Source organism: Meles meles, chromosome 2 (assembly GCF_922984935.1).
Source record: "Meles meles chromosome 2, mMelMel3.1 paternal haplotype, whole genome shotgun sequence".
Lineage (NCBI taxonomy): Eukaryota > Metazoa > Chordata > Mammalia > Carnivora > Mustelidae > Meles > Meles meles.
In genome coordinates this window covers 136,872,484-137,084,760 of record NC_060067.1, presented here as the reverse complement: position 1 = coordinate 137,084,760, position 212,277 = coordinate 136,872,484, and the positions used below count along the sequence as shown (strand labels likewise).

Here is a 212,277-nt window from a genome sequence, read left to right as displayed (position 1 = left end):
TAAACAGAAGCCTTCTGCTCCCGTGCACTCCTCACTGGGACAAACTGCCAGCATGGTGCCCGCTTACTGGCCAGTGGAGCATCCCATCCAGGCATGCCTATTTCAGAATCCTTCCTCCAACCTTCTGAACTCCAAACACCAATGTCTGACTTTCCTTGTTAGCACTGAGGAAATTCTCTCAGCCTGCATCCACTCAACCATCTCTCTGTTCACACCTGACGTGCTCTGGGGGATGCCCATGTCCCTGTTCAGGGCTGGAGTTGGTCTCACTCCTCCTTCCCTTGCTACTCATTCCTCACCGTTCTCTTACCACTGGCTTGCGTGCCTATCAAGGACAGTCAGCTGTGCCACCACAATGTTCATGCCACTTCCATGTGTGACTGTGTCCTTAATTAAAGAGGCAAGCAGATAAACACAAGAGTAGACAAAAAGTTGAAAGCTTTGGATGTACTTGAGCTTCCAAAGTGGAATTAGGCACAGATGAGGAAACAGTGAAGCGCTGAAGAAAACTTACAAAAATCTCTAAAACTTCTGTTCTTAGATTGGTTCCCAAACCTGTCACTTTACCATAAAGAACCTGACACTGTTACCACCAAAACGGTAGAAAAAGCATTATCGTGTAAAGACTTTGTTCCTAAAACAACCAAGAACCAACCAATGGATGAGCATTTGCTTATATTTTAGATTTAAGCAGACTATTTAAATTGTGCTTGTATGCTTCATTTTTTATGTTTTTCTTCTTTAACTGATTTTTTCCCATTAACCAACCCACTAAATGTTCCAGTTATATTGGGTGGGAAGGGAGATGTGTACCATAGCAGACAGGTCAAATCAAATGCATTCTCAATGGGGCACTTAAAACAGCGCTGACAGTCCTCCATCTACAACTATCACCACCTAGATAGCTAATTACCGACTCAAATGGAAGCTGGTCCAAAGGGTTTATCAATGTTTTTCTATGATTCCACCTTGTACCAATTTCACCATATCCTAGACGTCACCCCAGTATTACCAACCTCATAGCAGCATTGTCCAAAAACATGTAATATGAACCATATATATAATTTTTAATTTTCTATTAGCCATGTTTTTAAAAAGTAAAAAGGAACATGAAATTAATTTTAATACTACATTTTGTTTAACCCAATATATACCCAAATATTATTATCTCATTTTGCAATCAATTTAGAATCTATTGATGAAATATTTTCCCGTACTAGGTCTTCCCAATCAGTTGTGTGATTTACATCACAGCCCACCAGAACAATTCAGACTAGCCGTATTTAAAATGCTCAGTAGCCACTCGTGGCTAGTGACCGACTGCATCAGATAGCTGACAGATCTTGCATTCTGATCTTCTAAAATTATTCCTTGTGATTTATCTTCATATTTAATGCTGTGGTCCAAACACTCACTGGTTATTTCTTTGTCCAGACTATGGCAATGTCCTCCCCTGGGGAAGACTCTTCTCTATCACTGGTTAATCCGAGTTTTAAATCTTTCTGCTAAAACCCCCTTCTTCATCATTCACCTTGATGACACTACCTACCATTCTCTTATGTCCATCACCCAGTGGCTCAAAACCAAAGCTGTGCTCCCCCTTGTTAAAATTTAATAAAAGGAAACCTTGCTTAGAATGGAGTCAGGAGGCCAGCAGAGGGAGCTCTCAGCCCTACCGCGCCTGGCCTGTTACAGATCCAATAGGAGGAGACAGACCTTGCCCAAAGATACTACCTTACTCTCCCAGCAGAAGGAAGGCAGATTTCCTCCACCTTGGCAACAGCCCAGCCAATGAGAGACAGTTACAACTCAGGCATGAAAAGCCATTACACTTCCAGCTCCCAGTTTACTTCAATGAACTTTCAGTTTGTAACAGTCTTTCCCAACACCTCCCCTCTCCTCTCTATAAAAATGCCTTTCTCTCTTTCGTTCTCCAGACTCACCTATAGCTTTGCCCTAGCTTGCCTCTCCTGGATTCGAGTTCTTTGCTATTCCTGAATACACCAGTCTTTCACTGGTGAAACAACTAGCAGTTTTATTTTTAAGGTTAACGCCTTCTTCAGAAAATTTTACTGGAGAGCCCTGAGAAATCTTACTTCTTGTATCTCCTGCTGTTTCTTTCACTACATTTTTTAAATTTATTTATTTTTGTTTATTTGTTTATTTACAGCATAACAGTGTTCATTGTTTTGGCATCACACCCAGTGCTCCGTGCAGTACGTGCCCTCCCTATTACCCACCACCTGGTTCCTCAACCTCCCACCCCCCCCCCCCCCGCCCCTTCAAAACCCTCTGGTTGTTTTTCAGAGTCCATAGTCTCTCATGGTTCATCTCCCCTTCCAGTTTCCCTCAACTCCCTCTCCTCTCCATCTCCCCATGTCCTCCATGTTATTTGTTATGCTCCACAAATAAGTGAGACCATATGATACTTGACTCTCTCTGCTTGACTTATTTCGCTCAGCATAATTTCTTCCAGTCCTGTCCATGTTGCTGCAAAAGTTGGGTATTCGTCCTTTCTAATGGAGGCATAATACTCCATCGTGTATATGTACCACATCTTCCTTATCCATTCATCCGTTGAAGGGCATCTTGGTTCTTTCCACAGTTTGGCGACCGTAGCCATTGCTGCAATAAACAATGGGGTACAGATGGCCCTTCTTTTCACTACATCTGTATCTTTGGGGTAAATACCCAGCAGTGCAATTGCAGGTCATAGGGAAGCTCTATGTCTCCACACTGTTCTCCAAAGTGGCTGCACTAACTTGCATTCCCACCAACAGTGTAAGAGGGTTCCCCTTTCTCCACATCCTCTCCAACACACGTTGTTTCCTGTCTTGCTAATTTTGGCCATTCTAACTGGTGTCAGGTGGTATCTCAATGTGGTTTTAATTTGAATCTCCCTGATGGCTAGTGATGATGAACATTTTTTCATGTGTCTGATAGCCATTTGTATGTCTTCGTTGGAGAAGTGTCTGTTCATATCTTCTGCCCATTTTTTGATATGATTCTCTGTTTTGTGTGTGTTGAGTTTGAGAAGTTCTTTTATAGATCCTGGATATCAACCTTTTGTCTGTACTGTCATTTGCAAATATCTTCTCCCATTCTGTGGGTTGCCTTTTTGTTTTGTTGACTGTTTCCTTTGCTGTGCAGAAGCTTTTGATCTTGATGAAGTCCCAAAAGTTCATTTTCGCTTTTGTTTCCTTGGCCTTTGGAGACATATCTTGAAAGAAGTTGCTGTGGCTGATATCGAAGAGGTTACTGCCTATGTTCTCCTCTAGGATTCTGATAGATTCCTGTCTCACGTTGAGGTCTTTTAACCATTTCGAGTTTATCTTTGTGTACGATGTAAGAGAATGGTCGAGTTTATCTCCCAACTCATTACTTTAGATTCCTGCATCCCCATTCCCCAAATTATAACAATCATATTTATATTTACACCATCCTTACCTCCTATGCTGCCTTCCTCCCAAGGCCATCCGTATTCCCTAACCCTATTCCCGTCCTGCACGCCTCCACCAGGCAATCCCCCTCTCCTATTCATCCGGGTCCTCTTTCCCTCCTTGCATTTCCCCTTTGCACCATTCTCTCCTATCCTCTTCTAAAAACAACCCCTGAAATTCTCACTTGAGTTCACTTTCCCCAGATAGCACCCAAACACCTCAACTCGGTCACATCTCATTCACTCCTTCACTCCACTTCTACTCCGTAGGCTCTATGCATCTAATAAGACTCAACATTCATTGACCTTTCCTAGGCTTCCGCAGGGACTGGCATTCAGCTTAGTGTTCCTCTCCCTCTTTTTTATTTTTATTTCTTTTCAGCGTAACAGTATTCATTGTTTTTGCACCACACCCAGTGCTCCATGCAATACGTGCCCTCTCTATTACCCACCACCTGCTTCCCCAACCTCCCACCCCCTGCCCCTTCAAGACCCTCAGGTTGTTTTTCAGAGTCCATAGTCTCTCATGGTTCACCTCCCTTTCCAGTTTCCCTCAACTCCCTTCTCCTCTCCATCTCCCCATGTCCTCCATGTTATTTGTTATGCTCCACAAATAAGTGAAACCATATGATAATTGACTCTCTCTGCTCGACTTATTTCACTCAGCGTAATCTCTTCCAGTTCCGTCCATGTTGCTACAAAAGTTGGGTATTCATCCTTTCTGATGGAGGCGTAATACTCCATAGTGTATATGTACCACATCTTCCTTATCCATTCGTCCGTTGAAGGGCATCTTGGTTCTTTCCACAGTTTGGTGACCATGGTCATTGCTGCTATAAACATTGGGGTACAGATGGCCCTTCTTTTCACTACATCTGTATCTTTGGGGCAAATACCCAGTAGGGCAATTGCTCCTCTCCCTCTTCACATGCTAAAGAGTGGTCTCAGATCCATGCTCATGGCTTCACTTAGCACCTCCCTGCTCCCAAGATCCAGAGTCCCATATCCATTTCCTCCCTGTCAGAGATAGAGCCCGCCTTCCTTATGTGTTTGTCTCCATTGCCTCCCACAGCGGAGCCACAATCAGAGGTCAGTATGTTCACCTGTGAATGAAGGAATTAGTAAATCTGCTAGCACCTTCCTAACTATGGCGCTCGGACCTCTCCCCATGTTTGCAATGTTCCACTTACTCAGTAAGCTCCTGGATTCCTGCCTTTTCCTCCAGGAGCACTTCCTCAATGTGACCCAACCACCACAGCCTCCTTTTCACTCAGCAATCACAATTACCAAGTCGCTTGCATTTAACGTTAAGTCATTTGCCAATTTTCACATTTGATCTGTGTACTTATTCCTGTAGTTTCTATCTCTCCCCATTTTTATTGTCCATATTATAATTTTGATTCTACCACACTTCAAGTACAATATTTGGGAGAGAGAAGTGGGCTTTTCTATTACGTTCCTACCTTTGGAAACCAAACTGCTAAAATGAAAATCTGATTGCCAATTTCCACTGCCAAAGAATGACTGCTTTTCCCTTCCGCAGCTGGAAGCTGACCAGTACAAACAATGCAGGATAACTTTACGACGGAGGATGCTAACAACAGGATGGTGCTCAGGAATGTATTACAGAGACGTACAGACAGGTCCTGGAATCCTCCATTATAAACAACAACCATGCCTCATCTATTGTGTCACTTTTCAATCTGTAATATTTCTTGTACCTTTTAAATTTCAAGTGTCCAAAAGAAGAAAGCTGTTCGCCTCTTTGTTTCATACAACTTACAAGACATCAGGGTAAGATGGTCTCTTAGTGAAAGCTGCTCAGTTCGGTACAAGAGTACATAATTATCAACATATGTAAACACATTGTGTGTCCACACATCTATGTTATGGTAGCTCCTACCCGACACTTTGGAAGCCTCTCTGCTACTAGATGCTAATTAAGTCAAAACGAATGAGACTGATCATGTACACAGAGAGCAAAACAAACAAACCTCTTACTCATGACCAGGACTACGTCCTTAATTTCGGAAAAGCTTGGTGCCCAACAACAGACCCAATTCCACTGATGCTTAGGTCAGATGGCTGTAGGTGGGTGTGTGGTCAGTCGTTCATTATTAGCAAAAAAGAAAAAATACACACATTTTTATACAAATGTATATACAAATGTATATTTACACAAATGTATATTTATATAAATGTATATTTATATAAAATATATACATTTTTATACAAATGCATATACAAATGTATATACAAAAAAGAAAAGATATATGCAAAAAATACATACATCCCCATTCATCAAGTGGACGCTCAAAAATATCCAATAGCTCTGATTTTCACATAGTACCATTATGTAATTATTGCTGTTACACACCTCAGTGTTGACTGATTATAGTCTTTGAAGTTAAATCAGGATTCTCCTATACCCCGAACACAACACTTGTATTGGCCCTTTTGTTAGAAAGTAATGGGGCACCTAGGTGGGTCAGTCATTAAGCATCTGCCTTCGGCTCCCGTCAGGATCCTAGGGTCCTGGAATCGAGTCCCGTGTTGGGCTCCCTGCTCAACGGGAAGCCTGCTTCTCCCTCTGCCCCACTCCCTGCTTGTGTTCCTGCTCTCACTATATCTCTCTGTCAAATAAATACATAAGATTTTTTAAAGATTATTTACTTGACAGAGAGAGAGAGATCACAAGCAGGCAGAGAGAGAGACGGGGAAGCGGGCTCCCCGCTGAGCAGAGAGTCTGATGCAGGACTCGATTCCAGGATCCTGGGATCACAACCCAAGCTGAAGGCAGAGGCTTTAAACCACTGAGCCACCCAGGTGCCCCCATAAAATCTTTATTTAAAAAAAAAAGAAAGAAAAGAAATGTAACCCATATATGGACCAGACCAAGTTATTGAAGAAGAGGGCTTCATTTGCTCCCCACGTGGTTGCAGGATTTACCCCGGGGGCCTGCATCCTCGGATACGGAGCTTGGGAGAGGGCAGATCATTCCACTGAGCAGATGAGGGGCCTGGAGGCATAGAGTGGTCACTGCCTAGCAGAGTCCTGTTAGTGGCAGAGCCCAAGTCCTGGGGCCAGGTTTGCCTTCTCGTGAGTGACTTCATGGATTGTCTCTTTCAGTGGGAATCCTGTGGCCAGAAGAATAGACTTCAGATGAGAACTTAGCTCAGATTTGTGTAAGTGAAGAGTAGAGAGTACAGGGTGGAGAGGGAGAGAGAGAAAAAGTGAAAGAGAGAGCGAAGGCAGAGGAAGAAGAGGAGTAGCGGAAGGGGAAGAGGAAAGAATAAGAAGACAGAAGAAGAGGGGCGCCTGGGTGGCTCAGTCTGTTAAGCCTTGGACTCTTGATTTCAGCTCAGGTCTTGAGCTCAGGGTTATGAATTCAAGCTCCGCATTGGGCTCCATTGTGGACATGGAGTCTACGTTAAAAGAGAGAGAGAGAGAGAAGAGAAGAAAAAGCAGAAGGAAGGCAGCTGAAAATCCAGTACTATCTCTATTCAAAGGCCTTAGAAACTTTACAAACTTCATCTACCTTAGTGTGAAAAGTGTGGGAAATTTGCCTTCCTTATGGACGATTAATCCTAAATCAAATTGAGGAATCTCTATATCTTATGCAAGACACACAGTAGCATAACAAAAACAAAAAGCATAATATTTATAAACATTTCAGTGGTCACAAAGTGTTTCTCCCGCATTTTTCAACTTGATTCTCACAATGACCTCATTTTATTATCCACATTTTATAGATAAGCCACCTGAAATCATGGAGGATAAATTCAAAAGCAGGGAGACACCAGATCAAAGAGAAATATTGTTAATGCAAAGACATATTTTAGAGTTATCCCTTCATTTAATTTTTTGGACCTGAGCTGATTTTCCTTCAGGAAAATGTATTGTAGGTCTAAAGTCTCAGCATGTTACTAGGAGAATGAATAGAATTTCTATGTTTTCCTCCTGTCTATGAAAAAATTATTATTTCTGTGCTTTTAACAACTATAAAATGTAGTGCTCATCAGACTTAAATTAAAACAATATATTCTAGGGCGCCTGGGTGGCTCAGTGGGTTAGGACCTCTGCCTTCGGCTCAGGTCGTGATCCCAGGGTCCTGGGATCGAGTCCCGCGTCAGGCTCTCTGCTCAGCAGGGAGCCTGCTTCCCTTCCTCTCTCTCTCTGCCTGCCTGTCTCCCTGCTTGTGATCTCTGTCTGTCAAATAAATAAATAAAATCTTAAAAAAAAAAGATACACTCTAGTATGTAAAAAAAAAAGATACCATTGGATGCCTGGGTGGCTCAGTCAGTTACATGTCTGCCCCCCACTGGGCTCCCTGCTCAGCAGGGATCCTGCTTCTCCCTTTCTCCCTCCTTCCTCCTTAAAAAAAATACCAAAAATGGAATAAAAAATATAATACAATAACTTGCTTGTAAAATGTTATACTAGACCCTAGTAGCTAAGGGAAGGTATTGCTCTTTAACCCCTAATTTTTCCAGTAATAAAATACATAGAAAAATTCAAAAGTGCATTTTCTTTTATATGCCCATGTTTAGGAATGAAATTACCAGAATGAAAATCAAGTGCAATACTCTTATGAGACAAAGGTCACAAAGGGTGATTGGTTTTCCCTTTAGCTGTTAATATGTTAGCCATCTTATACATTTTTATAGCTTACAAATTAATAAATCTTGTAAATAAATAAGGTCTTTAATTCTGGATCAAGTTAAGTTGCTCAGGAATCTACAGTGATAACTGTAAACATTACACAGATGCACACAGTAGTACACGAATCTTTCATTATAATCAAAACCGTATCTACTCGGATTTTTAATACTCTTGTCAAAGTATGGTCCCCACTTCCCTTCCCAACACACACACACACACACACACACACACACACACACAAAACCCCTGTGTTTCTCCCAGTGTATTTAATCTCAGAAACAGCCTCATTTCAGGGTGCCTGGGTGGCACAGTGGGTTAGGTATCCAACTCTTGGTTTTGGCTCAGGCTGTGATCTCAGGTTGTGAGATCCAGCCCCACATCAGGCTACACGTTGAGCATGGAGTCTGCTTGGGAGTCTCTCCCTCTGCCCCACTCACACTCTCTCAAATCAATAAATAAATTGTTATTTAAAAAAAAAGAAATGACTTCATTTTCTGTTTGTCCAATAAAATCTCAGTTGACAGCTTCGAGCTTTCTGTTTCTGCATGCTCCACATCAGCAATTTCCATCAATTCTAGCATATATGTATAAATAAATATATGTATAGATATAGATATAGATAGTTAGTTAAATAGATAGATATGGCCATAAACACTGCCACTTCCCTAATCTCAGCCACTAACTTTTCTCACATCAACCATTGTGATTGCCTCCTAACTGATTTCCCTGCTTCTTTATCTTCCCACCCTGAATTTACTGTTCACACTGCAGTCCATTTTCAAAATGTAAATCAGATTGTATCACTCTCCTGCTAAAATGTCCCAGGAGCTTTCCAATGTACTTGGAATAAATTCACAACTTCTTACCGTGACTTTCATTGTCCACGAATCTGTCTGCTGCCTACCTCGCCCATCTCCTCAAAAGCCACTCTCTCAGGATCTTTGTGTACAGTGGGGACTCCCGGTACCATCTGTCATATCTTCTTGTCCATTTCCTTCAACATATGCATCACAAAAATCCTGTTTCTTTACTTATGTTGCTTTTTTTTCCACTATAGAAAATGAGCACGTGAGGGTAGGTTCCTAATCTATGAAAGAGATTTAATAAATAGTTGTTGAAAACAATGAGATATATGTCCCTAAGAACTTTATGCTTTTTAAATTTTAAAGATTTTAAGGAAATAACCTCTACCTCTAAAAGAAGACGATTAAGTTCATTAGGGATGCTTATTTATTTATTTATTTATTTAAGGGAAAGGAGAGAGTGAGCATGAGCAGGGGGAGGGGCAGAGGAAGAGGGAAAGTAGAATCCCCACTGAGCGGGGAGTCTGGCAGAGCTCCATCCTAGGACCCTGGAATCGTGACCTGAGCCGAAGGCAGATGCTTAACCCCCTGAGCTGCCCAGGCGCCCCAATATCTACATCTCTGAACTGAGCACTGTAATCATTATTGGCTTTGACCTTGCTCCTTGTACAACATTTTACAAATGAGAATACTAAAGTTTAGAAAAGTTAAATAATTAGTACAAGTTTATATAAATAGGAAGTGATGAAGTAAGGCTGATGGGGAAAGATACTACCATTTCCATGGTATGGGCTTTCAATTCCTTCCTTCCTTCCTTCCTTCCTTCCTTCAACAAACTTCTATTTAGGACCCACTATATGCCAGGTACTTGGTAGCTACTGGGTGAGATGTGGTCAGTGAAGGAAGTAAATGGATTAACATATAGTCCCTACCAGAGAAGAGCTCAGAGCCCATTCTCCAATATAGAGGTGTAAGTGATATGTATCACTTGCCCAGTGGTAAAAGATATATAAGATATGTATATCTTACATAGATATCTATATAAGGTTTCTATATAAGATATATATATATATGTATATATCACTTTTCCAGTGATAAAAATTGTTCTCTCGCCAGAACAAATCACCCATGCATAGGAGAGTTTACTTCAATTAGGATGTAGCAGAATTGAAATCTGGGGAAAACACATCCTGTTAAGAAGTGACTTGTTGAGTATTTTTAACACTTTGAAAACAATATACAATAAAAATTCCAATAACTAATTAATACACAGATTCAGAGGATACCACGCCTCAGCTGCTTAGGAACCCACTTGTGGCAGGAAGTGTTACCAAACACATTGAACCATTAAGCCTTCCTAGTTGGGTAAAACAATTAGGTTCAGCTGCCACATTTGCTCAAAATTGCTTCATGAAGGCTTCTTTCAAGTTTCAATGTGTTATTTTTTCTGTCTTGTTCCTTGCCTCAGCAAATGCATATGTTGACTCATTGACTTTGTTTAAATGTTATTTAGCACTTGCAGAAACTCCAACAGCCCAACCACTGTCCCTTCTTTAATCTAGCTTTACCTCTTCCCAGGGAGTAGTTTCTTATCTCCTTGTCCCGTGGAGGCTGGTGTTCTATCCACCACTTCAGTGACCTGCCCCTGGATGTCTGTCACTAACCCACGCTTGGCTAGACAGCCAACCGGGGCTGGAACAATGGCACCACAAAGAGAAAGGACACAAGTGGTCGCTCGAACTGATGGGATTATGGAGGACAGGAAATAGAGGGCAAGCAAGAATGAGTCACACACAGGTGCTCTGATGGAAAATAATCCACAAGCCCCCTTGGCGATTCTTCCACCTTGGCTTGTCCGTTGCTCACACCTCAGAGCAGGGCAAGCTCCCTTGTCTAAAGTGCTTCAGAAACAAACTCCAAAGCACAACGTGAGCTAGCATCATTCTCCATCTTGTCTCACCATCGCCCCCATTGCTTCCGTCCTTCTCTCAGTATGTGACATATTCCACACTCTCTGACCCTCAGACCATAGTGCATGTCGTTCACTTTACTTGGATTATTCTTCCCTTTCAGTCCCCACTCCCTTTCTAGGTAACTTTTGTTTTACCAGTCAGGCCTCAGATTAAACATCTTCTGAAGGAACCTTCCCTGATAGCCTCCATCAGGCAAGGAAGGTCCCATGGTCATGTGATCCCAAAGTTCCTCGTGCCTCTCTCCCTTCTCAGAGCTTTTTAATAATTATTTCTTCAATTGACCATAATTTCCTTTTTACTGTAAATTCTGTGAAGGCAGTAATCATGAGATTACTTCATGCCTTCTAGTGTGTTCTAGTGTCTTCTGGTATCTTCTAGAGCCTAGCAGAGTTTGGTAACAAAACTGAAACTAAACAAATATTTATTGACTGGGTAAATACATAAATTCTTAGAGATCAAGCTATGCTTCTCTGTTGACATCTGATATGCCACCATTTAAGTTGAGCCCCATCATTCAAAAATAACTTGCTCCAAGTCTACATCCATTAAGCTGCAACCACTTCCATAACAGCAGGAAACAACTCGTGTTTATGGATGTATGCAGATCTGAGGGAAGTATTTTCCTGAGCTTGAGGAAGAACCCATCACCACTGCCTACTTCCTCCAGTTCACATGGAACCTGGAATAGATCTCTGCTGACTCTGAAGTCGAAGTAGCTGAACTAGTCAGGACTTGCTTCGTGGCAACTAAACAAACCGAATTCAAAATGGCCTAGGTCAACAGGAAGGAAGGTACGAAGGAAGGGCAGAAGGAGGTGGGGAGGGAAGGAGGAAGAAAAACTAATTCACAAAATAGAGCTGGCTTCTTTCCCAACTTCTTCCAAGGACTCCGCCAGCACCAGGAAGCTCCATCAAGCCATCCATCCACCTGTGGGTCCCTTTCTTGCCACAGCTTTCTGTGTTAGCCTCATTCGATCTGGTGAGAAGGACTTCCACAGAGATTTCTGCAGACACGGTCAGCACTCCTGTCACTGCCCATGCATAACTTCCCAAAGAAAGACGATGGATCAGCCTGCAGACTTGGGTCAGGTGCCTATTCTCAGGCCAATCACTGGCCATAAGAAAATGGGGCATTAGTGTAAGTTACACCTACATTTTTTTTTTAATTTAAAAGCCTAGAACATGTAAAACCCTCAACAGAATATCTATAAAGACTAGAAACATAGGTAAAGATACTTCATGTCACCCAAAACATATTCAATCTGTAATAAAAATAAAATAATATTATCTGTGTTTTCGGGCTTTATAGACTTCATGAACTAGAGTTGTGCCTTTAAATAATGTTCCATGATCTAAGTTAAGGTCAAGATCTTCTTGTGACATTTTCCTAGCTCGATTCTTATTTCTGGAACACTTTCCCCAACCATCCCTCAGCCAGAATCGGATGGGAATCAATGCCAAGTTCTCAGTCTGGGACTCTTTAGGCTGTAAACAATTAAAGCTGCAGAACTGGCATGCTGCCATATGAAAAGGGAGTATTTTTTTTTTAAAGATTTTATTTATTCACTTGATAGGGATCACAAGTAGGCAGAGAGGCAGGCAGAGAGAGAGGGGGAAGCAGGCTCCCTGCTGAGCAGAGAGCTCGATGTAGGGCTCCATCCCAAGACCCTGAGATCATGACCTGAGCCAAAGGCAGAGGCTTAACCCTCTGAGCCACCTAGGCACCCCGAAAAGGGAGTATTTTTGAGAAGAAGTCTCAGAATAGTGATGATTCGGAGTATTTTGCCATCTTGTGACTTGTCCTCACTACACTGAGTTAGTACATTAGAAAACCATTCTTTACTCAGCTCTCACAGTCTGGTGTAAGAAATTCTTGCTACATAGTTGACAATTTGTTGTGTCAATAAATCATTGCTAAATAAACAGGAGAAAGAAAGAAAGAAAGAAAGAAAGAAAGAAAGAAAGAAAGAAAGAAAGAGAAAGGAAGGAAGGGAGAAAAGAAAAAGAAAGAAAAGAAAAGAAAAGAAAAAAGAAAAGAAATTCTTGCTAAGAGGCACCTTGATCCTGGGATCAAGCCCAGAGTTGGGCTCCCTTCTCAGTGAAGGGTCTGCTTCTCCCCTCTTCCTCTGCCCCTCCCCCCTACTGCTTGTGCTCTCCCTCTCGCTCTCAAATAAACAAATAAAATCTTAAAAAAGGAAAAAGGAAAGAAAGAAATTCTTGCTAATATGTAAGCTAAGGGGTGGCCATAGACTACTCTTAGATTACATAGTAAAAATAAACTGGAAAAGAATGAACAAGACTCAGAAGATCATTTGCTTTGGTAAATGAAATTGTCTGGGGGAATAGCCACCTGGACTCTCGAGTTCCAGAGTTATATCACACTTTCAGTCCAGCATAGCATTCCTCACAGCAGGAAAGTCACTTCATTTCTGAGATGTTGTAAGTGATGCTGCAAAATAGAACATGATTCACTAGGACCAAAATAAGAAAAACTGATAAAATGGCTGAAAAATATAATTTTCATATTAAACTTTCAATCGAGTTTAAAACAAAATTTTAAAGTTTTTGTTCTTGATAAATCTGCTAAATTAGACTGAACTAATAACTATTTGAAGTTTAAATGTGCATTTCGTATTCCTATCGGTTCAGTTTAATTTACTGAATATATCTATCCTCTACATTTTATAGAAAGATATTTGTAAAAACTGTGTATATCCACTAGTATAAATGGAGGAAAATAATAGCTTCCAATGAAAAGGATAAGTATTGGTTCCAAATTGTCCATTTCCCTGACAGTGTGTTTGAAAAATATTAATCAGTTAATTCAGAAAATCAAACCTCAGTTGTCTTCTTCAATTTTCAGCTTTTTGTTGCTGTTGTTTCTATTTTGTGTTGGGCAGTTTGCTGGGGTTTTTGGGCATGAGCTGAGCTAACTAATTATGTTTAATCCTTGAAACCTTGTAAGGTAAGCATTAATACCCCTGTTTTACAGAGAAAGAAACATACACTCCAGCAACGTGTCCAAGATCCCAGGGAAACAGCCAGTCTGACTCCAGACTAAGGTCGGCACAGCTCCCCTGCCCTTTCCTCAGACCTTGGGCCCTCAAGCAAAATAGTGTCGCCGCCTATGGTGAGGGAGCTACTGCCGGATGGTGAATTGGCTCCCTCATGGTCTCATCTCAGCTCAAAGCTTTTTCTCGTGGCTCTCTATTACAGAAAATACGTGTGTGTGTGTGTGTGTGTGTGTGTGTGTGTGTGTGCGCGCGCACGCGCGCATGTGCATGTGCGTGTATGTATCTCTCTTTTTATCCATTCATCTATTGGTGGATACTTAGGTTGTTTATCTTAGCTATTGTAAACAATGCTGCTATGAACATAAGCTTGCATGTGTCATTTTGAATTAGTCTTTTCATTTTCTTCAGATAAATACCTGGAAGTAAGGTTGCTGGATTGTATGGTAGTCCTGTTTTTAAGTTATTGAGGAATTTTTTTATACTGCTTCCATAGTGGCTACACCAGGGCACGAGAGTATCCCCTTTCCCCACATCCTCCAACCCTTATTTCTTTTTTTTTTTTTTAATTTGAAATACAACTTTATTCTGATTCTAAATGAAAAGGAATGGGAATGACAGTGACAAACAAGATTTCACCACTGGATATTGTGACTGGACAATAGCCATCTCATATCTGAAACTCAGGAAGGAAACAACTGCGTTCCAAAACAGCTAAATATGCAGTTCCAAAAAATGAAGGTACTTTTTAAACTGCCACATTCACTCCGAAGCCCATTCATCTCCTTCAGCATTCCAAAGATTAAGCACGTGTTCTGCTCAGCTATATAATAAAGTGGCAAACACGCTGCACCACTGACATCACAGGACAGTTGCCTACAAAACTAGACTTCTGACGCTGGCCTCCAGCTGCACATTCTCACAGGTCATCATCCTCAACCGGGAGAGCAGTTGTCTGAGCAACCTCTAGATCGTGCTCATACTGTGCTGCCAAAGCTGGGTCCATGACAACCTCTGGCGGGGCGAGAGCAGGCATGGCGACAAACTCCATGTTAGGGTCTCCAATTAGTTTTCTAGCAAGCCACAGAAAGGGCTTTTCAAAGTTGTAGCTACTTTTGGCAGAAATGTCATAGTACTGAAGATTCTTCTTTCGGTGGAAGACAATAGATTTTGCCTTAACTTTCCTGTCCTTAATGGCCACTTTGTTGCCACACAGCACAATGGGGATATTCTCACACACTCCTACCAGATCTCTATGCCAGTTAGCCACATTCTTGTAATCAACCCTTGACGTGACATCAAACATTATAATGGCACACTGGGCTTGGATGTAGTAGCCGTCCCACAGCCCACCGAACTTCTCCTGGCCGGTCATGTCCCACACGTTGAACTTGATGGGTCCCCTGTTGGTGTAGAACACGAGCAGGTGGACCTCCATGCCCAAGGTGGCTACATACTTCTTCTCGAACTCCCCCATCAGGTGACGCTTCACGAAAATCGTCTTCCCGGTGCCACCGTCGCCAACCAGCACCAGTTTGAACTGGACTTGGGGCTCTCCCTGGGCAGCCATGGCGCTGGTGCTTCCAGAAGCGTCTCTGGCTTGTCTGACTCTCTTTTCTTTTTTTTTTTTTAAGATTTATTTTTATTTTTTTTATTTTTTTTGAGAGAGAGAGAGAGCATGAGCAGGGGGAAGGGCAGAGGGAGTGGGAGAGAAATCCTCAAAGAGACTCCCCACTAAAGTATGGAGCTTGAGCCTATGACCCTGAGATCATAACCTGAGCTGAAGTCAAGAGTTGGATGCTTAACCAACTGAGCCACCCAAATGCCCCTCTTTTTGCAACAACACCATTCTGACATATGTGAGGTGATATCTCATCGTGGTTTTGATTTGCATTTCCTTGATGGTTAGTGATCCTGAGCACCTTTCCATGTGCCTGTGGCCATCTGTAGTCTTCTTTGGAAAGATATCTATTCAGGTCCTCTGGCCATTTTTTAATTGGACTATTTGGTTTTTTGAGTGTTGAGTTGTAGGAGTTCTCTACAGAATTTGAATGTTAACTCCTCATTGTATCTATCATTTGAGAAAACCTTCTCTCATTCATTAGATTGCCTTTTCATTTTATTGATGGTTTCCTTTACTGTGCAAAACCTTTTTAGTTTGCTGTAGTCCCAGTTCTTTATTTTTGCTTTTGTTTCCCTTGCCTGGGGAGGCATATCCAGAAAAGAGTTGCTTCACAGTTGAATTCTACCAAATATTTAAAGAATAGTTAAAACCTATCTTTTTCAAACTCTTTCAAAAAAATTAAAGAGAAGGAAAAGCTTACAAACCCTTGTTACATGGCCAGCATTACCCTGATACCAAAATCAAACAAGGATGCAACAAAAAAGAAAATTACAGGCCAATACACCTGATGAATATACATGAGAAAATCTTTAACAGAATATTAGTGAACTTAATCCAACCATAACTGAAAGGATTATATACCACGATCAGGTGGAATTCCAGGGATGCAAGGATGGTTCAACATCTGCAAATCAATCAACGTAATATCACATTAACAAAATAAAAGATAAAAAACATAATTATCTCAATATATGCAGATAAAGCATTTGACAAAGTCAGTGTCCATTCATGATGAAAACTCACAACAAAGTGGATTATAAAGGGAATATACCTCAACATAATAAAGGTCATATATTAAAATCCTATAGCTAATATTGTACTCAACTATGAAAGACCTGCACCCTGAAAATGATAAGACACTGATGAAAGAAATTTAAAAAGATGCAAATAAATGGGGAGATATTCTGTGCTCATGGTTAGAAGAATTAATATTGTTAAAATGTTCATATTACCTGGGTCAATCTACAGATTCAATGCAATACCTAACAAAATTTCAAAAGTATCCTTCATAGAACTAGAACAAATTCCAAAATGTATTTGGAACTACAAAAGATCCCGAATAGCCAAAGCAATCTTGAGAAAGAAGAACAAAGCTAGAGGCATCAATCTCCCTGATTTCAAACTATACTACAAAGCTATCATAATCAAAACAGTGTGGTATTGATATAAAAACAGACACACAGATCAATGGAACCAAATTGAGAGCCCAGAAATAAACCCACACATATATGGACAATTCATATATGACAGAGAAGCGAAGAACAAACAACAGCGAAAAGACATGCTTTTTAATAATGGCAATTGGAAAACTGCACAGCCACAGGCAAAAAAAATGAAACTAGATCACTGTTTTATACCACACATAAAAATTAAAGACTTAAGAAATCAAAATAAAAAATAGATGAACTAATTTTAAAAATATATATATGAACAAAAGTATGTAAAAACTATTGATAGTGTATATTTCAGAGGAAATAATGAGTTAGAAATTTCATATTCTGTATTTTGTATTTCTACAATGTAATTAACTGTAGTTTGGGTTATTTTTATAAACAGTAAGAGTATAAAAATTATTTTGAAAAAATTACATTGAAAGAAATTTCAAAATGAATTAATCCTTTACAGTAGAAGGGTGGGGGAAGGTGGTGGGAGTGATTTTCTTCTCAAAAATGTTCAATAAAAGCTCCTAGTCTTACCAAAAAAAAAAAAAATCACTAATCAGCGAATTGCAAATCAAAACAACAGTGAGGTATCTTCTAACACCTGTTAGAATGACTATTGTCAAAAAGATAAGAAATAGCAAGTGTTCAAAAGGAAGTGGAGAAAAGGAAAACTTCAGGCACCACTGTAAATTAGTGCGGCCATGATGGCAAACGGCATGGAGAGCCTTCAAAAATTTAAGAGTAGAACTACCATATGACCCAGCTATTCCAGTTTTGGGTATTTATCTGAAGAATATGAAAACATTAATTCAGAAAGACATATGTGTTCCTACATTCACTGCAGCATTATTTACAGTAGCTAAGACATAGAAAAACCTAAGTGTCCATCAATAGATGAATGGATAAAGAAGATATGAAATAATTATACAATGGAATATAACTCAGCCACAAAAAAAGAACTATCTTGCCATTTGCAATAATATGGATGGACTTGAGGATATTATACTAAGTGAAACAGATCAGACAGAGAATGACAAGTACTGTATGATTTCACTTATATGTGGAATCTGAAAAGGAAAACAAATGAACAAACCAAATAAAACAAAAACAAACTTACAGATAAAAGGACAGACTAGTGTTCACCAAGAGGGGAAGGGAATCAGGGAGTGGGTGAAGGGGGTGAGGGGTGTTAACTCTATGGTGATGGGTGGTAACTAGACTTGGGGTGGGGATAACGATGTAGTGTATTCAACAGATGTTAAACCATAAAACTGTACACCTGAAACATATAATAAAAACACAACGACAACAAAACTAACTTTACATTTCTGACATAAATACCATCTGATAATGTATAAATAATCCTTTATATCATACTGGCTTTGGTTTGCTAGTATTTTTTTTTTTTTACTAAATTTCCCTGTGAAATATCTTTTTTTTTTTTTTAAGATTTTATTCATTTATTTGACAGACAGATATCACAAATAGGCAAAGAGGCAGAGAGAGAGGAAAGGAAGCAGACTCCCTATAGAGCAGACAGCCCTATGCGGGGCTTGATCCCAGGACCCTGGGATCATGACCTGAGCTGAAAGCAGAGGCTTTATCCCACTGAGCCACCCAGGTGCCCTGTTTGCTAGTATTTTCTTATGGATTTCCACATCTACACTCATAAGGGATATTGCTCTGTAGTTTTTCTTTGTCGTGATGTTCTTGTCTAATTTTGGTATCCAGGTACTTCTGGTCTCACAGAATGCATTTTCCTGCGTTTTAAACACTGCTGTTCTCTCTCTCTCTCTCTCTATCAGGTCACTGTCAAGTGTTTTCACTTTCTTGAAAAGTTTATGTATCTACAGGTATTCCTGATGTGGGTCAATAATGATTGATAAAATATTCAACCACTTAATAAATATTTACAATGAAATCAGTTTTTAGAAGACTTCTGCCAGCCTATTCTGGCTTCAGTCCATAATAGTTATATTTTAACTCTATTTAGCATTCCTAGGAACACCCAGACTCTGTGTAGGAACTGGGAAGGCGACTCTGGATAAGAAAACCACCAGGACAATCCTTGAGTGTAAATCTGTTGGGAGATACAGAGCAGTGCGTTGCCCTTAGCATCCAGTATGCTAAGTTCCATGATAGGGGAACAGTCAACAGTCAACAGGGAAGTACCTACATCTGACCTGAAGAGAAGAGGTTAGACAGTGTTCACCACAAGTGGTGTCTAATCTGAGACCTGAGAGAGTAGGCTTATTGTTCTGGAGAAAATGAGTAGCTATTGAGCAGAAGAGGCTCAAGTGTCTCCAGATACTGAGGAAGCTGTGGATGAGGTGAGCACGGGGCTGAGAACTAAGGGATTCTGTGAAAGAGCACTCTCTAACCTGGGACTCCTAAGACCCCTTCCACACCTGATTCCCAGAATGAATCTGGGCATTAGGGTATATTCTTCCCCAGAGAGACTGGAACAGTCTCCTGTGGGGAGACACTGAACTCAACCTACCGAAAAAGACAAAGTCTGAAAGGACTCGCTTACTGTCTGATTATCTAAAATAATTTCACAGTTCTATTTGCAAATTCTTTCCCTCCTCAGGAACTTGAGGACATTTCAAAGTGCATTTAAAGCTGTTAGGCACTTGAACTAGCTCTTCCTCTCCCCGGGGATTCGGTTCTCTTAGCAGGGCAGTCTTGCTTCCTTTCCCGACTACAGATTGTGTTCCCTTGACACAGAAGTGTCAGAGCCAAGGAGTTCAGATGGCTGCTCTCTGGGCGAACAGTGCCTCATCTACTCCTGCGTAGTGACCCTGCTCTTCTTACTCTCTCCTTCTTCTATTCCTATCAGACAAATGATTTTATAGCAAAGGAAACCTCACTGAATCTTCATGGAATACAAGAAGTTTGGCTCAATCTGCCGAAAGGCTAAACAAAATTTTAAATGTTCTTTATTAGGTGGACACCGTCTTTTGTCAAGTTCAACAGACATGCATGCCCCTGGAACATCTAAAGCTGCATACACCATAGCAATCTGCATCAATAAAGTCAGACTCTCAGCTGCCAAAGCATGAAAGTGAGGCCAGACCTCAGCTGACCCAAGCAGCCCCGACACGGTTCCACCTCCGGCGTGTACTTCAAGAACCCCTCTTTTCCTTCTGCTCTCCCCACCATTTGCTGTTATTACTTAAGACTTTCTAAGTTGATTGTTACAATGGCAGCACAATCGCCAAATCCTACATTAAGATGCTGTTACAGGCTCTCCCCTTTTTTAAATTGGTAGGCGTTTTTCAAAGTATCCCATGAGGGCATTGGAGGGAGGGGGAGGGGGGCTCACGTCAGATGTACAAATGATGCAGCGGGAAATGCAGAGAAGAGGGAAATCCCAGCTCTGCAGGCAGCTCAGCCACTCATGACCTGCATGCCTTTGACCATATGAATGCCACTCACTGAGCCTCTATTTCAGGCTAAAAGATTAGCATGAGCAACGGCACAAAAGGGAAGCAAATGGTGCAAAATAGCTAACTTTGGCTAAAAAGGGGGAGGCGATCCATAGCAGAATGTGCCAAGCGTCGATAGAGAAGAGTGCTGCCGAACCTGGCACGGGGAGAGCAGTGAGAGACTAGTCACCTGAAGCAAGAATAAGACCTAGGAAGGTGGGGGTGGGGGGATGAGCCTTGAGCTGGGTCCTTAAGAATATGGAGTGTGGGGGCGCCTGGGTGGCTCAGTGGGTTAAGCCGCTGCCATTGGCTCAGGTCATGATCTCAGGGTCCTGGGATCAAGTTCCGCATCGGGCTCTCTGCTCGGTGGCGAGCCTGCTTCCCTCTCTCTCTCTCTGCCTGCCTCTCTGTCTACTTGTGATCTTTCTGTCAAATAAAAAAAAAAAAAAGAATATGGAGTGTAGGGAATTTTTAACAGAATAGCCAACATTTGTTGCATATGCCAACACATACTTCCCATGGAGCATCTTACTTAATCCTCACAAAACTAAGAATTACTATTAGCCTCATTTCATAGATGAGGGGATAGGCTTTGAGGAAGTGGAGGGGAAAAGGCTCTCCAGGAAGTGCATCTGTTACTCGGAGTGAAGGATGAGAGATGCTGTCATGGCGTCTGTGGCTTTGTCTCTCCTGTTGCTGTTCCTGCAGTGTTGGCTTCAATCTCCCATGAGCAAGCAACTCCGGTGGTTACTTACCCTGTGCTCTTCGTCTCCACCACCAGCCCTTCCCGTTCCGTACAGTGAGCATGCATCTGTCCCCTGAGTTTTGTGATTTTCTTAGTAGGTTGAAGGCAGTTTCAGATCCTGGATTTTAGCCTCCCACATCCCCTTCCTTTTGACACGTGGAACTTGACAGCCCTCTGAGTATGCATCCTAAAGACATTTCATGTGGTCCTCCAGTGATTTTAGATAAAATGTCAGCATTGGTGGCACCTGGGTGGCTCAGTGGGTTAAGCCTCTGCCTTCTGCTCAGGTCATGATCTCAGGGTCCTGGGATCGAGCCCTGCATTGGACTCTCTGTTCAGCTGGGAGCTTGCTCCCCACCCCCACCCCGCCTACTTGTGATCTCTGTCAAATAAATAAATAAAACCTTAAAAAAAAAAAAAAAGAATGTCAGCATTGGACAGTCACCTGCTATTCATGTGACCAAAAGCACATCACTCTTCAGAATAATAGCAGAGAATATAATCTTTTGGAAGAACGGATTAGGATCTAAATCCTCAGAGATGAACATACAACCATCTGACCACCTGCTCTTAAAAATGGTTTAGAGTCTTTCTCCCGCTAGAGGGGTATGGGACTTGAATATGGATTTCATAGCCTGAGGCTTTCTGTGAGAGCAGAACTGGGAGCTGCGGGACAGAAGGAGGTCTGGTGACATACTGCAAACCCAGGCTTTTCTAAAGGTCTAAATGTCTTTAGCCAGAATACGTAGAAGAGTAAAATACTAGTTAATTGTGACATGATAGATATAACTCTAACATACTCTGCTAATCATTTTAGCTACAATATTAACCTTAAGCTTTCCAATTTCCACTTCAGTAAAGTCCAGCAGATAATCCAACAGAATATGTTGTGATTTTCTAGAGTAGAATCAGAGCTTTGTGTTGTATTTGTACTCTAATCTTTGTATGTTTTTTGTCAAGCACAAACAGAAGACAGAAGCTAATCCAGGTAATTTTAAAAGAGGTCTTGCCAGTAAATCGTATTAAAATTTGTTTGTACTAAAGTGTTGTGTATGAACCTTATTTTCTGGGTACCTACTGGTTTAGAACTTTCTTCTCAGAAGACTGTACATAGTGAGGGAAAAGTCTGGAAACCTATCCTGTGAGATTCTTCTAAAAGATCCAAGTCTCCATTGTAGTAAACGTAGCGGTTGCAAGCATGGCTTCTGATGTCAAAAGGCTAGCCCTGTGATCTTCAGTAACTTAACCTCTCAGACAAATCCCTCACATGTAAATGGAGAAAATGGCATTTGCCTCAGAGACTTAAATGAGATCATGCATTAAAAGCTCACAGGAGTGGGCGCCTAGGTGGCTCAGTCAGTCAAGCAACCTACTCTTGATTTCAGTTCAGGTCATGATCTCAGGGTCCTGAGTTTGAGCCCCGTATCAGGCTCCACGCTCATCAGGGAGTCTGCTTTTCTCCTGATCCCTCCCCCTTTTAGCCCTCACTCTCTCTCCCTAAAATAAATAATTTTTTTTTTTAAAGCTCATAGCAGAATTTAGGGTATACAGTAAGCACTCAGTAAGTTAACTAGTGTGAAAAGAATGAATTAGGCATACCAAATTGTTTAGTACCATTTCCAACGATAGAGGTCACCCTCTCCCCAAGTACTGAGTCACCTTTAACTAATGCAGGTGTCTGTGCATTCCATGAATATTAAAGAACAAAAGGTAAAGATTAAAGCTTCTATAGATTATCTTATAATTGAACTGCAAGATTTCAAGCACAACCCCCAAATCAGTCTGAGAATGAAGAGCTAAACCCACACCCATGAGAGTAGGGGAAGGGACAGAAAGGGAAAATGGAAAGGGTCATATGGATTAGGTTCGAGTTAGAAAACATGGTCTAGCAGAATATTCTCAGTTTAACTTTCTAAATCCTTATTTGAATCTTCTTCACTACGTATTTCCAAAAGAAAGAAAAGACACTTACCAGGAAATGACTCCATATTGTAAATAAAAATTTGGTGCTATCATGTACTAAGTTAGAATTACCAACTCTTTGAGTTAGAATCTAGATACCACATTTAAATAAGCTTTAAAAAGTTTCACTCTAGTTTTCCCTCTGTACAGAAAGCATACATCTTCTAAAAGAGTAAAGAGCTGTCTTAATACTAGGTCAATGGAATTCCCCACTAACATAGCCTGATAAATACAGGTCGAAACTGCCCCAAAAGTTCAGCAAATGAAGCACTTTAAAAAAAAGTAGAATTATTCCTTTTATTGCAAAACAATAATATAATGATTTCTGTACTTTTCTTTATAAGAATAAAATAAAACAACTGATGTTCAAAATTGGAACCCAGATAATCAGACCAAAAAATCACATTTATTTCAATAGTTCAAAGTGCAAATACAGCAAGTCAGTTCACGTTTCAAGATACAGTTTTAAGTATAATGAAAACTTGATATACAAAAATGAAAGGGTAAATAGCAGAAATAAAGCTCAATTTTTTAAAAAATTCAAGTAACCCGAAAACCTTTAGACTAAAATATTCCACTTACAATTCAGAAATGCCTTAATTTATAGACACCAGTAGTACAGTGCATTCCCAAAGATTTCTCAAAGAAAGAGAATCACCCCAAACCAGTTGGCTCAGGACAAGAGTGAAGTTCTCCATGCTGGCTATTCCTGCTTCGGCAGCCTCACTCACACTGTCAACTGATACGGTTCAACCCATGATACTTTGATGTTTAGGCAATTCCAAAAAAATGTTTAAAGTTCAATATGAGGCCAACACCCTACTAAGAGAGTTTCTGAAATGGCCACTATATATTTAAAAGATTTTAAAGACCAATTTCAACTTCAAGCCTATGATATTACTGGGGAAAGACATAGATTAATACTTCTTCCATTACTTACAACCTTTCTGTAAGGTTAGCAACATGGCCTTTACCACTTCCTCATGAAAAATCGTACTTAAATACATATTTACTTATTTCTACACATACAGAGCTTTTATGTAAAGTAGAAAAAATTCCCACTAGGAAGATAATTAAAGGTTGTTAATGTTCTCTGTATCACTTAGCAGCCAAGACACATGTTTATTTCTGCTCTGCAGAAGCAATGTTAGTTACTTGCTTCAATTCAGGAAAAGTGTGTACCTTCAGGAAGGTTTAGAGGAGATACTTATTCAGTCTTTTTCTCAATCTTCTTCATCTTTTCATTGTAAGCAAGAAACTGAGAGTCTGTTCCGAAAATTCTATCCCACCATGTAAATGTTGAAGCGTAGTTTCCGATGAAGTTCATATGGTGGAAATCATGATGCCGAGAACCAGCATAGAAAGGGATCAGATTTAAAGGGTTGAGAGGAATGTCATAACCACTGAAATAAAAATGATAAAAATTTTTAAGGAAATAAATACACTTCAAATAACTGACATTTTCATTGATAGTAACATGCCTGTTAACTAAATCAAATAATATTCCACTTTGCCTAAGTCACTTTGTTTCTAACAGGTTGACACAAGACAAAAACTCACAGAAAAATGGTACATATACTAGAAACCATTTTCAGAAATTAAGATAAAAACCTTCAAAGATCTATGGAACTTAATTATTATACAACAGGGGATGAAATGAGGGGTTATAATAGTAAATCTTTAGACACAGATTTTCAAGAATTATTTTTCTTTTCTGTTTTAGAGGAGCTTCCTCACCATAGGTTCTTATGCCTGTGATAGTATATGTCCTGTAGGCAAAGTTAAATGAGTATCAAGCACTAAGAAGGTTAAACCCGAGAATCACTATGTAGCAACTCTTTTAGAGTATCCTCCTTTATTTCCAAAAACAAATCTAGAATCTGATAGCCACAACTGTAGAGTTCTGAATCACCAGCCCCCTCCCTTCCTCAGGAAGCTGAGAGGGCAGGAGGGAAGAGACAACAGTGGAAGGAAAGAATGAAGGAAGGAGATAACCTTTACAATTTAATCTGTCCTATTAGTCTGCTTAGAAATAAAGATGATCTTATGACCATGAAAACAATGGCATTTTATATTTTGATACCTTGTATCTGAATAGAAACCATAACCCACCTATGGACGTCAATAGTTTCTATCAAACGAATAGTCACCCATGCCCAAAGGAGAATGACGTGATCACATAAAAGCATGATTCCAATGAAAAATCCGGTTCCAAGAATCAGAGTTTCCAAGGGATGTGCATATTCAGCTTCCATTCCAAATGGAGCCTAAAATAAATACGTAACAATTCCTTAATATACTGTGACTGTTAATTTTAGTGTCGGCTTAGCTAGGCCATACAGTGCCCAACTGTTTGGTTGGTCAAACACCAGCCTGGACATTGCTATGAAGGTATTTTATTGATGTGACTAACATTTAAATCATTAGTCTCTGAGTAAGGGGGATTATTCTCCATAATGCAAGTGGGCTTTATCCAACCAGTTGAAGGTCTTAAAAGCAAAGACTGAGGTCTCACGAGGAAGAAATAATTCTCACAACCACAATATGGAAACCCTGCTTGAATTTCCAGTCTGTGGTCTGTCCTATGCATTTCAGATCTGCCAATACCCACAATCACGTGAGCCAGTTCCTTAACATAAATGTGTGTATCTCCTATTGATTTGTCAGAGAACCACGACAAATACATATATTCTAATTTATGCATACAGTTTTATAAAATTAGATTGTTTTTATAAGTAATGACAATATATCTAGCCATACATATATAAACAAATAACAGTAATTCTCAATAAAAACACCTTTTGTTCCTACCAAACATCAAAACATCTAGGGATGTCCTTAATAGAATCTTGGTAACTGATTTTGATGGTTTAAGATACAGGTATTAAACAACTGACTTTAAACTCCAATTTTGGTTTATGCTTCTGAATTTGTTTTGTCAAGAAAGGGATACTTGATTTAGCATTCCCCGTAATCAGGGCCAATGTGGAACATATGACATAACCAGTTTGATAAAGATACATCAAAGCAGTTCTGAAAAAATAGGTTTTTGTGGGCATCAGAATGAGGTGGAAAGGTGTTCAGTAAACAAGTTGGTAACAGTTTTAGAAATTTAAAGATGACCCGTTCATTGTTTAGGGGTCCAATTTAAATGACCTTAACATCACTATGGTCTCTATTCATCTGCCACATACCAACCATGACAGGAGAGTGGTCTGGCCCAAATGAGAGACTGAACTATTTCATGTTAACACTTTCCTTGAACATTTATAGAACTGGCTGTATGTGTGTGTGTGTGTGTGTGTGTGTGTGTGTGTGTGTATGTGTGATGTTCTTAACATGTTCATGCCAAAGAGAAAGAAATAAAAACATCACTGACAATTTTTTTTAAAACCTCAGAGAAGATTTTAAAAAAGCACTTTGCCTCTAATTGAAAAAATGTATTAAAAATAATTCTAACATACCTGAAACTCATGATGAACTTTATGAATATATTTATATATTCTTTTGTGGTGTAAGAGCCTATGCAGGAAATAGTGCCAGGTATCCTCAATCACCGCACAGCCAAAGCATTTTGCCAAAAGCAGGTACCTTTAGGATGAAAATACTGTAATGAGCATAAAATAACTTCTACTTAAATGATCTAAGCTTTTACTTGGGATCACTGTTTGAGGAATTACATGAACCAAATACCCACTAACCAGCTTGACTGACCTGGATACACAGATCAGCAAACTCTCACAACTGCTACGTACAAAGTGGCTCTATAATAGCACCTGAAGCAGACCACTATTCCAATTCTAGCTCATTTTTAAAAAAATTCACAGGCACAGGGGCGTCTGGTTGGCTTAGGAGACAGAATATGCAACTCTTGACTTAAGGGTCATGAGTTCAAGCTGAATGCTGGGCATGGAGCCTACTTAAAAAAAAAAACTGGAAAATAATTTCACATGTACAAAATTAAAGTTAAGAAACAGAATCCGAAACTTCTAGGAAAAGAGTAATATTGATGAGGGACTTGAACTGAGATTATCAATAGTAGAATCATCACTTCTTTCCACCAGAGGGATGTAAGTGCAATGGGCAAAATATATTTATATACAAATAAACACATACACAAAAACTCTTTTATATAATATATATTACAAAGAAAAAGTATACATCTATATAATTGGTATATCTCTATTCATTTGAACACAACTACTAGTGCTCAGGTAATACATATTTGTTCCTATATGCACACAACTTTTATAAACCTCACAATTACTCTCTTTTCTTTTTATTCATTTCAGACTTAAAATGTAATATAGTTTTTCTTGGTATAAGTGGGTATATCTGTATAAAATCATATAAAGGATGCTAACAAAACTTATCTGACATAAGAAATCACTTTCCAAAAATATCTAAATAAGTAACTTTCCAATAAAATATTACATTAAAACACAAAAAGACAGAAAAATGGGAATGTTTTAAGTTTCTACTATGGCTTACTTTTGTGTTTTAATTACTTCTAAAGTTTAGACCAAACAAATGAAGAAAAAAACATGAAGAATTATTTTAACTGGATGATAAAGCATGACTGAGTAGCAAAATCAAATCTTCATATACATACCATCTTGGCATTCTTTCCCAATCATAAGGTATATTAAAATACTCTGTAAAATAATAAGTTCCACAGATCAAAGGAAGCTGGATAAAAAAGTGATTAAAGAGAAGTACTTTAAAACATTTCCACTGGTTTTCCCATGTTTCAGGTTTATCCTATGGAAAAAAAAAATCACAATATTTAGCATTAGCCCTCTGCTATCAGTAGCTTGACTTTAAACTTAGAACGAATTTTTAATTGTTTCTGTAATGTTTCCAGGTAACCTTAATTCTACACTATTTAATTAATCTTACGATGTGAATTCTGTATTACAGTGACTGGGTGACAGTAACTGAGGCCTAGGAATCACAGCCTCCTCCCCTTCTAAATCCTTGACAACTGTGATCATTAGTTTAAATAGGTAAAAAAAACTGTTAATAGACAAACCCAGGTGTAACGATCTCAAATGAACCAAAGAAACACTACAGAGTAACTGTCCAGTCTTTGCGTCCCACATCATTCCCTTCTGTCACTCAGGAATCTCAGAGCACAAATGCACAATGCTCAGAGCACAGGTGGGTTCTCCCAAATGTGGTGACAGTCCTGCAGGCGGCACTGAAGCCTTTATTACAAAGGGAAATCCATGCTGCCAGCCATTCAGCGGTGCTCCTTCCCAGAAATTAGCATTATTTTTGTTCACATCTGATGACATAATTATAAACTCTGAGCTGGAAGAACTTCGGAAATGGGTCCAGTGGTTCCCAAAGAATGGAGACCTACTGCCCACAGATAACAGTGTTCAGAGATGAAAGCCAGAGTGAGAAAAGTAAGATCAATATAATAAATGTTTCAAAAACCTTATCAGGATATCAACTGGCATAGCAAGCCATATAAAAAAACTAAATTTATTCAATTTAAAGGGCTGCAGTTAGTGTGCCTGAGCGGCTCAGTTGGTTAAGCATCTGCCTTGAGCTCAGGTCATGATCCTCCTGGGACTGGCTCCCTGCTCAGCAGGGAATCTGCTTCTCCCTCACCCTCAGCCCCCCTCCCTCCCTGTGCAAGTGCACGCGCCCTCCCTCGCTCTCTCTCTCTTCTCAAATAAAGAAATAAATAAATTTTCAAATGGCTGCAGTTAGATAAGAAAAAGTACTTTTCGTTTTACAAAAAGATTATGATAATAAATAATAGTTATTGCTTTGTTTTCAATGTCCTTACTTAAACATTTAGACTTCTGCCAATGACACTTTTTTAACTAAACCATAATATCCCAAGTATGGAAACTACTGCTCATTAGCAGAAGCCCAAAGAGGTCAACTACCTAGTAGCCCAGGATCACACAGTGATTAGAACCAGGACTAACTAAAAGCTAGGTCTCCAGTTCTGGACTTAAAATTCTCGTTGTTGTTGTTCTTAAAATTCTGAGTTCTCTTCCATAACAGGAAAAAAAAAAAAAAAGAGAAATTGATAACCAATCTAGAGAGCCAGTCTCCAATCTCAGGGCCTTCACCAACTAGTTAGCTGGCTCTGTAATGCCCACAATTCGGTTTCCTCAACAATAAAATGAAGGGATTAGACAAGATAATTTGTCATTGGCTATCTCTACTCTGAGATTATCCAACCTCACTATTCCAAACCTCCAGTCTGTGACTGAGGACAAAATATAAATCCACCTTGGGCAATTTCTCCCTAGGAACTATGTTTAACAGACTTTTAATATCCTAGCTTGAATCTGATACTCATTAAGCTATAGCAATCAACACAAAAATTTATCAATTATGACTAAAAAATCACATGTCATACTGTTTTAAGTGTGGACAAATTAGTTTAAAAAATAGTTAACAATGAAATACTCATACCTGGTGAGTATCAGGGTTTACCATATTTTACTTTATATATAACTGCAAGTTAATATGAAGGAATACTACTAAGACAACTGACTCCAGAAAGAAAGGTTTCAGGTGCACCTGAGTGGCTCAGTCGGTTAAGCGGCTGCCTTCCGCTCAGGCCCTGAGATCAAGTCCTGCATCGGGCTCCCTGCTCAGTAGCGAGCCTGCTTCTCCCTCTGCTTCTGCCCCCAGCCCCTATGTCTCTCTTTCAAAATAAATAAATAAAATCTTTAAAAAAAAAAAAAAAAAGGAATAGTTTTAGTATATACCCCGTGGAAGAATATTCCCAGAGAACTAGTAAGACATCGGACTTTCTAAGGCGCATTAACTGTCCAGTAGTCTATTCTGTTTGAAAGCTGCTATCCTCATCACCACCAGCAACCTTTTCCTGTACCCTCAGTGCTTCAGGGGATCTTCCTTCGAAATAAATAAACTTGTAATTAATTTTACTAATTTTGTTGCTTGTCTTTAAACCCCTTGTTTTGTGAAAACCTGTACTGCTTTACTATCACAATTCATTTTTGTACTAAGAAGATCCAAAGGATTTTTAACGGTTGTGAAACTAAAAGAAGGACAAGGCAATGTGAAGTCACACTACCCAGCCTTTTAATTTCTGTTTAAAAATAACCACCTGTAACCAACTAGACAACTACTTGTATTGTCTTTTGCTATAGTTTATTTTAAAGTCATGCATAAAACCTTAACTGAAAAAGGCCTTTCTGGAAAAGTTCCCACCTCTGACTAGTGAGTCAAGGACAGAGGGGAGGAGGAGGACAACAAGGACGCTCTGGCCTGGCCAGACACACCACGTATCAGCCCTATAAACAACTACGGCGGTGACACACGGTCTCCAGAATCACCCCAAACATCCATGAGAACTTACACATCCAAACTGAATTCTGCCTTTCAAAGCAGGCCCGGTTATAAAAAGCTTTTGGAATGTCTGTCCTTCCTTAATTTACAGGATACCGCCTCTTTGGACATGTCCCTTTTTATTTCTTCCCCCTTTTCCTTTAGCTTAGAGTCTACTGGCCTGACCCCATGCACTACCCCCAGAAAGGATCAGCAACAGCACCTGAGTGAGCATTTACAGTGAGACTCACTGGGAGAGGCAACGGGGCTAGGAGACTGATGGGGGAAAACGTGCATGATGACTGCCACCTGGTGTGTAGCTGGTGAGTACAAATCATTCTCCGCAGGTCAGTGCTCTCAAGATGTCCACTTTCTACCAAGACCATGTGCCCCTGAGTTTTAGTTTGGCATGACTTTTTAGAAAAGTAAACAGCAAGTATTAGATACTACCATGGGTTTGCCAAGTGCTGATAACTCATCTCTGATAAGCGAGTTTGGACTCTGTTCCGGACACCCGATCAAGCTCTAGTCTTCACAGGGCTAGAGCTCACTACTTCCCCCATGACTACAATGGAGAAGAGGCACTGTGTCTTTCTCAACATTTTGTCATGCATGGTGGGAATCTCAAGGAATTTAGTGCACTAAAGCAAATATCTAGACTCTACGAGCATGATGACATGAATCCTGTAGAACCACCATTATATATTTAAGGAAAAAACAAAACTTTTAATAGCCTTGATCAAGATCTTATGATATTAAACATATACTAATAGCTGAGACATTAAGAGCTGGAGAGAATTGCAAAGTATCTACACATGCCCATAACATCTCTTTCCAGCTAGTTTAAAGATTATAAACCCAAATTAGATAAATGTCACATATACTACAAGTACAATTTAAAAAATTATTCTTGAAACATTATCAATTATGATCTAGCACTGTCCAATGTGGCAGGAACTAGAAATATGTGGTTAGTGAACACTTTAAATACGGCTAAACTTTGACGGTCTAAAATTAATCTAAGACACCCAATTCCAAAGACTTTTTGTGAGAATATGAACATAAAATATCCTATTAAGTACTTTTAAATTCTGATTACTTGTTGAAATGTTTCAATTTATTGTATTAAATAAAATATTAAAATGAATTTCCCTATTTCTTTCTACCTTTTTATGTATTCTATCAGAAAATGTAAAATTACATATGTTCCTTCTATTTCTATTAGACAACCCTGATCTAGGTTCTCTCAAAACAAAGTTACATTTACTTTTAAAATATTCAACATGAATGATAACATTTCATTGCAAGTCCATCACACTCACCTTTTGAATTTTGTACTTTTTCATGTAAGGTATAAATTGAAACAAAAATCCAGGTAAACAGAACAAGAAATAAAGGACCTCATGAACTATCAAGGATCCCCATGTTGCAATCTGGAACTTTGTATAATTATCCAACATATAGTTCCATGCATTTTTAAATGGTTCTTGTAGAGGGTTCTCAGGTAAAAGTGAATCTACATACTCCACAGCCAAGGATGCTGAACTAAAGATGCTGATACTTTCATTTGTTGCCATTTTTCAAATCTCTGCAGGAAGTCTTAGAATTCTGTAAAGGCAAATAAAAAATAAATACATAAGTAAGCAAGCAAGCAAATCAAGTAAGCCAAACAATGAAATTCCTAGAAAATAATTTTTAAAATTCATCTTCTGATAATTTTAAAAACAACAAATACTAAAGTACCAATTCTCAGATCCTAAACATGTGATTAAAAAAAAGGTCTAATGGATATCATCACCATTGCAGACACTGATTTATGAGACTCTTCTTAATCTTAGGAAACAAACCGAGGTTTGCTGGCTCTGTAAGAGAGTAAGGGAATGGGGTAACTAGGTGATAGATACAGGGACAGTACGTGTTGCAATGAACACCGGGTATTATATAAAACTGATGAATCACAGACCTGTATCCCTGAAACAAACAATACATCACATGTTAAATTAGTTTAATTTAAATAAATAAATAAGCCAGCCAGCCACGTGTTGGGGCACTTGGGTGGCTCAGCCAGTTAAGCATCCAACTCTTAGTTTCCACTCAGATCATGATCTCTGGGTCATGAGATCTAGCCTGCCCTCTCCTCCCCAGGGCAGAATCCACTTGAGATTCTTTCCCCCTCCCTGCCCCTCCCTCCATGCTACCGCCCCTCCTAGCATTCGTGCTCACTCACTCTCTCTCTCTAAAATAAGTAAATAAAATCTTTTAAAAATAAAAATTAAAAGCCACATGTTAACTTTCAAGAGCAGGATCTAAAAGAACAACAGTGGAGAAAGAACTTCAAACTATCTTTAAAGAGACTTTTCAATGTGGTCTCCATGGAAAAACTTGTACCTTCAATCTGCAACGGTGGAGTTCAAGTGTCACTTAAAACCAAAAAAAACAAAAAACACACCAAAAAGCCTATAAAAAAAAAGTGTGCCAAATCAGACTACATAAAAATTAAATATGCTTGTTATAAAAAGACAATTATAAATAAAGTCAACGATTAAATGGCAAACCAGAAAAAATATTTCCAAAACTTATGATAAAAGGCTGCAAAGTGTGCTTTAGGAAAAGACTAAAAACCCAATACAAAAATGACACAGGCCATTCCCAAGGGGTTCACGGAAAAGTAAATAAAAATGTTCCTAAACAAATAAGCAGCTCAGATAAAGTCTTTAAAAGTTTCAGTGTTCAGGAGACAGTACTGGTAAGGGTAACAATTTGAAGAAACAGGCACCATCATACATTGTTGATGGAGAGATCAGTAGGCCTTTGAAGAAAAATTCACAGTATTTGTCACAATTCAAAATAAATATATCTTTTGACCCAGCAATTTTCTCACTCACAAAGAAGCATTGTTTATAACAGCAAAAACAAAGAAAAAAGGAAAACAACAGAAGTAAGTCCATTAATAAGAAAGGAGTTAAATAAACCCCAAGTCCTTCCAGAGACATAAATTATGCAGCCATTTCAAAGAACAGGAAAATCTTTATGTTCTACACAGAAAGATGTCTCAAGATACAATGTTAAGTGAAACAGCAAGTTGCGGAATAATGCGCATAACAAGAGCTCCCCCACCTAGTGTTTGTGAAAAGGTTCTATACTGTGCACTTTCATGCTTATAGACGGACGGATGGACACACACACCCACACACAGGAAATGTATGGAAGGATATCTGAGGAACAATGGGGAAAAATTGAGAGTGATGACTTTAAGGAAAAGAGAAAAAGAAGTAACAGATACATGCATTTGCATTATGTGCACACCCAGTGGGTGGGGGGTTCCGTTATGGAGGAGAGGAGAAAAATTTTACTTTCCATTTTATACCTTCTTAAAATTATACTTACATACTCCATAGCCAAGGATGCTGAACTAAAGATGCTGATACTTTCAAGTTTACAAGAATGTCACTTTCCTAAACATGTTCACTGTTGTTCCCAATTTATGAATTATGATAGACTAAAAACAAAAATATTTTATTTTTTAAAAAGATTTTATTTATTTATTAGAGAGAGAGAGTGCACGAGATAGAGCAAGCAGGGGCAGAGGAGAGGGAGGAGCAGACCCCCGACTGAGCAGGAAGCCCAGTGTGGGACTAGATCCCAGAACCCTGGGATCCATAACCTGAACTAAAGGCAGATGCTTATTGTTCCCATATTGACCTTGGACCCCTTCCTCATGGAGGATACTGGGAAGCTTAGGCAGCTTCCTCAGGTCTCAGAATTCACTTAGAATTTTGTCCTACTTACTCTCAAATGACTTGTACTATAGAGGCTATAGTTACATCCTGGGCCGTCCCAACCTCAAAATTTCTCTTTTCTCACTCACCCTCTCTGAGAGTGACTACTCTTATGTTCTTATCCTACCTGGAACTTGTCTGTCACTTATCCTTTCTCATCTTTCATTTCTCCCCTCTTCACTAAGTCCATCCTCTCAAGTTTAAAAACATACTCAAGCCTTCATTTCTAGTGAAAAGTTTTCCTAACCTGTATCCCCTCTTCCCAAAGCCACTGTCCCTCTTCCTTTTCTTTGAACCAACTTCTTTCTCTAGGGAGAAATCAACAAAAAGCCTTCCCCCTGCTTTGCTCTTAGCCACACAACCCCCTCAACCACTTGCAATATAGTTCCCACTCACACCAAGATATCTTCAGTCTTCCTACTTGCAAGGTAAAAGTCATTCCAATTCTCATTTTTTATGAGGTTGTTGCCAAATGTGGCAATGAACCAACACCACTTACTTGCTGTGTGTCCTTGAGCAAGTTACATAACCTCTCTGAGCCTCAGTTTTGTCATCTGCAAAATGTACAGAATAACAATAGTAACTAGATCATGGGGATCTTTTCATTGTGTATATATATATTAAATCACCACAATGTACATTTAAATATCTTACAATTTTATGTGTCAATTACACCTTCATGAAGCTGAAAAAAGAAAAACAATAGTTCTAATGGGTCCAAGACCTAACGCACATGAATTCCTTAACATAGGACCCAACACATAGTAGCTACAAGAAGCTAACAATTTTGAGCACTTCTTACATGCCAGGAACTGTGTTTTAAGAGTTCTGTATGCTCTCTCAGTATATTAAAGACTTTAATCCCTACTACACCTTCATGAAGTAGGTAATTTTATTATCTCTTCTATAACTGAAAAACTCGGTTTAGAAAGAGTAAACAACTTTTATAACCCAAGTTACAAAAATACTAACTGGGGGAGCCTATGCACTCATCCCTTATGCTCTACTGTAATCAGAAATAATAAAGCACACAAGAAATATTATAGTAAGAAGGAAGTAATTCCTACAGCTTTCCCAAAGCTCCTTTTTTATACATAACGTCTTCATTTTCACATTTCCCATTGACTCTCCAGCTATTACAATCTGCTTTCCGTTCTCTTCACTGCACTGAATTTACTCTTACTAATACAATCACTAAGGATCTCCTAGCTGCCAAATCCAACAAACATTCTTTGCAGTTTATTTTACTTGACCAAGCTGAAGATCTGATACTTCTCTCCTTAAAATACTCTCCTTCCTTGGTTCTTGGGATTCACATGTATTCACTCTGATTTAATTTGTGCTACTACGTGCAGCTACTGTGCTAGCTGCTGTCTACACCCCTGATATCAAAATATAAACTCTAATGAGGAATACAAAGCAAAAACCAGACTATTAATAAAATTCAGTGATAAGGACAGTAATGGGTTAGAAACATACAGTGCTAGAACACAGAGGACCAGGAAAGAGTTATTAAAACAAGAGACCTGGAGCATAAGGGGGAGGTGACCTGATTAAAACAGAGTAAAGTAGGGTGGGGTGGGAGGATAAGGGAATGTTTTGAGGAGAGGGCACATCAGATCCAAATACTCAACAGGAGATGAGAAAGAAGACAGCACTTTCTGATTTAGTATGTTTATGCTACCGCTTTTGAGAAAGAAGACTTGGGAATGGAGGTTAGTTTCCCAAGAATGTTTTCCTTACTCCTTTCCAACTATTTCAGAGTACCTAGAGTGATGGCAACTATTTCCCGTTTTAAAAATACACTGACATCCACAATCTTTCTATCCCTAGCCCTCTCTCCTAAACTCCAGGTTCTGATTATCTAAAACTCTACTGGCCGTCTCCAAAGAGACCGTTCAGAAGCCCATCAAACTCAACATGTCCAAAAGGTCAACAACTGCTCCCTGCATCCCTGCCCAAATACTCTACCTTCTACTCTAATTTGGTGAATTGCACCATCACCTATTTAGTCATTACCGAAAGAATGTTCTAAATCTCTCCTGTCTCTGCTGCCTAAAGTTAAGCCTTCAAAATCGCGCCCAAATGAGAGATACTTGGTTTAATTAACATTCAGGAGTTCACTCTCCCAACACAAGAAAGTGGATACACGTTTGCCAAATGAACAAAAGCAAAAACTAGGAATTAAAGAGGAGAGGGGAGGGGGAAATAGTGAATTTTCTTTTCCTTTTCTCATCCTGTGCAACTTGATGGAAAAACCTACTCTATCTTCAGAAAAATTTAGTTCTCTGTGGATTCTCTGAGGAAACTCTGAAGTTTAGCCGTCTGAGGGTGGTCAGCCTGTGTCTGTCCTTTGGCCCTATACCTTCGCTGAGCCCGGACTGCAAAATTCCCTCATTTGCTGGAGTTGCCCAATCTCTAAGTTTGCCCTCCTGAAACGATACAATGCCAGTATATTATCTACACAGGTGAGTTAACCCCCTTCTTCATACAAAATTCAAGGGAGTGCCTCCCTTAAAGACAAAGACCAAGGCCCTCAGCGATGCAAAACAGGTCCTGCCAGACCTTTCCCCACCCTTCCTCTATCGTATCTCCCACCTCAACATATTCTTATATTTCACGTGTAACGGGCACAGCATTCCCTAGCCGGTGATGCCACCCTATCCAACTCCTATTCATCCTTCAGTAACCTCCGTCTCAGACGCCCTTCCCAACCACTCCACCCCGCTACTGCACAAACACAAGCTTATCCCCCGGTAATGCTTCCGTTTTTGTAAAACTTTCTCATCACTCTTTCACCTCACGCTGTTAACCATCTCCTAATATTTCCCGTCTTCGAGGACTATAAAGCTCTTAAAGGGCAAGAAACAGGGCCCAACCCCGATTTCATCACTTAAGATTTCGCACCGCTTTCACCTGCTCCCCCTGCCCGCCGTCCTCACATCCTGCACTGGCGCCCCGAGCACCCACCCACGCCAGAACCCGCTCCCACCACGGAGCAGCTGGCCAGAGACAGCCTCTTCCTCCTTCTGACCTACCAGCCTCTCTTACAGCCCCCCTCACCTGGACCACCGCGCGGGAACTGCCGGCCTCGGCCACCCAAACTCCACCAGGTGCGGCAGCCTGGGAACCTGCCTCTCCGCGTCAGGGGTGGAGCCAAGAGCGCGAGGCCGGCTTCTTTTGCCGTTATTGGCTCGTGAGGGCTCCCAACCCGCCTTCTCAGCACTGTGATTGGTCCTCGGTATTGGGGCATCGTCTGACTCGCGGGAATGAACCCCTGACGATCCCAGCCATTGGCTCCGCGGATGGAGTGAGGATAGTGAGACCGAGACGTTTAGCCAGTAGCCAGCGCCGCAGCGCGCCTGGAGGCGGGGAAGCGCGAGGACGCGTGACGGAGTGAGGGGGCGGAAACGGACGGCGGCTACGTGGGGGCCGCCTCAGGGAGTTGCCTTGCCAACTGGGGTTCTTCAATCGTTCCCGCCGAGCCAGTGTTGTCCGGGTAAGAGGGTACCCGGCCGTCCTCCCCATGACTTTGAGATGTGATTTGTGTTGCAGTCGCTTCGCCAGAACCTGGAAAGAGAAAAGATAAATGCGGTTTTGACTGTTTTGTGTTTACAGATAGCTCCGCCTTTCTCTGGTGTACCTTGGATTTAGACATTCTCGGTCCTTGTTTCCCCAGCCCCAGTACCCTTTAATAAACCCATGGAGAATTTCCCATGCAGTATATCTCCTGCGATCATCTAGAGAGTTAGTTATCATTACCCCATTTTGCAGGTGAGAACATCGGAAGCTAGTAAAAGTTTAGAAAATGATTTGACCTAACAGATGGCAGATGGCTGCTCCCCTGAGGGGGGTTAAGGCCTTGACCTGGCCAGTAGTGCGTGGGCTGCCAGAACGCCCAGGTGGTGTAACCCCCAGAGGAACAGGAAACTCCAGAAGACCGGGGGCGGGGGGGGGGGGGGGGAAGAGGGGAAGGGGGCTAGAGGGGGTGGGACACAGAGGATTTGACACACTTGCAAATTGTCTACTGCCCCGGCCTCATCCCAGCCGTCTCTCAACACTAAAATACTAATGTACAGGGAATAAGGGTAGCCTGTACAGACGGTGTAAGAAGATACGAATTTCAACCCAAGAGTGTGTCCTAAAAGTTCGCACAAAGGCACCATTTGGTCTAGTTGAAGGCACTGCTTGCTATTCAGTGGTTCAGGAAAACAGGATGCTGTTGTTTCTCTCAGGGCTATGCTCAAACTGGTTTTTCTGCCTGAAATCATAAGCCATCTCCTCCCCTACCCATCACCTATCAGTTCAGGTATAATCTGCCTGAGGAAGTTCCCTCTTGAGGGATGCCTCTTGTTAGGTTCAGTGACCTCTACTCTCCTGTCTAACTGTCCCATGTCTGACAAAGACATCGGATCTGCCCTTTGGGTGGTCAGAGCCCTGTCTTTAGGAGGCCCGTGAAAGAAGGGGAATGGTGTCCTGGAGTGGATGTTGTGGTGCACCACTCAGGTCCCCTTCTTCAGGACTGAAACAGGGGCTCAGCTACTGAGTGTTGGTGGAGGGAGCCACCTCTCCCCACTGGCACACCCCCTTTCCAGGGGGCAGCGGGAGTCCACAGCTGGTCTGGTCAGTCTGGTGGATGCAGGAGTACAATGGCCCAGACCCTCACCAGCTCCAGAGCTCCCCCTCTTACTGGCTGAGGTTGTGGGTGTGACTTCATCTGTAGTCCGCCCTTCATCTGCTCAAACCTGCTGTGCTTTCTCCAGTACTGTTAAAAGACATGCACTATGGGTCAGATTTACCAGGTTTTGTCCATTAGCAGTGTGCTAACGTCTGTGCTAAGTTTTATCTAGTACCTCTGTAAAAGAGTTTGTTATGATGGTAAATAGTATGTATGTAAGGCCATGTGCATAGTACCTGGAATACAGGAAGTGCTCAGAAAATGTTGGTTATCATTTCTGACTTGGAGGCCTACATAGTAGATGTATTTTCTGAATCAGAGCAGGTATATGTATTGGAGGGGGTCAAACTACTATTTTAAATCTTGGACATTTATAACTGAAAGGAAATACAGATAGGGCAGCTCAACTCACTTATCTGCCTACAATAAATAAATGGGAGGTTCAGAGAACGTTAACAAAAATGGTAATTTATTTAGGGTCCTCTGTATTCCAAGCATATTCACATACATCATTTCTTTCAGATTCTACAATAACCTTGTGACACAGACACTACACTGCCTTTTTTTTTTTTTTATTTGACAGAGAGAGATCACAAGTAGGCAGAGAGGCAGGCAGAGAGAGAGGAGGAAGCGGGCTCCTGCGGAGCAGAGAGCCCGATGCGGGGCTCTATCCCAGGACCCTGAGATCATGACCTGAGCCGAAGGCAGCGGCTTAATCCACTGAGCCACCCAGGCGCCCCTACACTGCCATTTTAGAGCAGAAAGGTAAGAGGCAGAGGTTAAATAATATAAAGTCACAGCTAGCAGCTAATAGAGGGGGGATACAAATGCAGAGCCTTCTTGTTCTTATGCCCTTGGATTTTCCAGTACATACACTGCTTTTTTCTTTGGAGTCATGAAGCCAGGCTGGAACCTCAGAGTCTTGATTCAAAGTGTGATTCCACTCTCCCATGTGAACTCCTCTCCAAAATGAGACACTGGCTGCCCTACAAGTCAGTAGGAGGCAATTTGCTCAATACCAACAGAAACAAGAGGCAGGCTTGTTTAGCACATCACTGTGTAATATTATGCTGTCCTTGTATCTATTAAAGGAGAAATTTCACAACCCATCAGCAGCTAAGATTATAAATACTCAGGTCTTCATGCTATAAGGGAGGATAACAAAAACTAGGAATCATATGCCAGAGTGCACAAGTGAAAGGAAGGGAAGTCAAAAGTCTCCTAGCAGTATATGTATCATCCACCTTAACCATAGCCACCAGTGCTTTTGGCCAACAAGGCACAGATCCAAGCAAAGCAGGCAGCAGAGTTGCTTCACAATGCAGGTACCCAAATCTAGCCTTGAACTCCATGAATCTGGTGCTATTTTCTTGGCAGGATTTCTGAAACGCCTCTCTGCCTTAACTTGTGGTCTTTCTCGTACAACAATAGAATAAGCCAAGAATGCTTTTATATGCCCCTCCCCATTTTTTAAAGGGGGCGTTCCAAACTGGAAAGACAGAGGGGTATGGGGAAGCAGGGTATATCCAAAGCTTCTGAAGACAGAGTTATGAATCTACCTACTGACAAACCTTGGCAAACTACTTTACAGTCTAGCTATTAAAGCTTCAAAGGAAGTAAAAACAAAGAGGTACTTGACATGCTAATATCTAAGACTTTGCTACCTTAATAGATTGCATTTCAAGAAAAGCTTAATTTATTTTTTAGATAAATCTTTAATTGATAATTCACAGAGATTTCATGGAATATTGTGTTTGGAAGTGACGAGAAATGACACATTTTCCTTGATGCTGCTGAAAACAGCTAATCGTGCTCCAAATTCATTAGGTCTTCAGCATGTTTGTTGACATTGGATGTGCTTGGAGCCACACTAATGCAGAAATTCATTCTCTCTTAAGGTAAGCAGAGGCTTTTTCTTTTTCTGATTAAATTCCTTATGTTTGGGGTGCCTGGGTGGCTCAGTGGGTTAAAGCCTCTGCCTTCGGCTCAGGTCATAATCCCAGGGTCCTGGCATCCCTGCTCGGTAGGGAGCCTGCTTCCCCTTCTCTCTGCCTGCCTCTCTGCCTACTTGTGATCTCTGTCTGTCAAATAAATAAATAAAATCTTTAAAAAAAAATAAATAAGTAAATTCCTTATGTTTCCATTTATAATTAAAAGTTCAAGTAAGTATTAAATGTGGTTCTATGTTTAAATTTCAGTACTCTGTGTTAAACTAAATGGAAATTTTATCATAGGTCTAATTCTTTGCTCTTGATTATCAATTGTTCTGGCTCAACTTCTGTTCATGCTAACCTTAATTAAATTCTCTTCTGAGGCATAGCCACCGCATCCCATCACACTTTTCTCCTCATTCTCCTCCCCTCCCCTCTGCACACTCTCAGGGGTCTACAATCTAAGCTGTCCATCCCAGTCCTCCTTTCAGTTCCTTCAATTCCTTCGATTTGTAACAAAACCACAATTTATGTCTTGTTGCTCTAGAGTGGGTATTTTTTCTTTGACTTACTTTCTGGTCCTTTGCTATTTGTTTTATTGTCATCTATCTTGTGTTCATAGTAGGGAGAGAGGAATATAAAAACTTGAAATTTCACCAATACTTGTGAGACTTTTCCCTGATGGCTGAGATAACTTTTTCTTGGATTACAATTTTCAATGACTTCACTTACTGATAACAGACTTGCCTTTTACATTCCTTTGGCAACAAGTTAAAAATGCTGATTTGTGAAGTTAGAAAACACAAACTTTAAAAAAGAACAGAAAAACAAAACAGGCAACTTTCTTAATATGAAACTAGATAAAAATCAAGGACAATGTGAAACAAATAATATACAAACTTTTATTCAAAGATATTCAAGAAAGACATGTTTTGGTCATTTTAAAGTGAGATTAATTGAAGATCTCAGAAAAACTGTATTTGATCAACACACATGGCTACTCACAGAAAGTTCACTCTTCTGTTAATAGCAGCTAAATTTATACACACAGAAAAAATTCTTAAGACCATGCAAATTCAGTTGAATTCCATACATTCATTATATTCATCAAAAACCTGCAGTAATGTTCATGCCAAAGTATTACTTTAAGAAAAAAATTAAAAATACACACCAAAACATGACCAAGATTAAACTAAAGGAAATAATAAATAAGCATAATTTATATTTTATTTAAAAAAGTTTGGCATCACACATATTCAAGTGTGTTACACCATGTTCATTCCTCAGAAGTGGCATTTTAAAGTGTTAACATTGTTAAATATCAAAAAATACAACTCTGTTTTACAATGTAGTACTGGCATAATTCAAAGTACTGTGCCAATTATAAATAGTATAATCAAGTTTCAAACATCTTTTCAAACATATTTAAAGGAAAGCATATAGACACACATTTATATGCACACAATTTATTATATCCATGTAATCAAAGATATTTTATAAAAGCGAACAGTTTTATCCCTCAGCTAGTTTGTATACTTACACAGATTTTAATACCTTTTCAAAGATTTTCAGTTCCTGTGTATACAGATTTTCAAGAGAAGGAATAAAGATAAAATTTAATTTTACAAGAACACACATTACTTTATCATCCTTCACAAAATAATCCATAGTCATTCGAGGTTGGTAAGAACTAGTCTGTAAGAAAGCAACTGTTGTCTAAAGACTACAGAATAAGTACTGTAGTCCTGGTTTCTTATTAAAATTCAGTCAGCTGCTGCTCACTGCAGAAAAACCCTATGCAGTACTTCTACCAAAAATAATCTTCAGTATCTGAGGCCTATTAAGGCAGCCGATCTGATCTTCTGCTGAGACTTAAAGAGCAGCCACAAGTGGAGAAGTGCTAGACTCTGAGTCGCTTCAGAAATACGTGGTGAAGCCTGCTTTTCATGTATAAATACGCCAAAAATGTCCTTCTGGCTCATAATGGTTTATCAATAACTGTGACCCCTGAGCAAAGAAAGAAAGAGAACAGAAGTCACAGGCAGCATTCTGTACCTCTGAGAAAAGAGTGAATTCTTTATTATTGAAACAATAGGGACTGAATGAATCAGGGTGCTTCAAGATCTATTTCCTCAACTTGCATACTACTATCATTTAATCTAAATGACAGTGAGATCTCTACTCAATTATGAACCAGAACTACATCAGACTACTTAATCCAGAGCTACTTTTTTGCTCTTTATGGTTATAATTAAGAGAAAATAATTTTTCTTAGGAAATATCAAAATCCACCTAATACTCAAAGGGACACAAGAAACTTTGAGGGGTGATGGATATTGTCATTATCTTGGTTGTGATTGATGGGTTCACAGGTATATACGTACGTCAAAATTAATAAAACTGTACACTTTAAGTATACACTATTCTGTATCAGTTATATCTCAATAAAAAGCTAGTAAAAAAATTTCACCTAATTTTGAGCCATATTATTCTGGGAGCCTACTATATATATAGTTCTTCTATTAGGTGTTGTTTTGGATGATACATAAACAACGATGGCTAATTAGTATAAACTCTTTTTGCTCCACTCCTGGATAAATATTAGAATAAATATTAGAATTTAAGGCAATACACATACATATCTATCATTATTATAATATGTAACATACAACTTTAAAGACTCATCATTATATTGATTAAAGATTATTACTATTTCTCTTACTAAGAGAATGGACCAAAAATGGTATTTTATAATTCACCCAGGGCTAAGTGTAACTAAGAAAAATTATTCCACAGTCTCACTATAGTACTACCAGGGGAGATGTTCTAGTGGTTATATTTCTTGGCTATCTGAGTAATGAAAGCCTTGCCACATAGTGAACTCCACTCTATGGATACAGATTTTGGCCATATTAAGTTTTATTATATGATTCTGCACTAGAAAGGTTTGGGATTTTGAATTCAAATGACTGCAGAATGACAAAACAATACCAATGCTTTATTTTAGAATATATACATCCAATAGAGAATAAGAAATAAACTTTGAGAAAATTCTCCTTAGAATATTCATAATATAAAAATCATGATGATGTATTTTTTCCATCTAATAGAAGACTGCAAGAAAATCAGACATTTATTACCTGCGTAACTTCTTCCTGTGCTCATACAAGATGACACAACTGTCCATTTATCAGTCGTTGGATTATAATATTCTACAGAGGCCAGGTTACAGGAACCATCATCCCCGCCAACTACATATAACAGACCATTAACTGCACAAACTCCTTTAAAAAAATTATGCAGAGAGAAAACAATTATTTTAAATATCTGGGTAAATATACATATTCCTTTATGTATTTGGTGAGGTGGTCCAGAGACCCTTATTTCCTTGAAAAGGGGCAAGAAGAGAAAGTAGTGAACATGAAAACAATTCCCTTTGTATCTATAGTCTAAAACCATTTCTGAGCTCCTACTTCTTCCATTTATGCAGTAGTTGTTTTATATGACCACTAAATGATTATGAATTCAGAAATGATACTGAATGGTTACTTTATCTCCTATAAAGAGAGAAAGCATTATTTATTTCATTATTACTAGAATAACTCATTTTTTTTGCAAAAATTCAAAATATCTGGAAAAGTATATATAAAAAAAATCACCTCTAATTCTGTACTAATTAGAATAATGACCATGGAAATTCTGATCGCTACTTTTGCTGACTCTTATCTATGCAGATATACTCAGATACTTCCTTTTTTAACCTTAAAGTTGCTTATCTACACACACTGCTTTATTACGCACCCACTCCCAAACAACGTACCTTGGACATTTCCCTAAGTTAATATAGATGTACATAATGTTTAATGGCTGCATAGTATTCCATTTATAATACCATAACGTGATTGTCTTTCGCTGATAGATATTAAGTTATTTTCAGTTTTTTTTTAAATTTTTTAAGATTTTTTATTTATTTGACAGAGAGAGAGAGATCCCAAGTAGACAGAGCAGCAGGCAGAGAGAGACGGGGAAGCAGGCTCCCTGCTGAGCAGAGAGCCTGATGTGGGGCTCGATCCCAGGACCCTGAGATCATGACCTGAGCTGAAGGCAGAGGCTTAACCCCCTGAGCCACCCAGGTGCCCCCTATTTTCAGTTTTTTTTTGCTCTTATAGTAATGTTGCAATGAACAAGGATCCCTCTTACATACTTTTTTGCATACCTATGTAAGTATAAATTTTTACAAAGAAAACTGAGTTAAAAAGTAAATTTGTAAAAGCTCTTTATTTTAATATATACTTTTAAAAAGCATACTTTTAATAATTTTAAACAAGGTTCAGAACTAACTGGTACCAGAGACCAGAGGATGTTGTCCACACACTGGTTTCTGTAGTTTTGCAGATGGTTTTGCTAATCTAATTAACAGATGCTTGTAGATTTTTTTTTAAAAGGTTTTATTTATTTATTTGAGAGAGAGAATGAGAAAGCCAGAGAGAGCATGAGAAGAGGGAGGGTCAGAGGGAGAAGGAGACTCCCGGCCAAGCAGGAAGCCTGATGGGGGACTCGATCCTGAGACTCCAGGATCATAACCTGAGCCAAAGGCAGTCACTTAACTGAGCCACCCAGGTGCCCTGCTTGTAGATTTTTAACAAAACACAAGTAATGAGTCCAAATCTAAAGTACACTACCATTTGTATCTTTTTTCTTTTTGTTAAAGATTTTATTTATTTGGGAGAGAGCGAGAGAGCACAAGCAGGGGGAGTGAGAGAGGGAGCAGAGAACCCGATGTGGGGCTCAGTGTAGGGCTCAGTCCCAGGACCCTGAGATCATGACCTGTGCCAAAGGCAGATGCTTAACTGACTGAGCCACCCAGGTGCCCCAGCAGTAGTATCTTCTGTGCAAATGGAATGGATTTTCGCTACTCAAATTCAGTTTTGTTACTATTCTAGTTTCTTGACAAGAAGCAAATGCATATCATTTTAATATAGTTCAACTGTTTAAAAAGCAAGAGCAGGATGATAGTTCTACATATACAATTTACTGCCTTATTCTTCTAGCTAGAAGAAATGAGCTAATTTTGATTTGAAAACAATAAAACATAAGTAGCGGGGGAAAAATTAGACTATTCCAGTGTTTAGGAAAATAATGAAAGCCCAGAATGCAAATAAATTCCCTAATCCAGCAAGGCACATGCACATATTACTGTGACTTTTCTAACCTGATATGTATTGGGGTCAAGCACTTATTCTACTTAGGGCCCAGATTTGTGGGTCTTACCATGTTTCTGGACTATCTATAGCTAAGAGATTTTTAGTATCTCACCAAATACAATTGACTGGATGATGGGAAAGGTGCTTGTAGTCCCATATACTAGTCTCCTCTCATAATCACACAACTTAATTATAAATTTTTTAAAAATAAAGAGAGATTAAGAAGAGCATTTTGGGGGGGGGTGGAGGGTGCATCTTGCAAAACCATCCAGTAGTGTACAGTGAGTTTGAAAATCATGAGGAACTTATTTTGGACTATGGGAAATGGCATGAAGATAATGGAATTTTAAAGATAACTAGCATTTCCTGAAAAGACTGTTTAACTATGCTGAATCTATTTTCCATTTCTATTTCCCTTCCATAGTTGTTCTTTTTAAGTAGTTAATTCCCTAATTGTGAAGATCTCAGCTTTCTTAAAATTACTTGGCTGTTGTAATGCACCTGGGTGGCTCAGTCAAGCAAGTGTCCTGATTTTGGCTCAGGTCATGATCTCAGGGTTCTGGGATCAAGTCCTATGTCAGCCTCCGTGCTCAGTGGGGAGTCTGCTTGAGGATTTCTCTCCCTCTCCCTTTGCCTCTCCCCCTGCTTGTGCTCTCCCTTTCTAAAATAAATAAATCTCGGGGTACCTGGGTGGCTTAGTGGGTTGAGCCTCTGCCTTCGGCTCAGGTCATGATCTCAGGATCCTGGGATTAAGCCCCACACTGGGCTTTCTGCCCAGCAGGGAGCCTGCTTCCCTTCCTCTCTCTCTGCCTAGCTCTCTGCCTATTTGTGATCTCTATCAAATAAATAAATAAAATCTTAAAAAAAAATAAATAAATCTTTTAGAAAATTACTTATTGTTGATGTTGTTTCAGCTTTTCCAATTTTAGAAATCATGAACTATATTAAATTAGGGTTAGCTTCTTCAGATTCAGATAAACTACTAGCTTTTAACTTCATATAAATACTCAACCAGACTAAACTCTGAGGACTGGGAACTCCAATACACAATACATGGTATGCACTCAAAAATATCTGTGGTAAGAAGGGGCGCCTGGGTGGCTCAGTGGGTTAAGCCTCTGCCTTCGGCTCAGGTCATGATCTCAGGGTCCTGGGATCGAGCCCCACATCGGGCTCTCTGCTCCGCAGGGAGCCTGCTTCCTCCTCTCTCTCTGCCTGCCTCTCTGCCTACTTGTGACCTCTGTCTGTCGAATGAATAAAATAAAATCTTTAAAAAAAAAAAATCTGTGGTAAGAATAAATGAATTTAAGTATCAAATATAGAGGGCTCTTCCTCTGATTTAGTCTACATAATCACCAAAAAGTAGCCACTAAGCTAGGCATTCACTATATAAGATTACTATGTAAGTTTCATTTTAAAGAGCTAATCTACTAGAAAACCCAAATCAGTAAAAGAAGAATGAAAATATACAGCAATACTAAAAAAACTCTGAATACAAATCAATATAAATTCCATAATTGTAAGCTAGACAGATACCTGCATTTCTTCTGCACATGTTCATATCTGCAACCTGTCTCCATGTATTGGTGGTGGGATCATACACTTCAACACTTTTTCGTACTAAAGGACCATCATGACCCCCAACAGCATACAGTAAGTTGTTTAACACACCAACACCTATAAAACACAAAGAACCAAACTATAGTAGAGTAAAAGTGACAAATTTATAAGATCCTAGGGTTTATTCACATGATTGTAAAAGTCAGTCAATATTAAAGCACACAAGAAATGGAAATGAATTGATCTGACAAATGAGAATCTAAGAACTACTATTCTAAAAAAGGCATGTCAAATACAATAAAAATATATGAGGGTGAACACAAAGAGGGAAGTCCTTTAACATAATCCCTCTGAAAACAACTTTCACAGTAAAAGCTAACCAGTATTAAAGCACAAAACTTGTAAGAAATGGATATGAAGACACTTGATTATGAAGTTCAATAAGAACTAAGAACAAAAACTCAAAGAATGCCAAACAATATAAATAATTAAGTGATACAAGAAGCCTTTAATATAGCACTTAGGAATTGTACAAAGTGATATTTAAATATAGCTATCCACCTACCTGCCTAATTCAAAGGAGATTTAACAGTGTCATTAAAATCAGGATATGTAATATATTTTCTGGTAATATAAAAAGCAGCCAATGAATCATTTCACTTGTTTATTAATTCATTTCCATCATTTTCATGCTTTAATCTAAATGAGTTGCCTACATACCAGCTCCACTCCGTCTGGTGCTCATTTCTGCTATATATGACCACTCGTTTGTTGTAGCATTATAGCATTCTACTGTGCTAAGACATTGACGTGAAGCTCCATCATAACCCCCTACAGCATAGAGTAAACCTAAAATGGAATCACAAAGAAAGCCAGAATCATCAAAAGCTATTTCTTCAAGGCATTAAGTATTTTCCTCTACAGTAGCAGTTTTTCTTTTTTATTTTTATAAACTATAAAGATATTCCCTAGTGGTGAGCAAAGGCATTATAAAACCACATTATGAAGCTCTGCAGGGCATACTTGATTATATTAACTTAAAATTTTCATCAACAAATCTGAATAATAAAGTACATTCATCACATCTTTGGATAACATTATTTGGTAAGTAAACAACATCGTGGGAAACAAATACCTTGGTAATCTTAGTAAAATGGGAAAAAAAAGTTAAATCAAAAATTAATACCAGTATACAGTGGAATATTATTTGACAATAAAAAGAAATGAGGTACTGATAAATGCTACAACACAGATGAACCCCAAAAAACATTACTTTAAATCAAGACAATCACAAAAGAGCACATACTATATTATTTCATTAGTATGAAATGTCCAAAAGTGGGAAATTTATACACAAAGTAGATTAGTGGCTGCTGAGAGCTGGGGGGATGGGGGTGACAGCTAAGGGAAGTGGGGCTGCTTCTTGGGGGAATAAAAATATTCTAAAATGAATTATGGTGATGTGTGCACATTGAATTGTATACTTTAAATGGGTGAATAGTATGGTATGTGAATTACATTGCAATAAAGGTTCTAAAAAAAAGTTAGTACAAAGAATTATACCAATAGTGAGGAAGAACTGAGAACCCACAAATCTGCCCAGGCAGATTTAAAATTAAAAAAATTGCACCAAAATATAATAGTTACAACCTTTCTTAAGCTCTTTCAGTGGACAAGGTAGGATATAAATAATTGTGGCAACCCATCCTCCTAAATGTGAAACAGCCTTTCTCCAGCAATAAAATTTTGCACATATGTCCTCTGATTTGTTCCCTCGACAAATGAATTGAGATCAGTTAACAGTTTTATATAGGTTACAAACACAGAGAGAGAGAGAGAGAAAAGAATGGGATGAAAAAGAGGACAGAAGGAGAAAAAGGAGGACTGGAGAACAAGGGCTTCCACAGTTTAGTTTATATACACAAGCTAATTTTTTAAAAATGATAAAATTTTACAGCGGCTCTTCCTTTACTTGTTTAAATGATTGTGTGCTTGCCCATTTAGAAAACTGGTGTTTAGATTATTGGAAGGATCACTCTTAGCAATCAAAAAGCCATACGTGCCTGGAAAGATTCACCTGAAACAACTGTCAGCACCCACCTCCGACAACACCGACACCCACGCTGCTCCTCCTTGTGTTCATTGGAGCCACGTGAAACCACTCATTAGACTTTATATTATATGCTTCCACAGATGATAAACCTGTAAAAAAGCACAATGCTCTTCATTTCCTCCTCTATCAAAAAAAAGTAAGGTAACTGTTCTTTTACATATATTACTAGGGAAAAGTACTTCAGGTATGTTTAATTGGTCTAAATTAAAAGAGGAAAATGGTGGAATATAAACATCAATTACATAATACATAGGACTAGCCTCTTTTCCCCAGGGCTCCTATCCAAGCTACTGACACTTTTTAGCTTTTTAAACATGGTAAGAGGACTGACAGTGATATGCATAAAGAAGAAAATTTATAGACTTAAGTACTCTTCCACTATTTAAAAGAACTCTTTTTAAAAAAAAATATTTACTTGAGAGAGAGAGAGTGCACGAGCACAGAGGGAGAGGGAGAAGCTGAGCAGGGAGCCCAATGCGGAACTTGATCCCAGGACCCCAGGATCATAACCTGAGCCCAAGGCGGATGTTTAACTGACTGAACCACCCACGCACCCCTTAAAAGAACTCTTGATGGGAGCTTTTAAACTTACCTTTATAATACCCGTTAAAACACTCAAAAATCTCCTACTAAATTTGCCACAATTTATTCCCTAAACATGATTGTTATGTTAATTATTTTTTTTTTAAGATTTTATTTATTTATTTGACAGAGATCACAAGTAGTCAGAGAGGCAGGCAGAGAGAGAGGAAGGGAAGCAGGCTCTCCGCTGAGCAGAGAGCCCAATGCGGGGCTCAATCCCAGGACCCTGGGATCATGACCTGAGTTGAAGGCAGAGGCTTTAACCCACTGAGCCACCCAGGCACCCCTGCCTGGGATAGCAGGGGTAGAATGTTAATTCTAATACAACATAGAAAAGACCAAAAGGAAGCTACCTGTGCTGCCATCAAAGCCACCCACAGCATATAACAATCCATTCAGTACAGCAGCTCCCAAAGTGCTTCTGCGGTCCCGCATGTTTGCAACGCTGGTCCACTGATCTTTCACAGGGTCATAGGAATCTACAGTGCGGACTCTCAAGGAGCCATTAAAGCCACCGACAGCAAAAACAAGCCCAGCCATGTAGACCATCCCTGCCAAAGAAATTCAGCAGTTAACTATGAGTATGCAACCAGACGACCACACTATCTAAAGGCTGCATTCCAGTAAGTCCACAGCTGTTGTCATAATATAAACTGCTCTTAGGAGAACACCAACTAAATAGAACTCTATTCATTAGCAAAAATATCTAACCACTAAATTGTCCTCCAAGATTATTAAAAAATGAAGTGGTGTGGGCTGAGGCATTATTTTGACTCTAGGCTTTTTCAAATATTTATTTACAGACTTAAATACTAAGGCAATATTTGCCAACTGCTTAAACCTGTATACAGCTCCCACACCTTTCAATTTTGGATCTTCCACTCTATATGTTTATACTCAATTTGCATAACATACTGCCAGTTTATCATGTTAATGAGCTAAATCAGGGGTTGTGGTTATTTTTTTTAGAAACTATGAGCCAGGAGTGGTTTTTACATTTTTTAATTGGTGAAAAACAACCAAAAGAAAAAGAATATTTTGTGACACAGGAAAAATTACACGAAATTTGAATTTCTACACCCATAAATAAAGTCTCACTGGAACACAGCCCCACCCATTCATTTATGTAGTGTGTAGGACTGCTTTCGCACTGCAGTGGCACTTGAGCTGTGACAGAGACCATATAACCCACAAAGCCTGAAATACTTATTTTCTGGTTACGGTAAAAAGTTTGCTAACCCTGGGCTAATGAGAGGTTAGGGAATCCCTGGATGGAGAAGCCAAGTTGCTAGCCTCTGGGTTTAATCACTTTTTCACTTCTCTAAGCTTTTTCCTGTGGTTGTCCTGCTCTGAGCAGCCCCTCTAATCACCCACTCTGCTTTCTTCAAGTTTCAAGTCCCAGTCAAAGTTCCACATTCTCTCAAACCACTTTAGCCTGAAGGGATTACCTCTAGCTCCTGAACCCCCCCAGAGCAAATCACACCCAGATACGCATTTGAGGTTAGTAAATCTCGCACAGTCTGCATTTTCATGACTATACACTGTTCCAAGTTTTACTGGTTTTCAATTCTGTAGTGCTTCTGTCACCGCTCAGCTTGGGGCAGGCACAGTGCCTCACAGTTCTCTGAATCCAGCTGGGAGACCAGGAATCAGCAGTCCAAAGTGCTGACCAGCTCAATGTTTCATATGATGTCATCAGGCAAGGCACAGACCACGAACCCCGACTGTCTTACCCTCTGGTGCTTGATCCCCCAGCTCCCAAAATATGTATGGATGTGCAGTCCTTCCTATGGCATGAAGACTCTTTACAGTTCAAATGAAACTGCCTGTGTCGGCAGCTCTCTGTCAGGGAAAGGAATGACTTTTCAGTCCCTGGTTCGATGAGGAAATGAATACTCAAGTTACTTTCCGGTAAATCTCAAGGATTTGAGGAGAGCTGTGGGCAACAGACAATTTAAGTACACAGAGAACTAATGAATGATGAAGAGTAACCCCTGGATTTCCTGAGTGCCTTCGACAAAGAAAATGTGCTATTTCTCCTAGGAAGGCCTGGGCAGCCAGTGAGTAGGGAACAGAGCAGGCAGTATGAATCATAAGGAACACTGGGGAATTTTCACTGTGGGAATCTGGACCATTGCAGTGTTCATTTTCTTTTCTCTCCAAACAAAACTAAAATCTATCATCTCTCAGAGATATACAATATGTTTAGCAAGTGCTAGGGTATTTCAGGTGATAAGGAAGAAAATGACATATGAGTCCAAACATTCTGGGTAGAGAGGGGCTGAACTAAAAGAACTGATACTCCCTAAAGTTACAGGGAAGTCCCCAAAAGTTTGAGTAATTTGGCCAGAATACCACAGTTAAAGGGCATCAACTCCAGACTGAAGTGGATGGGGAGGCACACTGTGCTTTCACGAGGGCACAATGAAGGTAAAATTTATGCATGAAAAATACACTTTGGAATGGACCCAGTCTAATGAGTTATGGTGCAATAAAAAGGAAACTGAATCAGGAATCAGATATGAAATGAGAAACTAGTTATAAATATTAGGGAAGACTCCAACAGTAACAATAAAGAAAAAATATCGAAGAATGACCTTACCAAGAAACATTCAGAACCACATGAAGAAAATGTTAAAAATCTACTGAAGAAAGAAGCAAGTCCTATCACCAGTCATGTAACTAGTCCCATTGTATCTTAAAACAAATTATAAAGCATAGTAATTATAATGATAACTGCTCTATTTTCAAGCATAAATAGACAAGATAAGTCAATGGAACAGACAGAATATTCAGAATAAAACCAAATAAATGTAGAAACTTAGTATAAGATAAAGGCAGCATTTCAAATGAATGGAAAAAGCTGAATTAGCCAAAAAAAATCTTCGAACTGGCTACCATTAAAAAAAAAAACAATTCCACATCTTAATTCTTATATAAAAATAAAGTCTAGATGTTTCTGATGTGAATATAAAAATTAAAATTCTGCAAATACTAGAAAAATTCATATTTTAAAATATAATTTTGTTTTAGGGAAGAAACCTAGCAGACACCACCTTAACCAAATGACTGAGGTTAACATCACCAGAGATAATCATGATAACCTCCATCTAATCATGAGAAAACATCAAACTGAGAGACATTCTTCAGAACACCTAACCACGGAATTAAGGGCATGAAAGATAAGGAAAGACTACAAAGCTATCACAGATCAGAAGAGACTAAGAAAATATGACAAATGCAATATGGGTTTCTGAAACAGAATAAGGACATTAATGAAAAAACTCGTAAAATATGAAGTCTATAGTTTAGTTTAAATAGTAATGTACCAATGCTAATTCCTTAGTTTTGAAAATCCTATCACAGTTGTATAAGATATTAATATTAAGAAACGAATATATCAGAACACTTCATAGTATCTTTGCAACTCCTCTCTAAGTGTAAAATTATTTCAACATAAAAAGCTTAAAAATGTTTTTTTAAAATAATTTTTAACTTAAATAAAAAACACGTATATACACACATACACAAATAGTTTTGAATAAGCCCTTTCTACACAATGAATCCTTAAATCCAAAGGCAAACCTTGATGTACAGAATTTCATAAAATGGCAAATATTTTATGTGGTGAAAATAACACAAGTAAAATCAAAAAAGAAAAGATTAATACAGATAAATATTCACACCACATATGACAAACAAAAATGATACTTTCCTTACCATATTATCTGTCAAACCAGTGAAATAATAAAAAATGGCAAAAATCATAAACTGACAATTCAGAAAGACATTGAGCTCTCCTCATAATAAAGGAAGTACAAGGTAAGATGAGATATTTTCCATCTACCAGAGTGGCAAAACTCAAAAAATTTAATCCAAGGTGTTGTTGGAAATGTAGGGAAATGGGTACCTTCATATTTTACTATTTGTGGTAGTAGTAATTGGTGTTTCCTAAAATATATTGGCACATGTACGTAATGATGTAATTGTCAGGAATTCATTGTAGCACTGTTTATAATATAAAATTAAAAACAATTTTAATGTTCAACAAAAATTAGCAAAAACTATACTACATCCAGACCCACCCACAAATACTAAACAGCTCTTAAAGAATGAGATAACTATGCTGCTATGTAACCATCACCAAGTAACCAAGATAAACGACTAAAGTACTATGTTCCATTTGCTATGGGAGCCATGAATTATGGAGTCTGAGTTTGAACAACCCTTAGGGGTTTACAACTGCCTTTCTGCTTGCAGTTTTGGCTAAATAAAGTCTATTTCAACAAATGTTTATAAAATGCATGCCTGGAAGAAGGCAACTAACTGTGGATTATATAGCAAAGTCAGGAATCTCTTAGAACGAAGGGTCCCAACCTAAAGAATTATTTCTCAACATTTGAGTAAAGGTAACCAGGAAAATATCCAGCAAATTGCTAGCTATGCCACCTTCTACTAGAGAATCAGAAAGGTATGCAAAGATGAAGACTGAGTGGCTCTCCCCAACAATGTCTTGGGGCATTCATGACATATCTATTTTAATCAAAGCTTTTCTAGTAAAGAGTCTTCTAATTAATAAAATAAGACCTGAGAGTGAAGCTCCCAATGACCCAACAGCAGAGAAATGACCATAATGCATCATGCTTACCTGCCCTACATCTCCTGGAAGGTAATTCTGCTACTTGGTGCCATCGCTCTTCTTTAAAGTCATAGCATTCCACACTTCGGATAGCCTTTGGTGCTTGGCCCCCAACTACCACCATCAACTGGAAGGGCAGAAATGTAAGCACTTGAATAAGCAACTATTGCATATAGAGGGATTTAAAATGTCTTACAAAGACACTGATGTGGAGAGTGTTAGGATGAAAATGGTAGCGTGAGCTGGGGAAAAACAACCACCTAATCAACACTTAATAAACATCAACAAAGGGGGCACATGTTAGAACTAAAATTCTATTATCTAGCACATTTAGTCAAAAAAAAAAAAAAAAGGATTTCAGAAACTAGACTAAGTTTCTGATCCTTCAAGCAAAAGCAGTATTAAAGCCAAAAAATAGCAGGCACTCAGCACTGGCAAGGCTGCAACAGGTCATAGGGCTTGCTATAAACTAGACCCTGGCTTTGTAATGACCAGGGATTAGGTTTCTACAATTCAGGAGAACAGACAGAAGTGAAATCTATGTTAGTAGGTAGGTGAAATGAAAAGGGCAGTAAGGTATTAAAAGAAACATGAAAAAAGGAAAATAAAAAACTATTGAAAAAGGGGGAGTAACTGAACTGAAGTTCACAAGAGAGCATACATTCCTAGATCTCAAGTAGAGACCTCCTTTGATGCCACACAAATACATCAATCTAAAGTACAGATAATGGATACCAGGAATCATAATGAATGAATGTACAGTAGGCTAGTGTTAAGAATAAACAAGGTCTACAAATTTCTTCAGTTCAATCCAACTATTTACTAAGTGCCTATCATCTATATTTGTCCAGAACTGTGCTAGGTATACACATAAGAAATACAAGACAGTCTCTACCTCCCAAGAGCTTATAGATCTCACTAAGGAGACAAGACCCATGAAGTAATTCAAGAACAATATACAATTATGCATGACCAAAAAGGTATATGATTAGTATAGACATGAATCGCTAATGCTGATCCACTAATGCTGATCAGAAAATGGAATGTTGCCATAATTCAGTGAAAGCTTCCTGGAGGGGGCGAAACCTTGAGAGACGGATGGAATTTAGCTGTCACTGGGTTTGTCTTCTGCCGAGTACGAAGGGGCACTCTTTGGCAACACTGAAAACACAGCTATCAAATTGGAAGAACATAAAAGTTAATGATATCACGCATGGAAAACTTTAAAGAATGGCAAGGACCTCAGGGGAAAGATGATGTGATGACAGGAGGAAACAGATGTTCAAAGGAAATAAAAAGTCAAAACAAAAGGAGATGGAATCACTCATACATACAAAAAGGGGAGGTTTGCTTAACAAAGCAATGACCTACCTGTACTTCGAACTACAGAAAGATGGGTATGGTGAAAACATGATTCCTGAATCAGAGTAAATCCCAAGTTTCCAAAAAGAAGACTCTTTTAATAATTTATTAACTGGAGAGTAGAAGAAATTTTAAAGGTCTTAAAAAATAAGACAGCATAGACCAATAACATGATTTTTTTCAGATATGTCATTCTTCTAATGTTGATGCAAATAAGAAGAATTAAGAAAATCTGCAATACTCTCCCTGCTTTTACCCAAGTGGAAAAAAAGGGGAGGGGGAGAAGAAAGGCAGGTTGTAAAATCATAGAGGTAGGACAGACAGAAAGATCAACCCCATATCCAGCTATTTATGTAAGATCGATCAGCATTTAAACTTCTAAACACTGCGTACCAGTTAGGCAATAGTTAACAACAGCTTGGTTAACATCTCTGAAGATCACTTTTATAGAACAAATCTCTGAAGGCAATACTTTTCAAAAAATCCTTGAGAAACAATACTCATTTATTAGATTTCATGATTCTGAAACTTCGAATCTCATGCTTTCCGTGCAGTGGTTCCCTTCTGCAAATCACAATAAGGACAGAAGGGGAAACACACTACTGAATACAGAGAATGGCAGTTATTATCTGTCCTGAGCTCACCCAAGAACAGTAGAATGAGGTGAGGATTTGGGACTCCAGGAATCAGAGAGAAGAGGGACAAAGAATGGATAATGAGAACACAAGAGAGCAGGGATATTTGTATGAGATCAAGAGACTGCACTAAAAACCACTGTGCTAATGGGGCGCCTGGGTGGCTCAGTGGGTTAAGCCTCTGCCTTCAGCTCGGGTCATGGTCTCAGGGTCCTGGGATGGAGCCCCGCGTGGGGCTCTCTGCTCAGCGGGGAGCCTACTTCCTCCTGTCTCTCTACCTGCCTCTCTGCCTACTTGTGATCTCTCTCTCTCTCTGTCAAATAAATAAATAAAATCTTTAAAAAAAAAACCAAACCACTGTGCTACTAAACATCAAAACAAGAGATCATGACACTGACACCACAGTTATTTGTAAAAGGCATCTGATCTGTTTTGAGAAACACCAAACTAATTATGCTAATATAAAGGAATAGAAAACTGGAAACATTTTTTTGTATGGAAAAGTTCAATGTCACATGTTTAAGGAAGGCAAGGGGTAGGGAGTTAAACAGACCCAAGCGACCATCCTAAAATGCACATTAAACTTTGTTTTTTCGTTTTCTTCACCTACTAAATATTAGGTAGAAAATGCCTCCTGAAAAATCAAGTTTCATAATTTTCCAGTTGGAAATCTCAACAGATATCCTGAGTAAAATGAATACATATACAGAAATAATATGATAACATTTCTAAAAATACAGACTCCAAAGTGGAAAGGCAACAAAGTCAGGCGCAAACATAGTTTCTCACTATGATGTCCGAATCCAAGAGTGCCTTACTCACTCCCAATATTGTTTACTGAAGATGCAAAACTAATGTACGAGATAAAAAAGAATCATTCATGCAAATCTGTATGATTCCACGAAATCAGAGCCTAATATAAAAAGTACTAAGTTACTGTCATGGAAGAAATATTACTGAATATTGCAAACGTTTCCTTAGCACTACTACCACATTTTGTCTGATTTGACTTATCAATACCACGATAAAAAGCATCATTATTATAAAATATGTAAGCATGAGAAATTAACCTTTGCATTATTCTTACCTATCTACTCAGAATTAATCTTGAATATAACCACTCTAAAATGGCAAACAGTGTTGCTGAAAGAGCATCCAATACAAGTATCTTTTCAAAAATATGTGTAAATAAATTTTTTTAAATTATTATTTTTTAAATAAATAAAATCATTTTTATTAACATATAATGTACTATTTGCCCCAGGGGTACAGATCTGTGAATTATCAGGCTTACACACTTCACAGCACTCACCATAGCACATACCTTCCCCAATGTCCATAACCCAACCACCCTTCTCCCTACTCTCTCACTCCCAGCAACCCTCAGTTTGTTTTGTGAGATTAAGAGTCTCTTATGGTTTGTCTCCCTCCTGATCCCATCTTGTTTCATTTTTTCCTTCCCTACCCCTACAACCCCCACCCTGCCTCTCAAATTCCTCATATCAAAGAGATTCATATGATAATTGTCTTTCTCTGACTGACTTATTTCGCTCAGCATAATACCCTCTAGTTCCATCCACATCATTGCAAATGGCAAGATTTCATTTCTTTTGATGGCTGCATAGCATTCCATTGCATGCATATATATATATAGACAAACACACATATACACACACACACACATACCACTTCTTCTTTATCCATTCATCTCTTGATGGACATCTAGTTTCATTCCATAGTTTGGCTATTGTGGACATTGCTGCTATAAACATTCGGGTGCACACGCCCCTTCGGATCACTACATTTGTATCTTTAGGGTAAATACCCAGTAGTGTGATTGCCGGGTCATAGGGTATCTCTACTTTCAACTTTTTGAGGAACCACCACACTGTTTTCCAGAGTGGTGCACAAGCTTGCATTCCCACCAACAGTGTAGGAGGGTTCCCCTTTCTCTGCATCCTCTCCAACATCTGTCGTTTCCTGACTTGTTAATTTTAGCCATTTTGACTGGTGTGAGGTGGTTTCATCTCATTGTGGTTTTGATTTGTATTTCCCTGAGGCTAGTGATGTGGAGCACTTTTTCATTTGTCTGTTGGCCATCTGGATGTCTTCTTTGAAGAAATGTATGTACATGTCTTCTGCCCATTTCTTCATTGGATTATTTGTTCTTTGGGTGTTGAGTTTGGTAAGTTCTTTATAGATTTTGGATACTAGCCCTTTATCTGATATGTCATTTGCGAATATCTTCTCCCATTCTGTCAGCTATCTTTTGGTTTTGTTAAATGTTTCCTTTGCTGTGCAAAAGCTTTTGATCTTGATGAAGTCCCAATAGTTCCTTTTTGCCCTTGCTTCCCTAGCCTTTGGCAATGTTTCTAGGAAGAAGCTGCTGCAACCGAGGTCGAAGAGGTTGCTGCCTGTGTTCTCCACAAGAATTTTGATGGATTCCTGTCTCATATTGAGGGTCTTTAATCCATTTTGAGTCTATTTTTGTGTGTGGTGTAAGGAAATGGTCCAGTTTCATTCTTCTGCAGGTGGCTGTCCAGTTTTCCCAACACCATTTGTTGAAGAGACTGTCTTTTTTTCCATTGGACATTCTTTCACGCTTTGTCAAAGATTAGTTGACCATAGAGTTGAGGGTCTATTTCTGGGCTCTCTATTCTGTTCCATTGATCTATGTGTCTGTTTTTGTGCCAGTACCATACTGTCTTGATGATTACAGCTTTGTAATAGAGCTTCAAGTCTGGAATTGTGATACCACCAACTCTGGCTTTCTTTTTCAACATTCCTCTGGCTATTCGGGGTCTTTTCTGGTTCCATATAAATTTTAGGATTATTTGTTCCATGTCTTTGAGAAAAATAGATGGTATTTTGATAGAGATTGCATTAAATACATAGATTGCTTAAGGTAGCACAGACATTTTCACAATATTTGTTCTTCCAATCCATAAGAATGGAATGTTTTTCCATTTCTTTGTGTCTTCCTCAATTTGTTTCATGAGTATATTTTTCTGAGTACAGATTCTTTGCTTCTTTGGTTAGCTTTATTCCTAGGTATCTTATGGTTCTGGGTGCAATTGTAAATGGGATCAACTCCTTAATTTCTCTTTCTTCTGTCTTGCTGTCGGTGTATAGAAACGCAACTGATTTCTGTACATTGATTTTATATCCTGACACTTTACTCAATTCCTGTATGAGTTCTAGCAGTTTTGGAGTGGAGTCTTTTGGGTTTTCCACATAAAGTATCATATCATCTGCAAAGAGAGAGAGCTTGCATTCTTCTTTGTCGATTCAGATGCCCTTATTTCTTTTTGTCGTCTGATTGCTGAGGCTAGGACTTCTAATACTCTGTTGAATAGCAGTGGGAATAGTGGACATCTCTGCCATATTCCTGACCTTAGGGGGAAAGCTCTCAGGTTTTCCCCATTGAGAATGATATTCGCTGTGGGTTTTTCATAGATGGCTTTTATAATATTGAGGTATGCACCCTTTATCCCTACACTGTGAAGACATTTGATGTAGAAAAGATGCTGTATTTTGTCAAATGCTTTTTCAGCATCTATTGAGAGTATCATATGGTTCTTGTTCTTTCTTTTATTAATGTATTGTATCACATTGATTGTATCACACTGATTTGCGGATGTTGAACCAACCTTTCAGCCCTGGAATAAATCCCACTTGGTTGTGGTGAACAATACTTTTAATGTACTGCTGGATGCTTATTTGGTCACATATATGGTGACAATTTTTGCACCTGTGTTCCTCAAGGATATTGGTCTGTAATTCTCCTTTTTTGATAGGGTCTTTGTCTGGTTTTGCATCAAGGTAATGCTGGCCTCATAAAATGAGTCTGGAAGATTTCCTCCCATTTCTATTTTTTGGTGCAGTTTCAGGAGAATAGGTATTAATTCTTCTTTAAATGTTTGGTAGAAATCCCATGGGAAGCCATCTGGCCTTGGGCTCTTGATATTGGGAGATTTTTGATGACTGTTTCAATCTCCTTACTAGTTATGGGTCTGTTCGGGTTTTCTATTTCTTCCTGGTTCAGTTTTGGTAGTTTATACTTCTCTAAGAATGCATCCATTTCTTCCAGATTGTCAAATCTGCTGGCATATAGTTGCTCATATGTTCTATAATTGTTTGTATTTCTTTGGTGTTGGTTGTGATCTCTCCTCTTTCATTCGTGATTGTATTTATTTGGGTCCTTTCTCTTTTCTTTTCGATAAGTCTGGCCAGGGGTTTATCAATCTTATTAATTCTTTCAACGAACCAGCTCCTACTTTTTCATTTGTTTGATCTATTCTTCTTTTGGTTTCTATTTCATTGATTTCTGCTCTGATCTTTATTATTTCTCTTTTCCTGCTGGATTAAGGCTTTCTTTGCTGTTCTTTCTCCAGCTTCTTTAGGTGTAGAATTAGATTGTGTACTTTAGACTTTCTTGTTTCTTGACAAAGGCTTGCATCACTATATACTTTCCTCTCAGGACAGTCTTTGCTATGCCCCAAAGATTTTGAACAGTTGTCTGTTCATTTTCATTTGTTTCCACGAATTTTTTCAATTCTTCTTTAATTTCCTGGTTGACCCATTCACTATTGAGTAGGGTGCTCTTTAACCTCCATGTATTTGAGTTCTTTCCAACTTTCCTCTTGTGACTGAGTTCTAGCTTCAGAGCATTGTGGTCTGAAAATATGCAGGGAATGATCCCAGTCTTTTGGTACCAGTTGAGACCTGATTTGTGACCCAGGATGTGATCTATTCTGGAGAATGTTCCATGCACACTAGAGAAGAATATGTATTCTGTTGCTTTGGGATGTAATGTTCTGAATATATCTGTGATGTCCATCTGGTTCAGTGTGTCATTTAAAGCCCGTATTTCCTTGTTGATCTTTTGCTTAGATGATCTGTTCATTTCAGTGAGGGGGGTTGTTAAAGTCCCATACTATTATTGTATTATTGTCAATGTGTTTCTTTTTGTTATTAATTGGTTTATATAACTGGCTGCTCTCATGTTAGGACCATAAATATTTAAAACTGTTAGATCTTCTTGTTGGACAGACCCTTTAAGTAAAAAATATAGTGTCCTTCCTTATCTCTTATTACAGTCTTTGGCTTAAAATCTTATTTATCTGACATAAGGATTGCCACCCCAGCTTTCTTCTGATGTCCATTAGCATGGTAAATTGTTTTCCACCCCTCACTTTAAATCTGGAGGTGTCTTTGGGTCTAAAATGAGTTTCTTGTAGACAGCGTATCGATCAGTCTTGTTTTTTTTATCCTGCGTCTTTTGACTGGGGCATTTAGCCTATTTACATTCAGGGTAACTATTGAAAGAAATGAATTTAGTGCCATTGTACTGCCCGTAAGGTGACTGTTACTACATATTGTTTTTGTTCCTTTCTGGTCTACTACTTTTAGGCTCTCTCTTTGCTTAGAGGACCCCTTCTAATATTTCCTGTAAGGCTGGTTGGTGTTTGCAAATTCTTTTAATTTCTGTTTGTCCTGTAAACTTTTTCTCTCTCCTATTTTCAATGATAGCCTGGCTGGATATAGTATTCTTGGCTGCACATTTTTCTCATTTACTGCTCTGAATATATCATGCCCATTCTTTCTGGCCTGCCAGGTCTCTGTGGATAAGTCTGCTGCCAGTCTAATATTTCTACCATTGTATGTTAGACTTCTTGTCCCCAGCTGCTTTCAGAATTTTCTCTATGTCACTAAGACTTACAAGTTTTACTATTAGATGGTGAGGTATGGACCTATTTTTACTGATTTTGAGTGGGGTTCCTGTGCCTCCTGGATTTTGAAGCTTGTTCCCTTTGCCATATTAGGAAAATTCTCTACTATAATTTGTTGCAATATACATTCTGCCCCTCTTTCTCTTCCTTCTTCTTTTGGGATCCCAATTATTCTAATATTGTTTCATCTTATGGTATCACTTATCTCTCAAATTCTCCTCCCGTGGTCAAGTAGTTGTTTGTTTCTCTTTTGCTCAGCTTCTTTATTCTCCATCATTTGGTCTTCTATATCACTAATTCTTCTGCCTCATTTATCCTAGCAGTAAGAGTTTCCACTTTTTACTGCACCTCATTATTAGCTTTTTTTATTTCAACTTGGTTAGATTTTAGTTATTTCTCCAGAAAGGGATTTTATTTCTCCAGAAAGGGATTCACTAATATCTTCCATGCCTTTTTCAAGCCCAGCTGGCACACTGATAATCATTCTGAACTCTAGTTCTGACATATTACCAACGTCTGTATTGATTAGGTTCCTAGCTGTCGGTACTACCTCTTGTTCTTTTTTTTGTGGTGAGTTTTCCGGCCTTGTCATTTTATCCAGATTTAAGAGTATATGAATGAGAGAGTAAAATACTAAAAGGGTAGCAAGGACCCCAGAAAAATATACACTAACCAAAACAGAAGAGACCCAAAACCAGAAGGGAGAAGTAAGGGGGGAAAAGAATACAAAATTAACAAAATTTATATATTAGACTAGTGAATAGAACAGAGCCACCCACTTGATCTTGGATGTATAATGGCCTCTTAGAAGAAACTACCTCCCAAAATTTTAAGGAAAGAAAGACTTATATATATCCAAAAATAAGGGTAAACGCAATGATGGGATGGAATATGACTGTAAAGATGAAAATTACAAAGTACCACATGAAGCATTGGATATGGTGCATAAACAATGAATTCTGGAACACTGAAAAGAAATAAAAAATATATATATGTAAAAAAAATCATAAAAAAAGATTCTAAAAAAGGAATTGATAAGTTGGCTGGAAAAAGGAAAAAAAAAAAAAAACGGGAAGAAAATGTGATCAGGCTGGGACTAGAACAAAGCCATGTGCCAGATTTAGGGTATATTTTGATCTACTAGAAGAAATTGTATACCAAAATTTTAAAGAAAAAAAGCCTATATGTACACAAAAAATAAGGTTAAATACAATGAAGGAATAAAATATGACATATGAAAATTCATATAACAATGAAAAGTTTAAAAGTTTTTTTAAAAGTTTTTTTGAAAGTTATTGTTAAAATACCTTAAAAGAGGAAAAAGGAAAAGTTAAAAAAATAGAAAAAAAAATAAAATATAAATATATATTTATATATATAATAAAAATATATATAAATATATATTTATATATATAATAAAAATATATATAAATATATATTTATATATATAATAAAAATATATATTATATATATTATAAAAATATAAATATAAAAAATAAAAATAAAATAAAATAATTAACTTTGCAAGACTAAAGGGAATAAAGCCATGAATTCTATGTGTTGCTTTCCCCTAACTCTGGAGGGGAGTTCTCCAGAATTCCTCAGTTGATCTGTGAACTTGATCTTGGCTGGATGTTCTTGATCTTCTGGGGAAGGGGCCTGTTGCAGTGATTCTCAAATGTCTCTGCCCAAGGCAGAATTTCACCACTCTTCCCAGGGGCCAGGCTAAGTAAACTACTCGGGGTTTGCTCTCAGTAGCTTTTGTTCCCTGAACACTTCCTGTAGAGATTTGGAGGATGGGAATAGAAATGGCGGCCTCCCAATCTCCAGCCCTGTAGGAGTGGAGAGAGCTCAGGGCCCCACTCCTCAGTGTGCCCTCAGAGAAAAGCAGTCAATCACTTCCGTCTCCCTGGTCTCCAGCCATGTTCTGTGCTCACCCAGCCTGTGATTGAGCCCTTCTATCTCTGGTGCATGGCCCCACTTGAAGTCTCCAAACCCAGCAGATTCCTGCCTCGCACTCCTGCACTGCTCCTCCCGGAAGAGGAAGGTGGGGTCCCTGCTCAAAGAGCAGTGGTCCAACTGTGCCTTGGATCATGGTGTAAGGCTGACCCTGAGCTGAGAGCTCACTCCTCTGCTCACGTCTCTGTAGTCGGCTTCCCCACTCCAATATCTGGCAGCTCTGACACACTCAGACACCCCCAGTCTTTCTGTGACCCCGTGGATCCTGAGACCACACTGTCCCCGCGAGAGCTCCACTGCCGCTTAGCCTCTGGAGCAACGTCCCTCAGTGGAGCAGACTTCTAAAAGTTCCGATTTTTTGCTCCACTGCTCCACCGCTTATCAGGAGCTGGCTCCTCCCCCATGGACTATCTTCCCATCTCTTTGGATTCACTTCTCTGCACATCCTACCTTCCAGAAAGTGGTCGATTTTTTGTTCCTAGAATTGCAGCTATTCTTCTCTTCTATCTCCTGTTGAGTTTGTAGGGGTTCAGAATGGTTTGATAACTATCTAGCTGAACTCCTGGGACCTAATGATATTTCAGTCTCCTACTCCTCTGACATCTTGCTCAAGAAGAGCCTAGATAAATAAATTTTGAGAAGGGACCATGCAAATGTAAAGTCTAAGCAACAGTGGAACATACTGCCGTCTGCCATGTCTGCTGCCCCCCCCACTGCCACCTGAGACAGCAGAATGAATGAGAACCTTGATGGATAATATAAAAGGTAAAGAGCTGAGAAATCACAAGTATTAAGAGAGTTGGAAGGGCCACTCCAAAGCCACAACCAGAAAAGCCCAGAAACAATGTAATTGAACAGATGATCACAACTCTACAGAAGAGAAAATAAAATACTTGATGGGATTTTACCAAGAATACTTCAAAAAGTTTCTAAAAGTGACATGTTTATTCCAGAAATTGGAAGAGAGTTAGTTTTCACTCTAAAGGTCATTGCAGAATAGTTAAAGACAGCAAAGCTAAAGATGACAGAAAAAGAGAACTTTTACAAATATGGAATATTTTAAAAAGTATTAAAATAAAACAAAGCTGCTCAGAATGCTGAAAAAACTAGCATAAAAAGAAATGATAATTTAAATGGGCTAGGACTAAGAACACTTTTTATAAATCTTTTTTTTTTTTTAAGAACAAAAACTGACACCAAATAATATGGACAAATATGAAGTGATGTAGACTTATAAAGATGGCTATTTATAAAAGCAGGTAAAAGGGAATTTGGAAAATGTAAACATTTATAAAATCAGCAGACCCGGATGGCATGCATACTAAAGTGTTAAGGGAACTAGCTAATGTACTTACTGAGCCACTTACAATTATTTTTGAAAAATCTTGGAGAACTGAGGAGAGATCAGAAAATTTAAAAACGGCAAATACCAATTTTCAAAACAGGATAGGAAGTGAATGCCTTGTAAATACCTTTTAAGTGATAATAATTCTGAGCAAAAATTTAGAATATTTTGAGAAAAGCTTCCGAACCTCTAGGAGACAACAAAATGAGTAACACGCAGAGGGATGTTTAAAAAAAAGTCATGCCAAATTTGAATCTATTTGATCCTGAATCTCACTGGATGTTACAGGCCAAATTACTTATTTTTGGCTTAGATAATAAACATAATCCTATGGACTGAAATTTTCTGCAAATGGACCTTGTCAGTGAGTGGGTATTTCTAGCAAGGTGTCACCAGGAAGAGTGGGGAGGTCCATTCTAAATTAAAGTATTTACTAATGATCTAGAAGGAGTAAATAGCATACTCACAAAATACACAGTTGGTTCTAAATTGAGAACTGGTATTAACACTGGGCAGAACAGAAAAACAATGCCAACACAGATTTGAAGAAATTAAAAATGTACACTCCAAAAATAAAACTTGAAAAGAACACTAAGTTAGAGCATTAAGTGAAAGAATTTAAAAGACATAATTTAATGGAAAGGATAGAGTGGTAACTAAAGATGATGTAAGAAAACAAAGGGGAACAGATTAATTCTTATTTCTTAATCTATCATTGCCCCACACTCATATAAGAGCTAAAAATAAATACATAAATAAAAGCATTGTATTATGGATCATTCTGATTAGACCAAACAAAATGATGCATAAAGTGCTGGTTTTCTAGTACTGTGAAGATGGAAAAGGGGCACAAGAAATTGCAAACAGAGACAGAAATGTGGGGTTATTCTGTCAGGAAAATTAAACCAGTAAAACATAAATGGCTTCAACTAAAAAGATAAAGGTAGAATATGAACTCTCACACAAGGGAAATGTGAACACTGGCGATCTGGGACAACAGAGGGGAGACCTACACTGAAATGACTACAGATGATGCATGAGTGAACCATCAGACAGCATACAACAGGGAAGAGGAAGGAAATGAACTGAACAAGCTGTTCATCAGCCTTAACTCTAGTATGTAATTCTGTGAAACTGCTCAGTTTTCAGTTATTACCTAAACATATAGCTTACAGACAAATCTTTCTACCTTCTCTGATTTTCCTTTCTACTGTAACTAAAGCTAATAAAACTCAGAAGAGACAAATATCAGTTGCTTTCTGTTTCAGAATGGTGACATCATGCGGTTTATAAAGATTAAATGAACCAAACAATCCCCACCCTCCACAAACAAAACCAACAGAGAAGCTGAATTATAGACACTACAATGAATTCTCAGGCATGTGGAAATTCAGATGAATAAAAACATTAACAGCCTCACTATGGGCCCTTCAGGTGAAGTAGTAACAAGTGTGAACAATAGATCCTACTTTGGGAAGGTTCATGGGTGTCCTCAGTCGGGTCCGGACACTCTTCATTAATATACGCTGCTCTGTTGGCAGCAAATGATACTTCATAGCTTCAATGAGGTAATCTTTGCAAGCACTGCTATTCTTGACCAATGCTTCCTCTTCAACCCTCTGTAAGAAGAAATAAGACATATCCCATGATGGGACAACTATTTCAGGATAAAACTGGCAAAGAAAGAGAAATAAAGAAGAGGCAAAAAAAAGTAGTAACTATCCTCTCTGGTTCAGTCTTTTCCTAACAAAGAAAATCACTAAGAGAAAAATAAATGAAGCCAAAAAAAGCTCAATATCTGGTCTGCAGAGAAAAACACATGTAAGTAATAAAGAAAAGAATGGCAATCAAAATTAAATACCTCAACATCAGCTATAGAATAATCTTTAGGTAATACTATATTCATCTATATCTTTTCTTTTTCTGTGTATATTCACCTATTATCTTTAAACATCAAGCCAAAGAGTAAGAAAAACATTTAGATAATGAGTTCTTCAGGTGGAGTAGGCAATTCTAATAAATTAAAGACACTTTTCAAACACAAAAAGGCAAATAAAATATCCAAGAGAATGATTCAAAATACCTATAACAACATGCCTACATCACAAACAAATCTTGTCCCTGCTATTCCTGACCTCACATGCAGAACAGATTTTTCTGTTCATTTTCTTAACAGTAGACTATCAATGACTATGCAGATCACAAAAAATAATGAGGCTTCAAGAAATCCTAAAATGCTCCAACTGAATCTCTTAATAAAGAATGTTTCCTTGAGTGGTTTCAATTATAAAAATGTTGAAATGTGCAGAGCAGGATGCTAATAATAAAAAAAATTCTCAAATACTGCTAAAATCCATTTATTTCTACTTATTTCAAATAACCTGGGTTTCCTCAGATTAGAAATAAAGACCAAAACCAAATACATGCCACTGTAAAACTCAGATGTAGAATTAAATAGTATTTGGGTCAAATGTCAAAATTCCATTTCTGCAGGGCAATCAAAAGAAGCTCAAAAGGAAAGCAAAGAAGATACAGAGCAGGGACACAGAGGCACAGGTGCATTTATTTATGTGTAAATGACCATAAATACTGCCTGGATAAGCTCTAGTATTTGCCTGCCCACATCAAAAATTGGGGGAACAAATTTCTAAGAATGGGGAGTGGCCAAAGAAGGAACAGCTGCCAAGGACTGTAGGTGCCTTTACTGTCCTCTGTCCTGTGCCCTGTGGATCTGTATTCTACAGTCTTACCACTGTGTAACAGGTATCTACATGCTGTCAGCCCAGGGACATAGTGCTACCCGTGACAAAGTGCCATGTGTATTCATGTGTTTTGCATATGCTTTTACCTGAACTAAATATTCCCGAGGAAGCAAAGGTAACCGCACATGTTCCATCAGCCGAGCCATAAATTCTTGCCTTACATCTTTGTCATGGTTTACCCAAGCTATTACTGCTTCAAATACCTTGCAGAAAATATGGGGAAAAGAAAAAGAAGTAATGAGTTATGGACCAAGGCATGTGAATGAAGGGGATGAGATTACATTTTATTCAGTTCCTGCTAAGACATCCAAGTTTAACACATAGCTCAAATTTTTCAAAATCTTGACCTGTGCTGTACTAAAAAAGCTATTTGGTCTATTTCTTTCTTTTAATTTGGTATTTAGTAATTACTTTACTTTTTTCCTGCTTCACTGAAGTATAATTGACAGATAACACTGTAAGTTTAAGATGTTCATCTGATATATTTATACATTGCAAAATGATGACCATCATAGCCTTAGCTAATTACTTCATCATGTCACAAAATTACCACTTTTTTTGTGGTGAGAACATTTAAGATCTAATCTCTTAGCCACTTTCATAATACATAATACAGTTTTGTTAACTATAATCACTATACTATACATTCCCGAGAACCTTCTCACCTTATAACCAGAAGTTTGTACCCTTTCACCAACATCTCATTTCTCCCATCCCCAACCCCATGTAACCACCACTGGACTTTGTTTCTATGAGTTCAGTTTATTTAAATTCCACATATAAGTGATATATAGCATTTGTTTTCTTTTCTGACTTCTTTCACTTAGCATAATGCTCTCAAGGTCCACACATGTTGTCACAAATGGCAGTTATTTCCTTTCTCATGACTGAATAATATTCCAGTGTGTGTCTGTGTGTGTGTATGTGCACACGCGTGTGTGTGTGAGATATCTTCCTTATCCACTTATCCACTGATGGACACTAGGTTGTTTCTATATTATGGCTCTTGTGAATAATGCTGCAATAAAACAATGCACATGGGAGTGCAGATGTCTCTTCAAGATTCTGTTTTCACTTCCTTCGGATATAGCCAGAAGTGGAACTGATGGATGATATGGTAGTTCTACTTTTAACTGAGTAAGTACCTTTAGTACTTTTACATATTAAGTATTTTTCATTTGGTACTTACGAAGAAATTTCACCAAATACATTATCTAATATTCTTGAGCTTAAGTGGTTGCTGTGACAATGTGATGATACACGATCTAATTCACTGTTGATAAACTTCCTAATTTGAATTTGGTTCTACTTACCTAGATTTAAATCTCAAGTCTCTTTGGAATAGAGCACCCAAAATAATAAAGCTAAGTAAGCTAAGTGATTCTGTGGAATGAAAATCACATGCCCTTATAAACAACTATTTTGGGGGCTTTTTCTTTAGGTTTACACATAAATGTTAATGGTACACTTCTAAATCAAGGGTGTGCAGAACAGATGAACTCCTCTTTTCTCACAATGGGATGTATTAAAATCTAATATTTTTGAATTTTCTTAAAAAAAATAATAAGGGCATTACAACTTAACAACATGTACCTATGAGAAAGCTAATAGGCTAATACGAAGCCCGTATTTGGCTATATAATTTCCCTCCAAGCCAATGAATATATAACCCAGTAATTTTTAAACGCTTGTAGAAAATGCCTGATGATAGGTAAGTGGACTGTTGGAAACAAAAAAACTTCTGTTGATACAGGAATACACCAAGAAACTAAAAATGATCTACAATATAATTAACATTGCTTTTTAATTAATTTGGTCAACAAGTACCTACCAAGTACCTCTAGGTACTGGATGCTAGAAATAAAAAGAATCTTCTCAATTCTATCTACTATGCTCAGCTCTGCTCGCTCTCCTCTACCTGTTTCAACCATCCTACATCAAATCCTATTGCTCACTGGTATGACTTCAACATCCTCCTATCTGACCCTCATCCTACTTTTGGTTCATTCAGCACACCACCACTGTGACAGCTGGCCTCCAAAATAGTCCCCTAATAAACCACATCTCTGAGTATCCACACCTTATGAAACCTGCCACAGGGAATCTAAGTTGGCCCTGTATAACAAAAAAAAAAAAAAAAAGAAGCAGCAGAAGCAGTGCTGCGTGATTTCTGAAGCTTTTCAGTTTTTACTCGGGTCTCTTAAAATGCTCATTTGGGGGAACACAGATGTCATGCAAGAAGACTCGGGGCGCCTGGGTGGCTCAGTGGGTTAAGCCTCTGCCTTCAGCTCAGGTCATGATCTCAGGGTCCTGGGATCGAGCCCCGTATCGGGCTCTCTGCTTGGCAGGGAGCCTGCTTCCTCCCCTCTCTGGCTGCTGCTCTGCCTACTTGTAATCTCTCTCTCTCTCTCTCTCTCTGTAAAAAAAAAAAAAAGAAAAAAAAAAAAAAAAAAAAAAAAAGAAGACTCATTACTTGAGATTACCATGTGACGAGGAACCCAAACTAGCCACACAGAGGGAGTGCAAGGAGGGGCCTGGGGGAAAGAACAGAGGTGGAGGGAGATACCAACCAAACTCCAGCCCAGGAGCCAGACAAGTGAATGAAGGAGCCACTGTGGAAATTCTGGACCGTGCAAACAGACTGAAGCTCCAGAATGGCTCATCTGGTATCATGCTGGTATCTCCAGACATTCAGGTCAAGCCAGCAGAAGCCCCAGATACTACTGAGCAGAGATAAGCTGTCCCAAAATGCCCTGAATGAACTCTGCCCACAGAATTTTGAGTATAATAAAATGGTTATTGTTTTGTGTCACTACAATTTGGGGTGGCTTGTTAGGCAGCAGGAGAAAATCAGAACAGCTTTCATGACATTTCCATCATGTAGGTATTATCATGATATTATTCTCCTACCACTTAAAATCCTTTAAAGGTTCTCCGTCACTAGGATGAAGTCAAGGTTCTTTAATACAGCTGAGAAGATATTTTATGTCATCTTCCCATCTTATCTCCGACCACTCTGCCAAACATATTCTAAACTCTAACCATATAGAACCAACATAATGCAATTATTCTTGCTCACCTTTTTTACATTTACATATTCTACCTCTACCTGGAATGCCCTTCCCACTCCCACCCATCTGGACTTCCCCAGCAAATGCATACTTATTTTTTAGAACTTGGGTCCTACGTGTGAGACAGGCTGAATCGCCACCAGCACCAGGAATGAAGAAATGCTCCTACAGTACCCTCTACAGCATTCCACAATCATTTATTTACCCCACTGTATGTCCCTCTAGTCTGTGGAGTAAAGATTTCTATTTTGTCAGTATTTCTGTATCTGTGATGCTATGGCAGTGTCTGGTACTCAGTAGGCACTCAGTAAACGTCTGTTAATATGACTAGTAATGTCTTCCTCTTCTTTATAATTCCAAAGTGCTAAGGTTATACATCTAACAAGCACTTCTCACACATTCTTTTCATATAGTAAATATAATAGTAAATGCGTCTTTTTATGCCCAGACAGGATGGATATCTTCGAAGAATAAAAGCTAATTTCATACAACTTTAAATGCAAAGGACAAAAAGGAAAAAAAGTTTCAGTTTCTCTAAACTTAGTGTGTTCACAAGCTTTTGTACCCTGATTCCCACAGAATATAACACCGACCCAAAGAATAAAACCATAAGGGCAGAAGAGAAAGTCAGGGGCGTATGGGTGGCTCAGTCAGTTAAGCAGCCAACTCTTAGATTTCAGGTCATGATCTCAGGGTTGTGAGATCAAGCCCCACGTCAGGCTTCATCAGCACAGAATTTGCTTGAGATCGTCTCTCCCTCTCCCTCTGCCCCTCCTGCTCTCTCTTCCTCTCTCCCTCTCTCAAATAAATAAATCTTAAAAAAAAAAAAAAAGGTGCTGGTGGCTGACAAAGGCAACTCAAAATGTGGAGAAAGGGAGGCTACAGCCAGACAAAGCAGGTGCACAGCACTCTGGAAGGGAGAAGAGAAGCACTGGTAGGGGTGGGGTATGAGTAGCAGGAGACCAGTATAAAGGAAGAGTATGATCAAGAATGTTCAGTCTAGGGCACCTGGGTAGCTCAGTCAGCTAAGCATCTACCTTTGGCTCAGATCATGATCCCAGAGTCCTGGGGTCAAGTCCTGCATTGGGCTCCTTGCTCAGCGAGGAGTCTGCTTCTCCGCATCCTTCTGCCCTTCCCCCCCTGCTCTCATGCTCGCTCTCTCAAATAAATAAAATCTTTTTTTTTTTTTTTTACAAAGAATGTTCAGTCCAGAAGAAGCTATTACTTTGTTATCCCTGGTAACTTCTTCCAACTCATGTGATAGTGAAATTACTTAGATCACAATTTTTATAGACTTCTAGCTGTGGGAAGAAACTGAGCACCCAAAAGACTTGTTTCAAACAGCTTAGTGTGTACCAGTTCTTGCTTTGGGGGTCAAGGACAAAACTCTAATGTTTAGCAATTCAGGGAACCTCCTATGAAGTGAAGAAACAGTAATCTGCAGACAATCAACAAGTTAACTACTGGAGTTTCTAATAACTTCCACATCAAAGATCACTGGCTGTCACTACCCATACAGGATTACAAAGTTACAAAACCAAGTGAAACAAATAAAGGAAAAGTACTACTTCACAATATACTAGAAAAGAAAAATTTAATTACCTTCTCTTCTGAGGAAATGGTAAGTTTGTCACTTGAGATTAAGCTGCACACTTGTTCAATGCCGAGATTGAGAAATTCTTCACTAAGTACAACATCTGCAAAATGCTGCTCTGTTTGGAGGTTAAAAATAAAACCCATTAAAACCAACATTCCATTATGCAGCTTCAATCTGTTTCAAAAGGAAGCAGTTTTTCTTAATCTAACCTAAGAATGAGAAAAACAACTATCTCCTCAAGACAGGAGCCAACAAAACCCAAACAATCTCACCTGGGGAAGTGCTCTCTATTTAAGTAACAAAATAGAGATAGTTAGGAAATCTACCTTACCATATACTCAGCTGAATCACTTCTCCTTCACATGGTGGTATTTCAGAATTAAACATGTATTCCTTATATGCTAATAAGACTATCAGTATTTAAATCCATAAAACCTTTGAGTATATAAATCAGATAAAGTACATGGTATTATATATTCACACATTTGAATGTATTATGTAAAACATTAGAGGACTCCAAAATGTACTGGAATAAGGAGGGAAACCAACTTTATTTGAAAACTTTAAACAAAGAAATTTTAAATGCTGGTCAGTCTGAACATATGACCATCATTAAAAAAACAATTGATTTATAATATAGATAGCTCTGAATTCTGTGGTATTTCATCTGGGGACCAAAGCATACTATTTTATATCCTCAACCCCCTTCCAGAAACTGTTAAAAACTAGAAATTCTTAAAATTCCTAAAATTCTTAAAAATTTTTAAGAATTCTTAAATTCTTAAAAAAAAACACCTTTCTTTGATTTCACAAATATACCTACTCCTCCAAATGGGGGAAAAACTATTCGTATAATCAATGACCTTACAACTTTAAAAGGAATCATTTGTTGTGAATGGCAAGATTTCATTCTTTGCCATGGCTAACATTCACTGTACACATATACTACTTGTTCTTTACCATTTATCTATTGATAGATATTTGGGCTGCCTCTGTATCTTGACTATTATAAAATAATGCCACAGTAAATGTAAGGATGCATATATCTTTTCAAATGAGAGGTTTTGATTTCTTTTAGGTAAATACCCAGCAGTGGAATTACTAGATCATACATTATTTCTAACTTTTTGAGAAACCTCCATACTGTTTTCCATAGTGACTGCACCAACTTACATTCTCACCAACAGTGCATCCAAGAAAACTTTGCTCCATGTTCTTGCCAACACTTGTCTTTTATTTCTTGTCTTTTTTGATACTACCCATTGTGACTAATGTGAGATGATATTTCATAATGGTTTTGATTTGCATTTCCCTGATTAGCGGTATTGAGCATCTTTTCATGTGTCTGTTGGCTGCCTGTATGCCTTCTTTGGAAAAATGCCTATTCACGTCCTCTGTCCATTTCTTAATCAAATTATTTGAGTTTTTGGTTGGGCTTTGTTTTTTTGGTGTTGAACTGTATGAGTTCTTTATATATTTTTGACATTAACCCCTTAAAGGATACATTATTTGTCAATATCTTTTGCCATTCGGTATATTACCTTTTCATTTTGTTTTATGGTTTCTCTCACTGTGTAAAAGTTTTTAGTTTGAGGGGGGAGGAGTCAAGATGGCGGAGAAGTAGCAGGCTGAGACTACATCAGGTAGCAGGAGATCAGCTCGATAGCTTATCTAAACATTGCAAACACCTACAAATCCAACGGGAGAGCGAAGAGAAGAAGAACAGCAACTCTAGAAACAGAAAATCAACCACTTTCTGAAAGGTAGGACTGGCGGAGAAGTGAATCTAAAACGACGGGAAGATAGACCGCGGGGGGAGGGGCCGGCTCCCGGCAAGCGGCGGAGCAACGGAGCACAAAATCAGGACTTTTAAAAGTCTGTTCCACTGAGGGACATTGCTCCAGGGGCTAAACCGGGGTGAAGCCCACGCGGGGCCAGCGTGGCCCCAGGCCCCGCAGGGTCACAGAAGGATCGGGGGTGTCGGAGTGTCGGAGAGCTCGCAGCTATTAGAACGGAGAAGCCGGCTGCAGAGACAGAGCCGAGGACTGAACTCTCAGCTCGGGGTTACCTTGAACTGGTCGCGGGCTGGGTGAGCTCCGAGCGCGGCTAGAGGCTGGGGATACGGGAGTGATTGGGTGCTGTCCTCTGGGGGCGCACTGAGGAGTGGGGCCCCAGGCTCTCGGCTCCTCCGGGCCGGAGACTGGGAGGCCGCCATTTTCATTCCCGTCCTCCGGAACTCTACGGAAAGCGTTCAGGGAACAGAAGCTCCCAAAAGCGAACCCGAGCCGATTACTTAGTCCGGCCGCCGGTAAGGGCGGTGCAATCCCGCCTCGGGCAAAGACACTTGAGAGTCACTACAACAGGCCCCTCCCCCAGAAGATCAACAAAATATCCAGCCAGAACGAATTTCATCTATCAAGGAGAAAGCAGATTCAATTCCTAAGACAGCAGAGCAATTCCAGAGGAGGAGAAAGCAAAGCACGGAACTCATGGCTTTCTCCCCATGATTCTTTAGTCTTGCGGCTACTTCAATTTTTTTTTCTTTTTTCAATTTTTTTTTTCTTTTTTCAATTTTTTTTTCTTTTTTCTTTTTTCTTCTTCTGCTAAATTTTTTAAAACTTTTACCCTTTTCTTTTTTAACATTTTTTGACTAGTTCATCTAAATATATATATTTTTTCTTTCTTTTTTGTATTTTTTTATTTGTTTCATTTTTTAAATTTTTTCTTTCTTTTTTTTTTTTTCTTTTTTTTTCAGAAGCTGTTTTATCCCCTTTCTCCCCCCCACAATTTGGGGTCTCTTCTCATTTGGTTACAGCGCATTTTTCCGGGGTCTTTGCCACCCTATTAGTAGTTTATTTGCTCCTTCATATCCTCTTATCTGGACAAAATGACAAGGCGGAAAAAATCACCACAAACAAAAGAACAAGAGACAGTACCGAAGGCTAGGGACCTAATCAACACAGACATGGGTAATATGTCAGATCAAGAGTTCAGAATGACGATTCTGAACATTCTAGCCGGGCTCGAAAAAGGCATGGAAGATATTAGAGAAACCCTCTCTGGAGATATTAAAGCCCTTTCTGGAGAAATTAAAGAACTAAAATCTAACCAAGTTGAAATCAAAAAAGCTATTAATGAGGTGCAATCAAAAATGGAGGCTCTCACTGCTAGGATAAATGAGGCAGAAGAAAGAATTAGTGATATAGAAGACCAAATGACAGAGAATAAGGAAGCCGAGCAAAAGAGGGACAAACAGCTACTGGACCATGAGGGGAGAATTCGAGAGATAAGTGACACCATAAGACGAAACAACATTAGAATAATTGGGATTCCAGAAGAAGAAGAAACAGAGAGGGGAGCAGAAGGTCTATTGGAGAGAATCATTGGAGAGAATTTCCCTAATATGGCAAAGGGAACAAGCATCAAAATCCAGGAGATGCAGAGAACCCCCCTCAAAGTCAACAAGAATAGGTCCACACCCCGTCACCTAATAGTAAAATTTACAAGTCTTAGTGACAAAGAGAAAATCCTGAAAGCAGCCCGAGAAAAGAAGTCTGTGACATACAATGGTAAAAATATTAGATTGGCGGCAGACTTATCCACAGAGACCTGGCAGGCCAGAAAGAGCTGGCATGATATATTCAGAGCACTCAACGAGAAAAACATGCAGCCAAGAATACTCTATCCAGCTAGGCTATCATTGAAAATAGAAGGAGAGATCAAAAGCTTCCAGGACAAACAAAAACTGAAAGAATTTGCAAACACCAAACCAGCTCTACAGGAAATATTGAAAGGGGTCCTCTAAGCAAAGAGAGAGCCTAAAAGTAGTAGATCAGAAAGGTACAGAGACAATATACAGTAACAGTCACCTTACAGGGTAATAATGGCACTAAATTCATATCTCTCAATAGTTACCCTGAATGTTAATGGGCTAAATGCCCCAATCAAAAGACACAGGGTATCAGAATGGATAAAAAAAAAAAACCCATCAGTATGTTGCCTACAAGAAACTCATTTTAGACGCGAAGACACCTCCAGATTTAAAGTGAGGGGGTGGAAAACAATTTACCATGCTAATGGGCATCAGAAGAAAGCTGGAGTGGCAATCCTTATATCAGATCAATTAGATTTTAAGCCAAAGACTATAATAAGAGATGAGGAAGGACACTATATCCTACTCAAAGGGTCTGTCCAACAAGAAGATCTAACCATTTTAAATATCTATGCCCCTAACGTGGGAGCAGCCAACTATATCAACCAATTAATAACAAAATCAAAGAAACACATCAATAATAATACAATAATAGTAGGGGACTTGAACACTCCCCTCACTGAAATGGACAGATCATCCAAGCAAAAGATCAACAAGGAAATAAAGGCCTTAAATGACACACTGGACCAGATGGACATCACAGATATATTCAGAACATTTCATCCCAAAGCAACAGAATACACATTCTTCTCTAGTGCACATGGAACCTTCTCCAGAATAGATCACATCCTGGGTCACAAATCAGGTCTCAACCGGTATCAAAAGATTAGGATCATTCCCTGCATATTTTCAGACCACAATGCTCTGAAGCTAGAACTCAATCACAAGAGGAAAGCTGGAAAGAACCCAAATACATGGAGACTAAACAGCATCCTTCTAAAGAATGAATGGGTTAACCAGGAAATTAAAGAAGAATTGAAAAAATTCATGGAAACAAATGATAATGAAAACACAACAGTTCAAAATCTGTGGGACACAGCAAAGGCAGTCCTGAGAGGAAAATATATAGCGGTACAAGCCTTTCTCAAGAAACAAGAAAGGTCTCAAGTACACAACCTAACCCTACACGTAAAGGAGCTGGAGAAAGAACAAGAAAGAAACCCTAAACCCAGCAGGAGAAGAGAAATCATAAAGATCAGAGCAGAAATCAATGAAATAGAAACCAAAAAAACAATAGAAAAAATCAATGAAACTAGGAGCTGGTTCTTTGAAAGAATCAATAAGATTGATAAACCCCTGGCCAGACTCATCAAAAAGAAAAGAGAAAGGACCCAAATAAATAAAATCATGAATGAAAGAGGAGAGATCACAACTAACACCAAAGAAATACAGACAATTATAAGAACATACTATGAGCAACTTTACGCCAACAAATTGGACAATCTGGAAGAAATGGATGCATTCCTAGAGACATATAAACTACCACAACTGAACCAGGAAGAAATAGAAAACCTGAACAGGCCCATAACCAGTAAGGAGATTGAAACAGTCATCAAAAATCTCCAAACAAACAAAAGCCCAGGGCCAGATGGCTTCCCAGGGGAATTCTACCAAACATTTAAAGAAGAACTCATTCCTATTCTCCTGAAACTGTTCCAAAAAATAGAAATGGAAGGAAAACTTCCAAACTCATTTTATGAGGCCAGCATCACCTTGATCCCAAAACCAGACAAGGATCCCACCAAAAAAGAGAACTACAGACCAATATCCTTGATGAACACAGATGCAAAAATTCTCGCCAAAATACTAGCCAATAGGATTCAACAGTACATTAAAAGGATTATTCACCACGATCAAGTGGGATTTATTCCAGGGCTGCAGGGTTGGTTCAACATCCGCAAATCAATCAATGTGATAGAACACATTAATAAAAGAAAGAACAAGAACCATATGATACTCTCAATAGATGCTGAAAAAACATTTGACAAAGTACAGCATCCCTTCCTGATCAAAACTCTTCAAAGTGTAGGGATAGAGGGCACATACCTCAATATTATCAAAGCCATCTATGAAAAACCCACCGCAAATATCATTCTCAATGGAGAAAAACTGAAAGCTTTTCCGTTAAGGTCAGGAACACGGCAGGGATGTCCATTATCACCACTGCTATTCAACATAGTACTAGAAGTCCTAGCCTCAGCAATCAGACAACAAAAAGAAATTAAAGGCATCCAAATTGGTAAAGAAGAAGTCAAACTATCACTCTTCACAGATGATATGATACTATATGTGGAAAACCCAAAAGACTCCACTCCAAAACTGCTAGAACTTGTTCAGGAATTCAGTAAAGTGTCAGGATATAAAATCAATGCACAGAAATCAGTTGCATTTCTGTACACCAACAACAAGACTGAAGAAAGAGAAATTAAGGAGTAAATCCCATTTACAATTGTACCCAAAACTATAAGATACCTAGGAATAAACCTAACCAAAGAGACTAAGAATCTATACACAGAAAATTATAAAGTACTCATGAAAGAAATTGAGGAAGACACAAAAAAATGGAAAAATGTTCCATGCTCCTGGATTGGAAGAATAAATATTGTGAAAATGTCTATGCTACCTAAAGCAATCTACACATTTAATGCAATCCCTATCAAAATACCATCCATTTTTTTCAAATAAATGGAAGAAATAATCCTAAAATTTATATGGAACCAGAAAAGACCTCGAATAGCCAAAGGAATATTGAAGAACAAAGCCAAAGTTGGTGGCATTACAATTCCGGACTTCAAGCTCTATTACAAAGCTGTCATCATCAAGACAGCATGGTACTGGCACAAAAACAGACACATAGATCAGTGGAACAGAATAGAGAGCCCAGAAATCGACCCTCAACTCTATGGTCAACTAATCTTCGACAAAGCAGGAAAGAATGTCCAATGGAAAAAAGACAGCCTCTTCAATAAATGGTGCTGGGAAAATTGGACAGCCACATGCAGAAAAATGAAATCGGACCACTTCCTTACACCAAACACGAAAATAGACTCCAAATGGATGAAGGACCTCAATGTGAGAAAGGAATCCATCAAAATCCTTGAGGAGAATGCAGGCAGCAACCTCTTCGACCTCAGCCGTAGCAACATCTTCCTAGGAACAACGGCAAAGGCAAGGGAAGCAAGGGCAAAAATGAACTGTTGGGATTTCATCAAGATCAAAAGCTTTTGCACAGCAAAGGAAACAGTTAACAAAACCAAAAGACAACTGACAGAATGGGAGAAGATATTTGCAAACGACATATCAGATAAAGGGCTAGTATCCAAAATCTATAAGGAACTTAGCAAACTCAACACCCAAAGAACAAACAATCCAATCAAGAAATGGGCAGAGGACATGAACAGACATTTCTGCAAAGAAGACATCCAGATGGCCAACAGACACATGAAAAAGTGCTCCACGTCACTCGCCATCAGGGAAATACAAATCAAAACCACAATGAGATATCACCTCACACCAGTCAGAATGGCTAAAATTAACAAGTCAGGAAATGACAGATGCTGGAGAGGATGTGGAGAAAGGGGAACCCTCCTCCACTGTTGGTGGGAATGCAAGCTGGTGCAACCACTCTGGAAAACAGCATGGAGGTTCCTCAAAATGTTGAAAATAGAACTACCCTATGACCCAGCAATTGCACTACTGGGTATTTACCCTAAAGATACAAACATAGTGATCCGAAGGGGCACGTGTACCCGAATGTTTATAGCAGCAATGTCTACAATAGCCAGACTATGGAAAGAACCTAGATGTCCATCAACAGATGAATGGATAAAGAAGATGTGGTATATATACACAATGGAATACTATGCAGCCATCAAAAGAAATGAAATCTTGCCATTTGCGACGACGTGGATGGAACTAGAGGGTATCATGCTTAGTGAAATAAGTCAATCGGAGAAAGACAACTATCATATGATCTCCCTGATATGAGGACATGGAGAAGCAACATGGGGGGGTAGGAGATAGGAGAAGAATAAATGAAACAAGATGGGATTGGGAGGGAGACAAACCATAAATGACTCTTAATCTCACAAAACAAACTGGGGGTTGCTGCGGGGAGGTGGGATTGGGGGAGGGGGAGCGGGCTATGGACATTGGGGAGGGGAAGCGAACCATAAGAGACTATGGACTCTGAAAAACCACCTGAGGGTTTTGAAGGGTCAGGGGTGGGAGGTTGGGGCAACCTGAGGGTTTTGAAGGGTCAGGGGTGGGAGGTTGGGGGAACAGGTGGTGGGTAATGGAGAGGGCACGTTTTGCATGGAGCACTGGGTGTTGTGCAAAAAGAATGAATACTGTTACGCTGAAAAAATAAATAAAATGAGAAAAAAAAAAAAAGTTTTTAGTTTGATATAGTTCCAGTAGTTCACTTTTGTTTTGTTTCCCCTTGCCTAAGGAGACATAGCCAGAAAAACGTGAAAGCTGATGTCAATGAGAATATTACTTATGTTTTCTCTTAGGAGTTTAACAGTTGCAGGCCTTACATTTAGGTCTTTAATCCATTATGAGTTTACTTTTGTGTATGGTATAATGTACTGGTCCAGTTTTCCCAGCACCATTTAAAGAAACTATCTTTTCCCCAATGTATATTCTTGTCTCCTTTGTCATAGATTAAGTGACCATATTATTTATGGCCTTTCAATTCTGTTCCATTGGTCGTGGTGTCAATTTTTATGCTAGTCCCACCCTCTTTTGGTTATTACAGTTTTGTAATATAGTTTGAAATCAGAAAGTGCAATGCCTTTATTTTTGTTCTTCTTTCTTAGGATTGCTTTGGCTATTCAGGGTCTTTCATGATTCCGTAACACTTTTAGTATTTTTTTTCTACTTGTTGAACAATACCATTGGAATTTTAACAGGGATCACGCTGGATCTACAGATGGACTTGGTGGGTATGGACATTTTAACAATATTAATCCTTCTTATTCATGAACACAGGATATTGTTCCATTTATTTATCTTTTTTTCAGTTTCTTTCACCGAAGTCTTGTAGTTTACAATGTATAGATTGTTTACCTTCTTGGTTAAATTTATCCCTAGGTATGTTACTCGTTCTGATGCTATTACAAATGGGATTGTTTTGTTTTTCAGATACTTGTTAGTGCATAGAAACTTAAATTTGCATGTTAATTTTGTATCCTGCAAGTTTACTGAATTTGTTGATTCGTTCTAAGGTTTTTTTGTTTTTTTTTTTTTTTTGGTGAAATCTTGGGATTTTCTATATATATGAAATCATATCATCTGCGAAGACAATTTTACTTCTCCCTTTCCAACTGAATGCTTTTCTTTCTCTTGCCTAATTGCTCAGCTAGGATTTCCAGTAATATGCTCAACAGAGGAGTGGTGAGAGTGGGCATCCTTGTCTTATTCCTGATCTTAAAGAAGCCTTTCCAGTTTTTCACGGCTGAGTATGAAGTTTTAGCTATGGGTATGCCATATATGATCTCTACTATATTAAAGTTTAATACATTAATGTATGTTCCTTGTATACATAATTTGTTTAGAGTTTGTCTCATGGAAGAATGCCATATTTTGTCAAACGCTCTCTCAGCATCTCAGATGATCACATATTTACCTTTCATTCTATTCCTGTGCTGTACCAAATTTACTGTTTGCAGATGTTAAACTATCCTTGAATCCTATAGATAAATCCCACTCAATTTTCTATGTACTGCTGAATCCACTTTGCTAATACATGGGTAAGAATTACTGCACCTACATTCATCATTGATATTGGACTGTAATTTCCTTTTCTTGCAATGTCCTTATCTGGCTTTGGTATTCGTTTTAACCCTGGCCTTGCAAAATGAGTTTGAGAGTATTCCCTCCTCTTCTGCATTCTGAAGGAGTTGGAGGATTAGTGTTAATTCTTTAAATGTTTGACGGAATTCATCCGTGAAGCCATATGTCCTGGATCTTTCTTTTGGGGAACTTTCGGATTACTGATTCAGTCTCCTTACTGCTGTTGGTCTGGTCAGATTATTCTAATTCTTCATGATTCAGTGTTGGTAGACTGCATGTTTCTAGAAATTTATCCATTTTTTCTCATTATATTAGCATATAAGTGTTCTTACTAGTCTCATGATCCTTTGTGTTTCTGTGTATAAACTGTAATGTCTTTTTCACTCCTGATTTTATTTATTTGAGTCTCCGTTTTTTTAGTCTTGCTAAAAGGTTTCTCAATTTTACCTCTGCAAAAAAAAAAAAAAAAAAACCCGGCCCTTAGTTTTATTGACCTTTTCTATTGTTTTTCTGGTCTCTAATTCATTTATTTCTACTCTGTCTTTTGTCATTTTCTTTCTTCTGTTAACACTCGGTTTAGTTTGTTCTTTTTCTAGTGACATGAGGTGTAAAATTAGGTTGCTTATTTGGGATCTTTTTTAATAGGCCTTTATCACTGTAAACTTTCCTCTTAGAATTACTTTTGAAGCATCCCATAGATTTTGGTGTGGTGTGTTTCTGTTTGCTTCAAGATATTTATTTCCCTTTTGATTTCTTCCTTGACCCACTGGCAGTTCAAGAGTATGTTGTTTAATTTCCTTGTATTTGTGAATTTTCTAGTTTCCTCTTGTTACTGATTTCTAGCTTCGTACCACTGTGCTCAGAAAAGATAGCCAGTTTGATTTTAATCTTAAATTTGCTAAGACTTGTTTTGTGACTTATCACATGATCTATCCCGGAGAACATACTGTATATGCTTGAGAAGAATGTCTACTCTACTGTTGTTGGATGGAATATTCTACATGTCTGTTTGGTCTAAACTATGGTTCAAGTCCAATGTTTCCTTGTTGATATTCTGTCTAAATGATCTATCCATTGTTGAAAGTGGATTTTGAAGCCTCCTACTATTACTTTATTGTTGTCTTTTTCTCCTTCCTGGTTTGTTAGTCTTTCTTAATATACTTAGATGCTCCAATGTTGGGTCATACTTATTTTTTTTAGATACTTTATGTATTTATTTGACAGATCACAAGTAGGCAGAGAGGCAGGCGGGGGCGGGGGGCGGGGAGCAGGCTCCCTACTGAGCAGAGAGCCCCATGCAGGGCTCGATCTCAAGACCCTGAGATCATGACCTGAGCAGAAGGCAGAGGCTTAACCCACTGAGCCACCCAGATGCCCCGGGTCATACTTATTTTTAATCATTATGTCTTCTCAATGAATCAAACCTTTGTCACTATGTAACTACCTTCTCTGTTTCTACTTACTGTTTTTGGCTCAACATCGATTTTGTATGATATCAATATACCTACATTTGCTCTTTTCTGATTTCCCCTTGTATGGACTATCTTTTTCCAATCCTTCACTCAGTCCTTAAAGCTAAAGTGAGTCTCTGGTAGACACCATATAATAGGGTCTTGGTTTCTTTTTTTCTTTTTTCTTTTTTTTCCCATTTTATTTATTTTTTCAGCGTAACAGTATTCATTGTTTTTGCACAACACCCAGTGCTCCATGCAATACGTGCCCTCCCTATTACCCACCACCTGTTACCCCAACCTCCCACCCCTGACCCTTCAAAACCCTCAGGTTGTTTTTCAGAGTCCATAGTCTCTTATGGTTTGCCTCCCCTTCCAAAAATTTTTTTTTTTTAATAAACATATAATGTATTTTTATCCCCAGGGGTACAGGTCTGTGAATCGCCAGGTTTACACACTTCATAGCACTCATGATAGCACATACCCTCCCCAATATCCATAGCCCCCTCCCCCTCTCCCAATCCCACCTCCCCCCAGCAACCCCCAGTTTGTTTTGTGAGATTAAGAGTCACTTATGGTTTGTCTCCCTGCCAATCCCATCTTGTTTCATTTATTCTTCTCCTATCCCCCTAACCCCCCGTGTTGCTTCTCCATGTCCTTATATCAGGGAGATCATATGATAGTTGTCTTTCTCCGATTGACTTATTTCACTAAGCATGATACCCTCTAGTTCCATCCACGTCGTCGCAAATGGCAAGATTTCATTTCTTTTGATGGCTGCATAGTATTCCATTGTGTATATATACCACCTCTTCTTTATCCATTCATCTGTTGATGGACATCTAGGTTCTTTCCATAGTTTGGCTATTGTAGACATTGCTGCTATAAACATTCGGGTACACGTGCCCCTTCGGATCACTATGTTTGTATCTTTAGGGTAAATACCCAGTAGTGCAATTGCTGGGTCATAGGGTAGTTCTGTTTTCAACATTTTGAGGAACCTCCATGCTGTTTTCCAGAGTGGTTGCACCAGCTTGCATTCCCACCAACAGTGGAGGAGGGTTCCCCTTTCTCTGCATCCTCGCCAGCATCTGTCATTTCCTGACTTGTTAATTTTAGCCATTCTGACTGGTGTGAGGTGATATCTCATTGTGGTTTTGATTTGTATTTCCCTGATGGCGAGTGACGTGGAGCACTTTTTCATGTGTCTGTTGGCCATCTGGATGTCTTCTTTGCAGAAATGTCTGTTCATGTCCTCTGCCCATTTCTTGATTGGATTGTTTGTTCTTTGGGTGTTGAGTTTGCTAAGTTCCTTATAGATTTTGGATACTAGCCCTTTATCTGATATGTCGTTTGCAAATATCTTCTCCCATTCTGTCAGTTGTCTTTTGGTATTGTTAACTGTTTCCTTTGCTGTGCAAAAGCTTTTGATCTTGATGAAATCCCAACAGTTCATTTTTGCCCTTGCTTCCCTTGCCTTTGCCGTTGTTCCTAGGAAGATGTTGCTACGGCTGAGGTCGAAGAGGTTGCTGCCTGCATTCTCCTCAAGGATTTTGATGGATTCCTTTCTCACATTGAGGTCCTTCATCCATTTGGAGTCTATTTTCGTGTTTGGTGTAAGGAAGTGGTCCGATTTCATTTTTCTGCATGTGGCTGTCCAATTTTCCCAGCACCATTTATTGAAGAGGCTGTCTTTTTTCCATTGGACATTCTTTCCTGCTTTGTCGAAGATTAGTTGACCGCAGAGTTGAGGGTCGATTTCTGGGCTCTCTATTCTGTTCCACTGATCTATGTGTCTGTTTTTGTGCCAGTACCATGCTGTCTTGATGATGACGGCTTTGTAATAGAGCTTGAAGACCGGAATTGTGATGCCACCAACTTTGGCTTTCTTTTTCAATATTCCTTTGGCTATTCGAGGTCTTTTCTGGTTCCATATAAATTTTAGGATTATTTGTTCCATTTCTTTGAAAAAAATGGATGGTATTTTGATAGGGATTGCATTAAATGTGTAGATTGCTTTAGGTAGCATGGACATTTTCACAATATTTATTCTTCCAATCCAGGAGCATGGAACATTTTTCCATTTCTTTGTGTCTTCCTCAATTTCTTTCATGAGTACTTTATAATTTTCTGTGTATAGATTCTTAGCCTCTTTGGTTAGGTTTATTCCTAGGTATCTTATAGTTTTGGGTACAATTGTAAATGGGATTGACTCCTTAATTTCTCTTTCTTCTGTCTTGTTGTTGGTGTAGAGAAATGCAACTGATTTCTGTGCATTGATTTTATATCCTGACACTTTACTGAATTCCTGTACAAGTTCTAGCAGTTTTGGAGTGGAGTCTTTTGGGTTTTCCACATATAGTATCATATCATCTGCGAAGAGTGATAGTTTGACTTCTTCTTTACCAATTTGGATGCCTTTAATTTCTTTTTGTTGTCTGATTGCTGAGGCTAGGACTTCTAGTACTATGTTGAATAGCAGTGGTGATAATGGACATCCCTGCCGTGTTCCTGACCTTAGCGGAAAAGCTTTCAGTTTTTCTCCATTGAGAATGATATTTGCGGTGGGTTTTTCATAGATGGCTTTGATAATATTGAGGTATGTGCCCTCTATCCCTACACTTTGAAGAGTTTTGATCAGGAAGGGATGCTGTACTTTGTCAAATGTTTTTTCAGCATCTATTGAGAGTATCATATGGTTCTTGTTCTTTCTTTTATTAATGTGTTGTATCACATTGATTGATTTGCGGATGTTGAACCAACCCTGCAGCCCTGGAATAAATCCCACTGATCATGGTGAATAATCCTTTTAATGTACTGTTGAATCCTATTGGCTAGTATTTTGGCGAGAATTTTTGCGTCTGTGTTCATCAAGGATATTGGTCTGTAGTTCTCTTTTTGGGGTCTTGGTTTTTTAATCCATCTCACCACTGTATGGCTTTCGATTGGAGAATTCAATCCACTTAGAGTATTTATTAATTAGACCTTACTAATTCCATCTTATTGTATTCTGACTGTTTTGTATTTCCTTTGTTCCTTTCTCCCTCTCTTGCTTCCTTCCTTTGTGAACTGGTAGTGTTCCATAATTGTATGCTTTATTACCTTCTCTTTATCTTTTGTATATATATTATAAAGTTTTGTGGTTACCATGAGATTCATATAAAACTTATAACAGATATAACTGTCTATTTTATATTAATAAAAATTTAACTTTGATCTCATACCAAAATTCTACCCTTTTACTCCCTTCCACAGTTTATGGTTTTTGATGTCAAAAAATGCCTCTTTTTAGACTCTTAATCTCACAAAACAAACTGAGGGTTGCCAGGGGGAGGGAGTGGTTGAGTTATGGACATTGGGGATGGTATGTGCTATGGTGAGTGCTGTGAAGTGTGTAAGCCTGACGACTCACAGACCTGTACCCCTGAGGCAAATAATAATTATATGTTAATAAAAAAATTAAAATTTTAAAAAATCACTTTTTATATTGTGCATTCACTAACAAATTATTGTAGCTATTGTTATTTCTAATACTTCTGTCATTTAATCTTATCCTAGAGTTAACACAGCACCATATTACAGTATTACTCTATTCTGTTCTATCTGAGAGAGAAAGAGCATATGAGCAGGGGAGGGGCAAAAGGAGAGGGAGAAGGAAGAAGCAAACTCCTTCTCAGCCCAACACAGGGCTTAATCTCATAATCTTACAATCATGACCTGAGCCTAAACTAAGGGTCGGATGCTTAACCAACTGAGCCACTGAGGCGCCCCTAGAGTATTTCTTAATATGACTATGTGCTTGCCATTACCAATGTCTTGCATATTTTCATATGTTTTCCTGTTACTAATAATTAACAAGTCTTTTCATTTCATTTTTTTCAGCATTTCTAAGGCAGATTTAGTGATAATGAATTCCCTTAGCTTTTTTGTCTGGGAAAGTTATCTCTTCTTCATTTCTGAAGGACAACTTTGCTAAATAAGGTATTCTTGGTTGGCAGTTGTGGTTCCCTCCCCCCCTGAATCCCACTCTTTCCTAGCCTGTAAGATTTCTTTTGAGAAATCCTGATAGCCTTATGGACGCTCCCTTGTAAATTACATGCTTTTTTCCCCCTCTTGTTGCTTTTAGGATTATCTCTGTCAATACAGATGTAGTGAAAAGAAGGGCCATATGCACCCCAATGTTCACTGCAACAATGTCTGCAATAGCCAAACTGTGGAAAGAGCCGAGATGCCCTTCAATAGACGAACAGATAAAGAAGACATGGTCCATATATACAATGGAGTATCACTCAGCCATCAGAAAGGATGAATACCCAACTTTTGCATCAACATGGATGGGACTGGAGGACATTATGCTGAGTGAAATAAGTCAACCTGAGAAAGTCAATTATCATATGGTTTCACTTATCTGTGCAACATAAAGAACAGCATGGAGAACAATATGGTTTCACTTATCTGTGCAACATAAAGAACAGCATGGAGAACAATAGGAGAAGGAAGGGAAAACTGAAGGTGGGGGAATCAGAGTGGGACACGAACCATGAGAGACTATGGACTCTGGGAAACAAATGGAGGGTTTTAGAAGGTAGGGAGGTTGGAAGATGGGTGAGCCTGGGGATGGGTATTAAGGAAGGCATGGATTGCATGGAGCACTGGGTGTTATATGTAAACAATGAACCATGGAACACTACATCGAAAACTAATGATGTACAGTATGGTGACTAACACACACAAAAAAAGATTATCTCTTTGATTTTTTTTTTTTTTTAAAGATTTTTTTTTATTTATTTATTTGACAGAGAGAGAGGTCACAAGTAGGCAGAGAGGCAGGCAGAGAGAGAGGAGGAAGCAGGCTCCCCGCGGAGCAGAGAGCCCGATGCGGGGCTCGATCCCAGGACCCTGAGATCATGACCTGAGCCGAAGGCAGCGGCTTAATCCACTGAGCCACCCAGGCGCCCCTATCTCTTTGATTTTTGACTATTTTGTTATAATGCATCTTAGAGAAAATGTCTTTAAGTTGATTTTGTTTGGTGACCTATAAGAGCTTCATGAACTTAGATATCCAAATCTTCACCAGATAGCCCTTTTTCCTGTCCTTTTTTAAAGATTTTATTTATTTATTTGAGAGAGACAGAGAGAGCACAAGCTGCGGGATGGGCCAAGGGAGAGGGAAAAGCACACTCTCCGCTGAGCAGGGAGCCCAAATGCAGGGTTCAATCCCAGGACCTTGAGATCATGACCTGTGCCAAAGACAGGTGCTTAGCACTCTGAGCCACCAAGGCACCCTACCCCTTATTTCTTTAAATAAATTTTCTGTCCTCTTCTCCCTTTCTTCTTCTAGAACTCTAATGATTCACCAGTTGGTCCTTCTGATGGAATTTCATAGATTATGCAGCTTTTCTTCATTCCTTTTCATTCTTGTTTTTTCCTTGTTCTCCTGACTGGATAGTTTCAAACTTCCTGGTTCGTTCTTCTGCTTGATCAAGTCTGTTGTTGATCTTTTTCACTGCATTTTTTATTTCATTCACTGAATCCTTCAGCTCCAAAATTTTTTTTTAATCATTTCTCATTGTTAAACTTATTTTATTCCTGTATTGTTTTCCTGAAATCACTGAATTATTGGTGTTTTCTTGAAGATGAGTTTTCTTAAAACAGCTATTTTGAATTCTTTATCAGGAAAATAACAGATGTTGGATGTTTTGAGGCTTGGTTATGGGAAGATTACTGTGACATTTTGGTGGTGTCATATTACCATGATTTTTTAATGTTTCTTGGAGTTATGTGCTGCTGTCTCTGCATTTGAAGTAGCAGTCACCTCCTCCAGTCTTTACTGGGGGACTAATATCTGCCCTTAGCCCTGCTGGAGATTCTGAGGGTTTCTTGGACCTTCCATGGATACATCTGCTCTAAGCTTCCTATTCTCTTTTGTGGAAGAAATATTAAGCTTGTATGCTTGTCTTCTTCCTGCAACACACCAAGCTGAGTGCTCACAGTCTCTTGTTTTCTTAAAGGTGATGCTACAGCTGAAGTTTGTGGTCTCTTCCTCACCCACAGATTTGGATGCATGTGCTTATTTGTCACCTTCCAAAGCCCACTCTTGATGCTTTCTACAAAAGCACAAATAGGAAACTGGCCACACAGTGGAGGTAGGGGGTGCAGCACACAGAGGATGGGGTGGCCATGGGTCTGTTGAGAAGATCCGAGACGGGGGGCTTCCCCAGCAGCTAGTGGGAAGGCTTTCTGATGGGAGTCCACCACACAGTTAGTAGAACTGTGTCCCTGGGCACTCACTCATGCACTCTCCCTTTTCTGCAGTAAAAGAATTGCAGCCTGAGGAATTTTCTCTTGTTCCTGCGCTGTAGCACCTTAGGGAAGGTGAGATTTGTATAAAGACAAACTGTTCTGACCCACTCTAATGTATCCAAACTTTTTTATCCCTCTGGTAAGTGCTGGATCTTCTCCTCTGGAAACCTGGACCTCTTCAAAGGCTCTCCTCACCACAGGTGACCATCTAGGTCAATGTTCTCCAGTGGCTCCTTGATTTCAGTCAAGAAGGGCTAGAACGGGTTCATGGGTCACTTCAGAGTCACAGCCAAGACAGGAGTCTGTCTGCCTATTATGCAATGCACAAGTGGGCAAGACTCCCACTGGATGATGTATGATGCTGGATCCCACAGGTCCCACAAAAGCATTTTGTACATGGATGGATACAGAATACTTGTTTTGGGCGTGGTAGGACAAAAATGAAGAGAAGGTCTTAGTGGTTAAGATTTTTGTAAAAGAAAAAATAACAAAGTATTTCCAAACTAGGTCCAAACAGTTTCCTTTCCCAATGGGAAAAAAGTTTTGCTATAGATAATCAATACATTTTATTGTCCTGACTTCAGTGGACAAATGCTGTCCTAAGTAAGAAAAATAAAATGGTTTACCCTCCCCATCTTGGGCCACTGCCCTACATTGCTGATATTCATACGAAACTTCTTTAGGGCAGATCTTAATACAGAAGCCTCTGCATTTTGGTGCACTGTGCACTCACATCTTAACCTGTTGTAGCATAGCCTCTGGCTAACCCTTCCCCTGAATTTGTTCTTTGGAACTCCTTTTCTTGAGATTAAAACTTCTCAACCCCCATACAGTGTTTACCCCCCTAAGGATACTCTCTCCCAATTTGGATTCTATAATACTTTTTTCCAAACTTTTTTTAAAAAGTTTTTATTTTTTTAAGTAATCTCTACACCCAACATGGGTCTCAAACCCACAACCCTAAGATCAAGAATCACAGACTCGGGAGGCCTAGGTGGCTCAGTGGGTTAAGCGTTTGCCTTCAGCTCAGGTCATGATCCCAGGGTGCTGGGAGCAGAGCTCTGCATCAGGCCCCTTGCTCGGCGGGGAGTCTGCTTCTCCCTCTCCTGACGCTCCCCCTGCTTGTGCTACCTTGCTTGTGCACTTTCTCTCTCTCTCTGATAAATAAAATCTTAAAAAAAAAAAAAAAGTCACATGCTCTACCCACTGAGCCAGTCAGGTGTCCGTCTAATCTTTCTAATCATTCAGTTTGTCTCCTCAGCTCCCTAAACATTTGAGTCTGCTGCATGTGCTTATTTGTCCTGTCTGCCCTGAGTCCTTTTTTCATTTTCTGCTTACCCGCCCTTAACCATCTCATCCACATTTTTGTGTCCCCAGTTATCTTTAACTAGCACCCCAGTATGGTTGCTCCCAGATTCAACCTCTCTCCAACCTCAATATTTGAATTTCCACCTGTTAGTCTCTACATGATCTGAATCATCACCATGACTCTTCTAAACAGATTCATCCCCAACCACACACCCAGTAATCCATACAAGCAGTCCTCTAAAACCTTCGCATTATTCACCACTTTAGGTCACTTACCTTGGCTCTACTCTCTGAATTTTTCTTCATTGCCCAGTTTCCCCCACCTTGGTTGGATGCTTGGCAAAGATTCTCTGGCTGAGTCTGATTATCTCTCAAAATAAGTCAAGGTCCTCCACTCTCCTGCTGCCTTTGCCTATTGCTAATATACTTGCCCAGTCAGAGAACTTCTTAAAATTGATAGTGCACTTCGCTCTCATTCTCCCTCAAGCAATCAAGACTAAGACCCACCTACATCTCAAAGAGTGTCAGTATCTTCCTCTAGATACCTAGAGTGCCCTCCTGTACTCCTTTTGTGTCTTTTTTTTTTTTTTTAGATTTTATTTATTTATTTGACAGAAAGAGACACAGAGAGAGAGGGAACACAAGCCGGGGGAGTGGAAGAGGGAGAAGCAGGCTTCCTGCTGAGTAGGAAGCCTGATGCGGGGCTCAATCCCAGGACTCTACAATCACGACCAGAGCCGAAGGCAGACGCTTAACCCACTGAGAAACCCAGGCCTCCCAAGCCTGTGGCTCTTGATCTCGGGGTTGTGGCTTAATGACTGAGAACCCAGGCACCCCTCCTTTTGTGTCTTAAAGGCTCTACTATCTGCACTGATTCCAAGGCTAAATGAAACCTCAATTGCTCATTCCTTTTCCTTTCCTTTTTTATTGTGGTGAGACACAGAATATAAAATTTACCATCTTAACCATTTTTAAGTATACAGTTCAGTAGTTTTAAGTATACTCAAATTGTTGTCAAATAGATAGCCAAAACTGTTTCATCTTGCAAATATGAAACTCTATACCCATTAAAGAACTTCCCTTTTCCCCCCTCCTACATCCCTTCCTCTCTTTAAACCCTAAAATAAATTCTTTCACAAATCCTGTTGAATCTTTTCCTCTAATGCCATGGGAAATCATAAAATTTAGTGGTATAAGGGATCTGAAAGGTCCCTGACACAACTTTTATTTTCTGTCAAAGTAACCTCTAAAATGCTTATATTTGATGGATATCTGTTACACATGTTGCACACATCAACAGACAGCAAGGTAGTCACACCATTCTTGAACACTTACTATAAGTGGCAGTTCGGCTTTATGTTGCACTAAAATCTTTCTCCCTCTTATTTTCTAACACTGACACTACCTCTGCCCACCGAAGACACGATTAATGTCTCTCACTCCTGAAATTCCTTCAAACTTTTATAGAGCATTATATTCTTCTAAATTTTATTTCCATGGTCTACAAACTCCTAACTCTTTTGAGCATTTCTCATATAATACGGCTTGGGATCTTCACCATCATGCTGGCTCCAAATTCAGGGCTTCCATTTGTCAGTCTCTCTCAAAACAAGTAACCTGAAAATGAACTCAGTTTCATAGATATGGTCTGACCCTGGAAGAAGAGAATGAGATAATCACCTTACATCTTTCTAAACACAGTTACAGAACTGTTATTCAATACACTATCAGCTAAAACGCTAACATCTTTGGATTAGTTTGACCAATATAAGCTTAATACCTGTCAAAAAGCCAAGATAAGAAATTCTTCCTTTTCACTGAATGAATTCTTACTCAGCTCACTGCACCTCAGCAAGGTGCCCAAATTAACAGCTATTGCACGCACTAAAATGTACCCACAAAATACTTAAAATGTAATACTAAAGAGCAGATCATGTCAGAGTTTGGTTAGTTCCCATATCCTCAGACTGGCTTCAGTCATCTCCTATCTCCATTACCATGGTTCTCCCTTACCAACCTCAACTATTGTCTCCAATCCTTTTACTCACATGTTGACAAATTACTCTTGTTTACAGCACAGAGCTTTCACTGTGACTTTAGTAACCTGCCCTTACTAGTTTACCACTGCTGCTGAGTAAAGCCAGCCTAGTTAAGCTGACATTCAGTAATCAGTTCCTTTTCTCTAGACAAATCCCACAACTGCAGGAGGGCATAACTTCCAGTAGTACATACTATATCATGAATGTGCAATACACATTAAACACATTTATTGTATATATATGATATACAAATACATTCTTCCTTATATATGATTCTCTTCACTCTCTAGGATAGTTGAACTTTCCTGTTTGCTTCCCTGCTGCAACTAAAATAAGATTATAGAGAAATGAAAGACAAGCCTTGGGATTCGTCACACAAGGTCTGTTGGAGCTCATTAGCTCTGGTCCCTCATCCTAAATTAAGTCCAATGAAATACAAAATTAAAGTCCAAAGTTTTGTTTGTTCAGTTATACACCCTGTGATAAGCTACAAAACATCCTTTATGTTTGATTTCCCAACACCAAAAACCTTTTTGATCAGAATTAAGTGCGATGAAGAATTCCTATAATTCCTCTATATTCCACCTAGTGCAGAATTCCATCTGAGAAATGAGGGTAAGTGCATGGATAATAACATATTTTAGACCCCAAAACAGCTTATCCCTGAGAGATAAAGTGTTTTTGGGAAAATAAAAATCTTCCCGGTCTTCATTATCCTAATTAATAAAATAAATGTTAGATGAGATAACCGCTAAGTTCCCTACAAGTGCTAATACTCTGTGATTCTTTCATTCTGAATACTATTAGCCTCTAAGAAAAAAAAATTACATCTATATCTCCAGCAGCTCCATTAACACAGACAGCTTTGGTGAAACCTAGAAACAGCTTACTCATCTGAATGAGAAAAACTATCAACCTAAAGCAGAGCAGAGAGATTGCATGTCCCTTACTAGGACATAAATGAGGAACATTATGAATGTAAAAACATAAAAATGATTAATTCTTGTAAGAAGCATCAATTAAGTCGGCATGAATTCGTACATCAAATGCTTTCATGGTTCTCCAAAGGGAAAATCTTCTGTATTGGTAAATTAACACTGCAAAGACCCTTGGATAATCAGCACCTTAGTCTTTAGTATGCATATCACACAATCAAGGCTAGTAATACTACTATAAAAACCACTCTCTCAATACAAGTTTCTTTCAAAAGGGCAGCTTTCAAAATCACGGGCTTTTTTTGACAGATGTTTACCCCACACAGTGACTCCTAGCCTAAATTATAGAATGGTGGGCAAATGATTGAAGCAAACTGATTGCAAAAATAAATAAATAAATAAAATGTTATGGGACCTACTTTTACAGAGAATAAGGCATAATCTAAACAATGAACCTGGATATAAGTGGAATATTATTGGCCCTATAAGCAAGGGTTAAATTGCCCTGAGCCTCTTTATCACTCACAGCAGCCTGGGTAAAGGTAGACACACAAAGCGTAGCTTTGAAATGACTGGCCACTGAAATTACGCTAAAGGGCCAAGAGATCGTGGGGTAAGTGGAATCAGAGAGCAGATTTATGAAGAAATACATGAGGAGCCAGGAATAGAGTCAGCACAAAGCTGTTTCAAATATCAACAAGGTGTCCAAACAAGGTTCAACATGCCCTGGAATCAAGGTCTAAGGTGGCATGTCTGTTTATGGAGGAAGATGGTGGCCACACGTAACCATGAACAGGGAATCTCAAGGAAGCCAACAGGAGAGATCCCGAGATTGCTGATGGCAAAAATGAGGAAGTAGAGAGGGAAGACACAATCTAGGTGTCAAAGGCAAAAGAGAGGAAGTAGAGAGGGAAGACACAATCTAGGTGTCAAAGACAGAAGCAGACATGGAGGTCTGGAGAGAAAAGAGGCTGCAGAGAGAATGCTGCAGGCCTCCAGCCAGCCGGGGCAGAATGGAGGACGGTGACAGGGACAGAACAACAGTCTGAAGTTGTACCCTTTTACCCACCTTCCCAGAGTCGGGGGGAAGGGGTGTTCCCTAAAGAAGTTTGCCCCCAACACTCAGGTTTGGAGGGAAAACAAAGTTTCATTTAAGACAAAGGGAGAGGGGACACACATGAAAACAGCTGGGCATATAAATAAGTATCATTGTGCAAGCATGGTAGAAAGGCTAAAAGGGTGGCAACAGGGTTAAGAGCAAGGGGAGGACAAGAAAGAAAACTGAAAGTATCTTAGCGACTGGAGAACACTGCGGGTTTTTCTGGTACTGGGGAATACTGAGTGTTCACCAATCCTAGAACTCTTAACAGGGTTAAGAGCAAGGGGAGGACAAGAAAGAAAACTGAAAGTATGTTAGCGACTGGAGAACACTGCGGGTTTTTCTGGTACTGGGGAATACTAAGTGTTCACCAATCCTAGAACTTGAGCCAGAACACTGGCTTGAAAATGATACTGCAAATCTCCCCAAAGATCACTAAGAACTGAGACTAAGCAGCTTCTCAAACTTTTAATGTCAGGAGTGGCGAGATGAAGGAACGATTAAAAACATAAAACTGGGGGCGCCTGGGTGGCTCAGTGCGTTAAAGCCTCTGCCTTCAGCTCGGGTCATGATCCCAGGGTCCTGGGATGGAGCCCCACGGCAGACTCTCTGCTCAGCAGGGAGCCTGCTTCCTCTCCTCTCTCTCTGCCTGCCTCTCTGCCTACTTGTGATCTCTGTCTGTTAAATAAAATCTTTACCTCTTTGGTTAGGTTTATTCCCAGGTATCTTATGGTTCTTGGTGCTACAGTAAATGGAATCGAGTCTCTAATTTCCCTTTCTGTATTTTCATTGTTCGTGTATAAGAAAGCCACTGATTTCTGTACATTGACTTTGTATCCTGCCACGTTACTGAATTGCTGTATGAGTTCTAGTAGTTTGGGGGTGGAGTCTTTGGGGTTTTCCATATAAAGAATCATGTCATCTGCGAAGAGAGAGAGTTTGACTTCTTCCTTGCCAATTTAGATACCTTTTATTTCTCTTTGTTGTCTGACTGCCGTTGCTAGGACTTCTAATACTATGTTGAACAAGAGTGGTGAGAGTGGGCATCCTTGTCGTGTTCCTGATCTTAACGGGAAGGCTGCAAGCTTTTTCCCATTGAGGATGATATTTGCTGCGGGTCTTTCATAGATAGATTTTATGAAGTTCAGGAATGTTCCCTCTATCCCTATACTTTGAAGCATTTTCATCAGGAACAGATGCTGGATTTTGTCAAATGCTTTTTCTGCATCAATTGAGAGGACCATGTGGTTCTTCTCTCTTCTCTTATTGATTTGTTCTATCACATTGATTGATTTGCGAATGTTGAACCAACCTTGCAACCCAGGGATGAATCCCACCTGGTCATGGTGGATAATCTTTTTAATGTGCTGCTGGATCCTGTTTGCTAGGATCTTTACTCGAGGAACTACAGAACACTCATGAAAGAAATTGAAGAAGACACAAAAAGATGGAAGACTGTTCCATGCTCTTGGATTGGAAGAATAAGCATTGTTAAAATGTCTATACTGCCTAGAGCAATCTATACTTTTAATGCCATTCCGATCAAAATTCCACCGGTATTTTTCAAAGAGCTGGAGCAAATAATCCTAAAATTTGTATGGAGCCAGAAGAGACCCCGAATTACTAAGGAAATGTTGAAAAACAAAAACAAAACTGGCGGCATCACGTTACCCGATTTCAAGCTTTACTACAAAGCTGTGATCACCAAGACAGCGTGGTACTGGCATAAAAACAGACACATTGACCAGTGGAACAGAGTGGAGAGCCCAGATATGGACCCTCAACTCTATGGTCAAATAATCTTCGACAAAACAGGAAAAAATATACAATGGAAAAAAGACAGTCTCTTCAATAAATGGTGCTGGGAAAATTGGACAGCGATATGTAGAAGAATGAAACTCGACCATTCTCTTACACTGTACACAAAGATAAACTCGAAATGGATAAAAGACCTCAACGTGAGACAGGAATCTATCAGAATCCTAGAGGAGAACATAGGCAGTAACCTCTTCGATATCAGCCACAGCAACTTCTTTCAAGATATGTCTCCAAAGGCCAAGGAAACAAAAGCGAAAATGAACTTTTGGGACTTCATCAAGATCAAAAGCTTCTGCACAGCAAAGGAAACAGTCAACAAAACAAAAAGGCAACCCACAGAATGGGAGAAGATATTTGCAAATGACAGTACAGACAAAAGGTTGATATCCAGGATCTATAAAGAACTTCTCAAACTCAACACACACAAAACAGAGAATCTCATCAAAAAATGGGCAGAAGATATGAACAGACACTTCTCCAACGAAGACATACAAATGGCTATCAGACACATGAAAAAATGTTCATCATCACTAGCCATCAGGGAGATTCAAATTAAAACAACACTGAGATACCACCTGACACCAGTTAGGATGGCCAAAATTAGCAAGACAGGAAACAACATGTGTTGGAGAGGATGTGGAGAAAGGGGAACCCTCTTACACTGTTGGTGGGAATGTAAGTTGGTGCAGCCACTTTGGAGAACAGTGTGGAGATTCCTGAAGAAATTAAGAATAGAGCTTCCCTATGACCCTGCAATTGCACTGCTGGGTATCTACCCCAAAGATACAGATGTAGTGATAAAAAGGGCCATCTGTACCCCAATGTTTACTGCAACAATGGCTACGGTCGCCAAACTGTGGAAAGAACCAAGATGCCCTTCAACGGATGAATGGATAAGGAAGATGTGGTACATATACACGATGGAGTATTATGCCTCCATCAGAAAGGATGAATACCCAACTTTTGTAGCAACATGGACGGGACTGGAAGAGATTATGCTGAGCGAAATAAGTCAAGCAGAGAGAGTCAAGTATCATATGGTCTCACTTATTTGTGGAGCATAACAAATAACATGGAGGACATGGGGAGATGGAGAGGAGAGGGAGTTGAGGGAAACTGGAAGAGGAGATGAACCATGAGAGACTATGGACTCTGAAAAACAACCAGAGGGTTTTGAAGGGGCGGGGGGGGTGGGAGGTTGAGGAACCAGGTGGTGGGTAATAGGGAGGGCACGTACTGCATGGAGCACTGGGTGTGATGCCAAAACAATGAACACTGTTATACTGTAAATAAACAAATTAAAAAATTAAAAATAAATAAATAAATAAAATCTTTAAAAAAAAAACATAAAATTGTTGTTTCCCTTAAATTTGTTTGAAATTCTTACAATTCCACAACTGGCAACTTTTGTTTGTAAACACAGAATGCTAAATAAAATTCATATTTCAAGTTAAGATTAAAATCTAACTTTCAAAACAGTCTGGGACTATTAAAATGCATTGAAACCAGTAAGTTCACTTTTTATCTCCTCCATATTTTTGTCCTGGAGAAAATAGTAAAAACAAAAGTATTCGTGATTTGGGAAACTGTTAAAATACGGACACCACTCAAAACACATGGGAACTAAAAGCATCCACAAGTCAGCATTACCCAAATGAGTCTGTACAACCTGGAATTAGGTGTGAAAATTTTCTTTTTTAGGCATGAAGCAAAAATAATTTCACCTAGCTTTTTAGCGAAGAAAATAATTCAAGAGCCTAACAAAGGCTGATTACAGTCCAGAACACCATGCCTCAATATGCAGATCATTTAACCTGGCTGGTCTAGTGGCCCTCAGCTGTCTATGATTTGAAAAACATGTTGCTACAGGCCCCAGTGAAGCGCATGGGCCAGTGTGACGGACTGTGACTGCCAGCATCACGCTGCCACAGCCACGGGAGTGCAACAGGATAAGCAGCAAGGATTTACACCACCCCTGCTCACACTGTCTACCCTGCCCACTGGTTTCTCACCCTCCCTGAGACTTCTCTCTTTAAAATAAATTTTAAAAATCCTTTTTAAAAATTAAGAATTTTTCTTTATAATTTTGCTGAAAATGACAATAAACTGTCCACAAAAAATTCTTTGCATAATTATGAAGAAGGACTCTACAAATGAAGACACAGAGGTGTTCAAATTCTGGTGGATAACTGTTCATATTTTATAGTATACCACACTAAATTTAAGGTTTTAAATAAGAGAAGGAAATAATTAAATCTAATAAAAATCTCCTAAATACACAGAACATGAGTTGGTTCTGACAGGAGCAGAACTAAGAATTCCAGTACGTCATGTGAATTATGTGTGGACATCTTTTGCATGAGTCCTGCTTTATTCATTCTGTCCCCAGTCCCTTTCCCTATCTCTTAAAAGTCAGTAATGTGTATCAAGTCATATGAGACAACTAGCTGCCCAAGAAAGATATGTTCATGCAGAAAAAAAATCATCAAAATATATATAAGCCTCCTTCATTTTCCCAATATAAATCACTCATAACAGGCACATTATGTCTAGAGTTAATGGATCTTACAGATTTAGAGGGAAATTTTTCTATTTAGCTGAAGAAGAGCTAAAGAACACTGGAATACATCAGCGAATCCAAATTTGTCTTTGGTTTTTCTTAAAATGTCTCATCCCACTCAGAAGGATTATATGAATATCATTACATATATAGGCATTCCCCAACTTACAGAAGGGCTGTGTGCTAAAAGTTCATCTGTAAATTAGCTTTCTGAAATTCAGATCATGTTTTTCCCACTGAAAGAATCTTATAAAGGGTATTCAGACCAATCAGGCCACCCCAAAGAAATCTATAAAATTCAAATTTACTGGTCATATTATGTTTCACTGCAGCACTGCAGGTTTTTTCTCCAGCTAACCACTTACCATTATTTCTTTGATAAATACAATAGGGATGATAGCATACTTCTCTTCAGTGCTTGGTGCATACACATGTAAACACACACACACCACACACCACACACACACGTAAACACACCACACACACACACACACACACACACACCCCTCCTTATCTGGGTCAGTGCGCTACAGTGTCCCGATAAGTAAGCACTGTGGAGCAGAGTTTAGACAAGTGGCTCTTGCATTTGAAGGCTGGAGGAAGTTGGGATTCTAAAGCATATTAAGGGGCAGTGGTCATGGAAGGTTCTATAGTAATGGTTCTTACTGGATCTTACAACTATAGGACAGAGATGGTGGGTTATAACTTCCACCAGGCTTACCTTCCCAAAGATGTTTAAAAAAATTAGAAACTTCCTAACAATCACTTTTAATATGTATTTTTTACATGCTTATAAATTCAGAGCAAAATAAATTATGTTACTTTTGTGTACTTTAGCTATATCCAAAACAATAACAAGAAACTCTCCCCCTAAACTGGAGAGATGGGGATCAGGATCAGACCGTCCTATATAGTAACCAAAGTGATGGCTTCCTTGACAACAGCAATGGGCTGCCTCTGTCACAGAAGGAGGGTGCCAGCAGGAGATTCTGGGAACTACTGTCTAAGGAGAAAGATGTCTATATTTCAGATCTATTTTTCCACTCTGCCCAAAGGCAACTAGACTTCAACACCTTGAAAATTTTTAAGCCAGAAAATTGTTCCCTTGGGTTTAAGAAAAGGGTGTACAAACCCACAGAGATTAAATGACTTAATTTCATATGCAAATATTATCTCAAAAAATACAGGGATTCAATACTTGCATAAAACTAGCTATTCTATTCTTTAGGCCCAATACCAATTTATAGAGGTTGTTTTTTTTTTAAGTTCAGAATTTTATAAACATACTTCAATTATGCAGTGATACATTATAAGATTTTAAATGTATTTTTATAAAGTCCAGATCCAGAAACATGACATAACTTTCCAGAAATCACTACAGATGCATATCAGAACTCAAAAGCTCCAGATTCCTCCATCTCAAACTCAGCCGAGGTCTATTCCACTTGCCTGCATAGGTGTTGGCTTTGTTCAGGAGGTCTGTGCATGCATGCATATCAGCAAAAGCTCGAATTCCTAAGCAGTTGACAGGGTGAAGCTGAGACTCCAAAAATTCACAGCAGGTCTTCTTCACATCCTGTAACTGTAACAGACCAGCTGCTGGGAGAAGTACCTGCAACATGTAAGTCAATCCGGTTAGGCATTATTTACTATTTACCACTCTTATACAGATCACAACACATGCAGCCAAAACTTATGATCTGCATCCAGACCCAAATACTCCATGGACACAGGGAACACTCCATGGAAAGTAATGGAACAATTATTTGCAAAAAGGGCGATGACCCACATTCTCCATAATTTCTATAGAATCTTTGAAAGATCCCTTCCTGGTCATAAAAATGTTAGAGATATTAGGTATTAGATTAATGGTTCTTTTTTATAAGCATAAACAAAATGTACCTTTGAATTTTCAAAACAAAAACTATATCCTTACAACTGTATTCAGAGCACCATTATTTGCAATTGTCATATGGTGGTAGAAACCCAAGTGTCAATCAACAAATGGAAGAATAAGCAAAATGTACTATATTCATACAATGAAATATGATTCAGCTTCAAAAAGAAAGGAAATTCTGACACATGCTACAACATGGATGTATCCTGAAGACATTACGCTGTGAGCTAACACAGACACAAAAGGACAAGTACTGTATGATTGTACTTACATGAAGTATGTAAGGTAGCCAGATCCATAGAAACAGAAAGTAGAATGAAGATTGCTAATGGCTGGGGTGCAAGACAGGGTGTTAGGGAAGTATTGTTTAATGGGTACAGAGTTTTGATTTTGGAAGATGAAAAAATTCTAGGTATTGGCTGTACAACAATATGAAAATACTTAATGCTATTAACTTGTGTACTTAAAGTTAAGATGGTAATTTTTATGTTACATATCTTATAATAAATAAAAATATTTTTAATAATAAAAAGATAAGTCAAAAAAAATTAAAAACAAACAAACAAAAAACTATTAGGATGCTAGGGGGTGCTATGGTTCAGTAAAAATGTTTTTTTCCTCCCTTCAATTTAAGCATCATGACCTTCAGTGATTTGAGGGGAAGGCATGAACCCAAAGTAATACATACCACAACAAAGCCTCATTTTGCTCTTCCACTGTCTGAATAACACAACAAACTGCTTTCCTTAGGGGAAAGAACAATTTTAAATTCAATAGTCAGAGTATAATCAGATGGTTTCTCTAAAATGTAATATATGTACTAAAAAGGAAAACACAAAAGGTAATTGCCTAATATTAACTTTTTAATTTGTATTTGTATTTGAATAACTCTAAGAGATTTTATATTAATTATGAGTTTTTTTATGAGATTTAACCAGTATCTTCACTATAAACTATATCCAACACCACAAGTGCTTTACAAATAGGTCAATAATGGAAACATTTTTTTCTTGTTAAGTGAATTGGTATGAAGCTATGTTAAGTACCACATTTGAAAGTCAAATTAAAGAGGAAAACTTCATTTAAAAAAGTTCTTGAACATCTGCTGCTCTTTTATAAAAGCCAAAAGAAAAAAAATAAACCTCAACTATTAGAACAATGGTCAATTTTAGAAAAGATCACATTAGCATAAAAAATAAATAAAACCTAAGTTCTTTCAGGAATTGACTCTCATATATGCCAAGCTGTAGCCCAAGGAGAAAATGAGAAAACAAACAGTAGTTTGGGATAGTAGTTTTCTCTATCTATGTAATAATCCTTAACGTGGAAAAGAAAGAGGGTGTTCATGTCGTTCTGTACACAAACTAGTCTATTTGTTTAAAGGAACCACAGAAGTTCTACATTCCAATCTAGAGGTTGCATGTGTATTTAACCCACATGTACACAATCAAATGGCCAGAATGAAGGACAGAGAGAATAATTTCATGTGTTTTTAGTACAACTTCACCAACTAATATTAGTTTTCTCTAAAAATATAGAAACAGTATCTAGCGGCCTTTTCCTTCTGAATTTAAGAAAAACAAAATGCAAATAATTCTGTTTATAGCCAAACCTTTCATACAATATGAATAGTGTGCTTCATTATGTTATGAAAATGATCTCCATGGAAACCTTTAGTTGTTGATAATTTGCAAATTGGAGGTTTTTCTACTCTGGTATAATTGTGCTCTGAAGCAACGTAAAGTACATTCCAAGATGCTTAACAGTGCTGCCATTTAATTCAGCAAACACATACAGTTAAGAAAGTGGTACTTCAGTGTAAGATTTAATCCCTGTGAAATCTGTACAAATACTAACAATCACCCATCTAATCAACATTTTCCCAGAGGCAATACAGTGTGAGAAAGTAGCATTCAAACTGGTGATAATATAGAAAGACAGGAGCCATGGCGGGGAAAAGTGGTTGAGCAGAAACAGGCTCACTCATGCACTGTTGGTAGGAGTGTATACTGGCTCAACGTTCTTGAAAACCAATTGGCCCATTTTAATCAAAATTACAAATGCACATAACCTCTGACCCAGCAATCTGACCCACAGATACACTAACAAATGCACAAAATCTCACACACAAAAGACATTCTGAGGGTAACAGCAGAAGTTAGGAAAAAGCCTAACTGTCCATTGCAAGGAGACGGATTAAACACTTATATCCCTTCCACTCAATGAAATGCTCTGCAGTCATTCAAAACAAAGAGGAAGCTATATGAATGGGAAAGTTTCTAAGATACATTCTTAAGTGAAAAAAATCAGTAATTGATTCATACTAAGTAACATACACATAGATGCCCTCGCTTATATACACATCCATCTAAAAAAGTAGCTATAGCAGTCTTTTAAAATTTTTCTTTTGCTTTCTTACCTTCAACTTCATCACTACCAAGCCCAGATCAACCTTATCAGGAGAATGAAATTCATAAAACTGTGGAATATGCACTCCAGGGACAGAAAAGTTATTTCAATTGTAGGCCATGTAGCTAGAAATTAACATATAATTTTTAATTCATGGCAATGATGAGTCAAGTGGTCCCTATGCTTGGCAAACAATACTATTAAATATACCTTAAGTGTTAGTCAAATGTATAAAATAAGTTTATGCATAATATCTTTCTGTCAGCAAATCCTTTAAAAATGCCTCAGTTTTATGATATAATTTTATCAGGAGTAAATTTCAATAGCTCATTAATTATTAATTACATACAGCATCAAAAACAATGAATAATTGGCCTAGGCTTACTAACATGCCCCATGGTGACCATGAATTAGTTACTCATGATGAAAACAGGAAAGCAGCCTGGGGCACACCAACTTTCTAGATTACTTTGTCTATTAGAGAGCCAACAAAAATGAAACAAAATAAAAAGTGCTCCTAATTTCAGATGAACCATAACCCACAATCAGAACCACTCAAACAGCTGGCAGCCTATGAGCTGGATGCCTTGGGATCAAATCAAATCAAACCTTCTAATTTGTTAGATAAAGAAACCAAATCTTAGAAGAGGCCCAAAGCCTGGACCAAGTGGTACAGTTGGTCAGATGAAAGCTAAGAATATAATCAAATTTGCCAACTCTTTGGTCTGCGATTTTTTACACTACCTTGAGCCCACTCTATAGGTGCAGAATGGAAGTGTCTGTCCAATTTCTAAACTTCTAGTACTTCTCTTTTCAGCAAGAGTAATAAAGACAACAAACACCTCAACAATACATTCTTTTTTTTATAAAATATTTTATTTATTTATTTGACAGCGCTCACAAGTAGGCAGGAAGGCAGACAGAGAGAGATGGGGAAGCAGGCTCCCCACTGAACAGAGAGCCCGATGCGGGGCTTGATCCCAGGACCCTGGGATCATGACCTGAGCCAAAGGCAGAGGCTTTAACTCACTGAGCCACCCAGGCACCCCCCAACAATACAGACCCAGGCGCCCCCAACAATAGTCTTGTAATTGCTTCCACTTAATGAGCAATTACTACATCAGGTACTGTGCTAAGCACTTGGCAGGCAATAATATCTCACTATCCCCATTATACACAAGTGAATACAGAGGCTTAGAGAAGTTAGGTAACTGGCCCAAGGTCACACATCTTGTGTGGCACAGGTAGAGTCTGTTATGAGAGCAGCATTAACCGGAGTGAGTATAATGCTTTTAGATGGCACCCAGATAAACATTCTTTTTTTTTTTTTTTTAAGATTTTATTTATTTATTTGACAGACAGAGATCATAGGTAGGCAGAGAGGCAGCCAGAGAGAGAGGAGGGGAAGCAGGCTCCCTGCTGAGCAGAGAGCCTGATGCGGGGCTCGATCACCAGGATCCTGGGACCATGACCTGGGCCGAAGGCAGAGGCTTTAACCCACTGAGCCACCCAGGTGCCCCCCAGATAAACATTCTTATGCCACTAGTTAGGAGTAGGTTTTTAAAGTTACCCTTTATTTATTTCAATAATATAAATTCTTTTTAAGTAAATTTATTTAAGCAAGAATTGAGTCAACATAGAGGAAAACATTAAATATTTAATAGTACCAGCAGTGTAGAATATAGCAAAATCAAGAAGGTGACACACAAATTATGAAACTTCAGAAACCTCTGATTTGGGAGATTAAATTCACTATTCTAATCCTTCAATATGTGATCTCATTCTGTTCTTATGGCTTTTGCCTATCACTGAAAAGGAAGGCTGTGCTTTAATCTGGGGCTATCACAATCCCATGGCATATTTTCTACAGAGTGGATAAACTCTACTATTAGCAACAAATGTGGGAAACACCTAGCAATGTAAAGAGGTGGTTTCTTAATTTGCTATTTAGTTCACAAAAGTATCTTGGGTGTTGTAATTAAGAGGACTGAGGAACAATTTTATGCCTTAAAAACTAATTTTTCTGAGCTCCCTAGAGCAAAGGTGCAGTTGAACAGTGCTGTTTCTTATATGAAGTGGAATTATATTGACACAATAACCTCTAGCCATATAGCATTATGACCTAATGGAAATTTTCCATTTGCTCCATTTTCCACATTAACACTGAGATTGATGAAAATAACCCTAAGGCACTCTAAGATCTAAAGTATATTCCAAAACATCAAAGAAAAAGGAATTATGTTTGTTATATAATAAAAATGTTAATGATACAGTCTAAGAATCAAAAAGTGATTAATTCCCATACAGTATATATACTGAGGGAGGGCCACGCTCCAAAAACTGAAATCTCTCTCTCAATTATGTTATGGCCTAAGATAAAATATAGAGCTGGCGTCATGTCTTGGGGTCCAACCCTCCCTCCCCTTCCAGCAGCCTCTTCCTCATTCCCCTTTAGTTCTATTCTATCATCCCTGAGCTTCCCCACTCAGACCTGGTGTTCTCACCATGATCCCTTGGTCCCTTTCAGGTCACTACTAACAGCATCACACAGGCTTCATCTGCTTTGTTACACTTACTATTGTCAGAAAAGACTTTATGTATCTGCTCCCACGTTTACTGTCTCTCTCCCTGTAGAAGAATACATTCTCTGGGCCTGTGGGGTCACATCTCTTACCCTTATTGTAGCCTCAGGTACTAGAAGAATATCTAGATGCATAATAAATGAATCAACCTGAATGTACTCTCCTGGGTATTTGTATTTTAAAAGAGATACAATTTTGGATGTCCTTTGACCCAGAAATACAAATTCTATTTCTAGAATGTGTCTATATGGGACATTTGTTGCCTGCTGCAAATCTCCTCAGTTCCACCTCTTGCTCAAGCCACCACTGCATCAACCAGATCTAAGTAGACTTTGATGACCTCCGTGAAAATAAAATTTAACAATGCCTCACCCCCACTCTGTCCCAGCCAGGGAATGCACTGGGGACTCACAGCTGCACCATCTGGAAGCACAGGGGGAACAATGATTGTGGGGCCAGTCCTGACCTAAGGAGAATGGTCCAAAGAAAGATGATAGGTAAATGCTTCCCTTCACATTTCATAAGCCTCCTCAGATGGTCCTGGTGAAAACCAACTAAAAGAATGCACTTCTGGATCTCTAGAATTCTAGCCAAGGCAGCAATGGTAAAGGCAGCTATTTATTCCATGATTATCACCCACCACTCGCCAGGCACAGCTTCAGTTAGGCCTGTCCTCTGAGTACTATAAGTCTCAAAGGCCTATGATCATCAAACTAGTGTTCTGTAGAATGTTACATAGGCTCTACATATTCTTCTTCTTGTTCACGTGAAAAACATTATCTTTAAGTGCTGGGAAAAATGTAAAGTAAAAGAACATGACCATGGGCGCCTGGGTGGCTCAGTGTGTTAAGCCTCTGCCTTCAGCTCAGGTCATGATCCCAGGGTGCTGGGATCAAGCCCCGCATCAGGCTCTCTGCTCAGCGGGGAGCCTGCTTTCCCATCTCTGCCTGCCTCTCTGCCTACTTGTGATTTCTCTGTCAAATAAATAAATAAATAAATAAAATTAAAATTAAAAAGAACATGACCAGCTCATTAAATAAACAACTTTAAATCAATCATTTTGGTAAATAGGAGAAATTTATTTTCACCTAGATGTGCTGATTTCCAAAATAGCGAGAAAATAGAAGCCTAAACATTTTACACTGTGGAGACATTTTCTGCAATGAACAAAGAAGAAGGGGAAAAGCTACCACTGATTAGAGAAGACAAGAGGAACACTAGACATGGAAGACACCCGAGACAAACAATTAGCACCCGTGTGACACTCTTAACACCAGCTGCACATTTTAAGTAAGATGCTTTCATCCTACTTCACTTTGTTTGACAAGCCAAATTACACATAAGATGTTTCGCTTAGACAAGTACACTCCTTCTGCTTGGCTATTAGGATTTGCAATTTATTTTCAGCTTGGGCATTTAATCCATAGGGGAGAATAATTTATGTAGTAAGTCTTTTAAATCCTGAGTCATTAGCAGTGCATTTATTAGAAAAGACTACCAAGGGGTCTGACTGTTCCATACACAAGATTTCCAGATGTCTATGAAAACAAGCAAACACGAAACACAGTCACTATTAACTTTACAGTGACTGTACTGCTAAAAAGGTTTTTATTAATTTCCCAGCCATTTTATATTATATTTTATATATTTTATATTAGACTGTTTGTCTAAGGAGCAAGGAAGGCACCTGGGTGGCTCAATCAGTTAAGCATCTGACTCTTGACTTCAGCCTAGGTCATGATCTCGGAGTCATGGAATTGAGCCCCACATCAGGCTCTGTACTCAACAGCAAGTCTGCCTGAGATTCACTCTCCCTCTCCCGCTGCTCCCTTCCCCCACTCTCATGCACACATGCTCTCTCTCTTTCTCTCTCTTTCACTCAGTAAACAAATAAATCTTTTAAAAATAAAGAGCAAGGGACTTGTATACCAGGAATGACCTGAAAACAGAGAAACAGCTGTTCAAAGGGCATGAGGAGAGGGAAGAAATTATTCCCAAACTTAAGCTATACGCTGTTGGACAAAAAAAAGAAAAAAACCTCATTATGAAATATAACCCACAACCTTCAGTACTACATACATCTTCTAAAATCTGCATTTAGTCTCCAAATTATACGTAAGTCATGTTTCACAAGTTTATTTTTTCAACTGGCCTCTTGATACTCATTTAGTCATAAAACAATATTAAAAATAGTAATAAATCACAGTATTAGTGAATATAATATTACCACTTGACTGCTACGATCTTATAGGGCATTGGTGCAGAAAAGAAAGAGAAAGAAAGTTTCCTTCCTCTTTCTGGGATGTAGGCCTTGCTGGGTGCAGAGTTTTGAAACAGGAAGTATTTGACCTGCCTGACCATCCTGCCACCTCACTCACACTTCCACATCTCAAAACCCTAAACCTCAACCACCAGGAGCTGGCCTCTGCTCTGTGCTCCAGCTATGATTCCCCCATAAGATCATCCTTTTCTGACTGATAAAAGTGTTTCATCCTCTAAATGTATTTACCTCACCTTCCTCCTTCCAACACCCCCTGTCCCAAGATCCATCCCTTGGGATAGCGATGACCAGCAGAGTCAAAAGGAAAGCCATCTTATTATTAATTTATACTAATGGCTAATAACGCATCACCTTCCAGGACAAATCCCTTCCAGAGATATTTAAAGTTTTAAGAGAGGCTGACTCTTAAGCAGAATACATCTGTAATTGAGGTCATTTCCAATGGTATAATAAATGAGACAGAAAGGCACAAGTAGTACAGAAAGAGGAAATATGTGGGCAATGTGGCTTTCCCACAGGCTGAAAACTACCCCTCTTCTATTATCCTTTCAAATACAGCTTCTTTTTAACCTAAGTTTTCTCTAAAATCTCTCATTTATTCAACAGTGGCTCAAATGTGTAACAAACATGGCATCTACCTAATAGAGTTATTGAAAAAAAAAAGTTGGTCTACTGTTTAATGCAGTTCCTGGCACATGGAAAAGGAGCACATTAGCTCTAACTCAAGGTTTCTTCAATTCAATCCCATAACAACAGAATACCAGGATTTCTTTTCTCCCTCACAAGATGATGTTCTATGCCAGATCATTTACAATAAGCATAAGGTTGCTTTCTTTTTTGATCAAATATTCCCAAAGTAAAATATATAATCAGGGACAATTCAAAAAAGAACAAACATTGCATACAAAAATGGGAAATAGATTTGATATCCCACTACCTATTAAATAAATATAAATTAAAATAATGAGAGAGCATTTTATGACCATTGATATTCTTTTTTTTTTTTTTTAAAAAGACACATTTATTCAGCGTCATGATCAGACTATTACATTTAGCAATCAACAGCATGGGTGCAAAAAAAAAAAATCTACATTAAAACCCTTTGTTGGAATGCTTTACACTTTCCACAGAACAGAAACTAAAATAACATGTTATACAATTAGTCACAAATACAGTCCTCGAGTTTTTTTTGCCCATACACATGAGTATTGTCTAAAACATGTCTTCTTTGTAGCAGCTAGGCCCCGCCACCACTGTGCTTGGCTGAGTTCACAAATCTGTTGTAACCTATAGCTTCCCCGTCACTTCTCTGGCTCTCCTCTCCTGCTAAGCTTTGTTTCCTGGCAGGAATTAAAACCTTCTGCCACTGCCGTAGCTACTGCTGCTGCTGGAACCACCATAGCCACCTTGGTTTCGTGGTTTGGCGAAGTATTGGCCTCCACCACCATAAGGGCCAGAGCTTCTGCCTCCAAAATTGCCTCCTTTCATGGGTCCAAAATTTGAGGACTGATTGTTGTAATTGCCAAAATCATTGTAGCTTCCGCCACCTCCAAAGTTGCTTCCATCATTACCAAATCCGTTATAGCCATCCCCACTGCCACCCTATCCACCACCACCTCGACTGCCACCAAAGCCACCTCGACCACTGAAGTTTCCTCCGCGACCAAAGTTGTCATTCCCACCAAAACCACCTCCACGACCACCACCAAAGTTTCCAGGACCACTTCGACCTCTTTGGCTGGATGAAGCACTAGCCATCTCTTGCTTAGAGAGCGCTTTCCTTACTTCACAGTTGTGGCCATTCACAGTATGGTATTTTTGAATGACAATCTTGTCTACAGAATCATGGTCATCAAATGTTACAAAAGCAAAACCCCTCTTTTTGCCACTGCCTTGGTCAGTCATGATCTCAATCACTTCGATGTTCCCATACTGTTCGAAATAATCTCTTAGATGATGTTCTTCGGTGTCTTCTTTAATGCCACCAACAAAAATCTTTTTCACAGTTAAGTGGGCACCAGGTCTTTGAGAATCTTCTCTTGAGACAGCCCTCTTTGGTTCCACAACTCTTCCATCCACCTTGTGTGGCCTTGCATTCATGGCTGCATCCACCTCCTCCACAGTGGCATATGTGACAAACCCAAAGCCTCTGGAGCGCTTGGTGTTTGGATCTCTCATGACCACACAGTCCGTAAGTGTTCCCCATTGCTCAAAATGGCTCCTCAGACTCTCATCGGTTGTTTCAAAGCTCAGACCTCCGATGAAGAGCTTCCGCAGCTATTCAGGCTCTTTGGGAGACTCTGACTTAGACATGACGGCGGTGGGAGGGGAGACTTCAATGATGCTTACTCGGCGGCGTCCACGGGCAGAAAGGAGTAATCTAACGAACATATCTTGATATTCTTTTTTTAAGATTTATTTATTTACAAAAGAGAGACTGAGACAGAGAGAGCATAACCAGGAGGAAGGGTAGAGAGAAAAGAAAGCTCCCTGCTAAGCAGGGAGCCATATTCAGGACTCATCCCAAGACCCTGGAACCATGACCTGAGAGCCAAAGGCAGATGCTTAACCTACTGAGCCACTCAGGTGCTCGACTATTGATATTTTCAACCACATAACTCAGGCCAAGGGATAGTAAGCCCTGGCCTCTATCACGTTTCTGCCTTCACTGTAAACTAGTCAACTCTCTTAGAAAAGAAGTAGGTAATATTCATCAAGAGCTACCAAAAAATATAAAGTTTAAAGCATTTAATGATGGAAGTATGCTCCCGAACATCTACCCTGAGAAAAGAGTTCAAAAACTAGAATAGGCTACATCCATGAATTCTACTTTAGCTTTATTTATAAGAGTAGGGGAAAAAAACAGAAACAACTACAGACTTAGCAATATGCCAACAATTGGATGAATTGTATTAAACCCACATGAATAAACAGTATAATCAATGACAATGAAGTCTAATAATGGTTTTAAAAAACTAGTATTTCTAAAATATTTGTAGTAACATACAAAATTATAAAATGAGATGGATACACAGCTAGCTCTAACCTATGATTATACAGAAAAACTTAAAAGACGTCAAATTCTTTTGATCTCGAGGAATTTCGTTAGCAAAACAATGTTGACAGAGACAGAAAAAATACATAACTGAACATTTCCACACAATTTAGTTTTTCTAACACAAAATAGACATTAAGTAAAGAAAGCGGTGCACAGGTCTTTTTAACAACAGCTTGGATCCCTGCCCTCGCATCTGTCAGCTCTATAGCTGGAAGCACTGGATCTGGATCCAATCCTGTCTCTGATCAGAGAGAACATCTTTCAACTCTAACTATAAGCAGCTCAACCTGGTCAACTTCATGTCAATGCTAATGTGACCTTGGGCACTTCAATGCTTTGTTTCCTAGACCCAGCTCCAGCCTACCCGCCTCTAACTAGGATCCTTCCCGAGTGGGCATGGACCAGTTCTCCCAGAGTTTGAAATCCTGCCCCCAGGTCCCAGCCCAGAAAATGCAGAGTGCTTGTTCCCAGGCTCCCTCCCTCCTGTTCTCCTAGGACCTCCTGCCTAGTTCCACTTCAATCCATCCAACAGGGCCTATTCATCAAACAGGCCTATCCTATGGGCATTCCCCCATTCGTCACTTAACAAATATTTATTGAGCATTTAGCCTGGGTCCAATCACTAGTTTAAGTTCTGGGGATGTGGCAGTGAAGCATCCTAGAACTTGGATACTTTTTTTTTAAGATTTTATTTATTCATTTGACAGACAGAGATCACAAGTAGGCAGAGAGGCAGACAGAGAGGAAGAAGCAGGCTCCCCACTGAGCAGAGAGCCAGGACCCTGGGATCATGACCTGAGCTGAAGGCAGAGGCTTTAACCCACTGAGCCACCAGGCGCCCCCCTAGAGCTTGGATTCTAACAGGTAGTGCTTACATTTAGTAGAGGCATGTGTAATTTCCATCATCCCAGTACTCATGCCCTTCAAAGTGGTCTTCAGATCTCAAAGTCTAAAGTCCGGAGGCCCTGGAGGACTTAAGAGCTATAGATTTTAATCCCCCACCTGCCGCCGAGTTCCTATAAAGCCTCAGGGCAGATTGGAGTTAGTATGAAAAGAATGGAGAATGGAAACCATACCATAGGCTCAAGAGTGGGAACTCTGGTCTTGAATGCTGGACATGCTCCATGTTCTCTGTGTGACCCAAGAAAATCGCTTAACTTCCCTGAGCTGCAATTCTCAACATTGTAAAAAAACAACTTTCTGTCCAGGATGTTATAAAAACTAAATGAGATCAGTACTTAACAGAGTGACTGGAACATGGAAGGTAGACAGCTCCTTCTTCATCTCTGCTATCGTTTATGGGCATTAATCCAATTTAATCTCTTCTCCTTTAATCCTTCCTCTCTAAAATCACCTCAAATCAAAACACATGACTACTAGTCTCTTGACTACCTGATCATGCATTTTACTCCTACTATAGATCAAATTTTCTCCTGTATCTCCTCTGTATTCTCCAGGGTCCTTCCTTTCCACAACCTCACAATTTCATGAATAAAGAATAAACTAACACTATCACTAACTCCATATCCACTTTCAACACAGAATTTAACTCATTCGTTTAGGGGCGCCTAGGTGGCTCAGTGGTTTAGGGCGGTGAGACTGAAGCATCAATCTACTGCCTAGCAAAGAAAACAAGGACCAAGAAGAACTGTCAGCAGGACTCAAAAATATATTTTTTTAAAAACTGAAACAGGGGCGCCTGGGTGGCTCAGTGGGTTAAGCCTTTGCCTTTGGCTCAAGTCATGATCTCAGAATCCTGCTTCAAGCGCTCTGCTCAGCGGGGAGCCTGCTTCCCCCTCTCCCTCTGCCTGCCTCTCTGCCTTGTGATCTCTGTCTCTTTTAAATTAAAAAAAATAAAAAACTGAAACAAATGCAAGCAAGTTTAAGGGGCGAAGATTGTCAACAAACGTAAGATATGAGTCTTAGCACAAGGACTAATGATGCTTCTGGCTTTTCAAAGCTGCTGCATGGATATACTCACAACTGTGGATGGTAACTGCCAAATTAACTGCCAAACATAACCATCAAAATAAGTTAACTTCACTAACTTCACTCCCCAGGGCTCTGTATTGCTTTAGCACACACACCTCCCTCTTCTTCCTCTCCTCCTTCTTGGTCTTTCCTCTCACTCTCTCCCTCTCGCCTTTTTGTCTATGCCTGCTCCTTTTTCATCTTCTTTCTAAACTTATTTATATTATTCAGAGCCTCCCCACCCCCACCAATCATCAAATTTTATTCCAGTGGAATTTTTTCAAGACCAAAGAGACTGCTAATATCTTTTAAAGATTGTTTTTTGTTGTTTTCACAAATAATACAACACTAAATTAAAACACACGGACATCTATTCATGCATGCACACATACATACCAACACTCACATACATCACGTACTCATATTCTTTAGACAAACAGCAGTTTTTCTGTTGCATGATTATATATTCTCTCCTTTCATGTATCATTTCCCAACCCCATGTGTCAAAGCCCAGGCTTGACATGAAATAGAGATTATAAGATAAGATCAAATTATTGCGGGAGAATAAAAAGTGAGAAAATACATGATAAGAAAGCACATGTCAAGCAAAAAAAAAAAAAATCAAATCCCTTTTAATAAGCAATTAAATAACCTTATCCATCTTACTGATTAGCCTCTCCCTGACCCCAACTACAGTTTAATTACAGAATATGTGTTTCTCAATGTCCTCTATCGAAGCGCCTTAAGTCTATTCATAACAGCCCAAAACTTTAAATACATGTCCACCATCATGCTAAACTGCAATAAATCCATACACTAGAATACTCAGCATCTATAAAAAGGAACTAAGTCCTGGAACATGCAGCGACACAGATAAATCTCATAAATGCTCTATTATGCTGAAGAAGTCAGCATCGAAAGAATACACTGTGCTTGATTCTATTTATATAAAGTTCAGTAACAGGCAAAACGAATCTGTTATAACAGAAATCATACAGTGGTTGCCTAGAGTCAGAGGTGAGAGATTTATTAGGAAGAGGCTTGAGGTTATAAATGCTCAATATCCTGATTTGGGTGTGGGTTAATAGGTGTATACATTTGTTAAAACTTAGCAAACTATTATGGACATTGGGGAGGGTATGTGCTATGGTGAGTGCTGTGAAGTGTGTAAAACTGGTGATTCACAGATCTGTACCCCTGGGGCTAATAATACATTATATGTTAATAAAAAATAAAAATATTTTTAAAAACTTAGCAAATTGAATATGTAAATAATAGCCCACTAGAGGAAAAAAAAAAAAAAGAGCACTTTAGGCCCACACTAAAAGTCACCCGAAGTCAGTGGAAGGCATTTATAAATTATAAAACAAATTTAAAATGAAAAATAAAAATCCTACCTGATAGAACCCCAAGTAAGAAAATAAATGAAAATATATCAAATGTATTTACATAACCAAATTTCTATACTAGTATTCATAAAGTTAATTTAAAACAACAGTTAATTTAAAACAACTAAAAATCTTCAAGAATTTTGAAGAAATGTTAGTAATATAGCTATATTCTATTTTCACAAAAAATGAATCCTATAACCTGGGGAAAGACACATGTACACTTTAACTAGATGAGGAGAAGCAAATTAATTTTACTAACCTGACAATGGAATTAAGACATTAAAGTCCAAAAGGTAATAATATTTAAAGTTGTGGGGCAATAATGCTAGGATTTATAAAACCTTTGGCTTATTTCAAACCAAATATGCCTGAACCACAGAAAATTCAACAACTCTAGGCTCCCACCACCTAAACTGGTCTGGAGAACTGGACCCTGAACACCGGCCGCTGACACAGATGTGCTTTGCCGCACATAGGTCCAAATGTAAACAGTATGAGGCATAGCTCAAACATGAAGGAAAAAATCCACCTAATAAGGACTTTGATGTATACCTAACTTTTTACTGCTCAAATTACAACACTGCTATAAGATGCTAGATCACAATCAGGATGGAGTCATTTTTTTGCTCATCAAGATAAATTCCTCTTATATACCACATGAAGCTAATTAAAATATCAATCACAAAACGACTCAACATTGGACATCTTCAAAGAATACATATTTTAGGAGCTCCTAGGTGGCTCAGTCAGTTAAGCATCTGACTCTGGGTTTCAGTTCAAGGCATGATCTCAAGGTCCTCAGATCAAGCCCTGCATTGGGCTTTGTGCTTAGCACAGTCTGCCTGTCCTTCTCCCTTAGCCCCTCCCCCTACACACACACACACACACACACACACACTCTCTCTCTCTCTCTCTCTTGCTTTCTGGATAAATAAAAACTTTTTTTAAAAAATTATATATTTTAATAATGTAAAGCCACAACTAACCTTAGTTATTAATATTTCCTGAGTACCTAGCTTTTCTGTAAACAAAAACTTAAACACTTCAAATTTGATGCCCATCTAAGATTTATAACATGTTTTTATGATAAACCCTCTAGATTTTTCTCAAACTAGCTGACCTCCAATGGCTTCTTCCATCTAAATTTTAAATAAGTCTTCATTTATTCTATACTTTTAACTTATACAAAGTAAAACATAATTTAATTGGCATGACTGGAGAACAGATATTCTAGCTGGTCAAGAATTTTGATTAAAATTAGGATTGATTAAAAAGGATTACCAAGTTCAGACTTAAAACATAATAAAATGCAATTAACACCAAAAACCAACTGTAAATATTTAAGTTTATAGTAATTATTAATATAAAAGAAATTCACCATTTTGTGTCTCTGGGTAATAATAAACTAAAATTATCATAATTCTGATAAACTGATAAAATACTAGTTTAACAGTTTTCTGAGGATTAGAATGTCAGATAAATTCACTTCAATGATAGGATTTCCCACTGCTATCCCATAAACAACCACTAATCCTAAAAGTTTGATTCAACACTTTTTAATGTATTTTTTTAAAGTTTTAACCTGTGTTTTAAGCATATCATCTGCCAAATTCTTTTAGTAACAAAGAACTTATTTTCTATCTCATAAGAGAAACAGAAAATGAAAATGGAAAAACAATTAGGCTTCCAAAACCTGTGCTAGGAAAAAGAGCACTTTTTCTTGAACCACTGCCTGTCAGACCAATGGAAGAGGGTGTTACAAACTGGTACTGCAATAATTCCAGAGTGCTGTCTTCCACACTAACCCAAACACCCAAATCCTGCTGGGTGGAGAGAAGTCTACAGCAATTTAAGATTTATGGTTTGGTCACAAATACATATCTGGATTCAGAATATAAAAAATGAGGGAAAGGTTACATGAACCATTTCTTTTTTTTACCCAGTGATCCCAAACAATCTCAGTGGGTTCTTCTTCCTCATGGCCATAAGACTTTTTATTGCTGCCCATTTCTTATTTCTGTTCAACATTTACAGAGGACTTTAATGTTTCTATAAGCTTTAACTGGCACATTTCATATATCACAGCATTTCTGTGAGGTGTCAAGGCATTATCAGCTTTATTTATAATAGCTAAAAAGCTCAAGGCCATTCTTGAAGTCAATGGTTAAATTCAAGATTTGAGCTCTGAATTCTAATACAATAATTAGCCAGAGTCCAATAGCCCATGAAAGTTTTCTAGCAGAGAGCCAATCTAAGGGGCCTCCTTATTATTATCTGAGTTGTTCAATAGTAACTTAAACATATAGTGTTATATATTTGATTTAAATAACTTTATTTAAACCAAAAACATTTACAAAACTGCTTAGTAGACATTTTTGCTCACCCTGAAGACAAATCTGCTACTGAACTCCCTTGGTACATGAGCAACTTCTATTTGTGTGGCTGAGAATGAAAAATTGTCACTCAATCAAGATAACTAAAGGGCAGATCTAGAATGTGACTGTAATTAAGGTTAAAGCATAACCAATCATACAGTTATAGTCTCTGTCAGAAGAAATCATTGTTAACAGAAGAGTAAAATAGTTCTTATTATTCAGTCTCTATATGAAGACAGATGAGAATTCAAAATACTGGGGCCCTACCCTCTAATTAAGAATCCTGGCCTCAATAAGCCACAATGACTGACAGAGATCGTTAAAGCCTCCAGGGCCTGGAGGTAGAAACAACTACCAGCTAACAAAATGTTCAGAGATGGGTCATCTAAAGAGAAATTATTTGTCAGTTTTTCTGGGTATCATTCAGGGAAGAGAGGCATTGGATCGGATGGCACTTGATCAATTTCCTGGTCACTAGAGATGTGTTTTGCAGCAGAATGATAGTCAGTGAGGGCCCTCCCTAATCCATCTGAAGTAAGCTCCCTTCTCTAAGATTTCATGCTCACCAAACAATCCTCTGATTGGAAGACCTAGGTCCTGGGAATGATGCACATTGGATAATGTACACATCTATCCAGTCACTAGACACACCTATTACCCTGTAGAGCAACAGGCTGTAAAGGGTCTTAGGACAAAGGCCTTGTCTGTCTGTCTTGATATTGCATCACCAATAGGTGGAACACTGCCCAGCATAAAACAGATGTAGATAAAACAGATGCTCGATAATTTTTTACTGAACTACCACTGAGAGCTGGAATTCATAAGGATCAACACTGGCAATGGAAAAATGGGCAAGCTCAGTATCTTTAGAAGTAAGAAAGGGAAAGAGCAAGCCATGAATAAAGAAGTAGTGAAATGGTTATTAATTCTTACTTGATCTATCCTCATTCAGCTGAAAATGTTAAAAGCCTTACATCTTTAAGTTCAGTCCAACTCAGTCCTAAACTAATCTGACCAAGACTATGAGGTTTATTGGGCGCCCAACCAGTGTTTCTAGTCTGTCATTAATCCTGCTGCCTTAAATGTGGTGCGCTCCCTAAAGCATCCTCATGCTTACCAAGCCACACTGTGAGCCAAAAGCCTTACCCGACTGAGCATGGCCTCAGATCCTGGATTTACCGTCCAAAATCCCAACTTTACATAACTATGGTATTACAATTGCCTAGAGCTTACCAAGCCTCTTTCCTGACAAGTGAGCTTGGGGCTATAGACTTGACTCACTGTTCACTCAGGGCAGCTCATCCTAGATCAAAGATACTGCCATTAGCCTAACAGCAGGTACCATACCCCCACCGCCACCACCATGAGACCTCCTGCTGCCATGCCTCCTGCAGCACCTCATTCAGACTGAATCTGTCACTCATCCTGGAGTACTTTCATTCAGATCACATGCTGCCCTCAATTTTAAAAAAAAACTTACTGGGGTGCCTGGGTGGCTCAGTTGGTTAAGCCTCTGCCTTCGGCTCAGGTCATGATCTCAGGGTCCTGGGATCAAGTCCTGCATTGGGCTCCCTGCTCAGCGGGGTGCCTGCTTCTCCCTCTACCTCTCCCACTCCCCCTGCTTGTGCTCCCTGTCACATAAATAACTAAAATCTCTTAAAAATAAATAAATGAAAATTAAAAATAAATTAAAAAATACTTGAGTGCTTGCTCTCCCAGATTGGTGCCCCTATTCTTAGCCCCATTCATTTCTGGCCCAAGCCTCAATCCCAACTATGCTTTTAGTGAGGACCCAGCATATCTCACCTATACATAAATGAGTTATCTAATGAGTGATGTTTCACAAGTTCCTATGTATGAAAGAACAGAATTTATCCCCCTCTTTCAGACAAGAAAATGAAGCTCAGAGAAGTTAAGAACTGTGGACAAAGTCCCATGGTATTTCAATAGTACTGCCAACATCTATAGTGTATTTACTATGTTTTGTTCTTTGCTCATTTTTGGACCAAGCACAGGACTGAAGACTTAGCAGAAGACTTAGTCTACTTAACTGATAGGGTGTCTTCAATATCCACTGTTAAATACATATCCATCTAATAGGAATCTCATTTCGGTGTTTATCTACACAATGCAAAGATACACACAGCAAAAGCACTGGCTTACCAACCTCTGCTACACCTGCCCACCTGACTAATCAATTCTCCCATGCCCCCTGTACTCTCTAATATGCCTGCATACTTCCACCCCTCCGGCTGAGTTGCCTTTTACCAATGCATACATTTTGGTTTTACCCCCAAATCTGTTTATGACACTGGCACTTGTTACTGAAATTACGTAATTTAAATAAACACATAATCCAGTGAGATATAAGTGTAAAAAGAGAGCTATTTCTATGAAAACTAAGTTGATTGCTTTAGAATGACTTGAACAATGTGTTACAAAAAAAAAAAAAAAGCTTTACAAATTACACACAGGGGGAAGGAAAGAGAAATTGTGTAATTCAAAGATGACTTTGCACTGAGATTTCTTTTCAAGTGTCTCAGTTTTGTTTTTGTTTTTTTTTAAGATTTTATTTATTTATTTGACAGAGTGATCACAGGTAGGCAGAGAGGCAGGCAGAGAGGCAGGCAAGGAGGCAGGCAGAAGCAGGCTCCCCGCCGAGCAGAGGGCCGGATGTGGGGCTCAATTCTCAGTGTCTCAGTTCTTGATGCACTTTTTTAAAAACTAGAACATTAGGGTTGATCTATCATTATGATGTCACATTTGCAAAAAAGGATATGGCTCTCCAACCATACTAGTTTTACCATAAAAGACTGGCATATAATTGTACAATTGCAAGTTATAGGTTAAAATAAAATAGTTGGGGTATACATGTATTCTTATTTGATGGTTTCTTCACTTTTACAGCCTTTTGTTGATTAACTGGTCAACCATGTCAACAGGTCTCCTACTGTGGATGCCCCTTTCTCTGATGTCTTCTTTTTAGGAACGCCTCACTGGTAAAACAATATATATAATTATACAATATATTGCTAGCACTTCTGGTCTGAAACAAACAAAAATAATCTGCCCTACACCTCCAACAAAATGGACACACTATGTTGAATTTTCTACTGTACTGAGATTGTGTAAAACATTTGGTGTGTTTATTACCAAAAATTAATTTTAACTTTCTTGAAATTAAATCCTGTTCCTTTTCTAAAAGGATGAGATTTCCTTTCCCAAATAATTTCAATTTATGCAACATATAAATTTTCTGAACTGTTTAAAACCCTAAAACACAATTATCAGATGCTTCTTAAATTCTTCGTAAATAAGAAAGGTTCTAATGTAGACAGAACTTTTGATGAACACTCATTTTTTATTTTTAAGATTTTATTTATTTATTTGACAGACAGAAATCACAAGTAGGCAGAGAGGGAGGCAGGGCAGGGGGTGGGGGGGGGCAGGCTCTCCGATGAGCAGAGAGCCCAATGCGGGGCTAGATCCCAGGACCCTGGGATCATGACCTGAGCCAAAGGCAGAGGCTTTAACCCACTGAGCCACCCACGTGCCCCCTTGATGAACACTCATAAAATTAATTTGGAAATGAGAGTATTTACTTAAATTGGTACTATCTATTAAGATTCTTACCTTTGTTTTTCACACTTACATCAAGTGAAAAAAACTCTTAGCTACTTTTAGCAAGCCAAAACAAATAACCAAAAGCTGAGAAGTCAAAATGTATAACAAAACCACAAATTTAACAATGAAGTAAATGTATTGAAAAACTCAAGTTGCTTTAGGCTTCTTCAAAAATGTTGATTGATAAATGAAGAAGAGTTAAACCTCCAATAATTTTTAGATAATGAAAAAAATATTTTTGGTTATAAAGGTATTTTAATTTTCAAATTTATAAACTTTCTTTTTAAGCAGCACTAGTTAATGACAACTTAATAACTGCTGTGTAATACTAAGCTAATTACTTAGCCTTCTTGAGCTTCCTTAATTGCAAAATGGAGTAATACCTATCTAATAAGGTGGTGAATATCAAATGAGACATATGTGAAATGCCTAACACATAGCTAAAAATAAACTCATGTAAAATCCCTTCAAACACACACATATACATATAAAGCTAAGTATTCTTAACAGTGGGAGAGTGAGAGGGAAAAGACAAAGTACACGAATTCTCTAGAAGTGTATGCAAAACTGTGTGCATAAACGACCATGTGCACTTTGCTTGGGAGAGGGTCCATAGTTTTTCATCATTCTCAAAGGAATTTATGATGCCCCAAATTTAAACAGTTTTTGTGTTTGTGTATGTGTGTATTTTTTAAGAGAGCACAAGTGAATGGCAGGGGAGGAAGAGGGATAGAGAATCTTAAGCAGGCTCTACACCCAGTGTGGAGCTCGATGTGGGGCTAGATCTCAACCCTGAGGTCATGACCTGAGCTGAAACCAAGAGTCAGATGCTTAACTGAAAGAGCCACTCGGGTGCTCCATGATGCCCCCAAATTTAAAAACCTACCTTATAACAGCCTTTGACTTTATTTTCTCTGTTCCCTGATATAGAATGTTTATAAAATTTGACCGGAGAGGGGGAGGAGTCAAGATGGCGGAGAAGTAGCAGGCTGAGACTACATCAGGTAACAGGAGATCAGCTCGATAGCTTATCTAAACATAGCAAACACCTACAAATCCAACGGGAGAGCGAAGAGAAGAAGAACAGCAACTCTAGAAACAGAAAATCAACCACTTTCTGAAAGGTAGGACTGGCGGAGAAGTGAATCTAAAACGACGGGAAGATAGACCGCGGGGGGAGGGGCCGGCTCCCGGCAAGCGGCGGAGGAACGGAGCACAAAATCAGGACTTTTAAAAGTCTGTTCCACTGAGGGACATTGCTCCAGGGGCTAAACCGGGGTGAAGCCCACGCGGGGCCAGCGTGGCCCCAGGCCCCGCAGGGTCACAGAAGGATCGGGGGTGTCGGAGTGTCGGAGAGCTCGCAGCTATTAGAACGGAGAAGCCGGCTGCCAAGACAGAGCCGAGGACTGAACTCTCAGCTCGGGGTTACCTTGAACTGGTCGCGGGCTGGGTGAGCTCGGAGCGCGGCTAGAGGCTGGGGATACGGGAGTGATTGGGTGCTGTCCTCTGGGGGCGCACTGAGGAGTGGGGCCCCAGGCTCTCGGCTCCTCCGGGCCGGAGACTGGGAGGCCGCCATTTTCATTCCCGTCCTCCGGAACTCTACGGAAAGCGTTCAGGGAACAGAAGCTCCCAAAAGCGAACCCGAGCCGATTACTTAGTCCGGCCGCCGGTAAGGGCGGTGCAATCCCGCCTCGGGCAAAGACACTTGAGAGTCACTACAACAGGCCCCTCCCCCAGAAGATCAACAAAATATCCAGCCAGGACGAAGTTCATCTATCAAGGAGAAAGCAGATTCAATTCCTAAGACAGCAGAGCAATTCCAGAGGAGGAGAAAGCAAAGCATGGAACTCATGGCTTTCTCCCCATGATTCTTTAGTCTTGCGGCTACTTCAATTTTTTTTTCTTTTTTCAATTTTTTTTTTTTTTCTTTTTTCAATTTTTTTTTCTTTTTTCTTTTTTCTTCTTCTGCTAAATTTTTTTAAAAACTTTTACCCTTTTCTTTTTTAACGTTTTTTGACTAGTTCATCTAAATAAATATATTTTTTCTTTCTTTTTTATATTTTTTTATTTGTTTTATTTTTTAAATTTTTTTCTTTTTTTTTTTTTTTCTTTTTTTTTTCAGAACCTGTTTTTTATCCCCTTCCCCCCCCCCCCAATTTGGGGTCTCTTCTCATTTGGTTACAGCGCATTTTTCTGGGGTCTTTGCCACCCTATTAGTAGTTTATTTGCTCCTTCATATCCTCTTATCTGGACAAAATGACAAGGCGGAAAAAATCACCACAAACAAAAGAACAAGAGACAGTACCGAAGGCTAGGGACCTAATCAACACAGACATTGGTACTATGTCAGATCAAGAGTTCAGAATGACGATTCTGAACATTCTAGCCGGGCTCGAAAAAGGCATGGAAGATATTAGAGAAACCCTCTCTGGAGATATTAAAGCCCTTTCTGGAGAAATTAAAGAACTAAAGTCTAACCAAGTTGAAATCAAAAAAGCTATTAATGAGGTGCAATCAAAAATGGAGGCTCTCACTGCTAGGATAAATGAGGCAGAAGAAAGAATTAGTGATATAGAAGACCAAATGACAGAGAATAAGGAAGCCGAGCAAAAGAGGGACAAACAGCTACTGGACCATGAGGGGAGAATTCGAGAGATAAGTGACACCATAAGACGAAACAACATTAGAATAATTGGGATTCCAGAAGAAGAAGAAACAGAGAGGGGAGCAGAGGGTCTATTGGAGAGAATCATTGGAGAGAATTTCCCTAATATGGCAAAGGGAACAAGCATTAAAATCCAGGAGATGCAGAGAACCCCCCTCAAAGTCAACAAGAATAGGTCCACACCCCGTCACCTAATAGTAAAATTTACAAGTCTTAGTGACAAAGAGAAAATCCTGAAAGCAGCCCGAGAAAAGAAATCAGTAACATACAATGGTAAAAATATTAGATTGGCGGCAGACTTATCCACAGAGACCTGGCAGGCCAGGAAGAGCTGGCATGATATATTCAGAGCACTCAACGAGAAAAACATGCAGCCAAGAATACTCTATCCAGCTAGGCTATCATTGAAAATAGAAGGAGAGATCAAAATCTTCCAGGACAAACAAAAACTGAAAGAATTTGCAAACACCAAACCAGGTCTCCAGGAAATATTGAAAGGGGTCCTCTAAGCAAAGAGAGAGCCTAAAAGTAGTAGATCAGAAAGGTACAGAGACAATATACAGTAACAGTCACCTTACAGGCTACTAATGGCACTAAATTCATATCTCTCAATAGTTACCCTGAATGTTAATGGGCTAAATGCCCCAATCAAAAGACACAGGGTATCAGAATGGATAAAAAAACAAAACCCATCAGTATGTTGCCTACAAGAAACTCATTTTAGACGCGAAGACACCTCCAGATTTAAAGTGAGGGGGTGGAAAACAATTTACCATGCTAATGGGCATCAGAAGAAAGCTGGGGTGGCAATCCTTATATCAGATCAATTAGATTTTAAGCCAAAGACTATAATAAGAGATGAGGAAGGACACTATATCCTACTCAAAGGGTCTGTCCAACAAGAAGATCTAACAATTTTAAATATCTATGCCCCTAACGTGGGAGCAGCCAACTATATCAACCAATTAATAACAAAATCAAAGAAACACATCAATAATAATACAATAATAGTAGGGGACTTGAACACTCCCCTCACTGAAATGGACAGATCATCCAAGCAAAAGATCAACAAGGAAATAAAGGCCTTAAATGACACACTGGACCAGATGGACATCACAGATATATTCAGAACATTTCATCCCAAAGCAACAGAATACACATTCTTCTCTAGTGCACATGGAACCTTCTCCAGAATAGATCACATCCTGGGTCACAAATCAGGTCTCAACCGGTATCAAAAGATTAGGATTATTCCCTGCATATTTTCAGACCACAATGCTCTGAAGCTAGAACTCAATCACAAGACGAAAGCTGGAAAGAACCCAAATACATGGAGACTAAACAGCATCCTTCTAAAGAATGAATGGGTCAACCAGGAAATTAAAGAAGAATTGAAAAAATTCATGGAAACAAATGATAATGAAAACACAACAGTTCAAAATCTGTGGGACACAGCAAAGGCAGTCCTGAGAGGAAAATATATAGCGGTACAAGCCTTTCTCAAGAAACAAGAAAGGTCTCAAGTACACAACCTAACCCTACGCGTAAAGGAGCTGGAGAAAGAACAAGAAAGAAACCCTAAACCCAGCAGGAGAAGAGAAATCATAAAGATCAGAGCAGAAATCAATGAAATAGAAACCAAAAAAACAATAGAAAAAATCAATGAAACTAGGAGCTGGTTCTTTGAAAGAATCAATAGGATTGATAAACCCCTGGCCAGACTCATCAAAAAGAAAAGAGAAAGGACCCAAATCAATAAAATCATGAATGAAAGAGGAGAGATCACAACTAACACCAAAGAAATACAGACAATTATAAGAACATACTATGAGCAACTCTACGCCAACAAATTGGCCAATCTGGAAGAAATGGATGCATTCCTAGAGACATATAAACTACCACAACTGAACCAGGAAGAAATAGAAAACCTGAACAGGCCCATAACCAGTAAGGAGATTGAAACAGTCATCAAAAATCTCCAAACAAACAAAAGCCCAGGGCCAGACGGCTTCCCAGGGGAATTCTACCAAACATTTAAAGAAGAACTCATTCCTATTCTCCTGAAACTGTTCCAAAAAATAGAAATGGAAGGAAAACTTCCAAACTCATTCTATGAGGCCAGCATCACCTTGATCCCAAAACCAGACAAGGATCCCACCAAAAAAGAGAACTACAGACCAATATCCTTGATGAACACAGATGCAAAAATTCTCACCAAAATACTAGCCAATAGGATTCAACAGTACATTAAAAGGATTATTCACCACGATCAAGTGGGATTTATTCCAGGGCTGCAGGGTTGGTTCAACATCCGCAAATCAATCAATGTGATAGAACACATTAATAAAAGAAAGAACAAGAACCATATGATACTCTCAATAGATGCTGAAAAAGCATTTGACAAAGTACAGCATCCCTTCCTGATCAAAACTCTTCAAAGTGTAGGGATAGAGGGCACATACCTCAATATTATCAAAGCCATCTATGAAAAACCCACTGCAAATATCATTCTCAATGGAGAAAAACTGAAAGCTTTTCCATTAAGGTCAGGAACACGGCAGGGATGTCCATTATCACCACTGCTATTCAACATAGTATTAGAAGTCCTAGCCTCAGCAATCAGACAACAAAAAGAAATTAAAGGCATCCAAATTGGTAAAGAAGAAGTCAAACTATCACTCTTCGCAGATGATATGATACTATATGTGGAAAACCCAAAAGACTCCACTCCAAAACTGCTAGAACTTGTACAGGAATTCAGTAAAGTGTCAGGATATAAAATCAATGCACAGAAATCAGTTGCATTTCTGTACACCAACAACAAGACTGAAGAAAGAGAAATTAAGGAGTCAATCCCATTCACAATTGTACCCAAAACTATAAGATACCTAGGAATAAACCTAACCAAAGAGACTAAGAATCTATACACAGAAAATTATAAAGTACTCATGAAAGAAATTGAGGAAGACACAAAAAAATGGAAAAATGTTCCATGCTCCTGGATTGGAAGAATAAATATTGTGAAAATGTCTATGCTACCTAAAGCAATCTACACATTTAATGCAATCCCTATCAAAATACCATCCATTTTTTTCAAAGAAATGGAACAAATAATCCTCAAATTTATATGGAACCAGAAAAGACCTCGAATAGCCAAAGGAATATTGAAGAACAAAGCCAAAGTTGGTGGCATCACAATTCCGGACTTCAAGCTCTATTACAAAGCTGTCATCATCAAGACAGCATGGTACTGGCACAAAAACAGACACATAGACCAGTGGAACAGAATAGAGAGCCCAGAAATCGACCCTCAACTCTATGGTCAACTAATCTTCGACAAAGCAGGAAAGAATGTCCAATGGAAAAAAGACAGCCTCTTCAATAAATGGTGCTGGGAAAATTGGACAGCCACATGCAGAAAAATGAAATTGGACCACTTCCTTACACCACACACGAAAATAGACTCCAAATGGATGAAGGACCTCAATGTGAGAAAGGAATCCATCAAAATCCTTGAGGAGAACGCAGGCAGCAACCTCTTCGACCTCAGCCGCAGCAACATCTTCCTAGGAACAACGGCAAAGGCAAGGGAAGCAAGGGCAAAAATGAACTATTGGGATTTCATCAAGATCAAAAGCTTTTGCACAGCAAAGGAAACAGTTAACAAAACCAAAAGACAGCTGACAGAATGGGAGAAGATATTTGCAAACGACATATCAGATAAAGGGCTAGTATCCAAAATCTATAAGGAACTTAGCAAACTCAACATCCAAAGAACAAACAATCCAATCAAGAAATGGGCAGAGGACATGAACAGACATTTCTGCAAAGAAGACATCCAGATGGCCAACAGACACATGAAAAAGTGCTCCACGTCACTCGGCATCAGGGAAATACAAATCAAAACCACAATGAGATATCACCTCACACCAGTCAGAATGGCTAAAATTAACAAGTCAGGAAATGACAGATGCTGGAGAGGATGTGGAGAAAGGGGAACCCTCCTCCACTGTTGGTGGGAATGCAAGCTGGTCCAACCACTCTGGAAAACAGCATGGAGGTTCCTCAAAATGTTGAAAATAGAACTACCCTATGACCCAGCAATTGCACTACTGGGTATTTACCCTAAAGATACAAACATAGTGATCCGAAGGGGCACGTGTACCCGAATGTTTATAGCAGCAATGTCTACAATAGCCAGACTATGGAAAGAACCTAGATGTCCATCAACAGATGAATGGATCAAGAAGATGTGGTATATATACACAATGGAATACTATGCAGCCATCAAAAGAAATGAAATCTTGCCATTTGCGACGACGTGGATGGAACTAGAGGGTATCATGCTTAGTGAAATAAGTCAATCGGAGAAAGACAACTATCATATGATCTCCCTGATAGGAGGACATGGAGAAGCAACATGGGGGGGGGAGGGGGATAGGAGAAGAATAAATGAAACAAGATGGGATTGGGAGGGAGACAAACCATAAATGACTCTTAATCTCACAAAACAAACTGGGGGTTGCTGGGGGGAGGTGGGATTGGGAGAGGGGGAGCGGGCTATGGACATTGGGGAGGGGAGGCGAACCATAAGAGACTATGGACTCTGAAAAACAACCTGAGGGTTTTGAAGGGTCAGGGGTGGGAGGTTGGGGGAACAGGTGGTGGGTGATGGGGAGGGCACGTTTTGCATGGAGCACTGGGTGTTGTGCAAAAAGAATGAATACTGTTACGCTGAAAAAATTAATAAAAGGGGGAAAAAAAAAAAAAAAAAAAAAAAAAAAAAAAAATTTGACCGGAAATTCTAGAAACAAGTTAAATTACTCAATAGCAACAACAAGCTGAATTAAATGATTGTAGTAAAATATATATTCTCCTTAAAAAAAAAAAATACACAAAGAAATTCATTTGGCTCAAATTATTCCCCAATCTTGCCATAAATAAAAACTAATACCTAAACTCAAACCCAAAGTTTAAAAACTTAAAGAAAAAAACAGCAACATTAAAAAAAAAGAAAGAAAGAAAGAAAAAGAAATCAGGGAAACCCTAAAGAGCCAAAAATTAAAGTCCCATTACTTACATAACACAGTAATAATTATTCCTTTTCTGGAGTTAATGTTTCAAATTGATTCATTCCCTCATTCTGACTCAAAGTTCAACCTTCACTTCAAACGACTGTTATATCTAATTTTTTAATTTGTGTAATAGGAGACTGTATGGTATCATAGAAGAGGCCCTAAAGTAGGAATCAGGGAAAGCAGGGTTATGGTCCTGTTCTGGCACCAACTGACCAAGACAGCTGGACCTCAATATTCTATGGCACCATGATTCTACATCAAAACATGCCATCCCAAAGTAAAACACTAAGATACCTGCTATCCTAAAATCATATTTTATTATTACTAAAACAGAAACTTACTAAAAGAGAGGTTACCTGACATTTGATTCTAGGTCTAATTAAGAAAATATACTTACAACAACAAACTTCTGAACTACAGAAAGTTCTATCCCCACAGTCAATTCTCTCAAAACAGATCTACTCAGAGCAGGTTCCCAGTTGGGGCCATTTAAAGTTTCAGCTTAACTTTAACAAGTACACCACCACTTTAACTTTAACAAGTACACCATACCACTCCCTTCCCTAAGGTGAACCAGTGCTTATAAGAAAGATCTAACAACATGTATAGGAAGAGAAACAAAACAAAAGAGAGAGCAGTTTGGCGTATCTTCATAGGTAAACCCTTACTACGTATTTCACTGAAAAATACTTGTTACAGAAAGGGCAATTTATTTTAATCAATTTTATTTCTAAACTGCCTTTCCTCAAAGAAGTATTTTTTCAATGGAATATAAATGAGGCTATGCATACCAAGGTATGTATCCTTATGCTCTCTTCCCCCACCCTCCCCCCCAAAAATAAAAACTACATGAATATTAAGCATTTAGTAAGTCTGCCAAATACAACTGTGAATGTATTCCTGTAGGAGCTGAACATATACACAAAAGGCAAATCAGCATGGCAAGAGGTTTTCTGAAAGGCTATGATGACTAATATTTCAGGACTAGAACGTGACAGTTATTAAAAGAAACATGAGAGGCATTCTCCCAGTTCCCCATAGGCCAATGTCTCCACCACAAGAACTACTGCAAACCGCATTGAGGGCTGAATTCACACAGTCTATTCTCTTAGGCCTAAATCATATTTTGCAAATTTCCCTCATGTCACATATTATAACAATCAGCAATTCATTCGTTGAAGGTCAGATACAGGGCACAATGAGGCCCATGAACTCAAATGAATTTTTAAAAAGGAACAAGAAGAAAACCAAGATAATGTCTCTTTGAAAACAATGAGCCAAAACCCAGAAGCTAGCATAACTATACAGAAAAAATCAGATTGCAATGATATGCTGGTACTGTTCTCCCTCATGACATGTACCAAACACTCTCCAGGTTAAAAAAAAAAGTTCACACAGCGGTTGATTCACACCTTTATACACAACTCTAGTATCAACCAAGGTTGTTTCAAATGCTTTACCTCATGAACGGATTTCCAAGTAAAGGCAAATAAGGCCACCTGGGAAAGATCATCAGAAGGCTTCACCACTGCCAATATTTCAGATTTAGTAAGAGCATTTCTTAACAAGTTAATGTCCAAAGATTTCAGTCTCCAAATTCAAAAATTTTGTATCATATTTCAACTAATTACAAGAGATAAAAGATTGAACCCATATTTTCCTATCTGAGCAAGTATAATTCAGAGATTATTTCTTAAGAAGTTAGTCCTAATTCTTTTTGTTGTCCTCAAAACACAGTTTACCTGTTGGAAGGAGTATAAATACAAATTTTCAGTTGGTAATTTGGCATACCTATCAAAAATTAAAACATGCATGTACCCTTTGATCCACAAATTACATTTGAGAAATCTGTTCTATTAGTTTTGGATGTAAATATAAAAATGTTCATTCACTGCAGTACTTTTATAAAAGTGGAAAAATGACATATACTGATTAACATATGGGATGCCAGTCAAAAGAAGGGGCTGGGCCCACATATACTGATGTGTAAAGAACTTGAAGATACTTTGTACAATGAAAAAAGCAAGTTTCAGAGTAACAGGCATAGTAAAAATGTATTTATATCAGGAAAACTGGGCATGGGTGAGTGCATGAGTATACATAATTGCATAGAAAATGGTCTGAAAAGATAAAAGAGGCACTTTCACCTTCTACACTACATACTATATACTATATATTTATCTGTATTATTCCTTTACATCATATATATAAAACATGTGTTCTTTAAAGAAAGTAAGAAAATGCAACGCTAAATTTTAGCTAAATTCTAGAATTACAGAAGATGCTATAATAGTGAAAGTAGTAAAGGCTGTTAATAGTCAAAAATACCCTCTGTAGATTTTAACTTCAAGGGAATAGAGAAATGTGGGCAGCATCAATCACTAGTTATAAATGAGTATGACAGCATTTTCACAAACAAACAAGTGTCATTCAGAGAACTGATAGATTCAAACTTCAAAGATTCAAATATAAAAGATACTGAAATCAGAAACATCATTAGAAGGATGTAATCATTCCAAATGTTCCTTAGAAATTCAGTTTTAACAATGAATTCCATTACTTTAGTACAAAAAGTGTCCTGTGGTGCAGGTATGCTTTTTTGATTAAAAAAAAAAAAAAATGGCATGTACGAAGAGCTAAATGGTATAAGGGGTTTACTCTCACCTGTACATTCTCTTCTGTAACCTGAATTTCTGCAGTGTAAACATAATCGATCAGCATTCTCAGGGTCCAGCCGTCTACCTCTTTTATTCGAACTCTCTTTGCTCGGCTCTCACTCATCTCACCTAAAACACAAACAAGGAAGAGTGAGGCTACAGTAAGCCACTGCTGTAGAGAAAAGAAAATACCAATGCCATTTTCTTGCCACTCGCTGTATTTCATAGGCAACACAAGCAGCCACTTTTTGCAGGCCTAGAACATTCCATTACCTCCTCGCAAAACCAGAAAATGTACTTGTCACCCACTTGTACCTGAAAATCACATCAAAGCAGTGACCATGCCACATGCCCAACTATAATACCTATGGAATTATTAATATTAAGTTCAGTATCTGCTTCTGTCCATGCTTTTTTTGGTCCATGCTTATGGGCAGCTCGTTTTCTTTTTGGATTTCTACTCATGACTAGAAGAGTCACCATATCACCCTTTTGGCTAATAGCAATGAGCACCTGCTAAAAAGGACTCACTTGGTCAGCAGCATTCATTCAACAAGCGCAGCAGTGGCTGCCATGAGCATGAGTGGCCTGCAATGGACACAGAGGTTTTGTCCTCAGGGACAACATGACCCTCATGCAGAAAACATTTCGGACACAAACTACAGAAGACACTGAGGGAATGCAAGACAAAAGAGGGATCACAAAAGGGCTAGTCAATGACAAGGGACTTCTTACAGAGATCTTCTAGCCCATGTTCTGCTCCTCTTTGTCATCTGTGGTAACTTTATCCACAAACCTAAGTCACTTCCATACCAGCCTTTCTTACTAAAGCCAGACGCTCTTCTATCTCACTGCCTGCGAAAAAGTGCTGTAAGACCTCTCTCCTTTACTCACTGAACTAATGGAACATTCAAGGATCAAAAATAAGATCCTCTCTTGTGGAAAGAAACAGGGAAGCAGAAAAGAGAAGGGAACTTAGGGAGAGAAAGCAGCAGGTTTGAGCACACATGTATGGACAACATAAAATGACCCAAGACATAGGGAAACATAAAGTGTCGAATGCTAGGGAAAGAAAATTTCCATTTAAAATGATGAGGGCAATCTAACAATTATGTTGAGTGCATGAGACACCTGGTACAAGGGTTTGGTTCCATTAGGTTACAAAGATAAACGCAGCAGCATCAAAAGAGATGCTGCCACCCCTCACCTTTACCTTAATCCAACATCTGTCAGAAAAACAAGATAACATTCTCAGGATTTCTTGAAAGATCATTTCTTTTTTTAGCCATGGTACACTGTCAGCGACCATAAGCTGTCAGAAAAGCCTATGGGAATCCATAATTACACCGAATTCTTTGTAAACATAAACCCTGGGAGGAGAAAAATAATAATAGTGATGTACATTTAACTGCATGCTTCCCTGGAGATTATTTCTGACAAAATCTCAGAAAGAAGCTATTCTCCTAAGAGCTAAAATATCTCAAAAGTATCCTGCCACCTCCCAGGGAGGGGTATGGGGTGAGGTGGGGGTGGGGGGACATCTACCAGTATTACAAGGGAAGGAAAGTTAATGAGGAAGAGACATATATGCCTATACAGTAGGAAGACAAGGGACTGGCTTATGTGTGTGTTACCTCAGCCCGTTTTTTTCCCCTTTAAAAACAGGGAGGAAAAAAGAAAGGTTGAGAAATACAGACATACAATTCTTCATTTGCATATAAGGCACAACCTCTATCCTAGTCTCTCCGGATCTTGTAGACAGATAGGATTTGTATCATCTCAAAGTTCTTTTTTGTCTAACATGAAGACAGTTGGAACTGTGGACGTGGACTTTAGACAAAGGCCACATCTAATTCACCTACAGGGCTATGGCGATGTATAAAGCCTTGCAGGGCCTGGAGCCACACTAGTATAAAGCCACATACTCAGTTCTCAAGGAGTGAATTCAGCCCTTAGGACTTACGCATGACCTAGCTTAGACAAAAACAAGTCTGACTTTGGGGCGCCTGGGTGGCTCAGTTGGTTAAGCATCTAACTTCGGCTCAGGGCATGATCCAGGGTCCTGGGATGGAGCCCCACATCAGGCTCCCTGCTCAGTGGGAAGGCTGCTTTTCCCTCTCACATTCCCCTTGCTTGTGCTCCCTCTCTCTGTCAAATAAATAAATAAAATCTTAAAAAAAAAAAAAAGTGTCTGACCTTAACTTATATATTTGAGTGAGAAATCAGTCCTATGACAAGCAGTTTTTAATATCTTAGTTTTTAAGATATTACTATAAGACATACTTTGCTAATTCATATATTCCGTATGTGTCATTTTTAATGAATTCTTTCTTTCCCCAGAAAACTGTATCTGCTTTCAACAAATTCAACTTCTATTATATGTTGCTTTAAAAATGGTATAATCTTTATGTTTCATGTTAATCTACAAAAACAATAACAAATAGTGTGCCACAGATTGCATTAATAGTTTGAGAATGCCAGTAATACTAAGAATTAAAACACATACTAAAGAGAGTTGTAGGGAGGCCTGCGTGGCTCAGTCGGTTATACATCTGTCTTCAGCTCAGGTCATGATCCCAGGGTCCCTCACATCGGGCTCCTTGCTCAGCACGGAGCCTGCCTCTCCCTCTGCCTGCTGTTCCCTCTGCTTGTATGCTCTCTTTCTCTCACACAAATAAATAAATCCCATCATTCACTAAAACTTTCAGAATGAACCTCAGAGAGACCTCAAATCAATGCCCCCTCTCCTCTCCATCCCTTCCGCCACTAGGTCACTGGGGTCCTACCACATCTTGCCAACACCAGCATAGCAACCTCCTAATTCTTTTCTTGCCCCTAGGGCAACTCTACAGTTCTGACCATGGTACTCAAAAGCCTCCAGCTGCTCCTAGTGCAGGCACGTGTGACCCTTCCATATCCATCCCTGCTTCACTATCCAGCTTCCTCTCTCTTCCACTTCTGGCCTTAAAATATATCCAGAAAAAACTCCCTGTAGTTTTCCACATGCAGTGAACGATTTCCCGCTCTGATGCCTTTATCGGCTTTGTCCTCTTTGTCTCCCCCACGCTCTCATTCCCCAGGCTAATCCCCATTCTTCAAGAGTCGGCTGGACCCTCTCTCCATGTAGACTTACCTATTGGTGGCCCAAAGCTGAGTTAGGCTCTTACCCTGAGTACACCTGGGTACCGCCTGCAAATCCACTCTGTCTAATAGTACTTAGCTCTCCCTACCTGGATTCTTGAGCTCCCTGAGAGCAAGATGTCTTTTTCATCCTATCGCTATATCCCATAATGCCTGACCTATTATAGATATCCAATAAATTCTGGTTGGGTTAATGAATGACTAGAAGAATAAAAAATGAAACATGCGCCAATCTAAAATGTAGCATCTTTACTCAACAAAATCAACACCTGAATTAGTTTTGAACATGGGTTTCTAGCTATGAAGGATTTTAGTCAAATTCACTGAACATCCACTATACATTCTAGGGCAAGCTAAGTACTTCACTAGGGAACACTGTACCATCTCTACTTTTTCTGAGTAAAAAATGAAGTACTCCCAATTATAGAAGTTTACAGACATATTTGTGGATAGAAACATTCCCATCTCAAAGACCTTTAATCAAGGCTCCTGAAACCCAGCAAAAACTGGTGACTTTATTTATGCACACTAAAGTTCTAAAAAGTGAACAGGTTAGGACAGCAAACCCTAAGACCCATTTCAATGCAAAAATCCTATCATTCTAATTTCCATTACTGTTTAGCATAAAAATATCTGAGAAAAATATAAAAGTATAATGCAGTATCTTTTACTGTGCTGAAATTCTAAAAAGTGAATGGCAAATTTATAGCTACATGTAATGCATAAATTTTACTCCATTACTCTTCAGATTCATTTGTAATCTAATCATTATTGTCCCTTTGTTTATCATTAGTCCTGGGTCACAAAGAAGCTGACACATAGGTATTTTCATTCTGGAAAGCTGACCCAGATGTCCCTGCCAGCCATTCTCTATGATGGTCATGGTATGTAATTCCCCAATCCCACTACTAATCTGAGGCAAACACTGTAGATGTATTCCCCTGCCAGTTTTGGTCTAGTCTGAGTAACTTCTGGAAAAGTAACTTCTGAGTAACTTTCTCCCTAAAAGAGAGAAAAAAAGAAAAAGAACACCCTCCCTCTCCTTCCTTGAGATGCTGGGTTCACTCGATAGGCATCTTGTCATTCATAAGGGGAAGCAACCTTGGGATAACATTTTCACTGCAAACAGCAGGGCAGAGAGAGAAGGAAGCAGATCCCTGATGAAATTCTCAAGCTGCAGATCTGACCAGGCCTGGTGTCCAGCCTACTTCCCAGTTATGAAAGAATACATTTCCTTACTATTTAAACTAGTTTAAGTGGAGTTTCTGTCATGTGTAAACTAAAGCATCCTAATTTAGGCTCTTTATGCACAACACCCTATTTGATTTTCTTCACAGCAGTCAGTGATACTAGAAATGATCTTTTCTTTGCATCTACTCTCTAACCTTTCCTTCCCTGCCAAGAAGAATCATGAGAACAGGGACTTATCTATCTTGTTCATCTCTAAAGTCCTCACACCTAGATCTAGCACACAAAAGATGCTCAATAAATATTCTTTGATGAATGAAAGCATGAATCTTAAACAATTATAACCAAACACCTTCTAAAAAATCTCCCTTCTTAATTATGCAAATGATAATCTACCTTTTCCTATTCTAACTTACTGAATCATGTTCAATATGACAAAAGAAATCATCAAAAAACACAAAACAAAGAAGTAAAAATAAAAATTCATTACTTCCCACTAGATGTCAGATATTTTAGCCTAAATAAATAATTGGCACTAAATAAATAAATTGGCACTAAATAAGCCTCAAATGTATCTGTGTAAGAGAAATAGCATTTTAAATGCCACATTTGTAACAAGTAACCTAAAAGCACAAGAACCCTTATCTGATACATGCTTTCTCAAGTAACAGTTAAACCACCTGGCCTTGCTCTAAATAGGCCCATACTTCGCAGAGTAAAAACCTGTGAGTACATCACAGAATTACTTTTCACCTCCCTTCTCTACCCATATACTTGGAATTACGATGAGTAACAGAATTCTTTTTTAGGTGCTATAATTTGAATGAAAAATTCCCCTACAATTTATGGGAGATTAAAAACAAGGGCCAAAAAAAGACATGTGCATATTCCCCATTTCCTGACAGGCAGTCACAGGAAAACAAGAGTAGGTAATCCCCTGTGCCATTGCAAACACTTCTGATTATCCACGAAGCAGGAAAAACTAAATATATATAACATATGATGCAATGGAAACATGCAAAGGTCTACTGGTTGGCTTCACTATTTTTTTTTTAAATAAAGTTTTATTTAAAAACTTTGGCCTCGGGCCAAAAAAAAAAAAAAGAAAGAAAGAAAACAAAACAAAAAAGAAATAATGGACTCATATTCTAGCAAAACACAAATAAATGTATGTACATATTATAAACCACCTAAACCAAATCTCCTTATCTTCCTTACCTAATCTCTGACAAATGATATACTTATTCAGTGGATTCAAAAGTAGAAACTGTACAAAGATTGCCAGAAAGGTGACTAGCATCTATTGCTAAAGAACCATAAAAGTCAAGCCTAGTAAGCATATGAAAAGATAGAAGCTCAACATCATCAGTCGTTAGGGAAGAACAAATTAAAACTGGAAGAGATGCCATTTTACACCCAATAGAACGACAAGTTAAAAAAAACAACAACAACAACAACAAAACAGCAGCGGCAACAAGTGTTGACAAAGATGTGGAGAAATGGAAACATTAATGGTTGGAATATAACATTAATGGTTGGAATATAAACAGCATAGCAGTCTTTTTTAAGTTAAACAGAAATCTACCATAGGACCAGCAATTCCACTCCTATGTACCTCCTCCCTTGAGAAATAAAATTAAATGTCCACACAAACAACTGCATGTGGATATTTATAGCAGGATTATTCATAACAGCCCAAAATTGGAAACAACCCAAATATCCATCAACAGGTGACTGGACTTTCAAACTGTGGTGTATCCATACAACTGTATGTATTTAACAATAAAAAAACAAATTCATGATACATATTATGACATGGATGAATTCAAAATCATTAATGTGGGAATAAAAATGTTCCAAAACTGGGACTCCTGGGTGGCTCAATCGGTTAAGCGTCTGCCTTCAGCCCAGGTCATGATTCCCAGGTCCTGGGATTGAATCCTGCAGGGAGCCTGCTTCTCCCTCTGCCTGCCGCTTCGCTTTCTCCCTTTCTCTGACAAATAAATAAATAAAAAAATAAAATCTTTTTTAAAAAAAGTTCCAAAATTGATTTACAGTGATGACCACTCAATACATCTACTAAAAGTCACTGACCACTGCACTTGAAATGGGTAAATTCTATAATATGTAAAACATGCCTTAAAAAAGTTATGAAAAAACAACATAATTGAGATATTCATTTTATATGTATCAGAAATTAGTATAGTATCCCTATTTTGCACTTATCTTAGTACACTGCCATCTGAAATTTGACTACATAAAGACGGTAAAACCTCAGAGGTAGGTTGGACTGCAAAAAGGACCCACCTACCAGTTAACTAGTAACTAGGAATATTTATAGAATCAGAATATCTTCAGGGCCTCTCATTCCCATCATTAGGCAAAGCCCACATATTCATAAATTGGATATCAGCTAAAACATGAGGAACTGAGACTCATTAGACCAAAAAAGTAAAATGTAGTTTAGATCATAAAGTAAACAGAAAAGGAAAACAAAGAGATAATAAGATCCTCCACCCCTATCCAGCATTCATGTTCTGGATATGCAAAGTTGAGGGAGACTGGAGACTCTAAGTGCTATCTTTTGAAGAGAAAGGAAATTAACCTTGATCTTTCGGTTTTAAGTTCATAATATATTTTTGTAACTCTGTGGAATATAAAACATTCATCAAAAAGTAGTCTAGTCAGGGAACCTGGCAGCTCAGGTCATGATCCCAGGGTCCTTGGGATGGAGCCCCACATCGGGCTCTCTACTCAGTGGAGAGCCTACTTCTCTCTCTCCTCCCCACTTGTGCTCTCTGTGGCTACCTCTCTCCTTCTCAAATAAATAAATAAAATCTTTAAGAAAAATAGTCCAGTCTAAGGCTTCCTCAATCTTCTACTCTTATACAAAGACATTTAGAAATTTAGAGTATAAGAAAAATAATGGATCAGTGGGATGCTTATTTTTAATTTTTTGAGGAACTTCCATACTGCCTTCCATAGTGACTGTACCAACTTACATTCCTACCAGCAGTGCAAAAAAGCTCTGTTTTCTCTATATCTTTGCCAATGCTTGTTCTTTCTTGTCTTTCTGATTCTAGTAACTCTGACAGATATGATTTGCATTTCCTTGATGATTAATGATGTTGAGCATCATTTCACATGTCTATTGCCCATCACTGGTCTTCTTTGGAAAAATGTCTATTTAGGTCCCCTGTCCATTGTGTAATTGAATTATTCGGGTTTTTTGGTGTTAAGTTGTATAAGTTCTTTATATATTTTGGATTTACCCAAAAAAAATTAATTTGAAAAAATATATACAACCCCTATGATTACTGCAGCATTATTTACAATAACCAAGATATGAAAGCAAACCAAATGGCCATCAATAGATGAATGGAAAAAAGATCTGGTACATATCTACTATGAATAGATACTACTCAGCTGTAAAAAAGTAGAGATCTTAGCATTTGAGCCACCATGGATGGACCTAGAAGGTATCATGCTAATGAAATAAGTTAGAGAAAAATATATACCATATGATTTTATTTATATACAGAATCGAAAACACAGAACAAACAAACAAGCAGAAACAGATACAGAGAACAAACTTGTGGTTTCACAAATACAGAGAACAAACTTGTGGATACCAGAGTAGAAAGGGTGGTAGGATAAGCAAAATGAGCGAAGGGGAGCCAGGGAGTGAATAAGTTATGGGGCTAAAAGGTACAGCACAGGGAATATAATCAATGATATTGTAACACTGTTGTATGGTGGCAGATGGCGGCTAGTTTTGTGGTGAGCAGAGCATAACATATAGAGATGCTGAATCACTATGTTGTAACCCTGAAACTAATGGAACATTGTGTATCTGCTATTCTTCAATTAAAATAATAATAATAACCATAATTACAGCCAAAATTAATTGTGTATTTTCTATGTATGTGCCAAGTAAACAGCTTAGAGATTCACATACATGATCGCATTTAATTTTTACAAAAATTGTAGGAAATGGGTAATATGATCATCCCCCTTCTCCAGATAGGGAAACTGAAGCATAAATTGATGACATGAGTTTCCCATAGTTTCCAACAAGGAAGTAGCAATAGAAATGTCAACTGAGAGAATGCTACTTACAGGGGACAACACTATATACTAGGGAATTCCTAAACTAGGCCAACACATTCCAACTAGAAACCTCCTCTCATAAGCCTAGAGACTCTGTTGAGAAAGCTGTCCAGGAGAAATAAATAAGATGTGAACCACGACACTGAAATGAACCTTAGGACATAAAAATTTTACTAGTCTCACTTCATCAGTATTGACTTTTCAAATCAGCCTCAGCTAAAGGCACCCTTCCAACTTGGCTCACAGCCCCTCTGCTATCCTTCCTACATTCTTGATTATTTAACTGTTCAGGAACAGCAAGGCTGCAACAGGCTGAATACTGAAGGGCTCCAGACTCTCCTCTACTCCTAAAACACTAAGCTCATCCTTTTCCTATGGCCTTCCACACTCATCTTCATGTGTGTGAACCTTTAAACCTATCAGGTTTTAGGAAATGTCAGATCCCCTTCTCTCAGTGCTGCCCATCACAGCCCTTACTGCCTAGGCAGATCACTGCCCAGATCTTCCATACACTACTGCATATTTAAAGTGTGCATGTCATTACTGGGGCAGGAAGCACACTTACACTGGTCTGTGTTTCTTAAAGTATCTAAGCAAAATGTTAAGCACAAGAAATACTTCATGACTTCTAAAGTATGAATGGTTTTATATTTGTCCTTTTTTGTGTAACTATGTTTGTATTTGTAAGTATTCTGTTTGTCCAATACTCTTAAGATTATAAGCTCACTGTTAGAATACACAACTTCATTTCTTTGTACAGTAACTTTTTTTTTTTTTTTTTTTTTTTTAAAGAATGAGGTTAATGGGGCACCTGGGTGGCTCAGTCGGTTACATGTCTGACTTCAGCTCAGGTTATGATCTCAAGGTCCTGGGATTGAGCCCACATCAGGCTCACACTCAGCAGGGAATCTGCTTCTCCCTCCCTCTCCCTCTGCCCCTCCCCCTGCTCATGTGCTCATAGGCTTGCTCTCTCAAATACACAAAATTTAAAAAAAAAATTGAGGTTAAGGACTTCAACTGTTGCAGGCATAAATTACTTATTTCCAGAAGTACTGAAATCATTCTCTGTATTTTTACAGTTACTTAAGTGTTCACCCTATTTTTTTTATGTATCCAAGTCAAAGGACATTAAATAAACATCTCTTTATTCATGATATAGAATAAGTGAAGCATATGTGAAAATCACTTGAAAAAATGGAAAGAGTAAAAACATAAACAGTAAAAAGTAAACAGTAAAAAAGTAAAAACTTTGCTTCTGCCAAAATAACAAAGTGCCAAAAGTTGTTAGAATAGCAGGAAAGTAAACTGAGTCAATATATGTAAACATAAATATAAAGGGGGAAAACTGAGCATAAAATTCTGAGTATGTGAATGCAATATGATTACAACAACCTGATTACAAAAACGAAAAACAATGAGAAAGAGGAATTTGAAACAAAGCAAGAGCATTTACTTCCATTGCAATACTGAATTTCCTAACAGTGAAATATTAATAAGAAAAGAAAATATCGAGAGAAAAGCCCAGATCTGGATACATTTTAAAAATACCCATAAATAAGACATTTCATACCTGTAAACATGGCATGAAAGTAAGGACTACAGGCAGCCAGCACCACTCTATGAGCAGAGATTTCCATGTCTTCAGCCACAATTGTGACATCACACAGCAAATTTTGACTGTTTACAAAGTGGAGAGAGAAAAAAAAATTTAATGATACCAATAATAAATATATTGAACATCCTATGCAAATATATAACAGTAAAAGCCCACTCTTCTGAAGTTGAGGCTAACTTTTAAAAGTGCCATCCTCTGGGGCACCCAGGTAGCACATCGGTTAAGCAGCTGACTCTTGATTTCAGCTCAGGTCCTGATCTCAGGATCCTGGGTTGATACCCCATCTTTGGGCTCTGCGTTCAGCACAGAGCCTGCTTCAGATTCTCTCTCCCTCTGCCCCTCCTGCCTAGGCATGCACTCTCTACCTCTCTAAAATAAATAAATATTTTTTAAAAATAAATAAATAAAACTGCCATCCTCTAAAAGAGAATTCCTAAACATGAAGCACACAGGAAACAGTCATGACAAATGCCTGGCAGGCTTTGGGCCCTCACTTAGAATCTTGCCTTTAACAGAGAAATCTTTCCCATTTTGATTACTGATTTCTCAACCTAAAGTAAATTACTGGCAGCAAACCATCAATGGACTGTAAAAGGGGAGGTTGTTTGAATTGAGAACATCAGCAAAAGTGGCAGACGGCAGTCTGATATTAAGATGATGACAAAATAAAACATATGTAGAAAACCAAATTGGGTCAAAGTACACACACAAAAAAGATACTTAAAATGATGCTGGTCATGAAGCAAAGGTAAATTTAAATTCAACTACACCTGCTATTCAAAAGGCATGTAAGACATCTGAAGCTTAACTTAATCAGAACATTTTACCAGCGCAAACCATCTCATTCCTCAAGGCTAAAAAAAATTGCCATAATCAAAATTAAAAGGCATTTTGTTACCTTAAAACAAACCATTATTCAGCAAACATAATTATCCCTCCAATTCTGAATTATCCATTTCAAGTCATTCAAAACCATGTGATGAACACTTTTTACATTCTACACAAGCTGCTAGATGAGCCTCTCCAGCTAAGTAAGAATGTCACAGAATCTTTTTTTGGCAAAACCTGGTGCTGACGCTTCTTCCAGAACAAGCAAGAGAGCTCCAAGTCTAAAACCAACCTTACCAGTAGTCATGTCATAACTGAAACAGGTGTGGTGAGCCCAAAAGTAGTCCTTTCCACACCTCAAACACCCAAGCACTGAGTTTATGTGTTAGCACATGTAGGTCACACTTGGCCCCCCTCCTCCACTATTCTATTTCCTACAAGGGTGGCCTGTCTGCTTCCATAATTTTCTAGGAGCTCACAAGCAACATTTTCACATGAGCTTCACCAAATCGAAGTATTCCATTTTTCCGCACTGCTTACAAACTTGTTTCTGTGGCACTCACACCAAAAGTTTTTGGAGATCCTACTGGCATCTATTTTCCCTCCAATCCAAGAGCAACTAAGAAAAAGGAGTCCCACAGCAGTGGTGATAAGTGTGTTGCAGGCCTCCCTATGGATGAGTCTGCTATGCCCTTTAGACTGAAGTATGGCTCATGGGTGTCACTGTAATGGCTCACAATGCTCTATGAGACATCAGGCAGGTCCCACGTTAGAGTCATCAAAGGTGGCCTAAGGTTACCCATTTGTGAGTCCTCCACTGTGGAAAACTGACAAAGTCTACTGTCTGCTTGGAGGATATAAAACCAATCTCCAAGTCTATGAATTCCATGGGTTCACAAGTAACCATGGGAAAAGCCAGTGCTGTTCTTAAAAGAATGCTAGGTAACAGCTTTACCTGCATGTAATGTCTCATTTAGACCACACCATAGTCCTTATGAGGTAGGTATTATTAGGATTTTTTACCCCCAAAATGTATAGCTGGGAAAGTCAAGGTTAAAGATGAACAACCAGCCCTAAGTCCCCACTATTGGCAATACCAGGATTCAAATCCATGGAGTCTGGCTCCAAAGCCTTTTAACCACTACACAAAACCACCTAAAGCTGTGCTATTTCAAGACTTGGTAAAACCTGAATAAAACAAGGAATAAGAAGTATAAATCAGGGACGCCCGGATGGCTCAGCCTGCTAAGCATCTGCCTTCAGCTTAGGTCATGATCCCACAGTCCTGGGATCGAGTCCCACATTGGGTTCCTTGCTCAGTGGTGAGCCTGCCTCTCCCTCTGCCTGACACTCCCCCTGCTTATGCTCCCTCGATCTCTGAAAAAGAAATAAAATCTTTTTTAAAAAAAAGTATAAATCAAATAGCATGACTTATTAGTTGACATACTATATTCTAGAAACATTTTTTAAAGTTTTATATATAATTTATAAAAGGCCTAATTTTAGTGGGTTTTTAGCACTACCTCTACAAGAATATTTAGAAAAATCAAGTTCAACAAACCACTGCAAGATCATCTCTGCCCTTAAGGTGCCTAGCAGAAAGGACCGATGACATCAAAATTACAGGATCAAGTGGAAAACATCACTGTAAAGGTGCTGTGGGAATATCTAAATCAGAGGAGTGGTCAGAAGAGTCTTTCTTCAGCTACTGACCTGAAGCTGAGTTCTAAAACAAGTACACAGCAGCAGGATGCAGAAGGAGCAAGAGAATTCCCTAACAGAGAGACGAGCTTGTGCTGTACAGACCTGAAGCAGCACAGAACCATGGGGACTCCCAGAAGAAGAAAAGCAGAGAGAAAGAAGAGCAAGCAAAGAGCAGGAGAGGGAGGGGTTGAGGTCAGCAGAGTTGCACACAGCCTCTCAAGAATGCAGCCATCCAGGTGTTCCTATAATGACCAGGGCATCTGGACACAACTCAAACATGAGTCAAGTACATCTTTACACCTATTTTCCTTCTGTCAGTAGTAATCCTTCTTAGTGCTCTAATTTCAAGATGGAACTTAAGTGGAATTACATTTGAACACCCCCAAATCACATAATTAATTACATTTAGCTTCAATTACAATCACTCATTGATTGAAACCATCTAGCATAACACCTGCTGGTTGTCACATAATTAGCTTGGCCTTCCCAGCTTATTAGCTGATGTTAGTTAACTAATAAAGTAAACACACTGTCAAATTAGCATGCAGCCGCACCCTAGGCTGGGTCACACAGAATCTAAGGGTCACATTCCAAAACAATAACATATTTAGTTCTAGTGTTTCATTTTTTTATCTTTTTGTTTCCAGCAACACCATATTTTAAAACAGCACTCAAAGACAAGAGAGAGCTGACCAAACTTCTTTCAGCCAAACTTCTTTCAGGCACACTCTGTGTGCCTAACAGAGTCTGGCTCTTACCTCTTTCCAAATGTGCATGTTCGTAAGAAGCAGAATAACTTCTGGGCAAGGAGGAATGAGCTACAAATGAAAAGTCTGGCAATAAAAAAAAGAGCAACTTGTTTACCAGCACATACCCAAAGTCTACATGGTAAGTTTCTGAGTTTATATTCCTATTACCTGAAATCTAATGAGGGAATGAACTGCAGAAGGGAAAGTCTTCCTGAGTAACGAGACAAATAAAGTTGCTATTTAGCAAAATTCGCATGTATTCATTCATTTGTAAAATATTGAGAGTGGCTACTGTGTGCCCAGCACTATGCTCATTTACTGGACATACTGCCAAAGCAAGCATGCACTACGCTCATTTACAACAGCAAGGTCACGTCCATGAATAGCAAGGAGTTGACAGTTGACTGGAAAGAAACACACAAGCTAAGAGGTAATTACAAAAATGAACTTATAACTTTTAAGGTGTGGCAGGCATGGGGTGTTTGGGAACACACATGAGAGGCCAACCCCAACCTTAAGAGGCTTTGCAAAGGAAGCTGCCTCTAAGCTCAAATGCAGAGAAGAGCAAACATTATACAGGCCTTATGTAAAACTCAAACTGCCCAGAAAAGTGAAAGGCACTCCATCTCCTAAATGAAACATCTTGCAAACTGGTCCTTCTCAGGAAAGATACTGTTTCGAAAATTAATGAAACATGCCCGAACATACCAAGACATCCTTTAGTTTACTGATACAAAGTGACCAATTCCTAAGACTGTAAAAAACCTATCACTGCTGTATATCTATCTTCTCAAAGTAAAACAGGCCATCCAGCTCTGAGAGGTCAAAAATAATGAGTAGTCACATGAAATAAGAATTTACTTTCTACTGGAAGTGGGGGTCGTGAGGCGATCACATAGCATCTGTCCATCTGCCTCCCTCAGATGCCAGGGAAAACCTGGAGGCACTCCTGCCACATGGAGTAGAATCAGAGGGACAGCCGAAGCAGCAGGCTGGAGAGATGACCTGCCAGCCAGAGTCCATGGACAAACCACAAACTAGAGCCCAAGAATGTGTCCACAGTCATCTCTGAAAGAATATCAGGTGTTAGAATAAAGAAACAACAGCAAGACATAAAAAGAAATGAGGCAAGGGGTCAGAAATCAGGGCAAGAAGGAAAGAAACCAAGGAAATTAAAAACTGGCCAGGAACCAGAGGGTGAGGCAGATGTGGAGTTGCTGTTCGGGACATGACTGCATCATGGAATACTGTCCTCGGCACGAAGAGAGGTGGGGTGGGGAGATGAGCTGGTTTAAACATGAAAGGCTTCATGACTGCTGACTTAGTCATATTTAACCAAACCTCCTGCACCTGACAATTTTATTCAACAGACAAGGGAGATACAATGTGGCTATAATGTCAATAATCTCGAAGAGCGACAGAACTCCCTGAGACAAGTGTCACCACTGTCTTCCTCCTTTTTCTTCTTAAAACCATGGTGGTTTGATTTTGATAGGAATTTGAATTTCTGTGGCAGTTAAGTACAAGGAAAAATCTAGATGCTGGGTTTAATAAGATTCACCATCATAGTAAAAGTCCTGAAAAACAGCACAACCCCCTCAACAGATTTCCACCTGCTGAGATTTTCAAATAGGAAGCAGGAAGTGGTGACAGTCAATTTGGAAAGTTAGGGGAAACTACTAGTCAGTGACTTAGAAACTGCCTGAAACTACTAAAGGGTCCCAGAAGAGAGAATATTATTCTTTTCAAATAGAATCGAGACAGCAGAACGATGTGAAAAATGACAAGAAAGAGCCACAGGAAGACGGGGGAAAGCGTGTCACCGAACACCTCAGAAAAGGGAAGGTAACATCTCCAGAGCTGACAACCTGCAAGAACACTTGGTCACAGTTGAGAGGAGAAGATGGAAAAAGTAATTAAAAATAGAGTGAAAGAAGATATTAGGACAGAAGAAAGCTGGTAGGGAAAGGGAGAACAGAGAAATGAGGAAGATGAGGGATTTCAGGGGGAAAAGTAATACAGAAAGCAGTTTCTGAACACATGATGAAAAGCTTATGTGATAGACCATGTAAGATGTATACAAAGAAACTTCATCATTAAATTTTTTTTAAATTGGTAAAATAAATCATGAGGTACTCTTAGCTATAATAATTAAAAGAAAAAAAAACAGAGTAAGAGCTTTTGATTTTCTGATTTAAGAGGGCCTAGTGAAAGTGAGCTTTGAAACAGAACACTATCTCATGTGTGGTAGGTATTCAACAACACAGAGAAAAAGAAACAAGTTGGGTCAGTAAACTACTTCACTGCTATCTATTATTCGTACACTTTGAAATGTTCAATGATTCTATCCATCCTCAAGAAACACCACTTAAGGGGAGCCTGGGTGGCTCAGTCAATTAAGTGGCTGCCTCCGGCTCAGGTCATGATCCCAGGGTCCTGGGATAGAGCTCCACGTGGAGCTCCCGGCTCAGTGGAGAGCCTGCTTCTCCCTCTGCCTGCTCTGCCTACTTGTGCACTCTCACTCTCTCTCTAATAAATAAATAAAATCTTTTTTAAAAATGCACAAAAAATAAACAACACTGAAAAAGAGATCAATCACATGTGCTTAAGAAACACTGTCGAAGGGGCACCTAGGTGGCTCAGTGGGGTAAGCCTCTGCCTTCGGCTCAGGTCATGGTCCCAGGGTCCTGGGATGGAGCCCCACATTGGGCTCTCTGCTCAGCAGGGAGCCTGCTTCCTCCTGCCTCTCTGCCTACTTGTGATCTCTCTCTGTCAAATAAATAAAGTTTAAAAAAAAAAAAAAAAGAAACACTATAGACGATTACCAGTTAAATTGAGACTAGAAGCATCAAACCATATCTTAAATTTTCTAAATAAGCAAGTCTATTTGATTTGGGGGCTCTTCCCAACTGCTCTTGCAAGGAATGTTTTATATTCCACTCTAGTACAACATGAAAATAAAAGAACTCACAATCTTTTACCATAGAAGAAATAGGTATTAGAGCAATAAAAAAATTTCACATATGTAATTTCCTAAAATCTCTTTTAAAAACAGTAGTATAGAAGAGAAAGACAGACTCACTTAAGTCTGTTCTTTAATTCACTTGCCAAATAAGCAACAGAATATAAACAACAAAAGAGCCACAACTCAAATTTTTCATAGCTGCACAACAGATAACTTAATCCTACTAGTGATCTGGACCCACAATGTCTAAAAGTCCAGGAGGAAAAACACAGTAACGGCTCCTTTAAGAGAGAGCTTCAGGCTTTTTTTGTTTAAATTACCTTTGGAAATGTAAAAACTGCTATTATAACTGAACCAATAAAAATCTATGACTTATATGTGATATGTAGGGGAGCATTTGAATGGCTTCATATGATTTATCCTTACTAAGAACTTTCAACTCCTAACATAAGGATCAAAATTATCTTCCTTCTAAACAAGGAACAGTCTGCCCCCAACTAATAGTATCTAAAATTTTTAAAGCTCAAATACAGTCTTATCCCATAACCTACAAAACTGAAGTTTTTCTGTTTAAAATTTATTGTGAAGGCAAAATGCTGCCTCTTGACATTTCCCTTTTTTGGTCATCTCAAAAAGCCCACACAGCATAATGTTCTCAATAAAACATGTCTGAGATTTAGTCTGCTTGTCTCCTCCACAGACCCAATACAGTGTGTTGCACATAATAAGCACTCTGTAAAGACCTATTGATTTGATTCTGAAAATGTTAGTGTTCGGGAAAGCTCCTACCCCCGCCAATTCATGCTAGGGAAATTTAAAGAGCTGACTTTCCTGCCAAAGATGTGCTGCTAAAAGACCCGTCCTTTCACCACACTGCCAGGTTGTTCCTCAACATCATTAATCTTACAGTGCTGCTCCCCTTTACAAAAACCTTCCCTGATCCCCACTGCCCACAGGATTAAGTCCAAATTCATCATGTGATTTAAGCCTGCACAATTCTGTCCTTCTCCCACTTCCTGGCCTCGTCTGCAGAGACTCCCCAGCATGAACTCTCGGTTCACTTTATCCAACAAGTTCTGTTTATCGGCTCCCTCATTCATGCAATTATCCAGGCCAGGATGCCTTTCCCTTCCTGTTCTTTGTATGAATGCTACTGCACACCATCAGGCCCAGTAGAAATCATTTCTGTGGGCCGTTGTAGATTTCTCCCGTGAAAAATCCTCTCTGGCCCATAGTCTTTTCCACCACCTCCTCCTCTTCTCTGGACATCTCCAGCAGCAATCCAGAATTTCACAGGGAATGGGCCAAGTCTGATACTGTTTCTGGCTCCTACATAGCCTTTTGGGCAGGTGAGCTGATTTCAAAGGAGAACAAGCTGCCTACAAATACTTGTTGAATACACTGTTTAGGAGTGACTGCAGGGTTTTTAAACCAAGCAGTTTTAAGTTATTCAAGCTCATATTGGGCTAGGACATGGAGCTATATCTGGGACTCCTGTCTACAAAAGAAAACAAAACCAAAAATCAATCACTTCCATCAGCCAAAGGTTCATAAACACATTTGCTACTATACTGCTGTTACTCTACCAGGTAGAGGGTGAGGGCCCAAGAGCAGAGTGGTAACAAAGAAGATATTCCTTCCCAGAAGTCAGGAAACCACTCTCAGCTACCCCTTCCTGGCAGCAGGAAACTGATGCAATGGCAGGAAATAAAAGACTTCAGCTGTTTAAGGAGCAGGCCTCCTTGGAGATTTCTTTTTTTTTTTTTTTTTTAATTACTCAGTGGGCTATAAGGAGTAAGAGAGAAGTGAATGACATTAAAAACCAAAAAAAGGGGTTCTAATGAACCCCAAAGAGAGTTTATTTTTTAAAACACTACCTGCTAGTGACCTTATTAAAACAATCACAGGGTCATAGAGCTAGCAGCCAACACCCTCCGGCTTTTCAAAGGTCACTCTTTGTCCTGAAAATCATCAACTTCCAGCCTGGTGACACATTAGCTCCTGAAACGGTGTGACACAAAGAACAAGGTACTATTTCTGAACCATACAGTTCACACCCGAAATGGGATAAATAGGTACAGGAAGGCTAGTGTTAAATAACCCCAGGACCAGGTGCAGGTAAGCAGGAAAAAAGCTCATAGGCTGAGAGACCATCAGAGCAGCAACAAACCTTACATTCCATCCTGTCCACTCCCCCTCATTTCACAGCTCAGTCTCAAAGAAGTAAAACCGCTGGCCCAAGGCCAAAGAGTTTTTCCCCAAACCTGGGTCATCCACCTCAGGACAAGGTGTCACCTGCCCTAAGTTCAGTGAGTCATGCCTGGGTCAACAGAGACCTACTCACACCCATGGAAGGCCACAGCTCCCACACCCCACAGGTAGGTGAGGAAATGTGAATAGGCCTAGAAAAAGTCTTTCTAGACTTTTCAAAGAAAAAGAAGAGCCATAAAAATCTCAGTTTTAAAATGACCAGATTGCTTTTTCTTACTTTTCTTACAGTTCTATTTAGTAGCCAGTACAGTTTACCTTTAACTACTGTTACAATGGAATTAAAAAACTAAAACAGCACAGCCAGACCTGCTATATATTCACCCAAAGACTAAAATGAAAACACACTTATTAAAAATGCTGTCATTACACTATGTGTTAACTAGAGTTTAAACAAAATTTGTTAAATGTGTTAACTAGAGTTTAAACAAAAATTTGGGAAAAAATAATTATTAGTAAAAAGAAAAATAAAAAATAGGGACCCCTGGGTGGCACAGTCAGTAAAGCATCAGACTCTTGGTTTCAGCTCAGGTGGTGATCTCAGGGTCCTACGATTGGCCTTTGTGGGTCTCTACGCTTAGCTGAGAGTCTGCTTGACCCTGCTTGACAGAGGCAGTCTCCCCCTCTGCTGCTTCCCTCCTCCCCCACTTGCACACATGCATGCACACGCTCTCAAATAAATGAATAAAATCTTTTAAAGTAAATAAATAAAAATAAAAATGCTGTCAGAGCAGGACAAGGAAGCAAATCAAATATGTAATAGTCAATTTACCCTTCTCGTCTCTCTCCAATCCACTTGCCAACTGGAAGCAAATATGTTATTTTCAAAATGAAAATCTGATCATATCTCTACTCAGTTTAAAACTCTCTAATGGCTTCCTCCCATGACTCCTGATAAAGACAAAAATATATACGGCCCTAAGAATGCTGGGCCTCACCTGCCCACTCAGGCTTTTCTCTCTTACCATAACCCCACTGGCCATCAATACCCCAGCTGCCCCTCAGTCCCTCCAATGGGGCCAGCTCCCTCCCACCACCAGATGTGGGCACTGCCATTCCCTGTGCCTGGAACACTCCTCTGATCTCTCCCACACCCCCATCCTGGCTTCATTTCTTTACCCCATTTGGCCTTAAATCTCAACATAATTATTTCTATCTTCCCCCAGAAGCCTTTCCTGACCACTGTAATCCACGTTCAGAGCACCAGGCAGCCCTCCTTTGTAGCACTTACTATCATTAAAATTTACAGTAAACTATGTGTGTAATTCTCTCATTAATGCCTGCTTCCTGCACTCAACCATAAGCTACATGTCTGGCTTTGCTCACCATTGTATCTCCGGCACCAAAAATATAAATATTTACTAAATCTTTAAGTAAAGAAGAAACAAATGATGGACCTAAAGCGTGGGCTTTTAGGAAGACATAGCAGAAACAGATTGAAGGAAAGTATAAATCATTCCCTTTTTCATTGCTCAAGCTTTTAAATACATTGACTTTCACAAAGAGAACGATGGGATTAAAAAAAGAAAAATACATGTCTTTCACAAACAGCTAAGAAAACCGAGACTGTTAGAACATACATTCATCTTTTAACTAAAAAAAAAATTACTCATGGTTCAATCAATTTTGGGAAGGGGGGGACAGAGAAAGAGGGAGAAACTCTTAAGCAGGTACTACACCCACCATGGAACAGAGCTCCATCCCACAGCCCTGAAATCATGACATGAGCCAAAATCAGGAGTCAGATGTTTAACTGACTGAACCACCCCAGACATCTATGCCCAACCTTTAAAGCCACTCCTTTCATATCAGTGACTCTAAACAAACCTGAGAATTACTTTAGCAAGGGACATGTCACCAATCCTTAAAACTCCTACCACTATGACCTCCACCACCACGAGAGTCACGTTTTTCTCTGACAGCTTTTTTTTTTTTTAAGATTGTATTGATTTATTTGTGAGAGAGAGAGTGTGGAGAGGGAGTGGGAGAGGGAGACGCAGGCTCCCCGCTGAACAGAGAGCCCAATGTGGGCCTTGATTCCAGGACCCTGAGATCATGATCTGAGCTGAGAGCAGAAGCTTAACGACTGAGTCACCTAGGTATCCCTCTCTGGCAGTCTTCTTTCCATATTCTCTGTGGTAACTTAAAAACCCTAGACCAGTGCTGTCCAGTAGAAATTAGATACATAGACAGAAATAGATATATAGATACAGATAGACAGATATAGGTAAGGTATAAAATATATGTGCAATGTCAAAATCTTGTACTGATCACACAAAAAAGGAAACAAGTGAAAATAATTTCAGTAATATCTTCTATTTAACCCAAGATATCCTGTATGTTATCATTTCAAAACGTAATCAATATTCTTAAAACTTATTAATAAAACATTTTATATTCTATTTTGTATTAAATCTTGGAAATCTATTATATATTTCCACTTACAGAACATCTCAATTCAGACTAGCCACAGGGACAGAGCAGAGCAGTCTTTTACTATCTATGCTTCTGATAAAAAACTGCAGAAAAAGCTTTTAATGTTTTCTGTATCACACAAAGCAACAATGAGGCATGAAGAGTATATTCACTATAAGCAAGTAAAAAATTAAGGGAAAAGATCCATGGTTACGTGTGTATTAATGGAACAATACCTTCTTAATTCGTTCATGACTTTAAAAGCTTTCTTCATATGCCAAGGATTCACTGTCACTGGGCAGTGTTTTTCAGTATTATCATCTTTTGAATCGAGAGGCTTCTGATGACCCTGCTTTGTGCATCTGTACGTAAGAGAAAAAAACAACAAAAAAAGATCTTATTACAGATAATTTAGTTCAGGCTTATCAGGCTACAAGAAATAAAATGAATCTTCCAAACTCGTTTAGAGGAAGTATCACAATATATCCCAATGTAAGATTAAGACACAATTCAGAACATTTTCTGATGATCACTATGATTTACCCAAAAAAGTGGGTATTCTCTACCATGTCAAAGCTCTGTCAAAGACTAGCACAGAAAATTCAGTAAAAGTGATTTAGCAGACAACTGGAAATAAAAATGCTGAGAAATGATCCTCTGTGTTGGAAATTAACCTGCTTTTAACAACCTGTTGTAGTCATTTATCATTTACAAACATATTACAAGATAGGATCAGGATCATATTTTACACAAACTTCAGGAACTCAGAATCTGATCTGAATTTTGCTCTCCACCTGCCAACTTATTTATCCCACATATTTCAGACCTACTCTTCTAACAAGAGATTAATCACGTTAGCTAGAGTTTACTGAGTATTCACTATATGGCAGCCACAGTGCTAAGTTATTTACCTGAATTATTTGCTTAATCTTCAAAAAAAGAATCTCTGAACTCATTACTATTATTATCCCCATTTAACAGATAAAAAGATGAAGGCAAAAAAAATAACTTGGGTAACTAAATAGTAGAGCTGGGTGAGACTCAAGCCAGTCTGATTCTTCAAGCTCATTCTTTCCATTAATGTTCAATACAATTTCCTACATTAAGCAGTGATACTTAACTTCATATTTAAACACAAGAGCATGGGCTAAATCGGTATTGCTGTATAAATTATTCTTTTGAGACTTGGGGGGCAAAAAAATTAACAAATAAAATGAAGGTACCATAGTGGGGAGGGGAATTAACTGCTAATGAGATGGCTGCACAACTCCAGAAATATTCTAAAAATCACTGAATTGTACAATTATAACAGTTGAATTTTATGACATGTAAATTATACCTCAATAAAGCAATTAAATTAAAAAATCAGGATACCAAATTAAACCTAAAGAAATCATACTTGTATATATATCACACAAAGAACAGGCAAACATCATCATTTATTGCTACATTTCTCTTTACACCTCTTCCTTTCCTGACCCGTTTTGAAAGACTCATTCATTTTTAAAACATTCTCTCTCATGAATTCATTCAGCACATATTATTTGAGTGCCAACTATGTACCAAGTGCTGTTCTAGGCACTTGGGATACATATGAACAATGCGCAAAAAGACTCCTATCCTCACAGAGCTTAGAGTCTAGCAGGGAAGAGAAGAGAGGGAAGAGACAATACACAGAACAAGCCAATGAAGTAAGAAGCACATCAGAAAGTAAGAGCAATGGATTGGAAAAAAACAGGCAACATAAAGAGAAGCAAGAGTATGGAGTGATATAACTTGCACTAGTCAACAGGGTCATCAGATCATCAACAGCCCACCTGAGAACTGAGATGTGAACCAGGACCAGGAGGTGAGAGAATGTCCAGAAGGAATGAAGAGCTAGAGCAAAGGCCTGTATGAAGTTGGCATGTTCCAGAAGCGTGAGACCAAGGTTGGGGCTGGGGGATAGTGGGAAGTGCAGGTCATGAAGGGCTGTAGGACGCTGGAAGGACTTTGGCTTTTACCCTAAGTACAACAGGGAGGCACTGCAGAAGAGTGACACGATCCAACGTACGTTATCAAAGGATCACTTTGGTTGCTGGTTGAGAATAGTCAAGGTGGGCAAAGATGAAAAAGGGTTAACTATTTAGGAGAATAACGCAGCAGGGGGTGACAGGGGCTCAGAGCATGGCAGCAGCAGTGGAAGTAGGAGCAGTGATAAGAAGCAACTGGGTTCTGGGTATATTTTAAAGGTAGTGCCAACAGTTAGATCTGTTGACAGAATGCATGTGGCACATCCAAGAAAAACAGAATGCCTCTTTTTTTTTGGTCTGAGCAACTGGAAGGATAGAGTCTCCACTAACTGAGATGGGGCGGGGGGGGGGGGCCGCAAGTGCAACCAGTCTGCGGTAGGAAGATCAAGAGCTTCGTCTTCATACATGTTGCTTTTATGATATCAAGTAAAGATATCAAATTGACATATTAGAGTCTAGAGCTGGAGAAACTTTAGCAGTACAGAAATGTGGGGAGCATTGATTCCACAGAAGGCACATGAAGCAATGAAACCCAGGCATTCAAACATTAATGTAACCTCCATCATCAACCATAGATGCTATCCTTGTTCATTCCTCTGCACCCCAAGATTCAACTTAAGTTGAAGAATCTGATTCTTCCAGGGTTTGCAAACTAGAAGTAGATGTAATTCCTGTTTCTCCACCCCTTGAGAGTTTTTTAAAGGGACCTTACAAATAAATTAGTACAAGACACTGCCTAGGAGCCAAAGATGAAAGAACATTCAGATCTGGCAGAGGGGACTGGGAAACATTTTATAGTAATGTATATGTAATGTAATGTAATATGAGACATACTCTCATAATGCTATTTCTCACCATCCTTTCATAAAGAAAATTGTAGGACAAAAAAATTATGTAGATATATGCAACCTATGCAAACTTTCTGACCATATAACACTGAATGTCCACATGTATAACAAGTTAAGATTTATACCTGCTTCTAGTTTAAGAACTTAAGAGTTTACAACATAGGGGAAATAAAATATTGATGATTGGCAAAACTATCATAGAAGGCTTTTCAATGCTCAGAATGGAAGCAAAAGCAACTCAGCCCTAGAAGGAATATCATTATATAAGAGTCAAAAGTGTTTATGTTGCTTAAGAAATTATGAATTAAAACTTCCTGCAGTAGAGAATTAACTTTAAGATAGCTACCATACATAGCTTTGTTCTTCAATATTCCTTTGGCTATTCGAGGTCTTTTCTGGTTCCATATAAATTTTAGGATTATTTGTTCCATTTCTTTGAAAAAAAATGGATGGTATTTTGATAGGGATTGCATTAAATGTGTAGATTGCTTTAGGTAGCATAGACATTTTCACAATATTTATTCTTCCAATCCAGGAGCATGGAACATTTTTCCATTTCTTTGTGTCTTCCTCAATTTCTTTCATGAGTACTTTATAATTTTCTGTGTATAGATTCTTAGTCTCTTTGGTTAGGTTTATTCCTAGGTATCTTATAGTTTTGGGTACAATTGTGAATGGGATTGACTCCTTAATTTCTCTTTCTTCAGTCTTGTTGTTGGTGTACAGAAATGCAACTGATTTCTGTGCATTGATTTTATATCCTGACACTTTACTGAATTCCTGTACAAGTTCTAGCAGTTTTGGAGTGGAGTCTTTTGGGTTTTCCACATATAGTATCATATCATCTGCGAAAAGTGATAGTTTGACTTCTTCTTTACCGATTTGGATGCCTTTAATTTCTTTTTGTTGTCTGATTGCTGAGGCTAGGACTTCTAATACTATGTTGAATAGCAGTGGTGATAATGGACATCCCTGCCGTGTTCCTGACCTTAATGGAAAAGCTTTCAGTTTTTCTCCATTGAGAATGATATTTGCGGTGGGTTTTTCATAGATGGCTTTGATAATATTGAGGTATGTGCCCTCTATCCCTACACTTTGAAGAGTTTTGATCAGGAAGGGATGCTGTACTTTGTCAAATGTTTTTTCAGCATCTATTGAGAGTATCATATGGTTCTTGTTCTTTCTTTTATTAATGTGTTCTATCACATTGATTGATTTGCGGATGTTGAACCAACCCTGCAGCCCTGGAATAAATCCCACTTGATCGTGGTGAATAATCCTTTTAATGTACTGTTGAATCCTATTGGCTAGTATTTTGGCGAGAATTTTTGCGTCTGTGTTCATCAAGGATATTGGTCTGTAGTTCTCTTTTTTGGTGGGATCCTTGTCTGGTTTTGGGATCAAGGTGATGCTGGCCTCATAGAATGAGTTTGGAAGTTTTCCTTCCGTTTCTATTTTTTGGAACAGTTTCAGGAGAATAGGAATGAGTTCTTCTTTAAATGTTTGGTAGAATTCCCCTGGGAAGCCGTCTGGCCCTGGGCTTTTGTTTGTTTGGAGATTTTTGATAACTGTTTCAATCTCCTTACTGGTTATGGGCCTGTTCAGGTTTTCTATTTCTTCCCGGTTCAGTTGTGGTAGTTTATATGTCTCTAGGAATGCATCCATTTCTTCCAGATTGGCCAATTTGTTGGCGTAGAGTTGCTCATAGTATGTTCTTATAATTGGGGAGGGGAGGCGAACCATAAGAGACTATGGACTCTGAAAAACAACCTGAGGGTTTTGAAGGGTCAGGGGTGGGAGGTTGGGGGAACAGGTGGTGGGTGATGGGGAGGGCACGTTTTGCATGGAGCACTGGGTGTTGTGCAAAAAGAATGAATACTGTTACGCTGAAAAAATTAATAAAAAGGGAAAAAAAATAAATATTAAAAAAAAAAAAAGATAGCTACCATACAATAATCAATATTTTTATTGGTACAGTCTATCTTCAGTCTATATCCTGTTTTTCCTGATGTACTCCAAAAACTCTACAAAGAAAAGAAAGGCTTAAAGGAATAAGTAAGAAATAACATTGAATTTTTTTTAAGTGTCCTCTGTACTAAGAGCTACTTAGAAATACAGCACCCTGCTGCACAGGGCCACATTTTCAACATTAAAGTCCTTTCCATAATCTTTCACTTCCTACGTGGTTTTGTATTAGATGGTCTCTTATTCTTTTTTTATTTAACTTTTTTTTTTTAATTTAATTTTATTTATTTATTTGACAGAGAGAGAGGTCACAAGTAGGCAGAGAGGCAGGCAGAGAGAGAGAGGGAGAAACAGGCTCCCCGCCAAGCAGAAAGCCCGATGCGGGGCTCGATCCCAGGACCTGAGATCATGACCTGAGCCAAAGGCAGAGGCTTAAACCACTGAGCCACCCAGGCGCCCCTGGTCTCTTATTTTAAAGCAGAACTGAGTTAAAAAAAAAAAAAAATGACACATCATGCCTAAAACTACAGGTATGGAAAATGAACATATACTAGGAAGCAGGTAAGCGGGAGGTGAAGGTTTACCCTTTAAGTCATGCCAGTTAAGTGTAGTTATACCTTCTCCCTGCTTCCCTTCTAAAGCGGGGAGCTAGCCTTTTCCAGAGAAGCTTCTCATTCTAAGAATTGGCTTCTCAGACTAGGTAACTAAGTAACTCTAACTCTGCCCCCAGACACACTACTGACAATCAATGAGTTCTCCAAGAAGGAGAAAATAAAGACTCTAACAGGGCTATCTTCCTGAAAGAGTAAAGAGCCATAATCAAGCAGAGGTTGGCTCTGAGGCCATCTTAGAAATGGGGTATAGTTTCTTTAGATATATAGTATTTGATCGGGAATAGTGATTCCCAATGGCAGGGGACAAGACCAGAATGACCCAAGCAATTTTTTCAAACATGAAAAATTTTCACACGAAGATTCAGGCAAGCCCTTTTTATAGGACTAGATATATCAGAATGACAGCTTCTCCAAGAGTAGGGATTAAAGGCAGCTATGTATAATTTAATTTAAATTTTTTTTTTAAAAGTGATGTAATATGTCCCACCACCCACTTACCTCCCACCCTGGGACAATCATCTTAGATTGAGAACAAATACTTTAGAAAATATGGGTTGTTCATGTTTTTAGGGTTTTCTGGTGGAAACAATGCTACAATTCATGTGAATGATGCAGCTGCAAAATTTAACAGGCAACCAGACATTTGCACATTCAGGACACAAATACTTAGCCCCTGGATGGCCACCATCTCACTCTCCCCTCTGCCTGTTCACCTCAAAAGCTGCAAGACTCCCTTGCTTGCAATGAGTCACCCACCATTACTCACAAACTTCTGCCAAGTTCACGTCAGCAGCTGTTGTTTTCAGAGTCACCATCCACCACTGCTCTGAAGTTTTCTCCATTACTTTATTACATCTCTCCTATTTCCTCTGCTGCCTTCCTAGCTAAACTTGCATTCAGAAGCTAATTATCATACTAACATTGCTCCCATTCACAAAGCCAAGATATCAGAAGTAGAGATTCAATGATAACCAATATTTTAACTAGTATTTGTTATGTCACTCTACAGTTTCCCAATGAAATATTCTCACATCCTTCATCTCACCCAAATAACCACCACAGTATTTAGAGGTTGTAAAAATAGAGGGCTTTCTCCACTGGAAACATGTTTTAGTTTGTGGCAGAGTTGTGGTTTCAGTTTTTGCAATTAGCTAAAGACAAAGAGACATTCTCTGCAAATTCTCTTCAAGTGGTTGGAATTTAAACTTTTATTAGGTACAGAGCCAGCAGACTAACTATAATCTACAAATATATGGTCATATTACCAAATAAATATAGCTTAAAAAGACGTTAACATCTGCCCTCCTGACATGTAAGAATTTGGATTATACCTTCAGTATGAAAAGCTTTAGGAAGTGAATAGGAAGCATTTATGAGACAAATACAAAAAGCAAAGAAAAAAATCATGCCATCTAGTCAGAGAACACCTTACAAAACATCATAATAATGCCATTGAAATCTTGCCATTTGCAAAGATATGGACAAACCTAGAGTATTATGCTAAGAGAAAAAGGTCAAAGACAAATACCACATGATTTCACTTACACGTGGAATCTAAACAAACAACAACAAAAGAGACACAGATTCATAAATATAGAAAACAATCTAGTGGTTGCTAGAAAGGAGAAGGTTTGGGGGCTGGGTGAAACACGTGACTGGGACTAAGAGGTACAAACTTCCAGTTACAAGGTAAGTCACGAGGATGAGAGGTACAGCACAGGGGATATAGTCAACAATATTGTAATATCTTTGCATGGTGACAGAACAAAAGGTAATGCCACTGAGTCTATCTATCTATCTATCTATCTATATCTCCAAAAGTTAAGTTTCAGCTTTCTCTGAGCTGGAAAAGCTGGAAAGACCCAATTTTACTAAAATGGATTAACAATGAAAGCAGAGCACTGAACCTACTGGAGGACAGAGGGAGAAATCACATATGTCCCCTCTTTTTCTCCTAGGATTTAGTTGTGTGGCTTTATGTTAAGTGTGTGGGGAAGCGCTGGCAGGAGGAGGTGGTTGGGATGTCTGAAGTAGAGAGGCTGATGGAAGTTGGGATATAATTGTTCTCTGATAGTAGAACAATAGAGCTGTAAAAAGCTCTGCTTCAGTTCAGCTCAGCTCTCTCTCCCTCCCACCTACATGACAAACAGAGCACAATCAGGCACTTTTTGTCCCTGGCAGTGACTATTACCAGGAAAGGGACCAGGGTAAAAGTATGTCTTGTGCAAGATCAATCTTGTGTTAAAGAATACGTTATAAACAGTTAACAAAGCACTGTCAGAGTGGGAAATTTATGATGTGCTAAAATTGGGAGGAGGAAGTTGATGATCCATTTCAAACACTCCCATGCCTTTTAGCAACTCCTATTTCTGGCCTTTTTTTCGCCACTTTTCATAGTATTACCAGCACTTGGCCAGTAAGAGAGGGCAGCAATCTGATTTGACAATTCAGTTGACTAGGCCACATTTTCTAGCACTTGAACGAAAAGGCACTAGAAGAGGACCAGAATCAGCTGGAAGACCTGCACTGTAGTTGTGCTACACCTAATACTAACCAAGTGACCTTGGGTATAGTCACTTGGCCTCTCTGGGCTTCAGACAGTTTACTTATAAAATAAGCTTTTGTTATTCCATAAATACGTCTAATATGAAATGTAATAGGAAAGTCAAAGATAATAACACCTCACCTACTTGCCTCAGGGAGCTATTCAAGCACTAAGTACTGTATGACTGTAAATACAGAGTTAAGAAGAAAAATGTTGAGGTTAGAAGCTAAACTGAATGTAGAAATCTATTTTTATGGATTTTAATGTCCTTCTTCATTTTTAATTGCAACAATCAATCAAAAGTTATTAGCAATACTCCAGACAATCACCACTGTTAATAAATCAAGTAGGTAAGCACTGCTTAGATGCCGACCACAGGCCCTAACATTAAGCAGAGTGAGGGATATAGAGGAGACTGAACACAGGAAACTTCTTCCAATTAACATCTAACTGGAGAGGCACATCTGAAACCACTAGGGAATGGCATAAGTCAGTAGTAAGTGCAAGATAATGGGTTACTGATACTGTAGGAATGCAAAGAGCAGCTGAAATGAATTGGAGTAAATAGGGAAGAGACTGAAGAAAGACAGGGTTCCAAGTGGGCCTTGGAAGAATTCCAAGTTGTTTTAACTGGGGACAGGACAGGAAAAGGCTATGTGATAAGGCAGAGTTTACTCTAGGAGTTTAAAAGCAAATAATTTTGAACATACTATAAGATTAGGCCAAAATGGTAAGAGGGTTCTGATCACTGGGTTGAGATAACTGGTTTGCTAAGTCATTGGATGTGACTCTAAGATGTTGTTGGGGTCAAAAGCGTAGGTGGGCTAAACGGTGAGGAAAGAACACATAGAGGTTAAAAGGAGAAAAAAAATGCAGGTATCAAGGGATTAAAATCTGTTCATCAGAATGGAAGTAGTCAAAACGGACACTTGAAACCAGGACTCTACAGTTCCTGGAAGCTGACAAGATGTGGAAGATGACCAGAGAGAGAGAGAGAGAGAGAGAGAGAGAGAGAGGAACCAGAGATCCTTCCATGGCTTTGGGTATCTAGGACCAGAAGAATGATTAACCATTGAATAAGCGCAGATGTTATAAAGCGAAGTCAGTTTGAGAACTCAGTTTTAGGCATGTTGAATCTAAGATATAAGCTGAGAGTAGATATTCTGTAAGAAGCTGAAAATTCAAGACTGAAGCACAGATCTAGAGTCCAGACTTAAGATATAGATGGAGCCACAACTTAGTGATTAATAGTTGATTAAAAACAACTGGCCAAGACCTGCATTTGTGAGGAGCAGCCAACAAACAGTAACAGAAGAGAAGCCATGTAAAACAGGAAAAAAGTGTTCAACGAGTCCCAATTTCTCCTCTACTTGATAACCTATGAAAATTAACCATCTGGAAAAAGACAATAGAGACCTACAGACAAGGGTGTTGACAAGACTAAATGAGATAAAGTGAATCACATTTAACAACCTAAAACCTACAGGAGGAAATGAAGAAAAAGTAGTGACATGGAAAGCAAGAACTTATTTTTCAAGGCAGAATCAGTGAAAAGAACTGATCAAAAAAATACTTCAGTGGGGCACCTGAGTGGTTCAGTGGGTTAAAGCCTCTGCCTTCGGCTCAGGTCATGATCCCAGAGTCCTGGGATGGAGCCCCTCATCGCATCGGGCTCTCTGCTCAGCAGGGAGCCTGCTTCCTCCTCTCTCTCTGCCTGCTTCTCTGCCTACTTGTGATCTCTGTCAAATAAATAAATAAAATCTTAAAAAAAAAAATACTTCAGCAAATGCCAACAGCCTGAAATGTAAAACAGTAAAGCACATAACACAAAATATATTGACCGATGCACTACAGTAAATGTATTATATATTTGTTCACTATCAGTTTCAACCACAAGGAAAAGGACTTTGTTTTCTGAGATATCCCAAAACCCTGGTCACAGTAAGCACCCAAAAATATGAATGAAAAACCTGAGCTCCCTTATTATAAACAGTAAATACATCTGGAATTTGGAAGAACTCTATAGAAGAGCATCTAAAAAGCAATTTTCATTCTCTGTATCACCTGGAAAGAACCCTCCATCTGATCTTAAGAAGTTCAATTGTTTTCATAAACATTCCCGATGCAGTTCCTTAACAGCCACAGGTGAGTAAATTTACAGTCACGTTCATGAAAGCACACTTACTAATATTTATTGAATGCCTACGGGGTGCATTAGAAAGTACAGACTATAAACAAGGTTTGGGGCTATTCAGTAGGAGGAGGACAAGTGATTTCCCAGCATCAGAAAATTTTAAAACTACTGCTGACATGTTACCTATTTCCAGAATCCACTTCTCAAGTTCCCAAATAACTTCAGAATTTTCCTTATATAACACTTCCTTCGACACACACTGATCCATGTCTTCTCTCAACATCATCTTGTCAGCCATTACTGCTCCTAAATATTTTAAACATCTTTGTCACTAAGGAGATTCACCTATGATCTGACAGATGCCCAACTTACATTCATGTCTAGTTATACAAAACAAGAATATATTCCAATGTGCTATAAAAGACAAACCAATGAATATGGGGGTAACTTGCGTCAGGGTTCTAAATTCACAGTAATTGAATCTTAAACATTAAAGGTCATCTGGTCCAGTGGATTACAAATGTCAGGCTTCAGGGAACTTTTTACTGGTCTGTGACAAAATAAGGAAAATGTAGTAAGGTTTCATAAAACTAAATTAATTCCATTTAAGGACTATCCTTTAGTCTGAGATAATGCCCTTCTTTGTATTTGGAAAGGGACAATAAAACGCCCTTTCTCTTACCAAAAGATAGTGAGAGTTGATAATTATTATTTTATAGATTTTTTTTCCTGCTAGGCAAAACCAAAAACTTAAGAAATCCTGTGTTGGACCTGAGTTTTTTTCTTTTAACTTCACAGGTCAGTGAAATCCAAAATTCTGAAAACCTCTGTTCTAATTCAACCCATCTTCTGCTGTCTAAATCCCTTAGAGCGTGGTCAACGAGATGTTTGCCTGCCTACGCCTGAACAACTCTGATGCCAAGAGTCTCCAGTGATGTGGAATCACTGTTCCAAGATATGGTTGCATCTGAGGCATATTTGCTTAGTTTTGTGAAGGAAAAGCAACAATATAAGGCTTATAGAGAGAAAGCCAACTTGGGAAAGAGGAGCCAGTAAGAAAATGAAGGCTAAGAAACTGGTGAGGGCTCATCAAAGAAATGCACTCCATTCCTCAGTCTTCCCTCAATTTAATAATTATGAAAATCCTTTGCAAAATAACCATAGAAGCCAGAATGTGTGAAACATTCCTAGGGTCAAGGCTGCATATCACAGTTTACCACCTGGATTCCCTTTACTACCATATATCTACTTTTTAGTAACACACCTTCAGGTTCAATCAAATATCCCATTATCTTCACATCACCCAGACTCCAAAATGCAAGACAATCGAAATGCTACATATAGGATGCAAAAAACAGTATGCAGAGATATGAAGCCCAGTGACAACATGAGAGTCAAAAAGGATGAGGAGAAAGTGGAGGCAAAGAGTGGAAAGAGTACAAGAAATCAAAACCTAATTTCAACAAGCCTATCCCAAAGGAACTACGGAAACTCTACCCCTCTAAGACCATGTGCTAACAGGCCAAAGGGCAGCAAGGTGGGATTTGAAAACACTGTGAAACTAGCTGTTAGAGAAGAAGCACCAGCATAAGCTCCTACACAGCGTCAGGCAGAGACAGGCATTCAAATATTTGCAGAATTAATGAATTAACAAACAAACACTTCCCCAAAGAGGATCTAAGTCCCCGCTTCCTACCACATCACCCAAGGCTTAAGCCCACATCAAACATCTTTCCCTGCCTTAAAGCTCAGGCTAAAAATCTAACCTTATGAAAAGCTGAGTCCTCCCAATAACCACTGCCACCATCCACCAAGCTTTAGCCCAGTGAGGCCCAATAAAGCTCCTTCCCCAAAGACACTGTCTTGTAATTCTCAAACACGGCACCCCATGACTTAGTGAGGAAGGAAAAAGTAAGCTAATGGGAGTGAAGGCAAAGAGGCCAAGTGGTAGGATTCTAACAAACTAGACTCTAATTTCAGATTCTAACAAACTCTGAACTGAGGATTAATTCTACATAGACCAAATGAAAACAAACCCTATTTGTATTTATTATTAAATGAATAAGCACAATGAAAAAGTCTCACCAACTTTAGACACCCATAATTAAAAGAAGTTTCAATAGTTCTTTGATCCCTGTGGGCATTCCTAGCTTTCCATCACATCTCAGCCTGCCATTGTTCCAGGATTACAGATGGAGTCTCAATACCAAAGAATTGTGCTAGATACCAAAATTATGATTAATTGATCTGTCCTAGATCCTGTTTATCAATGTTTGCATGCACACATCAATTTCATTTTCAATTAAGTCTATTTAAACCATTTTCTATGTCTCTACTCTCTCCTTCCAGAGCCTTATTGTCCACACCCTTTTTTCACCTGCATTCTAAGAGCCCCTGTTCTTTCCTGTAGTTCCCTCTGCTCCAAAAGTAAAATGGGACTGCAGAAAATGGATATAAAAGGGGCAGATTTACTACAAATAACATGCTGACACGGTATTTCTATATATTATGTGCTACCTACATACAGGTAACATTTCCTGCCTTAATTGCCTTTGAGCCTGGACAGAATCCATGTGCTGTGCTGTATTCACGCTGCTGATGCTAACAACCCACCATCATGTTTCCTAGGGGTTCAGGTGCTTTCCCAAAGCCACTGAAGAACATGACTGGAAAACAAAGCCCACAAAGCCCTCAAAGCCAAAGTGATCAGGAAGCAACGGAGCCCTTGCTTCTATCCGCCCAAGAGGGTCAATTCATCAGTCTTATGGTCTACTCCTCAGATCCCGATGACCTGTTCCACTCAAGCTAAAAATTCTGTAAGGCACTTTTAGAAACTGTAGTTCCAGGATCCTATTAGCTCTCCTGAAAGGACTTGACATCAAAATATTATTCAGCCCAAGCCAAATATCCACATTTTGGCTGGAACTCTGCCAACTAACCGCAAGAGGCTGGTGCCATGGAGAGAAGCTAGCCAAATCTAAGTGAAAAACGATAAGGCTCCATGAATAAGCTCCCATGAAAAGGTACTCCGTTCTCAGAATGAGGTTTGCTTGAGGTCTGAAAAGTCAGATTCAAAGGGCTCTTGTTCCTTCCTAAAGGTTAACCTAAGGAAGGCAAATCAAAATTGAAATTTTCAAAACTCCTGAGGATTTTATAGTCCACTTTTACTAAACACTTTCCAAAACATAACACTGTACTGAATAATGCAAATCTTCGATAGCTTCCACAATAATTGTGCAACTGTTATTATTTCTGGAAAGTAGTTTCGTTGCAGGTATCTTGAATGTATCTGGGTACCAAGGAAAAAGACACCTGTGCCTGGCAGGTCGCTACACTACTAATTTGCCGGGTACCAAGGAAACAGAAGATGCTCCGGTTTCTGGATACAATTTTCTGCAGTGCCAGGTAAAAGAGGTCACATGCCCTGAAGAGCCGTGGCTCCTTTAGAGTGATGTAAAAGCTCCTCAGATAATAATTTTAATAGAAATTCAGAGAAGCAAGCAACCTAAGACCAATTCATTTAGACACCGGTGTCTGATACTTTCCAGTTTCCTTTTTTCAACGGACTCCCGTGCAGCACATCTCCATCCCTCAGAAAGGGGTTGGCAAGCTGGGCACCAGCAGCCCATGCATTCCAGGGAGGCGTACACAGGACGGGCAGAGTCCCCAAGCTCAGCCCCACACCGAATCTTCTATTCGTCTGGGATCGGGAAGACCCTTCCCTGGAAATCCTGGACAGGGTTTTAAGTCACTGCCTGGCCAGGCTGAGTTTCCGTCCGCGTCCACCTCAGGACTGCGGGAACCGCGCCTCGTCACGCCCCGCAGCTTCCACCTCCCGCCGCCCCCGGCGTCCGCTCCACGGCGGCTCCCGGCGGCTTCCGCCGGCGGGCACCGGGTGGCCGTCTCCGAGCAGCCCCCGCGGCCGGCGACACGCGCCGCAGCGGCGCGCTTATCCGCAGCGGCACAGTCAGCCCGCCCGCTCGCTCGCCCGCCCGCTCACTCACGCGGGAGGCAGCGACGGCGTCTCCATTGTGGCTCCTCTCGGGCTTCAGAACGCAGGCACCGACCGCCGCCGCCAGCACCATTCCAGCCGCGGACGCCGGCACTGCCCGCCCGCCGAGCCGCGTTCCATCCGCCCCAGAGGGGGCGCCGCTCTCGCCTCACCGCGCGCCACCACCTGCGGCGGCGGCCCCCGCGGCCATGGCCCGCTCGGCCGGGCGCGCTCCGTCTGCCTGCGCGGCTCCCGCGCTCGCCGGAGTGCGGGGCGGTGGCGGCGGCAGAGGCGCGGGCGGCGGCGGCAGCGGAGGCGGCGGAGGCGGCGGCGGCGGCGGGACTGGCGGGCGCGCGGGCTCGGCCACTTCCGGGTTCGGCCCCGGCCGCGCCGACGCCGTGACGGGACGGCGATGCGGCCTCCCGCGGCGGCCGAGGACCCCTCCCTCGGCGCCTCCCCTTCCTCCTCCTGCTGCTGCGGCTGCTACTGAGGGTGCTACCGCTGCGGAGGGTGCTGCTGCCGCTGCTGCTGCTGTTGCTGCCGGCGGAGGCGTGCGGGCGCCAGCCGGGTGCGGGGCGGGACGGGGGTGGCGGCCGCCCGCAGCTGGGGTTGTGGGTCACCGGGGCGGGGGCAAGCTAGAAAATAGAAGGGCGTGTTGTCTGTGCGGGGAAAGGGCACCCGAAAGCACAGCATATCAGCGCGCTCTCTTGACTTACTGCTCTGCTTCTCAGGCTGTTCACATCATTGTCTTTTGATTTGTGCCTATCTATGCCCAGGGAGATGGGAAGGGTAGGCATTAACCAACTACTTCTTAGCAAATGGTGAAACTGAGGCAAGAAGAAATGAATATGTCCAGTTTCCCAAGCAAGGACCTGGGCCTCCCTTCTCAGTGTATGATCCATTCGTTGTACAGATGAAGTGAGCACCTACTAGACAAGATTTCGGTAGGGGATGCGGTAAGAGAGCAAAACCAGGTCTCCTTGCTCATGGAACTGTCAATCTAGACGGGCTAAGAAACAAACGAAGGATGCATGCTATGCAGAAAATCAGAGTGAGGGAAATGGGATGCTATTTTAGGAGTAGCCTGAGAAGGCCCCTCAAATGATATCATTTAAACAGGGATGGAATAAAATCAATCTTCAGGGAAGCAAAAAGTCCTCAGGGCCAGGAAGAGTAAGGCAGAGACTCCTGTGCAAGATCTTGCCTGGCTTGTTGAGGAACAGGGAGAAGAACAATGTAGCAGGTGGTCACCCAGATAGGCCCGCTGGACAACAGTAGCATCTGGCAGTTGGTTAGAAATGTGAATTCAGGAGGCCTACTTCAGATCTACTGAACCAGAAATTCTGGAGGGTGGAGCCTAGGAGTCTGTGCTGTAACAAGGCTTCCAGATGATGCTGAGGCCCTAAGGTTTGAGAACCTCTGGTGTGGCTGAAGCAGAGTGAGGACAGGAGACAGTCCAAGGAGATGTCCTGTGGGGAGTACCGACAGATCACAGAGGCACTGTAGGCCATCATAGAAAATCTGGTTTTCACCAAGAAGAGGAGCTACTGTGAAGTTGTGAGCAGATTAATCTGATAATTAAAAGGACAGCTTTGCTGGTATTTGTTCTAAAATACTGCACCAAAAAAGAAAAAGGAAGGGTAAGGAATTGAAGAAAAATGATTTTAAAATGGGCAAAATGTTAATTTTTGATGCTGAGTGATGGATACATGAGGATGGTCATCATTTATGTGTATGTGTATGTTTTTCAAGGCCCATAATTTTAAAAAGTGGTATTTTGTTTTGTTTTTCAAAAGATGACTGGTTGCTATATGAGCAGAATATGCGGGGAAGTAAGAGAGCAAACAGTTTAGCCTAGCTGGAATGAAAATAAGGATGGCCTGGACTAAAGTCAGAGTGACGGAGAGAAGTGGGCAGGTTCTGATTCTGTTTAGAAGATAAAGCACACAGGAATTGCTGATAGGTTAGATATGAGTATAAGAAAAAGAATAGAGTCAAAGATGATCCCCAGGGTTTTTGATCTGGGCTATTGGGAGAATGGACTTGATATTTACTGAGATTGAGGAGATAGAAAGAAACAGATTTGGTCAGGGGAGGGAAGTATTTGTAAACTCTGATTTAGAAATGATTAATTTGGAGGTTTCTATTAAATATCCATGTGAATATAGGTGTAGACAATTAGATAAGTATATCTGAAGTGGACATAACTGTGGAGTTTGTCGTCATGCAGATGTTATTTAAAGTCGTGGAACTGGCTGAGATCCACTATATCATGTAGCTATGGAAGAGGACAAAGAAATGAGCCCTGGGGCACTCCAAAATTAAGATAGTAAGATGGAAAAAAAAAAAAAGGAAAAAAAAAGATAGTAAGATGAAGAGAATTCATTAAAGGAGAAAGAGAAGGAACAGTGGATGGGGTAGGAGGAGGACCAGAAATGTCTTGGTGGCCTAGTGAAGTATTCCAGAAAAAAAGCAATATTTTAGTACACCTTAGCATGGGCTAACCTCTCCATATGTGGTGGCATTATTGATGCACCATGAGTAGGGCATACATAGTGAGGGTTTTTTAAAGATTTTGTTTATTTATTTATTTGACAGAGAGAGAGCAAGAGAAAGAGAAAGAGAGAAGGAACACAAGCAGGGGGAGTGGGTGAGGGAAAAGCAGGTTGCCTGCTGAGCAGGGAACCCATTGCGGGGCTCGGTCCCAGGACCCTGGGACCTTGACCTGAGCAGAAGGCAGACATTTAATCAACTGAGTCACCCAGGTGCTCCATACATAATGAGTTATTGGTGGTTTTTTCAGATTCCAAAAAAACTTCCTACTTTATCAGATCATTGTAAGAATGAAATGAAATAATCTACCTAAAGTGTATAACATAAGTGTATAATGGAAGCACTTAATAAATGGTCATTGCTGGGGGTGCCTGGGTGGCTCAGTGGGTTAAGCCTCTGCCTTCGGCTCAGGTCATGATCTCAGGGTCCTGGGATCGAGCCCCACATCGGTCTCTCTGCTCAGCAGGGAGCCTGCTTCCCCCTCTCTCTCTACTTGCCTCTCTATCTACTTGTGATCTCTCTATATATATCAAATAAATAAAATCTTTAAAAAAATAAAAAAATAAATGGTCATTGCTGTTATTATTTCTACACATTTACATGACTATCAGTCATACCTGACTGAGCTGAGATTAAGTACTGGACCCAAGAGATACACACTAGCTTAGATTTGATCAAAACTATGGCCTGACTTCCTTTTTCTACATATAAGGTGAGTGAGCAGAGCTGTTTGATCAGCCATTTCAGGAACTCTTTCAAGAAGAAGAAATAAAAAAAAAAAAAAATCTTCTACTGCTTGTGTATATTCCCACCCAAATGAGGATGTATCAGTCTGACAAGTAGGCACACAACTTCAAACCATAGCTCCTTTCACCTCCTCCCCTGGATTAATTATATCTGTTAGAATTCTCTGCTCCTTAAGAGATCCAGGTCATCTAGAATGCTAAGTGTGTACCCAAACCTTTACTTTTTCATATCTAGTTTTAAACTTGTAGATTTTACAAATGGTCTGGGAAAGAGTACGTTTTTACCCTAGTATAGCTCAACCTCACTGAGAGTCAAATGTCAGTCTACAAGCTCTAGTATCCTAGCATGGTGGACACTGGGTAGATTTGAAGGCAGTCCATATTTCTAATCCAAGTCTCTGCCCTGATGCGTTCCTTGCAAAAAAGTGGAAGAACTAAACCCACAACTCAACATCTCATCTAAGAATCTTGAAGCAATGTGAAAATGTTAATTAATCCATACTGAGCTTTTGTTGTTTTCGGAAAAGACAGTGGTAGAATCCTCGGCTTTCAGATATAAGCAGAACTGCCTAAGTAGCAATTTATGAGACCAGTTTCCATATTCATCTTTGCATGGGCCAAGTAACTTCACAAAGCTGACCCTTGGCCAGATGCAACCCCAAGACCCAACCATGCTTTACCATTCACAAGAAGAGTAAATGACAGTGCTTGACAAGAAGAAAGCAAGTTCATTTGTGGGGGGAAAAAAACTTAACACACCTTTATTTGTATGTCAGTTTCACCATTTTCTCAACTAAAGGACACAAAAGATTAGGAGTAGCTACCCAAGGCCACCAAGGACTTCTCATTTCCATTTTCCTTGGTATGGAGCTGACTGGATATGCAAAGGTGTTTGAGCTCTCCCTGCGTGGGTTATTAGCTCCACTCATCTCCTGATGTTTCTTTAGATGAGTTCTTCACACCCCACAGAGGGATGACACAAAAGTTCATTTGTTATACTGTTGGAATAAAACAAGTCTTTAGCCATATTAGTAACTACAACCTAAAGCTAATGTGAATAACCTGAATATATCACTTGTGCAGAAGACGGAATGAAAAGAAGAAGGAGGAAGAGGCTCACAGAAGAATACATCCATGACAGTAGCTGGTGACAAAAATTACTTAGACTGAGTTGAAATCAGACATTGCGGTAGCAATGGCAGGCACAAACACATCACATGGCAAAAATCTGGGAACTGAGACTTATCCATGTAAAGAAAAGACTTAATTTCACCAAGGAGTATAAAGCTGGAAGATCCTGTTTTTGTAATTCTTTTCTGTGTAAATATAACAGGTATGAAAAGCATCACTTGCTCAAAAATACACTTTTAAAGAAGATGGAGACCTTCAAAAAAAAATCTTATTTTCTATCCTAAATAGGTAGTTTGAAATGCATTACTTGAGTTGCTTTTCTAATTTTAAATAAAGGTTTTTGCTTTTATTCTTCTTATTCGGAAGAAGCTTAGTATACCTAATATATTATGAAGCATTTCAAAATATCTTTGCAAGATTTTGCTGTTTAGCAAATGGATTTGTCAGTACATTAAAGGTATTTATTACATGCTTTGTGGTGTTAAATGGTGTGATGTAACTCTTCTGCTCCAGACCAATAGAAAATCCTTACTGGAAGGAATCCTTCATTTTTATGACTCCAGTTTACCCTGCAAATGCTTCCTTGTTTTCACAGTCTTTAAGATACCCACCCTACTTCTAGCACAGCACACCTGCCCATTATCCTCTATGGGAGGCTCCAGGAGAAATGAAAGCAAATTGTTTGCTGCAAAGTTTAATTGGAAATCTGTTGGACTTGGTGCAGGAAGTATCCAAAAATAGACTTCACACTAATGTATATCAGGTAAGCAGTTTCTCTGTGCTTTTTTTAAGAAAAGGAAATCTACTTAATCTATTTTTACTTGTATAGAGTTATATGGTATCTATTTATGTAGTCTAGTGATGTAATATCTCATTAGAGAATTATCTAAAACATCTTTCTACACAGTCAGCAATGCTGGGGGGAAGAAAGAGCAAGTAAAAATTCTTGACAAATTACAGGAAGCATTATTAGCATGCTGTCATTCATCTGAAGTTATGCGTGCGTGTGCACACACAGACACACACATACATCTACCCACATCTTCTGTGTGTCCATCACAGCTGACTGTTCATAGCGTGGAGCCTAAACCAAACAGTGAAATAAATTTGTTGTTGGCATTCTCATTTTCCCCATTCTGTTCCTTTTTTTCCTTTTGGCATCAATTATCTACCACCTCTGGCCATCCCCAGCTACTCATCTCCAATGTCCTTTCTTCACCCCTAATAAAACTTAGAGATTATCTAATATGAATTAACAGAATAATTGATTAGTGGATTACATTTTAATATAATAGCTTTAATATAATGAGGTAACTTCTTATTGGTATTATTTTAGCCAAATAGTATTTTATACCCTAGGCCCTACTCTCCTTTCTCCTAGAATACATTTCAATGCCTTCTATATTATTTTAATCACAATATTTTTGATAACAAAGTATGATGTTGAAATGGGTCTTTTTCTTTAATGTACTGTATAACACTGGGAAAGGAATGCTTTACTTAAATAAAGGACAATGCTGACAGAAGAGATGAAAAATACTCTTGAAACCAGACTTTTTTGAGAACAAAGCCTCTGGGGGTTTGTACTATTTGTTCAAATTGTTCACATGGTAATAGGAAAGATAAGTCTTGAATTTCCACATAAATCCTAAAATTTGAGCTCAGCCCAAGTCTCAGAATTATTTTTGCGAGTCAGGATCCTTTGCCAAGAAATCCTTTCTAGTTCTTAATCTGGTTCTAGTCAGCTTCTGGATGCAGAGAAGCATGTTTAATGCACGATATAAGTGGTTAGTCAATGCCTGAGGCATCCATATTTCTTCATTTTCCTTGTTAAGATCTTGGTAATAATCCAACCCAAGAAATAGAATTGAATCCAGGCTGCATATGTATGAGAACTATTCTTCACTGAACTAAAAATGAACCTAATCTGCCATTTTGAAGTCTTTGTTAAAAGCCAACTAAAACTAAATCACAAGAAAAATATTCCCAGTCATACTTTCTGAAGCAAACTGATTCAAGCAAATGTTAATTATATTATACTTAGGTATTATATCAATTTTTAATGCCACATAGGGAAAGCACTGACCATCCTATTTTAAGTTGCATTTGTATTCTCAATACTCCCTAAACTCCTTTTCTGATTTAATTTTCCCCAAAGCACTTATTTATAAATCACAATTTAACAGACTAGGTGTTTTACATGTTTATTTCAGTTATCATCTGTCTTCCCCCTTGGAATGTAAACTCCATGAAGGCATAGATTTTAGTCTGTTTGGTCCCCCCAATATGCAGGCTTAGAAAAGCTCTGGCACATAGTATGCATGCAACACATATTTTGAATGAACAAACTGGCACGATTTACTATATTCACCAACCAAAACATTTACCTCCAGGAATGTATATTCTAACTCAGATTCATGCAATGTGCATTTGAACACTTGTGCACAACATTTATATATTAATTTTTCTTCTTTTTTTACTTTTAGAAGCATAAAATCAAGGCTCTCCATAAATAAGGAAGGCACAGAGGAACTTACTTTGATTCCAGTCAGTCAACCAGCAACATTTATTAAATGACGTATTTGATGAACATACTGGGATAAGTTGGGAGCTGGTGGGGGTGGCGTTTAGGGGGGCGGTGTGGCTCAGTTAGTTAAGTGTCTGCCTTCAGCTCAGGTCATAATCCCAGGGTCCTGGGATGAGTCCCTCATCTTCAGGCTGAGCAGTGAGCCTGAAGAGAGAGCCTGCAGCAGGGAGCCTGCTTCTCCTTCTCCTTCTGCTGCTCCCACTGCTTGTGTTCACTCTCTCCCTCTGACAAATAAATAAATAAAATCTTTTTTAAAAACTTAAGGCAAGAATTATGCCTTTAAGAAACTTGTGATTAACTTCAGACACAAGAAATAAATCCAGTATATTAAATCAAATTAACTAAACAAAAGTACCAGACAACAAGGTCTTCACAAATAAGGTGAGTACTGACTTGAGAACTTAAGAAAGAGAAGGGCACATAGTAGGAAAAGAGAATATGGTCCTGGACAGGAAAGGGAGATTTTTAAAAAATAATTCTTTTAAAGTTTTTTATTTGACAGAGAGATAAGAGCACAAGTAGGCAGGGCAGCAGGCAGAGAGAGAGAGGGAGAGGGGAGTCCAATGTGGGGCTTGATCCCAGGATCCTGGGGTCATGACCTGAGCCAAAGGCTGACACTTAACCAACTGAACCACCCAGGCGCCCCAGAAAGAGGGAGCATGACTTGTTGACTAATTTGACATGGAGGCAAAGGAATATGAAGTTGTCAAATACCCTGAGGTTTTGATATGGATAAAAAAAAGAATATAGTGACAGATATATTTATTTAAGATTTTATTTATTTATTTGATGCAGAGAGAGAGTGAGAGAGAGAGAACAAGCACAGAAGCAGGGGGAGCAGCAGGCAGAGGGAGAGGGAGAAGCAGGTTCTCCACTGAGCAGGGAATCCAACATGGGGCTCTATCCCAGGACTCTGGGATAATGACCTGAGCTGAAGGCAGACACCCAATCGACTGAGCCACCATGTGTCCCATCTGGTGACAGAATTGATAAAAAAGAAGAAAATTTCATGGGATAAATGATAATGCGTGTGGCTTTAAGTCTGAGAGTTTGCAGTAATAATAAGATATCCAAGCGAAATGTCCAGCAGGAAGTTATAGATAAGCCAGGACAAGGCCACTTGGTACAAAGATACAATCACTCAGAGAGTTTTTGTACCTTGAAGAAACAGGTAATGCAACTTTCTGTGGCGAGCTACTTTGACAAGACATAGACTCTCCTGCATGTTCTCCACATTGTTCTATGCATCTCTGACATCTCTGTGTTGTTACTTGTTAACTTCTTCACTGCTGATTTTTTTATTAGTCAGATAACTCATGATTGCATTCCTACAAATAAAAATTCAGACCATAAAGTGAGACTTCCCACTGACCTCTCTCCCAATCCCCTTCCCAGAGGTAGCACACATTAACCATTTTATGAATGTACTTTCAAGCATTTTTCTATGCAGTTACAGACATATGTGGTACATATAGAAACACATGTGTTTGTATTTGTTTGTTTTACACAAGTGGAATCATGCAGTATGGTACTATCAGCCCATTAGCAGCTGCTAAGGAAGTCTTACTGCCAATTTGCTGTAGCTGTGGGGAACCCAGGCAGGGAAAGCTTGGCTGCCAGTTGCCAATACATCCAAGATTTTAACTGATACTAATTTCAGGGAAAATTTTGAACATCAGAAGCTTGGCTAATGCATTAGATTAAATAGTACCTTGCCAGATAGATAACTCTATTGGGTCTCAGCACCATACACATTTTTTTTCCCTCCACTCTCACCAAAATGCACACACTCTCTTGGAAATCTTGTTTTTACTCTAATTCTTAAGGAACAAGACTCAAGTCACTACTTCTTCAGTAATTTTTTTAAAATGGATTCACATTACCAGAAATCCTTAGTATATCTTGATTCTCAATTTTTTTTATATCTCTTGTTCTAACCTGCACTTTTTCTCTCCATAATTTTTCATTCCAGTTATCACTTCTAAAAAGCTTTCTCTTTAAAACTCAGAGTATGAGGAAGATCTAGAAGAGCTGAGTTATGGTAGATAGCTTTTTAACATTTATATGTTGGTCAAAAGCTGCTGAAACTTCAAATTTCATTCTCTTGTGTTTTTGTTCCTGGTTAAATCTTCCTAAAACCATAGTAATTACATGCCTACTTATAATGATTTACTTTAAAGTATATTTAAATATTGCAGCAACATGCATTTTATTTAGCACAATCCATTTAAAGATCTAACTGTGGGAAGCTATCTATATATGTTCATAATTACAGTTTATTTGAATCTGTAATATTTTTGGAAACTGAAGTACCATACTTTGGGGGGGTGGAATGAAAATAATTTATGTCTTTTTAAATGAACTAAAGTTTTTTTTTTAATGTTCAGTATCTAGGGTAATTTTTAAATTTTTGGTTCTATTTTGTTATAAGCTTTGAATAAAAATATCTTTATACGATGAAATCTCACTAATGTTTTCAAAATCCATATCATTGGCCACCTCTAACTGCTTTGGTAATTGTGGTGATTAAATTATCATTGCAAGATTTTTTTTCTTATACTCAATTCCATACAAAATAACTTTTGCAAGTGGAGGTATCTTCCAAAACACTAGCTGAAAATTATTTGATTTTATCAGTAACTAATTATAATCATAGTATTAGAAAAGTATGGCTGAAGCCACTTCAGTAACTCATCCAATTTCATATGGGAGTATAATCAATTCTTACAGGCATTCAAGGTATATTTCAGAACTTTCCCCAATAACTCATTCCACAGTTTTACAGTCCTTTTCAAGACTTAGTACCTAGCACTGTGTTTACCTTGGAGACAGATTCAAAAAATAACCTGCCTGGGAACAACTTGACTACCCCAAGGAAATGAGATATACATACCTAAAATTATAGGGGAATATGATTCATGAGTGTAAAGATAATATGGGTTGGATTATCCCAGAAACCACTTTTTGGAAAAGTCTAATTTGACTTGGGCTTTGGGGGACATGTAGATTTACATCAATAGAGAAGAAAAGGGAAGAGTTTCCTCACATAGGGAAGGAAAAAACAAAAGAAAACAGTGGACCTGGCAAAAATTATAGGTATACCCTAACCAGAACTGAAGAGTAGGTGAGATTAGATAGGTAAGACAAGGTGTTTTCCCATGGGGACCCCCAAGACCCTGGGTGCTTTATAAGTTGGTCTAATAAGCTAGAAGACTGAGGCTTTTTAACAAGTGAGTAAAATATGCAAGCATTACTTTATTGAGATTTATCTAGCTGAAACAGAAATGACTAAATTGGAAGGCTTTTGAAGGAAGGACATTGATTAAGGAAGCCTTATGCTTGTGCCAAAAGGTTTCAAAAATACCTATGTCCTATGGTATAACAGTTTCATTTCTAGGAATTTATCATAAAGAAATAATCATGTGTGCACATGGGTGAGCTACCAGAATATTTAATGCAGTTTATTTCTATAACAATAAATTAGAAACTTAAATTGACCAATAGGTGAGTGGCTAAATATTATTATAATACCACCATGTAATGGCCTGTTCTGGGACCTTTAAAAGTGATACATTACAAGACCACTTAATATCATAAAAAGATGACATACTGTTGACAGGAAAAGAAAGTTACAAATTCTGTGTGCAGTATGATCCTATGTATGAAAAAGGAAAAATGAGGTGTGTGTAGGTGACAGAGAGTGAGAGTGAGAAAGCATCTTTGTGTGTAACTAGGAAGTTGAGCAAACAGGACCCTTTTGATTGGGTAGAAAATGCAACTTTTGGGGTGCCTGGGTGGCTTAGTCATTGAACATCTACCTTTGGCTCAGGTCATGATCACGTGGGTCCTGGGATGGCCGCCTTGGGCTCCCTGCTCAGCAGGAAGCCTGCTTCTCCCTCTGCCACTCCCCGGCTTGTGTTCCCTCTCTCTGTATGTCTCTTTCTGTCAAATAAATAAATAAAATCTTTAAAGGTTTTTTATTGTATTTATTACAATGACATTTGTCAAATAAATACAATAAAAAAAGAAAATGCAACTTTTATCTTCCATTGTCCTAAGTATGTGTTCATCTGCCTTAAGTTGAAGGTGAAAGAGGCCCATCACTTTCAGATGACAAGAAGTTCTTTAGCTAGTTATAGTCCCCAAAAACCCACAACTCCGTCTTAATCATCAAAATTCCAAACCTCACTTGGTGCTAATTTTTCTTCCCTCCCCAATCTCTGACTACGTCAGTCTGAAATCTTGCAGAGGGAAACATTGGAGAGGGAGTGAGATCCCTCAGCAACACTCTTTAGACTGTGGATGGCTAATCAGGAAATTTGCGTTCTAGAACAACCGCTACACCTTGAACTAGCAAATTAACCACTCCAGCTTTTCATTACCTCATGTAAAAAATGGAACTAATAACACTTGGCCTACCCACATCTTAGATTTATTAGGCACACCAAATTATATCACAGAAGCAGAATTACTTTGCAGTTGAAAAGCGTTTTAGTAGTGTATTATGAAATACAGCCCACTAGACTAGGGATCCAAAAACCAAATACCTATGGGAGGCCAGGAAGGTCACCTAAATGACTACATTACTTAAGATGTAAGGTGGTAAATAGGAACCAACATCTGACCGTTACATTGGGGAAGCAATATATAGCGTACATAGAGGATGGGCACTGGAGATGGCAAGCTCACGCCCAGTGAGAGGGAGCAGCTACCCCTCAGATCTGAGCCACTTGTGCCATGGAGAAATATAGGCCATGTTACTGGATCCTCTGGTATTTCCAGGAAAGCCAGAATTCCTTTTTTTTCTTTTTTTAATGTGACATCTTCTTAGTTTCCAATATTGACAACTGATTTAAATATCAAACACAACATAAACCAACAATGTGTGATTTGAACTAATTAATGAGGCTAGATTCAGGCCCCAGGACATCGCTTGATAATCCTGCACTAGACTATAAGCTACTTGAAGGCAGAGACCTTGACTTTTATCTCTGAGGTCTTAATATTTGACACAATATCTGACATATTTGGTACTTAAAACCTGCTGGTAAAATGATAGATAACACCCTGCTAAACTGAAAGACAGTTTCTCCACATGGAGACAATTCAAACAACTCAAGGCTGCCTCTGCATACAGTTTTTTTATATGTAAATTTAATTGTAACAATCCTTCCTTTTATTTTTCCCAACCAGTCAAAATAGAGTAGGGGAAGGAAGTAGAAGAAAGCTAAAGAAATAGATGCAAAATACAAGATGAATGTGAGCAAAGAGCTAAGTAAATAAATCACAAGATGTTTGGTTATTTCTGGAGCTTTGTTGAATCGCCTGTAAAGAGATTAGGTTGATCTGATTCGACGGGGTGGATTTAGCGCCCTAAAGATGCAGGTGAAAAGAACAGCACCTGACTCAGGGCATGCGGGTGTCTGTTGTGGGGACAGCCGGTAGTCGGAGAAGACTTCCTGAGGATGTGTTGCTATTTAATTCAACAAGTGATTTAATTCAACAAATACATATTGAATATTTACTATGGAATATATCAGTAAGCAAAACAGAGGCCTCTAGCCCTCATAGAAGTTATATTTTGCTGGGGGGAGACAGACAGACCATAGACATAATTAATTAGAAAATTATATAATATGTTAGATGGTATGATGGTCCATTTTTTTTAAAGATGTTATTTATTTATTTGACAGAGATCACAAGTAGGCAGAGAGGCAGGCAGAGAGAGAGGGGCAAGCAGGCTCCCGGCCGAGCAGAGAGTCTAATGCGGGGTTTGATCCCAGGACCCTGAGATCATGACCTGAGCCGAAGACAGAGGCTTAACCCACTGAGCAACCCAGGCGCCCCTATGATGGTCAATTTTATGTGCCACTTGGTTAGGCTATAGCCCTTAGTTATTCAAACACTGATCTAGGTGTTGCTGTGAAGGTTATCCTGGATAATCTGGGTAGGCCTGTTTCGATCAGTTGAATGACCTCAAGCATAGAACTGAGGTTTCTCTACCGAATGAGAAATTCTGCCCATGGACTGCAACTTTAACTCATGTTGGCAAGTTCCAGCCTGCCCTTCCTGACAGCCTGTCCTGTGGATTTGGAACTTGCCTAGCTAGCCCCCACAGTTGCATAAGCCAATTTCTCATACTACATGAGAAATCATTTGTCTTTATATCCAACTATTGCTACATAACAAACCACCCCCAAATTTAATGATCCCATCACCCTTTGCCCAAGATTCTGTGCATTAGCAATTTGGTTTTAACTAAGGGAGTTCATCTCTGCTCCACGCCATGTCAGCTGGAATTACTCATGTGTTTGCAATCATTTGGCAAGTCAGTCAGGTGGGCTAGCACCAAATGGCCTCATTCACAGGTCTAAGAGTTGACTGAGGGGGTGGGCAGTTGGGACACCTCTCTCACCACCAGCAGACTAGCTCAAGCTTCTTCAGGTGATGTCTGGGTTCAAAAAAGCAACGAGCAAGACAGTGTGAAAACTGAACGTGCCATCACTCATCATGCCTCCGCTTTTGTCATTGGCCAAAGCAGGCCATGCGGCCAGGCCCAAAATCAATGTGAGAGGAGACTTCACAAGAGCACAGGAGCCTGGATTTAAAGGTACATGACATATTGGGTTTGCCGTTACTTCAACAATCTGCCACAGTCTCTATAAAAACCCTGTGAGGTAGGTACTGTTAATGTCCCCGTGTTTTAGATGAGGAAACTGAAGCCCAACAGGGTGTTAAACAACCCAGGGCATCCCAATGGCTCAGTGGGTTGAATGTCTGACTCTTGATTTGGGCTCATGCTCTGATCTCAGGATCCTGGAATCCAGCCCTGCACTGGGCTCCCTGCTCAGCAGAGAGTCTGCTTGAGATTCTCTACCTCTGCCCTTCCCCCACTGGCATGCACTCACTTTCTCTCTCTCTCTCTTTCTCTCTCAAAATAAATATATATATATTTTTTTACAAATGTATTAAGTAACCCATACCTAGTATGAGGCAAGGCTAAGATCTAAACCAGTCTGACTTCAGGGACTGTGCCCTTAATCACTAAGCTGTACATGAGGAAAAGCCATGGGAGAGACAAGAGAGGTGAGTTGATGAGGATGTGATAGGTCTTGAACACTGTCAGGGTTCATTCTCTAGGTCCATGCAGACCATAACAACAGGTATGGGCAGCAGCAGGTAGAGGACTTGTGGGTTGGGATTCCTGAAAAGAAAAGAGAAAAGCTTTAACCAAGAAACGGAGTCAGAGTCACAAGCTGGGAGAAAATGAACCCTGGAGCAACGCGCAGAAGGCTGGTGGTGGCATAAACAGATGTCAGCACGGAAGAAGGTCAAGGGAATAGAGTGAAAACGGAATATTGCATTCGTTGCTGCAGACAAACCAGAAGTTAATTTTGCATCTCTAGGGTGAGGTATCCACCATCTCTGGTGGGAGATGGTACTCACCATCTCCAGAGTGAGATCTGCTTTTGTAACAATTTGTCTGGAGTCATGCTCACCACAGCAGAAATAAATTCAGTTTTACTCCTTTTTCGTGAGGGTGCGGGTGTATGCAAAAACGGGGAATAGTGGATGTGCTGAAATTACAGTGAGCAGCTTTGAGCAGCCTCTGAGTGTATTTATAGATATCAAGCACACGAAACACGCCCACATCATACACCCTCTCCCCAGGAATCCAGGATGTATGAAGAATAATACCAGGTGTACATTTGGCAGTCTGTACCACACAAGGGTGTGCTGGGCTGGGCATCAATTTTTTATAAATCCTTCATCCTACCTGACCAGTGTTTTGTCAGAACTATAAAATGAATGATTGGAAAGCTTGTAGACAGAATCATTTCAAATGCACAGTCTTTCTTTTTTCCCAACATGGGCACCGACATAATCTGTCTGAATCTCTTAAGGTCAAGACATATCGCTTGTGACCTGAGGTGAATGGATGAATGATAAAATGGCAAAGGGTTGGAGTTCTTCCTTTTTACTCCATTCAGTTCTCTACTATCACTTTTAATAAAAAATATATCGCTTTTATGGTCAAGAAAACCTTATTTAAAAAAAATTAATAGGATCTCTAAACAGAGCTGTCTCCTCTTTCTAGTGTGAAACACAGAGAGAACTATCACGAAATAGGTTGTACAAGTATTTCAGTCAGAGGGATATTCCCCCAGTCCTCCATGCTCCAAAGATCTGGGAATGAAATCATTAAACTCTAGGACCAAATTCCAACCAGTACTAGTCTCTTGGCATGAAAAATAGGGACCTTTTGATTTGTTATCTTTAGATGCAATGGAGACACACATTATTTGTCAGAGAAGACATCAGTTTTTCACTCACCAGATAGAAAAAAAAAGAGAGAGAGAGAAAGAGAGAGAAAGAAATTACAGTGAGACCCAGGCTTAGAACAGACAGTACAAAAGATTGAGGGCATCTGCTCTCTTGTCACCAATTTAGTGAAGTGCAAAGAACAGAAAAGATTGGCAGAGACTCAGAAATACTTAATATGAGAGAGAACACAGACACATACTTGCTTGTTCTATACCAAGAATGCCTCAACATTTTTAATGAAAAAACATTAATTGAGCACCTATTCTCTGTCGCCGAGGGCTACGGGGAATTCACAACTGTGTAAAACACGGCTTCTCTTCTCAAGGAGGTGATAATTTAACCATCCATGTTGCTCTCTAGAACTTTATAGCAACTACAACACATTCTCCCTATTTCTTGGAATTGGATCTGCTTCTTTGCTTTATTTCACTTTGGTCTCTTACTGTTTCCTACCACTAGTTTCTCCAGATATTTGATGGCTGGTGGACTTTATTTTTAATTCAAGTCTCTCACCTCTGATTTCCTGGGAGAAGAAAAGACAGATTAACAATATATTATCTGCTGGGATGTTTTCAAGTGACTCACCCCTCACGGTACCTAACTCACAAGAGCTCAGTGACAGGAGAAAACATCTTTTTCTCCAAGCTGTTAATTCCTGCTGTAGGTATAAGCCATTTTCTCTTTTAACAGAATTTCATAATGAGTTCTCTCTTGGCATAATAATAATAGCAAAAGTTCTAAATCCACTCTTTTGAACTTTTATATTATCAATGAGTCATCATACTTCTGACTTCTCTGTCTGGCTCTGTGACACTTAGCAGCTTCACACTCCCTGGTTTCAGTTGTACCTGTTATTACCCAATGAACTGTCCTCTGTCCTGAGGAGAAAGCAGAGGAAAGCTGAAACCATCTGGCTTCTAGCTACCACAGGTCCCTACAATTAATCTTCCTGGCTTGCTTCTTTGCTTGCTTTCTTCTCTTTTTGAATCATAGCATGGAGTTCATAGCATGCTCTGAGGAGAAACCTTAAATCATCTACTGCCTAGACTCATAGGAACAGGGAGAAACAAAATAAGTAGAATTTACGAAGGTCCTTTATTGAAAAGAAGGAAAAAGGGATGAGGCTGGGGCACATTTCGTTCTTTTTTTTTTTTTCCTGTTCCTTTCCCTTCGGTGAAAGAACACTCTATAGAACATCCTTCCTAGCCTGCATGTATATCAGCGGATCCTTCTGGGTAAACCTCTTTCTCCTCAAGCTCACTCAGGCTTTTGCTCAGAAGTAGCCCAGGACAGGAAAGGATAGTGAGCCAGGACAAATAAAAGAAAAACCACACAAAACTGTTGTTCTCTAAAATTCAGCTAGAGTTCAGGAATCTGTAGAAATGCAGAAGTGAAAGAGCCCATTTTTATTTTTATTTTATTCATTTATTTCTATAGTGGGGGAAAGAGAGCATGGGTGAGGGGAGGCACAGAGGCAGGGGGAAAGACAGAGTCTTAAGCAGGCTCCATACCCAGCGCAGAGCCCCGCACAGGGCTTGATCACAGGACCCTGAGATTATGACCTGAGCCAAAATCAAGAGTGGGCGCTTAATTGACTGAGCCTCTCAGGTGCCTGGAAAGAACTAATTTTTGGTTAAGTAAACAAGGAAGGGATAACCGAGGGGGTGGCTTGAAGGATGGGTAGGACTTCCAGGGCAGAGATGACGGATGGGGAAAGATAACTATGTGCTTCTGCCATAATGTGAGCTCGCAACTCCACCTCCCTGAGATCCCATAGTTCCTTCTTTAGAATGTGGATTTGAGGATCTGGAAAGTTTCCCCCCAATTCATCTCTTATTCTAGCATGTGATTCATAATAACAATATTGCTTGCGTCTTAAGGAAGATCTTTCCCACTCACCTTCTCTTTTATGCTAACTTTTGTCTTTTTCCTTTTTCTCCCATTTATCCCCGTAAATTAATAATGAAATAATCAAGGCTTAAATAAATTAGCCATTGCCATGATTATGCTGCATACAAACTACCCCACAGTTTAGTGGCTTATGACATTAATTTGCACACTCATCAGGTCTCTGGGGTAGCTGCTTTAGCCTGGAGTTTTCTGACAGTTCTGTTTCACCTTCCAACCTTAGTGGATTCTAGTTTCTAGTTCTCATTAGATTCTAGATTCTAGTTCTCATTATCACTTCCAAATAATGTTTTGAATTCTTACCTTTGTCTACACCATCTCCCAACACATTGCTTATGTGGAAAAAGGTGCAGATAAGTATTCATTAGCAAAGTCAACAAAAAACCCGCAAGATTTTCAAGAATCTTGTTTAATATTGAAGTGAATGTTCTAGAAATAGCTAAGATCAAACCAGAAGGAACTACTGTCTAGACTGTTTTCCACACGCTTTATACGTATGACACAATCATCATTCTTGTGTGTTAAAAGTAATGATGAGGATTCTAATAATATCTCACTGAATAAACCTAGCACTCAGGAAGATGAGATAGTTCAGGGCGCCTAGGTAGGCTCAGTTGGTTAAGGGTCCGACTCTTGGTTTCAGCTTCGATCATGATCTCACATGTGTGTGAGCCCTGAGTCAGGCTCTGCACTCAACATGGAGTCAGTTCAGACTCTCTCTGCCTCTCCCTCCCACTCTCTCTTTCAAATAAAAAAGAAAATCTTAAACAAAAAAAAAAAGAGATAGTTTTAGTGAGGCAAGATCACAACTTTCGTTATTTTTTCTGAAGAAAGTGGCTGCTAAGTAAATTATTAATGAAAAACAATCCAGAGGGAACCATTAGCCTTCCTCAGAAAGTCCTCTCAAGCATTCTTGAAGTGCCGTGGCAGCGATATTTGCATATGAATGATGAACAAATGAAAAATGATTTTCATCTGTTTGTTAAAACAGTTTCAAAAGAAGCTCTCCTTGGAAGTTTTGTGGGAATTAGCTCACATTCCAGTAGAGCTTTAAAATACAAACCCGTAGATCTCAAAAAGAACTTTATAAATCAGACTTTAATTCACCTGAGTCTTTCAGATAATTTTTCTGAATTAGAATTTTTCCTGTGTTAAGTAATTTTACCCACCTACTGATGACTCTTAACAAAGCATTTTAGGGGGGATAGCAAATGGAGAATTACTTTGGATATTCTAACCCAAATCAGTCAGCCCAGACAAACCTCACTGCATCATGACCCAACTGTAATACCACACAGCCTGAAGAGAAAGGTCATGGGAAACACAAAAAAATACAAGTATTACTCTCCAGAACTGACTCTGCTTTTATCTTAAAATAAGTCTATTCGTTCTCCAGGGAATGCATTTCTCTAAAGTTTCAATGTAATTATTGTGCAGTAAATGGAAAAAGTAGGCAAATGTACGTGTCTGCTATGCTACTTGCCTCTAAATGACATATGCTTTTGATTATTATTTGTAATTTCAGTTTCTGGCAGTAATAGACTTGTTAACCTTAAAATATTTAATCCCTGTGCATTGTAGTAAACAGCATTTTTAAATACTATACATTCAATTTTATGATGATTTATTTTTAGTGATCCTGCACTTCTTTCTAAACTTAAAAATCAAATAAATTTTTCTTAACTTTCTCTCTCTGCCTTTCTTCCCAAGTGTGGTCATGCATGCTCACTCTTGTTCTCTCCCTCCCTGCCCCCCCCTTTCTTACCACCAAATCTTCTCCTCTTTATTTTCTCAATCATCTTTGGACCCAATCAAATACTTCAACCTCTTGGAACTGGCTTTTGGCAAGGGTTAATTTAATCTGTTTCTTTCAGAAATGCAGTACCAAAGATTTTGACCAAACTCAGCCTTTTTTCAAACTAATCAAGCCACAGATTAAGCCTTCCAAATTCACAGCTTGCTCATGAACTAGACAAGCATGGGATGGGGGAGGAAACTGGAACATTCAGTACTGCATGATCCTCCCCATCCCTCTGTCACCTCTTTTGCCAAGAAAATTTTCTTAAGCTCCAACCTAAATGACCAGCTCTTTTTAGCCCTCTTTCCTTCACAAGAGTTTTCAGTATTTATCAGTGCTTCTCAAGTTTTTTGACCTATGCACCTAATTTTTTCTAGTTTATTACAAAATCAGTGTTTCTGCCAAAATTATATTGAATTCTTTTCCACTCACATACACTGGAGAGTCTCACGTATCCCTGAGTGAGGAGTGGAGGGGTTAGGGTTGACTCTGTACTCGCCCTCTTTAAGAATCACTACTCCAGGGGTGCCTGGGGGCTCAGTTGGCTGGGCGACTGCCTTAGGCTCAGGTCATGGTCCTGGAGTCCCTGGATCAAGTCCTGCATCAGGCTCCCTGGTCAGTGGGGAATCTGCTTCTCCTCTGACCCTCCCCCTTCTCATGCTCTTTCTCACTCTTTCTCTCATTCTGTCTCTCTCTCTAAAATAAATAAATAAAATCTTTAAAAAAGAAAAAAAGAAGTATTCCTACCAACTGGACCTCTCCTGGGAGCTTGGTTAGTAAATCTGCCAAAGCTGAAAAAGAAATTCTAAAGAGTAAGTCATTATTTTTGTAGATATTCCAAATTGCATTAAACTAAAAGTTGGGGCTATAAACAATGAATGAATTGGTCCCTGGGGGAAATACTCAGATTTCTATGAGATTCTACAGTTGATACTAGAACCTTGCACTGACTTTAGATTCTGCAACCAATAAAGACAAGCGGCTCCTGATAATCTTTGTTTTGCTAAATAGAATTTAGAGAGCTGTTTGATTGATCTAAATGAGTTTTCTATTTTCAATCCGTTGTCCAAAATACATGGTTCTCCTTTTCAGTTTTTATACTGAATTGGCTCATGCACATTCCTAAAAAAAAAGAAGAAAAGAGAGAGAGAGAGAGAGAGAGAGAGAGATCTCCAGATGTTAGTGATTAACGAGTAGATAAGGCTGAACAACATTGGAAAAATGTGGTAAGCTTGTCTTCTGTTAACATTTCTTTGACCTTGGGAACTTTGGTTTCTAAAGCTGAAGCTTTTGGGGGTTTTGTTTGTTTACTTTCCTTACCAAGGCACTAAGGTAGAATTTGTCCATGAATGTGAAAGACTGAAAATACTGAAATTTACAGATGCTTTCTTTTATTCCTTTTAGTTATCAACATGCAATAAGTACATCCATAGCATTTTTCCCTTTTTCTAAGAAATGGTTTATCGGGTGCCTGGGTGGCTCAGTGGGTTAAGCCGCTGCCTTCGGCTCAGGTCATGATCTCAGGGTCCTGGGATCGAGTCCCGCATCGGGCTCTCTCCTCTGCAGGGAGCCTGCTTCCCTCTCTCTCTCTCTGCCTGCCTCTCTGTCTACTTGTGATCTCTCTCTTTCAAATAAATTAATAAAATCTTAAAAAAACAAACAAACAAAAAAAAAGAAATGGTTTATCGAGGGCATGTGGGTGGCTCAGTTGCTTGAGTGACTGCATTCAACTCAAGTCATGATCCTGGAGTTCCAGGATGGAGTCCTGCATGAGGCTTCCTGCTCAGCAGGGGGTCTGCTTCTCCCTCTGACCTTCCCCCTCTCATGCTCACTCGCTCTCATTCTCTTCTCTCTCCCTCAAATAAATAAGTAAAATATTTTTTTAAAATGGTTTATCGATATTCTCTCATTAACCCTTACTGCCCCCTCTGTGGTATAAGGCAATGTTCTCTGTCTCTTTAAATTGGGTCGATCAAACCATCTGGAAATAAAGACGTTTGTCCAAACTAAACTGTGTACCACTGATAGAACTGAAAATAGAATTCAAGGCAGCGGGGTCTAACATTTCTCAATCAAGTTGCAGTAGAATATAAAGTTTGACTCAATGTATACAGTGTCAAGGAAGCTTATTCAAGAAAATAAACTTATTTAGGGGGTGCCAATTGGCATTATTATGTGAAAAAGCAAAACTCTAGATAGGTATATGTGAAAATCTGTAACAAATATAAAGCCCACTCTGTTCTATTGATCTCTGTGTCTAGTTTTGTGCCAGTACCATACTGTTTTGATCACTACAGCTTTGTCATTATAACTTGAACTCCAGAAGTATGATGCCTTGAACTTTGTTTAACTTTTTCAGAGTTGCTTTGCCTCTTTGAAGCCTTTCATGGTTCCATACAAATTTTGGGGATTGTTTGTTCTAGCTCTGGTAAAAACACTGTTGGTATTTTGATAGGGCACAGAAATAAACACATAGACCAATAAATAGAACAGAATGGCAAATCCAGAAATAAACCCACAACTATGGTCAATTAATCTTCAACAAAGTAGGAAAGAATATCCAATGGGAAAAAGACAGTCTGTTCAACAAGTGTGCTGGGAACACTGGACAGCAACATGCAGAAGAATGAAACTGGACCACTTTCTTACACCATACATAAAAATAAACTCAATATGGGTTTGAAACCTAAATGTGAGACCTGAAACCATAAAAATCTTAGAAGATAACACAGGCAGTAATTTCTTTGACATTGGTGCAGCAATGTCTTTCTAGATATGTCTCCTGAGGCAAGGGGAAAAAAAATAAACCATTGGGATTTCATCAAAATAAAAACCTTCTGTACAGTGAAGGAAACAATCAACAAAACTAAAAGGCAGCCCACTGAATGGAAGAATATATTTTCCAATAACATACTAATAAAAGTTTAGTCTCAGGGCGCCTGAGTGGCTCAGTGGGTTAGGCCGCTGCCTTCGGCTCAGGTCATGGTCTCAGGGTCCTGGGATCGAACCCCGCATCCGGCTCTCTGCTCCGTGGGGAGCCTGCTTCCCCTTCTCTCTCTGCCTGCTGCTCTACTTGTGATCTCTCTCTCTGTGTCGAATAAATAAATAAAAGAAAAAAAAGATTAAAAAAAAAGTTTAGTCTCAAAAATACGTAAAGAACTTATAAACTCATCACCCCCAAAAAACAAATAACTCAATTAAAAAGTGGGCAGAAGCCATGAGCAGACATTTCTCCAAAGAAGACATCCAGATGGCCAAAAGACACATGAAAAGATGCTCAAATCACTGATCATCAGGGAAATGCAAATCAAAACTATGATGAGATATCACCTCATACCTATCAGAATGGCTAAAATCAACAACACAAGAAACAGCAGGTGTTCTCCAGGATGTGGAGAAAGGGAACCCTCTTGTATTGTTGGTGGGAATGCAAACTGATGCAGCAACTCTAGAAAACAGTATGGAGGGTAGGAGTTAAAAATTAATAGAACTACCCTATGATCCAGCAACTGCACTGCTAAGTATTTACCCAAAGAATACAAAAACATGAATTCAAAAGGATACATGTACCTCTATGTTTATAGCGGCATTGTCTACAATAGCCAAGTTATGGAAACAGCCCAAGGGTCCCTCAGCTGAGGAATGGATAAAGAAGATGTGGTATATGTACAGTGGCGTAGCCATAAAAAAGATTGAAATCCTGCCATTTGAGGTGACATGGATAAACCTAGAGAGTATTGTCCTAAGCAAAATACATCAGTCAGAGAAAGACAAATACCATGTGATTTCACTCATATGGGGAACTTAAGAAACAAAGCAAAGGAGCAAAAGGGGAAAAAAGAGAGAGAGAAAGGCAAACCAAGAAACAGACTCTTAACTATAGAGACCAAACTGATGGTTCCCAGAGGGGAGGTGGATGGGAGGATGGGCTAAATGGGGGTGGGGATTAGGGAGTGCAGTTGTGATGAGAACAAGGTGTTGTATGGAATTGATGAGTCACTATATTGTACACCTGAAACTAATATTATACTGTGTGTTAACTGCACCAGAATTAAAATTAAAAAGTTAAAAAGAAGAAATATAAAGCACACATTTGTTGTTTTCAATATTATGGAGATCTTGCCTAATAGTTGCTGGTGTTCAGCAATGCTTCAGGTCAGGGAATGGAAGACTAAATCAATTCCTAATTCCATTCCATTCCCCTGAAACATGATGCCCTTTTGAATACATTTGATAGTTCAATTACCAATCCTGTTTCTTTGCCAGAAATAGGTTTCTGGCAATGGTGTGCAATATCTGTGGCCTTATCCTGAGACCATTTTTTTTTTTTTTTTGGCCTCTGATTGCAAATGTTTCCTTCATGGGAGTCAATAGTGCTATACAGTGACACTTTTCATGCCCTTGTGATAGGTCATTTTTACATATTTCACCACAGGAATATGTGCAAATTCAAGAGATTTAAATTTCTGAATAACGAATGCCACTTTTGAGTGTAAGTGTAATACTTTGGTGATAGAATGTTTTAAAAGGATACATGGATACAATTTGAACTCTTTGAAGCCACATTATTATTTACTGAGTTTCCTGCTCTGGTTGGTTCTAGTGTACTAAGTAACTTTCCATATATTCTCTAATCACTGAGCATTATTTTTTGCATACTTCTTTAGGACTGAGGGTGTTTTAGGGGAAAAACATCCTTGACATGACCGCTTCTCCCATACCTGTGCCAGCCTGCTAATACATGCATTGCCATCCAAAAGGAGATACATTTAGGGCCAATTTAAAAAAATTTTTTTTGATAGGGTCAGTTTTTATTATTTTTAAATATTTTATTTATTTATTCATTCAAAGAGAGAGAGAGAGCACGCACGAGTGGGAGGACAGAGGGAGAGGAGAATCTTTTTTTTTTTTTTAAGATTTTTATTTATTTATTTGACAGACAGAGATCACAGGTAGGCAGAGAAGCAGGCAGAGAGAGAGGAGGAAGCAGGCTCCCTGCGGAGCAGAGAGCCCGATGCAGGGCTCGATCCCAGGACCCTGAGATCATGACCTGAGCCGAAGGCAGAGGCTTAACCCACTGAGCCACCCAGGCGCCCTGGGAGAGGGGAATCTTAAGCAGACTCCGTGCTAAGCATGGAGACTGCTGCGGGGGTTTGATCTCTCATTGCATGAAATCATGACCTGAGCTGAAACCAGGAGTTTGATGCTCAACTGACTGAACCACTCAGGTGGATAGGGGCAATTTTTAAAACTAGCTTACTGATTTTAGAATATGGTACATTCTCACAATGAACAAAATTCTGACAAGACAGAAAAGTACAAAGAAGAAAGTAAAAATATACACCTAAAATTGCCTCACCAGAGAAAACATTTGACAGTGTGATGAACATCCCCCAGAACTTTCTCTACACATTTCTATGCATTTGTAGATTGATGCAATGTTACATAAGCGATATCACAAACTATATGCACTCTTCTGAAGCTTGCTACTTCCTTTCAGTCCATCATTTGTCCCTGAGATCTTTCCATATCCATCAATAAAGAACTACGTTCTTGTTTTACAGGTTGCGGTGTATTTTTTTTTCTTTTTTAACCAAAAAAGAATACTTATTGAACAGTTACCCACCACTAGATTTGACTTAGGCAGGCCCTATAGTGGGTCTCCACCTTCCTGATTTAGTTTCAGCTGTTGAGAGCATCATTGCAGATAAAAGTCAAGGCCCCCAGGGAGGTGATATTTTCCTGGAAGTTCACTACTTTGCCCTTGTTCCCGTCCAAGGCATCCATCAGCTTTGCAATCTCTGCAACCTGCAGCTTCGGGCCAAAGGTGAGCTTTTTCTGGGTCAGCTCCATCAGGGTGTTCTTGTAGCCATCCCTGCCCAGATTCTTGCTTAAGATGACCAAAAGGAGGCCCATGGCCTGATCTGGGGGGACACGCCTTAGTTGGGCTCTAGGCTCAGAGCACATGGCAGGGAGAGTGTGGAGGGATCACTGGGGTGGCGGCCAGCATGCCTTTTAGCCAACGGTCTACAGAGTATTCTATTAAATCTATGTGTCATCTTGACACAACTTATCTAAGCTGTTTCTGAATTTCTACCATTATAAACAGAGCCACACGAGTATCCTATGGTTACATCTATTCTCACTCATTTATTTCTTTTGGATAAATTCCTATATGTGGGGTTTGGGGTCATTTTTATGTGTATTGCCAAACTATCCCTTAGAAATATTGTACCAATTTATATTCCTACCAATAGGACATGAAAGTATGCATTTCCTGAAACCATATCAAATTCTGACTGTTATTAACTTTTTCAATATTTGTTGAGGACCAAAAAATTGGTATTTCATTGATAGTTTACTGGCTAGAATCTGATTCCTAATAAGATTAAACATCTCCTATGCTTATTGATTATTTGTATTTTTCTTTTTTCTTGTATTCCTTCTTTTTATAAACTTCCTGTTCATGGTCTTTTGTCATCTTTCTTTTTGTTTTCTCCATACATGTACACATTTTTTTTAGCACTTTGTTATGCATCATGTTATGAAACATTTTCCTAAATTGTCATCTGTCTCTCTCCCTTCTTTATAGTGTGAATTGTTAAGTTCATTTTTTGTTTAGTTGTCTGCAACACAAAAGTTTAAAAAGTCAAAGTTATCAATCTTATCCTTTTTGGTTTCTGAATTTTTGTGACATAGTTCTGAAAATTCTGCTGTATCTCAAAGGCAAATATATTTATCCATTTTTTCCTTCTAGTACTTCTGAGTCTTCTATCTCACTTTTATATGTGATCTATCCAGAAGGAATTTACCATGTAAGGAGTTAAAAATCTTGATCTGTTTTTTTTTTTTTCCCTACCCCTCTGGATGGATGACTAATCTATTATCCCAAACACTTACCAAATGACCTTTCTTCATCACTAATTTGAAGTGCTACCTTTATCTATAAATTAATATATATTCACCTGGCATAATGATCAACAATGTATTTGGGTTTAAACACATCTCAATAAAGTTTGATCATTTTCTTCATATAGCATTTCTTATTAAGGTTTTCTCATGTAATTTAAATTTTTGTTGTTTTTGAAATTGATATGTTGCCTGCCACTATATTTTATGACTAGCAATTTTTTCTATATAAGCCAACTATAATTTTGTACACGTAATTTAAAATAACCTCCCAAAATGACTTTTTTCCTGCTTCCATTCCAGTTCTTATTGGTTTCCTTGTTTTAATAGACTAGTGGCACCTATATTTTACTCCAGACATTAATGAGTTAAGGAAATATCAACTAATTCCACTTTACTGAGTGCTTTCATGGGAAATGCATATTAAATTTAATAAAGGCGTTTTTGGCATCAGTCAAGATGATCATACACTTTCTCTCCTTTAACTTATTAATATGGTGAAATATATTAATAGTTTTTTAAAACTACAAACCTCATTTACATTTCTGGAATAAATCCCACTTGGTCATAGAGTATCAGTCTTTTAATGTACTTCTGCATTCTGTTCAAGATATGGAAGATTATTTTCACGTTTATAATTTGATTGTAAATAGTATATCCTAACAATCTCACTATTTTGTTGTTGTTGTTCTACTTTAGGTACTAACTTCAAAGTCAACTAATTCAAAATACTGTGTTTGGGATGCCTGGCTAGCTCATTTGGAAGAGCAACAACTCTTGATCTAACGGTCATGAGTTTGAGCTCCACATTAAGTGTAGAGATTTATAGATAAAATAAATAAACTTAAAATAAAATAAAATACTATGCTTTATAAAATGGAGCTACTAAACAAACTCAGAATTGACAGAGCAGAGATAACCAACAGAACAGAAATACAAAGGATTGTAAGAGAGTATCATGAAAAATTATATAGAAGAAATGGATAAGTTTCTAGAAACATATGTCAAAAACAGAATCAGAAAGAAATAGAAAATTTAGACACACTGATTACCAGCAATAAAACTGAATCCATAATCAAAGAACTCCCAGCAAACAAAAGCCCAGGACTAGATGGCTCCACAAGTGAATTCTACCAAACATTTAAAGAAGAGTTAATACCCAACCTCAAATTATTCAAAAAAAAAAAAAAAATAGAAGAGGAAGGAAAGCTTCCAAATTCATTCTACATGGTCAGCATTACTCCAATATATGGATTCTTTTTTTTAAATTTTATTTATTTATTTGACAGATAGAGATCACAAGTAGGCAGAGAAGCAGGCAGAGAGAGAGGAGGAAGCAGGCTCACTGCCGAGAAGAGATCCCGATGTGGGGCTTGATCCCAGGACCCTGGGATCATGACCTGAGCCGAAGGCAGAGGCTTTCACCCACTGAGCCACCCAGGTGCCCTGCATTACCCCAATATAAAAACCAGATAAAGTCACCACAAAAAAAGGGAACTATAGGCCAGTATCTCTGATGAACATAGATGCAATAATTGTCAATAAAATATTAGCAAACAGAACCCAACACTACATTCAAAAGAAATCATTCACCATAATCAAGTGGGATTTATTCCTAAGATGCAAGTGTGATCCAACATATCAATCAACGTGATACATTGCATTAACAAGAGAAAGGGTAAAAAACATATGGCCATTTCAATAGATGCAGAGAAAGAATTTGACAAAGTATGACGTCAGTTCATGATAAAAATCCTGAACAAAGTAGATTTAGAGGAAATACACCTCAGCATAATAAAGGTCATGTATGAAAAACCCACAGCTAACATCATATTCAGTGGTAAAAAACTGAGAGGTTTCCCCTACGGTCAAGAACAAGACAAGGATGTCCACTCTCACTATTTGTATTCAACATAGTACCAAAAGTCCTAGCCACAGCAATCAAGGGAGAAACAGAAATAAAAAGCATCCAAATTGGTAAAGAAGAAGTAAAACTTTCACTATCTGCAGATGACATGATACTATATACAGAAAACCTTAAAGACTCCACCAAAAAATGAATAAAAGTGATAAATGAATTCAGTAAAGTCACAGGATACAAAATCAATATACAGAAAACCAAAGTATTTCTATATACTATTAATGAAGCAGCAGAAAGAGAAATTGAGAAAACAAACCCATTTACAATTGCACCAAAAAGAATAGAATAGGTCTAGGGGTGATCAGGTTGCCTCTCCTTCCACTGGTACATTCTCTCTCTCTCTCTCTCTCTCTCTCAAATAAATAAATAAAATATTTTCCTGAAGCTGTTTCAAAAAAATGAAGCAGAAGGAAAACTTCTAGAGTCTTTTTATGAAGCCAGCATTACCCTGATCCCCAAACCAGGCAAAGACCCCACCAAAAAGGAGAATTTCAGACCAATATCCCTGAGGAATATGGATGCCAAAGATTCTCAACAAGATCCTAGGTAATAGGATCCAACAGGACATGAAAAAGATTACCCACCATGACCAGGTGGGATTTATCCATGGGATGCAGGGGTGGTTCAACATTCCCAAATCAATCAATGTGATAGAACAAATCAATAAGAGAAGAAAGAAGAACCACATGGTTTGACAAAATACAGCATCCGTTCCTGATTAAAACACTTCAAAGTATAGGGATAGAGGGAACATTCCTTAACTTCATAAAATCCATCTATGAAAAACCCACAGCGAATATCATCTTAATGGGGAAAAGCTAATAGCCTTCCCTTTGAGATCAGGAACATGACAAGGATGCCCACTCTCACCACTCTTGTTCAACATAGTATTAAAAGTCCTAGCAACAGCAATCAGACAACAGAAAGAAATAAAAGGTATTCGAATTGGCAATGAAGAAGTCAAACTCTCTCTCTTCGCAGATGACATGATACTTTTTATGGAAAATCCAAAAGACTCCACCCCTAAACTGCTAGAACTCTTATAGCGATTCAGTAATGTCGCAGGATACAAAGTCAATGTACAGAAATCAGTTGCTTTCTTATACACTAACAATGAAAATACAGAAAGGGAAATTAGAGAACCAGTTCCATTTACTATAGCACCAAGAAACATAAGATATCTGGTAATAAACCTAAACAAGGAGGTAAAGGATCTGTACTCAAGGAACTACAGAACAGTCATGAAAGAAATTGAAGAAGATGCAAAAAGATGGAAGAGCATTCCATGCTCATGGATTGGAAGAATAAACATTGTTAAAATGTCTATACTGCCTATAGCAATCTATACTTTCAATGCCACTCCAATCAAAATTCCACTGGCATTTTTCAAAGAGCTGGAGCAAACAATCCTAAAATTTGTATGGAACCAGAAGAGACCCCAAATTGCTAAGGAAATGTTAAAAAGGAAAAACAAAACTGGGGGCATCATGTTGCCTGATTTCAAGCTTTACTACAAAGCTGTGATCACCAAGACAGCATGGTACTGGCACAAAAAAGACACATAGACCAGTGGAAGAGAGCCCAGATATGGACCCTCAACTCTATGGTCAAATAATCTTCGATAAACCAGGAAAAAAATATAGTGGAAAAAAGACAGTCTCTTCAAAAAATGGTGCTGGGAAAATTGGACAGCTATGTGTAGAAGAATGAAACTCGATCATTCTCTTACACCATACACAAAGATAAACTCGAAGTGGATAAAAGACCTCAATGTGAGGCAGGAATCTATCAAAATCCTAGAGGAGAACATAGGCAGTAACATCTTTGATATCAGCCATAGCAACTTCTTTTGAGATATGTCTCCAAAGGCAAAGGAAACAAAAGTGAAAATGAACTTTTGGGACTTCATCAAGATCAAAAGCTTCTGCACAGCAAAGGAAACAGTCAACAAAACAAAGAGGCAACCCACGAAATGGGAGAAGATATTCGCAAATGACACTACAGACAAAGGGCTGATGTCCAAGATCCATAAGGAGCTCCTCAAACTCAACACACACGGAACAGATAATCATGTCAAAAAATGGGCAAAAGACATGAACAGACACTTCTCCAAAGAAGACATACAAATGGCTAACAGACACATAAAAGAATGTTCATCATCACTAGCCATCAAGGAGATTCAAATCAAAACCACATTGAGATACAACCCTACATCAGTTAGAATGGTCAAAATTAACAAGACAGTAAACGTGTTTTGGAAAGGATGTGGAGAAAGGGGAAGCCTCTTACACTGTTGGTGGGAATGCAAGTTGGTGCAGCCACTTTGGAAAACAGTGGGGAGATTCCTTAAGAAATTAAATATAGAGCTACCCGATGACCCTGCAATTGCACTGCTGGGTATTTACCCCAAAGATACAGATGTAGTGAAAAGAAGGGCCATCTGTACCCCAATGTTCATGGTAACAATGGCCATAGTTGCCAAACTGTGGAAAGAACCATGATGCCCTTTAATGGATGAATGGATAAAAAAGATATGGTCCATAAATACTATGGAGTATTATGCTTCCATCAGAAAGGATGAATACCCAACTTTTGTATCAACATGGACGGGACTGAAAGAGATTAGTGAAATAAGTCAAGAAGAGAGAGTCAATTATCATATGGTTTCACTTACTTGGGGAGCATAAGGAATAATATGGAGGACATTGAGAGATGGAGAGAAGGGAAATCAGAGGGGTAGACAAACCATGAGACACTGTGGACTCTGAGAAACAAAATGAGGGTTTTGGAGGGGAAGGGGGGTTGGGGAGTAGGTGAGCCTGGTGCTGGGTATTATGGAGGGCACATATTGCATGGAGCACTGGGTGTGGTGCATAAACAATTCTGGAACACTGAAAAGAAATAAAAAAAAATAAAAATTTAAAACATTTTTAGAACTTTAAAATATTTTTAAAGAAGAATAGAATACCTCAAAATAAACTTTTAAAAAATATTTATTTATTTATTTGTCAAAGAGAGAAAGAACACGTGAAAAAGCAGGGTGAGCAGCAGGCAGATGGAGAAGCAGGCTCCCAACTGAGCAAGGAGCCTGATGTGGGACTTGATCCCTTCACCCAGGATCATGACCTGAGAAACAAAGGCAGATGCTTAACTGACTGAGCCACCCAGGTGTCCCTACACTGGATTAAACTTAACCAAGAAGATGAGAGATCTATACTCTGAAAACTAAAACACTGATGAAAGGAAATGAAGATGAAACAAACAAATGGAAAGATATTCTGTGTTCATGCACTGGGAAAACAAATATCACTAAATGTCCATACTACCCAAAGCAATCTACAGATTCAATACAATCCTTGTCAGAATACCACCAACACTTTTCACAGAACTAAAAAAAATAATGCTAAAATGTATATGGAACCACAAAAGACCCGGAATAGCCAAAGCAATGTTGAAAAAGAAGAACAAGCCTAGAGATATCATAATTCCAGTTTTACGATACACTACAAAACTGTGGTATCAAAATAGTATGGTACTGGCACATAAAAAGACACATAGATCAATAGAACAGACTAGAGAGTCCAGACATAAACTCATGATTGTATGGTTAATTAATCTTGGACAAGGGAGGCAAGAATATGCACTGAGAAAATAAACAATAAACAGTGTTGGGAAAACTGGATAGCAACATGCAAAAAAAAAAAAAATATCTGGCCCACTTTCTCCACAGCAAAGGAAATAATCAATGAAACAAAAGACAACCTACTGAATGGGAGATGATATCTGCAAATAATATATTTTATAAGGTGTTAGAATCCAAAAAATATAAAGAACTTATACAACTCAAGACTAAAAAAGAAAAACAAAAAACAAAAAATCCAAATAAAAAATAGGCAGAAGACATGAGCAGACACTTCTCCAAAGACGACATTCTGGTGGCCAAACAGACACATGAAAAAATGTTCAACATCACTCATTACCAGGGAAATACAAATCAAAATCACATTGCAATATCATCTCATACTTGTCAGAATATAAAATCAACAACACAAGAAACAGCAGGTATTGGGAAGGATATGGAAAAAAGGAACCCTCTTGCACTGTTGATGGGAATGCAACCTGGTACAGCTACTGTAAAGAGTATGGAGTTTCTGTAACAAATTAAAAATAGAATTACTGTATAAAGTAGTAACTCCACTATTGAATATTTAGTCAAAGAATAGGAATAGAATCATTTGAAAAGATATATACACCCCTATGTTCATAGCGTCATTATTTACAATAGCCAAGATATGGAAGCAGCCCTTGTCCATTGATAGATAAATGGGTAGAGAAGATATGATACATACACTATACTCTCTAGAGCCATCCATTTGTTGCAGACAGCAAGATTTCATTCTTTGAAAGAATGAAAATACTCAGCCATAAAAAAGAATGAAATCTTGCCATTTACAACAACATAGATCTAAAGAATATAATCCTATGTGAAATAAGTCAGAGAAAGACAAATGCCATAAGATTTTTTTCCTATAAGAAATTTAAGAACCAAAATAAATGAACAAATGAACAAAGAAAAAAGACACAAAAAACCAATCTCTTAAATGTAGAGAACATATGGCCCACAAAAAATGTGTACAAAAAATGTCCATAACTTTATTTATAATAATCAAAAACTGGAAACAACCCAAATGCCCACCAATTGACAGCTGGATAACCAAATGTTGTATAGCCATACAGTGGGAAATTATTCAGCAATGAAAAGGAAGGAAGTACTGATACATGCTACAGTGTAGATGAAAATCTAAAAACATTTTGCTAAAGAAATAAGCCAGTCACAAAAGACCACAAAATGAATGATTCTATTTATATGAATTATCCATAACAGGCAAATCCAAAGGTACAGAAAGTGGGTTAGTGGCTACCAGGGGCTGGGAGTGGTGGGAAATGTGGAGTGACTACTAAAGGGTTTTTAGGGTAATGAAAATGTTCTAAAATTAGATGGTGGAGATAGTTAAACAATTCTGTGAATAGACTATCACTGGATTATATACTTTTAAAGGCTGAATATCATTATATGTGTATTTTAGCTCAATAAAGCTGTTATTATTATTGTTTTTTAATCATATGAGCAGTGCCTGGGTGGCTCAGTCAGTTAAGCGTCCAACTCTTGATTTTGGCTCAGACTGTAATCTCAGAGTCATGAGATTGAGCCCCACATCGGGCTCCACCGTAGGCATAGATCCTCCTTAAGATTCTCTCTCTTCCTCTCCCTGTTCCCCTCCCCCCACTTGCACATGCTCCCTCTCTCTGTCTAAAAAATAAAAATAAGCAAGATTTTTTTTTAATTTTATGAAGAAAAAATATTGAAGCCACACATGGGAAGCAATTATTTACTTCTCTTTTTCTCTTTCCAAAGACTAGCTTAAGAATTGAAAGCCTCTGTTTAAAATGGAAGCTTTGCTGTAGAGAAACAAAGAACACCCTAAATCCCTTGACTAACACAGACTGAGAAATTTATGAGGTTCCCAACAACCAATAATAGACCTGTACTAGTGAACAACAGTTTAATTTCCCTGTTCTACAAAATTTTGCTGACGAAGGGCTTTACATTTAAAATATATAAATGTAAAATACATTTGCACAAGTTCACCTGACTTTCCATGTCTTTAGCTCTTACCACAAAGGTAGTGACGAATTTTCTGGGAGTACGTTGGCAGGTATATGAGCTGGTAGGAAGGATCTACAAAGGGTAAAAGGTGGGAGGCGTATAGGAGGTCTCTGATGTGTTTGTCAGAAAAGGGCACTCTTATCCATCAACATGTTCTCCAGGCTTTATACCCTTCTTGGGAAGGGTACAATTCCTGTTATCACAACTCAGAACCATCATGAGGCACCTGGTCCTAACTGTAAACCCTGAAAGACCAACCACATCAACTCATGTGAGTCACCAAACAAGACCCAAGTTATGCCTTGGTTGCTGCTGCTGACTAAAGGGTCATATTGCTTCCTGCAATCAGTCAGTCAGAGTCTGGTCTAGGGAATCTTTTAGGAAAATGTAATCAAGTTTGTATTTAATACCTAATTCCCAATTCAGTAGCATATGTTAATGAACACTGACTAATGTGGAAATTATAGTACTGTAGGGTGTAGTAGTTCTGATTTCAATTCTCACACAGGAAAAATTCTACCTCCGTGTTTGCCCTCACCTGCAATCACTGTAGTGCAGCCATATGTCTTTGAGCAACATAGACTTAATTTTTGAAATGCCATTTTAAAGCGTTTTATTATCTAATCGTTGTTAGGACTGGATATCTGTGTTACAAATATGCTTCAGGAAACAACAACCATGGGGCGCCTGGGTGGCTCAGTGGGTTGAGCCTCTGCCTGCCCTCTGTCTCAGTGTCCTGGGATCGAGCCCCACATCCGGCTCTCTGCTCAGCAGGGAGCCTGCTTCCTCCTCCCACTCTGCCTGCCTCTCTGCCTACTTGTGCTCTCTGTCTGTCAAATAAATAAATAAAATCTTAAAAAAACAACAACTTAGAATTAAAAAAACAATAACCATGGAAAATGTCTGGTTTTTTTTTAAAGGTTTTATTTATTCATTTGACAGACAGAGATCACAAGTAGGCAGAGAGAGAGGAAGGGAAGCAGGCTCCCTGCTGAGCAGAGAAGCCCGACTTGGGGCTCGATCGCAGGACCCTGAGATCACAACCTGAGTCGAAGGCAGAGGCTTTAACCCACTGCCACCCAGGCGCCCCAAAAATGTCTGGTTTTTATAAACAGTACAGTACATACTGCTAACCTTTCCAGTAGTAGTAGTAGTTGTTGTTGTTGTAGTAATAGTAGAATAATTATTATGTAGTGTCCTTGTCCAATATACTTGCAATATTATTTTTTTAAAAAGGGAGATAGGATTTCTGGTAATCAAACTAACAAAAAGTAGCTGGAGCATTTATTATAACAAATATCCCAGAGGAGGAAAATGTTATGAAATATGTCTTCCAGGATGAAGATGTCACTACTTGTCCACTATTAGTGAGCAAAAATTTTGAACTTTTCCTATAGTGTTCATGAATTTGTAATGGCCTATTACCACTTTCTTGCTCAGCTTTTCTCATATTTGTGTGACAGTTATGACATCTGAAATAAATCTCACTAACCAGAAGTGGGTTACATGGACACCCATACACGGAGGAGAGTGGCTGGGAAGATTAAGACTATGGTTCAGGTTGGGTCAGCCCACCAACAATGTCAGTTCCACCATCCCTTCCCTCACACATTCCTAACCTCACGGAACTCAGTGAAGCCCAGCGATAGGGACAAGCACAGGCTCATGTTTGAGGCTCGTGTAAAAGAAGACTGCTGGGCCCCTGGGTGGCTCAGTCAGTTAAGCATCTGTTTTTGGCTCAGGTCATGATCTCAGGGTCCTGGGATCTAGTCTCACACTAGGCTCCCTGCTCAGGGGGGATCTGCTTCTCCCTCTCGCTCTCCCTCTGTGCTCTTGCTCTCTCTCAAATAAATAAATAAAATCTTTTAAATAAAATAAAATAAAATGCCTATTACACAAATTACCTAATTACCAGTTCTTCTCATGTATCAGTAATCAAGAGAATGTGATATTAAAATAAGGACAGGCATGTAGATATATGCATATGGAACATATCTAGATAATGGAACAGAGTAGAAAGTCTAGAAATAGATCCACATATATATGGTCAAGTGATTATCAAAGGATATCAAGGTCAATTAACTGAGAAAAGAGTCGTCTTTTTAACAAACATTGGAATTGGGTTTTCGCATGTGGGGGAAAATGAACCGTAAGCACTGTAAACAAATATTAACTTGAATTAATACAAAAGCCTGCATTTCTGGAAGAAAACATAGGAAAAAATCTTTGTGATCTTGGATTAGGTAAGGTCAAAGCACAGACCATAAATGAAAAAAATGTGATAGGTTAGACCTCATCATATTAAAGACCTTTGATCTTTAAAAGACACAGCTGTGAAAATAGGAAGGCAAGACAAATTCTGAGTTTTCTTTCTTGCTGGTGATCTGAAGAGTTTGTAGGACTAAGGACATCCTCGTGCACTAATGGTTGGGAGATAGATGCGTGCACAGTACAAAGAGCAGTCTGGCAGTACTTAGTCAAATTAAGGACATGTATAATCTGTGGCCCAGCAGTCTCCCTCCTGAGTATGTACCCTTAACACATCCTCACACAGACCTAGGAAGGGCCATGTATAATCACTTTCATTGCAAAACTAATGGTGGTAAAAGCCAAAATGGTGCAAAGCAGAGAAGCAATTACTATTAATTTATACAGAAAACTTTTTAGCATTCTCAGACCCCCAAAGTAACCTCCTTAAAGCTTCTCTGATATTTTAGGACACATCTTGCTAGCAGATGCAAAAAATAAATCAAGATAAAGCACAGATGTGTATGAACCATTTAAAGCTATAGCAGCTTGATGCTGAGATGCTGAGTGTAGTTCCCAAGGAAGAAGCCTGGTGGCTGTTGAAGACAAAAGTGAGGGTCATGAGCCACAAAACAACCCCTGACCACTACTTTCACTCTTCACTGCTTTCGTAATAGCCAAAATCCTGTGTGGATTTCTTTCAGTTAACTAAAACAGGTACTAATGTAGGTCTTTCATAAGAGTGAAGTGGCTTAACGTGAACTTTTGAGAAGCAAGGTGGGGAGAGGAGAAAATGCCTGTATATCACATCAACTGGAATCTTTAAATCGGAAAGCAATTCATCCTGGTAGAGTCTATTTTTTTTATTTTATAAAAAAGAAAATGACCACTCCGCACCCATTAGGATGGCTATTTTAAAGAAAAAAGGAAAATAACAAGTATCGATGAAAATGTGGAGAGAAATTGGAACCCTTGTGCATTGCTGGTGGGAATGTAAAATATTGCAAATGCTGTGGAAAACAATTTGGCAGTTCCTCAAAAAGTTAAACAAAGAAGTGTCCTGGGGTCAGGGAGAGCAAAAATCAAGAAAGAATTCTTGGGACATTGTATGGTGAGTAGGTTTATTTAAGTAGCACAGGGACAGGGTAGAATGACCTGCACTTTTGCTATATGAAGCTGGTGATTATATGCTTAGTACTCAAGGGGGAGGGGACGTTCAGGGAGTATTAGATTATAAATGTCTTCTTTGAATTTCTACTTGTAAAACCACTTTCACAGGATTTCACTGGTGCTTATCATTCAGTTGGATATTAAGTATCGGTACCTTTGAAGGTAGTCATGAAACCCTTAAAGGCAACCAAGGGTGCCTGGCTGGCTCATCAGGAGTACTGTATGACTCAACAATTCCGTTCCTAGATGTATACCCCAAAGAATTTAAAACAGGGACTCAAACATATACTTGCATATGAATGTTCATAGTAATGTTACGTTAAGCAAGAGATGTAAATAACCCAAATGTCCATGTGAATGGATGAACAAAATGTGGCATATATATATGTATATACATATATATATATGAATATTATTCATCTGTATCAAGGCATGAAATTCTGATACATGCTAAACATGGTTAAAACTTAAAAATATTATGCTAGGTGAAATAAGCCAGATACGACTTGTCCAAAAGGACATATCTTATAATTCCACTTATATAAGGTTCTTGGAATAAACAAGTTCCTAGAAACAGAGAGTAGAATAAAAGTTGCTCAGCTGGGAACATGTGCATCAGGCTACTCAAACTTTTCCAGGCTCTTCACATGTCTGCACACGACTGTGAAAGTACCAAGAGCATTGATTTGGGGATTACAAACAAATTTTAGCAAGTAGATGAATTCACAGATACAGACTCTGTGAAAAATGAGGATCAACTATATTTACTAAAATATATATATTTTTAAATATTTTATTTATTTATTTGCCAGAGAGAGTGTGCAAGCAGGGGGAGCAGCAGGCAGAGGGAGAAGCAGGCTCCCTGCTGAGCAAGGAGCCCAATGTGGGACTCGATCCCAAGACCATGAGATAATGATCTGAGCCAAAGGCAGTTGCTCAAAGGACTGAGCCACCCAGGTGTCCCCTAAAATGTATTTTTAAGCTTGTCCAAGTTTTGGAAGTAATCTCCCAACAAAATGGGAACAGATTTATATAAGTTGCAAAATGTCACTCTGGCTTTACTTAGAGAGACATCTTCTTCCATGGAAAACAAATCAAGCAGTTGTTTACACTGCTACAGATATGTGAGATTCACTGGGGAAGCTTATTAAAATGCAGAGCTTGGACTTTTGTTTTTTGGAAGGTTTTTGTTTACTGCTTCAGTTTTATTACTGGTTATTGGTCTATTCAGATTGTCTATTTCTTCCTGTTTTAGTCTCTGTAGTTTTTAAGTTTCCAGGAAAGCATCCATTTCTTCCCAGTTGCTTAATTTGTTGGCGTATGGTTGCTGGTAATAATTTCTGATAATAGTTTCTGTTTCCTTGGTGGCAGTTGTGATCTCTCCCCTTTCATTCATGATTTTATTATTCCTTTCTCTTTTCTTTTGGTTAAGTTTGGCCAGTGGTTTATCAACCCTTTTCTTTCAAAGAACCAGCTTCTAGTTTCGTTCATCTCTTCTACAGTTTTTCTGGTATCTATTTCATTGATCTCTGCACTAATCTTCCTTATTTCTCTTCTCCTGCTTGGTTTCAGTTTTATTTGCTGTTCTTCCTCCAGCTCCTTTGGGTGTAGGGTTAGCTTGTGCATTTGGGATTTTTGTAATTTTTTGAGAGAGGTTTGGATGGCAATGTATTTCCCCCTTAGGACCGCCTTTGCAGTATCACATAGGTTTTAGACCAAAGTGTTCTCATTCTCATTGGTTTCCCTGAATCATTTAAGTTCTTCTTTAATTTCGTGGTTGACCCATTCATTCTTTTTTTTTTTAAAGATTTTATTTATTTATTTGACAGAGAGAGATCATAAGTAGGCAGAGAGGCAGACAGAGAGAGTGAGAGGGAAGCAGGCTCCCCGCTGAGCAGAGAGCCCGATGTGGGACTCGATCCCAGGACTCTGAGATCATGACCTGAGCTGAAGGCAGCAGCTTAAACCACTGAGCCACCCAGGCGCCCCGACCCATTCATTCTTTAGCAGGATGCTCTTTAACTTTCAAATGTTTGAATTCCTTCCAAATTTTTTCTTGTGACTGCATTCCAGTTTCAAGGCATTGTGGTCTGATATCATGCAGGGAACAATCTCAATCTTTTGGTATTGGCTGATTCCTGATTTGTGACCCAGTATGTGGTCTATTTTAGAGAAAGTTCCACATGCATTTGAGAAGAATGAGTATTCTGTTGTTTTAGGGTAGAATGTTCTGTATATATCTACGAAGTCCATCTGGTCCAATGTGCCATTCCAAACTCTTGTTTCTTTGTTGATCTTCTGTTGAGATGATCTGTCTAGTGCTGAAAGTGGGGTGTTAAAATCTCCTACTATTAATGTATTAATGTATTAATGATCTGATTCTTTATTTTGGTTAACAGCTGGGGTATGTAGTTGGCTGCTCCCATGTTGGGAGGATAGATATTTATAATTGTTAGATTTCCTTGTCATATACACCCTTTAAGAATGATATAGCATTCCTTTGGATCTCTTATTACAGTCTTCAGTTTAAATCTAATTTGTCTGATATGAGAATTGCTACCCTCACTTTTTTTTGAGATCTGTTGGCATGAAAAATGCTTCTCCATCACCTACTTTCAGTCTGGTGGTATCTTTAGGTTCAAAATGAGTCTCTTGTGGACAACATATGTGTGGGTCCTGTCTTTATGTCTAATCTGCAACCCTGTGCCATTTCATGGGAGAATTTAGACCATTCCCATTGAGGATTACTACTGAAAGATATGTGTTTATTGCCATCCTATTGTCTGTACAGTCCCTATTTCTATGGATTATCTCTGTACATTTCTGGACCATATTACTCTTGGGGTCTTTCTTCTTTTGTAGAATCCCCTTTACTATTTCTTACAGGGCTGGCTTAGTGGTCACATATTCTTACAGGTTCGCCAGTCCTGAAAGCTCTTTATCTCTCCATCCATTCTGAATAGCCAAACTTGTGGAAGGAGCCAAGATGCCCTTCAACAGAGGAATGAATAAAGAAGATGTGGTCCATATATACAATGGAATATTACTCAGTCACCAGAAAGGATGAATACCCAGCTTTTGCATCAACATAGATGGAACTGAAGGACATTTTACTGAGTGAAATAAGTCAAGCTGAGAAAGTCAATTATCATATGGTTTCACTTACTTGTGGGACATAAGGAATAGCAGGGAGGACATTATGAGAAGGCACGGAAAAATGAAGGTGGGAAATCTGAGAGGGAGATGAGCCATGAGAGACTATGGATTCTGGGAATCAAACGGAGGGTTTTAGAGGGGAGGGGCGTGGGGATAGGTTAGCCTGGTGTTGGGTATTAAGGAGGGCACGTATTGCATGGAGCACTGGGTATTATACACAAACAATGAATTATGGAACACTACATCAAAAACTAATGATGTACTGTTTGGTGACTAACATAACATAAAAAAAAAACAAAAACAAAAAAAACCCTGCAGATCCTGGGCCTCGGAAGAGGTTCAGGTGAGCTAGGATTGAGCCCCAGCATCTGCATTTTTAAAAGCAGGCTCAGATGATTCTGAAAGTTGAAAAGAAAAGATATAGCAGTTCTAAATATGGCCCTACCTCTTGTTTATGCACTCCAGCCAAAGACCATAAGGAACACATCGGAAAGTCAAACAAATTTGGTTTATTGGCTGGACTCATTGCAACCAAGGAGACCACACACCATGGAAGAACCATGGGGGTCATCTCATTAAGAAATAGTTAGAAGGAACTTGCTATGGGAATTTTGTCTGTGTTAGAAATTTTGGGGGAGAGTTCAAAAAAGCAAGTATTTGTCACAGATTGGCAGCTGTTGGGAAGTAAGAGCAATTCCAATCTCAGTCATTTTTATCTAGAAGGCAGGAGAAAGGAAGAGAAGCTAAACTGCAATTGGTAAAGAACCAGGAGTTACTCTGCTGGGAAAGAGGACACTTGATCATTTTTATGATTTCACAGTGACCTTGTTTTTTGTGAAGCTCAGACCCAACTATACAATAGTCTTATATTTTGTTTCACTTCATTACCAAGACAGAGTGACCTCATCCAACCTTGGTGCTCTAAGACATTGTTTATATTCAGGAGGAAAACATCCTGGCCTGGCTGTGGGTGCCATCAACTAAGGTCCAATTGGCAGTACCAGGCCAGCTCCCAGCTGTTAAGAGTTGCTTTTTTTCTTTTTGGTCTCCTTGGACATCATTGGCTTGTCCTGCTTCCTCCTCTTCCATAGTGCTGTCACTCTCCCTTGTCTCATTTTGCTAATGTCTTACCAGATTCAAGTGCAATTAGTCTAACATTTGCATAAAATTTCCCATACTCAAAAGGGTACCAGGGGCGCCTGGGTGGCTCAGTGGGTTGAGCCTCTGCCTTCAGCTCAGGTCATGATCTCAGGGTCCTGGGATCGAGCCCCACATCGGGCTCTCTTCTCAGTGGGGAGCCTGCATCCTCCTCTCTCTCTGCCTGCCACTCTGTCTGCTTGTGCTCACTCTCGCTCCTCTCTCTCTCTGACAAATAAATAAAATCTTTAAAAAAAATAGAAAGAAAAAAAAGGGTACCAGAGCCTCTATTTCCTGCTAATACATACACAAGTGATGGGGGAAATGCTCCCCAAGCACTCACAATAAAAGTAAGGTGATACTTTAAGTTGCTGTCTCAAGAGAAGAAATTTTGTCTTTTTTATAGTCCTTGGCATATCATAAATGTGAAGCAAATATACAGTGGAATGAGTGGTGAGCTTAGGGAGAAAAAGAAGGATGGCAGTGGTGTTAAAAGGAGTCAGAGGTGTTTAATCTCATTTTCATTCCTCAGAGAAACTATAATGACTTCTAACACACAACTTTAAATGAGTTGCAGTAAAAAGATGTGGGTTTAGTGATCATAAGGTCATTAAGAAAACCATCACGTAGCCTAGTTTTTTAGGAAAATGGTAATTTTTAAGCCTCTTAGGATGGCCAAATTCAATTTCCAATGGTTCTGGTCTGCCTTAGACCAGCTGGCTACAGCTGATGGGTTTGCCTCATGATACAAATGCTGGGTAAAACTGAGATCTCTGTAAATGGAGTAATGATGACCATATCTGGGCTAATGATTAATAGTCCACACATGCTTAAGGTGAGGTAATCCCAAATGCTTTTCCTTGCTCAGAATCCAGGGAGTTAAAATGCCAAGTGTTTACGTCATAAAAAATATGATTTACCCTTTGAAGATACCTGGTTTTAATCATGTATTTGGGCAACATGGCCCACCAAATTTTTTGAATTATTATCCCTATAAAGCAATTCTCTAATAGTTCAAAATAACAGCTGAGTGTTTTAGTGACTGAAGAAGAAAATCCACTTTTACCAAACATAAAAAGTGAAGGGTGCCTGGGTAACTCAGTCAGTTAACTGTCTGTCTTCAGCTCAGGTCATGATCCCAGGATCCTGGGATAGAGCCCCACATTGGGCTCCCTCCTCCATAGGGAATCTGCTTCTCCCTTTGCCCTTCCTCCTATTCATTTTCTCTCTCCCTCTCTCTCTCAAATAATAAATAAATAAAATCTTTTTAAAAAATTAAAAAATATAAAGAGTTAGGATGAAACTAGTCTAGGAGAATGAGAGAAATCACATCAACATGGCAACTGAAGCAGGTCTAGGTTATCTATTCATAGCAGCTCTTCAAATTCCAGGTGATCTTTGTTTCTTCCTGAAACAATACACTCTCTCAAAACCCTGTTTTGAAAGGAAAAGTTGTATTTCCAAATGTAGAGCACCTCATTACACCCTTGCTATTCTGACCTCTTAATTTCTCTAAATGTCGCCTGGGAAGAGAAATATTATAAACATACAGAGAATCATCTATTTTTTTGAGACGAGGTTGACTTCAATCTTGATAGTCACGTTAAAGCACATGGTTACTCTCTAAATGATCCAAGTAAAACATGTGTTTTAGGATCTTGATTGGTGTGTTGACAATATATACTAGTTCAATAAAGCAGATTTATAAAAGGAAACCCATATGAAGTAGACCAGTGGTGGGCAAATGCAAGTGTATTTCAGTTTTGTATCAAAAAATAAAATAAGAGACTTGCCTGTTTCCAGCACTTAAAACTGAAGTATGTGTCACATAATTATGTGTTAATCTTCCCCATAAGAGTCAAAAGATTGGAAATATGTTTCTTTTTATTTTATTTGCTTTTGGTCCCGTTTTACGGATGTACTGGAAAAGTAAGAAATTTAGTCACCATGCTTACATTTTAAGAGAAACAAATTTTAAGAGAGTCTAGATAGGCCTGGAAGTGAATATGCTCAGAGCTAACTGGGCTGGGGAACACAGAGGTAGAGTTTGCGGATACGTTGGAAAGCATAGTTCTCTCTGGCTTCTGCCCAGTTTTCCAACCATACTTGGACCTGGTCTGTGTCCCTCTGAGCCTTCAACATCCGGAGCCATTTAACTTTCACACAACAAGCTAGAGTTCAGGTACTTTGTTGTTAAAATATGCATGAACATGAGGCTCTGATCTACAATTCTTATTTGCCTGGCTTTTAAAACCAGGTGGAGGGGGAGAGCTCCTGGGTGGCTCAGTCGGTTAAGCGTCTGCCTTTGGCTCAGGAGGGATGGAGCCCTGCATCAGGCTCCCTGCTCAGCTGGGAGTCTGCTTCTCCCTTTGCCTCTCCTTCCCACTCATGCTCCCTCTTGTTCTCTCTCTAGCAAAAACAAATAAATAAAATCTTTATAAATAAATAAACAAAACAAAATAAAATAAAACCAGGTGGGATCACCTGGATGGCACAGTTGGTTAAGCCACTGATTCTTGGTCTCAGCTCAAGTCATGGTCTCAGGCCTTGACCTCAGGGTCATGAGATCAGGTCTCCTGTTGGGCTTTTGCTCAGAGTGATGTCTGCTTGAGACTCTCCCTCTTCCTCTGCCCCTCCATTCTGCACTCTCTCTCCCTCTCCTAAATAAATAAATAAAACCTTTTAAAAAATAAAAAATAGGAGTGCCTGGGTGGCTCAGTCATTAAGCATCTGTCTTTGGCTCAGTTTATGGGTCCAGGGTCCTGGGATCAAGCCCTGCACTGGGCTCCCTGCTAAGAGGGGGGCTTGCTTCTCCCTCTCCACTCCCTCTGCTTGTAGCCCCTCTTTTGCTGTGTCTCTCTCTGTCAAATAAATAAATAGAATCTTAAAAAAATAAAAAATAAAACCAGGTGAATTTTTTATGTAATAATTAAAAACAGCAAAATCTCTGTTGAGTTTACTTGAACAACAACAAAGAATAATATAAAAGGAAAAATATCATAATTAGGAGAAGGAGAAGAATGAAAAGGTGCTTCAATTTCATGAGGGTATTGTTGGAATTTATATGTATATAGATGGATGATTTATGCTCATTTATGAAATTAAAGCAGGTTTTCTGCAAGACACACATCTGCAACATCTTTTGAGAGCCAACATATTACGGAACAGTGCAATCACGAGAATGGCATTTAGGTGTGTTCTCTTTCAGGGTTAACACACCACAATTTTGCTCAGTCTGTTCATGTGTTTAATTGCCTTCTGTTATTATTTTTTATGCAAGACATCTAGCCAGAGACCAGTGAATTGGAGCAATTATGTTTGGCTTGCATTCCTTCTGAGAACAGAGACTACTAATTGCAATGAAATTCACCCTTCACCTGCGCTTTCAATCATCTGCCTCAGATTGTGTATCATGTACGCAGGCAGAACATAGGGCTTGGGACATCATTCACATAAACCAAAGCCCCTGAAATAATAGGGAGGAAAAAATACATTTTCTAAGAATCCAATATGGTTGTTAATTTATACTGATTTTAAGAATACATTTGATTCACCAATTG

The 212,277-nt window shown here is 39.0% G+C and overlaps 3 protein-coding genes and 1 pseudogene across 6 annotated transcripts; all 4 read right to left on the bottom strand.

Moving 5' to 3' along the window:
- Positions 1-14,561: 14,561 nt before the first annotated feature.
- Positions 14,562-15,490, bottom strand: LOC123937146 (GTP-binding nuclear protein Ran-like). The gene has a single exon (XM_045997751.1). It carries the CDS (start codon positions 15,455-15,457, stop codon positions 14,807-14,809), a length of 651 nt encoding a protein of 216 aa, XP_045853707.1. The 5' UTR covers positions 15,458-15,490; the 3' UTR covers positions 14,562-14,806.
- Positions 15,491-23,474: 7,984 nt separating this feature from the next.
- MSMO1 (methylsterol monooxygenase 1) lies at positions 23,475-37,380 on the bottom strand. 3 transcript variants are annotated; one of them, XM_045988259.1, is made up of 7 exons: positions 37,254-37,380; positions 34,690-34,744; positions 31,734-32,019; positions 27,701-27,849; positions 26,553-26,679; positions 25,201-25,355; positions 23,475-24,491 (listed from the first exon to the last, which is right to left on the bottom strand). In XM_045988259.1, the coding sequence occupies exons 3-7, from the start codon at positions 31,986-31,988 to the stop codon at positions 24,296-24,298; spliced, it is 882 nt and encodes a 293-aa protein (XP_045844215.1). In that variant the 5' UTR covers positions 31,989-32,019; positions 34,690-34,744; positions 37,254-37,380; the 3' UTR covers positions 23,475-24,295. The 3 variants fall into 3 exon arrangements, with proteins under 3 accessions (XP_045844215.1, XP_045844206.1, XP_045844225.1); XM_045988250.1 differs by lacking the exon at positions 34,690-34,744 and having other exon boundaries at positions 37,254-37,375; XM_045988269.1 differs by lacking the exons at positions 34,690-34,744; positions 37,254-37,380 and adding an exon at positions 34,587-34,608.
- A 4,298-nt stretch (positions 37,381-41,678) lies between these two features.
- On the bottom strand, positions 41,679-167,644 carry KLHL2 (kelch like family member 2). 2 transcript variants are annotated; one of them, XM_045988216.1, is made up of 15 exons: positions 167,475-167,644; positions 153,589-153,714; positions 142,379-142,485; positions 132,377-132,498; positions 101,831-101,993; positions 73,366-73,475; positions 68,779-68,895; positions 67,400-67,549; positions 54,907-55,024; positions 50,612-50,809; positions 49,664-49,765; positions 48,284-48,412; positions 47,540-47,680; positions 43,940-44,083; positions 41,679-42,806 (listed from the first exon to the last, which is right to left on the bottom strand). In XM_045988216.1, exons 1-15 carry the CDS (start codon positions 167,498-167,500, stop codon positions 42,778-42,780), a joined length of 1,782 nt encoding a protein of 593 aa, XP_045844172.1. In that variant the 5' UTR covers positions 167,501-167,644; the 3' UTR covers positions 41,679-42,777. The 2 variants fall into 2 exon arrangements, with proteins under 2 accessions (XP_045844172.1, XP_045844181.1); XM_045988225.1 differs by lacking the exons at positions 132,377-132,498; positions 153,589-153,714; positions 167,475-167,644 and having other exon boundaries at positions 142,379-142,468.
- LOC123931290 lies at positions 110,901-111,863 on the bottom strand (annotated as a pseudogene).
- Positions 167,645-212,277: the final 44,633 nt, after the last annotated feature.

Coding starts and splice junctions, on each gene's coding strand:
- LOC123937146 (XM_045997751.1), bottom strand. CDS start 15,457: ATGGCTGCCCAGGGAGAGCCCCAAGTCCAGTTCAAACTGGTGCTGGTT.
- MSMO1 (XM_045988259.1), bottom strand. CDS start 31,988: ATGGCAACAAATGAAAGTATCAGCATCTTTAGTTCAGCATCCTTGGCT. Junction 25,356..26,552: donor AAGTTCATCATGAGTTTCAG/GTATGTTAGAAT, acceptor TATTTATTTTAG/GCTCCATTTGGAATGGAAGC. Junction 24,492..25,200: donor GAAACTATTGACGTCCATAG/GTGGGTTATGGT, acceptor TTTTTATTTCAG/TGGTTATGACATTCCTCTCA.
- KLHL2 (XM_045988216.1), bottom strand. CDS start 167,500: ATGGAGACGCCGTCGCTGCCTCCCGC. Junction 67,550..68,778: donor CTCGGGAATATTTAGTTCAG/GTAAAAGCATAT, acceptor TTCTTCTTACAG/AGGGTTGAAGAGGAAGCATT. Junction 42,807..43,939: donor CACAGGAAGAAGTTACGCAG/GTAATAAATGTC, acceptor TTCTTTGCTCAG/GGGTCACAGTTATTGATAAA.